Source organism: Podarcis muralis, chromosome Z (assembly GCF_964188315.1).
Source record: "Podarcis muralis chromosome Z, rPodMur119.hap1.1, whole genome shotgun sequence".
In the NCBI taxonomy this organism is placed as follows: domain Eukaryota; kingdom Metazoa; phylum Chordata; class Lepidosauria; order Squamata; family Lacertidae; genus Podarcis; species Podarcis muralis.
The window spans coordinates 5,906,776-6,195,133 of NC_135673.1; the positions used below are offsets into that span (position 1 = coordinate 5,906,776).

The following is a 288,358-nucleotide window of genomic DNA, read 5'->3' on the forward strand; positions in this document are numbered from 1 at the left end:
TGAGGAGAGTGTGGCTGGTTGCTTTGGACTAAACCTTGGTTAAAACTTGGTAGTGCCACCTTAGGCTAGATAAAATGGCTTTTGGGGCCCATCTGACTCACGTGAGGCCTCTAATTTAAATAAACAATTGAACAAACTTAAAACACCAACACTTTTCTCAGACATGAGAACAAGACAGAAGGTTGGAAATGATTTTTCATTAGCATATTTTGATCATTTCTCATTCATTTTCACAGACGTTCAAATGAAATACTCTCTTTTAAAAAAAAAACATGGCATGCAAATGAGAACAACAGCTCCTTCTTCTTAACAATTCATTATCTCTTGATAATATTTGTAAGTAGCTTCTTAGGGGGGAAAAGAAGCAACAACAAGACTTCATAGACATTAATTCAGAAGGAGGTTAATTTCCCACCAGGGAATATGACTATCGAAGGGGAATCATCAAAGTTAGAATACATTAATGCACTTCTTTAGCCTACATGTTGGGGTCTTTTCCCTATTCACTATCAAGGATAAGTATATCACTCAAACAAATGTTGTCAGTGTTAAAAGACAGCGTATTAAGGGGGAGGGGAGATGGGAATTAAGTTGAACAAAATCCACAATTACTGGAGGTTTTCTGTAGTAGCAGTGTTGCATTAGAAAGCAAAAGAGCACTTTTAGGCTAATGTACGTGCTCTAACTCACATGATGCAGGCCTCTATGGATTATACCACTTCATAAGAATATAAGGCTATACTGGGAGTTTTCTGTGTGTTTCTTGACAAGATAAGTCCAGCTGCTGCATTCCTCAACCAAGGACAGAGTTTGCTGAAACAAAATGCTCTTGCAAACTTCAAACTGGATTTTTTCTTCTTATTTCTTTTTAATTATGAATTTGTTAACAAATAAACAAAAACGTACATACATGATAAAAAGAACGAAAACAAAGAATAAAAAATTTAAACAAGTGACACAGCCTGGAAGGACAAAAAAACAGCATTGCTCCAAAGGGATAATAAAGTATTAACTCATGTTGTTGTTGTTGTTTAGTCGCGTCTGACTCTTCATGACCCCATGGACCAGAGCACGCCAGGCACTCCTGTCTTCTACTGCCTCCCACAGTTTTGTCAAACTCATGCTGGTAGCTTCGAGAACACTGTCCTACCATCTGGTCCTCTGTCGTCCCCTTCTCCTTGTGCCCTCAATCTTTCCCAACATCATGGTCTTTTCCAGGGAGTCTTCTCTTCTCATCAGGTGGTCAAAGTATTGGAGCCTCAGCTTCAGGATCTGTCCTTCCAGTGAGCGCTCAGGGCTGATTACCTTGAGAATGGATAGGTTTGATCTTCATGCAGTCCATGGGACTCTCAAGAGTCTCCTCCAGCACCATAATTAACTCATACAAACTTTATTATTATTAACAAATAATAAAGATTTGTGAGGAGTTTGCCTCGGTCTTCGATGGATGCCTTGGTTGCTACACAGATCTGCCAGTCTCATTTCACCTGGATCCTGCCGTCACCCCCATCTGCATGAAGGCCCTGTGGGTTCCCTTCACGTGAAAGGCAAAGATTGATGCAGAGCTGGGCCACTTCATTGGATAAGGGGTCCTCGAGCCAGTCTCCCATGTCTGCTGGGAAACTCTGATTGTCACCCCCCTCAAGGCCAACGGGGATGTACAAATCTGCACAGACTAGAAGTGCACGCTGAGCAAGGCACTGCAGCAACATGCGCACACTGTTCCTGGCATCCCTGGCCGGCAGAAAGGTCTTCACGAAGCTTAAGCATGAGCTGGCAGAAGCATACCAGCAGCTACCTATGGATGATGCACAGACAATTATGACCCATCAAGGGGCTTTCTGGAACAAGCACCTCCAGTTTGGCATAAGCATTGCCCAGAGCACATTCCAGAGCTTGATGGAGAGCACCCTGAAGGGCCTTCCTGGGGTCATCCCAGATTTTGATGATGTCCTGATTGCTGGAAGCACCACAGAGCCTTCACAACAGACGACCTCATGTATGTTAGGAATTCTGGGGATGGTCCTGTCTGGGACCCAGCTGCAGTCACCAAGGTAACTGGACCTGCCTCCTACCAAGTAGCCATGCCAGATGGCCGGACCCTCCACTGCCATGTGGACTGAATGTGGCGTCGTGTTGGGGATTCAACCACACCAGCTAGCAAGCAGTTGGGTGACCCTGCCAGGGGTCCCCGGGAAGACACTGCACCAGAGACTGGTTCCACTGGTCCCATGGCTCCGGCGGAAGTGGACCAGCAGCTGCTGACATTGAGAAAGACATTCGGGCACCAGCATCATCTTCTGCACTGTCACCAGTGACTGGCAGAACTCCAACGACCCCAAGCACTGGACCGTGGCGCTCACAGTGGACACGGGCTTGCTCCCGCCACCTCCAGGACTACATTTGCTCTTAGTGAAGAGTTATGTATGCAGGCACTGAAGGCCAAAGCCAGGCTGTATACACACAGTGCAGGCCTAGGCCTTCAGACCTCCTGTAACTCAGGAGTTTCATCTGTAATACAAAAGACAGAGAGGATTCTGAAATCCTCCAATGACATTGTTAGTAGCTGGCAGGCAGCCAATCCCTGCTTAGATAGGTCCGGTGTTGTGATTCACTAATTGCAGCATTAAGACAACCTATCACAGATGGTGTGTGTGTTTTACCTTGGCTGGCTTGAGGTATATATACTGGGCCAAGTGCATCTGTCTGTCATTCTTGTTCCTGATGTTCCAATAAATCCTTTTTGAGCTGGATCGTGCCTGAACCCACCTACACTTCAATAAATAGCAGCAACATAATTTTGTGATACATATTTCTTTAAAAAAAACTCTCATGAAAATTCACCAGCATTTTAGTTTGGTTTCCTTTGAATTGTTTCTATGCAATTTATCCTAATACAGTGGTACCTTGGTTCCTGAAAGTCTTAGTTGTTGAACAAATTGGCTCCCGAATGCCACAAACCTGGAAGTAAGTGTTCCGGTTTGCGAATGTTTTTTGGAAACTGACATCTGACGTGGCTTCTGTTTGAGTGCAGGAAGCTCCTGCAGCCAATCACAAGCTGCGCCTTGGTTTTTGAACAGTTTTGGGAGTCGAACAGACTCCTAGAATGGATTAAGTTCGAAAACCAAGGTACCACTGTATTTTTGTGAAGCAATTTGCCCCAATATAATGCAATTTGTATGTTATTTTCGCCAATATTTGTATTTTTATGCAAACTTTACCCTAGTGTATAAATTTTTGTACTGAAGACCTGCGCTACAAAGTTCAGAGAAATGCATTTTGATGGATGGGTATGCTGTGGCTCACATGATGTTTTGGAAAGTGTGAATTGGGGAGGTCTGCCTTGAAATGCAAACTGAATCAAATTTCTGCCCCATCCCTAGTTTTGGGGACACTGAAGGTAGGGTCTGCCCACTTCCTTTTACATACTTTATGCTCACACATATTCTTTTCAATGCATAAAGGACTTGCCCATTCCTAGCCATTGGCTCAGTGACAACCGTTGTGGAGTTTCCACTGACAATCCTGACAAGCACAACATCTGCCCACCTGACAGGTAAGGGAACAAAAACCACAAGGAAAGAGGCAGCAAGGTGATAAATTTTCGGTCTTGACTCTTTTATGTAAGCACATGATTTCTGTTGCAATGATTGGAATAATAATAATAATAATAATAATAATAATAATAATAATAATAATAATAATGTACCCAGCCATGCAGGAGGGAGGGAGTGCACACTTTAAAAGAGATGAATCAAACAAAAGAGAACTGGGAGTAAACAGCACCAGAAAGAGGAGAAATAAATCCAGAGAGGTTGTGAATTCACAGCATGGGTTACGGTGGTGTGGGGTCGAGCAGGAGGCTGAAGCAAAGCTGCGGAAATGAGCTGAGTCCCTTTTCAGCTGCCATGCAACTTTCTGACAGTCGCAACATTGCCTCTGGCTGTGGAATCTGCCTCCATCAAGTCCTGGAGCAGCCCCGCAAGCGGCGCTTTTTCATCTTGCCCACCCCTTCCAACCCTATTTGTCCCAGGCTTGAACACCCCTGCATGTGGGCAAATGCAGAAACAAAGGCCCGATTTAATGAACCCGCCATCGGGACTTCTTGAAAACTTTTTGCAGTGTCAGAACTTTCCTAGGAACATGTGTTGACTGGAGAAATATATCCTTCATTTTTTCCCTACCAGAAGGGTAGAGAATGGCTTCTTTTTATGCTAAATCATGTGGGTCATTAATTTTTAAATTAAAGTATGAGATGAGTCTGGTTGTTTGTCAGACTGACACTGGGCCACCCAAAATCCAAGATATTTATTTGTCTGCTCTCTTACCAATGCATAATAGTACAGTCAAACTTCAATTTTCAAACGTCTCGACTGCCAAACGTTTCATAAGTTGAATGCCGAAAATCCGGAAGTGAATGCTTCCATTTTCGAACGTGCCTCGGTAATCAAACAGCTTCTGAGAGGCGTTTCTCAATTTCCCCCATTTAACTTGCTGACAGCCCTTTGATCCTTGGGTTTCGAACGTTTTGGAAGTTGAATGGACTTCTGGAACAGATTATGTTCGAAAACCAAGGTTCCGCTGTACATGTGAATAGGACTAAAGGAAACTTCCTTATCCAGAGTTAGATCATCAGTCCACTGAGTTCAGTATTGCCTACAATGACTGGCAGCATCTCACTGGGGTTCATGGGAGGGAATGCTCCCACCCATACCTGGAGATGCTGGGTATCAAACCTGGAGCCAGCTGAATGCAAATCAGATGTTCTACCAGTGAGCTATGGCATTTCCTGACATATCAGTAAATCACTGTGCAGAATGCATCTTGATATAACCACATCTACAAATGCAGCTGATTTTCTCCTTTGTGCTGCTTGCATGTGCCTTACCATTATTTAAAGGGTGGTGATAATCTCAGATAGCAAATGTTGGGAGCAATGACAGCAGCACCTTGATTGTTTCTCCCAAGCCCTGCAGATCAATAGTCACCCTGTTGGTGGACAGAGCTATATATGCTACACATTCTGTCCTGAACCCTCTAAATTAGACTGCTGCCATCAGATCCAGTAAAGGATGTTGTCCTATCACCAGTGCTGAAGTAGGAGGCACTGCCAGTCTACTTGACTCCTTGTGTGGATCATAGAGCAGACTCCATCTCCACCTTGTCCCTTGCTTCAGGGAGCAATATGTGTTGGAGTAGGTATGTGTGGGATGTGAAACACAGAGCAGTCAAGTACAACATCCCTAGACTGGACATAAAAAGGGGATGTCTGGACCAGCCACGTGGGGCGATCAAGGGACTTTATTTTGTGGAAAAGGCTATAACTAAGTGGTGCAGCACCTACTTTGCATTCAGATGGTCCTGTGTACCCCCAGGGAAAAAAGCACTGGTAAGAAGGCAATCCATTCATCCCTATTTTAGGTAGGCAACAGACAAGCTTCTTAGGAGAAAGAGGGAAAAAGAACAGAAAGGATGCTAGTTGGATGTTTCTTTGAACAATATTTGCTGGCCTGGTAACCTCCCTCCATATGTTCTGGATTTCAACTCCCAGCAACTCCAGCAGTCCAACAAATCTGAAGGGAGGCTTCACACATGGGACAGCTGCAAAGGCCACTTTGTTATTGGCAGCATGAACGAGAACAGACATAGGGTGTTTGAGCTGTGCTCATACCACAGCCTAAGCACCATGAATACATTATTCTCTACCAAGCCAAAACACCAAATGTCCTGGAGATATCCAAGGTCAGGCCACTGGCAGCAGCTGGACCTGACTGTCAGGAAGCAATTGGCAGTGAACTGTGTTCATGTCACACGGAGCTACCACAGTGCTGACTGTGATGTGGATCATGCCCTGATAGCTAGCAAGATCTATCTCCAGCCAAGGAGGGCCCATAGCACAAAGCAGAAAGTGCAGTCACAAATCCACACTGCCAGAGCAGCCATACGTTGTGAACATACTTTGTGAACATTTCTCCATTGAACAAGCTCTACTGAATTGCCCCAGAGACAGTATCAAAGCAATGTGAAACTGGATCAAAGAGGCAACCTACCAAACAGCTATGTCCTCCTTTGGCAAAAGAGAGCAGCAGATCCCCAACCGGTTGAAGGCTCACATTAAGGACATGTTAAGGTAGAGCCTGTTATTGCTGCAAAGCACAAGGTTCTTGCGAACTAAAAGTGTGTGTTCTGTGAGAAGATGCTTGCTGTGCTGGGAGAGGCAAGGAGTGATGCCCAGCAGATTTGCCAGATGATGTGCCAATGACTACTGGCTAAAGCTATGTCAGGGCATTCAACACACTGCTGGCAGTGGCAACACTTGCAAAATATACGAAGGCATGAAGAAAGCCTTTGGATCAACAGGAAAACTGCATCGCTGAAAACCTTGTCAGGAGAGATCATCACAGAATTCAGCAAGCGTTGGGCCGAACACTATCAAGAATTGTATTCACAGGAAAACATGGTAGCTGACATGGTGGTTGACAGTGTCCAGACTCTGCCTGTCTTGGAGGAGCTGTGTGTCCCTCCTCCCTTGATGAGCTGAAGAATGACACCCACTCTCAGGCATGTGGTATATCTGAAAGGGACTCTTCACACTGCTCAGTAAGATAGATGCCCACCTCAGCTCCACAGGATGACCATGTCCTCCCAAGAGAACATGTGTGGCACCAGTGGCGTAGCGTGGGTTGTCAGCACCCAGGGCAAGGCAAGTAATTTGCGCCCCCTAAACCGTGGATTTGCCCTAACCCCAGATGTTGCGCCCGGTGCGGCCGGGCCCCCCTGCACCCCCCACGCTATGCCACTGTGTGGCACCATCCAGTATGACAGCTCATCCTTAGATGCCTTCCCTATAAAGAGTGGTGTGAAATAGAGTGGTATTCTCACCCCAACTCTCTTTAGCATATTCTTCTCTCTGGAGCTCTCAAACTGCCTTCAGCTCAACTGAAGACAGTGTGTATATCCATTTAAGGATCAGCAGGGGTCTATTCAACCTGGCACATCTCTACATCAAGACAAAAGTGTGGTGGGTTCTTATCTGAGAAGTGTTGTTTGCAGATGATGCAGCCTTGGCAGTGTGCCCCAATGAAGTTCTACAGAGTCTCATCAACCGTTTTGCCCAAGCCTGCATGGAGTTCAGCCTTACCATCAGCCTGCCAAAGACTACCACCTTTGGCCAGGACTTTGCCAGCACTCTATGCATCAGTACTGCTGACCACATCAATAAAGGCTGGCAACATCAACCCTGCCATGTGGGCCCTGCAGACAACTGCAGTGCTTGTAGGCATTTACTCATAGCAGCAACCAGAGGATGAACGACTGCTGGGAGGGGAGCAGAGAGGAGAAACGCCATGGTGCATCTGCAGCAACACAACTGGACACCTTCATCTGCCTCAGCTGCAACAAAACATGTCTCTCCTTTGTCAGTCTCTACAGCCACAGCAGGCGCTTGTTTCCTGAGACACACGGATGCTAACCAGTCTAATAACAACCCCTGTGCATTTCAAAGGCTATGCATGTATATAGCCGTGTTTCACACATGCACTCATGTTGTTTTCCAAACATCTCCCTTTGCTAGTCTTGAAATCATCAGTGATCAGGATTTCTTCACCTGTAAGGCTGCCAAGAAGCCCATAGTGGAAAACACTGTGAAATTGCTGTGAGTCATCTTGAATTTTACAAGATAAATAATAGCTCATTCTTCCCAAGGTTTCAGAAGCCAATTTTCCCTGCCTCCCAAATAAGTGTTTCTCTCTTGCTCAGATAACCTTCTGCAGGCATCTCCCCCCCCCCCCGCTCTCATATGACCCTTCCTCTCCAACCCAGTTCCTGCTGTTTCCCCAAAACATCTGATTTCCTGTGAGTTGGAGAGCATTGGGAAAGGGTATAATTGCAATATAATTAATGAATTAGAAGAATGAGATGCTTTAAGTGCTTTCAATATTCCGCTACCTATAATTATCTACAGGAAACGTGTTCATTAACAATCTCTGAGTATCTAGACTCATGTTGATAATGTGAGACTCCTTCTGGGAGGGGGTTGGGGCAGCAAGAGAGGATTCTGAATTGTGCTTGCACAAGCTGACTTGCTTACTTTCTAGATTTGGGGAGGCACCTGAGAAAATAAGGGTTTATCTACCTGGCTCTTGTCTAAGCATATCATTTTCAGAGCTGAGCCAAAAGGCATAGAATGGGGGATTTTTAGAAATGGGTAATTCCATGAAAATGTCAACCTAGAGACTTGTTTTTCATTTCTATGTATAGTTAATATGTTCTGTATCCTTTTAAGTATAATTTTGCAATGTTTTGTTATCTGGCAACAGTTTTTCAAAATGGCATTTTACATTTGAATAAAACAATTAGAAGTGTGACATGCAAGATGAGTCAGAATTCCTCTTTTTTCTAAAGTTCATTTAAAGACTTCTCCAAGAAAATAGAGAATAGGTTAGAGGTAAAGGGACCCCTTACCGTTAGTTCCAGTCGTGGACGACTCTGGGGTTGTGCGCTCATCTCGCTCTATAGGCCGAAGGAGCCGGTGTTTGTCCGCAGACAGCTTCCGGGTCATGTGGACAGCATGACTAAGCTGCTTCTGGCAAACCAGAGCAGTGCACGGAAACACCATTTACCTTCCTGCTGGAGTGGTCCCTATTTATCTACTTGCACTTTAACGTGCTTTCGAACTGCTAGGTGGGCAGGAGCCGGGACTGAGCAACGGGAGCTCACCCCGTCGCAGGGATTCAAACTGCCGACCTTCTAATCAGCAAGCCCTAGGCTCTGTGGTTTAGACTACAGCGACACCCGCGTCCCAGAGATTAATGAATTAATGAAGGTTAATGAACCTTTATTGTCTTGATATTTTTGCTTTCTCATTTGATGCATGCATTCTCTTCTTTGAAGTTCTTAGCATTAAGAAAATGTCATGAGATGTTAACAGAAATGTGCTTCACAGGCAACATTTCTTGTGAGCAATGTAACACTGCAGTGGCACCACTCACATTTAAACTTCTTTTTTTAAGGACTGTTGTATATTCCTCCTTAAAAAAATTATAATTATTAGGGGAGCAATCTTATGCACAAGAAACTGATGTAAGTTAGGCAGAAGTAAAACTACACCAGATCAAAACTCTGTTCAGCAGCAGGGTGGCTGCTGTTTTGCCTAGTCCGATAGACAGAAAAGAAAACTTTAAAGGTTTTTAAGATGCTTTTCTTGTTTTATTGATTGTGTGTTCTGGGCTCCTTTGGAAGGATATAAATGTAAAAAATACATAAACTGAACATCAGAATTAGAAAGAATGCTTGATCATGGGCGCAGCCAAGAGCGGGCAAGGGGGCAGCTGCCCCCCTTAGATCAACAATAGAAATACTTCACTAACTGACCAATCATGTCAGTTCTCCCCCTCGCACTAACAAAAGTTCTGTCCCCTCTAACAAAAATCCTGGCTATGCCCATGACATGATAGCCAAACAAACACATCATCTGGAGATCCCTGGTTCAAATCTGCCTCTACTTTACTTCGGCAATGAGCTTGCTAAATTGATTTAAGGAAGTCTAGTGACACACACAAATACCTTATAGGTTGGTTGTAGGATTATTGAGTTAATTCATACTGGAGTGTTCAAAACTACTATATGTATTCAATGTTATTAATCTACAGTGCAATGCTGTACATGTCTATTCAGAAGTTAGCCCCATTGAGTTCAGCAGGGCTTCCCCCCATGAGCTGCAGAGAATGTGAAAACAGCAGCCAAATCTATAGAGCCATTTAAACAAGCCTGCCCTCTTCACTGAGCTTTAACCACACTGAGCCGACAGGTGGTCCAGCTCAAAATAAACTTCACTGGGCATCCTTCATGCTTCTCAGCTTCTCCCACTGCCCAGAATGAACTATGCACATTGGCTATTCAGATGACTGGGTCGGTAACTTTCGATGATGGCGAGTGACAACAAATGAACATTCCCTCCCCCATGTTGAGGTCCTTGCTGGTATTGACAGGGCATTGAAGCAAAGAAATGGCACAGCTGGAGGGTTGCTTGGTTGGCACTGTTAGGGCACTGAAGTGAGAGAGCTGTCACTGTTGGGGCTCTAGCTATTCCTAATAAGCCATGGTTGAAAGACTGCCTATGTCTCCGAAGCTTCAGATTCCTTCTGTCTTCAAATCAAGGTAACTGCTAGGCACCTGCTGCCATATGCAGCTGCCTTTATACCAAGTCAGACCATTAGTCTGTGTAGCTCCATTTTTTCTACACTAACTGGCAATAGATCTCTAGGATTTCAGACTGAGGACATTTCTAGCCCTGCTTGGATATGCTGGGGTAGAAGTTGGGACCTTCCACTTGCAAAACAGATGCTCTGTCACTGAGCTGAAGTCCATGAAAAGTCAGAGTGAATCACACTATTTTTGAATTCTTTGTTTTTGCTACTGGGTGGAAGAAAGAAGGGAGAAACGGTTGCGTTCACAGAAGAGTCCAGTCCAAGACTTCTAATTCAAGGTGTTGTAGCTGTCACTGGCCAGAAAGATGCTCCAGGCACATCAGGCATGATTGAGGTTGCCTTCACCTCTTCACCTCCCAGATTTTTTATCACCAGAAATATGCTGCCCTAGACTATAGAGGCAGAATTCTCTGCTACGGTTTCAGGAGAATTACCCTTGCCCTGCTTTAGAGCTGAATCTAGCAGGTTCACACCCTTTCCAAAACAATAGAAGAACCAAAGCACAAACATTCACATTTATCACAATTTGAATTTGCAGTTCTCCAACCAAAGTTTACAAAAACTCACATATTTGGTAAAAGTGTACTTGAAAATCAGTATGTTGCTGAAAATAACATGCAAAATTGCATTATATTTGAATAAATTGCTTGCTGAAATGTGCATATTAGCATTGTTGTTGGCATCTGTCTGTCTCAAGAGACAATGGAAATTGCCTGGGGGAGGGAGTCAAACCTCTGGAGAATGACAGCGTCTGATGTGGCTGCAGAGACCATTAACTTGTAACTGCTGCCTCCTGTATTGCTTTTGCTGCATTAAGCAGCAGCAAAGTGACCTCTTCAGGGTGCAAGTGTGGACAGTATGTATGGAGGTTCTACACTGCCAGTCAAGACCCCATTCTCAGCCTCACTGATGTGGTCCAAAGGAAAGGGAGCTGTTTCAAGAGGCAGAACTGTGAGGGGGAATGGGACTTTGTGCTGACCATCAGGCAATGGATTTTTCCACTGGCCTTGACCCACCCTCCAGCCCTAGGAGCTTTCAGAAAGACGGTTCTGTAGATTGATATGGTCAAATCATAGAATTGTAAAGTTGGAAGGGACCCAAGGGTCATCTAGTCCAACCCCCTGCACTGCAGGAATCTCAGCTAAAGCATCCATGACAGATGGCCATCCAACCTCTGCTTAAAAACCTCCAAGGAAGGAGAGTCCACCACCTCCCAAGGGAGTCTGTTCCATTGTCAAACAACTGTTACAATCGGAAAGCACTTCTGTATGGGCATATATGTGTTTTTTCCATAATAATTTTTATTAAGTTTCCAATTTTACATTTCAAAAAAAACACCACCAAAAACATTTTACAAACTTTAAAATATCCAATGACTCCCCTTCTTCTCCTTCCATGGTTCATTTTGCATATCATACATTCCTGCATATTTTACTATAACCATTCAAATCAGTTTTCTACTTTTACATCAATCAAATATTATTTACACTGTTGAGTTTATCTTAATGCTGCCAGCGTTTTCAGCTGTATACAGTTATTTTCCATAGATTCAATAAATGTTTTCCACTCTTCTGTAAATATATGTTCTTCTTGCTCTCTTATTCTATGTGTTAAATCTACAAATTCTGCATATTCTGTCAACATAAGTTGCTAATCCTCTTCAGTTGGGACCTCTCTCACTTTCCTTTTGGGGGCTAATCAAACACGGGCCACAGTTCATATACATAAAAAACCTTTTCTGACACCTGGGAATTTCTGCCTGGGTTATTCCCAATAAAATGGACTCTGGGTTTTTGGGGGAAAGCACTTTTAAACATCACTTTTATTTTTTATCTACCAGTATGTCATTTTAAATTGTGATTGATATTAATGCTGTATTCTTAGCTTTTGATTTTATGATTTATGTGGAAATTGTTTTCTATTTGGTTGTGTACTTTTTGATGTGTTTTATTTATTGTTTATGACCTTTGTTATGTTGGTTAATTATGCAAATCTTGTCATGTAAGCTGCCTTGAGCATTGTTTTAACTATGGAAAGGTAGCAAATAAAATGATGATGTTGATGAAACATTTTTTCAACTCATCATAAATCATTTCCCAATATACTTTTATCTTTTTACATGTCCACCACATATACCTCTGCAGGTTCCCTCTGCTTCTTTACACTTCCAACACCTATCTAATTCTGTTTTATAGATCTTAGGCAACCTAAGTTAAATACCATTTATGGATCATTTTGAAATAATTCTCTTTCAGTGAATAACATACAGTAAATTTCAGGTCACTTTTCCAAAGTTTCTCCCAGAGGTTGCAATCTATACTGTGTCCTATATCTATTGCCCAGTGTGTCATTAAAGCTTTAACAAGCTCGTCTTTTGTTTCCCTTTCTAAAATTTTAAAATACATTTTTGACAGAAGTTTATCCTTATTTTGTAAAAGTTCTTTTTCAAAATATGAGCTTTGGTCTAAAAATCCATTATATTTATCTAATTTAAACATATTCTATATCTGGTGATATTGAAAGCAATCCGTAACTTGGCTCCTTAAGTTTCCCATTAGTTTCAGTTTGGGTTCCCTCCCCTGTAAAATCCAGCAGTTCCCTGTAAATCACCCATTGTCTATCCATATTAACTCTTTTAATTGTAATTGCTTCGATGGGAGATAGCCACAACACCTTTCCAGCAGATTTTTATACTTCTCCCAGACTCTATACAGATTCTTCCTAAGAATGTGGTTCATAAAGCTCTTGTAAATTTAAGCCGTTCTATACCAAAGACATGCATGCCTCCAAATTTTAAATCATGGCCTTCTAAATCTGTATGGGCATATATGTGGTAAGGTAGGTAAAGGTAAGGTAAAGAACTATGGGGTATGGCGCTCATCTTGCTTTCAGGCTGAGGAAGCCGATGTTTGTCCACATACAGCTTTCCGGTCATGTGGCCAGCATGACTAAACCACTTCCGGTGCACGGAAACACTGTGACAGAGCACAAAGAAACACCATTTACATTCCTGCCACAGTGGTACCTATTTATCTACTTGCACTGGTTTGCTTTTGAACTGCTAGGTTGACAGAAGCAATGGGAGCTCAACCCGTCACGCGGATTTGAACTGCCGAACTTCTGATCAGCAAGCCCATATATGTATGGGCATACATGTGGTAAGGCGATCCCACAAGTAACCTGGTTCCAAGCTGCTAAAGGGTTTATATATTACTACTAATAAAACTAAGATCATTGCCACTGGTCCCATCACCTCCTAGCAAATAGAAAGGGAAGAAATGGAGGCAGTGAGAGATTTTACTTTCTTGGGCTCCATGATCACTGCAGATGGTGACAGCAGTCAAGAAATTAAAAGACACCTGCTTCTTGGGGAAAAGCAATGACAAACCCAGACAGCATCTTAAAAAGCAGAGAAATTACCTTGCCAACAAAGGTCCGTATGGTTAAAGCTATGGTTTTCCCAGTAGTGATGTATGGAAGTGAGAGCTGAACCATAAAGAATGCTGATCGCCAAATAATTGATGCTTTTGAATTCTGGTGCTGGAGGAGACTCTTGAGACTCCCATGGACTGCAAGAAGATCAAACCTATCTATTCTTAAGGAAATCAGCCCTGAGTGCTCACTGGAAGGACAGATCCTGTAGCTGAGGCTCCAATACTTTGGCCCCCTCATGAGAAGAGAAGACTCCCTGGAAAAGACCCTGATGTTGGGAAAGATGGAGGGCACAAGGAGAAGGGGACGACAGAGGACAAGATGGTTGGATAGTGAGTGTTCTCGAAGCTACCAGCATGAGTTTGACCAAACTGCGGGAGACAGTGGAAGACAGGAGTGCCTGGTGTGCTCTGGTCCAGGGGGTCACGAAGAGTCGGACACGACTAAACAAAACAACAATTAATAATGTAGTTAATAGGCCTACAGCAAAATGTGTACACATTGTCTAACAACAAGGAGAGGGTGCGGTTCTTCTTCCCTTTAGAAATAGCATTTTAGTCATGCAGATTATGCAGATGGAGTAGATTGATTAAAAACTGAATATGTAATTACATCGCTAGGATTGGGGAAGGGCTGTAGCTCATTGATAGAACAACTGCTTTGCATGCAGAAAGTCCATGGTTCAATCTCAGCATCTTCAGGTAGGACTTGGGGCCTGCCTAGAATCCTGGAGACCCACTGCTAGCCAGCGTAGACAATGGGCCTCTAGATGGACTAGCGACCCAGCTTCACTTAAGCCAGCTTCCTGTGCTCCTAAGGGAACTGTCACTTTAATTAGGGAACTTTCATTAGGTGATAGCTGGAAAGGGGTCTGTTTTGACTATGGCAACATTGCTTGGAAGAGTCCATTTGAATTTACTTCGTTTATAAGGGTTGAGAGAACTGCCATATTCTGATGGTGAGCACCATACGGATCATTTTCACGAAATCTGACAGCTCACTATTTATGGATCTGTCAAGCCATCCATCTATGTTGCCAGTCTCCCAAAGAGAAACTGACCTTCAGCTTGTCGGCACCACCAACCTAGGCAGGCAGTCCACAGGTATCAGCCAACTGTAAGCAGGGGATGGAGAACCTATTTGTCCCTTAAATGTGTGAGTGTGTCTCCCTCCGTTTGATAATGTAAATAAAGCCTTTTAAAAAGTCCACTGTTTTCATCTGCAGTTCTGAGTTGCCTGGGGGGTTCCCTTGGTGGTTGTGTTGGCACATAATAATAAAATATCCTCTTTTAAAAATTGAAAAGAGAGTGAGTCCTTTTCAAAGCGTTGCTTTGAATGCTGCTCCCTTACTGTTTTTTCAGAATAAAATGAAATGAAATCCAAGGGCCTTGTCAGTGTTAGATCCTCCGTTTGCCGTTTGAAAGTCTCATAAGGAAGAGCATCGGCTTTCTTCTTTCTCAAGATGGTGGTCCCAGGATCATGCGACTCAGCCAGCATCGGTGTGGTGGGGCGCATATGTGCTGAAAGCAAGGAGGGCAGTGGATTTTGCAGGAAATGCTCCTGCAGCGTCTTGAGGAGTTTGGTGATTCAGCTGTGAAACATTGGAGCTTTTCTTCCTTTTCTCACTGGCTCCTAGCTGCCTTTTCAAAGATTTGCTTCACTCGCTAGAAAATCGCTTTGGTCCTTTTCATGTTGGAAGCCTTTGTTGTTTGGTGTGTTTTTTCCCCCTTCAGCCTCTGGCTGGCAGCATCCTTCTCACTTTGGAGTTCACCCCACAAGCTGGCCAAGGTCTATCATGTGCTTCTTCACAGGGGCTCCTATGGGATTCTTACAAAGGGCTGTGCCCAGCTTAGTTCTGTTCAGGGTAAACTCACTGAAATTAATTAGAGGCATTCCAGTACATTTTGCTCAGGGTAGAGCTACTGAAATTACGAAACCTAACCTGATCATTAATTTCAACAGGTCTACTCTGGGCAAAACTTACTCGAATACTACCCTTTGGATCAAAGTTCATTATTTTCAGTGGGTCAACTCTGAGTAACACTAGCTGTCTCATCCAATGATGCTGCACTTCAAAAATCAGACATTGCAGTGGAGCAAACAGGAAAGGACAGATCTATCAATTTCACTTTCACATTTTCCAGTCTTGATTCAGTTCAGGGATGGGAGAGAAATTTGAATCAGTTTGCATTTATAGGCAAAACTACCCAGTTCACACATTCCAAAACAATACGTAGACAGAAACACAATCCGCCTTCAAAATTCACATGCCTCTGAATTTTTCAGCCAAGTAATATGTAACAAACATACATACACTAGGTTAAAGTGTGCATGTATCGGTGGAAACAATACACACAAATGCATGGGGGGAATTGAATTGCAAAAAAGTATATATCAGCAAAATTGCATACCAAAATGTTTTTGGTGGCCAAAGGGGGCTGGGGGTGGCAGACAGACAGGCAGCAACATGGGGGGGGGGGTTGTTCATCCCAGATTTTTGTTAGAAAAAGTTGGAGAGTATGCCAATAAACCCATTTTTATATGCAGTTTTGACTAACTTTCATATTTTTTCAAGTTCCCCAAATATAATGCATTTTTGTGTTATTTTCATACATATACACATATTATTTAGGTATGTATTTCAATTTGTATGCTGCTTTTTCATATAAATAAACCCAAAGCAGTTGAAAGTTCAATAAAAATGCAAATTAATACATCATTTGGAAACATAATATGGCAATAAAAAATCATTCATTTTCACATTTTCACAATATAACTATTATAAAATAATTTATTATAGCATAAGCTATTTATGCAGACTTTTCCCTAAGAGTTTCCAGGGATTCCAGGTGCTTCCCCAGGGTTTGTGCTTCATTGGAATGAAGTACAGCAGAGACTGTGGTGTCTTTATGATTTATGGTTATTTTACACATATACTGTACAACTTGAGCCTATGATGGAGGGGCTCACAGCATAAACACCCCAAGAGGGTCTTGCTTCCTCCATAGCCACAGCCTTCGATTCAAACAGAAATCAGGTGTGGTTCTCTCACTCTGTCTTCCCAGCCTGAAGCTTCTTTTCCAGCTTCCAGTTCATATGACTGAACTCTCTACTCATATCTGAAGAAGTGTGCATGCACACGGAAGCTTATACCAAGAACAAACTTAGTTGGTCTCTAAGGTGCTACCGGACAATTTTATATATATATATTTTTCGACTGCGTCAGACCAACATGGCTACCTACCTGAATCTACCTACCAGTGAGTTGAGGGTGGGTGCCCTACCCATTTCCTATCTGGCACAGAGCCACTTCTTTTGTTACCTTAATGGCCCATACTTAGAGGGCCATTACCTCACCAGGAAGATAGCCTGGCTAGTCCAGGAATTTGAATCCTTGCCTAGATTTTAACCATTGGTGATCCAGGGATTGGAAGGGGGCCCAGGCATACAGCCTCCCCATCCCTCACACCGCTGCAAACTCAGAACAATATGTATACAGTAATCCCACATCTTAGGTGGGGGTTCAGCTCCACAGATCCTTAGCACTCCCAAATCCAGTATGTTAAGTGGATCTTGCCCAGTAAGCATGGTGGAGATCTTAAAAATGCTTTCAGTGCTGGGTAACCCAAGTGGACTTGGCGTGGGAATAGCTTTTGAGCCTTCTACCTTGTTTGCGGTCTACTAAGACCCCTATATCCTTTTAACATGTACTGCTAGTAAATCAGGTGCCCTCCATCTTACATTTGTACATTCAGTCCTGCCTCCGAGTCTGATCCTGGCCAGAAAGATACAGGGGTGTCCCACGTGACCTTAAAGTGATGCTGTGCAATGCCAGGTCAATGACCAACAAGACCAATGCCATCTATGGATCGAGGAATTGACCTGGCATGTGTAACAGAGATGTGGTTGGACACAGCAGCTGGGCCTGTTCTTGCCACTGCTTGCCCACCAACTTTCTCTTACACAGAGCAGCACAGGCCATGTGGATGGGGAAGGGGTTGCAGTGGTTTTTAAGAAGTCCTTTGTTTTCACCAGATGTCCTGTTAGGGAGATCCAGCTCTCCGAGTGCAAGTTCTGGAAACTGGGCAACAGGGGCAGTACAGGATTCCTATTGGTATACCAACCTCTCTGCTGCACCAAGGATTCACTGCTTAAGTTGCTTCAGGTCAGGTCAAATGTTCTCCTTGAGACACCTAGTCTGGTGGTCCTCTAGCATTCCCCCCCCCAATTATTTATTTATTTATTTTGTTTTAACAAAGTAATAATCATAATTAAATAAGAATAAACATGTGTACCCCACCACCGAGACCATTCCATTGTATCTATTCAACCTCCCAAAATTTCAACACCTCTTGTCATGGTTTGACCCCTTTCCGTTTTAATAGAACAAATTCTACAAACACCCTCCATATCGACTCGAAATCATTTCTCCTGCATATTCCTTGTCTTACCTTAATGGCAGATGTTAAATTATCGTTAATAGCTTCCATTTTATATTCTGCTTGCCTCTTCCACTTCTTGGCTATAATAATTCTTGCAGCTGCCAATAAATTTATGAGGAAGTCCTTCATACCCTGTGAACCTTCTACCCCATCGTAAATTGATGTTACTTCTGGACTTAAGGTCAGCTTTAACCCAGTGATTTCTATTATCTCCTTAAACACCCTTTGCCCCCCAGAAATGTACATATTTACACCCCCACCACATGTGAACATAATTCCCTGTTTCCTGGCATCCCCTCCAATATAACGCCGAATATTCCTTGCTTATTTGATTTAATCTGACTGGTGTTAAATACCATCTCCAAATTAATTTTAATATTTTTCTCTTATTCTTATAGACAACATTTTCAAACATGTTTCTCCCCTATTTCCCCCCAGCTTTGACTATCTAATTGCCCTGTTGTCTCCTTTTCCCATACCTCTTATAATTGATCTTCCTGATCCTCCATTTCTAGTAATATTTTATAAATTTCACTGGTTTCCGCTTTTATAACTGTATTTTCTTCTTTATCTCCCCTTTATATAATCTTTTTTTCCAAATTTTGTATATTCTTTGCAGTTCTTGTTTTCCCTTAACCACTTCTTTGTCCATTGCTCCAGTTGTATACAGTTAAATCAAGTTATTTTACTTTCTATTAGAGCTTCGTCCTAGAGCATTTTAACATCCATGCCAACGTTACCTTACAAGGAGCCACTCGGGACTTGATAAAAGCATGGCATCCATGGTGCTGTCTCTGAATAAATCTGGCCCTACTCATAGTCATGGGCATGCCTTAGATCTGGTGTGGGTGATCTGATACTAAATTCCAGTGGAACAAAAGCAGTGCCATGGTTGGATCACTTCCTGGTGCTCATAAAAGCAAGCCAGACCGGGCTGAGCAGGGGGCTCCATGGGGTGATAAATGCTTTCCTCTATGTGGGAGTCTTCCCAGAACTGCTTAAAAAACCATCTCTGGATCCAGCCACTATGGTCAATTATCACTCAGTCTCAAATATTCCATTCCTGGGCAAGGTGATTGAGCAGGTGGTTGAGGAACTCCAAGCATGTCTGGAGGATCTGTAAGTTTAGTCCTCTTCCAGTTGGGTTTCAGGTCCCACCATGGGACTGAAACTGCCCTGGTCATGCTGGTCAATGATCTCCAGCAGGCTAGGGACAGAGGTGAAAGTTGTTTCCTGGTTCTGCTAGATCTGTCAGTGGCTTTTGATACTGTTCACCATGTATCCTCCTGGACCACCTAGGAGGGTTGGGAGTTGGGGGTACTGTTATGCAGTCGTTCCACTCCTACCTGGACCGTGTGCAGAAAGTGCTCTTGGGGGATGATTGTTCGGACTCCTGGGCACTCACTTGTGGGGGCCTCAGGACTTTGTCCTCTCCCTCATGCTGGGAGAGATAGTCAAGGTTTTGGGCTGGGAGTTCACCAAGATGCAGATGATAGCCAGCTCTGCCTCTCGTACAGTACATTTCTGAGCACAATTCAAAGTGTTGGTGTTGATCTTTAAAACCCTAAATGGCCTTGGCTCTGTTTGCATGAATGAGAGTCTGTGTCCTCATCATTCAGCGTAGACATTGAGATCCAGCTCCAAGTACCTTCTGGCAGTTCCCTCATTGTGAGATGTGAAGTTACAGGGAACCAGGCAAAGGGTCTTTAGTGGCACCTACCCTGTGGAACGTCCTCCCATCATATGTCTTTCCATAGACATCTGAAGGCAGCCCAAGCTTTTAATGTGCAATGTTTCATTGTGTTTTTTACATTCTGTTGGAAGCCACCCAGAGTGGCTGGGGCATCCCAGTCAAATGGGTGGGGCGCAAGTAATTTATCATCATCATTTTATTCCTGCTAAGTGTATAACCTTTCATTTGTCCCTACTGAAATTAATTTTGTTAGTTTGGGCCTGGCTCTCTAATCTGTTAAAGTCATCTTGAATCCTGACTCTATTTTCTGAAGTATTAACTACTACTCCCAGTTAGGTATAATCTGCAAATTGGAAGAGAATCCTCTCCATTCCTTCGTCCAAGTCATTTATAAAGATGTTAAAGCAACAATGGGCCCAGGACAGAACTCTGTGGCACTCTACTTGTCAGTTGTCCAGAATGATGAGGAACCATTAGTGAACACTCTTTGGGTTTGGTCAATCAACCAGCTGTAAATCTGCCTAATAGTTATCTTGTCCAAGAATATCGTAGGGGACTTTGTTGAAAGCCTTACAGAAATCAAGATATATTACATCCACAGCATCTCCCTGATCCACCAAGCTTGTGACTACATAAAAAAAAAATGCAGAAGAGAAACCTATGCTGGCTCCTTTTCTAAGTGCTCACAGAACAACTGTTTACTTATATGTTCTAGGACAGACTTCCTCAACCTCGGCCCTCCAGATGTTTTTGGCCTCCCATGATCCCTAGCTAGCAGGACCAGTGGTTAGGGATGATGGGAATTGCAGTCTCAAAACATCTGGAGGGCCGAGGTTGAGGAAGCCTGTTCTAGGAGCTTTCCTTGTGTTGTCATCAAGCTGACCAGCCAGTAGTTTCCTGGGTCTTTCCCCCTGCTGCCATTTTAAGATGGGGCGCACCTGCTCTCCAAGAATTCTCAAATACATTTTTCCTATATTTTTAACCCAATGGAATACAAAGGGGAATAGAAATGCATTAAACATTAGTAGTAGTAGCAGCAGCAGCAGCAGCAGCAATGATATTTTGCAAGTTACCTACATGTAAGTTACCTACATGCCTATTATTATTCCAAAAACTGTTCCTCCCCTTTTTCAACATTCTTTTATTCATTGGGGAGGGCAGACCTTCTTTATTCCCGAATTTTCAGCATGCCAAGATCATGCTGTTGACGTGCCAGTGGTAACCCTTACCTCTCATCCAGCTCCCCTGAGTCCATCATGGATGCATGGCTCAAAAATATCTCAGGAAATGAACCTGTCTCCCAAGTAATTGAATCATGCCAGAGCATTGTACTTCCAGCCATCCCTTCTCAATTCATTCTGAGAGCAAAAGGTTCAATCTGCCTTCATTAGTTGCACTGCCCTTGAAACAAGGTGGCAGTGGGAAATAGTGGGTGCTGAACAAGGGCTCTTAGCAATCTGATTAAATCTTCCCAGTGCAAATAGCCTTATCAGGCTGTAATCTGTGTGTCTGGGAACGTGATATTTTTGAATTCTTTCCCCAATGCCACTTTACGTGCTGAACGGGTCCTCTGTTGCTTTATGTGGCTTCAAAACAAGAGTTTAGGGGGTAGAAGGAACTAAAGAGTCAAGCTGCTGCATTGTACACAACATCAAATGAGATAGCAAAACAAAGAGAGATCCCTCTTATTCCTTCCTATCAATTATGTCTAGATTCTGAGAAAGATTAGCACACTTTGCATCATAATTTTAGGTCATTATGCTACTGTAATTCTTTCCCTTTGCATCTCTCCCCAAACTTCTGGAGCTCCAAATTACCCATTCTTGCTTACAAAGTAGAACTGCAATTGCTCCGTGTACTGTCTGTCAAGGAGGGAGTCGCTTTCCAGAGTCCTCCCTCCAAGATGCTAATCAATCACACGCAGGCACCGAATGGGTTATCAGGCCTGATGGGCTTCTTCTCCGGCACCAGCTACAGAACATCAAGCAGCAAGTCTAACACACAACATATTCTCTGTCTCTCTCCCTCTTCCGCCAGGTTAACCCAAAGATTTATAGGGGTGCAGAAATGCTGGCAACCAGCCAACCCCATCACATGCTCCCATTTTGGGGACTAATTGTTAGCACATGCTTGAGAGCCCCCACCCAGTGGTACTTGCTCACAGGATCACTACTTCATGACACTGTCCCTGCTCCTTTCTAATTATATACAAGGCCCCTGCAGACTTTTTTAGTGGCACCAGCTTCAGGGTGATTTTGTTTTGTTTTAGGAACATAGAAAGCTGCCTTAGGCTCAAGGGAGACCATTCGTCCATTCAGCTCAGTATTGTCTCACTAACAGGCAGTAGCTTTCCAGGTTTTCAGGCTGGTATTTTATTGGGGATGTATCCTTTAACATGGCAATAATGCTGCATTAGTTGTTAATTTATTCTGCTTTAGTTTGTTCTGCAATGCTATCCCAAAGTGACCATGTTATTGCCATTCACAGGGGCTAAAGCACAACAAAAGTGGACAAAAATAAGCCAGCGTATTTGAGGTATGAGAAGTTACAGGACTTCAGCAGGAAGTTATGAGATATACACTGGTTGGAAATGAAGCAGTGCAACAGCCCAAAAACATTAGCAGGTGCAAACAGTATAGAAGGTAGGATCACATGTGATCTTCCCCAAAGCATTATGGGCAGAAATCATATTGAATCTGAAATTGAAAAGGATATCTGGAGTGGCCCACAGAGAGCATTATTCATGTACACTTTAATGCAGCTTTTAATTCCTTTAGGACAGTCATGTTGTTGGCACCCATCTGTCTTGGGATAAAATGGAGTGCGCCTCTGGGTATGAAGTCAAACATCTGCATTAGCAGCACCTAAGTGACTTCTCCAGGTCACAAGCCTGGGCAGGGTGTATGGAGGTCCTGGGCTGCCCAGACAACAAGACCCCACTTGGCTTTTCTGACGTGGTCAACAGAAAAGCAGAGCAATATGTCTGGCACCAGGCTGGCTGCAGGAATTGCTGGAAGAAGGCATACAAGGCACCAACCAACCAACTTAGTGTAGGGATGTGTATAGATGCTAGGAGAGGATATATTTATCCTCTCAGACTGGATTCTCCTGGTATTTCCCCCTATTCTCCCCCTTAAAACGATAATCACGCAAACGGTCTTTTAAAAGGTAAAAATAACATTTACTCTCTCAGAATACTTGTTGAAGAGTAACAGATACAGCAGCTTTGTTCAGGCAGGCTTAAAATTGTATTCCAGTTACATGGTTTTTAAAATGGTGTCTGAGCAATGGAAGTTCAGACATGGAGATGTTCTGCATCACTGGAATGAGGTGAAAGAGCAAAGAGGAAGGGCAAAGCCAGGTGAGAAGGATATACGTGGCTGCACCCTGCCCCTGTCAGGGCACAGTGGGAGTAACTCTCAGAGTTCACTCTAGCAAACTTACAGTAAAACTCTGAGCTTCAGCTCCTATCATGTGCCTATCTAGCAAACATGCATTGTTAGTTTGACTGCATTGTAAATATCCAGAGTCCACTCTGGATTTGTGTAGGATTTGCTCCTTTGCCTTTGATTCTTCCAGAAAATATCCCGAAAGGCAATGGAGGTTTAGGATCAGAGTTTTCCTTCTCCTAGATGGGATACCTTCCTAGGTTGACAAGCCCCATCAGCTGTCACTTTCCCTCTTCAGCACATGCAGAAATTGCCTTCTTGATACTATTCGTCTTGTCCGCTCAATCTGCTGGAGCCTGCCTTCACAGGCAGGGAAAGTCATTAACTCACAGAAGAAATGAGATCCTCCTCACCTAGTTTAGCCAACTAGTCTAAGTTGTTCCTGGGGTGTGGCTGCTGTGTCTAGGAGCCACAGATGAGAGCTGAGCGCAGGGCAGGAACCAAAGGTGGACAAACCAGCCCAGAAGGACTTTTCGCCTATTACTACTGGTGTGCCATGCACACTAATAAAACAGCAGCAGCATCTTATTGTGACTGTACACAAAGTTAGTCCTACCATTAGACAGCATGCTAGGCTGCAGTCAGTGCTTTCCCCCCTAAAAAAATGTTTAGGGGGGTACTCTCATTTTCCTACTCATATTGAAAGACTGCCCCTCAATGAGGCCAAACTTAGATTCACAAAATGTTTAGGGGTATGCATAACCCTGCGTCCCCCCAGAAAAAAACCCTGGCTGCAGTGATAAGGTGAGGGCTGTAGCTCAGTGGCAGAGCGTCTGCTTTGCATACAGAAGGTGCTAGTTTCAATCCCTGATATCTTCAGGTAGGATTGAGAACGATTCCCTGCCTGAAATCCTGGAGAGCTGCTGTGAGTTAGTGTAGACAATGCTGAGCTGGTGGAACAAATTTCAGTTAAGGAACTTGTTCAGACTTTAGTTGCCCAAGCATGATACCTAGATCCTGCTGCCAAAGACCCTGGTTTGAATTCTCTGTTGTTTTTCAATTTGACTTTCAGATCATTTGCATGTCTCCCATGTGCTCCACCAATATATTTGTGATGTGTAGATGCACTCTTGTGCAATGGTAAGACTCCATTCAAACAGGATATTGATGTGCCTTTAGCCATGATAATGGTGCCTAATGGTGCTCACCAGCATAGCCTCTACTTAGTCCCCTCCTTATGCATCCAACAAATGCTACTCTAATACTAATCCAACATTAGTCCTGCTCAGAGCAGACTTATTGAAATTGACACAACTAATTTAAGTGAGTATCTCTGTGTGAAACTTAGTTGAATATTCCAATCAGCCCATATGGGCTGTCCCTCCACTTTGAAACACACATACACACACACACCAAACAGCCCCCCTGCATCTTGATTTGCAGAAATTACCAGCAGCTACTTGGCCCAAATAGACAGCTGCTTCAACCTGTACTGCAGGATTCAGGGTGATGAACTCTAGCTCAGTAGTAAGGAATCTGCTTTGCATGCAGAAGGTACAGAGCTGATGGACCAATGAACTGACTCAGTATAAGGAAACTGTGGCAAGTAAGAGAACAGCTAACCTAACAGATCTCTTGTGGAAGAGCCTTAGCACAGTGGTAGAACATCTGCCTTGTGTGCAGTAGGTCCCGGTTTTGATCCCTGGCATTTCCTGGTAGGGCTGCAAAAGGATCTTACCTGAAACCTTGGAGAGCTGCAACCAGTCAGTGTAGGCAGTATTGAGCTAGGTGGACCAAAAGCAGCTTCCTGTGTCCCTTCCTGATAGACCATGGAGGAGAAGCAAGGCCAGTTTACCTGCCCATTCTCTTCTGTACTCCAGCCTTATTATCCTTCTTGCAACTTGACAATGGATTCAACCCCACCTACATCCGATTGCCTGGTGGAGCAGCATTGCTAATACATCAGTCAAATTTCCACTTTAGAAATGGGATCAGGCAGTGCTTTTTTTCTTTAAAAAATGTTTAGGGGTACTCTCATTTTCCTACTTATACTGACCCTCAATGAGGCCAAATTTAGATTCACAAAATGTTTAGTGGTATGTGTACCCCTGCGTACCCCCAGAAAAAAGCACTGGGATCAGGTTATCTGCACCCCCAAAATCTTTGGCAAGTATGCACGAATAGTAGGGGATGCTTTCTCTCTTTCTCTCTGGATGCTACAATGGATGAACTCTGTGGATGCTACTCAACAAAATAATGAGGGAGGGAGCTGAAGCAAAACACACGGAGAAAAGCTTCTTCACTTTCCAATAGTAACTAATCAGAGATTGTCTCTGCCTGCCTGCCTCCTCCTGGTGATTATGAAGATTTGATGGCTGTTGTTAAGGAGTCTCATCACATCTCAGAAGAATAAATCTGCCCTCCAGAGAATCTCTTTCTCCTTATGGCCAGGATCACCACATCTTTCAAGCCAGGGGATTTAGCTCCTTTTGACAGCAGCATCGCTCTGAGCTGCAAGTGCTGTCTTGCCACCATCCACCAAAGGATGGAGAGGTCACCCTCTGAACTTACAAAAAGACACAAAATCTATCTCTTGAAAGCAATCAATACCTTCTATAGCAGGAGTGGTGAACTTCAGGACAGGGAATTAAATGTGGCCTTCCAGGCTGCTCCATATGGGTCTCATGACTCTGTCCTGGCCACACTCCTTTCTATGTCACTGTTTGCTGGTCGGGCCCTGCACCCTTCTTGAATGATTTTGTCTGGCTGAAATGTGTCCTTGAACTCTCATAACACTTCTCTCATGCTTGGATGGAGGTGTGTGTGTGTGTGTCTGTATGTGCACATGTGTGTGATTTTTGCATGGCTGGAATGTAGCCAACTATAAAAAGGTAAGAGTCAGATGCACTGTCTCACCCGTTTTAGCCTCTGGCCCTACCCACCAGTGTTGTGTGGCCCCCAGGAAGTTTGTCCACCAGGGAATTCTTTTTTTTTTAAAAAAAAATTTTTTATTGCGTTTCTTTTCATAGTTTTGTATATTCCAAATGGTACAGAAGAAACCAAATACAAGAAACACTTTTTTTGATTTTTTTTTTAACAAAAGAAAAAGAAAAAACCTTAATAAAGTTATAGATATATAAACATTCCACTTTCCGTATATCCCCATTGGACTTCCCCACACCTTCCAAATCTGCGTTCTTTGTAATAACAATATCAGCAATTTGTTACCTTATTTCAAACCTTGTTACAACTTTCAGTTATTATGTCTCCGTATTCAATATGTTGTATCTCAATTTTAATACCTTTAAAATAAACATAATATGTTTGGTTCACTTATCTTCTTTTCTCATTTGTGACTTATTTTACCATTTGCTTAATCATATTTGCTAAAGCATAACATTTCCAATAACATGCACTATCTTAAGATTCATACAACTTATAATATTTTTGCAAATAGTCTTTAAATTTTTTCCAATCCCCCTCATGTCCACCAGGGAATTCTTAAGCCAAAAGAGGTTCCCTACCCCTTACCTACATAGCCACAGCTCTGATGCTTTTTTCTGTAAGAGTTCAAACTTTTAGAATAGATACAGTGATACCTCGGGTTACAGACACTTCAAGTTACAGACGCTTCAGGTTACAGACTCCGCTAACCCAGAAATTGTACCTTGGGTTAAGAACTTTGCTTCAGGTTGAGAACAGAAATTGTGCAGCGGCAGTACGGCAGCCCCATTAGCTAAAGTGGTGCCTCAGGTTAAGAACAGTTTCAGGTTAAGAACGGACCTCCGGAACGAATTAAGTTCTTAACCCGAGGTACCACTGTACTTTCTTCCCAATTCATTTTTGCTTAAGGGGCTGCCTCCTTTTCAGAGTGAAGGTGAACAGGGGAGCACTCTGAAATGTATCTTGCTCAGACTGTATGTTGCCTGAACTGATTAGACTTAAAAACTCCCACCAGGGCTGAGACCATTGGCACTCAACAGGATATAATCTCAGCCAGCATAAAATGGTGACATTTGGTTAATATTGCATAGCCTTGGATGTAGCTATGCCAGGTGGAAATCTTGCTAAGACTTTTCAAAGGGCCAAGGAGTTTCTACCTGAATAACAAGAAACTCCCCCCATCCCCAACTCAGAAATCCTCTCAGCAAGACAGACTTACGAAGCCAACCACTGAACTCCAAAAGAAACTTGAAATGTTCCTGCTGGGTGAGCTTCAACAGTCTTGGCTCATTTAGCAATCATTCTCAACCTTTCTGTCTTTCTGTCACTTGTGCCTTCAGAGGCTTGAAACTTGACTATTGTGATGCTCTCTACATGGGGCCAGCCTTGAAAAAAGTTCAGAGGCTAAAACCAAGTGCAGAATGTTACAGCAAGTGAGTGAGACCCTGGAAGCTTGGTGAAGCATTGCCTCGGCGGTGCAGAATGCTGGTGGCCCGGCTGTGCCCCTATCTGGACAGGGATAGCCTAACTTCTGTTGTCTATGCTCTGGTAACCACTAGGTTAGAACCCTGCAATGCATTATACATGCTGCTACCTCTGAAGGAAGCTTGGAAACCTCAGCTAGTGCAGAATTCGGATGCCAGGTTTGAACATGTAACACCGGTCCTGGCCCTACTGCACTGGCTGCCAATCAGTTTCTGGACCCAATTCAAAGTTCTGGTTTTGACCTATAAAGCCTTAAATGGCTCAGGACCACAATACCTCAAGGGATGTCTCTCCCCATATGAACTGACTCAGACCCTGTGATCATCATGTGAGGCCCTTTTCTGTGTGCCTCCTCCTCAAGAGGTTCTGAGGGTAGCAACACAAGAATGGACCTTTTCTATGGTGGCTGCTTATTTGTGGAATCTCTCCCAAGAGAGGTTCACCTATCGCTACCTTTATTATACACCTTTAGGCACCAGGTGAAAACATTTGTCTTCAACTAGGCCTTTGGCTAACAAACATCCTAAATCCTTTTAAATGTGTTTGTCTGAGGGATGGGGGATTATTGTTCTGTTTTGTTCCTGTTCTTGTTTTTATGATTTATTTTCTGTTTTTATTTTTATGCTGTGAACCACAAAAAGCTTCGCAAAGAACCTCCCCTATTTGCAGGGCCATAGCCAGGACCTTCAAAAGGCACCTTCCCCTGAAGGACCCAAAGCCTCACCATGTACATCTCCTGTCTAGTAACACAGGTTGCTGATTCAGAGCTGCCAGTGGCCCTGAAACCTCTGAGCTGCATTTTCTGTGGGCTCTGGCATCAGACTAGACCATGACAGATGCTTAAGTGGTAGGTTCTCACTTAGCACGTCCAGCATTCCTGAAGAGTTGCTACTACTTGGAAGAAAACAGTATATTTCCTCATCCTGATGAGATCCTAATGTTGTTGGACTCCAACTCCCATTAACTTAAGTCAGCATAGTCAAGGATGATGGGAACTGTAGTCCAGCAACACCCAGAGGGCTTGAGGCTGAGAAAAGCTGATGCATAGAACATTGGGATAGAGGGACTAATTGCACGATCTGGAATAAGGAATATTCCAAAATTCAGAAATGTTTATGGAAGATACTTCCACTAGAAGAGCTGTGGGGAGCCTTTGACCTGCCAGTTTTTCTTAACTACATGATCAATGGCCATGCTTGCTGGGGCTTGCGGTTGGGAGTTGTGGTTCAGTAACATCTGGAGAGCCAAAGGCTCCCCACACCTGCAGTAGACTGCTCTAAACAGAGCTCTGTGAGTCAGTCATATTTGTAGAGGAGAGGACAAATGGGCAGATTCTTTTAACCAACATGGAATTCTCTGGGCTAGAGAAGATGACCCGAAGCATCTGAGGCAGGTGGACTATCTTCTCTTTCATGAGAAAATGACATGCACAGTATTTCAAAGGGTCATCATTAATGCTTCAATCAGTGAGCCCAAAATACTTTCCAAATAAAGCATTTCTTTGCTAGGAATTCTAGAAAGAGAGGAATCTCAGGTATCAAAGCAGCTATTATGCAGGCCAGTTTGACAGCAGATAAATGTGAGAATGGTTCCAATGGGTCCATTACGTTGCAAATATTAGGTAACAAAATCCCCACTAGGCCAAGTGAGGCAGTGGCTATTATCCATTGTGTGCACATAATAGGTTCCATGATGCTGATATAAATATTAAAAAGATAATGTGTACAAAACTACATCAGCAACAACACTCCCAACTTCTCTGGGGAGCCCATAATTCCCTTTAATTTTGTTCAGGTGCTGAGCGCCATTGATTATATACCCAAAACAATACCACCCACGTTCAAGCCAGAAGTCAGATTCCTCTTTTGCAGGTGGTGGAGTCAAGGTCTCCAAATGAGAAGGGGAAAGGCACTCAGGACCAATCCTAGAAGTACTGTTGCTGGGTGATCCTGTGTGGCCAGAGGCTCTGCAGCCCAAGAAGGTGGCACTGTCATCATCAAAAGCCTCCATTGCAGATGATGCAGTGAGACCAGCAGTAGGACAAGTATGGGGAATCTTTGGCCCTCCAGATGTTGCTGAACTACAAGTCCTATCACCCCAGCAAGCAATGGAACATTAGAAGAAGAACAAAGAAAAAAAAGGAAAGGAAAGGAATGATTCTGATCAGCGAAGCAGGGAACTTTCAGATATGCTAGAAAGGGGGTGGGGGGAAGTGGGATGTTAGTCAAGCAAAGGCTTTACAGTGGTGGTGCCTCACTTAGGGAATGCACACCCCAGAGAGGCTCACTTAGCAACCATGCTATGGACTTTTGGTAGGGTTGCCATATTTCAAAAAGTGAAAATCTGGACCCCTTTTTTATTTTTTAGGAAGTTCACAAAAAAAGGTCAACATTTCCAGTATGCGCAGCCGTATGCCAGAGTTTTCCCAGACATTTTAACTGAAGGCCATTTTCAACAGGCGAATCCAAACAATTGCAGCCCTACTTTTAGGCAACAGTGGGGGTTGTTTGCGTTTTTTCTTTTCTTTTCTTTCTTTCTTCATCTTGAAAGGAAAATGGTAAAATATGGGCTGAATGTAGTAACTGTTAGGTGGATTTGTAGATGGTTGACTGACAGAATCCAAAGAGTACTCAGTAATTGTTCCCCATCATCCTGGGGGAAAAGTGAGGAATGGGGTGCTGCGGGGCTCATGTCCTGGGCCCGTTGTTCTTCAACATCTCTATAAACAACTTGGATGAAGGAATTGAGGGGATGCTCATCAAATCTGCAGATGACACCAAAGTGGTGGAGGGTGTGTGTGTAGCTAATGCCACAGAAGATAGAATCAAAGTTCAAAATGACCTTAGCAGATTAGAGAACTGGGCCCAAGCTAACAAAATGAATTTCAGTAGGGCAAATGTAAGGTTCTGCACTTAGGCAGGAAGAACCAGATGCACAAATATAGGATGGGGGATACCTGGCTTAACATCTGTACATGTGAAAAGGATCTAAGGGTCTTGGTGGAACACAAGCTTAACATGAGTCAACAGTATGATGCAGCAGCAAAAAAAGTGAATGCTATTTTTGGCTGCAACAACAGAAGTATAGTGTCCAGATCAAGGGAACTAATAGTACCACTTTATTCTGCCTTGGTCAGACCACGCCTGGAACACTGTGTCCAGTTCAGGGTGCCACAACTTAAGAAGGATGTTGACAAGCTGGAACATGTGCGGAGGAGGGCAAACAAGATGATCAAGGATCTAGAAGCCAAGCTTTGTGGGGAATGGTTGGAGGAGCTGGGTATGTTTAGCCTGGAAAAGAGGAGGCTGAGAGGATATATGATAGCCATCTTCAAATATCTTAAGGGCTGTCACATGGAAGATGGAGCAAGCTTGCTTTATCCTGCTCTAGAGGGTGGGACTTGAACCAATGGCTTCTGACAGCAAGAGCTGTTCAACAGTGGAAAGCCTCCCTTGGGAGGTTGTGGCCTCTCACTCCTTGGAGGTTTTTAAGCAGAGGTTGGATGGCCATTTGTGATGTATGTTTTAGCTGAAATTCCTGCATTGCAGGGGGTTGGACTAGTTAGGGTTGCCATATTTTGAAGAGCAAAAAAACCCAAAACACATTTGCTGACTTCTGCTTTTAACTATGGATTGCTATGATGACTCTACCCATGAAAAGAGGCTGCGTCCTGGAAAAAGAGGCCATATGGTAACCCTGAGACTTGGGGTCCCTTCCAACTCTACAATTAGTTGATTCTATTAATCTGTCCAGAAGCGCAGTCCCTAGGACTAGGCATAAGTAGGAAGACAGGCAGGCTGGGGCTGGCTGAAGATTGAATGAGGATGTTCCACCATAATGGAACAGCCTTTACTGCCCATGTATGATCTGAAAGCAGCGCAGTTATTCATGACACAGGTTGGCTACCTAAGAGAGTACTAGACCCTGTTTTTTTTCCATCAGCTGAGTACATTCCTTTCTGTTCTTCAGAGGGTTTGAACTTCCCTCTAATAACTCAGCCCTAGCATGTGCTACCTTGTCATATTTTCAAATCACAAACAGTAGAGCCTTGGTTTTTGGAAAAAAAATAAAAAGCAATAAAACTGTCAGCTCTGAAGACATCTGCCTGCGAAGAGTTGTTGTTGAAAAATGGGGGCTTTCTTTGGAAAAGATCGCTGCACAAACCTTTGGTGAACCCAGGCACTGTTCTACCATTGCTCAGTTAACACTGTTCTAGAAGGGGTGCGTGTACATGCATACCTACAGAGAGAAAGGGGGGGGGGAGAGAGGGAGGGAGAGAGAGAGAGAGAAGGAATTTCACTTTCAGCTGTAGACTTGTTCCCATGAGGAGCAAAAGAGTACAATCTTTGCAGATACCAGTGACAGATGGATTTGATAATCAAAACCCCAATGACACCTACACTGTGTCGCTGCCGCCAGACATGGATGTCACCTGAGTTTATTAAGAGAAAGACCCAACACACAATATTTGTTTTGCTTTGAGACAGAGAGGTCATCCACCCACATCCAACTTGTAAGCCCAATGGTATTACAATAGATGGGGCTACTTATCTCTATCAGGATGCAGCAGGCCTTGCTAACAAAATCATTCTCCATACTCCAAAATGGAGTCACTTCTGTGGCTCTCCAGAGAATACACAGATATTTCCTTTGGCTGCGTGCCTCCCCCCCCCCCCACTTTTTCTTTTTCTAGCTGCTTCAAATGAATCCTCCTTAAAATAAATATATTTTCATATAATTGTTAGGTTTCCCCTTATTTGCTTTTCAGATATTGACTTCTACTGGTGATTAGTAGGCTGCTCTCTTCTTGGAGCTTGGTTGTGCCATAGATTCTATGTTCCAGGGATGGGAACCTTTGGGTCTTTAGATGTTGTTGGACCTCAGCTTGTTGGTGGATTCCAGCTTTCTGAATACCAGCTTCTGGAAACCACGGGAAGCAAGAGTGCTCTTGGGCTCAAATCCTGCTTGCTGGTTTTCCTCAAGCAACTCTTCAGCCACTGCAAGAATAGGATGTTGGACTAGATGAGCCTTCGGCCTGATTCAGCTGAAGTTCCTTATGTTTTTATATCCAACCAGCAATAGCCAATCATGGGGTCTGAAGAGAATTAGATTTCAACAATATGCAGACAGCATCAGGTTTGCAAAGGCTGATCAAGGATTTCTCAGATTAATCTAGTTAGTAGAGAATGTGTAGTTTGTGTCAGTTCTAGGAAGAGAAGTGGCTCAGTGGTAGAGCATATTCCTTGCATTCAGAAGGCCCAACCTCTAGCATCTCAGGGTAGAGCTCAAAGAGACTCTTCTCTATCAACCTGGAGAGTCACCACCAGTCACTGTTGGCAGTGCTAAGATAGGTAGACCAGCAGTGTGACTCAGTATAAGGCAGCCTTCTATGTTCCTAAGTGCATAGAATCCTATGACTCAGGTGAGTTGAGGGTGGAAACATGTAGCTCAATGACAGAATACCTGATTTGCAAGCAAAAGGTCATAGGTTCGATCCACAGCGTCTCCAGTTAGGTAGAGTTGCCGGGGGGGGGGAGGGGAGGGACAAAGTCATTGAGTTTTCCCCCAGGTATTTTTTTGGGAAATTTCGCCAGGACGCCATTTTTGATGGGCAAATCCTAGCAATGTCTGTGAAATTCCGTACATATGGCAGCCCTAAGGTTAGGCTCAGTAAACCCTGGAGAGCCACTTCCAGTAAGTGTAGGGAACTGAGCTAGGTAGACCAATGTTGTTACTCAGTATACGACAGTTTTTTGTGCTGCTTTCAGTTTCTTTGGTTATTTTGTCTCTTTTTTAATCTCCATAGTCAGTCATGTCTTTTCACTTTTTGATCCAGGCATCAGCAATAAAAGAATGCAACACCAGCTTGGGATTTAAAATGGGAAATGACTTTGTTAATTATAATCCTAGAGGATCTGCAATACCTCAAAATGCTAGCTCCTAAAACCTCTTCCCACCAGTGCAGTGCAAGTTCCTACTAATATGAAGCGTTAGGGCATTTCCTTACATCTCAAATCTTTCAGGCCAATTTCCTTGGCTCAGGCCTAGGGCTCAACAAAAACTACAAAGAAAAGAATATTTTTTTTTAAAAAAAAATTATTCTTGGTTACAGTCCTTCTGCAAGGTTGGAGAATTTCAATTCTCATCAAGGAACATTCAGCAAGTTGGCCTTCTGGTTTTTGCCATCAGTGAATGTTTGGATGCAATTGTATATCCTATTTTAATGCTGTTTAATAATGGTAATATTGTTGGAGGAAGAAAAGTAATAGTCCTTAGTCCACTTCTCCTCCCTGATATCATGTTCTGCTGGGACTTGAGGTTCACAGTGAGTGCAAGCTGTCTGAGTTTCTTCTGAGCAGGTCAAGTCTAAGGAGAAATTGGTACATTGGGCAGCTCCCAGTGAGTCCTGCTGGCTGAGCTCTGTAAAGATGCGGATGCAAAGGGACTAAAATCCTTTGAGGCTGTTCCTTAAACAGCCCTTGTCTCATTATGGACCATTCAGCTTCTGCAAGTTCTACGAGATGGAAGGGTGGCTAGGGAGTTGTCCCCTGGAAAGTGTGGTAGGGCCACAAAATAGAAAGCAGAGTAGAAGGCACTCACCACCACCATCCAGGGCAAAGTGGCAAGTAGCTCATACTCATCCAAGTCTTCACCAGAGCTCTGTGGCACCCTAAGAGCAGGGGCCATTACTGCTTAGCCCATTGCCTTCATTCACCAATATGAATTAAGAAGAATTTTTCATTCAACAGTAAGTGAGCTGATACTGCATACCCTTCAACATTTCTCTGATGAAAAGAGGGGTGTCCCCAGGGGTGTAGGAATCATAGAATCATAGAATCATAGAGTTGGAAGAGACCACAAGGGCCATCGAGTCCAACCCCCTGCCAAGCAGGAAACACCATCAGAGCACTCCTGACATATGGTTGTCAAGCCTCTGCTTAAAGACCTCCAAAGAATGAGACTCCACCACACTCCTTGGCAGCAAATTCCACTGTCGAACAGCTCTTACTGTCAGGAAGTTCTTCCTAATGTTTAGGTGGAATCTTCTTTCTTGTAGTTTGGATCCATTGCTCCGTGTCCGCTTCTCTGGAGCAGCAGAAAACAGCCTTTCTCCCTCCTCTATGTGACATCCTTTTATATATTTGAACATGGCTGTCATATCACCCCTTAACCTCCTCTTCTCCAGGCTAAACATGCCCAGCTCCCTTAGCCGTTCCTCATAAGGCATCATTTCCAGGCCTTTGACCATTTTGGTTGCCCTCCTCTGGACACGTTCCAGTTTGTCAGTGTCCTTCTTGAACTGTGGTGCCCAGAACTGGACACAGTACTCCAGGTGAGGTCTGACCAGAGCAGAATACAGTGGCACTATTACTTCCCTTGATCTAGATGCTATACTCCTATTGATGAGGCCCAGAATTGCATTGGCTTTTTTAGCTGCCGCGTCACACTGTTGGCTCATGTCAAGTTTGTGGTCAACCAAGACTCCTAGATCCTTTTCACATGTACTGCTCTCAAGCCAGGTGTCACCCATCTTGTATTTGTGCCTCTCATTTTTTTTGCCCAAGTGCAATACTTTACATTTCTCCGTGTTAAAATTCATCTTGTTTGTTTTGGCCCAGTTCTCTAATCTGTCAAGGTCGTTTTGAAGTGTGATCCTGTCCTCTGGGGTGTTAGCCACCCCTCCCAGTTTGGTGTCATCTGCAAATTTGATCAGGATGCCCTTGAGTCCATCATCCAAGTCGTTGATAAAGATGTTGAATAAGACCGGGCCCAGGACAGAACCCTGTGGCACCCCACTAGTCACTCTTCTCCAGGATGAAGAGGAACCATTGATGAGCACCCTTTGGGTTCGGTCAGTCAGCCAGTTACAAATCCACTGAGTGGTAGCATAGTCAAGACCGCATTTTACCAGCTTCTTTACAAGAATATCATGGGGCACCTTGTCAAATGCCTTGCTGAAATCAAGGTAGGCTACATCCACTGTGTTCCCTTCATCTACCAGGCTTGTAATTCTGTCAAAAAACGAGATCAGGTTAGTCTGACATGACTTATTTTTCAGAAATCCATGCTGACTATTGGTGATCACAGCATTCCTTTCTAGGTGCTCACAGACTGTTTGCTTAATGATCTGCTCCAGAATCTTCCCTGGTATTGATGTCAGACTGACTGGGCGGTAATTATTTGGGTCCTCTCTTTCCCCCTTTTTGAAAATAGGGACAACATTTGCCCTCCTCCAGTCTGCCGGGACTTCGCCTGTTCTCCAGGAATTCTCAAAGATGACTGCCAGTGGTTCTGAAATCACATCTGCCAGTTCTTTTAATACTCTTGGATGCAGTTCATCTGGCCCTGGAGACTTGAATACATCTAGACTAGCCAAGTATTCTTGTACTATCTCCTTAGTTATTCTGGGCTGTGTTTCCTCTGCTGAATCATTTGCTCCAAATTCTTCAGGTCGGGCATTGTTTTCTTTATCGGAGAAGACTGAGGCAAAGAAGGCACTGAGGAGTTCAGCCCTTTCTGTGTCCCCTGTTTGCATTTCACCATCTTCTCCTCTGAGTGACCCCACGGTTTCTTTGTTCTTCCTTTTGCTACGAACATACCCATAAAAGCCTTTTTTGTTGCTTTTAACCTCTCTAGCAAGCCTGAGTTCATTTTGTGCTTTAGCTTTTCTGACTTTGTGTCTACACGTGCTGGCTATTTGTTTGAATTCCTCTTTGGTGGTTTCCCCCCTTTTCCATTTTTTGTACACATCCTTTTTTAATCTTAACTCAGTTAAAAGTTCTTTAGATAGCTACCCTGGCTTCTTTAGGCACCTTCCATGTTTCCGTCTCATTGGTATTGCCTGAAGTTGTGCTTTTACTATCTCCCTCTTAACAAACTCCCAGCCATCTTGAACTCCCTTTCCTTTTAGTATTACTGTCCATGGGATCTCACCCAGCACTTCCCTAAGCTTTATGAAGTCGGCTTTCTTAAAGTCGAGAAATTGAGTCCTAGTATGCTTGGCTGCTCCTTTCCGCTGTATAGTAAACTTCAGAAGAGCATGATCACTCGCGCCTAATGATCCTTCCACTTCTACCCCACTAACCAGGTCATCAACATTGGTTAGGACCAGATCTAAAATGGCTGTTCCTCTTGTTGCTTCTCCCACTTTCTGGACAATGAAGTTGTCTGCAAGGGCAGTGATGTGGGATGTGGGGTGCAGTCCACCCCTGGTGTCATCCCTGAGGGGGTGACAAAATGGCACACTGTGGGGGGTGGCCCTTACCACCGGGCTTGGCCTGCATCACGCCCGAGCCATGTGTTTCTCCTGGGAGTGATATGGCGACTCAGGGCCCTGCACTGCCCAAAATGGCAGCATGGGGCTTGCATCCACCAGGCGGACTCTGTGGGCAGCTTGCCATGCTGCCGCCCCTGCACAGATCACTGTGCCGCCCCCCTGCGCAGCTCGCCCTGCCCCCGCAGCTCCGGGTGCTGAAGCAGCTAATTACACCCCTGGATGTCCCATTCAATAATAATAATAATAATAATAATAATAATGATGATGATGATGATGATGATGATGCCCGGTCCTTCTGACTGGGTTGCCCCAGCCACTCTGGGCAGCTTCCAACATATATAAAAACATAATAAAACATTAAACATTTTTTAAAAACCCTCCCTATACAGTGGTACCTCGGGTTAAGAACTTAATTTGTTCTGGAGGTCCGTTCTTAACCTGAAACGGTTCTTAACCTGAGGCACCACTTTAGCTAATGGGGCCTCCCGCTGCCGCCACACGATTTCTGTTCTCATCCTGAAGCAAAGTTCTTAACCCGAGGTACTATTTCTGGGTCAGCGGAGTCTGTAACCTGAAGCGTCTGTAACCTGAAGCGTCTGTAACCCAAGGTATCACTGTACAGGGCTGCCTTCAGATGTGTTCTAAAGGTTGTACAGTTACTTATCTCCTTGGCTCAGGGGCTGCATAACTCCATACCCTCCAACATCTCTCCAATGAAAATAGAGACATTCTAAGGAAAAGTGGGAACTCTGACAATGCCTTTCACTTGTGATGGAGGATACAGGTGTGTGTGTGTGTGTGTGTGTGTGTGTGTGTGTGTGTGTTTCTACAGACTAGCCTACTGCAAAAAATGTAAGATTGACACTCCTTACTCCACCCAGTTTTGCTTCTGCCTCCACCCACCTTTGGAACATGGCCCTTGGAAGATTTCCCAAAAGGGAATGCAGCCCCCAGGCTGAAAACCCCCCACTTAGCCCTTGCTCCCATTTTTATTCTCTCTCCCATCTGCTGACCTATGATGTCAACTCATTGCTTGAAGGTGCAAACACTTTGCCGAATCCCCTGAAGTCTTTCTAAGCTGCCTTTAGAAATGGTTGTAAAGCCTCACTTAGAGTGTGTGTTTCATGAGCACTCTCTTTAGCAATCAAAAGGAGAAAGAGTGTGGTTGCTTTTCAGCCCTTCCGCATTGCTCTAGCTAATGGTGCCCAGATGCTGAAGCATTGCACCCCAAATCACACACTTCTGCTTTTTAAACATAGCCTGATGGTACCACTTCCCTTAGCAACATTTCATTTTAAGGAAGCACTTTGGAATTTGAATAAGGGAATTATAGTCTCCCCCAGCAGGTCTTCAATCTCTTGATGTTTATCCCATCAGCTGAGTTTCAAGCCAACCTTCATCCTGGGATGTTTGTCTATTAAATTAAGAGCATTTCAGATCAGGAGAAGCCATTTGAACACAGTAAATCACATGGCAACAGGAATCTCTTAACTTTCTTACTGTTACATCATTCACTCTATTATACACTGACACAGTCACTCAGTTAGAAGCCTTTGCCACTTATCTTCTCCCCCAGTCAGATTAAGGTTAGACAGCACTTAACTTTAATTTTATCTTTTAAAAATGATTATCCATTTACACACAAAAGAGTGTATCTGCCTGTGTTATCATGATGCATTACTCATTACTAATGACATCGGTGAAAGCCAGTATGGTGGAGTGGTCAGAGCGAATGTGGTGCCCTCCACTGAGATAAATTCCAGTCATCTCTGACCATTGGCCCTCCAACTGTCCCTGTTTTCCAGGGACAGTCCCATATTTACAGAAGCCGTCCAGGTTTCTGATTTGATCCCAAAATCTTCCAAGGGCCATGTTCCAAAGGTGGGTGGAGGCAGAAGCAAAACTGGGTGGAGTAAGGAGTGTCAATCTTATATTTGTGCAGTAGGCTAGTCTGTAGACACACACACACACACAGAGAGAGAGAGAGAGAGAGAGAGAGAGAGAGAGAGAGAGAGATGCCCCTGTATCCTCCATCACAAGTGAAAGGCATTGTCAGAGTTCAAGGACACATTCCAGCTAGCAGGGGCATCTTACCCATAGAGGCTAGTGGCACAGGGTGCCAGAGTGCCAAGTTCTGGAGGGTGCCAGGGAAGAAGAGGAGACTGGACGGGGCACCTCCCGGCATCAGCTCACCGCCCAATCTCGCCTCTGCCATGCTGTGCCGAAGCAGCGCCATGCCTGGAGCCTCCGTCTGCCATGGCCACCATGGCACAAAGCGTCCAGCTGAGCTGGGAGGCGCCGCATCCAGCCTCTGCCTCTTCCCCACCAAAGGAGCCACCCTCCAGCTGCTGCCCGCCTCCTCTAGCCCCACCGGTAGCACCGTCCTCCTTAAGAAAAGGTGGACAACTCTGGGAAATGGGGGGGGGGCATGCCAGAGGGAGCTTTGCACCACTGCGCCAGATATGCTTAAGACGGTCCTGCCAGCTAGGCAAAAACATCCAAGGCCCGTGAGCATGGGAAGAACTTCAAGGGCTAGATGGAGAGGCTTGATGGACCTCATTTTGCCTGCAGGTCCTGACCCCGCAGGTTGTCATGGCAACACCTGCCTGCATCTCACTCCTCTTTTGGGAAAAGCAATATCAGCACACACACCCTCAAAAAAACCCAACCAGCTGCTCTATCTTCTTGTTTGCATGTTCAGAGAGCAAAGTTGGGAAAGCAGGGGCAGCAAGCATTGTTGGAAAGGCTCTAGCTCAGTGGTAGAGTATCTGCTTTGCATGCAAAAAAGATCCAACTGAAATACTGGAAGCCTTCTGATAGCTAATGCTGAGCTAGTTGGTCTGGCTCAGTAGATGGCAGCTTTCTATGTTCTTATTTAAATCAGCACTTTCTTCTTAGGGGAAGGGCTGTAGTTCAGTAGGTAGAGCATATACCTTGGATGCTGAAGGTCCCTGGTTCAATCCCTGGCATCTCCAGGTTGGACTTGGATTGACTCCTATCTGAAAACTTGGAGAGCTGTTGCCAGTCACTGTGGACGATAATTAGCTTGATGGACCAATGGAGCAACTCAGCATAAGGCAAAATACTTATACTCTATATCTATGACAATTCCCAGCAGCACCAGCAGGCATCATGACCATAAGTTAGGAATGATGGGAATCCAGCAGTATCTGGAAGGACACAAATTTGCCACTCCTGGAGTAGGCAGTGCTAGGCTAGATGGGAAATGTTATGGGGTTTGGGGTGCCAGAGTTCGGGGTTGCCTGGATTTAGTAAATGCTAGAGTTTAATAAATGCTTGGAGAGTTAAAGTGGAAGCCAGACCTTAATAGGCCAACCTGATAATGGCTGAGTCATTAAGCAAACAAAGGGGGCAGGGAAATGAGTGATTAACAAAGCAGAGATTCTGTGCCAGTCAGAAAATGTGTGAAGCCCCTCCCTGAGTTGGGTAGAAGAACAAAGGCCAGAAGGGGATGTCACGGGGATTCGAACCACGACCTTCTGATTGGCAAGCTCTGGGCTCTGTGGTTTAGACCACAGCACCACCCGCGTCCCTTAATACAAAGATACTAATATATAAAAATCAGTACCGATTCATTTTCCTTCTGACACACCCTCCCTCTCAGCCTCTGGTTTCTCACCCAGGGTCCAATCAAATTCTCAGTTCACCCACAATTGTCTCACAACAAAAGAAGTTCCTGGAAACAGTGGACTTCACTCTAGACTCACACTCTAGACTTGCTTTTTATGGGCAGGTCCAAGGCGGGTGGTACTTCTTCAGGCTGCTCACAGCTGGGTCCTATTCAGCTACATTCAGCGTCTCTGCTCCTCCACATGCAGCTGCTGGGTGACCTTGGGCCAGTCACACTTCTCTGAAGTCTCTCAGCCTCACTCACCTCACAGAGTGTTTGTTGTGGGGGAGGAAGGGAAAGGAGAATGTTAGCCACTTTGAGACTCCTTAGGATTGTGATAAAGCGGGATATCAAATCCAAACTCTTCTTCTCTTCTACATTCTCCACACCCAGGGCAGCAGGTCTCTTGGTGTAAATTCAAATTTCCTTCTGTATGTGTGACTAACCATTTATTGTTCATGTGTTGTTATGTAAAACAACTAAAATATGCTTTAAAGGGTATTAAGAACATGCAAGCAGGGAGTTCAAGCGGTGAAGAGAGCCTTCCAGCTCTAAGAGAGAAAGAGAGAACAACATTATTTCATTTTAACAAACATCAGAATCAAATTAACCAACAACCAAATGCTGATTATTATTTCCAATTTGTTTGCTGAGATTTAATGACCATTGATGGGTTATGTATCACTGACAGAGACACTGAAAAGTCCTACAAATACGTTTTTAATGATCAAATCCCATTTAATGTACACTGCTCAATCTCACATTAAGGAGAAATTACATACGTGGCTTAGTGTATCATTGCAAGGCACAAGCTCTAAAAAGAATTTGTTGTCTCTTTATAATGGGACTCTTGACAATGCAGCTATTCTTCAGAAGAAGTTGTTGGAGGCCTGGCTGACCTACAGTTCCATTAGATCAGGAATGGGCAACCTGGACTCTCCAGAAGATGCTGAACATTGGCTCCCATAATTCTTGGCCATTAACTATGTCACCTGGGGCAGATGAAAACTGAACTACAACTGGGGCTCCATAGCTTCCCCATCCTTACACTGGATAATTGTACTGGGAAATTCCTCTTTCTTTGTGCCCTTTCTTTATCCTGTTTAGGAAAGGGATCCACCTGGGAAATGAAAAAGCTCCAAGAGAGACCATGCTCTGCATATAAACAGTCCCAAGTTTCACATGTAAAATTTCGTGCTTTTTTGCCATAATATGTATATTTTTGAAAGTATTTCCAACAACAACAACAATTTTAGTTGCTTTTTTCACACAGTGACTCAAGCAACCTTAAAACCAATTAAGAACATTCAATAGCAATCTAAAAACACAGCTGTGCAGATAAGATAGAGGACTTGCAGATTTCACCCCACTAATAGAGGCCAAAATTAAGGGCCAAAAGCCTGGATAAAGAGAAAAGCTTTTCCCTGGATCCTAAAAATGAATATAGGTGGTGCCAGGCATGCTTCCATGGAGACAGCATTCCACAAGTGAGGGGCCACAACTGAAAAGGCCCGATCTAGTATTGCTGCACTTTGAACCTCCTGCACATGAAAAAGGGCTTAAGATGGTGATCACGGGGTCTGGGTTGGTTCACGTGGGAAAGTTTGTGTACACTTTCCCTCTATATTCACTTTTTTGATTGGAGGACAGCTCTGCAAAATTCAGAGAACATTTCAAAGGATGGCTTCATGTTAGTTCACATATATTATGAATCTTAGGTTTCTTCCCTTTATAGCTCCATACTTCCTCACTGATTCCTTCACACTGACTCTGCATTCATTCACTGAAGACCATAAATACATCTTGTCATTTTTTTTAATGATTATTGTTGGTTTGGATTTTATGAATATTGATACAAAGCAACTGTGGGGATGATATTAAATACATTAGACAATTTTAAATCCACCCCTTTCCCTCATCCCTCTTTAGAGCTTCATCCAATATGAATCAATATTGGCTTAATAATTAACACGTTTAAACATTTTTTATGTCTATTACATGGGTGGAAGCTCTATGTTTATTTTATGAAGATGAAATATTTAGTTTCAAGGGAATTTGAGTTTGCTGTCATCCCAGCTTCAGATCAGTCCTTTCAACGGTGCCTAAGGGGGAATCTCTGTCTTCCAGACATAACAGACGCTTTTTGGATTCCCTATTGCCCTCACCAAAGGCCCTTCAATACAGGCTTAAAATGCTCAGAGTTAGAACAGATAATTACAAGATTTTACTCCCTGATAAAGTCATCCAATTCCCCATGGCTGGTACTGGAGGAGAATTGGATAGAATTGCAAGCCCAAAGCAAACCTCAGGTTCTGGGCTTAGGGGTGGGGAATGGGTTGGAGATGCATATACAAGATATCACAAGCAAGGGAAACAATGGGAATGTTAGGTTGGGGAAAGCAGAGGGGTGTCTTCTAAGAAACTAGTAAAATACCCCATGGCATTTGTTTTGATTGCTTGCTTTGTATGCAAAGCTTCCATGCCTATGAGCTGCCCTGGGAAAAAATGACATCCCATTTTTTTCTTATGGCTACAGCAATCTCAGGCTGCACTTTTCTAGGCATGGTGCCTCAAAATGCACTGTGGGGGCACTGTGCTTGAAAAAAAGGACTTTTTTGGGGGGCGCATGATTTCACATGGGTCACGTGACTCATGTGGGAGTGAGGATACAGAAGATGGCACCCTAGATTAGGGCTGTGTCATGTTGGAAGGTATGAGTTTAGAATGAATCTAATCCTAGGGCTGAGCCAAAATGCCTCCATTCCTGTCAATTAATGGGGGGAGAGCTATTGATGGACTATTAGCCACCCATTTGGAGGCAGCAATGCTTCTGAAAACCCATTGCTGGAAACCACATGAGAGACAGTGTTCTTGTGCCCAATTCCTACTTGTGGGCTTCCCACTGGCATCTGATTTGCTACTATGAAAAGAGGATGCTGGTACAGTGGTTATTCAAAGACATCCCAGTTAAGAATCTTTAGGATTTCAGCTCGCCACCTTGATGACAAACGTCATTATTCATTTGTCACCATTACAGTGGTATCTCAGGTTACATACGCTTCAGGTTACAGACTCTGCTGACCCAGAAATATTACCTCGGGTTAAGAACTTTGCTTCAGGATGAGAACAGAAATTGTGCTCCAGCGGTGCGGCAGCAGCAGGAGGCCCCATTAGCTAAAGTGGTGCTTCAGCTTAAGAACAGTTTCAGGTTAAGAACGGACCTCCAGAACGAATTAAGTACTTAACCCAAGGTACCACTGTATTGGGTGTTTGGTATTTTAAAATTCCTGCCACTACATGGAGGGAGAAGAAATCTTGGGCCTGTAGCATGGAGGGGAGGGGATCTCTAAGCTCTTTCCCTCACTTTGCATTGTATTCAGTGGTAGTTCCACAGAGATAAGAACCATTGAGATTGATGGATGTGATGAACTTACATTCATTCATTTCAGTGGCTCTACTCTAAGAAGGATTTACATAACTGAATACAACCCTATGACCCTAATCTGAATCAACCATTCCATGCCACATATTTGCAATGGGGAAGTTCTCATTGGTATCTGAGCCAGTGTGGTGTAGTGGTTAAGAGCGGTAGACTCATAATCTGGTAAACCGGGTTCACGTCCCCGCTCCTTCCCATGCAGCTGCTGGGTGACCTTGGGCCAGTCACACTTCTCTGAAGTCTCTCAGCCTCACTCACCCCACAGAGTGTTTGTTGTGCAGGAGGAAGGGAAAGGAGAATGTTAGCCGCTCTGAGACTCCTTTGGGTAGTGATAAAGCGGGATATCAAATCTAAGCTCTTCTTCTTCTTCTTCTTCTTCTTCTTCTTCTTCTTCTTCTTCTTCTTCTTCTTCTTCTTCTTCACCCATGCCAGCACATTTGATCCCAGCTGCTGAGAATCCTCACTGGCTAAAGAGGTTATTCATTATAAGAATTATTCATTATTCATTATAAGAATTTCAGCTTCTGCATTTATTGCATGTCTTAAGCATAGCCTTTCGCTTGTGGCCAATATAATATTTTTGTGCTGTTAAGACTTTCAGTGGGTGCTTAAGGGGATTGTTGTTGGTAGTGGTGGTGATGTTGTCGTTAATCTAGGGTTGCCTTCGTGCGGATTTTCCCGAACACCCCCTCTTTTTCAGGCTTAAAATTTATGTCTGGTGGGAATTTTAAAATGTGGCAAAATGTCCGGGTTTCTTTTGTTGAGCAGCGTGTGAGCGCTCGCCTGCCCATCAACATCCTCCAAGCCCTTGGAAAGCTGTGTGCGTGCGTGCGAGTGTGCAAGTGTGTGAGAGGGAAACAGCAGGAGGCAGGGGAACCAAGAGAAGGCACCTGACTGCAGCAGCACTTCCCGATCGAAGCCCCCCCAGAACAAAATCAGTAGCAGCCTTTCTCTCTCTCTCTCTCTCTCTGGCTCCCTCCCTCCCCCGTGCGCCTCCTTCGCAGCTTCCCTCTTCTGCTCTCTTTTTCCATCCAACGATCCCCCCCGCAGGACTATCCTTCTCCCCCCACTTTTAGGGGGCGCCCTCCAGACAAAGCTCAGGGAGGCCCTCCTTTTTCCCCCAACTGGGATTTATTGATTTAATTCTCCCTCCCCTCCTTTACCCGCATCTCTGCTGCGCTCCCTGACTTTTTTTCAAACGGGTTTTCCTCCTGCTGCGATTTCTGATCGCTCCTCCCTCGCTCTCCGTTTCTTCTGCTTCATTCTCTTGCCCCCACCCTAGCCTCTCGCCATTGCGTGGATTTTTCAGTCCTTTGCCTCCTGCTTCCTGCCCCCCCCAGCACTCCCCTCTCCTCCTTCACCGGATCCCCTTCCTTCCCTTCCCTCTCTCTTCTTCTTCTGCGATCCCTCTTCCATTCTCTCCCCTTTAAACCTCTCCCTGCTCGTGCAATCTTCTGTCTGCTTTAGAGCCATAGCTCAGTGGCAGAGCATCTGCTCTGAATGCAGAAGGCCCCAGATTCAATCCTGGGCATCTCCAGGTGGGGATGGGCAAAGAGTCCCTGCCTGCAACCCTGGAGAGCTGCTGCCAGTCAGTGTAGACAATACTGACCTAGAAGTCGGCAAATGTGTCCTCTTTTTTGCTCTTCACAATATGGCAACCCTAGTTAATTATCTTAGAAATGCAAGTGTAGTGAAAAGACAGCAGGAGACAAATGCAGGCGTTTTGTGGAAACGGAAATGCATTTGAGAGAATGGGAACAGATTCTGAGAAGCTTTGGTTTCAGTGTTTTTAAAACTTCCTTGTGAATATTTGCCACAGTAGGTTTGACTAGGATTAGCAACAGCATTAATCTGCCCCCAACCTAAGTGTATAATCCTTGTATAATCATCTGCTACCTGGAAGGAAGAACCTTTCCAAGACCCTTTTATTAATACTTGGTGAATATATACATACTCAGGATCAGTGCTTTTTTACTGGGGGTACTCAAGAATACATTGTACCGCCCCCGCCCCCGTGTTTGGCACTTACTTTAACAACTTCATGGGTTGGTACCAGCACATTTTTTTTCTTAAAAAAGAAGAAAAAGCACTGCTCAGGATATTTATTTTCTTCCCATCTAAATTGTTCCCTAGTTTTGAAGGTTCAGCATAATCTGGGCCAGTTCTCAGAGCATCATTGATATGCTAGCAATGCACAGTTCTTCTCTGTGTGTGTTTTACTCTAAAATGTCTGCTCTTGATCAGACTGCTGCATATATATACAGCTTTGCTGCAGCTTCCACTTCACTCGCTGTTTTGCATGTTACTGAGATACACAAGTGCATGTGGGAACTGATGAAATCACAGTGCAAGAAAAGAAAGAAAGAACGTAATAGCCCTGCTGCATCATCAGGCCAAAGGTCCATCTAGTCCAGCAATCTGTTCCCATAGCAGCCAGCCGCATGCTTATGGCAAGCCCACAAGCAGGACCTGAGTGGAAAAGTGCATGTCCCACTAGTGATTTCCAATAAGTAGCGTTCAGTGACATGCTTCCATCCACAGGGAGATAGGGCATAACCATTGTGGCTAATAGCTAATTTCCCCTCCATGAATTTCTTGAAACTTATTTTAAAGCCCTGCAAGTTGGGGGGATGTCACTGCCTTTTGGAAGGGTAAGTTCCACAGTTTTAACTATGCACTATGTAAATAAGTATTTTCTTTTGTCTTTCCTGAATTTTTCAAAATTCAGATTCATTGGATGTCCTGGGTTCTACTATTCGGAGATAGGGAGAAAAATGCCTCCTTGCCCACCTTTGACAAACAATGCACAATTTTATGCACCTCTGTTGTGTCTCTTCTTTGTTGTTGTTGTTGTTGTTGTTTAGTCGTTTAGTCGTGTCCGACTCTTCGTGACCCCATGGACCAGAGCACGCCAGGCACCTCTGTCCTCCACTACCTCCCGCAGTTTGGTCAATCTCATGCTGGTAACCTCGAAAACACTATCCAACCATCTCATCCTCTGCCGTCCCCTTCTCCTTGTGTCCTCCATCTTTCCCAACATCAGGGTCTTTTCCAGGGAGTCTTCTCTTCTCATGAGGTGGCCAAAGTATTGGAGCCTCAGCTTCACGATCTGTCCTTCCAGTGAGCACTCAGGACCGATTTCCTTAAGAATGGATGCGTTTGATCTTCTTGCAGTCCATGGGACTCTCAAGAGTCTTCTCCAGCACCATAATTCAAAAGCATCAATTCTTCGGCGATCCGCCTTCTTTATGGTCCAGCTCTCACTTCCATACATCACTACTGGGAAAACCATGGCTTTAACTATGCGGACCTTTGTTGGCAAGGTGACGTCTCTACTTCTATGCTGTCTAGGCCTGTCATTGCCCTTCTCCCAAGAAGCAGGCGTCTTTTAATTTCGTGGCTGCTGTCACCATCTGCAGTGATCATGGAGCCCAAGAAAGTAAAACCTCTCACTGCCTCCATTTCTTCCCCTTCTATTTGCCAGGAGGTGATGGGACCAGTGGCCATGATGTTCGTTTTTTTGATGTTGAGCTTCAGACCATATTTTGCATTCTCCTCTTTCACCCTCAATAAAAGGTTCTTTAATTCCTCCTCACTTTCTGCCATCAAGGTTGTGTCATCTGCATATCTGAGGTTGTTGATATTTCTTCTGGCAATCTTGTCTCTTCTTACTTACCTTTATTTTTCCTAAACAGAAAAGCCCATGATATTGTAACCTTTGCTCTTCAAAATTGCCTGGATGTGACTGCACAATTGAACTAAGAGTCCACTGAAACTGTAATTTCATCATTGTGCATGAGCCCAAGATATCCTTTCAAAGATTGATTCAATCTGCATGTGTGCCAGTAGGCAGGAACAAGTTACCTGTTTGGAAAAGTTTGCACAGCAAATGACATATGTGCCGGTTCCAAAGCTGTTAGGTTGTACAAAATATTAAGAAAATCGGATAACAGGAGCTTAAAAAATTGGATCACGTGATATGGAACGACTCGGTAGGATTAGCAGTGGATACAAACCATTGTTAGTATTTTAAAAAATTCTTCAAGTTAGTTTAGAAGTCAGGTAGAATGGAATACAGTAAAAAAAAAAAATGGCACAAGAACAGTGTACAATGGAATCTATCCATCCATCCCTAATACAAATCTAAACCACCTGTGTATCCTATCCCTGTTGGGGTATAAAAAGGGTAAAGGACCCCTGACAGTTAAGTCCAGTCACGAATGACTCTGGGGTTGCACACTCATCCCTATAGGCCGAGGGAGCCGGCGTTTGTCCGCAGACAGCTTCCAGGTCATGTGGCCAGCATGACTAAGCCACTTCTGGCGAACCAGAGCAGTGCATGGAAACGCTGTTTACCTTCCCGCCGGAGCGGTACCTATTTATCTACTTGCACTTTGTGCTTTTGAACTGCTAGGTTGGCAGGAGCTGGGACTGAGCAACGGGAGCTCACCCCGTCGCAGGGATTTGAAACTCTGACCTTCCGATCGGCAAGCCCTATGCTCTGTGGTTTAGACCACAGCGCCACCCGTGTCCTGTTGGGGTACTCACACCAAAATGAACTGCTAAATCACATTGCAGGACTGCAGTACCTCAAGGGTTGCCTTTCCTCATATTAACAGACCCAGTCCCTGTGATCTGAAGCCCTTCTTTGTTTGCCTCCTCTGTGAGAGGTGCATAGGGTGGCAACATGAGAATGGGGCTTTTCTGCATTGGCTCCCCTTTTGTGGAACGCCCTCTTCAGGGAGATTCACCTAGCGCCTTCAATATGTGGCTTTAGGGCCCCAGGCAAAAACATTCTTTTCCTCCTTTGGCTAATTAAATTTTAAATTGGTGTGTGTATGTGTGTGTTGTTTGTTACTATATTATGTAATTTTGTGCTTTTATGTTGTAAACTGCCCTGTGATCCTTGGGTGAAAGTCAGTATCTAAATATTTAATAAATATTTAGTATTTAATAAATAATATTTATTAAGTAATAATATTATTATTAATTACAAAGTATAATAATAATATGGGACGCGGGTGGCGCTGTGGGTTAAAGCCTCAGCGCCTAGGACTTGCCGATCGCATGGTCGGCGGTTCGAATCCCCGCGGCGGGGTGCGCTCCCGTCATTCGGTCCCAGCGCCTGCCAACCTAGCAGTTCGAAAGCACTCCCGGGTGCAAGTAGATAAATAGGGACCGCTTACCAGCGGGAAGGTAAACGGCGTTCCGTGTGCTGCGCTGGCTCGCCAGATGCAGCTTGTCACACTGGCCACGTGACCCGGAAGTGTCTCCGGACAGCGCTGGCCCCTGGCCTCTAGAGTGAGATGAGCGCACAACCCTAGAGTCTGGCAAGACTGGCCCCTACGGGCAGGGGTACCTTTACCTTTTAATAATAATAATAATAATAATAATAATAATAATAATAATAATAGGAATTATTGTTACTGATCACAGCTGAATCACTTGATTCAGTACTTCACATGGCAGCAGCTGGATATGCTTACTCATGGTGTGTGGTTTTACTGCTCTACCCCCTTGGTCGGAGCAGTACAGCATCCTTGGTCAGAGGAGTACAGTGATATTATAATTTCTCCAAAAACCTTGTTTCCCCAATCTCCTCCATGTCTCTGCGTGAGGAGGTACCTCTGATGCTGACACATCTAGTGCAAACGGGTACATCATGCATGCAGCTGTGTGAGCATAAGCTTTCCATGTGTTTGGAAACCCTAGAGAGATGTGCAGAGATGATAATGTGGAGGAGGAGCAGGGAGATCAGAGCCGGCATATCCATGATGATAAGTGAGGCAGTCAAGGGTTGTTACCCTTGTTCTGCTACCCAGCTTTGCTCCTGGGGTCCCTGACATCCAGGGGCAGAGAGGGACTGGTGGCAAAAGACTGCAAAATGCTTCCTGAGGTCTCCCCCCTCCCTGTGGTGTAATGGAGCTTTGCCCTGGTACGAATGGGGGGTGGGGGGTCTGGAAATGATTTTCCCCACCTGGTGGGGGAGACTCTTTGTGGAATTTGTGCCCCCATTATGGGGCCGGCAGCAGGGCATTTCACCTCAGGTGCTGAAATGCCTTGGGCTGCCCCTGAGGAAGATGAACATATAACTGATACATCAGTGCTATGCTGCAAATAAGCCCAGATCATTCTGTTCACACAATAGCAGCACCCATGCACTGAAGGGGGGAGGTATTAGTAGGCTTTGAAGAAACCCCAAAGCTGGCAGAAGTATCATACAAAAAACATTTAGGGAGAAAAGTTAGGAAACACTTCCCCCAATGGTGACTGAACTTTATCAGAGCTTATGGAATACTAACTAGCAGATAGAAGAAGAGAAGGTGAGAAATTGATGGGGAAGGGGGGGTGGAATGGAGTATTCTGAAAAAAGGCATGGCTGGCTGGTTGAGACCATTTTGTTGCAGGCCCACCTGTGTTTAATGAACAATGGCACCCGGGGAAGTTGGCAAAATTAGTAAAGGTGGTGGTAGAATGTGACTGGCTGTGGCCTTTCCACTTTTCCACATGAATGACTGCAGCTATCATTTGATTGTCTGGTGGAGCAAAGCCAGATAATTTCCCGATGTACAGAAGTCTTTTGTCTCCAGGGATGTTAATCTAGCACATTCCAGCAGAACAGGATTCTATGGGGACAGGAGAAATCGCTGGGAGAAAATTACAGTGTTTATTCATTGGAAGGAAAGCATGTTTTTGTTGACTCAACCTTCATTAAAGGGCTCTTATTATTTCCACTGTGTGAGCTCCTGGCACCACATTTTCACTGGTACCGCTGATAGCCTGATGCCATCTGGAAATGGAAAGGGAGAATTGGAGATTTAAGGGCCAAATGAGACACTGCATGGATGGCACATCCATCAATCTCCTGTGTGTTTGGTTTAAAATGAAAAGCGGCCTCAGAAGCTGAAGGGAAGGGCTGCTTAACCATTTCATTTCCTGCCATTTTTCCTTTCACTGTCAATCTGCATGAACACACACACACTTTCCTATGTGCATAGGAAAAGATACAAGGAGAGAAAGAATTGGTTGAGGTGGGTGACCTCTGAGCATGCAAATGTCATATTGCAATATGCTCTCTATGGAGCTTCCCTTGAAGACATCCATGGCTGGTGCTCATTGTAGGGCAGCCATACGTACAGATTTTCCCAGACATTACCAGGATATCAAAGGTAGAACTGATGTCGTGGGGGGATTTCCCGAAGGCAGCACGTTGTCCTGGATCTTAGACAAGTCAATCAAAAAAATCACTCCTTGGGGGGGGGGGGAAAGTGTTTTTGTAAAACACGTTTGGGTTTTCCTGGTTTTTACTTTTTGAAATATGGCGACCCTAGCTCACTGGGACTGGTAGGGTGAAAGGCAGAGAGACTAACCAGTTGTGGGGCCACAGCCAATGAGAGGCAGAACTAAATAATTCTAGTTTTGTCCTCCCTGAATTTTACAGGCACCACAATGAAACTGAGGAGGAGGAAGCGAGAGAATCCCCTTCTGGAGTGACTGTATGTAAGAAGGCAGGCAGGTGGGGATGACTAAGGGCACAGTACTCTTGGTGCCCCATTTGCCTTCATGGAGTGGCCGCCACTGCTTGAAGACAATTAGGAAACTTCAGCTGCTCCTAAATGCAGTGGTCACATGATCATTTGGGGTTTCATTGCAATCTTGTATTATCCCTGTTTTAAAGCAGCTGAATAGTTTGCCAGTTTTTTATCTGGCCCCAAATCAAGATGCTCAGATTAGTGTTTAAGCCCTGTACAGTTTAGGCCCAAAATATCTGAAAGACCACCTCCATCCCTAGAAGCCCTCTCAGTTGTTGGCAAAGGGGGCTTGCTCAATAGTTTCACCACCAAAATAAGTGCTGTGGGGTTGCCCAAGAGAGAGGGCATTTTCTGTGGCAGCATCTGAAGTGTGGGACTCCCTCTGCACAGATGTGTGTCTAGCATCTTTGTTGAACAGAAGAAGAAGAAGAAGAAGAAGAAGAAGAAGAAGAAGAAGAAGAAGAAGAGGAGGAGGAGTTTGGATTTGATATCCCGCTTTATCACTACCCGAAGGAGTCTCAAAGCGGCTAACAATCTCCTTTTCCCTTCCTCCCCCACAACAAACACTCTGTGAGGTGAGTGGGGCTGAGAGACTTCAGAGAAGTGTGACTAGCCCAAGGTCACCCAGCAGCTGCATGTGGAGGAGCGGAGACACGAACCCGGTTCCCCAAATTAGGAGTCCACCGCTTTTAACCACTACACCACACTGGCTCAGTTTTGCTTACAATTAATATTGCATTATATACACTCACACACCTGTATATTATGTTGCTGGAGCCTGCCCTAGGACCTTATAGACTTTATAATTCTATTTTATTCATTAAATCAATAAAGAGTTAAGCAGTCTCTTCCCAGCTCTTCCTTCTTTGTTCTCTGTTGCCCCAGAGCGAAAGGCTAGCTCTAATGAATTTAAGTTACACAGGGTAGATTTAGGTTGGACATTAGGGGAAATTGCTTGATGGCAAGAGAAGTTGGGTAATAAAACCAGTTACCTGGAGTGGTGGTGGGCTATACCTTGCTGAAGCTATTCAGACAGAGGCTTGTCATCCATTTGAGATGCTCTATGATCTATGGGTTTCCTACATGGAGCAGAGGAGCAGACTAGATGGCCTTATAAAGACCCCAACTCTGTGATTTTTTAATTCCTTGCATTCAGAATAGGTAAACACAGTGTTTCCCCCCTAAAGAAATGCTTAGGGTACTCTCATTTTCCTACTCATATTGAAATACCGCCCCTCAATGAGGCCAAACTTAGATTCACAAAATGTTTAGGGGTATGTGTACACCTGTGTTCCCCCAGAAAAAAGCACTGGGTAAACATATACATACAATGAACACTTTGAAGGCATACTTTATTTTGGTTGTAGAAGTTGTCTTTCAGAAGAATATCTCTTCCCCTTTGGTATGCTGCTGCTGCTGCTGCTGCTGCTGCTGCTGCTGCTGCTGCTGATTTTATTTATACCCCACCCACTCTAGGTGGCTTCCAGCAAAATATTAAAACAAAATAAAACATCCTCCTATCAGATGTCAAGGAGATAAAGAACTACAGAACTGTTAGATGACACCTGAAGGCAGCCCTGTATCAGGAAGTTTTTAATGCCTGATGTTTTACTATGTATTTATATATGCTGTAAGCATATACAATGATGATGACGATGATGCATTCTTTGGCTTCTGTGAGCTGGGTAGAGCATCTGAGTCAGAGGATGGCAACAAGGGTGGTGTCCTCCAGCTTGGAATGCCCCAAATAAGGTACTGATGGTTCTCCCCCTCAGGGAAGCTGTCTGAGCCTCATCATCATCTGAGTCCTCCACTCTGAGGTCCTCAGGTCAGGGGCCATGGCAATTTTTCATTAAATTAGTGTTTTGATCTGTTTGGACTCCCAAGAATGATATCACAACAGTGCATAGAAACAGCAGCAGACCTACATTTTGGGGGCCTTAAAGCTTAACTGTTATAGGGGGTGTCTTTGCAATTAGCAAAGATGTCTGAATAACCACTGTTACCTTCTTCAACGGGGTTGTTCCACAACAGATCACTGCAGATCTGTGCTTCTGGCTCTCAAACTTTGGGATTGTTGAGACATATATGAATAAAATAATCAATTTGAGTCATGCAACTCATATTGGGTCTACTAAAATTTTAAGCAATGTGGACTAAAGTCACTTCTGGGGCCCCTCCATTTTGGGGGTCCTGAAGCTCAACCTTCATTAGTTTCATAGTAGATCTGCATTTGCATATAAATGTGCAACCTGTTGGGTAGTTATATTCAATTCTACACATTAGCTTTCCCTCTATTTCAGTTTAACATTAATATTAAGATATTAAGAATCTCCTTCTTTCCCCTTTATACAGGTTAAAAATATACATTCAGCCTGAAGCACAGCAAAAAACAAGAAGAGGATCATTTCCACCCTTCTCCCCCTTCTATATCTCTTATACTATAAATCTCAGAGGTATCAATAAAATAATTCCATAAAGTCTGACCTGAAGCATCATAATGGTATCAATACAAGTAATAACTTATCCCATGCACATTTAATATTAAATACATAACATTTTAGTTGCTGTTTCATTTGTGATAAAATCCATAAATGCAGGCCGTATTTCATTATAATCCCTTACCCTATTTCTTCTCTTCTGTGCTATCAATTCATTTATCACTAACTCAGCAACCAGCACAAACCACACATAAACTTCCAGCATATTTATATCCTTCAGTCCTGTTCTCTTTATAACCAATGCAACTTGTGTAGTGGAGGCTTATCACCAAGTTTCGTTGCAGAATCCTGACATTGATCCCCCCAATGTTAATTGAAATAACCCTGATATGATCTGCAAACCACATCGAGCCACATTATTATGGCCCAACATGTCCCTGTCAGGCCCAGTCCAGAACCAGAAATAGATAAGACATCCTCCACACAAAAGGACAGCACTATCCTCTGGCCATGGTATCATCTTCCCGGGGATCATAGGATTGTGCCCTAAATGATAGTTTATCAATTCAGCAACTAAACAGAAACTCTGTGCAAGTAGAAAACTAGCACAGCCTGGGCTAGTCCTTGATGTGCTAATTTATTTATTTTTACCTGCGGGGAGTTGTTGTTTACATGCAAGAACATTTATTAATGGTGTTCCCTGCATGTAACCCAAACCAAGAGAGTCCCCTGCCCTGCCTAATTCTCTTGCATGCGCAGAGAAAGGCATGAAACAGTCACTAGAAAAATCTCCCCAAGAGGGATAAATGATCAAATTTTCAGATACTTTATTTCATTTGCTGGCTGTGGGTCAGCACCAGAGCTGCAAATGATTTAAGCTTAAAGCATCATTCTGAAGCAAATAAGGGGGTTCCTGCTCAAACAAGATGTATTTCAAGGGACGCTTATAGAATTTTTTTCAAAAGTAGTGAGAATTCCGTAGACAGGTTTCCCACAGCACTTGAGAATACCAGCTGTACATGAAATTTTGATATAAAGTTGGGGGTTTCTTGTGAAGTGAAAATTGTGAGGAAGACCAAGGGGAGCAAAGATCATTGAATAAGATTTAAAAAGATAAAATGCACTCTCTGTGTGCTCAGTGGTTCCCTCCTTTTTATTCCTTCCCATGTTGCAGATCTGTTTGGGGGTGGGAATCAACCATGTTCCCTGAAATCCAAGTAGCAGAATTAAAGGGTTGGTTGGTTGGTGCTCTTGCACAACAAACCCATTGCCTTCCTGCAGAGAGAGAAAATATACGAACTGTTGTGATGCAAGGAAAATGCACTGGAAAGTGTAGGCTAACACTTATTTGGCAAGAGACCATCTTGGCTGTGAGTCCTGGAAGACCCACTCTCTACCATGCAGGCCTTTTCCCACCTGGCCTAGGAGGGTGGTTTCTGCAGCTGCTGTTGCTGAATGCCAGGTTGACTTGGAGTATGACCATCCTCATCTATGATCTGATTGTGGATGAGGAGGCCGATCTAGTCTGTATCACTGAGACCTGGGTGGGTGAGTATGGTAGAGGCTGCTGAAGTGGCTGCACTCATTTTGTACTTTTATGTTTTCACCATCATCATCATCATCATGGTAGAGTTGGTCTCATCCAGCTGTGCTCATCACAATCATCTCCTTGCAAACAAATGTGAAAATGAACAGGCTTGCCCGAACATTTATTTATTTGATATATATATCCCACCTCAAAGGAGCCCAGGATGGTAAATGTTTTTCTGCTTAGAGTTAAAAATAAAATAATAACGTAAGATGTAAAAACTGCTAAAAACATCTAAGAAAATATAATGAAAGTTCTAAAACATATGTGATCAGATCATGTGTCTGAAAAGCTTTCAGCGGTTATCTAAAAACATATAGTGATAGAGCCTGCCTAATATCATAAAAGGGACACGGGTGGCGCTGTGGGTTAAACCACAGAGCCTAGGACTTGCTGATCGAAAGGTCAGCGGTTCAAATCCCTGTGACAGGGTGAGCTTCCATTCCTCGGTCCCTGCTCCTGCCAACCTAGCAGTTCGAAAGCACGTCAAAGTGCAAGTAGATAAATAGGTACCGCTCCGGCGGGAAGGTAAACGGTGTTTCCATGCCCTGCTCTGGTTCGCCAGAAGCGGTTTAGTCATGCTGGCCACATCCTCGGCCAATAAAGCAAGATGAGCGCCGCAACCCCAGAGTCAGTCACGACTGGACCTAATGGTCAGGAGTCCCTTTACCTTTTAATATCATAAAGCAGAGAGTTCCAAAATACAGGTAATGCCACAGATGACTCCTTACAAACGCAGTATGGACATTGAGTGGCTCTTGCAGAACTAAGAGCTCTGCAGATCAAAGTCACTGTATTAGCACACATGTGGTAAAGCTACCTACCCTCCAACATACTGGGAGAGAAAATCGGGAAACAACCTCCACTCCCACATACCACCCTGCCACTGCCAGCTGCCCTCCCCCTGCAGCATCCTGCCACTGCCTGCCCTTACATACCACCATTGCCCACCACCACACATGGACATGCCACACACACATGTACTACCAGAAGTGGCACTGGAGGAATGGGAGAGCATGGTACCCAAAAAGGGGTTCTTTCGGTTCTGCACTCTTTTGGTTCCCAGGCAAGTGCAGTGCTGGTTTCCTTCTCAAAACAGGGTGGTTGCGATCAAGTTTGTCTGGAAGCAACCTAAATAAACACAAATTTGGTTTTTCTGGTCCCCTTCCCCCCATTTTTATTTTTAGTTTAAAAAAACAGTAACACATTTGCTGACTTCACCATCTTTCCAAGTTTTCATTCTAAACTGTCAGGCTTCCTCTCTTGCCCATGTTCTATCCTCATCTAGCTGGCTCCAGTCTCATCAATATCAACTTTTCACTCACATCCTTGACCTGACACATTATGGGCTGCACACAAAGGCATTTCTTTGTGTGTTGTCCAAAAACTAAGAGGCATGTGCTGTCTCGTTGTGCAGCCATTACATCTTCATCAGGAGGGTCTCCCCTGTTGGCCTCTAGCTAATCAGAATATCCTGTTCAGTCATTTGGGAAGGCTGGCCGGGAGCAAAGTTCATGCTGTTTGTTCCTTGTCTGGTGGCCTCCAACACTCCCTCTCCGGTATTTAATGGTGAAACATTTCATTATTAATTCCTTGACTCAGCTGGTCGGTGGCCTGGGGTGGGCAGTTTGCCTCTAGGCTCGGAGACAGCTTTCAACTTAGGTTTAAATCTTCTTTCTTTTATTCCTCCTCCCCCAAATGGACTGTATGCTTGTGAGGAGCAACATATATTCCAGGGTCAAACTGTTGCATAATGGAAGAGGCAGAGGAGGAGGAAGAGGGCAAAAAGAAGTCAGAAGAGATGCAAGGCACAAATACAGTGATTATAACAAGAGTATTTGGATTGTCTCTCCAACCCTGCCCCCCCCCCCCACACCATACACATACACCACCACCCACTGCAAAATGGTCCTAGTAGCAATTTGTGCTTGAGAAACTACAAAATGCCTCATTATTACCACTGGGATCAAATCCTGTCCGCTCACCAGTTTATAAACTGCATTTCAAATATGGAACATGAGCATTGATTAGAAATGTGAAGCCATTTTCAATTATCCAGAGACCAGCAGATTTAATTTAAAATAAAAACACACACATAGTCATCCAGCCCAACAGTCCTGCCAAGACAGATCCTGTTTTTTAAAAAAATAAAAATAAAAAATCAGGCAACTCTCTGTTGCTCACCACCAATTTATTTAAATATCTAATAAGATCATTGTTAAGGTCTCAGGAACAAGCTGAGGCTTTGATATCTGAACTGCCCAGATGGAGGCGTTGGGGGCATGGGGAGGCGTGGAGATAGAGAGAAACTAGGTCAAGTCTTCTGTCAGCATCTGGGATCTATAAAAAGTGCCAGTTTTGGCAGTCCGCAACCCCACAAGCAGCTGCCTAGGACAGCAATCTTGCTATTGAATAGTCTTCTTTGACTGCTACAACCATAGTAGTGATGGATCAATCAGTTTATTTCTGGTCCATGCCAGTTTCCCATGCATTCATTCATAAGTTAGGGGAGGGGTAGTACCTTCTGGGGGCTTCTGGGGTATCTCCTTCTGAAATAGTTTGTCCACCTTTGGCCCCCAGCTTGCACTTAACTCTAACCTGTGGCTCCTAGAAGCTGTCGGTATGCAACAATGGTCACACCCAGGAAATGGCTTTGACAGGCCAGCTAAACCAGATGAGGGTAGCCAATGGGTCTCAAATCCTTAGTGGGTTAGGGGCTTCTCTTGTAAAGAAAGACAGACAGTTGAAACACGTATGAAGAGTTTTTCAAAAAATTCTTCTATTCTTTCTTTGTGGTTCCACTGCCCCCTTATTCAACGCCCCCAAATTGCACCTGAGGCTATTGCCGCCCCCTTGTATCATTCCAGCACCCCTCCCCCTGGGGTGCTCATTTTAGCAAACACTGTTCTAGATGTTGTTGGACTTCAGTTCCCATCAGCTCAAGACAGCATAGTCAATAGTCAGGGATGGTGGTTTTTGTACTTCAGAATGGACACTGGTATAGGGTGAATGGTGCACAAACCCACCAACCTCAGTTTCCCCTTAACTACCCCCTCACCTGCCTTATTTATTACTTAAAATCAGTCCAGAGGCTGGGTCTCACTGTCAGCTTTCTCCTTCTTAGTCTCAACGTTACCATTGAAAAACTCTGCAAGGAGGTGGAATGGAACAAAACCAGAGTTAATTGGCTTTGCTTGTCATTGGCTCTCACGCCATCCAGTGCTGGGGCTTCTTGCACTACCAGTCCCAATGGGCACCAACCACCACTGAAAGTCAGACCACACTGGCCCATCTAGCTCAGCATTGTCTACTCTGACTCGCAGTGGCTCCCCAGAATTTCAGGAAGTGGTTTCTCCCAGCCCTAACTGGAGACGGTGGGGACTAAACCTGGGACCATCTGCATGCAGAGCAGATGCTTAACCACAAAGCAGCAAAATGTCCTTGGGCAGGTGGATTTGTCCTATGGGCTGTACATCCATGCTTTTCTACTGCCTCCTGCTGATCATGACTCTCTTTATATCTTCACTGGAAGCCCCAGCAAATGGTTTCCAGAGAATGCACTTTTGAAGAGTGGTTTTCCCCTCCATCCTCATTCTGATTAACCTGGAACTTTAGAGTATCTACATACAAAGGGCCAGAGGACTCTCTCAGATCCTGCCACTAACCAGATCATTAAAAACAAACATGGCAATTATGTAAGCCATTTTTGAATCCAAGAGACTGAGGTGGGGTTTTAATTAAGGTAATTATGCTCAGCAGGAAAGGCAATTTGCAGAGACATTTAATGACTCAATGCTGACATGCTACCTTTTACAAAAGGTGATTCTCACAGTGCTGGTTTCCAGAGACACCCAGGATCTGTGAGCCGTCTCAGTAGCCAGACCCTTTCTTTACACTCTAGGCAGACTCCAACTAAATTCTACTCAGAGCACACCCCTTGTAATTAGTGGATTTGAGTTAGACATGCCCATTCATTTCAATGGGCCTACTCTAGGTAAAAAGGTAAAGGTACCCCTGCCCGTACGGGCCAGTCTTGACAGACTCTGGGGTTGTGCGCCCATCTCACTCAAGAGGCCAGGGGCCAGCGCTGTCCGCAGACACTTCCAGGTCACGTGGCTAGCGTGACAAAGCTGCATCTGGTGAGCCAGCGCAGCACACGGAACGCCGTTTACCTTCCCGCTGGTAAGCGGTCCCTATTTATCTACTTGCACCCGGGGGTGCTTTTGAACTGCTAGGTTGGCAGGCACTGGGACCGAGCAGCGGGAGTGCACCCCACCACGGGGATTCGAACCGCCGACCTTTCGATCGGCAAGCCCTAGGCGCTGAGGCTTTTACCCACAGCGCCACCTGCTTCCCTTCTACTCTAGGTAGGGTTGCCATATTTCAAAAAGTAAAATCCAGGACACCCCACAGTTGTTGAGCTTTCTTTTAGGGAACCCCCAAAGTTGTTGAGCTTTTTTTAACAAAGCCTTTCAGAAATTCCACCTCAGGAGGGCTGACTCAATATTTAGATAGATAGATCTTTTGCTACATAAGGCGCCAACATCACCCAAACACTGAACATCAAAGAGTGCCGCACAGTTCCTTTCAGAAACAGGACTGCTTTATTAAGAACTCTAATATCCATAAACCATTTTTGATAAGGAACATTTTGGAATCATCTATAGTTTTTTAAATTCTTGTTTCTTGAAATGCACAGGAATTTTTTCTTGGGGGGAGGGGGCAACAGTTTCATAAAGATATAGATATATAGGTGAAATAGGAATGCAAGGTCTGTGTTCCACCCCACCCCCAATATTTGTTATTGCGTTTTTATAAGAACTAGTGGATACAGAAAAAAGAAAAGCAAAAACTATTGTTTTCTTAAATATGATTGTCACAATTGCCAGTAAAAAAAAAAAAATAGTATGAAGCTACATATGTGATCTACTGTGCAAATAATAAAACATATCAAGAGGAAAAGGATGTGTGATCTATAATTACAAAGGGCTCCATGGTCCAAATCAAAGCAATTGCAAATTATTTATTTCAAAAAAGAATATAACAAGTATCCTTCAAATGTACTAAACACTTGTATAGTGTACCTGACACTTCTGAGTGATACTTATAATACTAATAGTCCTTGCCACTTGAATGTCCTTCCTTCTGCATTTAGGCTGTGCATTCAACGAAGATTCAATCCTCATTTGAGGTCTTGGAGATTTTCAGACTGCCTCAGAATCCACAGTGCTGTGGTGGCTGGTGCTACTTGGGGCTGGTAGGGCAGGAAGCAGAGGGGCACCACAGCCAATGACAGAGACAGCCAATTCACTCCAGTTGTGTATTCGCAGACCCTCCAAGTGTCCCTATTTTCCAGGGATGTCCCTGATTTAGAGCAGCCATCTCAGTTTCTGATTTGATCCTGGAATGTCCTGCTTTTTCCTAAGACGTCCTTATTTTCATTGGAGAAATGCTGGAGGGTATGGAATTATTCGACTTCCAAGGCGTCTGAAGGCAATTTTGTATAGGGAAGTTTTCTTCATGTTTAATGATGTTTTTATATATGTTGGAAGCTGCCCAAAGTGGCTGGGGCAACACAACCAGAAGTGTGGGGTATAAATTTATCATTATGGAGTGGGGTGTTCCTATTTTCATCAGAGAAATGTTGGAGGGTATGTTAATTCATCCTCTTCCCTGATGAATTCTACAAAGGCTACACTGAAACACCTCCCCTTTGAACGGTTGGAAAAAAGAAGGCAGGTAAATGGGGAAAACTGGGGTTCATGGGGCACCTGAGCTTGGTGCAACAGTTCCCCACTTGCTGTAATAGACCATTGTCCACCGACAGGGATTCAAGGTGGCCTGCAACAAAGCAGTCTTGCTTCCAATGCTTTTCAGGTTAGTGGTTAAAAAAAACAACAGAAAGAAAACTCTTATTAGGATGTTATTCCTCCATAACATTCTCTGTGCTTTAGCTAAGATATTCTGAGCACCTCAAAATGTCTGTGCTTGGCTGATCCTTTGTTCCCTCTTTTAATATCGCTCTTTATGATTATGATGATATTCTAATGATAGTTGTTTATGTATGGCTGTTAACATCCCTGTGTCTTAATTGCTACTGGATGGCTCTGGGCCCATCACTGAGTTGATTTTTCTTTTACATGTTATTACAGATATTTATTTACATAGCGGGAAGGGAAATCCTTCCAACCACAACACTATTTCCAGGGACCCCTGGAGAAGAAAAAGCATACTGTGCCCAATTCCCCCTTCTCCTGTCCTCAAAAGAGGGCATACCTATAGCATGCTTGTTCCAGAACAGTTCCTCCTCCTCCTCCTCCTCCTCCTCCTCCTCCTCCTCCTCCTCCTCCTCCTCCTCTTCTTCTTCTTCTTCTTCTTCTTCTTCTTCTTCTTCTTCCTTTCAGGGTCATGGACGGGGGAGAAGGGGGAAATTTAATTAGAATGGTACTGAAGAGGTTTCTGAATTTTCCTACCAATTAGCATTTCATTAAGGCAGTGAAATTGCATTTACCAGAGACAGGGGCACACATCCTTTGCAAAAGCTTCTTTATTTTAAGATCCTGCTGAGGCTTACACACACACACACACACACACACACACACACACACGTATTCATTTGTTACTCGTTGCTAAGACTTAGTCTGGTAGGCACAATAAGTGTTGTTCTTGTTGTTACAAAAGCTTATATATAAAAACACACTTTTTCCTAACCACTAGGATTGCCTGATCTAAGTGTATAAAGTGACAGTTCAAGGTTTCAGCCTCCTTCTTAGTCTCGAAGGAGAGGACCCAAGCTTACTCTGGTTCCAGCTGGCTCCGATTGCTGGTGTTTGAAGCTAAGTACACATGATGTCAGTCACAATCCATGGGTATCCTATAGTTTTAAAATACACACTGCTGTTTTATGTGCTTTCCATCAAACCAGCTCCCACCCGGTTTCAAAACAGAAGCAGTGGTTAAGCTGAGGTGTGCCTATTTCAGATAGCTGTTGCAGATGCATGCATGACAGCACATGCACACAACAACTTCAGTGAATTGAGCTTTGATGGTGGGAAGCAATTGGGTCATGGGCACTGGGTGAAGACATACCCACTCCTTCTCTGGTCTGTACAGCAATTTAAGAATACTACTTGAAAAAAAGCAGAAGGAAATGAGCTCACCATGTTTCAAACTGCTAATGTGTCCATAGTCAATTGTTTAGGGTACGAGGTGGTGGTGATTTTTGTTGTTCTTTGTTTGATGAGCTATTTTGCTATTATTTGCTATAATATTTCCGATCATTTTGCTATTAGCTCCAGCCCAGCAGTGTCTGGTGTCCACTGGGACCAGTAGGACAGAAGGCAGGGAGGACAAGTATAGGTGGAGCCATAGCCAATGACAGCAGAGCCAACTGATTTTGCCCCACCTTCCTCCCCATTGAGTTTGACACTTCTGCTTGTCCCATGCCTAGAAAGCATGGGCCCAAGCAGTTTTCCACTTGACTTTCACTTTCTAGGCATGGGACTGAGTTGTTTTCCTCATGCCTCACTCCTTTTCCGGGGGGAAACTGTTCTTTAGCTCTAAATCAGAACATGCAGCAATCCACAGAAAACCTGATAGTTGTTTGCTCTGACTGAGCACTAAAGATCAGTTTTCCCTGGGGGAAAGCAGAGGGACAAGAGGAAGTGTGGATAAGCCCTTAGACTCAGAAGAAAGAATCTGACACCAAGTGCTTTTTTTTCTGGCGGAATGCAGCCGAATGCAGTACCACCACCATTTTTGCTAGAAAAAAAGCACTGGGAACACACACACACACACGTGTCCAGGGCTGACACTAGACTGCTGCCAAGGAGAAGTGAGGATGGTACTGGGGGGTGGGGGACAGCACAGGAGGCAGATCATGGCATGCAAGGTTCCTGCAGAGCAGAGGTGGAATCAGTAGTAGGAAGCGAGCTCGGGGCTTCTCTTCTTCATGGCTGCAATAAAATGAAGGGTTAGAGCCTGGGCAAATCAGAGGCTTCTGTGCTGCTGCTGCCAACCAGAGTAGCAGAGTGCAGGAAGGACTCAGGAAAGTGTCCTCCTCCTTCTCTCACAGCCTACTGGCAATGCACACACCACTCATTGACACAGCTGCTCACCCTGTACTCTATCTCCCTTTCCTTGTGTGAAAGCTTGCGGACGCACACAGGATTGACAGAGAGAGCATGTGACAGAAGCAGTTTGGTGTGTGAGGGTCGGGCAGGGACAGGAGTGTGCACATGCAAGTGGGCAGTGGGTCTAAGTTGTGTCCAGGAGCCACTGGTGGACTAAGTGACTGGCTACCTCACAGAGCAGAGTGTGAAGCTTGGCTGTCTGCCCAGTAGATGAGAGAGAGGGGAGGGGAAGGGGCTGGTGGGTGGGCAGGCCAGGGAACGTCAAGCAACTAGCCTGCCCCCACCACCCAGCCTTGACATCAGGCCATGCCTCTCCCCCACACTGGTCCAATCCCCTGCCTGCTGGTAAGTATCAACACTTTTTTGTCTAGAAAAAGAACATGGGTGCTACCACACCCTGGACTGGTTGTAAGAAGTAAGAAGGCAGACAGGAAGGAGCTGGCTGGGGGCAGACAGCTTGGGGCAGTGTCTTCCTTGCCCTAATGAAATAGCCTCCACTGCTCAACACTGTAAGCTACCAGGCACTGTCCTCTGAGTCCCAAGTGCTACCACACTAGACCAGGATCTACCTATGAAATCCAGCCCTTAGTTCAGTAAAATCTCAGGGTAATGATCAAGAATCGGGATGAGAGGCTGTTTTGTCCTCGACTTAGAGCAGTGATGGGGAGCCTGTGGCCCTCCCCCTAGCAAGAGCCATAGCTCAGTTGTAGAGCATTTGGCACACATTCAATCCCCAACATCTCCAGGTAGGACTGAGAGATACTCTTGGCTAAGACTCTGCAGAGCTACTTCCAGTGACAGTAGACAATAGCCTGACTCAGTATGGTATTTCACTGCATACGGGTTGCCACCACATAATAGTTGCACCTCCTCTTTTTCGGATTTTGAAAATGGCCCCAGAACATTCCATGCATAGTAATCACTGGGGTATTTTCACCGCACATTCTCTTGCCAGCCAATGGCAACAGGAGTGGGCATCCAGGCGAAGTAGCCATGAGTGAGGCACAAAAGACTTGTATCTCGACTTGCCTCTTCTCAAGAGAGCTAAACTATACAGTGGATACATTAAGGCGCAAAACATTTCTTTTTAATTCTTATGGTACTGGTATTCTGATTCTGTCTCCTTTGTGATCACGGTATGGGCAAATATAAAAACTATTCTGTGAGCTGCAAGCTGGAAGTGAGAGGTGTGGAGAGGCAGTTTTCAGTGAGTCAAAAATTGGTGCAAAATTTGTGGAAAGCAAAAGACAAGCTAAAAACCACAAACCTTTCTTGATGTGTGCTTAATGGTCCTAAAACTGGCAAGTTTCCACAAATTTTTTATTATTATTATTGCTGTTGTTGTTGTTGTTATTTTATTTATAACCCGCCCATCTGGCTGGGTTTCCCCAGCCATTCTGGGTGGCTTCCAACAGAACACTAAAACACAATAATCTATTAAACATTAAAAGCTTCCCTAAACAGGGCTGCCTTCAGGTGTCTTCTAAAAGTTCGGTAGTTGTTTTTCTCTTTGACATCTGATGGGAGGGTGTTCCATAGGGCAGGAACCACTACCAAGAAGGCCCTCTGCCTGGTTCCCTGTAACTTGGCTTCTCGCAGCGAGGGAACCGCCAGAAGGCCCTCAGTGCTGGACCTCAGTGTCCGGGCAAAATGACGGAGGTGGAGACGCTCCTTCAGGTGGTGAAGCAGTGTTTTGGTATGTGAATGGAATGAGAAACAATGGGTGCAGTGTACCATAGGAGATGTTGCAAATGAAGGCACAGGAGGTAGAGCACATACACAACATTCCCACAACTCAGTCTTATGCAAGTAGGGGCTAGGTTATGAGGTTTATGCAAAGACACAATTTGTCAGTGCGAAGGAGAACCACAATGTGTCAAAGGTTGCCACCTGTTTTCATTGACAAGCTTTAAAGCATTCATAGATTTGTATTGTTCATGCAACAGGAAACATCATACCCACAATCTCAAATTGGTAATGCTGATCAGACTGCAGTGTTTTTTGATATGCCTCACAACAGAAAGGACTGTTGCACTGAAAGGATCTATGAGAACCAATGGTAATGAGAAATTGTGATGCATGGGAATTCATGTGCAAATGCAAGCAAAGGGGTGGATGAACTTAGAACTAATGGTTGACTGGATTGAAACTGTGTGGAAGAAAAGATTGGGTGCTTTACTGAAGCACCTGGCTCTGCTTGTTTTAGATAATTTCTGAAATCACACCATGACCAAAGTGAAGCAACTTTTCCAGAAAAATGGAATGCAGCAGGTGGTCATTCCCAGTGGCCTAACATCTATCTTGCAGCTGCTGGATGTATGTGTGAACAAACCCTTTAAAGGGCACTTGCGCCGTTTCTACAATGAGTGGGTGGTAAGCAGTGATCACTAATTGACACCCACTGGAAATATTAAGTGCCCATCCTTGGATCTGATATGCACACGGGTAATTAAGAATTGGGACCTTATACCATTAGAAACCGGGACGTGGGTGGCGCTGTGGGTAAAACCTCAGTGCCTAGGGCTTGCCAATCGTATGGTCAGCGGTTCGAATCCCTGCGACGGGGTGAGCTCCCATCGTTCGGTCCCAGCTCCTGCCCACCTAGCAGTTCGAAAGCACCCCTAAGGGCAAGTAGATAAATAGGTACCGCTTTATAGCGGGAAGGTAACGGTGTTTCCGTGCGCTGCGCTGGTGCTGGCTCGCCAGAGCAGCTTCGTCACGCTGGCCACGTGACCCGGAAGTGTCTCCGGACAGCGCTGGCTCCCGCCCTCTTAAGCGAGATGAGCACGCAACCCCAGAGTCGGTCACGACTGGCCCGTACGGGCAGGGGTACCTTTACCTTTTACCTTTACCTTTACCATTAGAAACAGTTGTCAAAAGCTTCGAAAAGATGGGAATTTCTAATATACTAGATGGATCTGAAGATGACACACTGTGGCAGAGAAGCATTGAAGGCAACACATCTGACATGAGTAGCCCTGAGTTCAGCACATCAGATACTGGTAATAAAACCAAAGATAGTAGCATAGAATCTTCAGACACATAAGATTAAATTTTGTAAGTCTGTACTTTGCAACACTGCAGTAAATTTTCTCCAGTGCTTTTTTTATTTCAACAAATCAATAACAACTAATGTGTTAACTTTATTTTTCGGACAGGAAAAATGTTCACTAAACTCTCAGAAAGAAAAGATTTGCATTGAATTAGACTTTTCACCTTTTATCTTTACCTGTTCATGAGTACAGCACCCTATTCCGTGCATCCTAATCATGTACTAAAAACAGATATTAATGGCAAATAATAAGCAACATAAACATAAGTACATTTGTTAATTAAAAAAAATATATTTCCTTGCATAATGGTCCCACTTTCGTATTTCCCTGTGTAATAGTCGAAACCCCCCCCTTTTTGCAAAGGAAAAATCAGCACAAAAAATGTGACCATTACACAGTGAAATACAATATAAGGAAGATCCAGTGATGTTGGACTGCAATTCCCATAAACCCTAGCCAGCATGACCAGTGACCAGGGATGATGGGATCTGTTGTCCAGTAGGCTCTCCCCAGGGAGGTTTGGCTGGTGCCTTCATTATACACCTTTAGGTGCCAGGTGAAAATGTTCCTCTTTAACCAGGCCTTTGGCTGATTAATATATGATACCCCTTTTAAATTGTGGGAGGGGAAAGGGGTTATAGATTTTCTCTCTCCTGTATTCATCCGCTCATTCCTCACAGGAATAGGACCCTCATCTCATTAGGTCCTATTACTTGATCTATAAGGCACCATGCCTCAGATCCTAGGCATTGCCTCTTGCATCTCAAGGTCTGAACAAGAAGAATCTTGGAAAACCCATGTCCCCATATGAGAAGTAACAATAAGCATAGACAAGGCCATTGATCATCATACATTACAGAAAGGAAGAAGTGTGTAGTTGGCAATGCTCAGTTTTACTCCTTATGTAGAACAGACTTTCACATTCTAATCAAGGGGGTAGAAACCCAAGAAACGCATGGAGCAGAACTAAGGGTTATGTACTGGGGCCAGGGGAGTATGGCCAGCGGTCATCACCTAAAGATGATTTCAAGGGCCAGTTAGAGAAGCCTGGAAGGGCCATAATCCAGCACCTGTAGCTAAGGTTCCCCACCTGTACCTCACCTGTACCTGTACCTCACCTGTACCTGTACATCACCTGTACCTGTAGCTAAGGTTCCCCATCTGTACCTCAGACCCATTTTGGGTTCAGCTCAAGCTAAACAGGGGAAAGGACTCAGCAAGCTGATTTTCCTTTGCCCATGCTGCTGCCAGTAACACTGCTTCCTTCTTTTCGAGGTCACCATTGATCAGCCTCCAAAAGCTTTATGGCTGTATACTTGGGTGGGTAGAAAGGGGACTTAATTGCTTTTAGGTCAGCAGCAGACCAAATTGCATTGACTGGTTTCCCATTCATATGGATGGGTCCAGCTACCCTTTATGGCTCTCTGATTCTCTGCTAAGGAAATACAAAGAGAGAAATGGAGATGCTGTGAGATCTCTTGGTTTCCTGGATTCTTGAAATTTGTAATGGTTGAGAGGAGATCCCTTTGATTCCTGGAACTGGGAAATACATTCCCAAAGGTTACAAAAATGGATTATGACAGTTCTTCACATGTGTTTGTTTGCTTCTGTACGCACATGTCCAAAATTCTCAACTGGATTTTTGGAGTTCTGCATTCCTGGATCGTGTCTTTGAAATGAACCAGTGCATTCCTGCTATTTCTGCTATCCAGGGGTTAGGGGTGGGGGGCAGTGCTATTACCTAAACAGCCAACATAGCACTGCTCTCACACAGGAGGAACCTCAAGACTTAGACTCATAGAATCATAGAGTTGGAAGAGACCACAAGGGCCATCGAGTCCAACCCCCTGCCAAGCAGGAAACACCATCAGAGCACTCCTGACATATGGTTGTCAAGCCTCTGCTTAAAGACCTCCAAAGAAGGAGACTCCACCACACTCCTTGGCAGCAAAATAGAATCATAGAAATACATAACACATTTTTGGGGTGGGAGGTTGGGATCCATAAGTGAGGAACACTTCTTAAAAAAAACCTTCTCAATGAAGACTAAGCATCTTCACTGGCCCAATAAAATGGCTCAGTGCCTTTGACAGTGTGTGTGGTTTTTTTGCAGGTGTATTTTGCAGCATGTCATTGGCACAAATATGGCAGAGCACCAGATTCAGCTGAGTCCCAAATTCTGAACTGAATTGGGCTGACTTGGGGGATTCTGACCATTGGCTGAGTTGGGTCAAGATCACTGCAGATTAGGCTGATCTGGAGCTACCTACCCAGTCGCTGTGTATTCACAAAAGTAGCACTTGAAGTGTGTGGGTGCCTTGTCCATCTGACCTCCCCTTCTTCCTACTAGCCTTCTCCTTATTTCTTCCCATTGAAGCTGATAAGTGGGAGGATTCAGTCCTGCATGGTGCCAGTCTATTGCTTCATGACCAGCTTCACTTTCTGCAGGGAAGCCCTAACAAAAGAGCAGAACCCCAAAGGATTGAACCTACTGGGGGCCTCGTTTCATCCAGTGGAGCTCTTCTTTTTCTCCCATATTCTTTAGTCTGAAGAATCCAAGGGAGGGAGAAGGGGCCTATTCCTAACCATATTAACATGATGGGGGGGAACAAACTCCTGCAAAGATCTTCTCCTCCCAGTTCCTAGCTATTCAAATAAATTCTTCCCATGTTACTAAGACAGCCAGAGGCTGCTGTTGAACAGGTGCTCACTTGACCCCCAAATCACCTCCGCTTAATATATCACATCAGCCTCAAGGGTCTTCTGATGCAGCCAATGTGTCTTGCTGAATCCCTTGGAAGAAGCAAAAAGAGAAAGATCCTTGCTCTCTGTGGAAGAACATGAAATGAGAAAATAGACCAGTGGTGCCAGGCAGAATTCTGATTCATTGCATTTGGATTTACACCTACAGCAACGGGAGCAGGGTGGGGTTCTTCCCAGCTGGCTTGGAAAAGCATAATCATCTCCCAGAATGTCCTGAACTGGGTAATATTGGGTGCAATTGTCCCTCTCGCCCTTCTGACCCCCTTGACCTGGCTGAAAGTTCATGCCCTAACAGATAATGCCTCTTTGGTTTTGCAAACATGGAATAGGGTGTTTTCAGAGGGGGTGCCCTCCCCTCCCTGATTCAGATGGTGCCAACACTGGTGGGTCTTTGGAAAACATTTTGTATTGGCCAGGAATTTGGTTGATTTCTTTTCCTGGGTTTGGTTGATTTATTAGGAAGTAGTGTGTTTTCTACTCTCGCTGAACTGCTTTATGAATTGATTTATATGTACTCTTCTTGTATGTTAAAGCTATCATCATTATTTTAATTTATTACACTCACTTCACCCAAAGATCCCAGGGTAGGTTGCAACAATTTAAAATGCACCATTAAAAACAGTTTTAAAAACCTACAATCACAAAAATATAATCTCAAAAAAATGGTGGGTCCTGCTTGAAACGTTGAGGGAGTCAATGTTTTAAAAGTAGCAAAAATAAATAAAAATAAAAATAAACCTGTTGGCTTTCTTGATATTTTGATCAATGTTGAGGAAATGACAAAATCTTTAGGAAAGAAAGGATGACAGAGCAGGGGGCAGCTCAGTGGTTATGGCTGAATATGCTCAATGGACATGGAATACCATTGGTCCACCTAGCTCTGAACTGTGTACACAAACTGGAATAGAGAATTGTTGTGGAGGGCATGGCTGTTTGTTTGTCTGTCTGAAACCCTAAAAAGAAGTGTTCTGCACTGCGACTGTTTGTCACAAGTGTTACACGTTGCCCCAATCTGTGAAGCTTCAAAAAGCGACAATTCATTCAACACTGCTGAGGGGTGAAGATACTTGCCAAGAAAACTCTTTCCTTATGCATTTACCAAGGAATCCATGAGACCTGAATCCTGTTCACCCCATCCCCCAATGATTCTGAGCTCCTCCTAATTGTGATCTCTGATCAATTCCCTAACGTCTTATGGATTCCTTCCTCTCTGTGGGATTATAGCTTGCGGTAAAGAAATGATAAACATCCATATTATTTATTTCCCTATCTAGTGTAGCCAATTAAGCATAAGTCAAATTCATCTGTAAATAGCCATGCTTGAAGAGAGGAAAGGGTTGTGGTAGTGAGGAAGACATGTCATCTGAAAGAAGAGGCATTTGACTCATGCTTGAAAAGAAAAAGGGTGAAGGTCAGTGAAGACGCATCACATTGTACTGATTAAAATGTTGACAGCCATTCATTTCATTTTATGAAATCGTCAATTGATCTGCAATTGCAGACTCCAATCAATGCTCTGAAAATAAACGACGCAGAAAATCAGGCAGCCCGAGAATACTCTTGCAGAAGAGGAACAAGGTCTTCTGAGAAGCAATTAATTCCTCTGTGGGAAGAACAGAACCATTTTCAATGGGCTTTCTGTGATAGACCTGTCATAGTAGTGAAAATAAAGAGAGGGTCATCTGCTGCAGTTCCCTTAGATGGCATCCAATGCTTGTCCTACTCCAAGTAGACCCACTGAAGTTAATGGGCATAATTAACTTAGTTTCATTAATTTCAGCATTGCATTGCAGTATGGTTTACAGATGCAATTCAACAATTACTGTCAATGGATCTACTCTGCACAGAACTTATGGGAAAACAACTCCCTGTCTGAAACCAGGGGTGTATGTGCTGAGATTACCAGATGCAAAGGAGCACAGGACCAGTAATGTGCATGGAGGGTTGCTCTCTGGATAGTGGTGTCACTGCTGCTTACCTAGTTGTGGTGGGGCAGTGCGGGTGAGGTCAGGGCTGTGCAGGTACACTACTGCCAATCCAGCATCAGTTGCTGGTGCCCATTGTGGCAAGTAGGGCAGAAGACAGGGAGACAAATGACAGAGTCAACTTTGTTGTTTTGTTGTTTAGTTGTGTCCAACTCTTTGTGACCCCATGGACCAGAGCACAGCCCTACTATGGATCATTGCCTTGTCATGGTGAAGGGGCTTGAATAACTCAGAGAAGCTATGAGCTATGCCACGCAGGGCCACCAAAGAAGAACAGGTCATAGTGGAGAGTTTTGACTAAATGTGATCCATCTGGAGCAGGAACCAGCAAGCCACTCCAGTATCCCTGCCAAGAAAACTCCATGGACAAAAACAACAGAGTCAACTTACTCAGTGTTAATGAGAGCCAGTGTGGTATGATGGTTAGAGTGGTGTACTATGAACTGGGAGATACAGGGTTCAAATCCCCTTTTAGCCATGAAGCTCATTGGTTGGCCTTGGGCCATTCACCTACTCCTTGGAGGAAAAGGTGGTATATAAATGTAACCAACCAACCAACAAACTGGTCTTGCCCCGTCCTCCTCCCTACTGAATTCAAGCAGGCCAACCCCTACTCTGGTTAGAAGAAAGAAGGTAGGCATTTGAGGGCTGGTTGAGGACTGGCTGAGGTTGGTGGGGCAGTGCCCCCTCCACCCTTATGGACTAGCTTGCTAGAGTCATGAACATGGTCCCAGCCTCACCACCACTCTTCTTTTGAGTGTGGGTACTGGGGGAGAGGCTCAGTCAGCTTTCTGATCAGGGACTGCTAACTTTTTGGGACCCATGGGCTCATATGCAAACTGGAGAAACCATTGTTGGCCCACAACCACACACACACTCCCCACCCCAGCACGTTTGAGCCAAATTGAGGGTAGCATCTTCCCAAGGAGTGCAGCTGGAAAGATAAGAGTTTGCCTTTCCTCCTCATCTGTGGTCTCCAGAATAAGCACCCACTGCAAGATACACCCCTCACTGCCTTGCTTCACGAATGCCTTTAGTCTTCTTGCCTAGCTGTATTGTATCCTTGAACTGTGAACTCAGCCCCTTGCTTGCCTAGAAGAAGGATGTGGTGGGTGAGTATGTGTAGAAAGCAGACCACAGTGGTAAGATTTACACCCATTGCTCTGCACACACTTGTGTCTGTGCCACCCTCCACCATGAATAGAAAGATCTGTCAATTGCAGTTTTATATGTTTATTGATTACATTTCTATACTGCCCTTCACCCAATGATCACAGGGCCGCTTTACACTATAAAAACACAAATATGCATACTATAGTTACAACAACAAAAAACCCCAAACACATTAAAATGCCAAAGATTGTTTAAATTAGCCAAAGGCCATAGAGAAAGGGAATGCTTTTGCCTGGTGCCTAAAGAAATGTAACAAGGGCACCAGGTGAACCTCCATGGGGAGAGCATTCCACAAGTGGGCAGCCACCACAGAAAAGGCCTCTTCTCTGGGCTTCTCATGGAGAGGCACATGAAGGAGGGTCTCAGATGACGATCACTGGGTCTGAGTTGGTTCATATGGGGAAAGGCAGTCCTTGAGGTATTGCAGTCTTGAGCCATTCAAGGCTTTATAGGTCAAAGCCAGCAACCAAGAGGGGCAAGGGTTCAGGGCACAAGTGGTCACCCTGACCGATCCAAGCACCTTGTTCACATGCTCAGGCGTTACTAACTGAAACTCATACAACACAACAGGACTAGACTGCACTCCGGACACCCCTTGATATTCATCTGCTGCAACAGTGGAGGCAATTACCCTGTGAATCCTAGTGATTTTATCCTCAAAATGCTTTGCAAACGTCACAGTGAGTTACAGTTGGTTCTGTCACCTCCTTCAGGCCAGACTGTGAAAGGTCCCATACTACCCAGAATCACACAATGAAGATGCAATGGTGGTAGCAGTATATGCTTTCCTTGGGTCTTCATTGCCACCTGGTAGGCTTGACAATCAGCCCTCACCACCATTTGATTGCATTTGACTGAAGTCTTCCTCCACTTGCATCTCCCAGCTTGTTTCCTCACCCTAAGCTCTGAAGTGTAGGGGTGGCTGATAGGATAACCACAATTTTCCAGATGTGAGGAGGGGCTGGCACATGGCACAATCACAAATTGCCTGTGCCTTGTACCCCTTATCTGGTCTGCCTCAGCTCCCACAACATGCTTCCCTCTACCCTGAATCACTGATATTGGAGCTCCTTCAACTCCTCTACTCCTGTACACATTTCCCCTCCACCAATAAAAACAAACCACAAACAATTAAAACAATTGAAGAAGTGCTGGCTCTATCTCTGCTTTGTAGCTGGTACTGCAGCCAGGAGATGAAGATTGGCTGTGGCTGCATAGGTCACAAGACTACTGCTGCTCTCAGCTGCTGGGGATAGCTTGTCTGATGGTCATAGACTCAGCTAGCAGGAAAGAGAAGATAGCTGTAGATGGTGAGAGGTTTGAAGTCTCTCTTATTACCCTCCCCACCACCCCCTGTTCACCTTCTTGCCACAAACAGCAGCCTCTTGGTTCCTGGACCAGTTTCTCATTTTTCCAAACTGAAATTCAGCAACTTGCAAAATCCTTATTAAAACCATTCAGCATTTTAATGCAAAGCAAATCTCTTCTAATAGATACATTTTAATATGCAGTTTTGACTAAAGGATGCATTCTTGAAATCAGGTTTCCTTAATACAATTCGTTTTACATTCTTTCCACTAATATCTTCATTTTCATGCAAATGTAGTATGTGCATTTTCTGTAAACACTGTTTAGCTAGTGAACAGCACTGCGAAATTCAAATAACAGCAAATTTAAAAGGGCTGTGTTTCATTTTGCATATTGTTTCAGAATTGGGTAGATTTAGATTTAAATGCAAAATTAATCAAATTCGCCCTACATCTCACTGGCATCTGCCCATCAAAGTCTGCCCAGAAGGTAATGTGGCCCTCAAATTGAAAAAGATCGCCGGCCTCTGCACTTCATAGCCCTCAGAAACATTTTGTATGGTTATGGTCCCACATTAAGATTTCAAAAGCTCTCTGGTTCCCAAATGTGTCTGTCTGAGGATGATGATGTCAAATTCCTAGACCAGGGGTCTGCAACCTTTAAGACAAAAAGAGCCATTTGGACCCATTTCCGAAGAAAAAAAAACTTGGAGCCGCAAAACTCATCATTATAAAAATAACTTTTTTGTCACTTTTTTATTATTTCTTTGTTTGACCCCTCAGAATTACTCCTCCTCATAGAAATAAAGGTTAAATTAACAAGTTACCTTTTTGTGTGTGTGTGTTCTTCACTCCCCTTCAAAACAGTGATCAGCGTACATGCCCCCTTTCAATGCAGTGACCAGCGTACATGCCCCTTACAATGTAGCGGGCGGGCGGGAAGGTAACGTCGCGACGGTGCATGACTAACGCACGCACCGCCCCCATGTGACGTCACAGCCAGTACAGCGCCCGCCACAGTGTGGAGTGTCGGGGCGCACAATGCGCCTCCTCCCCTCACTAGTATCCGCCCCAGAGCCGCTGCAAAGGTGTATAAGAGCCACATGCGGCTCCGGAGCCGCGGGTTGCAGACCCCTGTCCTAGACAGTTCTCTGTCATGGAAGGTGCTATGGGTGAGTGTCAGGCAGGTAAAATTGAACTATGATGTATATGATGTATATAGGATGTATATGCAAAAGGTGGTGTCTTCATGCGAATGGCAGCATGATGAGCTAAGAGCAAACACTTGGAAGACAGATGTATTTCTCCCTTTACCCCAAATCATTGGCAAAAAAACAGAAACCAAAAACCCCCAAAACCTTGTGAATGTCAAGTTCATCCCATATAGAAAGAGTTTACATGTTGTTTGCCAAAAACCCTTCTTCCCTAAATGTATTACAGCTTCAAGAGCTCAGTCATCATTAGGAGAAGTGGGGAAACGTTTCTGGTTCTTCACTATAACAGTTCTTTATTTACTCATGCTTTCACACGGCCTTTAATTTCCTCCATATGACTGACGTTTTATATATATTGATTAACACATTCAAATCCCACTTTTATTTCCTGCAGTGTAAGACTCCAAAGCACAACCAAATCAGTTATATCAAAAGATGGACAAATTGTCAATTTCTAGCCACTTTTGCACGTACTTGCTCTGTTCTGTCCCATTTCTGCATTTGTCTGTGGTGTAACTTTTTAAAAGTTTCATACAAAAATTCACATTTAAGTAGCATTTAAATGTGCATTTTCTCTCAAAATATGCATTTTAAAAAGAACTGAATCAGCAAATACAGGAAATGCAAAAGATATATAAGATCCTATCAGTACATTACTTTAGAGGTGTCATTTTGTACAGAACTTCATTGATGACTAAACGTTTTCCATTATGTTGTGCCATTTAGCATGGTTTATACTCGTTCTGGACTCCTACCAGAGGAAGGATAAAAATCACAGGCTTGTATCCAATGGTAGTTGTACTCAGAGTGGATTTATTGAAACAGAAAGACATGACTATCTTAGATTAATCAATTTCAATGAGTCTTAGTTGGATGCAATCCATAGCATCTTTATCTCAAGTACAACTGCCACTACCATTAATACTACTAGTATCCTAATTACTACTACTACTACCACTAAGGAAAAAGGTGCTCCTCTGGATTAGATTACTGCATTTTAGACAGATCTATCTGGGAATCTTTGTCCAGGGAATCTTTAACTTTTATTTTTTTTTAAAGAAAAAAAAATCCTCACATTGTAGGCATGGTTTCCCCTTCTGAGGAAATAAATCCTGACATTGTAATGTGTGGGTGTGCCCTGAAGCACCCAATCCACTTCATCATTCAGGGCATGCCCTTACTGTATACCCACCAACCACAGCCCTATCAACTGTAGGACATTGCGCAGGGTCTCCCTGACAATCTGAGTGAGAAGGAAGTGGCATCTGGGAATAAACAGCCTTTAAGATATCCTAATGTCAAGCTATTTAGGCTTTAGGTGTTTGTCTTTGTTCGTGAAAGCATTACACTATTACCTGCTCATAGGGCAAATAAAACTGAGATCTGCTTTTTAACAGTGTGGTTGATTCCCAAACCCCTGAAGTAAATTATGAAAAGAGCAACTTAGAGCATGGGCCGAGAGTTCACCCTAACAAGTGACCCATGAACAGTCCTTAAAGGTATGGCCCTGGGGAGCTAGGTATTTCTAGTCTAGGCAGGATCAGATCATGTCAACAGCGGTTTTAGAAATTAAGCAGTGTTCTCCAGTCACCTCCAACACCTTCAGTCCTGCCCCAAGCCTGTTAAGAAAGGTTAACGTTCCTTTAGAAGATAGATGGCTATGCATTCATACATTCCCCGAAGAGGTAAGTAATACTGGAAGAGCTGACATCATAAGAATGAAGACTCAAGGAGATGCAAGGAATGCTTCTGTCAGTAGTTCAAAGAGCTGCTGGGGAGATGTTTATCCACAGCCATGAAGACTACACCATGGAGCCATTTATCAAATGGCCCAGCCCTCCCACTTGCAGGCAAGATCTAACAAGACTATTGCCCTGCAGCACCATGAGTCTGCCTTCTCTTAACTCTGCTCCCAAATAGCACACAGAGAATGTACCAAGTTGAGGTCAGCCAAGGGCCTCCAAGAATTTCACCTGAGCTAAATTTTGCTCTCTATGTATGGCATATCAGCAATCTGATAAAATATTTCCCTGTTGAATACACACACAATCGGGGTGGACACATCAGCTTATTTCCATTCTGTGTCAATTTCACTGCATTCAAGTGCACAAAAGCTTCACATTTAAATTGTACAAAGCTTGATGTAAAATATTCATTTTGTGCACAATTCCTCCTGAAATATGCATTTTTGTATGTTGCCAAGACTTCACACACCAGCCTTGATGACCACACACTTGAGGTGGCAGTCCATTTTGTCTACCTGGGTTCCACCATAGCCAGCAACCTCTCCATTGATACTGAGCTGGACAAACATTTTGGATTCTATTATTCTAAAGTGTGCAATCTATTTCTTAACTGCATTCCTACTTTCTCATAAGTCCCAGGAACTTATAAGAATCATAGAATTGTAGAGTTAGAAGATACCCCAAGGGTCTAATCCAACCCCTTGTAATGCAGGAATCTCAAGTAAAGCATCCAGGACAGAGGACTATCCAACCTCTGCTTAAAAATCTCCAATAAAGGAGAGTCCGCCACCTTCCAAAGGAGTCCATTCCACTGTTGAATTGCTCTTACCATCAGAAAGTTCTTCCTGAGAATTAGATCAGACTAAACTGCTGCATTCCTGATCACAAATCCAGCTTGGTTTCTTTACTAAGGGTCCTGCAACACAATAATTCTCTGCAGTGAATTTGTCTCTACAGTGTATGTTCTTCAACAGTTTTTGGCATTTCAGAGAGGGGAGAGTCCTCATGAGGGAGATTATAAAATCTAACTCCAACCTTATGTGAAAATTTAACAACAGCATGGAAGCTTTGTTATATAGCGTGAGTCCGAACCATTGGTCTATGGAAGCAAGTACTGTATATCAGAGGTGGGAGACCTTTTTCAGCCTGGGGTCCACTTTCCCTTCTGGGCAATCTTCCAAGGGCCACATGTTAGTTGTGGACACAATCAGAGCCAAAAGTGGGCAAAATAATAGGTGCAGAAGATGGCGCTGTGGGTTAAACCACAGAGCCTAGGACTTGCCGATCAGAAGGTTGGTGGTTCGAATCCCTGCAACGGGGTGAGCTCCCGTTGCTCGGTCCCTGCTCCTGCCAACCTAGCAGTTCGAAAGCACATCAAAGTGCAAGTAGATAAATAGGTACCGCTCCGGCGGGAAGGTAAACAGTGTTTCCGTGCGCTGCTCTGGTTCGCCAGAAGTGGCTTAGTCATGCTGGGCACATGAACCGAAGCTGTACGCCGGCTCCCTTGGCCAATAAAGTGAGATGAGCGCCGCAACCCCAGAGTCGGTCATGACTGGACCTAATGGTCAGGGGTCCCTTTACCTTTACCTTTACAGTAGACTAGTTTCTATACACATTAACACACATGCAACTTTCTACTTTTCCTCTAGGCATGTGAGACACATTACCAAGAAGTTTTGTGTATGTGCAATGCATACACTCTTCCATTGAGCTCTGGGCCTTTCCAGGCTGATCTCCACTAAACATCTAGGTGAGTCTCATTTTCATTAGTAGGTTGTTATTTAGGACAATTATTGCTGCTGATGCATAATTTTGTTTACAGTCCAAGGGCTGTAGGCAACGTAGCACCAAGCTAAAGTTATTTTGCAATATGCTTGTTTCTCTGGAGGAATGTTTGCTGCACTTGGAAGATTGTTGTGCAAGGGAAAGCGATGATTCCTGCATTGCAGGGGGTGGACTAGATCACCCCTGGGGTCCCCTTATGACCCTAAGTTTCTATGATTTTATGAAAGCATATGCAAGTGGCTGGTAACTTTGTTGCCCAATACATTGTGTAATCTGTTCTGCAATGAGTTTCCATAAGTGCAACCTTAAAACTTACCCAGCCTCTTGCACAGGAACCCTTGTGCTAGCAGATAGAGAACATCAGATACAGCTGAAAGCTTATTATCCTTTGTTGTTACTTGGTCCTCCCTTCTGGTTTTATTTCATAGATTTTTTTCCTGAGTTGTGTTGTACTGCTCACTGTCCAGCCCTGATCCTTACCTCTAATTGGAAGAATTGGCTATGCATGGCAACTAACTAAACAGCCTCTTTCCAGTTTTCCATCTCTTATAAGGGGTTGGAGGCAAAATCGCCTTTGCCTCCCACACAAGTCAAACCGGGAAGAGCAAGTCCAACATATAAATACAATTTATCTAGTTAGAGCTATCATTAGAGGTGTTCACAGATTACAGAGGCACCAACTTGAATAAAATATGGGGGGGGGGGAGGTAAACCCTGCTCCTGCTTCTAGCTTGCATTCTCTATCTCTTTCTCTCCCCCCTCCAATTAAAAGTGCTGTAAAAAAAATGATATCAGAGGCTCTTGCCCAATCCCAGCACTCTTGCCACCCAGCAAACTTTTACAGTTTGTTTACAGGGCTTGCTGGGAAAGTCTGAATGTAGAAAAGAAAGAAAGGCAGCAATGCCCATCAACTTTTGGGAGACAGCCCCCTCAAGCATTTTTGTGTGTGTGAAGGGAGGTGGGCTCCTAGGAGCTGGTGACTATGACAGATTACATACATAATCTAAGTATCCTACACAAATAGTTGAGCTGGCATAGTTAATCACCTGGAACATTCAACATGTGTACCTTCTGTGTACCTATTTGCACAACAGTTGAGCTGTACATATCAGCAAGGGTACACTCTTTCCCACAAACACTTTTGCATGTTCAGAGACAGCTTATATCTGTGTTCAGTGTCACATATAAGCAAGCCTTTTAGTGTTGGGGGGGGGGGCGACGGATTCAGACTGAGACCTGGTAAGATCTGAAACAAAACAAAAAAAGCATAGAGATTTTGCCTACCTTTTGTTGCAAAGCTTGACTTTTCATTCTCCAAATCTCATCAGGATTCACATTTCTAATACACACACTCTTGCTTTTTAAATTAGTATGATAGTTCTTTTATCCCTCCATTTCTATTCAGTGAAAGATAAAGATGAATAGAGATCCTTCGGTGTACAGATCCCTACCTCTGCAGCTGCCTGGTGAAATGAATATCCAGTGTAAGACTAAACCTTTTTCAAAAGACTAAACACAGTACAATCGAGTTTTCACCAGTGCGACGGATGCCTCTCCCCGCAGCCGAGAAAGGGATTTAAGCCTCCTTGAGAAAGACAGAGGCTCATTAAAAGGAGTTATAACAAATCAGTTATCAGACATTTAAAGAATAACCCTTTTCAAATAAACCTGTTAAATAAATCCACAGTAAAGATAATTAGGTCAGCGTTATATCAGCACAATGCATGCTTATCCACCCAGGAAGCTTTAATGGTGGCATAAGCCTGTTAAAGGCAGAGCACTAAGTGTACACAATAAGCCAGGTCTTTAAAAGAAGTCATCATCACACCATTTCTTTCTGACAAACCTGGCCAGGCGATGGCCATTTGAAGCTACAAAGAGTCTGTTTCAGCCCCAGCCTGACGCCCTGCATATGTTGTGAGACTGTCACCCCCATCATTCCTGACCATTGGCTGTGCTGGCTAGGCTGATGGGAGGTGGACATCTGGAAGGCACTGGGGTTGGGTAAGGCTGCCTCTTAGTTTTAGTGGAAATGCTACACTGAGAAACCCTGCAGTCAACAGGCAATTTAGGGTCTGGACGACAAAATGATTTTGTGGCATGCAATTTGTTTAGTGATAATTTAGGCATTTCTGTAATGGGCAAACTAATTTTAGGTTCAGTTTTACTGATATGTTTCGTGGCCAAATTGTTGCTGTTATGACTTTGTGGTTTATATGATGTGTTGTTTTGGGTTATTGCTTGTCTTTCGGTTGTTGGCTGCCCTGAACTCCAGACTGGAGAAAGGGAAGGATATAAGAATGACTGAATAAATAAATTCGCAACTATCCAATGAAAGTCTCTCTCTCTCTCCCTCCATCTCCCCCCCCCCCCCCTTACACAGTGCTGGCTGGTGCTCTTGGGATTGGGAATACAGAAGATTGGAAGATCAGCTATAGGTGGAGTCAGAGCTGATGACAAACAGAGACAACTGAGTCCTCCTTCCTACTGCAATGTGCAAGTGCAACACTGAATCTAAGGAGCAGAAAGTTGACAGGCAGTGACATCCTCCAGACTGGTTGTAAGTACGAAGGTAGATATGTGGATTCTGGCTGAAAGCAGACTGAGGATGGTGTTTCGTTCACCCTAATGAATCCTCCTCCTCCTCCTTTCTATCTAACTACCTTTCCTCTGTTCATCTACATTCCTGCAGGTATTGCACATTTACCGAAGTTATCTCTGCAATTGCGGAAAGGGTATATGCCTCTTCTGTTGTTCTTAAGTCTGAAGGGGATAAAACCAAAAAGGGGGCTATAACCAAATTTATAAATCAGGGATAGGGAACCTGTAGCACTGCAAGTGATGTCAGACTCCAACTCCCACCAGCACCAGACAGAATGGCTAATAGCCAGGGATGATGGAAGTTGCAACAAGATCTGGAGGATCTGGGTTTCATATCTTTTTAAATGAGTGAATGAAAATGAATGAATGTAATACCTTAAAATAACAGTTTATGGCCCATGCCTTAATTGTCTGAAAACTGGATGGTTGCAATTTTCCATTTTCCCTTTTGCAGTGTTTTGTTTTTTTTTTAATCTATCTGTGTGCAATGGAAACATGGAAGACAGAAGAAATAAACTGAAGTTGCTGAAGGTGATGATTGAAGCTTTGGTGGTGCCTGATGCACAAGATGACTTTAGTACAGGGATAGGGAACATTTTTCAGACTGAGGGCTACAGTTCCTTCTGGGCAACCTTCTGAGGGATAAATGCCAGTGGTGGGTGGGGCCAAAGACAAAACTGGGTGGTGCAACAGATGCAAATTTTACCTCTGTATAGGAAATTAGTTTCTATACACAGTCACACACTCCTCTCTGTCCTCTATCTCACCACTGAGTTGCATCATGTACCAACATTGCTAGTATTTCACTAAGGTATTTGAGAGGGGGTCATGTATACAACACGCTTCAAACCATGTATACTCCAAAGTGCATCCTATTTAATTCAGTGGGGCTTCCTAAGTAGCCTAATCGTCTGTTAACCGAATTATCTCTTTGCCTGTTTTCATGAAGAGTGTTTATTGATGGTTTTTAGTTTTACTTGTTTTATTTATATGATATTTTAAAATTGTTTTCAGCTCTTATTTTAATGCTGCATGTATGCCCACTCTGGAACTGCATAGTGAAGGACTTCTTATAAATACTGCAAATAAATAATATAAAAAAGCAATGAAATATAGGAAATCTTCTTATCCCAACCCTGGATAAATGCTCCTGGATCTGCTTCTTGTCATGGTGAGGCATTGAGTAGTCTTTCTGAAGTGCCTAAGAGAGCATTCAGATAGATTTTGAATATTAATTTATTCTTGCATAAATCTCTGGACCATCCCCTTTTAATTTGCAAATGGCTGTGGCTATAGCTATATCCCCCACTCATGTTTGGTTGGCTCACATCCAACCAAAAATGTTGCCTCTGCCTAAGAGGCTGATTCCAGCACAATAAACCCTGTATTGAGGCCAAATTTAGTCCCCCCCTATGGTATTGCTTGCTAAAATAATGGTGTGTGGGAGGGAATATGATGGAGCACACACAAGAATAATACACAGGTCACTTCTAGACAGTTTAGTATTTAGCAAGAGTGATTGAGCTGCATACTAAAAAATTAGCTTTGCACAAGCAAAGTGAATTGAAGTTCTTTGGCACAGCTATTCAAAACAACAACACAAAACAGATTTTTGTGGTTAGGAAAGTGGCAGGGAAATGCACTAAAAAGTGTAGGGTAAATGACTGAGGGAAAATGTATAACAACTTGAGGTCCACATTCCCTTGTGGGTGACCTTCTGGGGGGCCACATTCCAGTCTAGCAAAATCTCTAGAAGGGGACGCAGAGTCTTCACTGTTGGAGGCAGCATGGCTCTGAATGGCTGCCATTGGGAATCGCAGGTGGGGAAAGTTTGGTTGGATTCTGGTTCTACTTGTTCTATTGGACTCTGGTTCTGCTTGTGGACTTCCCAGAGGCATCTTGTTGGCCACTGTAAGAACAAGATGCTAGACTAGATGGGCCATTGGCCTGATCTAAAAAGGTTTTTCTTATGCTTTTAATATGTGAACCAAAACACAGCTGAGCTTAACAAGTCACATTCCCTTTGCAATGCAGTTCCCCAGCCAACAAAATGAACACAAATGTACACATATACTGGGGAATAGTGCACATAAGAATGCATGCATTGGTGCACATAGCATTTTTAAAAATGTATTAACATGCAGGCAAATTCCCATAAGGACTTTCATAAATAAAATAAAAACTGATGGAGAAATAAGGCAAACTGAACTTTTCAGTGGAAGAACGAGAAACTGAGAGAACCCAAAATTCCTCCATCCCTATGTAAAATAACATAAATTTACCGGAGAATTTCATAGCCACAATCAATGAAGTTAAATTTCTCAGGAGGTTTTCTGAGAAAGACTATTGCAGAATTTCAGCTCCCGCAACCAGTTTTTTGCTGCCCACAAATAGCATAGAGAAATTCCAGGGACAATTTTTGCTCTCTCCTTGCTTTCTTTTAGCATTGCATTCACCTCTTTCCTTTCCCTGTTTATGAATAAGGGACACTTATACACACTCTCTGCACTGTGCGTTCATGTTTTTCAGTTCAATTTTCTCAGCTGACTCTCCATTGGGAGTGTGCCAGTTTACAAAAAGGTAATGGGGCTTAAAATAAACAAAAAACAATTGTCCAAACTGCAGACCTCTATGACAGTTTTGTGTGTGTGTGTGTGTGTGTGTGTGTTTATGTTTTAAAACCACCATTCCACTCTGTATGCCAGGTTTGTATGTCAAGATAGGATCTGCATAATCCTGTAGGAATCGCTTTAGAATCCTGACAAACAGCCTTTTGATTGGGTGGTTGACGATATCACCATGGTCCAGAAAAAGCAATAAATAACAGGCACAGAGCACCAGCATTTAAACAAAGGTGTGTGGGTTTTGTAGCTGAGTGTGAATTTTGAAAACATGGAAAAAATTAGGGAGATTGTAAGGGCAGCAGGAAGAGCTTGAACTTTAAGCTTCAAAGCAGAAGTAAAAGCAACAAGTAGAAATACATTCTATTTTTTATTTTATTTTATTTTCAAAAATATTTGTTCTTTTCAGATTCATACATTTCACTAATTTTACAATCATTTTAACATTTCAAAACTTGACTTCCTTCCCCCTCTTTCTGTGATTCCTTAAATTTATTTTTAATATCTTCTGCATATCCAAATTAACTTAATTTGCTCATTTAATTATCTACTGTAAATATATACTCTTATAGAACTGCAGCTCATTACAATAATCCAGCTACTGTTTTTATCTGTTTACAATTTATCTGTAAATATTCAATAAACCATTTCCATTCTTTTATAAAAAGTTTGTTATCTTGATTTCTTATTCTTCCGGTAAATTTTGCCATTTCTGCATATTCAATAAGTATTTGTATCCATTCTTCCTTTGCTGGGACTTCTGCTTCTTTCCATTTAGGGGTGAGTAACATTCTTGCCACTATAGTAGCATACATGAATAAGTTTCTATACAGAGTAGGTAGTTCTGTCCTTAAAATTCCCAAAAGTAGAAATACATTCTCATGACATCAAGCTGTAGCCAGGCTAGAACCAGGAACACAAGCTGATTGCTTGTGTGTAATCAAGATGGGAGAGAAATTTGGATCAGTTCACATTTAAAAGTGAACCACCCTAATTTGTACTTTCCAAAACACAGCAATATTTCAAAATCCACATTGCTCTGAATTTTGGAATGCAGTTCTCCAGTTGAGTAATGTGGGCCAAAATGTATATGCTAGGGTAACATGTGCAAAAATGTGTATACTAAATTCATACTAAAATGTTGGTGATTTTTCATGAGAACTTTTTACTTTAAAATACAAACCCATATGGAAAAGTGGATAACTGAGTTTGAGCTTAGAAAAAATGAGAAATGGAGAGAAATGAAAATTGATACATCCATCCATCCTTAGTGTTACACCACCAACATTATAATTTAGAGTAGGGCTCTCAAACAAGAACATCGGAAGATTCCTGCTGGATCAGACCAAAGGGCTATGTAGTCCAGCATCTTGTATCTTTCAGTGGATAAATAGGTGTCCCAATAAGAAGCTCATGAAAAATACATGAGGGCACCAACACTCTCCCATTCCTGATACTCAGCAACTAGTATTCAGATGTATACCGTGTCGGATACTGGAGGTAATATACAACAGGCCTCCTCACCTGGAGCCCTCACCTGGAGTCATTGGCCATGTTGGAAGGAGCTGTACTCCAAAAAACATGAAGGGCATTAGGTTGGAGAAGACTGATATATGTAAATATCGTCCACAAATTTGTTTAGTTCACTTTTAAAGCCGGGTTGGCAACCATCATCACATCTTGCAACAGCAAATCCCCTAGTTTAACTATGTGCTGGGCAAATAAGTCCTTCTTCATTTTCAGCTTCATTTGACAATGTCAGGTTCTAATAAGGGCTGTGCACTGCTCCTCCTATGAGCTGGAACACACAAACACCCAATTCTGCCCTGAATCGATATGAGGGTCAATTAAATTAAACATATTGGATGTGTAAAAATATGGCCCCAAGGGGATGGGGGAAGGTGCTTGGGAAGTGGTGCCCTGCAGGAATCCTCCACTTACTAGCTGGGGAAGGAAACTGCAAAGTAGATTCTCGTGTGCACTCCCTGCCCCAAAGCATTAATTTGACGGGGACTTTTCCAATGCGCTGGAAAGGCTAGAATGAAATGAGCCTTCTGGAGCTGTCCGTGGTGCTGCAATGCATCTGTGCAAAGCTTTCAGCCACAATGGCCTTTATTACATTGTTTTGGTAAAGCAGGGAACAAGCTCTTGAGTTGCACAGAGGTACATCATATGCCCATTGAGTGACTTACCTGGGTTATAGTTCACCCTGCTTCAGCCTTCAGAGCTGGTTTACAGTACTGATATGTTTTTAAGTGTTCTCACCATCCTACTCTTAAAAAAGCTCAAACCTGGAGAAAACCTTCTTAGGATCTAAAATGAGGAAAATGCAAGAGACGGGATAGTGAATTAAAAATAACTGATGTGCACAGTTCATGCATTATTTGAAACATTTATATCCCGCCTTTCCATCCTGCAGGGATCTGCAAAGCAGCTAATGAAAGCATATGGTGAGTAATCAAAACAGAATAAAACAACAGCAAAACATTCATTAAGACAATAAGCAATAAACAATAAAAGCCACAAATAACATAACAAAACCACAAGAGGCAGCAAAACAGGCGGCAGAAGCATCCAAATTGGGATTAGAGGATTCCACCCCTTCCAATCATTTCTTCCTCTCATTCCCTCTGCATCTGTGTTCACTCCTCCTGATTTCAGGTTTAAGTAGAATGATTTCTAACATTCATTGCAGAATTGGAACATACACAACCAGAGCTCAGAGTCAAGCTGTGGAGTTTGCTGTGGCATTCAGTTCTGTCAATACAGTTGAATTTCCCACAAATCCTGACATTATTTATGAAGCACTGTGAAAAAAGCAATGCTAATAGAATGCTACATATGATTGATTTTACACAATTGATTTTAATATGTGAACCGCCCTGAGGACACAGCTGATTGGGTGGTATAAAAATGTTTAAATAAATAAATGCATACATATATAAATAAATAAATAACTGCTCTTGATTGTATTGGGATTCTTCTTTATGGAATGTTTTAGCTGCACAAAACCCTAACCACAACTTTGCGCACAAGTGTACCCATACATCAGCAAGACATTTGAAGATTCGTTTTCTGCAGTGTTTTATCAATCAGCATATTTGCATAGCTAGTGTGTTCATGCTGCATGTGGAGGGTGGTGGTGACACTAATGAACGGAAGGTGTCACAATGTGTACATTGATCCATATAAAATATGTTCTATATAAAAGTAATTCCTGAGGAATTCCAATGCTTCCGTTCCACATTGAAAGTGCTACTGAGTTGTTTGGAACTCCAAATTTCAATGAGAAGTTCAGATGAATAAAATTTTGGAAACAATATTTAGAGAAACTTCCTAATGGTAAAAACTGTTTGGATGTGGAACAGTCTGCCTCAAGACATAACATATGCTCTTTTACTGGAAGTGTTTAAGCAGAGGCTAGATAGCTATATGTCATTCTGAGCTGCAGATCTAGCACTTAAGTAGGAGGCTGGGCTAGGTGACCTCTTTTGTGCAAAAACTATTTGAGTTATGCCTCAACTCCTGGAAACGTGGGGCTTCTTTCTGAAACAAAAAGAGCTTACATGTATCATGCACCATTGTTCCATCATGGAACCCAAGGCAATGATCATCCAGTTCCCAGAAGTCACCCATCCAACCAATGATCAGACCCAGATCTTCTTAGCTTCAACAAGTTGATTGCACACTCATGATATCTGTCAGGGGCTCAGGAGCAGAGGCACAGGAAAGGGAGGAAATAGAGAGCGAGGGGGAGGAATCCGAAGGGAATGTTAGCGATGACAGCGGTCCGAGGTCTCGGAGTCTTTCCAGCGAATCGGAAGATTCACAGAAAGGGGCTCCCATGGTCAGAGCAAGGGGGGTGCCTAGGGGGACACCCCAGGAAGAAGGGGCCAGAGGGGACTCAGAGAGCAGCAGTTGGAAATCAGGACCAGCTTCTCCACCAGAGCGCAGTAGGGGGGAGGAGTCCCAGGTATCGGGATCAGGCGGCTCACCGCCAGCGGGAGGACATGAGTCAGGATTGGCCACGCCTCCATCGGGGAGCGAGGAAACGGTCAAGAGGAAGGTTGAAGGCTGGGCGCGCGTGCCAAGTTCAAATGTACAGGAGGGCGGCGCAGTTGGTAGCCCGGATAGGGAGCCAGGTCCCAAAGCCTGCCGAAAGGAGGGGGAGGAGTCAGGGGGGTCAGCGTCAGAGGAGTCCAGAAAGGAGGAGACCCCGGGGGGCAGAAGGACCCAGAGGAGAAAGGAGAGACGGAAGAGGTGGAGTAAGGTTAGAGTCTTAAGTTGGTGTACAGGGGGTGGAGACTCAGATGGAGCTTCGCCGGTCTAGCCTCTAAGACGTAGAGCTGGGCGCTGCGGCTTGAAAATGGAAACTGTACTTCAATAAAGACTTTTGTACATTACTACCGGCTAGCGTTGGTCCTCTGTGAGCTGGGACCTGGAGCCAGCTCTGACAATATCAATCTTGCAAAATCATGGGCAGAATGCTTCTGAATACTAGTTGATGAGGAACAACAGTGGGAGGGTACTGTTGCACTCATGTTCTGTTTGTGGTCTTTCAACAGGCATCTTGCTAGCCCCTGTAGGGAACAGAATTCTGCACAGGACTTTGGTTCAATCCAGCAGGGCCTGTTTTATATTCTTAATCACAACTCCTACATGGCCCTTTCAGGGGTCGTTGGACTAAAAAATGATATATAAATAAACCCCACCACACCTCTGCTCTACCCTTCCCTAGCATTTTGTCTGCTTCCAGAAATGGAACATCCTGATTCCAGGAGGAAAAGGAGGACGTGTTCTGGGTAATGACAGTGCTTCACGTTCATTTGTCTAGTTGTAATCCTTATGAATCTCTAAGGCAAATCAGTATTATTAGCCCTCCATATTGCAGATGGGAAAACTGAGACTGAAAAAGAGTGGCTGGCTTAAAGCCACCTAGTGAGTCTATGGCAGAAATCCTGCTAATGAACTTAAATTGTAAGTAGGCAGATTTGGTTGTGTTTCTGTTACTTTGATACCTTTTACTGCTGTACTATAATTATATGTGCTTGTCTTGTCTAGTTTTATGTTTTCCAACCCCCACTTTTGTTTCAACCAGATAACCCTATTTATAGGGTTACTTGGCAGTAAAATAAATAAATGCTTCTTGGTGGTTGAGGCATTTCAACATGGGAACCAAGCACCTAGAGAAATTGTGGGCTCTCTGTCACTGGAGCTAGGCAGCCACTTGTATGGTGAAGTTCTTGCCCTGGGTTTCCTTCATTGTGCAGAAGGTTGATAGCCTTACAGGGCCAGCTCCAGCTCAATTATTCTATTCTTTTTATTCTCAATCAGTCACTCACATTTCCTTTTCTGCCATTGTATATGCCTTTAACTAACCTCCCCCATCATAGCTGGGGAAGATCATGCAGAAAACATAACACTTTGCACCTCCCTTCCTGAATCAAAGAGAGCCTCAATGAGGAAAGTGTCATCCCTGAAGGAACAAAGGAACACAGAAAGCTGACTTATACCTAGTTGTCTAATTGAACCACCTAGCCAACAGTGACTGGCAGCAGCTTTCAATGGCTACTAAACCTGATGGCTATGAAACCACAGGAGGAAAGAGTGCTGTTGTGCTCAGCTTCTGCTCATGGGCTTCTTATGGTCATCTGGTTGGCCATGGTGAGAACAGGGTGCTGGACTAGATGGGCCATTGGCTCAATCCAGCAGGCTTTTCTTATGTTCTCTCTGGGGGTTTCAGGCACAGTCTTTCCCAGCCCTAACTGTAGATGCCAGGGAGTTAACTTGGGACCTTCTGCATGCAAAGCAGTTGCCATCCCACTGAGCTATGGCCCTTCTCCTTAAAAAAGGCTGCGACAAGGAAGGTAGAAGAATCCTCACAGAGGCTGATAGGAAGAGAACCCAGTGGATGGTCAGCCTGCTTAGAGATAGCTAGGACGTGTGTGTGTGTGTGTGTGTGAGAGAGAGAGAGAGAGAGAGATCCGGATGGATGGCTTGTTGGAGGGAATTTATGAGCAGAGAACAGGGTGGTTGGACTTTAGGGGAGGGAGACAAAGACTGTACACAAAGGGAGGGAGAAAGAGGACCTAGTCAGACAAAGATAGGGAATGGAACAGGGGCAAGAGGCGGAAAAGATGAGAGGAGCGAGAGAGAAGGAATAGAACAGAAAGCCAAACTGCATAGAAATGGGAACTATAGAAACACAACGGAAAACGAAGAGAGAAACAGATGACCCCCCCACTCAATTTCTTGTGGTGCTTACTATATCCAGCAGGTTTCTCTAATTAGTCGCTTCGCCTTCGCCCGCCCAAATCTAATCCAACGATTCGTGTCCACGGACACACCAGCGACTCTTGAAGCCCACTCCTCAATAGGCTCTAAACCTCCCCTTCCTCCTCAAAAGCGCACACCTCTCTCCTCCCCCCCCCACCCCATGCCACATCTCAAAGGGTGGGTCCCCCTATATCTCACAGGCCAGCACCCCTGTCTTCTTTTTATGCCCTCCCCCACATCCCTGTTTCAACACGCAGCCCCCGCTCCCACGTCCCAATGATAGAGGGAGTGAGAGACTTCTTAGGACCAACCCCCTTCCAGGCTCTCGGCCCCGCCTTCCTCCCTCCCTCTACCCATTCATTTTCTTCAGCCGGGCCGAGAGCTCCGCCCCTGACGGCAACGAGGCCCCGCCTTTTCCTCCACCCTTTGCTCATTTCGGTCGCCTCCCTCCCTCTCTCCCTCCCTCCCACCTTCTCTCTCTGTGCTGCTTTTTGCGCCTTCGTTTCGCCCCCGGTGGCTGCAAACTGATCCATCAGAGGAAGGCAGGGAGGGGATTAAGGATAATAATAATCATACAGAAAGAACACAAGGAAAGAGGACTGGAGAAGGATAGGTAAAAGAAGGTGGGGGAGAGAGGGAAGGAATAACATCCGGATTTTCTTTTTCATCTATTCCCCACACCTCTTCCTTTTTGCATCTCTGCCTTTTAATGCCTGGGATCCGGGGCGAGGAGAGGGATTCTCTGTCTGAGCATGAAAAGGACTGCTAAAGCCCCAGTCTTCCTACGCCTGCAGCATCAGCGGAGAATCGCCCACTATGCGCTCTGGATCCAGAAGGGCTCGCACCACAAGTTCCTGCCGAGCCGAATGAGAAACCAGATCTCCGCCAGAGAGGGGCACTAACATCCGGTAAGGGGAAAAGGCATTTTACTATTATTATTTTGACTCTGTTCAGCCAGACAGCCACACAGACAGCCGCAACATCGGCCAGCTCGTTCTTGTGGGGCCGCCCTCTAGAACTCCCGTAGGCATTCCTCGTTATCTAGCCTCTCTATCTTGGTAGTCACTGTGGGAAACCGGACTAAAATGGTCTGATCCAGCAGCAGCGCTCTTCTTCTATGGCTGGCAGACTTCTCTTCCGAATTCTCTCTCACACTCCTTAACAGCGCTGCCTCCCCCCCACCCCACCCCGCAAAAAATAAAATAAAAAAATCCTCCCATCGCTCCAATCTTTCCCCGGATTTCATCTTGCCTCATTCACTCAGCCAAAATCTGAGGGATTCAGTTCCCATACACGTCGCTTTGCAGTTTCGTATCCCCCTACTTAGTAAGCAAAGGGTTAAATGGTGGATGTACAAAATCGCGCAGAAACTCTGGGCTTGCGTGTGCCGGACCGCAACACAACACAGACAAGACCTGTACGTGTGTGTTCAGGTGCCTAATCGCTCACAGGCTGTATGTAGTGCAATTCCCAGACGAGATCTGTCGTGTGTCCGTGTGTATAAGTGTAAAACTCTTTCAGCCTCTACACACACCCTTGTAGAATTATTTCTGCTGGGCTGTCATGATTTGTCATGATCTCGGGTCATAATTTTTGAAGGAAACTTCCCGGCAAGGAGGGAAAGGCTAGTGTGCGTGTTTGGTGGACGTGTGTGTGTGTACACGTACAGCTGTTTCATGCAGTGCAATCACATATTACGCTCAGGCTGAAGTAGCATCTCACAAAACTGCATGGAAAGAGAGGGCTTTCAAAATCTCGGCGCCCCCCCCCCCGTAGCCCAGCCCCCCCCCCGTGATGTCTATGCCAAGATATATTGATCAGGACAGAGTCTAATAGAGTCCTGGAGGGGGGGGGAGTCCCCAAGGAGACAATGTCCTCTTTGCTTAATAGACTGCTGTGTTTGGTTTGCAGAGTGACAATCCAAGCTTTGAATTCCAGGCTATGGGGGGGGGGGGTTACTTCATCACCCTGCCCCACTGGTATGTGGGGAGACTAGGTAGGAATTGTGTTAAAATTAGATGTGGGGAGAATCGTCTGTCTGTGTGGCTGTTCACGGTGGGAAGCAGAATGCTGGACTAGCTGGATGTTGGGGTCTGATTCAGTGGGTCTCTTCTTATCTATTTATTTATGCACTGGAACAGCAGGGTGCCATGCATGTATGGGGAAGGAGTCTCTAAGGGGAGCGCTCCAGGATGGGAGGGGGCACCTTAGGAAGTGGAAGCAAGCTGAAAGCTAAACTTCAGCTTTGCCAGCCTTTTAAATAATTTATGCAGCATGGATGGAGACTGTGCCATTCCTCCATTCTCTGGAGGGTCATAGAATATATATTCAGGGGTTTAATGGGAAGGTGGTCCGTCGTGGTAGTGGTGGTGCGGTGAAGTATGTACACACACACACACACACCTCTCTCTCTCTGGAGAGAGGCTCAGTGCTACTTCTGATGCATAAGCCATAGTATAATGAGAAGGCTATTGACAAACCACTCCAGTATAAAGATTCGCTACCCCCAAATCACAGCTATAGGGGAAAGGATGGGGGATGGAGCGTGTCCCACCCAGAGGAGAGAAATCTTTTCTTAATAGGAGTTAAGCTGGTCTGAGAAGAGTTACAGAGAGGTAGGCTGATGGTGCAAAGGAAGAAGAGATTAGCAAGAACTCTGGAGGGTTGCAGGGAGTGCTATTTCTGGGTAGATTCAAGCATCCTTCCCACTGTTGATGGTCCTATACACCAATTTACCGTGCCTGCTTCCCTCTCTCTCACAGGACTATCTTTTATACACATGCACACATGCATGGACTGATACTAATGAGTGTGTGTGTGTGCACGCACACACACGCGCGCGCGCGCGCACACACACACACACAGGCAGTACATTTATTCACAGAGGTCGTCTTCTTTTGGTCTCACACAACACATGAATTGGTGCTTGTCTCCCTTTCATAACACATAGCTGGTGTCTCTCTGACTTGCACAGGCACACACCACTGGTGGCCTACTCTGGCATGCATGGACACACGCACACACACTTTGCCATCAACACCTTTTCTTTTATATGCACACAGATACACATGCCACTTGGTCACGTAGATTTTGCCTGCTACTCACAAGCATGCTAAGGTATTGCAGACAGCTTCTCCCTGTATTTCAAATGTGCATGTGCATGTGCGCGCACACACACACACACACACACACACACACACACACAGAGCCACACAGACTTTATTGCTTTGCATTATGGTTGCTTGCACACAAAGTTTCACCATGTCCCCCTTCCATTTCCATAAACTGTCCAAAGAAAGCTCTCCTCTGCTCTCCTCTCCTCTCCTCTCCTCTCCCATAAAATACCTATTTTATACTGATGCACATGTATCCAGTGCTTCTTTCCTGTGGGGACGCAGGGGTACACATACCCCTAAACATTTTTTGAATCTTTGTACTTTTGTCCATTTACTGTATTTATTTTCCCCAATTTGAACTATAAAATGGTGATTTTCTTGAGTGAAAATGAGAGTATCCCTAAACGTGTGTTTTTTAAAGGAAAAAAAAGCACGGCATGTATCCCCACCCAGTTTCCTTCCATGCACAGACAGCCCCAGTTGCACACAACTTGCATGCACCCTTAGGCTTCATTCTGCACTCAGTCGCACGCAGGTTCCCCTTCTCATCTCTTGCACACCCAAAACTTCCACACTGTGTGGTTGCACATACAAATAACAATGGCCAAACAAGAGAGATCTGTCTTCGCTTCCCCCCCACCACGCATGCAAACAAGAACACATGCAGCAGACACATACACACAATTCTTTGGGAGGGTGTGACATTCTCCCTCTCCTGATTGGGTATCCCTTACTCTCAGCACTGAACTGATATGCACAGTCATTCATCCACATACACAGACATCATTGCCAGGGACTTGGTGGCAAGCTCTGCCCCTCTTGTCTGTACAGATCAAATCTTTAGAAGTGAATAGATATGCTTTCACCTCTCGCATCCCTTACTACTAGCAGGATGCACTGTCCGTGTTTTCCTCCAGCCATTGATGGGGGGGGGGTTATCCATCACTAGAGCTCCTTAATCACTCAGCAGAAAATGCTTTGCACACATTTTCCCTCATCTTCCTTTTACTGCACTTTTCATGTCCTCAGGACTCTGCAGTTCCTTCATTTTGAAAAAAGGCAAGAAAACAGGATCCTGCAAAAGAGGGAAGGGTGCTTATCTCTCGGGTAAGCTGGGATACACAGGATTGGGATATGTAACCTTGGAGTGTTGTAAGGGTGGTGGACGAGAAAGGATCTTGTGTATGGTCCTGTGAGCCTAGCAAGTGAGTGTTGGAGTGTGTGAGGAAGCCTGTGAGACAGCTGTGTTTGCACTTTTGAAAATGTGTGCAACAGAGCATGGCTGTCTGCCAGTGTGCTCCATGCTCACGAGACACATGGGATCGTACCTTCATTTTAACTGGTTCCAGAAATAGGGTAGGGTGCATGTCCAGAGGTACTGAGGCATCTGCATGGAGGGGGGGGGGGTTGAAGAAGGGCTATTGCTGTGAGAACATGTGTGTGAGTAAGAGGCTGCAATGTGAGTGCGTCTGTGAGGGTGATAGAGGTTGTGCGAGAAGATCAGTTCTAATGCATTCATGTTCTTGTGTTTGGGGTATGGAAAAAGGCAATGCTTTTTTTCTAGGGCAGCATCTGGGAGTAAAGGCAACAGTGGTGGGTGAACATTGAGCATGTGCATTTGTGGGTGTTGATACCACTGCTTATAGAAGGGAACCAGTGGGGGATATAAGGGGATGGTGTGTACGAGTGGCACCATGGATGGGTTTGCAATATGGATGATGCACATTCCCCGGAAAATGCCCGAGTCTCCCTAGTGATATCAGAACCAACACTTCCTTGCTTGCATAGCTCAACCCTCACTGGCAGCAAGACAATTGTACTAAATTAAAATGCTCCCAAGTTTATCCCACTTCTCTTTCCAGGGCCTAGTTAAGAGACTGTATAATCCCCTCAAGGCAGCATTTAATAGGGCCAGACAACTGCCCTGATGAAATGTCTTATTTTGCAGTGATTGCTGCAGGGAGAAAAAGCTGGTCCCCCAAGAGAGGACTGCTGAGAATGGCCCTTGCTTTGACTCCCCTGTCCCTGGGGTCTCACTGTATATCCTACCCCCTTCCTTCCCCAACAATTCCATATTTAAGAACTTGGAAATATTTGTGGCATCAGCTAATACAAAGTCAGGTTCTCTCTTTTTTTGATAAGCACATTTGCAGGTGTTTAGGATTAACATTAGGGGGTGAGCTGGGAAGGTGGGAAAACTGTCATAATAATTAAGCTGAATTAGGGAACCATCTCTGCCTGTAAAATAGTGTGTTATGTGTGTGTGTGAGAGAGTGAGTGTGTGGGGGAGACTCACATCTGAATGTCGCTTTTTAACATGCATCTCAAAATCTGTTCTGCTGTCAGACTCAGTGTGGGTTGTTTAGGTATGTCACGATGCAAAGCAAGAGGGGTTGTTTGTGTAGTGGGAGGGAAATCTCAGGGGATGACAGAATAATCTTAAAATGTCTTGGTAAAGCGGGGACAAGGATGAAGGAAGGGGGTAAATTGGAAAAAGAGAGAGGATGCACAAATAAAAGAACATTTGAATCTTGATATGTTAAGGTTGTCAGGGGGAGGGCATGAACATGTTTCAAACATGTGATTTTATACATGGGAACCTTTGATGAAATGCAGGTGTATTTAAGCACCTTTCAGGCAACACAACCAAATCACCCTTGTCTGTTCTCCTTGTCTCTAGAAAAACTCATCCCATGAAGACACTGTGTCTCCCAGAAGGGGGAGCTCTGACACCATTTCTGGGGCCCGCCTATAGATTTGCGGATGCCAGCTGTATACCAGAGCAATTTAAATTCCTATTCGGTTTAGATCTGCCGAACACAGAGAGAGAGGGAGGGAGGGAGGGAGGGAGACAGACAGACAGACAGACAGACAGACAGAGAAACTGGTAATGGCTAAAGCACCCTTGCATAAACTAGGGTCGCCATATATTTTCTTTAGGATTCCCAAAGAAAAGCCCAACAATTTTGCCCCCTTTTCCCCCAAAAGCTCAATAACTTTTATGCCCAGATTTTCACTTTGGCAACCTTACCTAAACCACTTTTACTAACCATAACCCTGTTGTATCAAATCAATTGTCCAACTAGTCCAGCACCCTGTTCCCCACACCAGCCAATTAGATGCCTTCAGGAAGAATTAAAAACTAACAGGCAGGGCATGTTGGGGGAAACCACTTCCTCCAACTGTTTTTCCTGCAGTAGCAGATGTTTTCAGGTAGACTGCCTCTGAAGCTGAAGGTTCCACTTAGCCTTCAGGGGGATAGCCTTCAGAGACCTTATCCTCCATGGATTTTCCCAAGACTCCCCCTTTTAATGAAGTCTAAGTTTGCAGCTGAAACCACATCTTGCAGCAGTGAATTCCATAAGTAAACTAGACATTGTGTGAACAAGGACTTTTAAAAAAAAAAGAACAGAAGAGGAAGCTTCATTTGTGTGGTAGTATAGACTTAGTGATGGTCTGTGTGAAGCTTGTTCCTCCCCAAAGCTGCCTAACTGAGGTGCCAGGCTTGGGAAGGTATGGAGGTTCCAGCAGTGTCCCATAGCCCTTGTGCCTTCTTCCCATATGCCAGGCCCTCCTTCCCAAAGGGTTTGGGAAGGCAGTGAGAGAGCTCTTGTGCCTTGTTCACAATGCCTGTCATATTTACCCGGGCCTTGTGCCTACCCTTCACCATATATACAGTGCTGTCTATAGTGTTCCACAGCCAAGATGGCCCTGAAAGTGTCCCAAAGCACTCTGTTACTCCCCAAAGCCTAGCACCCCAGTCATCAAGTTATGGGAAGGCAGTAATAGAGCTCTGGCAACATCCCAGAATCCTCCCGCCTCCGTCCCCAAACCCTGCACCTTGGAACCCTCCCCCTTCTTTCCCAAAGTGTGGCATGTCCTAGAGCCCTTGTGTCTCCTTCCCAAAGGACAGTGCCTCAGTTACTAGGCTTTAGGAAGTCAGTGAGGTGGCTCCAGCAGCAGATACAGACTTTGGCAATATGGTACCCTGGCCGAGGACAAAAATAATCTCCTAAAGATTAGGCTTTTGGCAATGATGTCCAGCACCTCAAAGCTGCTGTGCCGCATTTCTGAAGCCTAGCACCTCAGTTATCCGGCTCTTGTGCCTCCCTCCCAGTATTTCTTATTTTCACAATAATTCCTTGCTCTGCCCTAAAGACATGCTGTCAGCTGCAAAGCCTGGCACCCCTAAGCCCCACCGCCCCCTTCCCAAAACTCAGAGTCTCATTTCCATCCCAGAACCCCTGAACCTCCTTCCCAAAGCCCCGTGTCTCTATTACCCTGCTTTGGGAAGAGAGTGAAATGGCTCTGGCAGTGTCCCAGAGCCCTCTTGCCTCCTTCCCCAAGCCTGCTGCCCCAGAGCCCTCCTTCCTGAAGCAGGCTTCGGAGCCCTTACAGCTCCTGCCCAAAGCCCAGCACCTCAAGATAATATCTGGTGCCCTCCCTAAATGTTTCTTATTTTCACAATAATTCCTTGCATCACCACAAAGTCCACAGCGAGCCTGGCACCTCAAAGCTCACACACCTCCATGCCAAAATGTGGTGCCTCAGTTACCCAGCCCTTGCACCTTTTTCACAAAGCCTGGCACCTACTTCAAATTCCCAGCATCTCAGTTACTGGGCTGAGGGAAGGTAATGAGATGGCTCTGGCAGCAGGGGTGGACTTCGGTAAAACGGCACCATAATCAAGGACAAAAAAATGCACCACCCTACAGACTGCACTGTGCAATGAAACCTGGCACCTCAAAACCCTGGAGTCTCCTTCCCAAAGCCCACTGTCTCAGCCAGGCACCTCCTTACCCCCAAAATATTTCTTATTTTCACAATAATTCCTTTCACCACCCTAAAGATGGCACTGCTGGCAGCGAAGCACTCTTCCTTCCCAAAAGCCCACTGCCTCAGAGCCCTGTGCCTTCTTCCCAAAGCCTGGCACCTCAGTTGCATCCCAGAGCTCTTACACATCCTTTTCCAAGCCTATCACCTTAATTACCCAGCTTTGGGAAGGCACTGATATGGCTCTGGCCAAGAGCCCTTGTGCCACCTCCTCAAAGCCTGGCACCTTGCTTATTGGGCTTTGGGAAGACGGCTCCTGAAAGTGGTGTGAGGGTTTTGGGGTACTATCAGAGCCCTTCCACTCCCTCCCCAAAGCCTGGTAAGTGAGGCAAACCCTCTGGGTGCACAAGTGGAGGAAAGTAAATAAATTGAGAGTGGAGAACTGTAGGTTTCCCTGGATCTCTGTTTATTTATTTATTTCCCCTCTCACATAAGGTCACAATCGCCTGCCTCTAATCTCTCTCTCTCTTTTTTAATTGAAAAAAGCAAATCCTCTTTGTCACTATTAAATGCAATGTTCAAATCAGGATGAGGAAGAGTTAGGGTTGAGGGTGCTGATGAAACCCCCACCCCCTCCTGTTATTTCCACTAAATTGAGCTAAATTATCTTCTTCCTGTACTCTTCTAAAAATAGCAGCTGGGGGCATGCTAAAAGAGGGGTGAGAAAATTCTGGCCCTGGAAGGGGATGCAATATGGCCCTCCAGGCCTTTCTTTCTGGCCCTCAGAACTCTCCCCGGCCACACCCATCACTGGACCCTGTTGAAATGTGGCTTTGAACTCTGATAATGCCTTTTACATGTTTGGATGGAGGCTATGAGCATTTTCTCACTTGGTTTCCATAATGCAATGTGCTAAGCATGCATCATGTATCTTAGGTGGGTATACCAGACTGGAGAGAAGTGTCCTATTTTACCTCACCTTTGGCATACCATAAGTGCTGACATAGAGGAGCACTCTGTGATCACAGTGACAAACAGGATGTTCATGGGAAGCCCACAAACACGACTTGAGCACAAGAGCAGTTTCTTCACCTGCAATTCCTAGCAACTAATGTTGCTGCAGATAGTGAAAGTGTAGCATAGCTGCCATTGGGCAGTAGTCATCAATACCCTTGTTCTCCTGGAATGTTTCTAACCCTCTTTTAAAATCATGTAAGCTGGTGGCTACTACCACATTAGGCAGAATGAAGCAGTTGCCTCAGGCAGCTGAATTCAGGCATTGCCTGAAAACAGGAATTGCTCCAGACATTTTGTTGCCTGAGGAAAAAGACAAGATGGCGCCACTCTCACAATCCTATGTACAGAAGCTGGGCAATTGAATCTTCCTTCAACACTGGTGATGGGGCAGTGTCCTGAGGGTGGAAAGCACAGCGTGCACTGCTACCCCCTAAAGATCTGTATTTATTTGCTTTTACATCTTTGTTTTTATATTCCACCTTTGCTCCCAGGTGCTCAAGGGAGCATGCATGGCTCTCCCCCTCTCCATGTCATGAAGTAATTCAGGGTGAGAGATGGTGTCTAGGCTCCCAAGATCACCCAGAGAGCTTAATGGCTGACTGGAGATTTGAACCCCTGTTCCCCAGGACCCAACGACTTAACCACTTCTCCACGCTGGCAGTCATCTTACTCTAACAATAGGGCCGGCCCTGTGTGCAACAACAGCAAACTGTCAGTTGTTTAATTGATTGTTGCTGTGGTTTACTCCTAGGGAAGGCACTTGTCTCAGATACTGTGCGCTAGGGATGGGAAATTCGATTCAGTTTGTGTTTCAAGCAACCCCCTGGAATCTGCACTTTCCAAAGCAATATGCAGACTGAAACGCAGCAAATCTGTTGAAACTTGCACTTTCCCAAATTGTGCTCCAGCCAATTAATGTGTACAAGAATGCATATTTGAGGGTAAAAGTGTGAATGAAGAAAGATGCCTATATTTGTGAAAATAATATGCAAAAATGCATTATATTAGGAAAAGCTGCTTCGTTAAGCAGTGTATTATTAGGAGAAATTCACTAAAATGCTCATCAGCTTTTATGAGGCTTTTTATTATTATTCATTTACTGCAAACCAATGTGGGAAAGGGGGCAACAGAATTTAAGATTGGGAAAATGAGAGATTTAAAGGTTTGCCCATTCCTACCATGAACCTTTGGGTGGGGACTGCGAAGATTGAGTGGGGAGGGAAATATAATTTCCTGTTTCGTCTCAGGCAGCGAAATATCTTAGACCAGCCCTCAGCACCCTCCCCCACAAATGTCGGTTTGGCACAGCTTCATTTGCCTTTTCAGTGCCAGCTTAAAACTGTTTTAATGGATGTTTTCCTGCCCCTGTTGTGCATTTAATGGATGTTTTCTTGCTCCTGTTGGTTGCCTGTCGCTGCCTGTCTTAATTGTGAGAGTCAGCTTTTGTATTGCCTTTTCAGAAAATTGTTTTGGATTTCTGCGTTCATGTTGTATTCCATATTGCAAGCCGCGCAAATTGAAGTACAAAATGTGGCTGGCTGGGGAAACCATTTACTTGCCTGCTAAGAGGATAGTATTTCATGGCAAGCTATTCATGGCTTCCCATGCACTTGATCTGGGAAGCTGCAATTTGTGCAGAATGCTGCAGCGTGAATGCTGATGGGAGTGAGGTCTTGTCTGCACCTGTGCTCTGAGGTCTGCAGTGTTTGCCAATTTGCTACCAGGCCAAGTTCAAGGTGTTAGTACTAGAATATGTTTTCACTTGTTGAGCACAAGAGTAGAGGAGATGGCTGAAGCACCTGGCGCCCCATTTCCCCCCTAAAAACTTAGCTCCTTTCCTTTGATCACCATACGGCTTGGACCATCGTATTGTATTTATTTTTGCCATTATGCCTTTAGAAGACATCTGGAGGCAGCCTTGTATAGGGAAGTTTTCAATGTTTAATGTTTCATTATGTTTTTATAAATGGTGGAAGCTGCCCAGAGTGGCTGGGGCAACCCAGTCAGATGGGTGGGGTATAAATAATAAAATAATAATTGTTGTTTTTTGAGGGTATGGGGTGTGTCCCCCCAACGCGCTTGCTCTGTGGAAGGCAAGAGGGTTCTGCATCCTCTTTTTTGCTCTTCAAAATATGGCAACCCTAGTTTTAAGCACCATGGTGCTTGACTGCCCCCCACAAAGAGTGTGGCGTCAGCACTATCTTGCTGCATTTGCGTGGAAAACACAAGCTATCCTCTTCTTAGCAGGCTAGGAAGTCAAAGGATCGAGCAGTCCAATATGATCCAGTGCGGCCATGGAGGAAGGAAAGTAGCCAACATGAAAGTGAAATAGGCTGTTAGGGAAGGGGTTGAACAATCTATCCTTCTTCCATACCTCATCTGCCTGTATTGAATTCCTTCCCACCCGTGGCCAACTGGCAAGCTGTTAAATGCAACGATGGGGGCAGAAAGTCGAAATAATTTTAATCTGTTTTAGTATTTTAATTTTTGTATGTTTTAAAGTAGGATTGTACATTCTTATTGATTTTACTGTTTTATTTTTTGTAAACTGCTTTGAGGTTTTTTGTTTTTGTTTTTAAACTATCCAGTGATATGTTTATAATGTAGTGCAATAATTAGTATAATATAATAATATTATATCCCACTATTTCTGTAATGAACTCAACTTACTTTATAATAAATAATAAATAAAATCTTTATTGCGGTCCAAAGACCCATCAAACAATTTCAGAACAAGATACAGTTAAGACAGCCAACCACAAAAGAGGGAGGAACCAAGGCGGACGTTTTGTTTTGTCTCAAGCATGAGGATCCTTGTTTCTTTTAACTTCCAAGAGGAACTTTGCCACGGCCAGTGTAATATCATTAGGCCTCTCATCCAAAAGATATTTAATATGGGAGGCTTCAAATTTTCCCAGCAGATTTGCCAGTAAGGATTTGATCAGTTGGTCCCTTGCTTGCTCGTACTGCCCACAATGCAGTAAAATATGCTTCATGTAACCGATGTGGAGGACAGAGGTGCCTGGCGTGCTCTGGTCCATGGGGTCACAAAGAGTCGGACACGACTAAACGACTAAACAACAACAACCACCGACGTCCTGAGAATATAAACAAAGCCTATTCTTTGATAAGGGATGCCTCTCAGTCTACCATTTAGCACTTCTGATGGAAATACATTTAGTCTGGCTTTGGTAAACAAACGCCGATAGGTTGGTACAGACAGGTTCCTAAGATATGAGGGTATCTGAAAATCGTACCCATATTGGATTCCTGCTGCTACCGGGCCACATATTACATGGGATCAAGATCGCAGGTCGCTATGTGAAATGTCCCAAAGCCTTTGCCTAAGGGAACTTACTTTATAAGGTTCACTGACTACCCATTTCTTTCTGGGCTGTTTTTGACTTTTAAAGCCTTATACATCTAGGGACTATTTCCTCCAGGAAGCCTGCATGAACCCTGAAACCCTTCCCCACGTACTACCACACTGGTGGAGGTCTGGAGCGTGATGAGGAGAGAATGGGTCTTCTCTATATCATTTTTCCATTTATCAGATCAGGGCAAAGTTTGGTAATCCTCGATAGCATGGCTCCCTGAGTGAGCCCAAAATTTGGTTCCCCCCAAATGAACCTTCTCAATCATGGAACTTCTCAGTTTTGTACTTCCTCGGCTTGGTGCCCTGTGTGAGAGAACTACCCTACCACCCTAAGCTGGTGCTGATCAGATGCTTTTGCCAGAGAGGTCCACTTGGCAGCAACCTTGCCATCATTTTGGCACCAGGCTAAGAGATTCTTTTTACTTTCCCAGGTATTTAAGTAGCACCAATTATCTTTTAAAGGGCTGATAAATTTATTTTGAATTATGCCATTTTATCGTATTTTTCTTTACTTTTTATATTGCCCTGGGACTTTTATTCTTTCTTTTGTCAAATAATATTTATTAGTTTTGCAAATTTTTAACAAATCAGTACCAAATTACATTATATTTAATACATTTTTTCCAAAAATTGACTTCCTGCTCTTCGTCCTAGATGCTTCTCAACTTTTCCCCGTAGCTGCTTAATTTTACATATTTATTTCTAATTCACATTTCATTCCTTATATTTGATTTACAATTTTTTATTTTTTCCTTCCCCATTATCCATCATCTGTCGATTTATCAATTCCTGCTCATATATTTACATAACAATAACATATTCCCTTAAAGAACAAAAGAGATTATACATCCTGTTGCCTATCCACTTTAAATCATTACTTATAATTTTATATTAATTTTTCTTTCTTTTCTTCTTGCGTGTGCTGCCATCTGTGTCTATCTTCTCCTCCGTCCTTCACCTTTCGGTAGTTGCCCATCTTCACTTTTCCAATCTACACTCCTCACAGCCAGTGTCCATTTCCTATCCAGTTCCATATTTTGCAATTCATGTTGTCTCCACAGCGTTTGCATTCTATTATCTGTTGTAAGATTATTTCTCAAGGACAGCCATCTGGTATTAACTCTAAGCAACTCTAAGCAACTCTAAGCAACTCTAAGTATTAACTCTTTATACAGCCCTACACACATCATCGCAGAAACTGGCCCACAAAGACCATCAGGGAGGAAGACCATTATTCCCTGAAAACTTTAAAATACTAGCAAGATCCCCTCCCCTCCACCATTGCTTCGCCAGTTTCACAATCAGCTATATTTCCAAACGTAGTTCTAAGTCTCTCTTGCTTTTGAAAAAGCAATCATCTCCAACAACTCAAACCTGTGGTCTTTATTTCCAATTTCTCCTTTTCCTTTTTTTCTCCTCAGTCTGGGTGAGGGTGGGTAATATCTCTTGATAGTGCGTGTGTGTGCCACCTGCACAACACAACACAGCACAACAAAACACAATACAACACAACACACACACAGTGTTCTTTTCACATACCCCTTTCCAACACAATTCCAAATTTATTGCAGTCAGTTCCAATATTCCAAACTAAATTATATCTTCATTCTGGAGGGGTGTGTGTAATCATCCCTTGACACAAAGAAGAAAAAAATATAAATCTCTTCCCCTCTTCCTTCACTTCACAAGCTTTGCACACACAATTTCCTCATAACTCATTCTATATTTATTCTCTTTTACTTAAATACAGCCAGGTATATCAAGCTAAGGTTAGTGTAAACTCTAGGGTCCTCTTTTGTAAGCATTTATTCCAGTAAGGCCGGAGGTAACCACAAAAACAAGGAACCTTAAAAACATAGAGAGCTACCCTTCTCCTCTTCCAATTCTCAACTTCATCACCAACCTTGGTTCCAGCAGCCAAATTTGTCAGCAGCTTGTTCTCCACATCTTCTCCACATCTTTAACTTAGTTCCAATTAGCCAAACTGAGAAGGGAATCTGCACCTGCCATGGCAGATATGGAGGCTGGCTCACGGGCAGAGAGCTTGAAGACCCAGTGCCATTCTTTTCCGGCCTGTTTTGGAGCCTTCTTGCTTCAGCAGCGGCAGGATCCAGATCCATGGTAATCCGAATTGTCTCAGGGAGCTTCAGGGGGCATCTCAACCACAGCGGCACCCCCCCCCTCCATCAGAACCTTTCCCGATTACGGGAAAGCAGCCTCCATGGCTGAAAACAGAAACAAAATTCAGACTTTTCTTCTTCTTTAAGAGGGAACGGCTTATTTCCATCGCACAAATAAGTCAATCAATCTCCAAATGGCACATAGAAGTCTTAACATTGGAACAAAGAAGCAATTCAGTTGGAAATGATGGGATCTTTTCTTTGTTTTGTAGTTTTCATCTTCCAGCCAATTAAGTTCTCTGGGTGGCTTTTAACAATAAGCCGGGGCAGGGAACTTTTTCTCTTTTTTCAGCTCAAGGGCTGTGTTTATGGGGGGGGGGGGGAGGCCTTTGGGTGCCACATACCAGTGGAAATCAGTGTTTATAATGATTTTTAAGGCAAGTTATATATTTTCTCCATTCCTTATTAAATTTTTGGTCTTCCTGGTTTCTAATTCTTCTGGTCATTTTTGCCATCTCAGGATAATTCATCAGTTTAATCTGCTATTCTTCTCTGGGAGGTACTATGTCCTCTTTTCATCACTGGGCAAGTAACATCCGGGCAGCAGTGGTCCCATACATAAATAGTCTCATTTGGTCCATTGGTATTTCGGCTCCTAAAATCCCTTAAAGGAAAGCTTCATGTTTTTTTAAAAAAGAAAAGGTTATTTTAAACATTTTTTTCCCAGTTCATTATATTTCATTTCCCATTATTCTCTTACTACTTTACAAGTCCACCACATGTGATAAAAGGTGCCTTCTTTTTCCTTACATTTCCAGCATGTATTTGACTTTGTTTTGTACATTTTAGCTAATTTACTAAGAGTTAAATACCACTAATACATCATTTTCATATAGTTTTCTTTCAAAGTATAACATGCTGTGAACTTTAAATCCCAGTTTTATAGCCTCTCCCATGCTGCTTGTTGTATATTACAGTGGTACCTCGGGTTAAGTACTTAATTCGTTCCAGAGGTCTGTTCTAAACCTGAAACTGTTCTTAACCTGAAGCACCACTTTAGCTAATGGGGTCTCCCGCTGCTGCTGCGCCGCCAGAGCAAGATTTCTGTTCTCATCCTGAAGCAAAGTTCTTAACCTGAAGCACTGTTTCTGGGTTAGGGGAGTCTGTAACCTGAGGCGTATGTAACCCGAGGTACCACTGTATATCCAAAGTCCCTGGTCCAGTGTATCATAACTGATTTGACATGTTCATCTTTTGTATGCCATTCTAATATTAATTTATACATTTTAGAAAGCAATTAAGTCCTATTTTCTAACAACACTTTTTCAAAATTAGAGGTTTAATTAGAAGAGCCTTTCTCGTTGTCCATCTTAAATATGTCATTAAGCTGATGATATTGTAACCAATCAGTTAATAGTCCTCTTATATCTTCAAACTTCTTTAATTTTAATTTGTGTTCTACTTCCATTCATAATTCTTTATAAGTTGCCCAATCATTTCTCATGTTTAATTTTTTTTAAGATATTGGGAAAGCCACCATGGTGTTTTTTGTTCTAATAATTTTTTATATTTTCCCCATACTTCAGAAACCACTTTCCTTACTACATGGTTTAGGAAAGGTCTATGTACTTTAACTTTATCGTACCACAAACATGCATGCCAGCCATTATTATCATGGCCTTCAAGATCTAAAACATCAGTATTTTTTTAAATGATATTCATTCCTTTAGCCAGTATAGGCAGGACACCTCATAATATATACTTAAATCCAGCAGGGAGAACCCACCTCTTTCTTTAGAGTATCAGCAATTTATATTTTATTCTTGGCTTCTTCCCCTGCCAGACAAATCTGGTACAGTGGTGCCTCGGGTTACAGACGCTTCAGGTTACAGATGCTTCAGGTTACAGACTCCGCTAACCCAGAAATAGTACCTCGGGTTAAGAACTTTGATTCAGGATGAGAACAGAAATCATGCTCTGGTGGTGCGGTGGCAGCTGGAGGCCCCATTAGCTAAAGTGGTACCTCAGATTAAGAACAGTTTCAGGTTAAGAACGGACCTCCAGAACGAATTAAGTACTTAACCCGAGGTACCACTGTAATGTCTTTTTGCCATTCTCCAAAGTGTCCTACCTTGCTGACCAAAGGTATTGCTTGAAATAAAAATAAAATTATTGGCAACACATTCATTTTAATTACCGATATCCTTCCCAATGATGATAAGTTCATCCTTCCCCACACCTCCAGATTTTTCTTTATTTCTCTCCAAGCTGTCATATAGTTATCTTTTAAAATATTTATATTCTTAGCTGTTATCCACACTCCTAAATATTTATTTTTCTCTCTCTCTCAATAATTAATCCTGTTAATAATTGTAATTTTTTTTTTATATTGGTCAGTCGCATAATTCACCAGCACTTTTGTTTTGCTTTTATTTATTTTAAAGCCTTCAGCGTATCCAAATTTAGAAATCAGTTCCAGGACCATTGGGTCTTCCACAGTTACCACAAATGCCTGCAAATGCCTTAAGTGTATATGCTTTGTACCCTAATGTTATTCCCTTTATTTCTTCATCAGATTTTAAACTTCTAGCCAGGGTCTCTCACACTAAAATAAACAATAATGGTCACAGGGGACATCCCTGTCAAAATGACTAACTTTTTTCTCCTTTTCACACAGGTGGAAATTTGCTGGCAAACCAGTATAAAACCATTAAACTCTGCCTTCTCTTCCAACAGGTTACACACCATGCATTTTTGTGGCCTGAGGTCATACCCACACCATACATTTAAAGCACTCATACTATTTTAACAACATGCCCCCCACAATCTTGATAAATGCTTGTTAAGAATGCTGGGACTTGCAGCTCCTTGAGAGGTAAACTGTGGTTCCCAGGATTCTTAGTGGGAAAGCATGAATGTTAAAGTGGTATAAATATGCTTTTAACATATAGTTTGGAAGGTGACCTGCTTCTCATAAGAACTGAATCCTACTTGTGAGGTTCTTTAAACAAAAATCCCAGAGAAAAATAGTAACTTTAGGGAAAGAAGCATTGAATAATTTCTGTGGGGTATTATTACCTCATTGTTATAACATGGAAGATGAATGTACAAATGTACAAATCAATAGGTCAAAATCTTAACATATCTGTACCTCCAAACCACCACCACCCCGGCTTTTCTTTGCAAATGTCTCTCTCTTCCTTCTCATTCAGAATAGCAGACAACCTTCCAAGATTAATGCAAACATCATTAAGCACTTCTACAGGGAGGGATGTTGTTCTGGACACAGGTGTGGCTTCAATATTATTCATGAATGAATGTTGGGGCAAAAGGTGGGGAATGATGTCTACCTCTAAATATCCTGGGTTAATATTACTTTTCCCTGTTTTGTTCCTTTTCAAGTGATCCCAGACAATCAGGGATCACATACAGGATCGGATGCTATATGACAGGGCTATGTAGCCAATCAGGTTTTATTCTTGTTTTTGATGTTGGCAAATGAAGCCCATTTAGAATGTTGATAGCGCTTCCTGTATTGGTCACATGGGTGGTCCTGCCCAATCCAGGATCACTAGGGAGGGACTACACCTCAGTGGCAGGGTATTTTCTTTGCATGCAAATCTCTGGCATCTGCTGCCAAAATTATCTGGTAACAGGTGCTGCTGGATAAAGTGAGCTAGATGGTCAAATAGTCTGACATCATGCAAGACAGCTTCCTATGTAGAGAATAAGCAAATCTTTACCTGTGATATTTTCTTTAGGCAAGGAGAGAGAGAAATGTCAAGGTAAAATGGCACCACTATCTTCCACACAATAATTGCATCTCCATGTCTTGTGATAAACTTTCCACTTTCTTCTTCAGCCCCCTTGAGATGATCCCTTTGATTGTTCTTTCCCCACTTGCCTTGATTGGTTTCTTACTCGTCTTGATTGCCTTGCTGGGCATTCCATGATCTTAACAATTCTATTTCTACATTTCTGTGTTTTGTTCATTCAGTCTCTGAGTGTGCGTGTAGCTTGTTTAGCCATTTATAAAAGCCCATTCAAAGTTCAAGAGAAGAAAGTTTAGAAGCTAGCTTGGTTGTGGCTTCTGTATCATTTCCCAGTTCACATGTTATGCTAATCCCATCCAATGTTTGTCCTCTGGTTTACAGCTCATGTGTGGTTTACAGCAAGGTAGAATTCCACCCAAATTAGCTTGCAAGTAGTAAGAGAAATAACCATCTTGGATCCAGTTCCCTACCCTGAAAGAGATGGCTATGTTTGGCAAAGGAAGACCCTTGGCCAGCCTGTCCCTGCTCTAATACTGTCACTGTTTAGGATGACTGAGCAGCAAGAAATGTGGCACTTATTGGTTACTGAAAGCATTAAAAAGAAAAAAGAAGAGAGAGAGAAGTTGTAATTACATTATACTAATATACCATTGAGTCGCTCTACAAACACAAATTAAATAAGTAAAAAAAAAAAAAAAAAAAAAGATAGGAGGAAAAATATGTGTTGTTTAGCCTGGAGGGAGGAATATAGATAGGGGTGGGGGATTGCAATGAGAGAGGCAGAATTCTTTGAGGGCAGGATGGAAGGGAGCCAAGCACTTTGCAAATGAGAACACAAAAAAAAAGCCTTTTCAAAAAGAAGCCACTAAGAAGGAGCTGGTGTCCCGCAGGATTCTGAGCAGTGGGAGGTCATAAAAGCACCACGAAAGTAAAGACCATAAAGGCTTCAGTGATTCCATGTCAGTTAATTCCACTTTGCATTCCCTAATTAAGGGGAATGGTTGCTATGTGTTGCACTGCAGAATGTAAGAGGATCCCCTTCTGGGAGCTCCTGGGACCCAGTTGCTGATGGAAGTCCTCTCTCTCTCTCTCTCTCTCCTCTAATGTACTGAATAGCATCTTAGACATGGGTCGACAAACTAAGGCCCATGGGCTGGATCAGGCCCAATTGCCTTCTAAATCCAGCCCGGGGATGGTCCAGGAATCCAGGCAGCAGGCATAGTGCATTTGCGACAGACAGGCTTGGGGGTCAAAAGTGAGGCAGGCAGATGCTCGAGACAAGCCCCTTCTCCGTCCGTCGTATGTGCAGCAATCTTTTCTTCCGGTGTGGGGAAGAGGGAAAAGGAGCCACAGTTCGGATTTCCACCACGGAGCTGCCGGCGACTGACCTCAGGAAGGGCAGTTGCGGCGGCAGGGGCTCGGAGACACCTTGGGAGTGACGCCCACCGGTGTCTGTGGCAGCGATGCTCCCCGCCAGAGGAGTGGGGAGCACCTGGGTGGCTGCACTCTGAAGCAGTTCTGCGCTCTGCTGGGGAGGCTGCTTGTTAGCTACATGGTGCGAGCCATGGAAAGTTGTCTTCCCTCATGCGGGGAAAAGAACGTTTTTGCTTGAGCGGCGGCAGCATGACTTAGCGTGGCCAGCATGACTAAACTGCTTCTGGCGCAATGGGACACTGTGACAAGTCCCGGAGCACATGGAAAGGCCGTTTACCTTCCCACAGCAGTGGTACCTATTTATATACTTGCACTAGTGTGCTTTCAAACTGCTAGGTTGGCAGAAGCTGGGACTGAGCAACGGGAGCTCACCACCGTCAAGCAGATTCAAACCAACGACCTTCCAATCGGCAAACCCAAAGGGGTTCAGTGGTTTAGACCACCACATCACCTGCATCCCCCGGTGGCAGAAGGACACCCATGCCAGCTCAGTATGACCACACCCCATAACCCCAACAGAGGGAAGTAGGGTGCTAGCTCTGCCCTCTGTAGATTATTTGGACAATGGCACAATGTAGCCCAACTCCCAACTTGCCTCCCCATGTTCAATTTTGCCCAGCCTAGCTCACTTCCAAGATATTGGAAATGTGGTCAAATTCAGCCCAACTACAGACAGTCATTGTCCTTGCACAATCCTTTTTTGCTCCAGATTGTTTCCTTCACATTCCTTTGAAGCTCCTCTGAATGTGAAGAAAGGTATTTTATCTGGCTGGCACATTCTTTTTACATTTCCGACCACCATCTGCACTATATTCTTACCATTGTTCTCAAATCAAGTTCTTATTGCTGTGGCTTCAGCAAGCAATGCACAGCAAGAAAGGACATTCTCCTTTCAAGTATCAATGCATCTGCCTTTCACAAGGTTATCAAGTATGGGCTTTTACTCAATACCTAGACACATGCTTGAGTCTTTTTAGAATCATAGAACTGTAGAGCTGGGAGGCAGCCCAGAGGTCATCTTATCCAACCCCCCACAGAGCAGAAATCACAGTTAGAAATCTAATCCAACCTCTGTATAAAAACCTATAATGTCTACCACTTGATCAGTGTTCTTCCACGGAATTTCATTCACATCTCTTAAACCAAGCAGTGTGGGGTTTTTGGGTTTATTTTGCTATTTCTTTGTACATAGGAACATAGGAAGCTGCCTTCTACTGAGAGATTCCAACACCTCAAAATAAATATATTAGCTAATGTCTCATATTTGCTATGGATGGCTTTTTGTTGGCTGCTGCTGTTCTTCCCTCTACTGCACGTACAGTACTCTATATACAGACATCTTACCTGCATTGTGTATCTGCTTGGTCTCAGTTCACTTGTATATCTTCTCTGGAGCTATTCATACTGAAGGCACTCCAGCTATCCACATGCCGGAACAGTGAAGTAAAGATTGCATGGGCTGATGGATGCTGATGAACGAATTGTCTTAATTTGCATCAAAACTGCACTGCCGTTGGTGCCTTCCAACTCTAGGAATCTGTTGGAAAACCCTGATGCTAAAAGCACAATCAGAGAGGTCCCCCAAAAGTATAATACAGTGTGGGGAAACTTGGTAGTAGCACTATAGTGTGGGTGGAACACAGAATTGCTTTGGACAAGACAAAGTGACTAACAAATTTAATAAATAAATAAAAGCAATGAAAGATCATCAGTTTATCTAGTTGAGTATTGTCTACACACTGATTGACAGTGGCTCTCCTGGGTTTCAGGCAGGGGATACTTCTAGCCCTACCTGGAGATGCTGAAATTGAGCATGGCCCGTTCTTCGTGCGAGGCAGGTGCATTGACCCTGAGCCATGACCCTTCCCCTTACTGCAGCCTTTCAGTAAATGGGATCAGGTTGTTTCAGGGCATTTTCTGGGATTTCCCATCTCTGGCTCTTCATTAGTTAACCATTGCAAGACCTCTGTTTCACAGGGTTGGTTTGTATGAAGTTGTTATTTTTTTTTTAAAAAAAAAAAACCCTGCCCTTCTAGTGCTTATGGACACTTGGGTGAATTAATGCCAACTGCAGCGCTAGGCGTGCCAGCATACAAAGCCTAAAATGACTTGGAACCTACATACATAAAAGAACACTTTCTACAGTATCAACCATCTTAGGCCCTAAAATTGACAAGTTTCATCGGGTCTCTAAATGTCAGGTTTATCAAAAGCGGGTTTCTGATGGGAAACTACCAATTGTATCAGGCCCTATGATTAGTGGGTTTCTAAACTAGTTGAACATCAGGTTTCTAAACTAGTTAGGTTCTCTGTTGGTGACGTTGCCACTGGGTGCTAGCTGGTTTGCATTGGCCTTCTTGGTGGTGGCTCCCTGTTTATGGCATTCTCTCCTTGGTGAGGTGTGTCTGACCCTCTCTTTATTAACTTGCTGGATTAATTTTAAAACATTCCTGGTTCCCCAGGCACTGGATAGCTAATTTTTTCTGTTCCCGGCAACTTTGGAATTATTAGCTGTGAGGATAAGTGACTTTTTAAATATTATTGGGTGATTTAGTTCAGTACAGTCTATGCTGACTGACAGCAGCTCTCCAGGTTTTGAGGCAGAGGGCAGCCCTTGCCCTGTCTGAAAATGTCGGATCTGTGACCTTTTGCGTGCAAAGTAGATTATTGCCACAAAAGGCTCATCCACACTTCATGAGCCCAACCAGTTTTTCCCTTGCCCTGTTTTTCCCCCTAAGGAAAAACCTGCTTTTTAGCTCTAAGTTAGGGCAAATGTCAATCCGGGGAAAACCTGAATTGCTGTTTGATCAGACTGACTGCCAAGAACAGAAACTGGGGGAAAGCAATAGGAGAAGAGGAACTGTGGATAAGCCCTAAGTTACACCCCTTCTGAACCATAAAGTACAGTAACACCCCAAATATATACAATATAATAAAAACAGAGATAGGCATAGCATATAAAATAGAAGCATCAAATGAAACAAAAAAATCTGCCTAAATGATAAGGGATTTTGTCTGTTCTTCATCAGTAACTTGTATTCAGGATCAGAAGTGTCCATTTCACCTTCGTGAGTAGCATCGGCAGATAGATCCTATCCCTCATAACGTTGACATAACCTATAATCTTCTGACAATGCATTCCATATTCTGCTTGTCTATGGCGTGCGGAAATGAGATAAGAGGGCAATTTGGCACCATGGGCAAATGATTGAAGTGTGGCCATAGAGACACCCCACCCCCACCCCCGTTCTAACTCTCAAATGCAAATTGTAAGTGTAGTGTCTCTCATTGCAAAGGTCTTCCCAAAGATTGCCCACAAGCAGGCAATGACCTTCCCTTCCTTCTGTGCTTTACCAGTAGCATGCATTAAGGGGTACACTGTCCCTGAATATGGAGGCTCCATTTAGACAAGAATTTGTATTTTAAAGCCACCTTACTTAGTGCCCATTGCCATGTCTTGTGGCAGTGCATTTCACAAGTCAGGGTTCACCAATCTTTTAAAGGGTTCACATTTGGATTTTTCGGCTGAGCCCACCCCATCTGGTCACCCCTCTGCCTCCACCACCAGAGTCATGGAAGGAGAAAGTGTGTATTCACATGCTTCACTCTTCCAAGCCATCTGAATAAAGCTCAGATCCAGCAGAGTTAATGCGAGCCTTGAAAGACACGTAGAGATGAAGAGGGAAGAGGGAAAGAGTGTCATTCTTCCAACTTTCTCCTCCAGCCCTACTCAAGGGAGGGGGAAAATGTAACAGTCCTCACCACTTCATGACCCAGGAGGGCAGTGAGTGGAGGTGTCTCAGAGGATGGGCAGGCATTGCGGAAAAGACCTCAAGTGCCTCATAGGTGCCGCATTGCAACCCCTTCCGTAAGTTCTGTGCCGTTTGAAGAAGTTCTCTCTTTTCTTTTCTCTTGGTCTGTCCTAAATCTGCTGCCAACTCCCTCAGTTCTACCTGCCTTTCCCTCCAGATGGCAAAACACCAGTAAGATCCCCCCCCCCACTTTCTAATGAAGCCGAAAGATTAACAAAAACAAGGCAGCACCACTGAGGTTTGCAGGAGGGGTCGGAAGAGAGGGGAGTGCAAATGAGTTCCTAGTCATTTTGCATCATTTTGGCACAGCCATGCTTTTAGATCCAGATAAAGACAGTGTCTGCAATGGTTAGCAAAAGACAAAACAAAATCCAACAAACAAAAACCAGTCAAACAGATAGTTAAGGGTAGAGAACTATAAAGGCTAAGCGAACATGGAGTTTCAGCTCTGAACAGATGGAAGAGGATAAAAGGGGAAACAGCTGTAGAGAAGGTGGGAGCTTCAGAGATGGAATAATCAGACACTTAGAGAAGCAAGAAAGGGGACGGAAGGAAGAGAGGATGTGTGCCTGGGCCTGGGGTGGGGGAAGAGGCACTGTCAGGTATGAACACCACCTCAGTTGACAAGACAGACATAAATACAGAGATAAGAATGAGTGACACCAATGCTTATAGGGTATGGGACCAGGGAAGGAAATGTGGTAGGCATGTGGGAATCTGCGATAAGGGGCAGTACATGTGTGAATTGCTAGAATTATACAGAGGAGGAGGATGCTGGAGGGTAAGTGTGAAAGAAGGATCCTTTTCCACATCTCTAATTCATTTGTAGAGAGAAACAGATAAGGAAAGGACACACACAGAGAGTGAAAGAGAGAGAGAGAGAGCGCGCGCATTATGCAGTGTACCCTTTGGTGTGATTTTCTTCTGATGGTGGAGAGAAGAGGAAGGAAAACTGAGGAGCAGTCACATAGTTTACTTTCGTTTCACACACCAGTTTACACCTTACTAAGAGCTGGTTCAGGGGCCCTTAGTATAACTGTTATTTTGGCCACTGAAAGTGGGGAAGAAGAGCAATCAACAGTCTGATGTATGTCCATCTCAGTGTAATATTTCACAAATGGAAGTAGAGTGTGTTTGGAACATCCCAATTTTACTACCAAGGGTCACTACTATAGTAAACCTACAATTTCCCACAGAACACAACAACCTGCCCTCCACTGATTAAATAACCAAGATGGTAACTATCTTTTTTCTTAGATATATGTGTGAGGTGGGGGGGGGGGTTATTTGGGGATGGAGAGAGAGAAGAGAACTATCCTACAAGACCAACCAATCAAGCCCTGTATACTACTGAATTCTTTCCCTCCCCCATGTTCATTGTAACATGGGAAACACATGAGCCTTAAGTTGTTGATGGGAGTTTGAAAAGGAATATACTTCCCATGGCACTGTGGGAGTTGTCCCAGAGCTTTGAGGGAATTGCACCTCATTTTCAGTTAAATGTAAGACAAAAGAATGGGTATTTCTTGACAGCTCCTTGTCAGATGTCTCGAATGTGGACATGCCCGATTCTCCAGAGAGTTTAATTCATCTGGATGGGTCTTCTGTGTTAGGGCATCTCCAGCAAAATCAGAGGCAACTGTGCATATTCAATGAGACGGGTTGCAGATGCCCACGGCAGAGCAGGCCTTGCATGCTGGCAGGGAATACTCTGCCATCTGGCTTGTTGTGCAGTGCTTGCTGATGCAGTGCTTGCACCTAGGTCCAAGATGCGGCTGGAGTTACCTGCTCACTTTCAACAGGAAAAATTGTTGCTTGGGTAGAGAATTGATAAGCAGGGAAAAGATGCAGGAAAAGATAAACGAGGAGTGAGGAGGGTACATGCAGTCCCCCCCCCCCCCGGACATTTCTGTCTGTCTCTTGTGACCCTCCCCTAAGGTTATTATTGCTATTATTCCAGACCTATGGAGCAAAGTATTAAGAGCCCCCTGCTCCACACCATGGTTTCAATCCATCTCTCCCCCCCCCGCATACCCTATTTATTTGTTACGCAAAAACTAGCAATATAACAAAACTACATAATAAAAGTCATGTTTACTATGGGTGTTCAAAGCAATCATTTTTGGTCACCAGTTGCCTTTGAAAAATTGGACTCATTCCCTCCTGCTGATACAATGCCACCATTATTTAGCCCCCTGTGCTTCATTAACTCCTGTGTGCACGCACACACATGCACACATTAAATGGCACACTTTAATTTAAAGTGGCAATGGCTCTCCTGTCTTCTGTTATTTTCAAACTTGCTTGCAGACTCCAGCATTTGGGAGACATTGATTGCAGCTGAATTGCCCCTAACACCTTCAGTGTTTCACAGAAGTACAATACACCTGTCCTGGCTCTTGGAGGGCATATTTCTCTGCATGGCCCCAAAATCAATACAAACTCCATCTTTTCCACTTCTGCCTTGCACCTTGCTCCTCCTCAACCCTGTATCCTGTTACACATTTTGCAAAGGCAACTGGTAGAGACTGCAATTTCTTCTTGTCACAGAGAGAGAAAGAACATTCTGATATCTGGATTAACACAGAAAAAACAACAGAAAGCAAGCTTGATTGATGAGAGAAACTCCAAAACACATCCCACACTTAATATTTGTGTCTGAGCAGAATTCAAGGTTAGGATACCCCTCTGAAGTTCGAAAGTACCTGAGAAGGAACACATCTGTTCTCCAGGCCAGATAGCTTTTCCTCATGTTAAAAGTGATTTTTGATGTAATAGGTTCTTGCTGGTTGAATAATTTACACTGCTTGTAGCACACAAAGAGCTGTGGTGGTGGTGGTATGTGTGCATGTGTGTACATGAATAATTAACCAGTTGATGCAATGGTTTGGAAGTGTTAAACTTTGCTGAGGAAGTGCAGGCTCAAATCTCTGTTTGGCTGCAAAGCTTTCTGTTCAGCCATAAAGCTCATTGGGTGACCTTCAGCTTCCCTTACAAGTTGGGGAAGCTGTGGCCCTCTGGATGCTGTGGCAGTTCTATTCCCATAATCTTTGACCATTGACTACGTTGGCTAGGGCCGATGCGACTTGGAATCTAGCAACATCTGGAGTGCCACAGGTTCTCCATACCTATCCTGAATTGTGGTCAATGGTACCTTTGTGTTTAAACAAGCCAGCTTCACAGCCAGCTTCGAAGTTTGCTTGTTTTGAATAAAACTATATTTACATTAACCACAGTTTGCTGAGTTCAGATGGTTGAAGAAACTGTGATTATGCAAAAATGGGAGCAAAAAATTCTGATTTCCTCCACACAATTATATTGGAGGGGGGGAAATATGCGACCCTGAGGCTTGCTGTGGTTCATTCTCATCATTTTTAACAATGGTTTAGCATGTTGGCCAATGTGGGGCTCTTTAGATATTGTCAAACTCCAATTCCGATCATCGCTGACCATTGGCCATGCTAAGTGGGGCTGAAGGGAGTTGGAGTTCAACAACCTCTGGCAGGCACCACACTGGTTTAAGCATAACATCCAAGCTGGGTCAGCCCATAGGACCTGGTGAACTGGATGTAAGTCTCAGAGTGAGAGGTTCGGCTGATGTTAGAGCCTTCTTTCAGACCACCTTATATTCTTCCCTCAATGCCAGCTCTTCAGCTGACTCATTGTTCAATTCTTTACCTTTCAGAATGTTATGTAGCCCTGAAGGCAGGTAGTAGAGCTGCAGCAAAGTGGTCTACCAAGAGCAATTCGTTAGCTGTTTCTCTCCAGTGAAAGCCACAGGAAGCTGTGACCTTCTTCTTTTTTGTGCATTGCGGGGGTGGGGGTGTCTTATGAAATGTGGGACATGAAAATAAGAACAAGCGTACATTGACTAATTGTGTGTGAACGTGAAGTGAGAGGCAGCTTGTTTCATTATCGAGTTTTATAATCTCTGATTCCCCCAAATCTAGCAAGAACAGGTTATGTGAGGCTGGGAAAGTGAGAGAACATATTGTTTGAAGGGGAATAGACATCTAAGTCTGATGTTAGGAGCCAAGGGCAGTCTGGAATATGAAACAAGAGCTTTGTAATGACCCTCTAAAAGGGGGCATTTTATGTGGAGGAGCACTGACCTGGTGTTTCAAGACAATGCAAAGGTGGGAATCTCAGGCCTGGATCAGTAATTCAACTAAACATGGTCAATAGCCATTTCAGTAACTCACTATGGAAGGGCTTGGATATAATGCTAAACCATAGTTTAGTGTTACATGCACAAGTCTCAAGCTTGTGCACCCCTTCCCTCAAATCTTCTCCTCTGGTATAGTTGCAAGGAAATCAGAAGCATTCACTTCCATTTGAAATGAAACACACTGCATTGTTCATCTGAACAGGGTTAATTTAAGCTTTAGTTCACCTGAAGAACTGAAGATCAATCCATGGTTTCTGATCCTACCTTGATTGGATAAACCAACAGGTGGGGTGGGGGAAGTGAGTGGCATGTCCTATGGAGAGTTCCAATGCCCTTATATACATTTGTCCCCCAGGCCTGAGTTCCCCTGAGTTCTGTTTACTATCAACTTATTTCCCTCTTTACCTGTAGAACACGAGTGGACTACACTGACTGACAGTCATTCACCTACTCAGGGCTAAACCAGATGCAATGACAACAATTTGATTAAAGTGGTACCTCGGGTTACATTCGCTTCAGGTTACATACGCTTCAGGTTACAGACTCTGCTAACCCAGAAATACTACCTCGGGTTAAGAACTTTGCTTCAGGATAAGAACAGAAATTGTGCTGCAGCAGAAGTGGGAGGCCCCATTAGCTAAAGTGGTGCTTCAGGTTAAGAACAGTTTCAGGTTAAGAACAGACCTCCAGAACAAATTAAGTTCTTAACCTGAGGTACCACTGTATGCCTCTCAAGCACATGAAGGCCAGTCTTCTGAGGAGTAAACCCCCCCCCCCCAGTATCTAGATAGGTAGAAAGCCATGTGCTGGCATTTTGTGTCCTTGTGTATGCAGATGACCTCAAGCCATGATCAGGAGTCCACCAATACTGACTTGACTTGCAAATCAGCCATTTATTGTGGTCATCTTCACACACACCCAACTCCTCCATTCTTTGACATGCATGCACGGAGAGCTGGGGGCAGGGTGCTCACTCGTTTGCACAAGGGAATGGAGAAGATAAGAAACAACAGCTTGGAAATAACTGCTGCTGTTTCTTACCTGTTTTCAAAAACTGCAGTAGAATTGAGACCTCTGAGATAGGGACCTTGTTGGTTCTGGGTATCCTGCGAAGCTAAAGCATCCATGACAGACAACCTCTGCTTAAACATCTCCAAGGAAGAAGTGTCCACAACCTCCTGGTGGAGACCGCTGCACTGCCAAACAGCTCTTTCTGTCAGAAAGGTTTTCTGTATGTTTAATCAGAATCTCCTTTCTTGTAACTTGAAGCCACTGGTTCAAGTCCTACCCTCCAGAGCAGGATAAAACAAGTTTATTCCCTCTTCCATGTGACAGCCCTTCAGGTATTTGAAGATGGCTATCATATCTCCTCTCAGTCTCCTCTTTTCTAGGCTACACACCCAGCTCCTTCAAGCATTCCATATAAGTCTTGGTTTCCAGACCCTTGATCATCTTGGTTGCCATCCTCCTGCACATATTCCAGCTTGGAATTCAACATCCTTCTTAGATTGTGGTACCCAGAATTGGACACAGTATTCCAGGTGTGGTCTGTTCAAGGCAGAATAGAGTGGTACTATTACTTCCCTTGATCTAGACACTATACTTATGATGCAGCCTAGGATAGCATTAGCATTTTTTGCTGCTAGATCACACTGTTGACTAATGTTAAGCCTGTGGTCCACCAAGACACCTAGATCTTTTTCACATGTCCTACTAGTAAGCCAGGTGCCCCCCCATCTTATATTGGTGCATCTGGTTCTTCCTGCCTAAATGCAGACCTTACATTTGTCCCTACTGAAATTAATATTGTTAGCTTGGGCCCAGTTCTCCAATCTGTTAAGGTCATTTTGAATTCTGATTCTGTCTTCTGCAGCATTAGCCATCCCTCCCAGTTTGATGTCATCTGCAAATTCGATGAGCATCCCCTCAATTATTTCATCCAAGTCATTTCTAAAGGTGTTGAACAACAGGCTCTGGACAGAACCCTGCAGAACCCCACTTGTCACTTTTTTCCAGGATGACGAGGAACCATTCACAAGTACTCTTTGGGTTCAGTCAGTCAACCGGCTACAAATCCACCTAACAGTTACCTCGTCCAACCCACATTTTACCAGCTTCCTTACAAGAATATCGTGGGGGACTTTGTCAAAAGCCTTACTGATCAAGATACACAGCATTCCTCTGATCCACCAAGCTTGTAACTTCATCAAAAAAAGAAATGAGATTCTTCTGGCATGACTTCTTTTTGAGAAACCCATTCTGGCTCTTAGTAATCACAGAATCCTTTTTTAAATCCTCACAGACCAACTGTTGAATTATCTGTTCTAGGACCTTTCCTGGTATTGATGTCAAGCTTACCAGTTGGTAGTTACCTGGGTCTTCTCTCCCCCATCTTTTGAAGATGAGGAGTAACCTCATCTTCTCCCTCTCCCTCCCTCCAAGTCCCATTCTCTATTATAGTCCTTTTATGACAAAAATCCATTTGTGCAGGTGATATAGCCCACAAATCACAAGCTTAATTACTCAACTTATTTACTTAATTACTTCTGACGATGCTTAATTGCATTTTGTTTCTTAATTGCTCAGTGCAGGGCTAGCTTACAGTTAGCATGCCCACTCCCTTCAGAATGATTCTGAGTTCTACGCTCATTCCAATCATAAAACCTTGGACATTTCATTAGATTCATGTGCCTCTGACAGTTTCTATATACTTTCTGATAGCATTTCTTGTCAACTTTGGATGCCACCACTTCGATTCTTCATGTAGTGGTCTCTTAAAGTGAACACATAAAATTCATAACAGAATCCTATAAAGAACACATAACAAAGCAGTAAAGGAAAATTACTAGTAGCCTCAGTCAAGTCTCTCCTCTAAACATTGCAAAAAAAGATGCATTTTAACTAACCATCTAAAACTACACAGAGAGTGGAATAGTTGTGCTTCAACCCAAAGAATACTGCTGTAGTACAGGCTCCCCCAACCTGTGCCCTCAGATATTTTTGTAAAAGAATTGCCATTATTACTAATATTATTCATAGTGGTAGTCGGTGCTTTTTTCAGTCAAAGCACATCAGAGCACAGTTTGAGCACCTTTCAGGTGGGTGCCAGTGTAGGCTGGTGCTCCCCCTGCCTGCTTCTTGCCTTTATGTACTTCTCAGAAGCCCAAATCGAACATTTGAAGTCATAACAGAAGCTGGGCAGCATGTGCAAGTCTACAATTTTTTAAAGGTCTATGACTCCAGCTAGCAGCTAGCCACTCCTAGCTATCACTGGGGCGGGGCTAATTTGTGTTTCCTTTTCTTCAGTCTGTCTCCTGTGTAGTAGCGGTGGGCTTTAAGCTTTCCAGCTAGGCATCTACTGTTGCATTCACACACACGATTGTGCAAGGGCCCTTCCAAGCTGCCCTAGCCATCCGCATGAATCTAAGAAAATGAGGGAGGTGGGGGCGCATTTGTTTTACTTGCAGGGTAAAATAATCAGGGGCATTAGAATCTGGCCCGAGTCACCTGCTGACTAACTGTAACAACTTCATGGTGAGTTCTGGCACCTATTTTCTTGAATAAAAGCACTGGTGATAGTAGAAGTAATGAATATATTGCTTAATACCTACTTTCTAAACAGAAAAAAGCAACAGTTGGACAACGTTGTTAAAACACAGATACAACATAATTAAAATGCAAGAAATAAAACAATCCCAGAAGATGGGGGACATCTGGCTTGTAAAAAGAAGTTTAATGTAAGTCAATAGCTAACGATTCTAGGCTGCATCAAATTATAATGTCCAGATCTTAGTACCACTGTATTCTCCCTTGGTCAAACCACACCTGGAGTACTGTGTCCAGATCTGGGTGCCACAATTTAGGAAGGATATCGAGAAGTTGGAACATGTGCAAGGGAGATGATCAAGGGTCTCGAAACCAAATATTTTGAGGAACGGTTGAGGGAGTTGGGTATGTTTAGGCTAGAGAAGAGGAGACTGTGAGGAGAAATGATAATCTTTAAATATCTAAATGGCTGTCACATGGAAGATGGAGCAAGCTTGTTTTCTCCTCCGGATGGTTGGACCCGAACCAATGGCTTCAAGTAACAAGAAATGAAATTCCAATTCAATATCAGGATGGAGCAGAATTATGTTCAGTCTGCATTTTAAAATGAACTGATCTAACTGGAAACTAAGCCTTATGACAAGCAGTTGAAGGAGCTGGGTATGTTTAGCCTGGAAAAGAGGAGACTGAAAGGATATATGATAACCAGTTTCAGAAACCTGAAGGGCTGTCACATGGAAGAGGGAACGAGCTTGATTTCTCATGATCTGGAGGGTAGGATTCAAACCAATGGCTTCAAGTTACATGAAAGGAGATTCCGGCTAAATATACGGAAAAACTTTCTGACAGTAAGAGCTGTTTGGCAGTGGAAGAGACTCCCATGAGAGGTTATGGACTCTCCTTCTTTGGAGATTTCAAAGCAGAGGTTGGATGGCCATCAGTCATGGATGCTTTAGCTGAGATTCCCCATTGCAGGGGGTTGGACTAGATGACCCTTGGTGTACCCTAACAATTCTACGATTCTATTCTTTGAACTCTCAGGAAGATCTTTCTGACAGTAAGAGCTGTTCGACTGTGGCACGGAGTCCCTAGGAAGGTGGTGGACTCTCTGTCATTGGAGGTTTTTAAAGCAGATGCTTAAGTTTTAGTTGCTCAAGTTATCAGTGCTGCATTGCAGGAGGATTGGATTAGATCAGGCGTCGGCAAGATTTATCTTGCCTAGACCGGATCAGTCCCATGGAGATCCCTCCATCACACATGCGCAGATGTGATTTTCGGCACCGCGAAAGCGAGTCCCCGCATTGTGCTGCGCCGGTTTAGTGCAGCTCGCCAGCAGGCCGCTTGGTTCGGGGGTGGCTTGTGGGCCGGTCAAATGACCTCCGCGGGCCGCTTCCGGCCCATGGGCCTTAGGTTGGTGACTCCTGGATTAGATGATCCTCAGTGTCCCTTCCAACTCTACAGTTCTATGATTAAAACATTAAAATGCAAACCACCAGTGTTGAAATGAGCAACAAAACGATCCCATTAAAGCTGCTGTGCAATTAAAACAAAATTCTTGTGTTAAGAGGTCAAGAAACTGCTTGTGTATAAACAGGGCAAGACGAATGGCAGTGAGGATGGGGGCCTCTCACATTTCAGCAAGGAGCATATTCTGCAACACCCACATTACCAGTGAAGAAGCTGATAAGCATCATGACTTTGTAAGGCTAACTAGGGCCTATTTGTTGATCTTAATGCCCTTACTGGACAACAGAGAGAACACCTGGCATTTAGGTAGCCTAGCCACTGCATATTTTGTTGTACTACAACTCCCATCATCCCTGACCATTGGCTAAGCTGCCTGGGGTGATGGGATGTGTAGTCCAACTACATCCTGGGACCCAGAGTTTGTTTATTTATTTCATTAAAATGATATACTGCTTGATTATAAAAAAGAAAAGAAAAAAAGTAAAACAAAAAATTCACAACCCTGCTTTAAAACATATGGAAGTTAAATTACTGAAAAGGATTAAAATCACCTCAACTTTCTAAGCATCTGGGTAGGCGTGTTTAAACAAGAATGCTTTTAGTAGGCACCAAAAAGAGAACACTGAAGGTGGCTTCTTGATCTCAATAGGCAATAAGTTCCAAAGTTGTAGTCACTGCCGCAGTGAACAATCAGGTTCTTACCAATGTGGAACTGGCATTATGTGGCACCTGTAGTAGTACCGATTTCACTGGTTGATCCAGTCATGTGGGGTAAGGCAGTCTTGTAGAGGACACTTTGGAGAACACTTTGCTGGAGAATAACCCCTTGAACATACTTGAACATACTGAGTTATTATGCACAGGAATGCAGTCTCCAAGGAAGAGACAGAGACATTGTGCCTTGAAGATCAGATGTACATCAGTGCACATGCATGAACATCAAGGCCTCATGTCACACACAGTCTGCCATTCCATTTGCTGTAGCTTTTGAGGTTCGTTTCCCCACTACTGATGTGCTGATATAAGGACAATTATGCATTTTTATTAAACTCTCAATCTGTCTATCTTTATGAAACACCTTTAGCACAAACTTTCTCTTTGTTTTCCAATGAGCACAATCAGGCTAGCATATACAGAAGGCAGAATGACAGCCTTCAGCAATGGAAAGTGTTTGGGTGTGAGTTCCTGAATACTTTTGGATGAACGCAAGTGGAAACTGTAGGCAAATATCCTATTGGTAATTTAAAAACAAGCACTGAAACCGCTCTTCTTTGCCCCTGTTTTTCTCTTTCCTTTCTTCCCTCCTTCCCTTTCCTCTACTCCCCCTTTCCCCTCCCTACACAGGACTCCACAGAATGGAGCAAGAATGAGAGGAAAAAGGCAGACAGAAAAGCATGAACTGGAGGCTTGCTGAGTTCCTCTACTTCCTCTTTATATGGGACCATATAACAGTACAGCCCTCCCACCAGCAACCCGCTGCGACCAACCAACATGTCTCCAAGGAATTTGATTGGCTTATTTCAGACAGAGGGCCCTTCCACCACTCGCGGAGCTACTTATCCTTTGTGGAAAGACATCGTCAGGGATTTACAACCCGGTATAAAATATACAGGTAAGGAGGAATCTTTTGTTTGGGGGTGCTTTCCATTAAACCAATAGCTTCCCTTTGATGTCTTTTGAGTGGTACATGGATGATAGGCAGCTGCAAACTAGAGGATGGGTGATGCCTGACTTGTGAAAAGGAGCTCAGAATTGCTGAATATGACTGGCAGCATGGCAGCTGCAAAAATGGCTAATGCAGACTTTAGCGGCATTGATAGGGCTATAGTTTCCCAGTTGTGAGAAGTGATAGTTCCATCCCCTGCCGCGCTCACTATTCTTGAAGAACTGTCACATGAGGCTTGTTTGTGTGTTGCACTGAACACAGGAACAAGCTGTCTCTACACCATAGCTGTCAATTTTCCCTTTTCTTGCGAGGAATCCTATTTGAAATAAGGGAAAAGGGAAATGTTTACAGCTATTCTCTTCACATGTGAAAGAGTGGACACTTGTAGCACAGCTCAGCTATTGTGTACAGATCCATAAACTGTATATTCATTGAACAATACATGTGGATTATGGTAGAAGCATATATCTCGACTATCTGTGTACATGGATACATGGACTGTACACTTGTAGCATCTGAACACCTCTATGGAAGAGGGCAAACACATCTGCACCACAGGGGGTTGGAATAGATGAACCTTGGGGTTCATTATAACCCCACAATTCTGTGGTTCTGTGTGCTCTGCTGCCCTAAAGGAGAGAATTAGATCAAATTCAGGATGGCAGATTTCTCTTGGATCAGCTGGAAAAACTGCTTGGCCATAGAAGTGGTTGGCAAGGACAGGAGAGAGGTCTTTTGTGCAAAGAGACCCCCCCCCCCCAAATCTTACTTTAATAAAGGCTCCTGGGGTGGGTGGGTGTGAGATAAACCAGAGCCTTTGGTGATATGGTTTTAGTCTGCTATTGCTGTTTTGGTTTTTTATTAAACTCTTTTATGATTTTGCTTTATGATACTCTTCCCACCCCATTCACTGCTCATTGTTTACTTTTATTGTTAGGGTTGGTTATAATTTTGTTGAGATATAAATTGGAACCCACCTCAAACTTTGCTAGGTGTAAGTGGTAAAATAAGTAAATAAGTAAGCCATCTAAGCAAGTAAATAAATAACCAAGCAACCCGAGGTCAAAATATGTCAATGGGCAAGGCAAATGCGGCTATAGAATCAGTTTCTATGCATTGCTTTATAATGTGATATTTTATGGAGAACTTGGGGTCTTGAACCTTGTGTCAGACATGGAGAATGGAAGAGGATTGCTTTCAGAAGGCATGGTACATTCACGGAAGTTGGTGTTAGTTCCATGCTGTTTTGGGTGATATGAAATATTTTTTTATGCCAGTGATGTGGGGTCTGAATTATGATGCCCCTCCCTGCAATTCTTTCTCTGTGCATTGAATTCCTTCATAATGGAAGGAATTTGAAGCTTTTTAGTTTAGAGAAAAGGCAGGTAAGAGGGGCATGAAAGAAGTGTATAAAATTATTCATTGTGTGGAGACAGTGTATAGGAAAAAGTCCCCCCTTCCCCTCTCATAATACAAGAGATTCTTACTTGTGTAAGAATGCAAATACCTATTTCAACAGTTTTTTTAAAAAATCACCACCTGTGCATAGCTTACCTTTAGAAGCTTTTAGAGACAAGGTTGTATAACCTAGAACAACTATGATATTCAAAGATGCTATGATATTCAAAGATGTGGATCATCTCCCTTCTCTGTTTCCCTTTTAACAAAGAAATCACTTGTAAACAAGAAAAAAGTAAAGTTTACTCACATATAAGTCTTGCCAGGATTAAGGATGCAAATCAGTGAGGCAATAGTTCTTATAGTTACAAAAGACCATTGTCCAGTTCAAAATGGTGTGTAACTCTGTGGAGAAGACTCTACAGGCAATCTATCCCATTAAAGGTAAGAAGAGTGTGCTGTGACTAGGGCTGGGCAATGTTGGGTTTGCAACATCGTGATTTATCATCAACCAAACATCGCAGTTTGGCGATAAACCATGATGTTGAAAGAAACTGCATCAGCCCTTGCCAGCAAGGCACTGGGGTGAAAGTGCCTCAGCTCTCACTGCTGGAGCTGAGGCACTTTCACCCCAGTGCCTTGTGGGCTGGGGCCAGTGCATCTGGGGCTGAGGCTCAGCTGGGGTGTGTGTGTGTGGAAAAGCTCCTGTCCCCAGCTGAGTGAGCCCTGGTGTCCTTGCCACTCACACACGAGTGCCAAAAACAAAACCCTGTGTTGCAATGAGAACCAACCACAGAAATATAGACACAACACGTAGGCTAATAACTGCTAAAGCACATGTAATAAAATAATGATATCATTCAAAAGGTAGAAATAAATCTATTAGAATTCATATATACAATGTCACAGACTAGTGGCGCAGAACGTTAAGCCATGTGTTCAAGATAGTCGTTAAAGGTCAGTCTCACAATGGTTATGCAAAGGTTTCAACAGAAAGTCTCAAAAGTAAAGTTTTCTCAATAGTTTTTCAAACGTTTCAATGGAAGACGTCCCAGAAGTCTCAAGGACAGTGTTTCCAGAATGATACTACTGTTTTGTGATAGTTTTCATCAGCTGAAAATACACAAGTGGCAGGGATGGCGGGGCTCCTTCCTGAGGCTCCTTCTGCTTTTGCTGGCTGGTGGGGCGGGGGCGGCATGAGCAATCTCGCTCGCTCACCCCACCCCACTCCCCGAAGACAGGCCAAGCATTGCCTTTGTCCATGCAGGTACGCTGGCTCTTTCCTCCTGGGGTGGTCGTTCACCCTGGGTAGAAAGACGCAGCCCACCCTCCCGGGGTGAAGTCCACAAGGCAGGGCGGTCTGACGCTGCTGGTGCGCCGCCTGGCTAAGCCGGACCCCCATGGCAAGGCTGAAGGCCTGCCTCAGCCACAGCTGCCTTGCTGGCGTTGGGGAATCTAATGGAGCTCGCACCCGCAGCTGTCCCCCCTCAAGGGAGAAGTGTGACAGAGCCCACGCCTCCCGAGCTGAGCAGCCAGGGCTCTCTCAACCGGGGAGGAGGAGCACCTCAATGGAGCCCCCACCCCAGCGCTGGCTTGTGCAGCTGGTGGCAGGTTGAGGGCTCTGTAGAACTGCTTGGCTGAGGTGAGGGCAATGGTGCGCCCCTCGGCCAAGCAGATTAAAGAGGCAGAGGGAGGAACAAACTAAATCAGCACCTCACCGATGTAGCTTGTCTCTCCTTCTGCCAATATGAGGACAGAAGATGGTGGCTTCACTCAGTGGTATATCGCTGGCGAAACTGCTGCCTTCTGAGTCCCCTTGCCTCCAGCACTCGGCTACAGCTTGTTTCTCCCTTGGCGCTGGTAGAAGAGGGACTCAGAAGGAAGTTTCCCCCATGATATACCACTGAGTGAAACTGTCATCACAGTCTGCCCCTCGTACTGGTCCTGGGTGATATGTTGATATATTGCCCAGGCCTAGCTGTGACAGGAAGATGATTAAGTTTTCTATTTTTCCTCCTTCTGCTATAAAGGTTTAGAGGATATAACACCAGACACTCCCCTGTCTGTAATTCTCTAGCAACCGTGAATTTGCGATTTTGGCTTCAGATTCTCCCACAATTTTGACAAAGCATATAAGTGAATTGTAGAATTTGCTCCCAGAATGTAGTAACAACCCTCAAATTGAAGGGATTTAAAAGAGGATTCAACAAATTCATAGAATATAAAAACAAAAAAAATTCCTTCCAGTAGCACCTTAAAGACCAACTAAGTTAGTTCTTGGTATGAGCTTTCGTGTGCATGCACACTTCTTCAGATACCTCTTTTGTTTTGACTATGGCAGACCAACACGGCTACCTATCTGTAAATAGAATATAAAGTTATCAGTTGTTGCCTACATTCTCCCTCCACTGCTGGAGGCAGAATGGCCCTCAGAAGAGTTTGCTTGTTTATATTATTTATTTCATAAAATTTATACACTGCTTGATCATTTTTTTAAAAAAAGGTTTACAAAAGGTAAAACAGTAAAATAAAGGAAAAAATTGCAAATGTACTTTCAAAAATGTGAAAGTTACGAATAGTAAAACTGATTAAAATCACCTCAGTTTCTTAGTATCTTAGCAAAGGTAAAGGGACCCCTGATCATTAGGTCCAGTTGTGACCGACTCTGGGGTTGCCCTCCAGAAAATTACGCTGAGATAGCAGGATTGCTATGTCTCCTCTTAATCTTCCCTCTTGTTTTAACACACCCAGTTTTTTTAAACCAAACCTCCTAGGACTTGGTTTCTAGGCTCTCCTCGTCCTGGTTGTCCACCTCTGAACATGCCCTAGTTTGTCCATGGATTTTTCTTAAAAAGAGTCACCCAGAACTGGACACAATGTTCTAGAAAGTGGAAGTTGTGGAATCTTAGTGATAGCAAGCTCTGCAATTGACTGCATTGTGGAAGTGAACGTGAATATTCCCCTTGCCGGTCACGTACAAAGATAGTAATGGACATCTTCATTTGGAGAGGAAATTGCAGAGTAGGAATTTTTATTATAAATAAATGGAAAAAATTAAAAAATCAACAACATGCACAGAGGCTACATAACTCTAAATATAGATGAAGCAAACATTTGTGGGCTCCATCTGGAAAGATTATTTCCTCTTATAATTGGCTGACTAAATAACTGTTAGGGTTGGTTTAGTTATAATTATTTCTTTAAAGGTTTCCCCCTCCATGGTAAAAAATTGCTTATTTCACAGTAAAAATGTGCCATTTCATGGTACATTGATCAAAAAAAGGGGGGGAAAGGGAAAATAAGAAAGACATTTTTGTGGGTAAATGGAATACATTTATTAATATCAGAAAACAGTTCTGTCATACTTTCCCATATTTATGACGGATGTTCATGCACTAAATTGACATGTTTTGCGAGTTACAAATATGACTGGAAAGAGGAGTAAATGATTTTTATGGGTGGAAAATGAATGCTTGCCACAAGACGTTAGAAACAGCCCAGCTGGATCAGAACAAAGACCTATTATTACCACCACCACCACATTTGCTGGATGCTGCATAAGATAGGTTCTCTGGGCATTTTGCCAAATCAGTCACAGTGTACCTGCCACTTATGTGAGGTCCACATGCAAAGGTAAAACCTTTCAAAGTCAGGAGCCCCTGAAACCACCACTGCCTGTTGCAAGGGGGACCCTTCCCAGATCTTCCCAGACCCCGGTAAGCGAGGAGGTGCCTTCCTTACTGGCCTCTAGGAGGATTCTAGTGCTGCCACGCCTCCTTCCAAAAGTCTGTTAAAGAAGGTGCTGCCATGCTTACTTGGCCTTGGGAAGTTGACACAATGGCTCTGGGACACTGTCAGAACTTTCTCACTCTCACAGGGCAGGTGGGGTATAAGGTAATAAATGGAGAGCAGGGAGTGGTGAGTTTCCTGGCTTTCCATCAGAAATTCAGCAGGCACTTCACTTTAAATAATTCTATTAATTTTCATTCTATGTTATATATATTGAATACAGGAAAAAGCATACATTCAATGAAAGTTCCCCCCTGTCCCAACTACATCCAGTTGTATTAGTATTAATAAAATATAACCTTACTTCAATAGCTGATGACTTAAAAAGTGTTGTTTCACAGGTTTCCTTGCGTTTTGTGTAGTTCGTAGATGAATCTTTGCAGATTATTGTGTTGTCTTCTTTTCTTGTACTTTTCTGTCAACTTTTCCATCGAGATTCAATCCCAAACATAAGCGTATCAGACTTCATATATGTTCAGTGTCCTCCAGTGCCTAGCAACAGCAAAACGTGCTGCAGTTACAAGATGCAGAGTTAAGTCTCTGTTCCTAAATTCTTGTGCTTCATCTGCAAATATTGAAAGTAGTGCCATTTGGGGATTTATTAATTTTTTTTAAAAAAAAAAGTTTTACAGGTGATTTTTTAAATGTGTTTTTTGGTATGTGTGTGTGTGTGTCTTGTACACAAATGTGATATGTGTTTTAATGTTGTATGTAACCTGCCCGGGGTTCTTAGGGTGAAGGGCAGGTAATTAATACAGCAATGATAGTATTGTGGCTACCCAGCCGTGTAGCATTAGCTACCCAGCCCTTGCTTCCGACGTGACCCTACCCCGTCCCGCTTCCTCTGAGGCCAGGAGAGGAGCACCGGGCCAGGCACGGTGGGAGCCCCTGCTAGGCTGCCTGCTTCACTTCCCCTCAAAAATCCATGCCCCGGCCCACGGCCCTGCTGGCACCACCCACACTATGCCCCTGGGTCTCCCCATAGGCTTCTGGTTGGCCACTGTGAGAACATGAGAACATGGAAACTGTCTGTTTTCATGGACTCCCCATGCGATGTTGGCAAAACTACTGAAAGGCAAGCATGTCATTCTGAGGGATTTTAATCTGAGACCTTTCACATATAAGGCATGCTATGTACCATTGAGATACACTTCTTTCAGAAAGAATGGATGTTGCAGCACCGAAGGGAACTTTGGACAGGATGTGGACAGGCTGCTAGGACGAATGGAACCAACCACCTCTCTCCCTGATCCTTGCCCATCCTGGCTTATAAAAGCTAGCCAGGAAGGGCTGGGCAGTGAGTTTTGTGGGGTGGTGAATGCTTCCCTCTGTGAGGGAGCCTTCCCAGACCCGCTGAAAGAGGCGGTTATTAAATCGCTTCTTAAAAAGCCATCTTTAGATGCGGCCAATATGGCCAGCTATCGCCCAGTCTCAAATCTTCCATTCTTGGGCAAGGTGATTGAGTGAGTGGTTGTTGAACAACTCCAGGCACGCCTGGAAGAAGCAGACCATTTGGATCCCTTCCAGTCAGGATTCAGGCCTCATCATGGGAATGAAACTGCCTTGGTTGCACTGGTTGATGATCTCTGGTGGGCTAGGGACAAAGGTGAGATCTGTTTCCTAGTTCTGTTGGATCTCTCAGCAGCTTTTGATACCATCAACCATAACATCCTTCTAGACCATCTAGAGGGGCAGGGAGCTGGGGGCACTGTTATACAGTGGTTCCGCTCTTTCCTCTTGGACCGTGTTCAGAAATTGGTGGTGGGGGGTGAGTGTTCAGACCCCTGGGCTCTCACTTGTGGGGTGCCTCAGGGTTCTGTCCTCTCCCCCATGCTTTTCAACATCTACATGCAGCCGCTGGGAGAGATCATCAGGGGGTTTGGGCTGGGTGTTCATCAATATGTGGATGATACTCAGCTCTACCTCTCTTTCATATCAGAACCAGTGAAGGCAGTGAAGGTCCTGTGTGAGTGTCTGGAGGCAGTTGAAGGATGGATGGTGGCTAACAGATTGAGGTTGAATTCTGACAAGACAGAAGTACTGTTTTGGGGAGACAGGAGGCGGGCAGCTGTGGAGGACTCCCTGGTCCTGAGTGGGGTAACTGTGCCCCTGAAGGACCAGGTGAGCAGCCTGGGAGTCATTTTGGACTCGTAGCTGTCCATGGAGGCTCAGGTCAATTTTGTGTCCAGGGCAGCTGTTTACCATCTTCATCTGGTACACAGACTGAGACCCTATCTGCTCGCGGACTGCCTTGCCAGAGTGGTGCATGCTCTGGTTATCTCTTGCTTGGACTACTGCAATGCGCTCTATGTGGGGCTACTTTTGAAGGTGACCTGGAAACTACAACTAATCCAGAACGTGGCAGCTAGACTGGTGACTGGGAGCGGCCGCCGAGACCACATAACACCGGTCTTAAAAGACCTACATTGGCTCCCAGTCCATTTCCAAGCACAATTCAAAGTGTTGGTGATGACCTTTAAAGCCCTAAATGGCCTCGGTCCAATATATCTAAAGGAGCATCTCCACCCCCATTGTTCTACCTGGACACTGAGGTCCAGTGCCAAGGGCCTTCTGGCAGTTCCCTCACTGTGAGAAGCCAAGTTACAGGGAACCAGTCAGAGGGCCTGCTCAGTAGTGGCACCCGCCCTGTGGAACGCCCTCCCACCAGATGTCAAAGGCATAAACAACTATCTGACGTTCAGAAGACATCTGAAGGCAGCCCTGTTTATGGAAGCTTTTCATGTTTGATGAATTACTGTATTTTAATATTTTGTTGGAAGCCGCCCAGAGCGGCTGGGGAAGCCCAGCCAGATGGGTGGGGGTATAAATAATAAATTATTATTATTATATTCTGGTGAAAAACTTTCTCCCATAAGGACTGGGGCTGAATGTACCCTTTTTGAGCCCCTGCTTCCAGACCAGTTCCTTAGGGTCTACTTCATTTGTTGGAGAACTGCAGGCTCTTTAACAGCCATTGCTCTGGGCTGAAGATGGTTGCTTAATCCTTTGATCCAAGGCATGGGCATAACGAGGGGGGGCAGGGGGTAGCTCCCCCCCATCAGTGAAAATCAATAAAATTTGCAGGTTTTGCCCCCCTCCAAAAGCCTGCTCTCCCTAACAAAATCCCTGGCTACACCCATGTTCCAAGGTCTCCCACACATGGTGTTCTCCCTACACCATTGGAATAGTGAGGTGTGGGAGACACTCAGTTCCTTGGAACCAGAGGAAGATACCTGTGAGGGTCATGGCTTGGGACTCTCAGATCTGGTTCAGTGGATGCCTGCTTGCCAGCCAGCATCAGCTTTAGTGGGTTGTTGAACTCATTAGGCTCATAGCCAGGAACCCAATCCAACTGATCTGAAGGTGGCATTGTAGCCTTCAACAGTATCCCAGCCCTTGCTAGACTCCAGAGTCTTGATACATAATAAAACCAGGAAGCTGTCATGGTCCCAAGCCAGGAACCCTCAGGCAAGGATGAAATGGATCCACTCCTTAGTCTTCTCATTAAATGCTGCGGCACCAGAGTAATATGAACCCCGAGGAGATGCATCTTCTGTCGGCGTTTTGATGACCGGTCCACAGACTCCTTGGAGGATCAGGACAGTCCTGAGTAATGTTCCTCATGGCATTCCCCACAGATCAAGTCTCTACTGCTAGAAAATGACCCTTTAACTGGGCAGATGGGAGTGGAGCTTCCATCTTGATTCCCTAGAGCCTAGACCAAACCACAAAGCTCTGTCAGTTGCTCTATGACACTGCTTAGACATTGATTTGATCCCTGCATTGCAGGGAGTTGGGCTAGATTACCTTTCAGGTCCTGTGCTACTCTATAATTCTATGACTCCATGCCCATTTTAAATTAATATGTCAACTGTATGGCTTCTGACATCCCTTGCAAGGCTGCCTCAGTCCTTGTACAAGATCCTAAAATCTCCTTGCGTTTCATCCCCTCTTTTGTGTAATCCAGGGCCTGCTATTTTCATCCTGCCTGGGCCTTCACCTTTCTTTGGCGGTGGACCTCACCATGACCCTGAACAGAAGCCTCTAGTTAACCACTGTTTCCAAAAAGGGAAACTATAGCTACCATATTTGGAACAAGGCAGGATCTTCAAACATCTTCAAGCCATGGTTCTGCCTTGCTTCAGCCATCACCAAGCCATAGTGCCTTATTCTGAAGTTGCTGGCTATAGTTTCCTTGTTCTGATAAAATGGGAAACAAAGATGAATCAGAGGTTTGTGGTCTGCATGTTCAAGCTGCAAAGGAAAGGAGAAAACGGGCTGTATGCATGGACAAAAAAAGCCATGTTCCTCCTATCTCAGCTTGAGAAGCCAGTATATAATTGCCCAAATGCATTCATTGTCTCACACATATGATGCATTTTCTCATAAATTACACCTCACTTCTAATCAGTTTAAGCTCATTGGTTGTGTTTCTTTTTTTAAATTTTACTTTCCATTTTGTGAGTCACTCTTTCCTCTAAGCTGTTCTCAGTAGGTTTGAAATGAAGAAGCTGTTTCACCCCCTCCCAACTGCCACATCCAGTCACTAATTGCCACAGTGTACCTTGTTTAGTTGTGATTTCCCTGGAGTGCCTTGTTGTGAGGGAACATGGACACAGTGTGTTAAAATCATGTCATTTACACTGGAAGCCCTCAGAGATAAAATGGTGTTGTTGGCATTACGTGACGCACATAAAGTACAAGCCACCAGCTTTGCTAGAGTGAGGAGGCTCAAAGCAAGTGGGGGGGGGGAATGCTTTCTAATTGGCATTTCTGCCCAAACTGGATTTGCAGGTAAGTTTCTCAGACCAGGGATACTTCTGAATCCCTTCACACTTGGATTACTTGTTCTAAAGGTGTAACTGATCCATGGGGATAGATGGCTCAGTCTTGATGTACTTTATACCCCTTTACCTGTGCCTGCATGTCCGTTGATTCCCATTTCCATGTGGACTACCTGTCTTGAAAAAAACCCCACACCATTTAACCTCCCCCCCCCCAACATATGGATAAAGCATGTACCTCATTAAAACTCACTGCTTATCATTCAGAACCTTTCGATTCCGAATCCAAAGAATGTGGTCATGGTCATGAACACTGTCTTGGATGACTTTAAGACAGGATATAACAATCTTAAATACATGGCTTTAGGAAGTGGGTCTACTACTCTGCCCCATTTGTCTCATGTGTGGGCTGAATAACAAGTTGATGGGGTGATTCAGAGTCTCCCGCAATCCCACACTGAACCACAGTGTCAGTACCCACCCATCGCAAATTGGATCGAGCCCCCACAAAGTTTTGTGTCAGCTCTGGTTTTCCAATACAGTAAGCCCACAATTTATGTGGGGATTATGTTCCTGGGATCAGGCCTAAAGCCAATATCACATATGGTCAAAACACATTGGGTTCAATAGTGGGTAGGATTGCCAAAGTCTTTTTCCCCAGATGCCCACCCCCTTCCACTCCCCAATTTAAATGCACGTAAGTTGTAGGCTTACCATTTATCTCTATTTCTCTCTGTGAGCTTTGCAAAGAGTGAAGCTGTGCAAAAAGTTGCTTGCAGAGCACTGAAGAGCTCTAGATAATAACAAAAACCCAAACATGCCATGTTGGTTTGCCAAAACAAAGCCCAGAACTCTTCAGAATTCTGCAGGCAGCATTCTAGATAGCCTCATACTACAAAGCTATCAGAGGCCTGTAAATCCCTACTGGAGGATGCAAAGACATCAGAAAGTAAGGCCAGTGCGAAGTTGCCAAGTTGTTGGTACACACACACACACACACACACACACACACACACACACATATATATATATATATGCAAGTGATAATAAACTTCATTCAACCATTTAATTATTTTAAGGTAATAAAGACACACCTATTCTCCCCTTTATTATGGAAGAAAGTGTATCCCTTTTATTTTTACCACAAAAAGCCCCTGAAGCTATTTGTCTGCAATTTGGGAGGGCTCAATTCACTCTGCAAGGGCTCATATACCCATAGATTTCATCCTCTTTGGTGAAAAAGGCAGGAAAGTCATAGCCATTTTTATATTCTCCATTACAGTGACTGGGAAATCTCAGGCATTCACTGTACAAAGAGCTCAGAAGCTGAAACACAGCACAGAGAGACAGATAAGACTGTGTGTGTTTTGAACCCCACACAGATATGAGTCATGGGGGCTGTGAACACCCCTAGTATCTAATGAGAGGCAGAATATATCTAAATCCCAGTCACTGTGGAATCCCAAATTTAGAGGGCTATTGCACTCATGTCCTGCTTATGGGCTTCCGATAAGCTTATGGTTGAAAATTATGGGAAACAGGATTCTAGGCTAGGTTGGCATTTCATGGGATCCAACAGGGCTCTTCTTATGACCTTATGAATATGCATGCATTTTGCAGGACCTCCATTTGAGAACCTGCATGCTCTGGTGCCATTTCTGTGACCCTTAGAATAACTTTATCAGCTTTACAAAGTAGTGAGGGCCATGCAGCCTGCCAGCACTATAGATTGCACCCCTGCAGGGGAATTAATCCAGGGCCCCAGAAGCATCAATGCCGCAAAGCTATTTTGGAACAAATGCTACTTGCGTTCACTTACACAGGCTATTTTGAACCAGAGTGAAGGAGGACAGGTCAGGAGACCAGTAGCTATTGCTTTTTGTATCTTGCCCCTTTGAGCTACCACTGCTGTAGTTTCTTTGGATCTTTTGTCAGCCTTGTCATGACCCCACTCAGCTAGCCAGACATGGACTACAGGGAGGAGGAGAGGCACTGAGCCTGCTCTCTGGTACAGAGTGGTGCGACTCCGGATGAGCTAGTCAATGCAAATTCATAAACAGCTTGCCCATTTGAACCTGCAGCCTTATCCCAATATGAATTGTCTAGATCAGCCAATATGATCTCATACCACTTGTCCTGGCCACCACAGACAATGGCAAAATTTTGGATTGCAAAGACAAATAATTAATCGGCCACTTGCTAATTGTAGCTACGTTGACCTTCACGTGTCTTTGGAAATGCATGCATAAAGCCATGGTGGAAATTTGCCACAAGAAAGTCTAGTTTCTGGCCATGTCAGAAAAGCTAAAGCAAAAACTGTTTAACACAGGAGGATATCAATAAAAGAACCTTTTATGCAGTCTGGTTTGACTTTATTAAATAAACAAACGAGGGAACAGCATCTCCAAAGACACAAACAAGGTATGCGAGTTTATGGAGCTCTTAATAGCTAAAAGACTTGACATCAGAGCTCAGTCACCAATATCTTGCGAACTCTGTGCTACACACTGTGGACTTTGTGAAAAGAGAAAGAACAGAATCATAGACTCGTAGAATTGGAAGGTGTCTGAAGGCCACCTAGTTCAACCCCCTGAAGCCATATTGGACCCTGCTTAGCTTTGTAAATGTGTTAGCAGTTTTATTGCTGCACCAATAATCAGACTGATCAGTGGCTTTTGTTTTATGTTTTTACTTACCTCTGAAATCCTGGGGGGTTTATTTCATGTGTTTGTTATATTTTATTTGTAGCCTTGTCTTCTACAAAATTATATATCTATAAATTATGCACACCATCACACACACACACACCCGCACACACATATATATTAAATTAAAGGGACAGTGATCAGGGATAATGGGAGTTATAGTTCAGCTACATCTGGAAGGCGCCACATGGGCTCCCCATCTGGGTTTCACCAGACACAAACCTCAGAACTACCAGTCTGCCGTACCGGGTACTGGAGGCCTCTGAAGGACCACCCCACCTAGTCCAAATTGTTAGAGTCACAGAGTCCAGTTGCTAGTGATGTCAGAAGGCCTTTCAAGACGTATTTCAAGATGTATTCAGCAACATGGGTTTTGTAGTACTTAGTCTGCAGATACAATTATTGCAGATTGCACACCTAAAATACAGAAAAGTCTGAAGAACCATCTGGTGAGAACCAACATTCAATTTTAGGAGCAATTTGGCCACAGTGCCACTACCCTTGATGTTGGCTGACTTTTTTTCTTTTCATGGCTAGTGGAAACTAACAGCTTTTCAGTGCATTGTTTCATTTACACCAGGCATAGGCAAACTCAGCCCTCCAGATGTTCTGGGACTACAATTCCCATCATCCCTGACCACTGGTCCTTTTAACTAGGGATCATGGGAGTTGTAGTCCCAAAACATCTGGAGAGCCAAGTTTGTCTATGCCTGATTTACACCTTCAGTGGATCAACACAAGGTGGTGACACTCTCTCTCTCTCTCTCTCTCTCTCTCTCTCTGTGTGTGTGTGTTTGCGCACACACTTTCTAAAAGATGAGAGTTTTTGCTAACATTGATCGGGCAGATGAAAGAGTGGAAGATGAAAGGAGGTGCTTGTTGGCAAAATGACGGCAAATCAGCTCAGCAGGGCATGGAAATAGCAACATTTCCATAGTCTGTATTATACATGCCAACCAAGCGTATACAGTGGTACCTTGGTTTACAAACTTCATCCGTTCTGGAAGTCCGTTCTTAAACCAAAGCTGCTCTTTGAGGCGTGCTTTCCTTAATGAGGCCTCCCTCTCCCAGTGCCCTTCCACCATTTGGCTTCCGTTTGTAGACTGAAGTAAAGTTCACAAACCGGGACACTACAGTCATACCTTGGGTTACAGACGCTTCAGGTTGCATTTTTTCAGGTTATGGACCGCCAAAACCTGGAAGTACCAGAACGGGTTACTTCCAGGTTTCGGCGGTTGCGCATGCGCAGAAGCGCCGAATCGCAACCTGCGCGTGTGCAGATGCGCCGTTGCGGGTTGCAAACGCTGCAGGTTGCAAACATGCATCCTGCACAGATCATGTTTGCAACCCAAGTGTCCACTGTACTTCTGGTTTTGCGGAGTTCGTAAACTGAATAGTTCAGAAACAGGGCTGTTCTTAAACCAAGGTACCACTGTACTGGGAGGCAGCCTGAGTGTAGGATTCTGAAATCAATTTATGTACAGTGTGTAAGGAAGGAGACCTTGCAGAAGCTTGCTGCAAGGATTCCTTAAAGTCTATTGTTCACAGGCTTTTGTGAAACATTTTAAAATATTGTTCCGCTTACTCTTTTTGCCTTGTGCTTTGGCAGAGAACTCACATCCTAGGACTGAATGCAAGCCAGTGAGTTGCATCATGCAGCTGCAACTGCTATTCCTTCTGATGTTGAGAGAACATCCTTGCTGGATGCCTTGCATAATACATCAGTGGGCATAGGGGATGTCCTTTCATGTGTCTGCATCATGAGAACAAAGGGGGGCAACAGGTGGGAAAGGATGATCCGAGTAAGACTCTTTAAAGTGGAGACTGGGGGTGTGGGGTGCCTACCAGAATTAAAGGGATCAAAGGAAGCTTCCTGATACTGACCATTGATTGACCCAGTATTGTCCACCCTGACTGGCAGCGGCTCTCCAGGGTTTCAGGGAAGGGACATTCCCAGCCCTAACTAGAAATGCTGGGGATTGAAACTGGAAACTTCTGCATGCAAAGCATATGCTCTATGAATTCTTCTAATTCAAAACACAGAGAACTTCCTCTTACAAGTCAGCATAGTTCAAGCCATTACTGGTAATGGGTAAAGGTCAACGCCAAAATTTAAAAGGGTTCAAAACTATATAGCAAATCACATTTGCAAACACAAATAATGAAAATATTCTGCATGCTGGAGATCAAAGAATTAAATAAGAAATAAGAAAAAGAAGCAATGAAAGAAACAAAGAAAGTATATATGAATTTATTATTAAATCAGGGCATCAGCACAACAGTTTATGTTGTTGTTGTTTAGTCGTTTAGTTGTGTCCGACTCTTCGTGACCCCATGGACCAGAGCACGCCAGGCACTCCTGTCTTCCACTGCCTCCCGCAGTTTGGTCAGACTCATGTTTGTAGCTTCGAGAACACTGTCCAACCATCTTGTCCTCTGTCGTCCCCTTCTCCTTGTGCCCTCAATCTTTCCCAACATCAGGGTCTTTTCCAGGGAGTCTTCTCTTCTCATCAGGTGGCCAAAGTATTGGAGCCTCAGCTTCAGGAACTGTCCTTCCAGTGAGCACTCAGGACTGATTTCCTTAAGAATGGATACGTTTATAACTGTCAACAAAAGCAGTTTTCTACACAACCTCACAGCAGTCACTTCAAAAAGACATCCCATAAGTCACTCAAATATGTTAGTGTGTTTCAAGAGATTACAGTCATACCTCGGGATAAATACGCTTCAGGTTGAGCGCTTTCGGGTTGCACTCCGCGGCAACCCGGAAGTAACAGAGTGTGTTACTTTTGGGTTTTGCCGTTTGCGCATGCGCAGATGGTCAAAATGACGTCATGCGTATGCGTGGAAGCAGTGAAACACGACCCGTGCACGCGCAGACACACTGTCACATCTTACATTCTGTTCAGGATGCAAACAGGGCTCCAGAACGGATCCCGTTCACATCCCAAGGTACCACTGTACACATATTTTCTATGGTGGTTTGAGAGAGAGGGGGAGAGAGAGAGAGAGAGAGAGAGAGAGAGAGAGAGAGAGAATGAATCTGAAAATACTAGAACTTGGGGCCACCCAATGAATTTGAATGTACAAAGTGTCAGGACAGACAAAATGAAGTACTTCTTCATACTTCATAGTTAAACTATTGAAATCACAAACCCCAAAATTTGGATGGCTTTAAAAGAGGCTTAGGGAGATTCATAGAGGCCAAGGTGAACAAGGGCTATTTGCCCTGGTGCCTGTTTCCTGTATCCACTATGAGAAGCAGTATGCTCCTGAATACCAGTTGTTGTGAATCACAACTGGTTAGAGCGTTGCTGTGCTCTGGTCATGATTGTGGGCTTGCCACCGGGGCAGCTGGTTGGTGACTGTGAGAACAGGATGATGGACTTGATGAGCCATTGGTCAGATTTGGGAGACTCTCCTTACATTGTTGGTCTCACCCCTACGCTAAGAAAAAAAGAAGTCCACTTGGACATGACTGCCGTTTCCACCTAACAGTGTTATAGTAGGTCCGAGGCATTGAGAAAGATGCAAAATGGTGGTAAGATTGCAAAAAACAAAAACAAAAAAAAACCATTCACAAAAAGAAATTGCACACTCATACACACACACCCCCCAAGCAGGCTCCCAGAGTGGCTTACGTAAAATCAGCACAAGACACTCCCTCCCCACAAGTTTACAGTCTGAAATCAACGTCAACACACAAGGGGCCAGGGGCAAGGAGGGAAGGGCGAAATCAAAATCAAATCTCAGACATCAATTTCTGGACCTGAGTCTGTATTTATGAGCTTTCTCAGTGAGCATAAAAGGCATACATTCTGCAAGTTTTCATATACAGTAACTAATTATGTTGATACATGAGTACTAATGGTTCCATGTATCTGCATGTTATCAGACCAGCCTAGGGCAATGGGGTGAATGCAACCCTCCAGGCCTTCTGAACTCTTCCCCAGCCACATTCCTTCTCCTCAAGCCACACTCCTCACTGGCCCTGTTACACACACACAAAATGCTTCTGTCTGTCTGGAACATGTCCATGAAATCCAATCAATGCTTCTTGTATGTCAGGATGGAGGATAGAGAAGGGTGTGTGAGTGTGTGTAGAAATCAGCTTCCTGTACAAAAGGAACATTTGCATTTGTTACCCACACATTTTGCCTGTGGCCCTGCCTACCACTGGCATGTGGCCTTGGAAGGTCACCCAGAAGAGAACGTGGCCCTTTGCTTCTGCCGTGGCTGAAGAAGGTTCCCCAATCCTGCCCTTCAGGAAATCTTAGTCTTGTTTGGTACTGTAAGCATGGTTTGGGCATGCAGGGGAACCCCTGATTACGCAGGGGTTCCATTCCCTGCAGCCACATGCATGCACGGGACACACAAATCTGCCCTATTCTGCCCCTACCCTGCCCCCTTTCTGTGCCAAAACAGCACTCATGTCAGTGGTCATACACTTGCTGATCATGCGCATGTTGGGTGGCGCCTGTAATTCAAAACTTCTAAGAACAGAAACTTTTTGTATCACTGTAGGGAAATTCTACCTACTGCGTTCTCCCTCGATACAGCAGTTACTGGGAGGGGGGAAGGGCAGAAATTGTACATGTCTTGTTTCCATTCCGATATTTTCTAATCTTTTTCACACTGTCAGGCCTCTCCAGGGTGTCTCAGGTGGGTCTCTTCAGTGCTCGATGCTGGAACAGCTTTGTCCCTGGGAAACATTTTTAAAGATCTCCATGTTGTAAATCTGCTAGCTCACTCCTGGAAGCCGGGAGGCTCCATAGAGCATAATTTAAGGTTCTAACAAGCCAAGCAGAAGCCATTACTCAATTTTAATTTTAATTCGGCTTTTTCTTTCTCCAAATGGGCGGCTTGCAGCCTCCTGCTGGAGCAGTTATGTAAAGAATAGGAGTCATTGTGTTTGAAGCTAGGAATTAACTTTTTTTCTCAAGCACAAGGAGTTCTGGCTCTACCTATTAAAGTGTTTGCTATTTCTGGAAGCTCTGTTATCCTCCCCTTCTTCACTCACTGTTTCTGAAGACAGGAAGCCACCCACGTGCCTCTATAGAGAACCACCCACATGCCTCTATAAGAAGAGCTCACCCTCAAGAGACTGGCGTGGGTCAGACCTTGATGTGACGTGAGAACGATGCTGTAAGAACCATGTGGCCACACATTTAGGGATGGAGGAGACTCTTGCCCTGTCCACATTTTAAAGAAAGCTTCCCTAATTCACAGTTAGGGTAAGGGGCCATCGCTCAGTGGTAGGGCAAATGTCTTGCGTGCAGAAGGTCCTGGGTTTTCTGTTATTGTTGCAAGCTGCCCAGGGACCTTACAGAGACCATAAGAAATCAAATGAATAAATAAATCCCTGGCATCTCCAGGAAGAGCTGGGAGTGAACCTTTTCTGAAATTCTGGAGAGCCACTACAAGTCAGTGTAGTCTGTGCTATGCCGGATGGAGCCATTGGTCTGAATTGGTATAATACAGCTTCCTAGGTTGTCAGCCATGTAAATGGATTGAAGTGTAGTTAACAACTGGATTTCAGGTAGGCTAGACTTTGCACTAGGGATCAGGTAACCAGTAAATCATTTGCTTCCCTTCTGTAATTGCTCTTACGTTGCCCCAGCCACTCTGTGCGACTTCCAGCAAAATAGAAAAACACAATAAAACATCAAACATAAAAGAAATTCCTATACAGATGTCTTCTAAAAGTCATATAGTTGTTTATCTATTTGGCGCCTGATGGGAGGGCATTCCACAGGGTGAGTACCACTACCAGGCCCTCTTTCCATTTCTCTGTAACTTCATTTCTCCCAGCGAGGGAACCACCAGAAGGCCATCAGAGCTGGACCTCAGTGTCTGGGCTGGATGATGGAGGCAGAGACGCCTCCATTTTCAGCAGATCCCTCCCTCCCTCCCTCCCTCCCTTCATGGTGGAGGGGCTTTGTGTCTGGGATCTACCACTGCAGTGCCTTGCAAAACCCAACAGTTGCTCTGGTGTTGGAAATCTATTTGCACCTTCAGAATGGTGATTTCAAGAGTCCATCTTGCAAATGACTTGGAGTGATCTTGCCTGTAATGCATCCTTGAATTCTTGATGGTGCCTCTTGCTTGGATGGATGATAGAGAGGAGATAGAGAAAGAAAGAGAGAGTAGAAACCTCTGACTGGAGTACCATGGAGTAGCACGGAGTACCATGGCTGGAGTACCTAGTGTACAAAGATAACAGTCGCACCCATTCTGCCTACTTTTGTTTGTGGTCCACTCACATTTTGCCTCTGCTCCCTGAATGATTGCCTATATTGGAATGCAGGCTTTAGACCAAAAATTCTGTTTTTATTTGCGTTTGGTGCATGCTAGCTGTAACTAGGTCCTTTATCTCCTAGTTTTGCATCTTAATCCTATTGATGGACATTTTGAGCATCTTTGTGTTCAAGAGGTGGGAAAGTTACTAATTATTTTAAATATAACACTAATGTTTCCACAACTTACAGCAGGCAGTATTTGGTGCTCCTTTTTAGTTTACTCAGAAGCATGTTTCGACTTCTAAGCCATGAGTCGGTTTCTGTGGTGCTCGGAGACTATTTCACATACATCTCGCTTCACAGAACTTTGCGCTGACATAGTCATTTGCAATAAAATATTGACAGAAAGCTGCAGCAAGGCCAACTCCACAAAGGAGTCATTCTTGCTGCTTGGATAAATCCCTTCAGGATCAGAAATGGAGTAGTGGGGAGAGACTCTGAAAACCAAGAAATCAAAACATATTTACATTACTGGAGTCTGCCCTGTTATTGTATGCTTCTTATAGTGGTGGGGTTGCCTCCGATACCAACTGAATACACTGGTGTGAAGGCATGGTATGTCCACAAACATTTCAGCTGCTCGGGGAAAGAAGCAGATGAGATGCTTGGAGTTCTAAGTATGTGAGGGAAGGGAACCTTGTCAGTTGTCAGGGATTAAAACCTCTCTCACGCAGAGAGTAAGGGCAGGGGTGACTTTGTGGGGCAGACTGAGAAGACCAGGGAGAGAAGGGAAACTTAAAACATTGGAAAGAGAGAAGGCAAGTGAAGGTGAAGACAATGCTCCGAGAAAAGCTAATTTCAGTGATGAGAGAGAAGGCAGTTTGCAACTGAAAACAAGCACTAAAGCTAGAAGTGTGCAAAGAGGGTGTATATACTGTGGATGAGAGTGGAGACCTATGTTTGAGAAACTGGCTAAGGGACAGGGTGGATGAAGGAAGTGTCACAGGACAGGTAATTGACTGAAGAGCACCAAACTGACCACACATTAAACAATAGGAGTAAACAATATTTGTTTCTACATCTACCAGCTCCTCCTTTTCCTTTGGCTTTAGGACTTCATATGCCTTCGATGTTTCTCAAGAGACAGAGAAGTATGGAGGGATAAAGGATTACACAGCACGTCTGTCATTCCACTACTGCTGGCCCCCCAGGTGCCCACGTGGATATTCTTCTCTGTGCATGACATCTTTTATTTGATTTTAAAAGAGCTCTACATTTTTCAGCTAGGAAGGAATGTTGGAGCCACTTCTGAGCTGCAATCCGTCAGTCTGCATTTGCCATTTTAAAAAAGGAAAGAAAGAAAAGGGTGATTTATTTTTTAAATGCGTGCGCGCACAGACACACACACACAGACAGAGGAAGAGGGAGAGAGAGAGAGAGAGAGAGAGAGAGAATATCTCTGGCTTTCATGAACTGTTTTCTTCTTCAAAGATTTGCAGATGCAGGTTCATTCATGAAAGGGACAGAGATATATTTAAAGCATAATAGTAGGCCTGCATCAAGTTATATCTAATGCTAGGCCTACTGAGGCCCAGTGAAATTAATGAACATGCCTAACACAGCATTATTAATCCTATTGGATCTACTCTCAGTAAAACTTGGTTGAATACAACCCCGTTATCTGTGATGTGAACATTATGCTATTCATCTGAACACAGCAATATCTACCTACCTACCTACCTACCTACCTACCTACCTACCTACCAGATAGTTGGGGCCCATTGGGACTTGTAGGACAGAAAGCAGGGAGGCCATGGATGGGCAGAACCAGAGACAAAGGCAGCACCAACTCATTCCAGTTTTGCCCTATCCTCGCGGGTGGCGCTGTGAGTTAAACCACAGAGCCTAGGACTTGCCAATCAGAAGGTCGGCAGTTCGAATCCCCGCGACGGAGTGAGCTCCCGTTCCTCGGTCCCTGCTCCTGCCAACCTAGCAGTTCGAAAGCATGTCAAAGTGCAAGTAGATAAATAGGTACCGCTCCAGCGGGAAGGTAAACGGCATTACCATGCGCTGCTCTGGTTCGCCAGAACCAGCTTAGTCATGCTGGCCACATGACCCGGAAGCTGTACTCCGGCTCCCTCGGCCAATAAAGTGAGATGAGCACCGCAACCCCAGAGTTGGCCATGACTGGACCTAATGGTCAGGGGTCCCTTTACCTTTACCTCCCTGCTGAGTTCTACAAAGGGAACACTGAGGCTAAGGAGAAGGAAGCTGGCCACCAGGAACAGCTCCTGAACTGGTTGTGCTAAGTATGCGGGCATTGTAGGCCAAAGCCAGGTTGTAAGTTAAGAAGGCAGGCAAGTGAGGGCAGCTGCAGTCAGTGGGCAGTTCCCTGTTGTCTCTACTGGACCAGCCTCCATTTCTCAGCAGCATCAGCCGTCCGCTATAATCTGAAACCATCATCTGCTTATGAACATGTTGGCTTCTTCTAGTTCTTTATTGGTGTCAAACATCATCTCATCCCCCACCCCAAAGTTTTTTATTATTATTAGAAAAAGCACTGCCAAATTACTCGGCTTCTTCCCCACTCAATAAAAGATGTTTATGACCCTGTAAATTCCAGCATATCAGAAGCTTATTATGTAGAGAGGAAAAGGTCATGGGGGGGGGGGGAGCGGCAAATGGGAGGGAGGGAGGAGGTGTAATTCTGTTGGAAGTTTCTGGCTCTGATACTTACAGGTCAAGTTGGCTCAAGGGGGGATATCTTTTGGAAGTATCTTGATAAAGGCTCGTAATGGGAAAATGTGCCAGCAATACTGAGTTTGTTTCATCAGATAAATATTTAATATAGATGACTGGAGATGAAGCGAGCACAGAAAAAGAGGTGTGTCCCATGGGTGATATATACAGTAGAACATCTATTTACAACCGCCTCCACTCGTGGACGTTCCAAGTTGCGACCATGGCAAACCTAGAAGTAACCAGTGGGTTTGCCACCGTTCACGCATGCGCAGGAGCGGTAATTGCCGTTCGCGCCTGCGCAGAAACAGCGATTGCCGTTCGCGTATGCGCAGAAGTGGGCAATTGCCACCCACACCTGGTCACAATGGCGCCTCTCCCAGTGACCCGTTTTGCCATAAGGACGGGCCTCTGGAACGGATTGTGGTCATGAGTAGAGGTTCCACTGTAATAGAGCCCTGCTACTGAGGCTCCAATACTTTGGCCACCTCATGAGAAGAGAAGACTCCCTGGAAAAGACCCTGATGTTGGGAAAGATGGAGGGCACAAGGAGAAGGGGACGACAGAGGACAAGATGGTTGGACAGTGTTCTCGAAGCTACAAACATGAGTATGACCAAACTGCAGGAGGCGGTGGAAGACAGGAGTGCCTGGAGTGCTCTGGTCCCTGGGGTCACGAAGAGTCAGACACAACTAAACGACTAAACAACAACAACAAAGTTCAGGCCATAGACCCTTCTAGTCCAGCATGCTGTCCTCACAGTGGCCAACCAGATGCCCAAATGAGAAGCCTGCAAGCAGAAGCTGAGCACGAAAGCACTTCTGCAATTTCCAGCAACTGCTATTCAGAGCCATGCTGCCTCTGCAGTGTCATTGTGCCATGCCAATAGTGTGTGTATGGACAATCTACAGCTATCACTCTGAGTTTTATTCTGGAGGCTTAAGTGAGAGAAAGGGGTGCAGGTAACTCCAAGTAGCAGGGATTTCTGAGTTTGTGCCCCCGACTTTATTTATTTATAAAAGTATTTCTATATAGCCATATCATTAAAAAATCAGGGTGGTATACAATGTTAAAACATAAGAAATCATTAAAATAACATGCAGATAATCATAATTGTGACTGATTAATTTTAAAAGTTAAAGTTAAACAAAGGCTTGTCAGCATAAAAAAGCCTTCAAGAGACTCTGGAATGCAAAAGCAAAGGTGTCTGCTGAATCTCTCTGCTGTGAGAGTTTTCCCAAAGCATGTAACTAGTGACTCAAAATGCTCAACTACTAGCTGAGACCAGCCAGGCTTCTGTAACATGGGAGACAACTAACAGCACTCTTCTGGATGATCTCTGACATTGTGCTGGTGCTCTTTAATGTACCTGGACACAAGTTGTTCAGGGCTTTGTTTCTCAACACAAAAACCCTGAGCCTGGCTGATGGCATATGGGTAACCAGTTGAAGGCTCTGAGATTACATCCGTAAGCTCTTTTAGAACCCTTGGATGTAGCCCCATTCAGAGTAGACCACACCCCATCCATCTGGCCTCAGCCCTGTCTGGATCAAGCTGCAGTTATTGGCTCTTGTCCAGTACAAATGTGCCAATGACCCCCAAAATGTTTGCAACCCTGATCCAGGGGATACTCGGTGCTGCTTCTTTTAATCTTACGGTAGAAAGTGAAAAGAGGGGTTCTAATAAGTTCAAGATGGAGGTGGGGATGAAACACTAAACGGCATAAGAAGATAAGTTAGAGGGCCTTGGCATTGTAGATGAGCGAGCAACTGCACATGTCTCGTTGTTCGGCAAACCCGTAGGCTTTAAATACAGGAAGCAGCTGCCCTTCCATGGTGGGAGGAGAATGATGGCACTGAGACATGAAACCAGTGTAGAACAAAATAGCAGAATCCTGTGATCTGCTGTGTGGGTTTATGAGGCCTTGGATCTGGTGAAAGCATTATGGCACCACTGCAGTATCACTACTTCAAGGAGGGTCATGCGAAACCCACAGGAGGAATCATTCTATTTTCCACTCTTCAGGCTGTGAGTGATGTTATTTATGTAACCAAAATGGCACCACCCATGACAGTGGTGGTGGTATCAGCAAGTTTAAGAAGCATCCACTCTTGAAGAACAAGTCCACATGATTGACGTTCCTTAACATGCACACAGATTTGCACACAGAAACCTAGCATATTGGGGAGGAGGGTGTTAGCTTTCCATGTGACCAAGTATGCGTGTCTGTGGTTTTGTGAAGGAGCATGTTGTTCAGTGCATCGTTCTTCATATAATCAATGAGCTGGAGGGGCAGGCAGCCACAGATAGAGTTGGGGAGGTTGTGTGATTGGGCACTGAGCAATGAAGTAAGAAGATCCTTAGGCTCTTCAAGGGCAAGGCTTTATGTTCTAAATTACTGTGTTAAAGTACCAGCTATGGAGGGTAGTAGATTATAAAAACGGTGGTTGCCAGTACAGTCAGTTAAAATATATAGCTGATTGAAAGTCTTTTGTTTATAATAAACTGGGTTCCTCGTTATAGCTTTGCAGGGTTAGGCTAACGAGGGTACCTTATTTAGATTTCCTGTATTTTATTTTTATTTTACATTTTAATTCTGTGCTGTGGCTTCTCCCTGTCTTCCTCCAAAGGGAAATATGCACAAGCAAATAAGCAAAGCAAAACATTATGTCAATTCAGAACTCTCAGTTGGCCACCCTGGAGGTCGTTGACAACTCTGGATGATGAGGATTAAAATTCTTATTTACCTGTCATACTTCTTTGTTCAAAATCAGATGTCCCTACTAAAGTATCAAGGATTGGATCCCGACTTAAGCCTGCATTCCAAGATTGCATTATTCGGTTTTCCTGACATTTCCACGTTTTATGTGATCTTTCACACAACGTAAAAGCCACTGTCTAGTGGAAGTGCTCATTTCCATGTTGTTTCCAGAGGGGGAAATATGCATTTGCAACCCAGAAAATAATAGGAGTTTTGTATTGTAACTTCATGTGATGAAATGTGGACTGGTATCCTGGCATACAGTTCTTTCCAGCCATTCAAAATTTAGTGTGACATGGTTGTATATTGATTTAAAAAGCCAGTTTCATAATGCAACAGGTACTGCAGCATTAAAAACAACAACATTAGAAACTGGGGAAGAAGTGCTAGCTTTATTAGTAAAACTAATAACCAGGGGAATGAAGATATTCCTGGGCTTGGCTTAGTGTTGCATGCAAATGAGGCAAGTGGGAGCCGGAGAGCATTGAAGCATTTCCACCACCTCCCTTGCAAGGAACAAATCCTATATTCTGAAATAGTCAGGTGAGGTAGGTCACTTGACATAGCACAATCCTTCATAACAGCCATGAGATTGTGAAACTCACTCCTATTGAGATGTTTCCTAGACTCCCATATAATTAGAATTTGGGTGAGGAAGTAAATAAAAAGGTAAATATTACCCCTGACTGTTAGGTCCAGTCGTGGATGACTCTGGGGTTGCGGCACTTATCTCGCTTTACTGGCCGAGGGAGCCGACGTTTGTCCTCAGACAGTTTTTTCTGGGTCATGTGGCCAGCATGACTAAGCTGCTCCTGGTGAAACCAGAGCAGCACATGGAAACACCGTTTACCTTCCCGCCGGAGTGCTACCTATTTATCTACTTTGACGTGCTTTTGAACTGCTAGGTTGGCAGGAACAGGGACCGAACAATGGGAGCTCACCCCGTCACGGGGATTCGAACCGCCGACCTTCTGATTGGCAAGCCCTAGGCTCTGTGGTTTAGACCACAGTGCCACCCACATCCCTTGAGGAAGTAAATACCAATACACAAATCATGAAGGGAAAGGACCCACAAAATCCACCCATTGACCCCTATTTTAGCCAAATCGTGATCTTCATAGTCTGCGGGGGAGAATGTGTGGTAAGAATGTAATTCTCACTTGGACATTGTCGCCAGCTTTGATCTGAGTGAACAAGGGTTGTTCTTTATCAAATACAAGGCAGCCAGAGCAACTGCTGACATCAGCTGCAGTGTTAGAAATCGTAACTTTAAGAACTTGTGCTGAGCTTGCTCTTCCCTCTTCTGTCCTCCTCTTTCTTCCTTGTGTGTCATGTCTTTTTTGATTGTGAGCCTGAAGGCAGAGATCATCTCCAGCACTAGATTTTGTAAGCTGCATTGAGACCCTTTATACTAAAGAGAGGGGTGTAAAAATGGTAAAATAATAATAAATGAAAACTGTAGCTAAATGCGGCCAGTATTGCTCTGCTCCCTTTTAATTAGGGTAAATATGCTGCTACGTAAAAGCACCTTCTGATTACCATGGAATTAAGCCCCACTGAGTTCAGTGAGACTTACTCCCCAGTAAATGTGCCTAGGCTTGCAGCCTTAGTGATTTATTTCTGTTTTAGAGGTCTCTGCTGCTGTTTCTGTTGCTGCCACTGCGGCAGTTTTCTCATTATTTGTGGCCTTATTGGTTTCTGTTTATTTATTTTTTATACGAGTTGTCGTATTGCCAATTGATTGTGCTTTAAAATTGTTTTATATCAATGATAGCCACCTTGTAGACCCCTTGTGGGTACTGGCGCGCGGGGGGGATATAAATGATTTAAAAGAATAAGTAAGTTGAATGCAGAGACCACACACAAGCTTTGCTGTAAGGCACAACACCAAGTGCAGTGTCAGAATGTATCTGGCGTATTAGGGATCACCAGCATGGTTCCCACAAGGACCATTGCACCCACTAGTACCTGCTATGGTACTCCTGAAAGGACTCACTTCGCCACACCTGTCTCTGATTCACTTAAGAATGTTGTGGAGCAATTTTACATTGGATGCCAAAAATGCAGCAGGAGGAGGTGGTGGTGATGGTTGTTGTTTTTTTTGTGGAGAGAAGGAGGAGAGAACAAGGGGATGAGATGAAAGTTTTGGAAATGCTGATCAGGTAGTAAATTGCTTCTAAGAGGAGATGGGTTTGGTGTGACCTTCAGCCAGCTCTTAGTAAGTGGATTATTCCAGCTCTGTATTAAAAAAGAAAGATAGAAAGAAATGGGGGGGGGGGGAGAGAGAGAGGAGGACGACGAAAAAACAACCAAACAAGCATGACATTGACTCTAGTGTTGTCTGCTCAGACAGCCTGGCCTCCTTTTATGAGTCAGACCTAATTATTTGCTGCTGAGATGATTTTATTGTGCAAGTAAAGTAAGGCAAGAGAAATCACCTGTCAGGAAGATGGCCCAGAGCCAGAATGGGATCAGACCACTAGAAGTTAGGAGCTGCTCCATCTTCTTCCCTGCTCCAGCTGCTGCTCAGTGATGCTGTTAGGGCAGGAGTCTGTGGCAGAAGACCAGGGCCCCACTCAGCAGCATGAGCAGAAGATGCCCCAAACAGAGAAGGGCTGGCTTGCTACATTTTGCAGGGCAGGACTGTCCCCTTGATGTTCATAGGCATGCCAGAAGCATCTGGATTGGCAATGCGGGAGGCAGAGTGCTGGGCTAGATTAACATTTGGGTCTTATTCAGGAGAGGTCTTCTTATGTCCCTGAGTGATAAGCCTGCCTAGAATGGGATGCCGTGTAGCAAATTTCCTACAGGATTTCCTGCATAAGCAGGAGGTTGGGCTAGATGGCCTTTGAGTTAATTTCCAACTTGGTGAGTCTACTGATAGCTAAATTGTTTAAATTCAAGCCACACTTCATGCCTAACAGACACTCATCCAGGAAATGTGGTCAGCAAATCCCTGCCCTTGCTAAGTCCTTGGTCCCATTTAGATTTTTGAATAAGTCTCTTGGGTCACTTCTCCATTTGAGTCCCCATTCTCTACCCCAGATCAGTAGCACAGACAGAAAGAGAGAAAGCACACACACAGGCACACACAGACACAGACACACACACACACACACACACACACACACACACACACACACCACCCTTCACCTTATTTTCCCTTGGGATCTGGGTAAAAGTTGGATCCAGCCAAATTAATCTGAGCCTTGAAAAGCACATAAAGCTGAAAGAGGAAGTAGGGAAGGGTGTTGCTCTTCCATCTTCCTCCTCCAGCTCTATGTACTTCTTAAGGGAGAAAAAAGAAACAATGACAAGTGGGGCAGTGAGTGAGTTGAGTGTGTTGTGTTCGTAGGCAGGCTCAGAGACTATATATATGCTTGGAGAAGTTCTCAAGGACACCGTTCTTTCCACAGGCACCACACTGGCATTCCTTTGTATGGGCTACATGCCCAATTTTCACAATGTTCTACACGGAAGTGGCTTTTCGGGTAGGGCATTTTGTCCTGTGCAAAGGACTCCCTCCAACTCTTCAGGCTTCCTCATTGTCAGCCTGACTTCCCCTGGTTGCTTCGGAAGCTGAAAGAAAGAAATCCAGCCACTGCAGTGTTAAATGCAGTAAATCACGCAAGTAGGAGGCTGACCCAGCAGCAAAGGAGGCAATGCTAGGAATAGAAAAACATTGACGTGAGCATGTGTCGAAAAAGCCACCGGCTGACAGATCAGGCTGTGGGTGGCACAGAGCAGATGGTACCTCTTGGGTGATGCTGGGGAAGCTGAATAATAAGCAGGGAGGGGTAGCAATGGGGGCCACGATGCCATTCTTCTTAACCCACCTAACTCAACTCAGTAGCAAAAGAGAGCCCAGGCCCCCCCAGAAGAGCTTGTAGTCAAAGATCTGGCTTCAGCCTAGTTTTCCTGGGGTTTGCATACTCCAGTTCTGAATTTTTCTTTCAACACACTTCGGATTTTTCTTCAATTGTTGTGTTTAATTCCTTTATTTTTCGTGGTATCAAGCAACAACCCCCAAGGTTTCATGCTGATCTAATTTCTTTCCCCCTTCATGCCCTCTGGCCTGTGCGGTGGTTGGAAGATGGAGTATTTAATTTTCTCTGACGGCCTCTCCTTCGTGGACTCGTCACTTATGTTAGATACTCCCGTGCCCTTGGAGTCTCCTGTTCCCCAGAGGGCAAACTCCATGCCCCCCAGGCTTTGAACTTTATCCTTCCTCTGCAGCATTTCCCTCCAGTTCTCTGTCCCCTTGAGGGAGCATATTGCTAATGAGCATCCCAACAGTCCCTGGTGGCACCCACCATTCCCCCCTGTTCTTCTTAAAAACCTGTGCAGGCTTTATTGTGTGCTCATTAGTGTGGCAGTGCCTTGGGGCAAAGTATACATTGCCTTTTGCTGTGACAAGAAACAAGGTCAAATTCTTGCAACTTCTCTTCTCCTCAGGCAGGCAAGCAGTCCCAGGTGGCTCCAGAAACCAATGTGTAGATGCTTCCCCCACCCCAGATATTAAAGCTGAGAGACCCAGAACTCTACTCCCTCCAATCCAGCACTGATAAGGATTGTCAGTGCTGAGGAGCCATAGCTTAGTGCTTTAGAGCATATGTTTTGCATGAAGAAGACCCCAGTTAAATTCCTGGCATTTCTAGCTAGGGCTGCCATAGAATTGTTGAGTTGAAAGGAACCCCAAGACTCATCTAGCCAAACCCCTGTCAGTCTTCAGGCTAAACACACCGAACTCCCTTTCCTCATAAGGCTTGGCTGCCAGACTCTTAATCATTTTGGTCACCCTCCCCTGCACATGTTCATTTGTCAATACCCTTCTTAAACCATGGTGCCCAGAACTGAACACAGTATTCCTGGTGGGGTTTGACTAAGGCAGAATAGAGTGGCAGTATTACTTAACAGAGCAGCAGTATTACCCTGGTTATTCATATTGCCCAGTACTCCAGTAATGGGGAGCCTGTGGCCCACCAGAAATTATTCAGCTCCAACTCCCATCATCCATGCACATTTGGGGCTGATGGGAGTTGGAGTTGAGCAACATTTGGAGGGTCGCAGGTTTCACACCTCTGATTCAAAGGGTGAGGATGAACAACAAGGACCTGTCCATCAGAATGGTTGGTACCAATGGCCAATTTAACCCTCCACTCCCAGAACCATCTTCCTAGACACTTTTCTGTGTATAAGACTAGGTTTCCCCCCTAAAAAAAATAATGTCAAAAATTAGGGGGTGTCTTATACTCTGGGCCATCTCCCCCCATTTTCTTAAATCTGAGTCCCCCAAAATAGGGGGCATCTTATAGATGGAAAAATATGGTAAATTGAATCGGGGTACAGAACCTGTAGCCTCCCAGGAGTTGCTCAACTCCAACTCCCATTGTCTCTGAGTGTTGAGCCTGCTGACTGGGCCTAATGGGAATTGGAGTCCAACAATGTCTAAAGGTCAGGGTACCTGTCTTCTTCCTCCACTCTGGCAATAGCTCTGTGCAGTCGAAAGCAGAAAGAGATCATCCCACATAACCTGCTGTTGTATTCTTTGAACTGGAGAGTCTGCTGAGTCCGTGCACACAGTGTGATTGTAGGATATACTGAGCATGGGAAGAGGAATGCAAAGGCAGTTCTTGAGTTTCCATCTACTCTTATCTATTCCAGTGCCAGTAGACCTTACGGTGGCAGGACTAAACCTGGCTCCAGGTGTTGTGATGGCCGTTAAAAGGAGGAGTAGACAAAGTCATGAAGATAAGGCTATAGGGTGCTACTAGCCATGATAGCGATGTTCTATCTCCACTATTGGAGGCAGCACCCCTCTGAATACCAGTTTCTGGGAATCACAAGCAGGACAGAGTGTTGTACACTCAGGTCCTGCCAAGTGAGGTAGCGGAAGCAGAGGAAGCGTCCATTCCTCTCTCCCACCTAATTGTGACACCCCACCAAGTCCCAAGAGTGAAGTTCTCAGAGGATGCGACTGAGTTACCAGATTCCTTGCACCTTGGTATGGATCCCAGTGCACCCTTGGCCCTTGCATAGGGGGAGATGCTTTTGTGGAGCCTCTACTTAGCAGCCTAAAGGAATGCCCCATTTTTGAACCTTGAGCCTGACTGGGTAGAATCATGCCTAACTAAGCCTGTTGCTAGCATTGCTGTCTGAGAAAGTCCTCTCACTTAAGGGTGACCAGGATGTATCTTGTGAGTGCACAAGGGTGGGCCTGAGCAGCATGGCAGTTATCAAATTCTTAGCTTTTCTGGATGTTGCTGGTGAAACCCCTTCTTGGACCACTCTGTGTCTATCTTTTGTAACCAGGCTGGATTACCATTTTCTTGACTCAGCAACCTTTCCCTAGAGCAAGGAAGGGAAATCTCATACCTGATGGAGTGGAACAGATCCACCCTCTGGGACTCACTGTCTGGCCCCTGGGGCTTCCTTCATGTGAAGCACCTCACCAACCCTGCTTCATACAGACAGATAGGGATGTGTGAGTGTAGAAGGTAGCTTACTGTGAAAAAGGCAAAAGTTACATTATTTGGCTTCCCATTCTTTTGCCTCTGCCCCCACACATCCCTGGCATGTCTCTGCTGGAAGCTTGCCAAGTAGGGAATGTGGCCCTCAGGCTGGAAAATCCTCCCTACCCTGAACCTAGAACTAAATCCAAGCCACACAGTTCCAGTATCAGTGGAAATGGGTAACCCAGGCATGATGCATTATAAACATTCATAGAACTGCAACATTGTAGAGTTGGAAGGCGCCAGAGGGTCATCTAGTTCAGCCCCCTGCAATGCGGCAATATGCAGCTGTCCCATATGGGGATCAAATCTGTGACCTTGGTTTTATCAGCACCATACTCATCTAACTGAGCTGTAGTGGGGAGGACGTAGTGGGGAGATCATACACGACAGATGGCCATCCAACCTCTGCTTAAAAATCTCCAAGGAAGGAGAGTCCATCTCATGGGAGACCCATTACCCTTTCAAAGAGCTATTACCATCAGAATGTTCTTCCTGAAGTTTAGTCAGAATCTGCTTTCTTGTAACTTGAATCCTTTGGTTTGAGTCCCACCCTCCAGATCAAGAGAAAACGAGCTTGCTCCATATTCCATGGGACAGTCCTTAAGATATCTGAAGATGACTATCATATCTCCTCTCAGTTTCCTTTTTTCCAGGTTAAATATACCCAATTCCCTCAACCATTCCTCGTAAGGCTTTGCTTCCATTCATTACCCTTTTCCATCTCCCATGTAATAATATAAGGAATCAGCAGCTATCCAGTTTTAACTTGGATCCTTGTGGCTGTTTAGTTCCTTTTTTGATTGGCTTCAGAAGGGCCAGGTGTTCTTGACCACCTTGCTGGAGTATGAATCAATGCTAAGGTGGAATAGTTTCTGGAAACTCCCCACGAAACCTAATTGCTTCCCCAAACTCCTGCTTTCTTATTGTTGCACTTATTTCTGGGCATGCTGACAAAGCAAAACAGTGAAATATTTGCCATGTCACAATCAATTTGCATTTACTTGCTGTGGCAGCATATTTTTTATTTGTAGTCGGATTTTCCTTGCCACCCACAGCAAATGCCCAACCTTAGGGAAAGGGCTGTAGCTCATGTGTTGGGCAACCTGTTTTGCATGCAGAAGGTCCCAGGTTCAATCCTTTAGAGCAGGATTCAACCAGTGTGCCGTGGCACTATGGGGTACCTTGAAAGATGGTCATGGCTGCTGTAGGAAACACTGGCCTGTCCCTCTTCCCTCCTTCTTCTGATGCCCTCTCATGTCTCTGCCTCCCAAAGGCTCATACAGCTGTTTGTTGCAGCAGCCCTGGCTACAAGCTCCACAGGCAAATGGTACCTCTGCAGCTGGCCAGGGGGGTGCTGGTTGCCAGGAGCTGAGGCGGCCTCGGAGTAAGCAAGCAAGCGGGCAAGGGAGCCCAGCCTGCCAATCCCCCAGCCCTTGCTGCTGGGAATGGACAGACAAGTCCAGGGGTAGCAGCAGCAGCTACCCGGAGGACTCCCAAGGAGAGGAGGCTGAGTGGGTGTTCAAAAAAGGGTGTGGGGCTGCCAGCTCTGCAGGCAAGGGGTGACATAACTGGGCTCCTGAGCCCCACAGGGGAGCTGCAGAAAGAATGTAGTTGGTCAAGGGAGCTGTGGACTCAAAAAGGTTGAAAGCTTCTGCTCTAGATGAACTGAAGGTATGGCTCAGTAAAAGGTTTCTCCCTATGTTTATATGTAACAGAAAGAAAAAGTGTGCTGTTTTATGCCTCCAGGGTGAATTAAAGTGGCTACTTTTTTCCCAGCACCCAAAGGAAGAACCACATGAATTTAGGTGGGTTATTTTTTTCCTTTTTGAGGGAGTGGAGGGGGAGCAGAGGAGGAGGAGTGGTACTGGGAAATGAAAACAACTAGGGAAGGGCAGAGAAGGGCCAGTGTGCATTTTTGGGAAGAGGAAAGCTTTGTCTCACATGTTGAAGTTTTGAAAGAGAAAATTAAAATATTTTCTTGCAGGGAACACCCCCTCCTCCAATTTTCTGTGAAGTCAAACAGATTGACTTTCATGAATCATCATTCAAATTAACATGCATAGTCAGAAGTGTGCAGCCTTGTTTAGATTTCCAGTGTTCGTTTTGTTTAAAATCTGTATGTGGAATTGACTTTACTTCACTGGAGTGGTCTAATCAGAGGAAAGAGGGACTGAACTGGCTTTTGGGGTGTAGGGTATGGGCTCGCTCACTTCCTTTTAGGAAAATATATGTTTGTGTTCATTGTTAGTGCTTCTGAAAGTGGACCCAATGAAATTAATAGAAGTAAATTGATCATGTATATTGATTTCAAAGGGTGTTTTCCCAGTAGGACTAACAGATACAACCCACAGTACAGTGGTGCCCCGCAAGACGAATGCCTCGCAAGATGGAAAACCCGCTAGACGAAAGGGTTTTCCGTTTTTGAGTTGCTTCGCAAGACTATTTTCCCTATGGGCTTGCTTTGCAAGACGAAAACGTCTAGACGAAGAGACTCACGGAACGGATTCTTTTCGTCTTGCGAGGCACCACTGTACTTAACACACCTGTCTGCAGCACATGTATGAATGGATGCTATTATTCCTTTGTTAGGGGCAGAACACACACATATATAAAATCTAGCCTTGTATCTTTTTGAATTATTATTGACACCAAAGCACATAGCTGAAGTACTGGGAGCAGGGAGATGGCAGTGAACTGTGATTTCAATAGGCATTTCAAGCGACACTGATTATTTTTATATACAGTTTGTAATGGTTGATTCAGCATTAATCTTCCCAAATATTTTAACTTCTCTAAAAATAAATCTGCCAGTTTAGATAATAGGCAGAGAGGATAGAATATGGAACTCAGTCTAGATGGGCAACAAGCCATTGTGTCACTGAAGGGCTTTGGGCAAGTGGCCATTCTAAAAATGAGAATAACTAAGACTTGCTTGACAGGGTTGTCATTAGGAGAAAGACAAATGAAAAAGTGATGTTGCCCACTCTGTGCCTTGGGATACCATCTATAGATTAGTTCACTTGTCCGTCTTCATTCAGAGGACTCAGGAAGGTGTGACCTTCTTGCAAAACTTGGGATTCGCTGCTGCAGAATGAGGGCACTGGGATTCATATCACTATCATGGACTTTATGTGAATTCCCTTGTGATGCCTGCCTTCTGGCGGTTCCCTCATTGCGAGAAGTGAGGCTACAGGGAACCAGACAGAGGGCCTTCTCGGTAGTGGCGCCCGCCCTGTGGAACGCCCTCCCATCAGATGTCAAAGAGATAAATAATTACCTGACATTCAGAAGACATCTTAAGGCAGCCCTGTTTAGGGAAGTTTTTAATATGTAACGCTGTACTGTTTTTAACACTGATTGGGAGCTGCCCAGAGTGGCTGGGGAAACTCAGCCAGATGGGCAGGGTATAAATAATAAATTATTATTATTATTATTATTATTATTATTATTATTATTATTATTATTATTGCCAGTGGTTAAGTTATCAAAATCCGTATGGGTCTGGTTCAGGATACAAAATGTTTTGGGGTATCACAAATCTAATGTTGTTTCCTTGGAAAGTTCTTATCCAACCTATAGTCTGGAATGAGATTTTGTTCATCTGTGACCAGTCAGTTCATGGAACACTAATCAATACTCAGACAGAGCTGTACAAACAAACTTGAAAACTGTTTCTCAAAGACTGTGAAATGGTATAGTCCATGGATAGGGAACCTGTGGTCCTCCAGATTTTTTGGGGGGGAGGGGGTTGTAGCCAACTTTATTCTACTCCAAGTAGACCCATTGAAACTACAGGGCCTAAGTTAATCATATCCATAATTTTCAGTATGTCTCGACTCCAACCCCCATCATCCATAACCATTGGCTATGCTGGCTAGTGGCTGATGAGTGTTGGAATCCAACAACATTTGGAGAACTGCAGGTTCCTCGGATCAAGTGTAGTCCCTGAAATACAGGCACAGAGCACTGCTCAGAAAACTCACATTCCTTGGTTGAAAAATCCTAGATTCAACCTCTCACAACTTGCGCAATGTTCGGTTTCATTCTGTCAAGTGAATGGTTTCCTCCACATCTAGGGGATGTCTGGTTCTTACTATGGGATGAATCAATACATATCAAAATAATATCTTTCCTTCTCCTCTCCTCCTCTCCTTCTTCTGCCTCCCCTTTCTCCAGCCCTCAAACCTTTTAGCTCTAGCCCTGGAAATGTGCCTGTGTATCTCTCCAGTGGCGTAAGATGCGGTGAAGTTGCACAATATTTCCCCTTTGTGTTCCTCCGCAAGCCATTTCCCCAGTGGTCTGCCTTTCCTGCCTGGACTTGGAACCTCACCTTTGTTGTGTTCCTGTGTTGTCGCTTAGGGAATTTGCCCGTTGGAAGGTGAGGAACACAGCCATCGAGCGGAGAGACCTGCTCCGCAATCCCGTCCCCCTGATGCCTGAGTTCCAGAGGAGTATCCGCCTGCTGGGCAGGAGGCCCACGACACAGCAGTTCATTGATACCATCATCAAAAAGTACGGCACACACATACTCATCTCTGCTACTTTGGGAGGTAGGTGGCAGTGAGGTTTGTACCTTTCCCACAAGGGTTTGGGGTAGGAGGTTGGTGAGCAAGGGTGGGGGAGGATATTGGTTGTGTTTTCATTCCAAAGTGAACTTAGCTGATTTTGCATTTCCTCAACATATGCACAAAACAAAACACAGGTATCCTATGAAATTCACACTGCCCCAGGCTTTGCAGCTCAGTTTTCCAACCAAATGATGTGTCTATTAAAGGAAAGTGTGTATAATTAGTGAAAATAACGAACAGAAAGGAATGTTACTAGCAAAAAAAAAATAAAAAATGTATATAGTAGTCAAAACTTTATACACAAATGTGTCCATAAGCAGGGAAAACTGCATCTATGATTAATTTTTATGTGAATACTGTTGTTTGTTTGTTTGTTTGTTTGTTTGTTTGTTTGTTTTAAAAAAACCCATATTCAAGGTTGGGGGACCCACTGAGTTGGTCTGCCCTAGAAGACTGGTGGAATCCTGAATGCTCTGGGGGATTTTTCAGCTGACATGGCTGACACTCTTGTTGAGTCTCTTGTCTCACTGTGGAATGGTGAAATGTGTGGAGTCATTGACACAATTGCTCCTGAGTGCACTCATCATTGCTGTGGAGCACATAGGTCTCCTTGATATTCCTGTGACCAGCATGCCATGAAGCAGGAGGGTTGGTAGTAGAGTGCAGGTGGTATAGGACCCTGTCTAAACCTGACAAACATGAGTGAGGCTGCTTCACCGTGTCTGCCACGTGGCAGTGTTGGCAGGAAAGCAAGCCTACTTCTCTGTCACCATTGCATCCCCAGTTAGCTGTCTTTGTCACCCGTGTTAGTGACATTTATTAAGAGAGAGAGAGGTGAGAGTATAACCCTGCTCATTTTCAATTTCTCAATGGCTTTTGATGTTGTTGACCACAGTATCCTTCTGGAGCATCTCAGGGAGGTGGGTGTTGGCTTCAGTGTGCTTCTTCTTCCACACCCAGGGCCATTTGCAGTAAGCAGTTATAGGAGGCTACTGCTCAGCACCATGGGAATTCTGCAGTGTCCTACAAGGCTTTTCATTTAGAGAAAATGTGGGTTAGAAGTGACATGCTAGAAGTTTTTTAACATTATGCATGGCATGGAGAAAGTAGGCAGAAAAAAGTTTTTCTGCTTCTCTTATAACACTGGATTCTGGAAGATTCAGGACAGGCAGAAAGAAAGTACTTCATCAACTCAGAGCATAGTTAAACTATGGAACTCACTCCTGCAGGAGATAGTGGTAGCCACCAACTCAAATGGCTTTAAAAGAGATTAGATGGATTCATGGAAGAGAAGGCTATTGATTGATGTGCCGCTTTGCTGAGAGATATTGATACTTCTGAATACCAGTTGCTGCAAACCACAGAAGAGGAAAGGGTCCTTGTGCTCAAGTCTTGCTTATTGGCTTCCCACAGGCATCTGTGTGGTCATTGTGGGAACAATATGCTTCACTAGGTGACCTTATCAAGCAGGTTGTTCTTATGTCCTTAAGTGGTATGTCTCACTCCAGCCAGCTCATCCTGTGCACATCTACTCAGAAGTCATCTCTGTTGAGTTCAATGGGACTTACTTCCAGGTAAACATGTATAACAAGGCTGGGGAAACTTGCTTAGACTGAGGGCTGTATTCACATATGTGCAGCCTTTTGAAGAGCCCTCATGCTGCTGTTGGCAAGGGCCAGATGCAAAAACAAGCAGAACAATGAATCTGACTCTTAACTTTGAACATGAAGTTATATTCCAGCCATGCACAACCCAGAGGTTTCTTCACACATAGAAACACCCCTCTCCATTCATGCAAGCAAGAGGCACTATTGCAGCACAAGGGCACATTCCAGCCATGCAAAAGCACTCAAGGGTGTGGCCTGTGGGAAGCAGGTGTGGCCTGTGGAGAGTCCTGAGGGGTAAACAGAGAAGCCTGAGGTTCCCTATCCCTATTGTTTAGATGGTTGCTTCAGGCTTCAATTCAGTTCACACTTGCCTGAGATTAAACTGCACTGAACACAGTGGCACTTTTCTGAACAAACAAGCAGATGATCTGACTGCGTGCCTTGAATTTACATGAGGGAGGGACTAGGGTTTGCTTCTTCATTTCACCTCCTACAACCAGCCAATTTTCTTTCCTTTTCCTCCCCCCCCCCCTTTCTTTTTATCTCCCTGGAAATTCCAAATAACACAGACCTTTTGACGGTGAAATATATTTTTAATTTTGTTCAGGCGCGATGGTGAATTATTCACCTTGGCTTGTTCGTGCTCCTGATTTTATGACACAACACTTTAAAATATGCACAGGCTTGTAACGAGAGCTGGCGATGGACAGCGGAGCTAAGCGTTCCATCAGCCCCCAGCACAGAGCGCATGGGGAGGGAGAGCCGCCAGGGAAAGGCGCAAGAGGAATGAAAGATTCGTCTTGATGGCAGTAAAGAGGAGGATGAGGCAAAGGGACCCTCTGGGGAGCATGCATTGTTTATGAGCAGAAGTATTTTCCTATTTGGAGACTTCAGGTTCACGCGCGCACACACACACACACTCTTCCCCGATTCAACCAGAATATTCATACAGCCTATCATCTCTTGACATTTGATAGCTCCTCTTTCTCATTGGGATAATGCAGACAATGTACTTACCCCCAAAGAGCTTGAAAACCACAACACTGGAAGGCATTTCAGTGCCAGCTTCTTAGTGCTGATGGGTACTAATGAAGCCCTAAGTGTGCACATTATTCTTTCTTTCTCAAGTCGTAAGTCTTGTGCCATCCTTTGTTAGGGTGTAACATTTGTTAGGGTGCTCCTCTGTGTCTCATTGTCCTCATTGGTGTACGGACCATTGTGCTATGCTGGTGCTGTCCAGGAAGATCCAGGTTCAAGTCGCCGCTTGGCTGGGGAACTCACTGGTTGACCTTGAACCACTCAGCCTAACCTACTTCATCGGGTCGTTCTGAGGATAAAATGGGGGTTGAGCCATGTATGCCATCTTGGATGAAAGGTTGGATATAATGTGATGAATAAAGAAACTATTGAAAATTGAAAACCATTTGCCCATTATAAAGGTTCACACCTAGCATGTTCCCTGACCTATTGGCTTTCTATGTACAGAGTGGGTTTTTTTAGTGGTGGGGGTGTGGGATGTTGTTTGGGATGTTGGAATATACTCAGTGAGTAATTATTTTTTGTAAACACTATATAGGTCCAACATATTATTACTGTTCATCATGTCAAAGAGAAGTGCAGACTTTGAACACTTTTACCCAACATGAAACTTTTCTGTGTTGATTCTTTTTTTGTGTGTGTGGAGGGGTGAGGGGGGTGGATTTGGAAGAGCATAGCACCATAGAAATCCTCACCTGCATGCAGCCACATGTTGTATGATGCAACCACACTTGGAAAACTGAAAACACTTTTGTTCACCACTGGAGTACAATAGTACAACTGATCAAATGATTGGAGAAACTCTCTTATGAATAAATGTTATGACATTTGGGGCATTTTAGCTCAGAAGAAAGGTGATTAAGGTGGGGAGACAGGTATAAAGACGAAGGGAGGGGAACTGGTGTATAAAATTTGCATGGGGTGGAGCAAGTGGATAGGCGTAGAGGATTTTCTCCCTTTCACATAATGCTAGAAACAAAGTCATGCAATGAAGTGGAACAGTAAGAGAACAAGACAGGTAAAAGGAAGTACTTCTTCACACACCTTAAAGCAAATCCCATAGTGCAGTTTTAAAAGGGGATTAAACAAATTCAGTGGCTACTAGCAATGATGACTATACAGTGTCTCCATGTTTCTGAGTACTGGCTGCTGAGAATTACAAGAGGGGGGCAACCATTGTGCTTGTGTCCTGCTTGGGGGGCTTCCCAAAGGCATCTGGCTGTCCACTGTGGGAACAGAGTGCTGGGCTAGATAGGATGTGGGGAGGAACAGGAGCCAAATACAGCCCTCTAAGCCTTTCTGTCTGTCCTTTGGGTCTTCCCCAGTCCACACACCGTTTTCCTAGGCCACACTGGCTGCCAGCCCTGCTTTGTAGCCTTCTTGAACATTTTCCCCTGCCTGGGATGTGTTCTTGCTTGTCCGGGTGGGGTGGGGGTGGGGGGAGGAGAGAGAGAACTAGCCAAATGTAGGTGCATTATTTGTTCCACCTACTTTTTGTCTATGGTCCCACCCACCACTGTCAGGAAGCTTGCCCTGGGGGAAATGTGGGCCTTGGGCTGAAAACGGTCACCACACCTGAGACAGACCTTAGGTCTGATCCAACAGAGATCTTTTAGCGTTCTTAAGTGCTACCGATAAGACAGTCCCCTCAGAGATAAGAACTAAGTCTCTAAGCTCTACAGTGAGCAATCTCTCAATGTTTTGCTGCCTTTGCATCAAAATGGTGTCCACAGTTGCGACCAAAACATTAACATTCAGATGGAAGAGGGTGGTATCCTCCGACTAGTGGAAATACCAAGATTTGCAAAAGTACAAATGTAGGAATGTAAGAAGTGGCCTTATGAGTCATACCATTGGTCCTTCTAGCTTGGTATTGTCTACACTGACTGACAGAGGCTCTCTAAGATTTCAGGACAGCCCTTCCTAGAGATGCTGAGGCTCTACCACTGAGCTCAACCTGGGGGTGAGTTTTAGCTCAGATCTAATTTATCACACTGAGGACCTGCAGATCAACACACCATTACCTATGACTGACATCTCATCTCTCTGAAACTCATCAGTGAAATAGCTTGCCCTAAACTGGTTTCTGAAGCAGGGAGTCATCTGTCTATCTTGATAACCAGATAAAATTGGGGTGGGAAGGCAGAATGCAAAAGTGATACACTTTCAAGAGCACTTTTGCCCATTCTAATATGCTTCAGATATTGTTGGACTCTAACGCTAAGCAGCCACAGGAAGCATGCTCAACGGTCAGGGATCATAGAATCTTAGAGTTGGAAGGGACCCCAAGGGACATCTAGTCCAACCCCCTGCAATGCAAGAATTTCAGCTAAAGAGTCCACGGTAGATGGCCATCCATCCTCTGTTTAAAAACCTCCAAGGAAAGAGAGTCCACCATCTCTCATAGGAGTTTGCACCACTGCTGAACAGCTCTTAATTTCAGAAAGTTTTTCCGAATGTTTAGTCAGAATCCCATTTCTTGAAACTTGAAGCCATTGGTTCGAGTCCTACCCTCCAGAGCAGGAGAAAACAAGCTCCCTCCTCCATGTGATAGCCCTTAATATAGTTGAAGGTGGCTATCATATCTCCTCTCAGTCTCCTCTTTTCCAGGTTAAGCATACCCAGCTCCTTCAAGCACTTCTCGTAAGGCTTAGTTAACAAACCCTTGATCATCTTGGTTGCCCTCCTCTGCACCCGTTCCAACTTGTCAACATCCTTCTTAAATTGTGGTGCCCAGAATTGGACGCAGTATTCCAGGTGTGGTCTGACTAAGGCAGAATAGGATGATAGGAGTTGTAGTTAAAGAATAGCACAGCTTCCCCTCTTCCCCTTCTCTGTCTTATATGTTCACATTCTACATATCAGGACTCCAGCACCTCATTCTGTTACATGAGTAGACCAGATGCCTATGCAAGTCTAACAGCTCTAGGTTAGATTACTGCAACATGACTGCCTCTGAAGACTGTCCAGAAACTAGAGATGGTGCAGAATTCAGCAGCCTGGTTGCTCGCCAGGACAATAAAGAGCATACAAATCCAATCCTGGCCTGACAGCACTGTCTGCTTAATTAGGTGCCAGGCCCAATTCAAAGTGCTGGTTTTGACCTATAAAACCTTAAACAGCTCAGGACCACAATACCTCAAGGGCTCTCCTTCTCCCCAACCTGGACCCTCCAATCATCATCAGAGGCCCTTCTTCATGTGCTTCCTCTGCATAAGGTCTGGAGAGCACAACCTTAGAACAGGCCTTTTCTGTGGTGGCTTCCTGTTTGTGGAATGTTCTCCCAAGGGAGCCTCACCTGGGATCTAAAGTTCTGTAATATTCTTCTTCCCCCAGACCTTTGGCTAAGTAAATAATCTAGGACCTTTAAACTATGGGCAGAGGCAGGAGGGGGTGTATTGTTATTGTTCGTTACTATGGTCTGGTATTTGGGCGGGGTATTGTAAACTGCCCTGTGATTTTCAGATGAAGGGCTTTATAGAAATTTAATAAATAATAATAATATTTATGCTGATGATGACGTCAGTTCTCAAGAGAATGTATGGAGTGCCAACACTGGACATCTTCTGTTTTGGGCTGATATGAGCTGAGATTACCCTCCAGTGTTTGATCTGTGACAGCATCTTTGTGTATGCATGTCATAACTTGATGGTAAGCCTGGTTCTCCTGGTCTTCTGGTGGGGCTCAAACCTAATCAGAAAATCAAGGAATGTAGAAATGTGCACAGCCATGGTCTTATCCTCTGTTGCCACCTGCTTCACACCTGAGTTCTGGAAACACCCAGAGTCCAGTCCCTGATGTAGACCAATGGACTAAATTAGAGCTTGTGTTAATTGTGTGGATGCAATTAATGTGCTTTTTTCTTTCCTTGTGCAGATAGTGGCTGAGGGGAAGCCTGAGCAACCACGGGACCATGGATGTGTGTGTGTAGAGGGTCATTTTTCAGCCAAAATAAGACTCCCTTAGTAGCTTAGAAGAATCAGTAATAATATGGTTGCAGCATTTAGGCTCATGCTCTAAAAGACATGACAGAAAAGGAAGGGGAGATTGGGAGGGAGAAGGAAAAACAACCACACTAAGGTCTCTTCCAGCCTGCTGCTATTTTCAAGTGGTATTTAATCACAAAATGGGATTTAATCACAAATCCAAGTTGCACAATTATAGGTGATTGGGAGGTCTTGTGCAACAACCATACTTTTCCAAAAGATTAGACTTCTGGGGATAAGGAGAGCGGCTGGAAAATGCACTGAGAAGTGTGGGACAACACTTGCTTTGATGCAAAATCATCCAACCTCCCTGTATACACATAAGAAAGAAAAGTAATTAAATCGCCAACACCATCTAATCTCCTTGAATGGATGAAAGTTCAATAAACAGGACACCTGGAAGCATCTTAAAACACTAGCTCTTAATTGCAGAAGTCTTTGAATTGTTCTTTAAGTTCCATGGTCATGGCAAATATCACCTCTCTGAGGCTGCTACTTGCATATCAAGGAAACCTCTTTATTGGCAGCAACAAAGGCTTCCCAGAAGCGGAAAGTGTGCAACAAGATTAGGGAGGTCTCATTTGTTGCAGCATGTCTGGCCCTCCCAGCCTAATTCTGATCTGTCCCAGTGTCAATCCCTTTGTCCCAGTGCCAGTAAAAGGCCCTGTCCTCTTTTTGTTTCTATAAAAGAAGTAGAAGAGAGAATGTGCTAGGCAGTTCCTTGGAATGCATCTGCTTGAGGATGGAGTGGGCAGAGCTGAAAGCTAATTTTCAGGGAATGCCCTGAAGGGAAGATGACTTTGAACACGGCGTCTGCTTAATAAATGAGAAATTAGGACTTAATAATGCAGAAAAAATCTATTAACCCTTCTTGATTACTGTTGCTGGCTCTTTCCAGGGAGGTGATGTGTTGCTCTTTTCCTCCCTTCCTCGAACATATCCACCCATGCTTTTTGCAGGTGAAAATGGGCATGCTCACAATTGTGACACCACTTCTTTCATCCAAGTGACTGCTACTCCATAGTAGCTCTGTGCATGTCGCCTCCCCCTATTTGATTTAGGACCTGATTTGGTGCTTCAGAGCAGCCCTGATCTGACCTGGGATGGTTTGGGGTACACTTGGCATCAGAACTATATGAGGAAATAGGCGTGCATATGTATAACTTAAGTTTGGGAAAAATCTCTCCCTGTGTGTGTGTGTGTGTGTGTGTGTGTGTGTGTTGCCAAGACAACACTCCTAGCCCAAATTGTGCCATTGTTCTGCAGACACTGCGTCAATGTTGTCAAGCACATATAAATACTAGAAGCCTTTACTTTTTAAAGAGAAGCAGAGATCCTCCATTTGTCCTTCATCAGGTTTCACAAAATCCCATGCACTTTCCACATCACCCTAGATTCTTCCTAGTGTCCGAAATGATGCTTTCGTTGCTTATGGTTTAAAACAACATCGATGAAGAGAATGTAAAATGGCAGATTTGCACTGAGATGTGAAGCTTTCCTTATGGTTCTTTTTCATACTTTGGGTGTCAGTGATGTGGTAACACTTTTACACCTTCTCCTTATCATCAATGTGATTCTTCTCCTTCTCACCAACCTCTTCCTCCTCCTTCCTCCTCCTTTCTTATTCCTCCTCCTCCTCCTCCCCCTCTTCTTCCTCTTCCTCGCATTCATGCTTTCTTCTTTTCCCTGCTAGGAGAGGAGGCTTTGACCATGTACATGGATAAAAGCCGACTCGATCGAAAGTCGGGCAATGCGTCTCAAAGTGTCGAGTCCCTTCACCAGCTCGCCTCCTCCTATTTCTTGGACCGGGATGGAACTATGAGGCGCCTTCATGAGATCCAGATCTCTACCGGAGCAATCAAGGTATGCCTTTGGTTGCATGTGTTCACTGAGCCTGAGGAAACTGGATTTAAAGAGAGTGAGGGTACTGATGTTGTGATGGAAAGGGACAGCATCACAGCATTTAGGAGGCATTTTGTTGCAGGTAAGGATTGGGGAGAATTTTGATTAAGTTTGTCTTTAAAGCTGAAATTACTTAATTTTCTCTTCCTCAAATGATAAGTGATTTTAAATACATACATCCTTTGAAATTCTTTCTTCTCTTAAATTTGTGATGCACTTCCCTAACTAAATAATGTGTGCAAAAAATGCATTAACTATTAGAAAGTGTGCATATACATTATAAGTTGAATGCAATGAGAAATGTGCATGATTTTTATTAATTAAATTCATATATCACCCTTCATCCAAAGATCACAGGTCAGTTCACTGTATAGAAACACAAAATATATAAAACAACCGCCACAGCAGCAACAAAACAACCCCCCCCCCAAAAAAAAAACCATTTTAAAAGCCAAAGATTATTTAATTAGCCAAAGGCCTGGGAGAAGTGGAATATTACATAACTTTAGATGCCAGGTGAGCCCCCCCCTAGGGACAGCATTCCACAAAGAGGAAGCCACCACAGAAAAGGCTTGTTCTCATGTTGTCACCCTCTCGTGGAGGAGGCATTAAGAAGAAGGGCTTTAGATAATGTTCAGGGTCCAGGTCAGTACATGTTATGTTGCTGATGAAATGTCAAGAGGACTTTTCATATATAAAGAATTGGGAACTGGTGCAGAAATGTAAATAGCTGAACTTGAGATTGGAAAAATGAGAAATTGAGGGAAAGGGTTTATTGTGCATAATAAACAAAAAAGCAGAGTTGACCAATGAAAGTGTTAGGAGGAGGAGGGTGGAAGATGCCCACTCCTTTGGACATAAGGTGTTGCTGGTGGTGGTGGTGATGATGTGTTTGTTCCAAATGCTGTTCTTCCAAAGTGTTGCTGTGCAGCACCAGTTCAAAACATTTGGAAGGAGTAGATAGGAGTCTTGAGAAGCTCCACCACCACCACAGGCAAGGCAAAAATAAGAATAAGGAAAAAAGGAACTGTTGCCACTATCACCACCAATTAGAACACAACACCCATTTTCTTTTCTTTCTATTTTTAAAGCAGTTTGTTTCCTCCCCAAAATCAGCCCCTGCAGACACAGGTGCCCAAACCCACAAAAGTTAAGCCAACAGTTTTCTTCTCAGAAGGAAACAAAGCCTTATGAAGAATGGTTGAGGAGTTGGGTATGTATAGCCTGGAGGAGAGGAGATTGAGAGGGGATATGACAGTCATCTTCAAATACCTAAAGGGCTGTCATGCTGAAGATGGAGTAGGCTTGTTTTCTCTTGCTCCAGAGGGTACGACTCAGACCAATGGATTCAAATGATGAGAAAGGAAATTCTAACTATACATTAGGAAGAACTGGCTGACAGTAAGAGCTGCTCGGCAGTGGAATGGACTACCTCAGAAAATGATGGGCTCTTATTTATTGGAGGTTTTGAAACAGAGGTTGGATGGCCATCTGCCAGGAATTCAGATGTGATGACTGCATTTCAGGGGGTTGGACTAGATGTCACTTGGGGATCCCTGTCACACTTTTAGCCTTTTTAAAAAAATGTGCTGGTAATGCATACCTTTGAGTACCCCCAGAAAAAAACCCCGCTGGCTATTGCCCATAGGGTATGGAAGAGCAGAAGGCAGGAAGGCCAACAGTTGGTGGAACCAGAGTCACTGATAGGCAGAGCCAACTAATTCACCTTTTGTCCCCATCCTCGTTCTTGCTGAGTTCCACAAGGGATTTAGGGGGACAAGGAGGTGCCACCCTACCCCCTACCCCTGGTTTGGTTGTAAGCAGGCAGGCAGGCAGGCAGGCGTGGACTAGTTGGCAGTGCCCTATCTGCCCTAATGAACCAGCCCCTGCAGCTTCTGAGTATGTCAAGTTCAGCTCTAGTCAACACCTCACAAAACCCAACCAGGCAAATCACCACAGAAGCTGCTGAAGCGATAGGAGGTGAAGAGGAGCGTCTTTGCACACACACACAGAGAGAGGAGCTCACACAATGGTAACTGTTGTTTCTGTCCAGCCTTTTATGCTGCACAGTTTAGCTTGGAAGTCTTTTCACAGGCTCTCAGGTGTATCAGCAACAAGAGCTGACAATAGGACTGGACAATACTTTTCCAGATACAGGTGGTCAGGGATGCAGAACAAGGCACGGGAGAGTAGCAGCGGAGGGGAGCTGACAAAGGAAGCAGAAATGGCCCTTCAGACAAAGACCTTTTCAATCTGTGAAAGCAATCTACTGATACTGGATGAATGGAGCAGGGGGGCGGGGAGAAAAGAAGTCACATTCCCCAAGCAAAGGTCTAATTAAGCTATTACAGGCTGCAATTCTCCCCTCCCCCCCAAAAAACACCCCCCCACACCACTGGAAGTTACTTTGCAATTTTATTGCATTTATATCCTACCTTTTCTCTGAGAAGTTCAAGGTGGTGCACATGGTTCTCTACCTTCTCATTTATTCTCCACAACAACCCTGTGAGCATCCCAACCTACACCCAGACCAACCCAGACCTGGACCAACAAGGACAAGTGACTGGGTTTTAATTCTTTGCTGGCAAAGCACTCAGTTACATTGGCACCCAACATGCAAGTGCTATACAACATTCTCCGCTAGCTAGCTGCCAGGGCACACTTTGAGGGTTCCTCCTCAACAGCTGTTCTGACTACTCTCATCACTTTAAGCTCCTCCTCAAGTGTGGAAGCAATGGGGAAGAGGAATTCCCCAGGGGATTCTGGAAACATGACCCCCTCATAGAGAAATTCATGATGTGTAGAAAGTGGACAGGAAAAAAGTTTTCCTCCCTCCCATATAACATGAGCTGAATGAATTTTGTGAAATTTAGGACTCTTAAATGAAAGAACTTCACAGAGGGCAGAGTTAAACTGTGGCATCCTCTCCTACACGTGGCAGTGATAGCCACCAACTTGGAAGGCTTTAAAAGAAGATAAGGCAAATTATTTGAGTAAAAAAAAAATTATTGATGGGTACAAGCCACCATGGCAAGGCTCTCCCTTCACAACTGGAGGCACTAAATGCCTCTGAATACCAGTTTCTTAGAATCACAAATGCGGAGACAACACTTGCCCTCAAGTAATGCATGAGGACTTCCATTAGGTATGCATTTGGCCATCATGAGAACAGAGTGGTAGACCGTATGGGCCTTCTGTTCTGATCCAACAGGCTCTACTTACATACCATTCCCTAGTCTTTACATACTGTTGGCAAAGGAAATGATTTTGCTTGCTTTCTTTTTAAAATCTCTGCTGCTTTAGGTAACCGAAACACGGACAGGCCCATTGGGCTGTAACAGTTACGACAATCTGGACTCTGTGAGTTCTGTCCTTCTGCAAAGCGCTGAGAGCAAACTCCACTTACAAGGTAAGGGAAGAAAGGAGTTGGACTTACTCGCGTCAGTTCCTCTGATCTCCATTCCATTCTCTCTCTGGGATGTTCCATGACCTTTTCCTGAAGTTTTGTAGCATTGATTGAAAATTCCCCACCCTGAATTCACTGCCCTGTTCACATGGAGTAAAAGGGCAATTTCAGTGATATTTTTGCAGGTATTCACCACATTTTTCAGGGGGGCCTCAGGTGGAAAAGCTGTGATTTTTTTGTTTTGTTTCTTTTTTAAAACTTTGACTGCATATACCCTATACATTTAAGGCACCCCTTTAAAAAAAAGTTCACCAGAACTGTAATTTGCCAAGGGTGCTGGGAATTGTGGCCCACGCTTTCTGTGAACCCAAATAATCTGAACTAGGAACCTTTAAGCCCATCCATATTCTGTTTTTTCTTCTCTTTTTTTTTTTTGCTGATGCGTGTTTCTGGTCCTTGTGATAATATAAGGAAAGTTGTGGATGGAATCACTCTCCTCAGCGGTCAATGAATGCAAAGGCAGTGGGACAACTGACACCTAACATGATCTTAGTTTGAAATGTTCGGTTTAGGGTGCAATCCAAACTATCTTTGTGCTGGGCTTGGTTGGTGGTGGTGGATTGGGCCAAGGTGCCCTTCCATCCATTTCTGCTGACCTCTGTCTTTGAAATGATGCCACCATCACTTCACTAATGTGGAGCTCCTCCTTCCACCTGCCTAACACGTAGGCCGATGGAAGTGCCACTGGCTGGTTCCCCAGCAGCAAGAGTCCATCGAAACTCTTGAAACAGAGCATTCTGGCAAGGGGTTGAACAAGCTCAATATCCACTAGATTCTGAGCTAACCCCATGGACATAAGATGGTGGCCTTGATGTGCAGTGATCTGCCTGCCCTGCTTTGCCCTGGAGTCCAAGCCAGCATTGTCAATGGTCAGGGATGACGGGATTTTGCATCCGACAACCTGGAGGGTACAGGTTCTCTGTCCTGGACTATAATAATGACAACATTCCCAGCCAAAGGTTCCAGCCAGAAGCATCCAAAGTTTGGTGATATCCAGTGTGGGGTTTTATATCCGAGGGTCTCTGCAAAATAAATTAGCTGAGCCTGGTTGACTCAGTCAACGAGATTAAGGGGAGGGGGTGTGAAAAAACAACACTGAAGCATTCAGTGAGGATGGTGGTGATTTAAAGTCAGGAGTGGGGCTCCTGTGGCCTTCCAGCTGTTGTTGGGTTCCATCTCCTTTCAACCCCAGCAAGCATAGCTAATAGCTCAGGATTATGGGGACTGTACCCCAACTCTGATGTCATCTTCCAATTGTGACCACAGATAACACTGAAGCATAGATTGGCTAAAGCCTGAATGAATCTACTATAAAAGATCCCTTGCGAATGGTTGCCACCCCTGCCACATATGTTAGAGCTGAGAAGGAATTCTGTTTGAGATCCTGGGAGACTATTGCTCCTCAGAGTAGCAGGAGAAAGGGATGCAGCTCAGTGGTTTACATGCAGAATGTTTCAGGTGAAAGAACAGATAGGGCTTGAAGAGATCCCTGCCTGCAGTCCTGAAGAGCTACTGTCAGTCAGTCTAAACAAGACTGACTCCCTGTAGTACTACTGCATGGCAACTCCCATCATCTCTGGCCATTAAACTCCCAGTATACCTGAAGGAGCGTCTCCACCCCCATCGTTCTGCCCAGACACTGAGGACCAGTGCCAAGGGCCTTCTGGCGGTTCCCTCATTGCGAGAAGCAAAGCTACAGGGAACCAGGCAGAGGGCCTTCTCGGTAGTGGTGCCTGCCCTGTGGAACGCCCTGCCATCAGATGTCAAAGAGATAAACAACTACCTGACATTTAGAAGACATCTGAAGGCAGCCTTCTTTAGGGAAGTTTTTAATGTGTGACATTTTAATGTATTTTTAATCTTTGTTGGAAGCCTCCCAGAGTGGCTGGGGAGACCCAGCCAGATGGGTGAGATACAAATAATAAATTATTGTTATTATTGTTATTATGTTGACTGGGGATGATGGGAGCTGGAGCCCAACAACATATAGAGGATACTATGTGGGCTACCCTAAGTGTGGACTGGTCTAGATAGATCCTGCCCTTGCTAGCAGCTTCCTATGTCCCTACAGCTGTGCTAGATTGACCAACGGGATGTAATTCTGGTTGTGATGGTCCTTTCTCCTCCTTTCCTCCTCCTTACAGACTCTTGCAATTCAGGACAGTAAGTGGTATCTTGGAGATGTTGCTCTTTCCCCTAAACTGTCCTTCAAGCCACAACAGCTTACTGATTCGTGACAGTGGTTTGTGCTTGGCTGCTAATCAGATCAGAGGAGACACATTACCTGTGGCCCTGTAAATAATGCTTAATGAGCTCTTGCAAAGCAGCTGGAGAAGAAAGTCAAAGATCTTAGCTAATTATTCTGAGAGCCACCTTCTCAATTGTAGTGGGGGGGAGAGAGAGGAGAGGAGAGTAAGGCTAAAGCGTAGTTTTAAAGGTCACAGATATATTGTAAGGCACCCATCCTATTCTCCCAGCTAAGTAACCTCTGCTAGTCTTGCTCATACAAAGCTATCTGATAACTGAGTTACACCACTGGCCCATCTTGACTAGTGCTGCTAACAATGATATTCTGAAACCTTTTTCAGTCCTGATGCCTTAACCTGGAGTTCGACATGGGATCTTTGTCATGTTAAGCACACTCTTCCTTCCTCACTCCCAACATTGTCTGCTAGTGTCTTTGCACAGCACTGAATTAAACTGTGTAGTTCACTTCTTCAAGACGTAGTGATGGCTACCAATGTTGTTGTTGATGATGATTATTTCAACAATTTATATACTACTTAATCATAGTAATCTCCAATAGGATTCAACAAATTCATGGAGGATAAGGCTATCAGTTGCTACTAGCCATGGTGGTTTATGTTCTGCCTCCACTGTTGGAGGCAGCATGCCTCTGAGTAACAGTTCCTGAGAAACACAAATGAGGGAGGGGGGTTGTTGCACTTGGGTTCTGTTTGTATGCTTCCGGGAGGAATCTGTTTGGCCGTTATCATAAAAGAATGTTGGAGTAGATGGGCCTTTGTTCTGACCCTGTAGAGGTCTTCTTATGCTCCCTTTCTGTTCTGTGTTGCAGTGGCTCCTTGGTGACCTCTGGCAATGGCCTTTCCCAACCCATCTCTGCTCCTGAGATCCTTAGCTGGAGATGCTAGCCCTCCCACTTTTGAATGTAGGGAGGGAGATTAGACTCTTGGACAATTCTCTTAACTCAAAAACTTCCCATCTTGCTCATCAACAGAAAGGATTGTAGCTTAGTCATCTTTGTGATGTGCAGGTAGGTTATAAACTGAGGGGAAGTTTAAATGAAGACGAAAAAGCTAAAAAGAGTCCTGTGGAATCAGACCAAAGGCTAATTTCAAGTAGGAAGAAACTGTATCCCCAGATGTTGTTAGACTACATTTTCACTTATCCCAGCCATTAGCTTGGTCTGGCTGGAGTTGCTGTCCACTAGCATCTAAAATCATATCTGTAGTGGTTGCAATCATGGCAGTTAGCCATAGCAAGTATGTTAAGAGTAAATAGAGGATGAATGATAGTATGAATGACTACAGCAGCAACCCACTCAGGCCTTGTTTGGATTACACTGTGAATCAAGACTGCCAGTTTGGATTCCTTTTGTTATTACTAAAGAGCAATGTGGTCGTATGATACCATCAATTGGGTTGTCAGGTTTCAGGGTTAGATCTGAAGGCTTGACCTTCTCTGGGTCTCAGTGGGGAACAGTTAGATTTCATGGTGATGTGTTTGAATCAAATGGGACAGTTTTTGTTGGGCTTTGGAGTATTTGCCATTCTTGACACACCCTCCAGTCCATCCAGAGACACCAAACTCACAGCTTAAATTCTAGCAAAATTGGGTTGAAGCAATGGCACTTGCTAGAAGGGCAATGTTCTGTCCCGAGGAGCAGAGTCACCTCTTTTAGGGTAAAGTCAAGATAGATTAGGCAGGATTACAGAAGGCCCCAAACCCTGGCCTTTCAGGACCCTGAACAAATCACTGGCACATGCTGGCCAGGAACTCGCCGAAGGACAGTTATCTCAGTGCCACTCATAGGCCTTATAAAGATTAGCTGGTCTGGACCTGATGGTAACCCTGCCCTTGTTGTTTCTCAAAGGGTCATTGCCTGATTCTGTAGCAGCTGGCTCTGATATTGTTAAAATGGATTGTTAAAATGCTTTCTGGATTGTAGGATTTTGACAAAGCTTTGCCTTCTAGCCTGGAAGCTCCTGGAGTGGGAGGGGGGCAGACAATGGCTCCCCACATGATTCATCCTTTCCTTCTGAGTCTTCTTTGAGTCTGGGGGTGGGGTGGGATTGAAACCAGAGTGCATGGCATCCAGGTGCCACTATTGTTGTTATTTAGTCGTTTAGTCGTGTCCGACTCTTCGTGACCCCATGGACCAGAGCATGCCAGGCCCTCCTGTCTTCCACTGCCTCCCGCAGTTTAGTCAAACTCATGCTGGTAGCTTCAAGAACACTGTCCAACCATCTCATCCTCTGTCATCCCCTTCTCCTTGTGCCCTCCATCTTTCCCAACATCAGGGTCTTTTCCAGGGAGTCTTCTCTTCTTATGAGGTGGCCAAAGTATTCGAGCCTCAGCTTCAGGATCTGTCCTTCCAGTGAGCACTCAGGGCTGATTTCCTTCAGAATGGATAGGTATGATCTTCTTGCAGTCCATGGGACTCTCAAGAGTCTCCTCCAACACCATAATTCAAAAGCATCAATCCTTCAGCGATCAGCCTTCTTGATGGTACAGCTCTCACTTCCATACATCACTACTGGGAAAACCATAGCTTTAATTATATGGACCTTTGTCAGCATGGTGATGTCTCTGCTTTTTAAGATGCTGGCTAGGTTTGCCATCGCCTTTCTCCCAAGGAGCAGGCATCTTTTAATTTCATGGTTGCTGTCACCATCTGCAGTGATCATGGAGCCCAAGAAAGTAAAATCTCTCACTTCCTCCATTTCTTCCCCTTCTATTTGCCAGGAGGTGATGGGACCAGTGGCCATGATCTTAGTTTTTGTTTTTTTTTATGTTGAGCTTCAGACCATATTTTGCGCTGTCCTCTTTCACCCTCATTAAAAGGTTCTTTAATTCCCCCTATTAGGTGCTGCTGAAATCCTTCCTGACACAACCAAGATCCTAATGTACCCTAATCTACTAGGTCCCAGACCCTGCCCCCATGACTCAAAGTCTCAGCTGAATCTGTGGGGAACATTTGGAATAACAGAAACTCTTTGGGCATTCTGTAGTATATTACAGGTTTCATTAACAGCTTGAGGACTGCCTCTTCCTTTATGCTCCTGTTGCATAATGCCAAATGCTACAAAGAAGTGTTACACTCAGAGATTTTGTCCATGTTTTAAAGGCAGGGGTATTGTTCTTGTACAATAAGCATTAGTATTATTGCATTTATATCCCACCATTCCTCCAAGGAAATCAGGGTTGGACACATGGTTCTCCCACTCCCCATTTTATTCTTTGTGACAATCCTGTGAGGTAGGTTATACTGAGAGATGGTGACTGGTTTGAGGTTACCCAGGGAGCTTCATGGCTAAGTGCAGATTTGAACCCTGCTCTTCCAGGTCTTAGTCCAGCACTCTAACCATTGCACCATAGTGTCTTCCATCAGCCCTAACCCCTATCAGCCGCAGCCAGCATGGCAAATGGTCAGTGATGATATGAGTTAGAGTCCAGTGACATTGGGTGGATAGCATGCTGGCTCACCCTGTTATACTGCTTCCTTGAGGTGCCTTTTTCTAAGCTAACTTGCCTAGTGCTGTTTTGCTGATGCTGAATCTTTAAGTTCTCAAAATGTGGAGGGGGGGGGGAGTAGGGAAGGAGGGAGATGGGGGGAGAGAGAAGAGATGGAAGCTACTTAAGGATTATAACTCCCAGCTCAATTCAGTAGGATCTGCAGGTGCTAGACATGTCCTTTTCTTGTGAGGAAAAAAGGAAAAAGATCGTGACCTGAATCTGCTGCCATGGCCCTCCCCTTTCCTGCTGTGTCCCATATATCATTCCTATTGACTGCAGTGCTATGTTTATCCTCTCTGACAGCTGCCACTGCTCCCCTCTTGCTTGAAAATTGGGTCAGACAAAACTGGGTGATTCACTGCCATTGGGCAAGGAGTTCTAATCTGGACAGGCAGCCCAGAAGACAGTGGCCTGTTTTCTATGAATCATTATGACCAATATGAACAAGCGGGTCCTTCAACAAAATGTTGCAGCATTTTCTCACCTCCTTATCAGAGTGCTTCTGCTCAGGGTTCCAGCCAGCTAGCCACAGATTCTCCAGTCTGAAGATCTCATTGTTGTTGTTGTCTATAACTTCTTCAAACACGGTTTAACTGTACACCAGCACACCAACTGTGCTGATACCTCCCTCCTGTTCTTTGGTGCCCACATTCCTGGTGGCACCTGTCACCAGAACTTGCTATTGGAGAGATCATAATTATCTACATCTGGCTCTCTGTCTGAAGAGCTCATAGAGGCATCCCATTTTTATTCTCATAACAACCCTGTAAGGTAGGTTTGTGTGAGAAAGTATCACCCCTGGTGCAGTGGTGGCTGGTGTTAGTTGGAACTGCTAGGGTTAGAATTCCTACCTGCTGAATTCTACAAGGGGCAACACTGAGACTAAGGAAGAGGAGGCTGTCAGTCAGAGCGACCCTCCTATACAGGTTGTTAGGTAGGAAGGCAGGCAGGTGAGAGGGAAGTGCTGGCTGAGGGCAGACTGTGATTGATAGGGCAGTGCCCCATTTGCCATATGGCCCAGCCTCTACTGCCTTGCAGTCAGGATTTGAACCTCAGCCTTTCTTATCCTCACTTTGTAGCATTTCTGTTCTATTCTACCTACCTCTGTCTCATACACTGCTGAGCATCTGTCGGATTCTGTAGCAGCTAGTAAGACTTAGTCCAGAATTCTTTTTGTTTTGGAATGAGTACTATATAAGGCATTTTATTTATGTATTTATTTTAAAATTGTGCTCCTTTCATCCTTTTTAACCCCCTTCTTCACTGGCTATTTGTGTCCTGGCTGCATTTACAGTAGCCATGGTCCCTATTCCTGTTGGGTGCCCCATCTGCTCAGTTTTTACCTACTTTTGTCTTCTTCTTTTCATCTCTCTCCCCCCACCCACCCAAGATGCTAGATTGAGGGGGTGAACTATTGCCCTCACTCTGATTTGGCTTCAGGCAGCGTGGAGGCCAAATTATTGCTGGCTTGCAGAGGAGCGAGTTGCTCCACTTTGTCCTCGCAGCAACTCTGCAAGACTGAGAAATAATGACTAGCAGCTACACAGAATCATAATGGAGCCAAATCAGACTGAAGGCAAACATGCCTGCTCTTCGTCTGGGTAAGATAATGGGGTACCCAGCAGGAGCTGGATATTTATTTACTAAGTTAAAATCCCACCTTTCCTCTAGAAAACTCAAGCTACCCAGTTCTCCCTCTCTCTATTTTATCATTGCAAGGACCCTGTGAAAGCAGGTGAGATGGTGAGATGGCGACTGTCCCAAGGCCACTCAGTTAGTTTTTTGGCCAAGTGGGGATTTGATACTGGTTTCCCAGTCCAGCACATTAATCAGTAAGTGGGATAGACACATAAGTCCCATTCACAGCCTGCCTGCCCTCATGAAAATTAACAAAAGGGGAAGTGGGCTGTTCACAGACAGCAAACATGGTTGTGAATTTTGCCTGGCCAGGGGTGCGGTGGATTTCAGCTGAGCCTTTTCCAGTTAAGGTTTTTGCCAACCTCTCTAGGTCACTAAAGTAATGCCTCCCAGGGACATGCTCAAACTCTAGGATGCACCCACAACTGTCCTCTCCTTTTTGACCAGCTCCACCATGTGAATCCTGACTTCTTTCCCCCTCTCCTCTGGTGGGCTGGCAGCTTTAGAAAAGTGCCATGCAGAACCACAATGGCACAAACTGGATGGGTGACTGACCAGCCCACCTTCTGTATGCCTGTAGTTCACTGGGGCTTATTGGTGTCTCAGACTCATTTTTAATCTGCCAGCCTGAAAACCCCAGACTTTGACGTTGAGGCCAGACAAATCTGGGTAAGGGAATTATCATAAAGGATTCACTTTCTGTACTGCTTCCCATGCTGCCAGAAACTGACGTGAGTCTGACAAGCAGAACTGATCAGGTGTGAGGAAACAGCTGGGAATCCTCCTGGAGCCTCTGGCTCACAAACAGAAAGCTGCAGAATATGATCTAAAGAGAGCTAATGGAAATATATGTATTGTGTGTGTAGGCCTGCACAAGCCTTGGGCCAGACAGGGGGATTTTGGCTCCACACAGAGACCTTGGAAGCACCAACTTGTATTCTTATTCCTTGACCCACATGTCCCATGGAAGATGGAGAATGCCTGTTTTCTCCTGCCCTGGAGGGTAGTATTTGAACCCATGGATTCAAGTTACAAGAAAGGAGATGCCGGTGGAACATCAGGAAGAACAGCAAGAGCTGTTAGGGAGTAGAACAGACACCCACAAGAGATGGTGAACTCTCCTTCCTTCAAAGTTTTAAAGCAGAGGTTGGATGGGCATTTGTCATGGATGCTTTGGTTGAGGTTCCTGCATTTCAGGGGGTTGGACTAGATGACTCTTGGGGTCCCTTCCACTTCTACAATTATGTGCAGTGGCATTGCAGCATTTCCTGGCACCTGGGGTGTGTGCTGGGCAGGGCACTAAGGGCAAATGGAACCCGCCGTGCCAGTTCACCCCTTAACGCTGACACTACCAAGCAGGTGTGCACTGGGTGGAGTGTGTAGAGTTCACATAGCCTGCCACGCCAGCCCATTTCTCGCCACCGGAGCTAAGCAGAGTCGTGCTGCACCACCTGCCTGCCCAGCCAGCCAACGTGGGGGCTGGGGACATGCCAGCCAGGTGGGGCGGAACAGGGATCCCTGTGTGGGAGCGCCTTGTTTGTGTCCTTTCAATGTGCACCTGGGGCTAGTCCCCTCCTAGCCCCAGCCCCATGCCCATGATTCTGTGAGTCTATGAAAACAATGCTGACAAAACCAGGGCATTCTCCATTCATTCATATGTCAGTGAATGATGAAAGCAAAGTCCATGAGTGCAGGTGGCATTTTCCCTTCATAGTTGCAGGCTAGTATTTCATCCTCTGCATCAGCAGTGAGGAACCATTTTCAGCCTGAGGGCCACATTCCCTTTTGTGGAGCATGCTAGGGGCCACATCCCAGGCCATCAGAGGGAAAAGTGGCTGGAGCAACAAATGTAAGTGTTGCCTTTGTACAGTAAGCTACTTTCTACACACACTCACACCCAACTCTATGTCCTCCATCCAGACAAGCAAGGGGCATGGTCTGAGCTGCTCTGAGGGCATATTCCAGCCAGGAAAACAAAATACTTGAGGAAGTGTGAAAAGGGGCCAGTGAGGGTTGTGGCCTGGGGAGACTCCTGAGGGCCAGAGGGAGAGGGCAGGCATACCACATTAACCCCCCCCCCCAAGCAAGAGGTGTTCCTACCCCTGCTTAACATTTTTCATCCTGCCCTTCTGCCAAGGAACTCAAGGCATTTTTGCAAAGGTTCTGTTCTAGGGCTCCACACACAAGGAAAAATGCGGAAAGTCAGGAGCCCCTGAAACACACACACGCCTGCAAGGCAGAGGGCTGCTTACTGGGGTCCGGGGAGGTCGTGTGGGGGTTCTTGGATGCTGTGTGACCCTCTTTCTCTCTTCCCAAAGCCTGGTAAGGGAGGAAAACCAGCTGGGTGTACAGGTGAGAAATAAATGAAGAGCATTTACTTATTTTTTACCCCAACCACATAAGGCCGCAAACGTGTAAGTAAAGCAAGTGCCAATTGGGGGCTTACTGTAGTCTGATCCATTCAGAAGTGAACCTTCCTAATTCACACTTTCCAAAACAATATGTGGTGAATGTATAGCAGCCTTAGGAAATGCCTTGATTTTTGACCTTGAGCCAGAGTAGATGCAAGTCTACCTGCCTTGCAGCCTGACGCCTTCCATTGCTAGCATCGCTATACAGAGTGGACAGAAAGGCATTTGAACTGGACACTCTCCTTTTATATCCATTTGTGTTTGATGTTCTAAATGGTGCCTTCTAGAGCTTCATATGTCACAGCATAACCTTATAGTAGCTGGCTGATGTGATAAGATTTTCAACTCAGCAGAATCCAAGCTGAACTACCCTCAGTTTTCCGTGCCCTAAATTCCTTGCTTATACTGTAATCTCACGGTAAGGTTTTGCTGCCACTAGCCACAATCCCTGAACTGCTAATAAATTAAAATAAATAAATAAATAAAAACACAAATAGAACCCATACGCCACTCCTTCTAATAGCAAACTCAAGTGACTTGAGTGCCTATCATTTTGGAAGCAGAATGTGGGAGCACCTAAAAAGAAGGTGGCAGGTTCTACATATGCAGGAGTGTCCATAGGTACAATGAAGTATGCATGTTTGCAATTAAAAAGGAAACAAATGAATGAAACAAGACAAAGACCTGTCAGCTTCCAGGATATTCAGAATGTTGAGGGTTGAGTTGGACCTTGAATTTTTACTGTCTCTTTTCTTACGCTCAATTATTTTCGATAGGCCTCCAGCTAATCTTTCCTCAGTATTTACAAGAGAAATTTGTGCAGTCAGCATTGAGCTACATAATGTGCAACGGAGAGGGAGAATATATATGCCGAGACAGCCAGTGTGGATGTCAGTGTGCAGAAGAATTCCCACAGTGCAACTGTCCCATCACCGACATTCAGATCATGGAATACACCTTGGCCAACATGGCAAAATCTTGGACAGAAGCCTACAAAGACCTGGAGAATTCAGGTAATGAAGAGGAAAGGAGAAGGTGGTTTTCAAAGGCATTGCATATTAAAACTACCCTATACCAGGCCCAGATATTTGCCCAGCTGGCTGTGTATCATCTGCTCCAACTGACAGCAGCTTATCTAGGGCAGATATAGTCAACAAGACTATGAGTATCCACCGTGGTGCCCTCCAAATGCTGTTGAACTACAGCTCCTATCATCCCTGACCTGCAGTGCTGTAAGGGGTTGATAGGAGTTGAAATCAAACAACTTCTGGATGGCCACAGTGTCCCCAATCCTGGTCTAGGAAATGTATTCTGCACATACTAAAGGAAATATGAGGAACCTATGGCCTTCCAGATGCTGTTAGATGACAAATCCCATCAGCCATGGCCACTGGCAATATTGGATGTGGGTAATGGGATTTGTAGTCTAATGGCATCTGGAGGGTGTCATGTTGGCTTCCCATTCTCTATGGTTTCAGGCAGAGATATCTTCCATCACCTGGTTCCTGGTCATTTTAACTCATGGATGGGGGACCTTGATTTCAACTTGAGGGCCACATTCTATTCTGGGCAAACCTACCACTAGTGATAGGCAGCACCACTGGCAAATCCAGGCTTGGGGGGAAATGTGAGATTTACCTTCGTATACCCCCCCCACACACACACCATCTATCCATCCAGGCAAGCAAGAAGCATTATCAGAGTTCTTGGGCAGTTAGCAGGTCAAAATACTAAAGGAGAGTATGAAGTGAGGATAGTAGGGGATGTAGCCTGGGGAATGTCCCAAGCGGTAGATTTCCCACCCCTGTTTTAACTGGAAATGCCAGGAACTGAACCTGGGACCTCACACATGCAATATATGGGCTCTACCAATAATTTCATATTCTCCCCAAAGTTTGCCAAACTATAAAAAATAATAGAAAATTAAAGAGGGCATAATGCTACCCCCCCAAAAAAACAACAACTCCGCCCTTTCTCTGTTCTTGGCTTTATATGTGTCTTTGTGTATTTCACAGACGAATTTAAATCTTTCATGAAGAGGCTACCTAACAACCATTTCCTGACCATTGGAAGTATCCACCAACACTGGGGGAATGACTGGGACCTTCAGAACCAGTACAAACTCCTGCAGAGTTCCATGGAGACCCAACGCCAGAAGATCCAGCGCACTGCCCGCAAGCTTTTCGGCCTCAGTATCCGTTGCCGGCACAACCCTAATCACCAGCTGCCGCGAGAAAGGTACTGGTCATCCTTATTTATGTAAGGGGTGATATACTGTATTTAGAGAATGCTTGATCCATGCATTAAGAGTTCAACATGCTTATTGTATATCACTTTCTGTGTAAGAAGGGTGCACATCTTTTTTTTATTTGCTCAGACATTTCAGTAAACAAAAGTAGCAGGAGAGACAACTGCTCTTTCTTTCCTCATCTGAGCATTGGTGCAAATTCGGCAAGACTCCAGCTCTCTCTATAGCCCTCTATGCTTACTTGAGCATAAGGGAGACAAATTCAATTCACTTCCCATTTAAGCATGAACCTACGTAATACTCACTTTGCAAAACAGTACATGAACTGAAACAATGCCATGCTTTTAAATTCACAGTTCTCAAAATTTTACAGTGTTGTTCTCCAGCCAAGTAATGAACAGGTAACTCTCATTTTACACTTACTTTACTTACATGACCACAGCTTTGTGCAGGTATGTGGAGGCAGGGAGTGTGGGAGGGAAAGTAAGTAAGTAAGTAAGTAAGTAAGTAAGTAAGTAAGTAAATGGGTGGGTGGGTGGGTGGGTGGGTGGGTGGGTGGATGGATGGATGGATGGATAGAGAACTGTGGAAACCCACTCTCCATTTATTTCCCCCATACACCTGCACAAAGCTGGGACTCTGGCAGCATCTCAGAGCCCTCTTGCCACATTCCCAAAACTTGATAAGCAATGCCCACTGCTTTGGAAATGAGGCTCAAGGGTTCTGTCAGGGTCCTAGAGCTCTCCTGTCTCCTTCCCAAAGTTGGGCAAGTGCTTACTGGGATTTGGGGTTATGGCAGAAGGGCCCTGAGAAACTGCCAGAGCTCTTGATCTGCCTTCCCTGGGCTCCTGGCTTTATGTGTTTTTTCTTGTATGTTTGGACCCCCAGAACCGAATGCTTGAGTAAGATGAGAGTTACCTGTACACAGAAATGCATACACTGGGTTAAAGTGTGCATCTGTTAGTGAAAGTAACATAAGAAAGAAGATTTATGTAAGGAAAATGCTTTGCAAAAATGCTTAGATTATGCAAAATTGTATAAAAATGTATGTATTACGAGAAATTCACACCAAAATTATACATTTTCATGAGGACTTTTTTTAAAAAAAACCTCAGAAAGTGATGCGGATTTGTGGTAAAATGATCTTAAAAATGAGAAATGGAGAGAAACTGAAATTGTAAGATTTGCCTAATCTTCCTTTGAGGAGAAAATTGTGGTTTGTCTAGTAATCCAAAATGATATTTGTGAATCCTTGTCCACAGGGCAAGAAATCAGTCTGTACAAAACTGCACAGATTAGAGATAATTGCACACAATATGTATACATTACTGGAAATAATACTGCAAAAATTCATTATGTTAGGGGGAATTGTTTGCGACAATGTGTGGAATAGGAGCAATGTGTATGCAAGTGCCTATGGATTTTCATGCATTTTTAAAGAAAAAATTGCAAACTGATTCATAAATGGGGCAAATGGTACAAAAGATTTGAAAAATTAGAAATGGATAGGGGATAAATGACAGGTTTGTCCACCCTCTACTTGTGTACATGAATGCAGGAGGAGACTGCTGGGTATTTGGTCAGCATTATAGATGAGTGGCTTCTCCTTGTCCCATTTTGTTGGTAGGAGGACTGTACTGCAAAATTGGAGATGTGCAAACTTTGACACATACAAAGGTCATCAATCCTGGATTGCCCTTGGTGCCCATGTGGCGCCTGCCTCCTTTCTCTTTCTCTCTGCAGAAGTAAATAAAGTTGGGAAAGGAAGACAGAAAAGTGGCCCCTTTCCCACTTCCTCTTTTAGCTCTATGTGCTCAGAGGTATTCTACTTGCTCTCAATTTTATCCACACCATTTGATAAAGCAAAGTGTGTGGTGCGTGTGTGTGTGTGTGTGTGTGTGTGTGTGTGTCCTTTATCTTTCTGTGCCAGGGGTAGGGAGGCATCTGGTCCAGGAAGCAGAAACATAAGAAGAGCCTTCTGGATGAGGCCAATGACCCATCCAGTCCAGTGTTCTATTCTCACAGTGGCCTGTAAGCTGGGCATGAACCCACCAGAAATCCCCAGTAACTGGTATTTAAAAAACTGAATGCCATAGCTGAAGAATCTGTTCTCCAGAAATAGCTGTACAGTGGTATCTCGGGTTACATACGCTTCAGGTTACAGACTCCACTAACCCAGAAATAATTACCTCGGGTTAAGAACTTTGCTTCAGGATGAGAACAGAAATCGTGCAGTGGCGGCACAGCGGCAGCAGGAGGCCCCATTAGCTAAAGTGGTGCTTCAGGTTAAGAACGGACCTCCGGAACGAATTAAGTACTTAACCCGAGGTACAACTCTATTCAAAGCCAGCAATATCTGGGGCACTTACAGCAGCAATCATCTCCACTTGATGTGATAAGAACCTAAGAAGAGCCCTGCTGGATCAGACCAAAGGTCCATTTAGCCCAGCATTTCCATGTTTCAGAGTACCCAACCAGAGGCCTCTGGGAATCTCACTGTCCTGGTTCCCACCTGCCTCTTGCTCGTAAAATTGTAGAATCATAGAATTGTACCCAAAGGGTCATCTAGTCCAACTCCCTGCAATAAAGGAAACACAGCAAAATAGCATGATTATCAAACTCTCAGTGCTACCATAGTGTTTCTAATAGGATTTTCATTATTATTCATTTTGGAAGTTGTTCGAAGTTAACTAAGTTGAAAGTGAGTGGAAGTGTCATGACCCTCTTTCTCTCTCTTTGTTTTCCTTCAAGTGACCAGAATATGGTGGTTCCATTGCACTCCGTCAAAAATCCAAATATGCCCACAAGCCTAGAAAGTTGACAACACTTGATACATTGATTTCAGGGAGTGATGATTAGTTTGGTTCACATTAAAATGTGAACCAATTTTCTCCCCTATCTTTAGGAAGCAGGCAAGCTGAGTCCAGTTAGAACAGGAGGCAGTTTTTCAAGTGGCATAGGTTTCAGATTATGACAGCAACTTAGGGGAGAAAGTTAGTGTGTTTTCTTCAACAGATATCCCGACTCAGCTTCACGGTCCACTGTTCAGCCTCTGTCTTTGCCACACATCTGACATGAGTTTACTAGAATATACCTTGCACAAAATTAGACCCAATATGGCCCCATACTGGGGCAATTTTGACTGTGTGAATGCCCCGACCGAGACAGCAGCATTTAATATGTGCCGCTGACTTTGAAAAGATGGAGTGGTTATATTAACAGCGTGACACTCTCTGTCCCATTCACAAAGGTCTAATAGAAATAGCATGTTCTATATTCAATTATAGCCTAAAGGAACGTGCTGACACTCAACTGCCCTTCCGGAAATGAAGCAGAATAGAGCTGAATGCTGAAAGGGAAAGTTGTGTTCAGCCAATTTTAATGGTGCAGGAAGGTGTGAATCCAGATTTTTAAAAATCTATACTCCCTCCCAGTTTCACTTTTTGTTTTTTTTATCTATAGATTTTGTTTGCCAAACAAGCAGAGCAAATGAAGTTAATTAAAAAAATAAAATTAAAAGTGACTCAAATGGAAATTGAATCAAATGCTGAATTCATTTCCTTCTCTGGGAAATGAATTTTTTCTCATTTTTTTTGCTGACCTGTTTGTGTGATTTCTGAATGGGCAGGCTGATGCATAGTTTGCCTCAGGGAAGGCTGCTAACTTTGCAGGGTGGAGGGGAGTAATAGATTTAAGAGCTCTGAGCTTGACTGAAGATTTATGGGCCTGTTGTGCTTTGGGTTTTGTTTTGCTTTGCTTTTTTCGTTTTGTGAGAATGCGAGAGTAGCTGATGCAGGCGGATGAAATACGGCAAATGGCAATATGATGGTGAAGAGGAGCTTCTGCAAAGTCAGATCAGATGTTCAAAACGATATATTGAAATATTTGTGGGATTCAGCTAGGATCGCATGTAGAATGGCCGTTTACCATCTTGCCGGTTGCGGCCCAGTGTGATTCCTCCTCTATCGCATGATGCACAGTGCAATTTTTGAATGTTTCCCCATCCCCTCTGGCCACCGCAGAGGTCCATGGGTTCCCGTCAAACCCGTCCTTCAAATGAGCCAAATCCGTGGTGGTCCCGGGTTGGGGCATGGCCATTTACTTAGCTCAGCCAACCACTCAGCACAGCATTCAGTTGGCTGGGAGAGTCACCCACCTTTCCCCTCCCTTCATTAATAGTTGATTACTGCTCTAACCATTTCTTTTCGGCTAGCCAGGCTTTGCTGTGGTCTTTTGATGGGTGCTGTATTCAGAGCCAGGAAGGAATTTCCCCTGCTCTGCAGGTTTTGCCTTCTCCATAGCATTAGTCACAACTTTGGCGATTTAGGCCTTGGGCAGAATCCTATAGTCTTTCATCCAACTGGGGTGTGGTGAAGTGGTAACTCACCCCCCCCCCCGTTAATGGTGACGTTAACAGGGTGCCCCGTTAGAGGGGTCTGGAGGGAAGTCTCTGTCCAAAAAGCCAGTTGTTAGGGCTAGGGGGCCATAGAGCTTACCTGAGCGTTTGGGGGCCATCCACATAAACTTGCGTTTTGTGATGGATCCACCCCCACATAGACCCTGTTGTGCGTCAGTCCTCCAGCAGGGGAGGGGCTGGGGGTAATACACACCCAATGCATATGCCAAGGCTTCCTATATCTGAAATCAGAAAAGTTGTGGCCATTACAAATACCAGACAGTTGTGTCCATTCATTTTACCCCTCAGCAGTTAGGTGCGCTGGGCAGGGGGACTCTGCGTTTGGGCACCCCACCAAAGCACCACTTTCCTACATCTTTTTCTTCCTCTACCACCTAAAGCCTACTAAGTGAGGAAAACTGCTGGGTGCATGGGTGAGGAAAAAATAAATAAATTGAGAGAAGTGGGTGGTGGGTTTCCCCACATCTCCATTTTTTTTTATTTTATCCCCACCACCACCACCATGAAAGGCTGTGATTGCATAAGTAAAGTGAGTGCAATATTCAAGCTCACTGCATGCAAAAATGTGTAAATCCATCAAAATTTACATACAGAAAAATTTGCACTACAGGAGAAATTTGCACTAAAATTCTGATGAATTTTCATTTTTTTAAAAAAGCAAAGTGCTGTGAAAATGTGGCTTAGATGCATCCTTGTGCCTTAGAACCAGGCAACACTTTCACAGATGGGAGCAGACCTTCTGCTTGAGCGGAGTGTGCACTTGCAATCTCAGCATTCCTTCAAGAGTCTTGCAAGTGAGCAATCATTGAAAGCTTGATGAGTACAGAAGGGAATATGGTTGGGGTACCTTTGGCATTTCCATCCATTTCTGAACTTCTTGCATTGCTCCTGAATCATGACTCATGGGTGCTGTGTCTGCTGCCAAGTCTGTACTGTTACTTGGCTGAATAAATACAAGTAAGAGCTTCTGTCTGCACATTTTGGGTGGGAGCCAGGGCAGTGAGATTCCCAGAGGCATCTGGTTTGCCGCTGTGAGAAACGAAGATGCTGGTCTACATGGACCTTTGGTCAGATCCAGCAGGACTCTTCTTAGGTTTATTTCAAACCAAGTGGAGAAGATCACTATTGTAAGTGTTCTAGATATTGGAACACTTGGAATTTTAACACAGCTATTTCTGGAGAATGCTGCCTGTAGCACAGGGGTGGTGAATCAGTGTCCTGAGGTCCAGATCTAGCCCCAGGGGTACAAAAATGGTTTTATTGGCCGAGTACACTGTATGTGCATTGAGCCCTCCAACCTACTTGCAAAGTATGAAAGTCCATGTGCTACTTTGGGGGGGGGGGTTCTTTAACATCCACCCATACTTATCATGCAGTAGTATTTGCAGAAAATAATTTCTAGGGAGTACCTGATCTCAGGGAAACCCACCACAGGAAGGATGTGTCCTGGTTGCTAGATGGGGAAAAGAAGAAACGATTTCCAAGGAGTAGAAAATGAGACAGAAGCACCTAAAAGGGGAGGGGGAAACAGCAGCTGTTTAGGACCCCAGGGATTCCTTTTGCCCAGTGTCAAAACAACTCATTCATCAATCACAGTTCTGGCTTCACTTACTGGCTAAAAACGCTAAAAGACTGGAACAGCCAGGCTGGCTCATCTCACAGAAATTGCTTAGCTGAGTACATTTTGCTTCATAACCTTGAGAGAAGTAGGTCCCTGCTGGTTCTGAACCTGGTTCATCAATACCCACTGTATCGGCCTCTTGGGTTATCTATCCAGCCCATGAAAACCCTTCTAGTGACCTGCCAACTCTCTGCTAAACTCACACATTTATTACATTGGAAAAGTACCTCTCACCCTGGCACACAACCATTAGTAGAAAACCATAGAGGCTCAGAAAACAAAGCACAGGGCTTTCTTTCACCCCATCACTGTGGTGGGCTATGCTGTGATGTGGGGAGGGGAGGGGGGACGGAGGGGAGCATCCTCTCCTCCTAGCCCATTGCTGTGATGGGGAAGACTTCCCTCCCCCCTCCCCTGCACCAAATGCATACACCTCTGGTGATTTGTAGGTGATGAATGGGGTGCCTGAATATGTGTACATCTGTATGTGCCTATCTGAATGTGTGTGTGCCTGTGTATTTGCACTCTCTGTGTGGTGAGTGTGTGTGTATCTTCTAACACACATGAGTGAGTGTGTGTTGGACACCTTGGCCCAACCCATTGCTAGGAAGTAGTCATTAGAGAGCTGATCACCCTTACGTTTGGCCCTCATGCTGAAAATGGTTATTCACATTTGCAGTAAAAGAGCCTCGTGGCTCTTTTAAATACAATCTTTTAAATACAATCTAAATTTGTCCCATTCTCTTGAAGTTTTGATCCTCCTGATTTCTAATTTTCCCAGTCAATCTAGCCATCTTTGCATAGTCCCGTAGTTTCATCTGCCAGTCTGCCTTCGTGGAATATATTCAGAAAGCACCTCTATGAATGTGCACCTAACTGGCAAAAGAAAGAGTTTAAGAGAGTTTTTGTTTTAAGGGGGACAGTTGTGAGTCTCCCTCCCCTTTTTGTCAGTGTTGCTACACAACTCTCAATTATATTCCCTTTGGCCATTCCAGTGGTATATGGCCTTTCTTCTTCTGATTGGGGTGTAGTTGTGCGGATTTTGACATAGAAATATAAAGCAATCAAAATCTCTGAGAGAATCGCTTCCTCCTCCATGAAATATCCTCAGAGGGTAATTCTGTTGGTCTGTTGCACTGGTTTTCAACCAGTGTGTCATGGCACCATGGGGTACCCTGAATGATGGTCATGGGTGCCGTGGGCAGCACTGGCATCTGTTCCTCTTTCCTTCCCTCCTTCCTCTGATGCCTTCTCGCATCTCTGCCTCCCAAAGACTTCTACAGCTGAATGGCGCCTCTGTGGCTGGCCAGGGGGTGCTGGTTGCCAGGAGCTGAGGCGGCCTCAGAGTAAGCAGGAAAGCAAGCAAATAAGTGGGTGAGGGAGCCCAGCCAGCCAGTCCACCAGCTCTTGCTGTTGGGAATGGATAGACAAGTCCCAGGCCCCTGTGGGGCAGTGTGAGGGGGCACCTCTTTTAGGGGCAGGGTGGAGGAGGGCAGCTCAGAGACCAGCTCAGAGAGGGAAGAGGAGAGGAGGCTGAGGGAGCACTCCAAAAGGGAGGGTGTTCAAAAAGGGTTCAGGGGCTGCCAGCTCTGCAGGCAAGGGGTGACATAACTGGGCTCCTGAGCCCCACAGGGGAGCTGCAGAAAGAATGCAGTTGGTCAAGGGAGCCGTGGGCTCAAAAAGGCTGAAAACCTTTGGTCTACTGTATCAAATACAGGGAGGTGGAGTATTTCAGCGCCTTAAAGGCTAACAGATTGTGTAGCCCCTGTGCTTTGCCTGTAATTTGCTGAGCTTCTCTGATTCCATAAAGGGGCTCTGTATAAATTGGATCCCATTCCCTATCTTCCATCTTCAGAGGTGCATTCTCAGAATGCATTATGCCAGGTTAGCTTTTTAAATGCCAAAAGATTCTGTGTTTTCTGAAATGCATCCTTGCCTTCAGCAAAAAATGTGGAACTGTCCTTGGCAGAGACTAAGAAGGTGAGTTCTGCAGTGTTAGCCATTGTTGATGTGGCTTTGTTGCTGGGCTTGTTCTGTGAGAACAATATTTATAGATTTCAGTGTCTCCCCCCCCCCCCATCCAGTGCATTGGCTTCCTTCTACCTCGCAGGAGAGGGAGAGGGGGTGATAGACTCTAGCAGCTTCAGCACAAGCGAGACATGTGATAAAAGTCCTTTCACACTTCCAAAACCCTCTGGAAGCACATAACTGCTGATTCATTTTCTCCTTACTCCCCACTCTCTTTCTCTCCATTTTCTCCTTCCTTCTGGTCTTCCTTTTCAGGCAGCTTTGGGCTGTATCACTGGCAGGAGGGGCAGTGAACGGAAGTGGCTCACATTCCCTGTGCACCTCCATGTTGCTGAATATGTATTATGTCTGCACAGGATGAAATGTGCAAATTGGTTCTGCCTGGAAGAGCAAATGCCAGTGGGTAGCCCCACTGTGCAGGAAGCTATGGGAAAAAGAAAATTAGGTCCAGGCTAGTGGGTGCAGAACTGACTCATTTGTCAGCTGCTGAGGCAACAACAGTCTGACTGTTGAGGCCGTGAGTGACTGTGTCTCTCTCTATCACACCTAGGAGGGGAGAAGCATCAGGCTACAGCCACTAGACTTTGCAATACTCCCCCTATTTAGGAGCAGAGGGTGGCTACCTTCAGCCCTAAGACTACATCTGGCTTGTGGCCTAATTTCTTTTAAAAACACATACACAAATAAATAAATAAAACATATTATAACATACATACATACATGTTGTTGTTGTTTAGTTGTTTAGTCGTTTAGTCGTGTCCGACTCTTCATGACCTCATGGACCAGAGCATGCCAGGCACTCCTATCTTCCATTGCCTCCCACAGTTTGGTCAGACTCATGTTTGTAGCTTCGAGAACACTGTCCCATCTCGTCCTCTGTCGTCCCCTTCTCCTTGTGCCCTCCATCTTTCCCAACATCAGGGTCTTTTGAGTCTTATCTTCTCATGAGGTGGCCAAAGTATTGGAGCCTCAGCTTCACAACCTCAGTGCTGATTTCCTTCAGAATGGATAGGTTTGATCTTCTTGCAGTCCATGGGACTCTCAAGAGTCTCCTCCAGCACAATAATTCAAAAGCATCAATTCTTTGGCGATCAGCCTTCTTTATGGTCCAGCTCTCACTTCCATACATACAAGTGAGCAAACACAGTTTATACAAAGCACATTATACTATCCAAATCCCCAAGTGGTGAGAGAATCCAAGGGTTACAGAAACTTCCCAGGTTTGGGTTCCCTGGAATGAAAGTCAGGCTGGGGTGTCTTTGGAATATATGGTTTTATTTACACAGATGCAGAAGCTGAGCGTTAGATGGAGGGGCTCAGTGCATTAACATCCAAACAGATCTTGCTTCTTCATTCATCACAGGTTTGGATCCAACACAAATCAAGCATGGAAGCCTCCAGCTTCCATACTGATTTCTGCCCAGCTCTCTCTCATAGACACACTATTTCTCTAGCTATTGTTCTTCCACCTAGCAGCTTGGTGATTGTGGGTGTGGGGAAGGCCGACACATTCATTCTATGGCACAGATCAACTTCTTTGGTTATGCTAATCAAGGTGCTTAATTTGCCTGTCACAGCTATTGCCTAGACAAAGGGACTACTCTGGCAAGTTTGCTCTATTAATATTAATATTATTTGTACCCTGCCCATCTAACTGGCTTGCCCCAGCCACTCTGGACAGCTTCCAGCATATACAAAAACATAATAAAACATTAAACATTAAAAACTTCCCTATACAGTGCTGCCTTCAGATGTCTTCTAAAGGTTGTATAGTTACTTATCTCCTTGACAACTGATGGGAGGGGTTCCACAGGGTGGGCACCACTACTGAGAAGACCCTCTGCTTGTTCCTTGTAAACTCGCTTCTCACGGTGAGAGAACCGCCAGAAGGCCCTTGGTGCTGAATCTCAGTGTCTAGGCTGGATGATGGGGGTGGAATGGCTGAGGCCATTTTGGGCTTTAAAGATCAACACCAACATTTTGAATTATGCTTGGAAATGTACTGGGATCCAATGTAGGTCTTTCAAGACTGGAGTTACATGGTCCCAGCAGCTGATCCCAGTCACCAGTCTAGCTGCCGTATTCTGGATTTGTTGTAGATCCTGAGTGATCTTCAAAGGTAGCTCCAATTAGAGCACACTGCAGTAGTCCAAGCAGGAGATAATCTGGGCAAGACAGTGTGCAGACAGGCAGGGTCTCAGCCATCACACCAGATGGAGCTGTTAGACAGCCAGACACAGAATTAACCTGCACCTCCATGGACAGCTGTGAGGTAACAGGTTGGAACTGATCCTATACAACTTGACTAGATGGAGCTCTGGCACTCGCCCACCCCAGCCCTACCTCCATGGTGGAGGCTACCTCCTTCCAAATCTGAATGCTTTTATCTGTGAAAAACTTCGCAAAGTCATTACAGGGGATCTTGGAGTCCTTACCAGACCCCGATAGCGAAGGTGGTTCTGTTAGACTCTGAACCACTTGAAAGAGTCTCCTGGTACTGTTTTCTATAGATGCAATAGAGGCAGTGAAAAGGTCCTCTTCACCATCGCTATCACCACTTGGTAGACTCAATGTTTAGTTCTAACCTGTGTTTGGTCTGAGTCAGAATGAGTTTTCTGCCACCAGCGCTCTAGCCATCTCAGCAATTGTTTCATTGTCCTCAGTTCCAGGGTAAACCACAGGACCTTCCAGACTCCAGAGGGTGCTTTGTAGCCAGACAATCAATACCCCTGGTTAACTCCACATTCCAGTGGGCCACCAGGAAATCAGATGAAAGGCCATCAACATGGAATAAGACATCCCCTGCTACTCTCTGGAAGCCATTTGGATACATTAAGTGGCAGGGGTGGACCATTCAAATTGGTCCCACCTCCCTGTGGAGGGGAAGGGCCGTGGAGAAGACTAGCTGCACCAGCAAGTGATCTGACCATGGCACTTCTTTTCTTCCACTGGAACTTAGTGTCAGATCACCCACATCTATGGAAGTAAACACCAGATCGAAGGCATGTTCATGGCTATGAGTCAGGCTCACTCATTCAGGGACAGCCCCGTGGGCACCATACTTTCTACAAGGTCCCAAGCAGTCCCTCAACAGGTTGTGTTGGCATGGGTGTTTAAATCCCCTAGGACAACTGAACTAGGTGTCTCCAGGAGAACATACCTTCTACTCCCCACAGATACAGAGACCAAAGAGCTGGAAAGGACTCAGGGCATCATGAAGACTAGCCTTTTCCCCAAATTCAGAACAATACATTCTCTTCCAATATTCATTACTGTGCAATCCTACCTTAAAATTATGTCATTATTATATAATAATTTATATTACACATTTTTTTGCCAAAAAATGTAATTAACATTCCTCAAATGAAAATAGGGACATTCCTCACTCCCCTGCAACTAACTCTTCTCTCTTCCCCCATTTTTTGTCCTCCCCACCCACAGAGCATTTCCACCACCACTACCGCAATGGGACACAGCACACACTCTCCATTGCCCTCAGAAAACCCCTTAATCTCAATTTTACTTTATTCTATGGTATATTTAGAAAAAGCAAAGCACACACCAATAAATAAATTTTAGAAAGGGGCAAGAGTAGACATGGATGCACAAAGCATTAAAAACAAAAAACCTAGACCTCTTTCGCTCGCTCCACTCTCCTTTTCTTCCACCCCAGGGCCTGCGTGTCAGGGCTGGTGCCACCCACAAGCCTGGGCCTCAGTGGGAGCAGCTTCTCTTCCTCCTCACCTGCCCTCCAACAGGCACTACAAGCTGCCCAGGCAAAGAGGCCCACAGTGGTGGCCATGGAGAGGCAACAGGATGCTCCCTCTCAGCCACCACTGCCACCAGGACAAGTGCCAGCTCATCCTCCTCCCTGAGTTCGGTGGTGACAGCACTGGTGGGGAAAAGAGGGACATTAGGGAATAAAATCAGAAGCTAGGATGGCTTGTGTAATTCCAGGACTGTCCCTGGAAAATAGGGACAGTTGTAGGGTATGGAATTATAAATTAATTTAATGTGGCAAACAGGGGAAAAACTGGGGCAATAGCTGTCAGAGAGAGAGATCAGGGGTGGAAGGGTGGAAGGAAGGAAGGATTGTAGAGAAAAGAGGATAGTGGGGAGGGGGAATCCTTCTTGGATAGCTCAGTTGGTCAAGCATGACATTCTTAATCTCTGGGTTGTATGTCCAATCCCCATCATGGGCAGAAGATTCCGCCATTGCCAGGGGTTGGATTAGATGACTTTCATGGTCCATTCCAACTCTACATTTCTATGATTTTGTGAAACCTTCTCTGGCCCTATCCACATTTAGCTGAAGCCCTGCCCACTTTTGACTCTAGTCCTACCAACTATCGAGTATGTTGCTCCTGCCCTAAGTCATGGATGGCTCCTACCAGAAGATCCAAGTTGGCCCATGAAGCAAATTCCCTAGCCCATACACTGTGAAGAACTTGCTGGTGAGTTCAGCCAGCAGGAACGAACCCTCTGCTCATTTCCAAGTGAGTTAAGGGATCAAGCTTGCTGGGTGCTACTTCACCAGTGCTTTCCCCATAGGGACCTGCTCACCCATCAAAGTTGGCCAAAGGTGTGAAAGAAGATAAAAATCTGACCCACTAGCCCAGAAAACGTCCCCATTCTTGCCTTAAGCAATGCAGCCCCCAGTAGAAAAGAGGGATTCCCCACCTCATGAGCGAAAGCTTTCCTTGCAAATAGGGCAGGTGTTGGAGGAAGCAGGGCAGGGGAAGAGCTTGTAAGATGTATGTGAAGATGAAGGGGGAATATGAAGATGAAGAGAGAAGTCAGGCAGCAGTAGCAACATATCCAGAGCAAGCTTGAGAGCCAATGTGGTGCAGTGGTTAGAGTGCCAGACTAGAACCTGGAAGATCAGGGTTCAAATTCCCCACTCAGCCATTCCCCACTTGGTGCCCTTGGGCCTGTCACTGCCTCTCTGCCTAACCTATCTCACAGGGCTGTTGTGGGGATTAAATGGGGAGGGGGGAACACTGCATGCCACCTTGAGCTCCTTGAAGAAAAAGGTGGGATTTAAATGCAATCTATAACTTAGCAAGCTGGGAGGTGAGGAGGAGATTGTGTTGGGATACTTTTACTTTCCTTGGTATATAATAGATAGATAGATAGATAGATAGATAGATAGATAGATAGATGATAGATTATAATGGTTGCTAGCTGCCTTGAACACCTTGTGGTGGAAAGGTGGCATATAAATTTCAGCAAATGAATAAATAAGTCCTATCTTCCTTCTCCACTGGGTCAGCCAGAAGAAGGGTCCCATGTGGGGGTTTCAAGACACCACCCTTCACACCCACATCCAAGTCTTGTTATGCTTCGGATGATATGAGAGGCAGAGGAGGGAGAGAGGAAACATTTCAGGGGGTTGGACTACATTACCCATTGGACCCCTTCAAACTCTACAATTCTCTGATTCCTGCATTGAAGGTTGGGCTGAATGATCTTTTAATTACATATCTAGTCTTATCATTCCAAGCCCTCATTCTCCCTCATCATCTTGAGGGGTTCTGGTGTCTCTGCGTTTCTCCGCCTTTTGTTTCCAGTCTTCTTTAAATTATACATGCCCATCCATTTCCCATCCTCCCACGCCAACTCTATGTCTCACCACCCCGATTCCTCCCCCTTCCCATCTCCCTCCCTCAATTTGCCTTGCTCTTCTGCACTATTGTGTCATTTTTAAATCTGCCTTTGATACAGCACACAACCTAATGATTATTCTGGGGTCAAGCTAGGCAGGTGCCGTGAATCCTACTAATCCGACTCTCAGAACCTCCGTCTGTAATCACTCCTCCCAATCTGCAGGGATGGCATCCTAATTTCTCATTAGTAAGTGTCTTGTCGCTGCTGAGCTGCTGAGAACTCTCAGCCTTTGGGGAAACAATGAGGCATTCATTAGCACAGCCAGGGAAGGGGGGGAGTTGGAAAGAGTTCTTTGGACAGGAGGAAATGATGGTAGAATTAAGAAGTCCTGGAAAACTGTGACTGCTCTGTTCAGGGTGGTCCACTTGTTAGTCCCATCAGAAGAGGGCTAGCTGGCTGTAATCTGGTTGGGATTCAACAACAGGAGGTTGAAGTTCAGAAGCGGGGGTGGCAAACTTGATGTGGCCCTCCAGATGTAGGCCAATGAGTATGATGTCCAAATGGTGTTCTCCTTCATTGGCCATCTGTCAGGGGTTCTTCAGTTGTTATTCCTGCATTGCAGAGGGCTGGACTAAATGACTCTAGAGCTCCCTGCCAGCTCTACAGTTCTGTGATTCTGTGAATGAGGGTCTCCCCAATGGTCATGCTGAACACTATACCACACTGGCTGGCAGTCAGATAGGCAGCATAAGATATACTTATCTGTGAGGTGGGTGGTAGACTAAATGCACACATTTATGTATGATTGTTCTTGAAAGATTTTATTGGTGCACAGGTTGGTTGCACTCAGTGTCTTGCTTCTAACTGTAGCAAGGGAAACTATGGGTAGTGGTGGTGGTTGCAGAATCATTCCCCAATAATCCATTTTCATGGGTTATCTGGTTTAAAGGGGAATGGTGTGTGTGTGTGTGTGTGTGTGTGTGTGTGTGTGTTTTAATATTTGTGAAATTATGCAGGGAACAGAGAATGTGAATGGGTTGGTTGCCAGTATTATACCTATTTAGGGTATAGCAATTGAAACTGATGGCATGACTTACTCTGATGGGTCTACTCTGAGTAAAGCTTTGACAGATTAAACACAACCTAGTGCAGAACAGTCACATAATACTCAGTGCTGTTTAGGGATTTTTTTAAAAAAAAAAAGATTGATGTTTTAATGTATTTTTAATCTCATGTTGGAAGCTGCCCAGACTGGCTTGGGAAACCCAGCCAGATGGGTGGGGTATAAGTAATAAATTGTTGTTGTTACTCTGCACTTCTAAGAAATCAGCATTTTAATGTGGTGGGATCTACACTTTGGAACTCCTTGCCTATCGACAACTTCCACTTATCTACTTCATTTCTCTCACCTCTACTTTGTGGCATTGAGTTAAAATGATACCCTAGACAGCTGCATTTAGAAATTTGGAGTTCATGCCCCTGTCTTTCTCCCTTATAGGACAATACAGCAATGGCTGTCCCGGGTTCAGTCCCTGCTCTACTGCAATGAGAACGGGTTCTGGGGAACCTTCCTGGAAAGTCAGAGGAGCTGTGTCTGCCATGGAAGCACCAGCCTGTGCCAGCGACCGATCCCGTGCATCATTGGAGGCAACAACAGCTGTGCCATGTGCAGCCTGGCCAACATATCCCTCTGTGGCTCATGCAACAAGGGCTACCGTCTCTCACGGGGTCGATGTGAGCCTCAGAATGTGGACTCAGAGCGCAGTGAGCAGTTCATCAGCTTTGAGACGGACTTGGACTTCCAGGACCTGGAGCTGAAGTACCTGCTGCAGAAGATGGACTCTCGCCTGTATGTGCACACCACCTTCATCAGCAATGAGATCCGCCTGGACACCTTCTTTGACCCGAGGTGGCGCAAGCGCATGTCCCTCACCCTGAAGAGCAACAAGAACAGGATGGACTTCATTCACATGGTGATTGGGATCTCCATGCGCATCTGCCAAATGCGCAACAGCAGCCTGGACCCCATGTTCTTTGTCTACGTTAACCCATTTAGTGGAAGCCATTCCGAAGGCTGGAACATGCCCTTTGGAGAATTTGGCTACCCACGCTGGGAGAAAATCCGCTTGCAAAACAGCCAGTGCTATAACTGGACCCTGCTGCTTGGGAACAGGTGGAAAACCTTTTTTGAGACTGTCCACATCTACCTACGCAGCCGGACTCGGCTGCCCTCCCTGATGCGCAATGAGACTGGCCAAGGGCCCGTGGACCTCTCTGATCCCAACAAGCGCCAGTTCTACATCAAGATCTCAGACATTCAGGTGTTTGGATACAGCTTGCGCTTCAATGCTGACCTCTTGCGCAGTGCAGTGCAACAGGTCAACCAGTCTTACACACAAGGCGGGCAGTTCTACTCCTCCTCCTCCGTCATGCTCTTGCTTTTGGATATACGGGACCGAATCAACAGGCTGGCACCTCCTGTAGCACCAGGGAAGCCCCAGCTGGATCTGTTCTCCTGTATGCTCAAGCACCGCCTGAAACTGACCAACAGTGAGATCATCCGTGTGAATCACGCACTGGATCTGTACAACACCGAAATCCTCAAGCAATCTGACCAGATGACTGCCAAGCTCTGCTAACCAAGACTTTATGTACTTAGGTACTACCAGACTCACCTTTTTGCTGTAAAAAACAAACACAAAACCCCCGACCCAACATTAAAAAAGAAGTTAAAAGAAAGAGATTTAAACAAATAAAAAAAATGTAAAATGTAATTAATATACAAGAGAGAGAGAGAGAGAGAGAGAGAGTGATGGAAAGGTCTTTGTTTATTGGAATACTGAAAGAAAACCATTCAAGCAAATATGTAAAACTGCCGGGCATGTTTAGTTATTCCTGTAATCATTAAAAAGGGTCAGAACGTGAAAATCTGCTGAGGTGTTGCTCGGTGGGATTGGGAGTAAACAATATGGGATGGGGGAGGGAATTACAGAACATGCAGAAACGGCTTTTTTGAGATTCCCTGTACTTAATTGTAAAGATTTCAGCTATGCAGGTGCCAAAAGGAAAGAAAACCAGAGTGAGAAAGAGAGAATTCTGTGTAAATGTACCAAGAGTTGCCATTTCTCCTAATGGGAGCTAATGGCCAAAGATAAAAGAAATTTCTTTTGTGAAGTGTTACGGAAGCTTTATTCTCAGTCATTTCCCCCACTACTCTAGGATGAGTTTGACGACGACCATGACTACTACTTTGATTTGCATTGCCAAAGGGTATAATTTTATGGTTTGGAATTAAGGGTTTACCCAACCAGTAATGCCTGGATGTGCTACAAACCACAGTGATAATATCTTTCAGAAGTTATTTTGCATCAGGGATGGGGAGACCTCTGGCCTTCCAGATTTTGTCAGACTCCAACTATTGTCAGTCCCAGCCAGTATGGCCAGTGATGACAGGAGTTGTAGTCCTGAGGTGAAGAATCCTTTTCACCCCAAGAGTCACATTCCCTTTGTGGCAGTGGCAGTGGGTGCGGTCCGCCCTGGGTTTCATCCCTGAGGGGGGGTGACATCGCCGTGCCATCCCCCTGGGACACTCGCCACTTGCCACAGGTGGCACCCTCCCCCGGACACTCGCCACTCACTGCGGGTGGCACCCCCCCGGGACGCTAGCCCCGTCCCTGGGTGCACATCATGTGGGTGGCTCCAGGTGCCAGAGCTTCTAGCTCTTCTTCTGCCTTTGGGGCAACCTTCTGAGAGCCACGTGATAGTGGTGGATGAGCCCAGAGACAAAAGCAGGCAAAGCAATGAGAATGAAGTTTTTGCCTTCGTACAGCAAGCTAGTATGTGTACAGTACATACACACTCCCTCTCCCTCCCTCTCTTTTTCTCTCTCTCTCTCTCCTCAAGAAAGCCAGGCATCAACAGAGCATCCCAGTAAGACAAAAACACCCAAATAGGGTGCAAAGCAGAGATCGTAAGGGATGAATCTAGAGAGGGTGTGTGGTCTGGGGTGGGTCCCAAGGGCCAGATAGAGGGGCTTGGGGGGCTGTCTTTACCGTCGCCGGGCCAGAGTTTCCTCATCGAGAAGGCCACACATTCCCTGCCACTGTTCTACAGCCTGGAATTCAACGTGAATGCATTTCCTTCAACATCTGAGTCCTCTGCATATTTACTCTAAGATGAATCTCCCTATCTTCAGGGGGTGGGTGGGGGGACTTTATCCGAAGTAAATAGGCAGAGGGAGGCAGTTCCAGAAAAGAAGAAATCCTATGGATGTTTCATGGTGCTTGGCACATTTATTTCCATGTAAGTACATGGAGGATGGCAACCATGTAGTGCAGTTATATGCACATCTACTTAGAATTAAGGCTATTGAGTTTAGAGGGATTTATTTGAAGTCAGTGGGATGGTGTAAGCAAGCAGTAATGACGGGCTGACGACATGGCACCAGCAGCTGCACGTGTGCCCTCAAAAGACCTTCTGTAGAGCCCACATGGCCTCTGCCACCACCTCTCCCTCACTGAAAGCAGGCTTGAAAGAAGCATAATGTTCTGACCAATAAAATAGGTTATGGGGTGTGTGACAGTTTTTCATGTTTGCATATGTGCTCAAGTGCCCAAAAGGTGGTGATCCTGCCCTAAATCCTTCCTTCCTTCCTAGATGACCCCAGGGACCTCTTCCAATTCTGCAATTCTATGATTCTTTCTCTTCCACCTTTTTTCCTTCTGTCTAGGTGTGGAAACTAATTTAAAACTGTTGGGAGAGGGGAGGAAATGAAGTTTTTGTCTTTCTTTTCTTTTTCACGTTTCCCCAGTGACCGCTTGTAATTGCTGACTCTATTCCGAACCATGCCAGTGCTGGTGGAGGTGAGGGGACTGGTTCATCACTAGGATTAATCTGTAGAGAATCCCTTCATGTGAACTTTCCCCCCTCTTCATCATTTGCCAGAGGAAGATCAGTTTGGTCCAGCTTACGCAAAAGATACTGTTGTAAGGTGTTTATGTGTGGTGGCAATGGGGACTTACCAAGTTTGAGGTTGGAAGAATTTTGGCTAGCAGGAACAGTAGTGACTGGAGTGGTGTTCAAATAAAGTCACTTAACATTTATGGGGGGTGGTCAGGATCTCTCCTGCTAGTCCCCCCCCAAAAAAAAACTCCACGTCAACACACATACTAGCTGTGTACTGAGGAGAGCATGTTCACCACTTTAAAGGAAAAGAATCCTATATACAAATCATTATATACATGCCCATAGTGTGTGTGTGTGTGTGTGTGTGTGTGTGTGTGTGAGAGAGAGAGAGAGAGAGAGAGAGAGAGAGACACGGAGGGATTGTGTATCATGGGCCAGTGTTTATGCTCATGAGAACAACATGACTCAGTAGTGGAATATATATATACCCTGCATAACATCCCAGGTTCAATCCCGGAAATCTCCAGGAAGATCTAGAAGAAAACAGTCTCTGAAACACTCAAGAGCCACTGCCAGTAAGGGAAGTAATTACTGAGTTAGATGGACCAATGGTCTGCGGCTATACAAGGAAGTCTCCTATGTTCTCAAAGAGCTGTATCATATTCAGTTGTATGTGCACATAGCCCTTTCTCGTGAAAAGTGAATTCATGGACACCCACACAGATTTTCTCATTAACACTGAATGTGTGGCTGCTGGGGAGTGTGGGAGCATGCAAAACTTTGGTACCCTAGTCAAGTAAGGGAGATTATATTATTCTGCTAGGGGGTCAGTGGTGCCATCTTAGCACAGTCCCTGTGCAGCAGAATGACCACACTTTGAAGTACAGAAACAGAAGAGCAAGACAAGGCTTTGTAGGTCCTTGATAAGACTTTGAGGTGGGGTGTTGGCATTGTGCTTCAATTCGGAAAGGAGAAAGGTCCTTAAGTCATTCCATCTGCGTCTTTATTCAGCCTCCCCACATACATAATTCACACCCATAACTCTTGAGATGGGACCAGTCTAAGAAATGGCGGCAGACCCAAAGAATCAGGCCAAATTTGGGGGCCTAGGATGTAGGATAGCACCAACATCAGGCAGATCATGTGGCAACAGCGAGAGTGACTAGGGGAATCAAGAGGACCACTCCTGCCTGAGGATCATAAGAGATCCCACACAACTGGCAGCTGAAGGACAGGTGAAAATTGCAGAAGCAGCCTCTGCAAATTCCCACTACATACTTCAGTGGCAGGAAACCTTAGACCTGGGTACCAAATGCACCCCTCAATCCCCTGTCCAAGCCATGCCCTTCAGTGTCCCTGATCTGCACCCTATAGCAATCTTACCTGGCTAGACTGTATCCTTGAACTGTGATAATACCTCTTGCTTGCCTGAATGGAGAGTGGTGTGCATTTGGTTTGTGGCCCTTGAACTGAGGAAGGTTCCCCATCTCTGGCCTATCTAATGTCCACCAATGTGGATTCTTGGCCCAGATGCCTTGCAGTTGCAAGCTGCCACCTTAATATTCTTCACTATCTCAGCTTTCACCAACATGGTGACCTCCATGTTTCTTGGACAAAAACTCATTTCAGTCCCATCCATTATAGTCCTGGGAGTTGCAGCCAAAACATCTGAATTACACAAGGAGGGTGGAGGCTACCCTAGATCAATGCTACAATGAGTGTTCCAGGGCATTTAATTCTAAATGACTGCTCACAGGTGCCCACTGATATAGAAAGGGGAGCATGGGAGGCCAAAGATCTTGTCAAATTTGTAGCTGGCAAAGCTCTCTAAGGGGTTGTTGTTGTTGTTGTTGTTTTTATGTATTTATACCTTGCCTTTTTCCCTGACAGGACTCAATGTGACTTAGTCTTCACCTCCTGGTAGAAGGACAGCAAGGAGGGAGCCAGCCTGTTTTCTTTAGGTAGGGAGTGACAAAGTCTAGGAGCAGCCACCAAGAAGGCCCTCTCCCACTTCCCCGCCAAGTGTGCCTGTGAGGGTAGAAGGACTGAGAGAAGGGCCTTCCCTGAAGATCTCAAAACCCAGGCAGGTTCATATGAGGGAATACAGTCTTTCAGATAGCAAACGTGTGCTGCATTCCTGGTGCTGCTGGGTTGAGGGGGTCTCTGGGTGGCCAAGAGGTGACTAACATGATAGAGGGAAGTGAAAGGCTTCTGAATGGATATACAGTGGTACCTTGGGTTACAAATGCTTCAGGTTACAGACTCCGCTAACTCAGAAACAGTACGTCAGGTTAAGAACTTTGCTTCAGGATGAGAACAGAAATCGTGCGGTGGCAGCGGGAGGCCCCATTAGCTAAAGTGGTACCTCAGGTTAAGAACAGTTTCAGGTTAAGAACGGACCTCCAGAATGAATTAAGTTCTTAACCCAAGGTACCACTGTAGCTGGTTGTTGTTTTCAAAGAAGTTGGCCCAATCATATTTTGTCTGGTCAGCACACCTTAGAGCAAGGATGGGGTACCTCAGGCCTGAGCATCGAATGCAACATTTGGAACTCTTCCCGAGGCCACATACCCTTGTTGGCCACATCCCTTACAGGCCCTGCTTTGTACAAGCCTTGGGTGTTTTTGTCTGACTGGAATGTGCCCTTGAACTCTCATAATGCTTCTTGCTTGCCTGAGGAACATGTGTACAAACTAACCTAACACAAAGGTAAGATTTACATTTGTTGCCCCAACTAGTTTTGCCTCTGTCCCCAACCATCACTGACATCTGGCCCCTAGAAGGTTGCTCAGAAGGGAATGTGGCCCTCATTCTGAAAAAGTTGTTCTGCAGTCCCAGAGAACTTATCAATATTTCTTTTAAGCCCATCATTGATATCCTGGGCAAGACCACTCCTTACATTGCTCTCTGGTGCTGTCTTTTCTTGTTTAATGAATTATTACCATAAATATCCCTAGTGGGATAAAATCAGAGGAAAATAAACTCTTCAGAGGAACAGAAGATGAAATGTCCTGCTTCTTTCCTGCTTCAGGCAGTGGGAAGGAGGAGATGGGGAGGGGAACGCAAGGCTCATATTAAGCCGAGAGGAAACAGGACATGCTTCAAGCCTGCTTAAACCTCCTCTCCACCCTCCAATCAATATTTTCTTAATTCAATTACTATCTTTGCCAGTCTGATGTGGGAGCAAGCAAGTTTCATCAGTTTGCTTTATTAAGAAATACATGGATGCTAGGGTAGTAGAAGCAATTGAATTGCCACTTGGAGGAAGCCTAAGAGCAAAGCATGAGGTTGCTGTGGAAACGAGAGGCCATTAATTAGCCCTCATACAATATCATTGGGAAGAGGCTCTCTTGGTATCGCTGCCCCATGCAGGGGCAAAGGGGACTAAAGCAACTATAGCGTTGCCAAATAACAAGGCCAAAAATATGAAGACCTGAACCCACAAATGCATTCATTTCATTTTCTCTGAGCTGCTTCCCATGAAAGCCCCTGAATGATTAACAATAAAGCAAGAGAAGGGCTGCGCATCTGCCTTACAAGCAGAAGGTCCCAGTTCAATCTCTAATGGCTTCTCCAGGCTATGAGGGACCTGCATCAGAAATCCCGGAGAGCCACTGTCCATCAGTGCAGACAATACTGAGCTATAAGGCAGCTTCCTAGGCTCCTAATAAAAACATCAACAATTAAAATTTATTTTTAAAAAATCAAAACCAATGCAGATGCAAACTAGGATAAAGATATTCTCTTAAAAGGCCTGTTGATAAAGGAATGTCTTTAGTAGGTGCCAGTTAACATAGGAAGATGGTCAGTTGCCTTATACCGAGTCAGACTTCTGGCCTATGTAGCTTAATATTATCAACACTGGCTAGCAGCAGCTCTCCAGGGTTTCAGGCAGGTAATCTTTTCCATCCCTATCTGGAGAACCCAAGTGTTGAGCTTCAGGCCTTCTGCATGCAAAGCAGGTGCTCTGTCACTGCACTGTGGCTCTTCCCTTAGCTTGGGTTTCGGGCAGGGGAATTTCTTCAACCTACCTGGAGATGCTAGGTACTGAACTCAGAATGTTCTGCATGCAAAACAACTACTCTAGCATGATATATGGCTCATTGGAGCAGTAGAAACAAAGGAAGCTATTTTATACCACATTGGGCTTTTGGTCCATCTAAAGTCCATCAATATTGTTTACACTGACTGGAAGGGCTCTCCAGGGTTTCAGGCAAAGGACATTGCCAACCGCCAACCCTACCTGAAGATGCTGGCTGTGCCACTGAACTATGGCTTTTCCCCATGTACTTGCTCCACTTGATTTCAGTGGGACCCAATTTCAGCTAACCTAGCTCACATCCAACTCTTTCTATGTAATGATTTTGCTGAAGATTGCCATACACCAACAGTATTTTTACTTTATTCAAAAATTCACTCTGAAGTTGGTTTTCCAGGGAGACCACTAATTACTGACCCAGGATGAGTGTTATCAGCATAAATAGGAACCATTCCCAATGCAGAGACTAGGTAGGAAATGATTTTGTTTTTTTTTTTAAGGTTTAGTTTATTGGGACTTGTTTTTTAAGAGTTGGGGAGGGAGGGCAACTTATTTTCAACAGGATGTAAAGTGAGCACACATTGACTGATTTCCCTGATGTCTTCCATACTAGCCTAATTTCTAGTAATTCCCACATTCCCCAAACAATACTGTTTGCCAGTATTTTTGCAGCAGAAATTGCCACTCCAGACCACAAGTTCTTTCAAGGGTCACACTCCCCTAGTGCTTTTGCTGCTCTTCCTCCTTACAAGGAAAAAGAAAAAAGAAATATGTACCCACTGAGTGTCTGGCTGGGATTCTTCGATTGCTTTCATGGCCTGCTTGTGGGCTTCTCAAAAACATCCGAGTGGTTATTATAAGGTGCAGGAGGCACAACTAGGCAGACCTTTGGTCTGATACGGATGGAGTCTTCTTGTTTTCTTTTGCTTACTGCCTTCCTTGCGGGCTCCCTGGAATTATGTTGCTGGTCACTCTTGAAACCAAGATGCAGAGAAGGATGGGCCTTTGGTCTAAGCCAGAAGGGCTTTCATTAGGCACTTCTATAAGAATGTAAGAAGAGCCTTGTTGGGTGAAATCAAAGGCCTATCTAGTTCAGTGTTCTGCTCTCACAGTGGACTACCAGATGCCTGTGAGAAGCCTGACAGCATGACCTGAACATGAGAGCACTCCCTTCACTGTAGTGCATTTTTGCAAGGCATAATGTGATTGACATCATGTTCCAGGATATACTTTGAAAGAAGAGGCTGAACTCTGACAGTTAAGATGTTTTCCTTTCTGGTACCCACCTCTTTTCTTGAATTTATGCTTCTCTTTTCTACATGGAACACCTTTACTTATCTTTATTTTAAATACATAGAGTAAATGTGACCTCCTGAGTCAGGGAGGCATTTATTATGCTCCCCCCCCCCTGAAAAAAGACGTTCTCCCTTCCAACCTTAAACAATGTAGAAAGAGCAAAATAGAAAGAAACAAACTAAGAATGAGTCAGCAATGTTATGTGGTGCCACAGAAAATAACAGTGTTTTTCTTTAAGAAAGGTCAAATTACTACGAACATCATTCCCAAATCTCAGGACGAAAATAGCATGAATATATCTGTTGCAGGTAAAACTAGATTTTTGAAACTTGCAAATTAAATCCTGGAAGAATCACTTAAAGGATTATGTTCTCAAACTGAAAATGTTCTGGGCATTCTTTTTAATGATGACAGCCATGAGTGGGAGGCAGTATTAGTCCTACCCAAAGGAGACCCATTGAAAATAATGGACATACCTAACTTTGGCCCATTAATTTGAGCAAGTCTACTCTGATTAGAACTTAGTTGGCTACTACTCAACATTTCCATTTAATTTTTTACAAGAAAACATGAACTGCCCTAGAAAGTTCCAGAATGGCTCACAAACAAAGTTTTTCTTTCTTTCATTTTTTGCTTTCATTTTTAATGCACTTCATTAATTGATACACCACTTTTCGCAATCGTTCATAAAAACAACTAAGACAGTTTTTTAAATGGTACCTGCCTCCCAAAAATCCCAGCTAAATACAGTTTTTTTAAAAAACAATACAGAGTAAATACCGAAGGCAAATGCCTTTTCATCCAGCTGGAAAAGCTTGTTGAAACAAACATGTCTTCAATTGTTTGCAGAAACTTCAAATATTGGATGCCTGTCGTATCTCAGCAGGTATGATGTTCCACATAACAGGGATAGTCACACTGCAAAAACCTGCTCTGAGTTACTTTGCAGAAGGCTTTTGAAATTTTGATGCAAGGCTGGAAAACAAACCAAAACCACATCATTTTGTGTATTGCATTTAGAGCCTACCTGTTCTCCAAGTGGCTCAAGATGCATAGAAATAACAGAGTACTCTGTGTTTAAGAGAGAAAGAGGAGAGTGGAGGGAAAGAAAAATAATTCGTCACACAGTGAACTGCAGTCTGCATAGGAAATTGGGAGGCTGTTCTTTCTAAATTCCCTTTTTCTTCTCCCCCACTATTGAGATACCCCTATACAGTGGTGCCCCACAAGACGAATGCCTCGCAAGACGAAAAACTCACTAGACGAAAGGGTTTTCCGTTTTTTGAGTCGTTCCGCAAGACGAATTTCCCTATGGGCTTGCTTCGCAAGACGAAACGTCTTGCGAGTTCTTGCGAGTTTGTTTCCTTTTTCTTAAAGCCGCTAAGCCGTTAATAGCCGCTAAGCCGCTAATAGCCTCTAAGCCACTAAGCCGCTAATAGCCGTGCTTCGCAAGACAAAAAAACCGCAAGACGAAGAGACTCGCGGAACGGATTAATTTCGTCTTGCGAGGCACCACTGTATTCTTCCCACTACATTTAAAGCCGTAGCATTCCACTTTGAACACTCCTACCTTCCCTAAAAAAACAAAAACAAACGACAACCATTGGAACTGTAGTTCGTCAAGGATGCTGAGAGTTGTTAGATCCCTGGGAAGAGATACTGAATATAAAACTACTTTGGGAACTGCGGCTCTCTGAGGATGGTGACTGTTTAAAGTCTGTTGAAATGTGCTGTTTAAATGATGGTACAGATGGGACCTGACACTCATTAGAGGGAAATCACCTTGTCAGCCCCAGGGGGAGTGGGGACAATGAGGTTGAGGACCCAGCAAATACTCAGCAGCCCCGGGACACACTCATCTAATTATGACCACGTCCACCCCTGGGGAATGTTGAAGGCATGCAAAAAATAAAAGACAAGAGTGAGTACCTCAAGAATCACTACTGGAACCAGTACTGGCTTACCCAGTGCTTTTTTTCTGGGGGTACGCATACCCCTAAACATTTTGTGAATCTAAGTTTGGCCTCATTGAGGGGCAGTATTTCAATATGAGTAGGAAAATGAGAGTACCGCTAAACATTTTTTTTTTAGGGGAAAAAGCACTAGGTACAATATCCCACAAGGCAGCGGAAATTTAGGATCAGAGTTTTCTTTCTAGATTGGCTACCTTCCAAGCTGATGAGCCCAATCTGCCCCTTATTTCCCTCTGCAGCAAGTCCATGGAAAACAGGGACACTTGGAGTATCTGCAATAACTTCTAGAGGGCCACAGATTCCTCGTCTCTGATTTAGTAGTTTAGATCTCTGAGTGGAAGACTGATGGATGTACATTCTAGAGCACATAGATCAGGCACGGGCAAATTCTGCCCTCCAGATGTTTTGGGACTACTGTACAACTGCCATCATCCCTAGCTAACAGGACCAGTGGTCAGGGATAATGGGAGTTGTAGTCCCAAAACATCAGGAGGGCCAAGTTTGCCTATGCCTGACATAGAATTATAGAGTTAGAAGAGACTACAATAATCATCTAGTCCAATCTCCTGCAATGCAGGAATTATTTTTTTTTTATTGGTTGGTATTGAACCCATGAACCTGAGATTAAGACTCATACTTTACCAACTGAACTATCCATCATAGGTAATGCATGCCCATATATTTGTTGGGAATAGGGAACCCATGATCCTCCAGAAACTGTTGGATTACAACTACAGTGGTACCTCAGGTTACATACGCTTCAGGTTACAGACTCCGCTAACCCAGAAATAGTACCTCGGGTTAAGAACTTTGCTTCAGGATAAGAACAGAAATTTTGTGGCGGCGGCAGCGCAGCAGCAGTGGGAGGAGCCATTAGCTAAAGTGGTGCTTCAGGTTAAGAACAGTTTCAGGTTAAGAACAGACCTCTGGAACAAATTAAGTACGTAACCAGAGGTACCACTGTATCACCATCCCTTATGACTGGCCAGAGCGAGCTAGAACTGATGGGAATTGTAGTCCAACAATATATAGAGATCCACAGGTTCCTCATCCCTGACATAAATTGACAAAAAAAGATCAGCAACAGACCTTCCTTTCCACAGTCTCCCCCATAACCACCTACAAATATAGTAAGGTAAAGGTAAAGGTACCCCTGCCCATACGGGCCAGTCTTGCCAGACTCTAGGGTTGTGCGCTCATCTCACTCTATAGGCCGGGAGCCAGCGCTGTCCGCAGACACTTCTGGGTCACGTGGCCAGCGTGACGAAGCTGCTCTGGCGAGCCAGAGCCGCACACGGAAACGCCGTTTACCTTCCCGCTGGTAAGCGGTCCCTATTTATCTACTTGCACCTGGGGGTGCTTTCGAACTGCTAGGTTGGCAGGCGCTGGGACCGAGCAGTGGGAGCGCAACCCACCGGGGGGATTTGAACCGCCGACCATGCGAAGATAGTAAATATCTCTAAATACAGTTGAAGTTTTATCTCTTCTTTAACCAGATACATATTAATATCAATTGTTCTATTAAAACAATTCTGTTCTTTTTTCTTTTTTTTAAAAAAGAAGAAGTTGCATCTAGTTCACAGTAGGCAGAGACCTCTTCTGTGTCTAATGGGTGGTAGCTAGTCAGTGACCCTTGCTGTAAGAATACGAAACTTGTGAATCTAAGTTTGGCCTCAGTGAGGGGCAGTATTTCAATATGAGTAGGAAAATGAGAGTATCCCTAAACATTTCTAAAGGGAATAAAGCTCTGGGCTTACCCATGAGGCATGGTGAAGCCATTGCCTCAGCATGCTGGGTTTTGGACTTTTGGAAAGGATAGCAGATGCAGCTCCATGAGGAGGACCCTGTTTGCCACCTGCCTCCACCATCACCGACTTCCCCTCCTGACAGGTGTCTCTTCTTCTGTCCCTGCTTGATGCCCACCAGCTCATCCACTGATGCCGACTCCTCTTACCTCACCACCACCCCGTTGATCTACTTTTGGCCTCCTTTTCCTCCCCTTTTCCTCCCCATCAGAGGTGGCAGGGGGAATTGTCACTGGGATAGGGGAGGTCTGTACAGTGGCGTAGCTTGGGTTGTCAGTACCCGGGGTAAGGCAAGTAATTTGCGCCCCCTAACCCGTGGATTTGCGCCCCCTAACCCCCAGATGTTGCGCCCGGTGCGGCTGGCCCCCCTGCACCCACCACGCTACGCCACTGGGTCTGTAGCAGCAGGAGGAGGTGGAAGAGGAGTTGGAGTTGGCATCGGGGTGTCTGTGTGAGGAGGCAGCACTTTCCATTTTTGGCCAGCCTTGACTGTGAGATGTATTATGGCAGGGGTCAGCCACCTTTTTCAGCCTTGGGCTGGTCCACTGTCCCTTAGACCATGTGGTGGGCCCAACTATATTTTGAAAAATAAAATGAACAAATCCCTATGCCCCACAAATAACCCAGAGATGCATTTTTAATAAAAGGACACATTCTACTCATGTAAAAACACACTGATTACCGGACCATCCACAGGCTGGATTTAGAAGGCGATTGGGCTGCATCCGGCCCACGGGCCTTAGGTTGCCTACCCCTGTATTAAGGCAAACTAAGGCCTGGAGGCCAGATCCAGCCCAATCGCCTTCTCAGTTCGGCCCACAGATGGTCCTGGAATCAGCATGTTTTTACATGAGTAGAATGTGTCCTTTTATTTAAAAGGCATCTCTGCGTTATTTGTGGGGCATAGGAATTCGTTCATTCGCCCCCCTCCAAAAAATATAGTCTGGCCCCCCACAAGGTCTGAGGGAAAGTGGACCAGCCCCCTGCTGAAAAAGTTTGCTGACCCCTGTATTAAGGGGTGTATGGGGTGCTAGGGGAGAGGTAGTACCTCTGGTGGGGGACATGTAATGCTTCTGGGGCAGTTTGTCTACCTTTGGTCCCCAACCTGCCTTCACCTGTGGGTCCTGGGAGCTGTCAGCATGCAACAGTGGCCACCCACAAAAAAAACAGTTTCAACTGGCCAGCCAAACCATGTGAAGGTAGCTGATGGGTCTCAGATCATTGGTGGGTTAGGGGCTTCCCCATGCGTGCCTAGACAGGCTCTGGCAGATGAGAACAATAGTGGGTCCAATGGTCAAGAAGGTGGTTTCTTCACATGCTGTAGAGAGATATAAGCAGCAGATTGGTCTCATCAGCTTGGAAGGTAGCCAATCTAGGAGAAGGAAAACTCTGACCCGAAACTTCCACTACCTTGTGGGATATTTTCAGGAGAAGAAAAGGCTAAGAAGTAAGCCCTACAAAAATCAAGAGTGGAGTCCATAAGATGGTTGGATGGCAACATGTACACCTGCTTCTGGCAACTCCTGCAGCACAGCTGGTGCTAAACTTACCCAGTGTTAGTCATACACAGAGCAGACATGATGAATTCAATGGAAAAGTGTGACTTGCATGCCCTCCAACATTCCATGAATGAAAATAGGGACATTCCTCACTCCCCCGCAACTGACTCTTCTCTCTTCCCCCATTTTTTGGTCTCCCCACCCGCAGACCACCCACAGACCACCACTACAGCAATGGGACACAGCACACACTCTCCATTGCCCCAAGAAAACCCCTTAATCTCAATTTTACTTTATTCTATGGTATATTTACAAAAAGCAAAGCACACACCAATAAATAAATTTTAGAAAGGCGCAAGATTAGACGTGGATGCACAAAGCATTAAAAACAAAAAACCTAGATTCCTTTTGCTCGCTCCGCTCTCCAGCGGCGTAGCGTGGGTTGTCAGCACCCGGGGCAAGGCAAGTAATTTGCGCCCCCTAACCCGTGGATTTGCGCCCCCTAACCTGTGGATTTGCGCCCCCTAACCCGTGGATTTGCCCTAACCCCAGATGTTGCGCCCGGTGCGGCCGGCCCCCCCTGCACCCCCCACGCTACCCCACTGCCGCTCTCCTTTTCTTTCACCCCAGGGCCTGCGTGTCAGGGCTGGTGCCACCCACAAGCCTGGGCCTCAGTGGCAGCCGCCTCTCTTCCTCCTCACCTGCTTTCCAACAGGCACTACAAGCTGCCCAGGCAAAGAGGCCCACAGTGGTGGCCATGGAGAGGCAACAGGATGCTCCTTCTCAGCCACCACCATCACCAGGACAAGCGCCAGCTCATCCTCCTCCCTGAGATTAGTGGTGACAGCACTGGTGGGGTAAAGAGGGACATTCTGGGACTGTCCCTGGAAAATAAGGACAGTTGGAGGGTATGGACTTGCCTACACCCAAGGCTTATCCACACATACCATTTGCCTCACTTTTTTCCAGGCACAGGTCTGCACTTTAAAGTTCCATGTTTGAGCATGGGTTGTTTGTTTGTTTGTTTGTTTGTTTGTTTGTTTGTTTGTTTGTTTTGGTGTTTGCTTTGCCCCAAGCTTTCCTTGTGAAAACCCACTCTTTAGTGTTCAGTCAGAACAAATATCAGTTCATGCTTTCCATGGATTGCTGTTTGTTCCAGTTCAGGTTTAAAGAGCGGTCAGGGCCTGGAAAGAGCAGAGGAATTGGTTGGTGTGGATAAGCCTTCATTAATTTCATTGAGTCTACTCTGAGTACGAGTTAATTGAATATCACCCATTCCAATTCCAGTTTATTTGTATCTTTTCACAGCTAAATGCAATACAGATACAGTGGTACCTCGGGTTACATACACTTCAGGTTACATACACTTCAGGTTACAGACTCTGCTAACCCAGAAATAGTTCCTCGGGTTAAGAATTTTGCTTCAGGATGAGAACAGAAATTGTGCTCTGGCGGTGCAGCGGCAGCAGGAGGCCCCATTAGCTAAAGTGGTGCTTCAGGTTATGAACAGTTTCAGGTTAAGAACGGACCTCCGAAATGAATTAAGTACTTAACCCGAGATACCACTGTACAGATCCCAGTGTAACAGCCAAACAGAAATGCCTTCAAAATAAAAATTAACACTAGGATTTAATAACAAATTTGCTACATAAAGTATGTGTGTTTAGAGGGTGCACAAAGCATTAAAAACAAAAAACCTAGATTTAAAATGTGATTCCTTTTCTTTTCTTTGTGCACTGAATATTAGCTAAATGTGCAAAAGTAAGCAATTTTTGCATCTTTATTCATATATATCTACACACATACATGCTGGTTTCAGAGAAATTGGAATATAATTTAACGAATCATTCATAAACAAGAGAAAAAATCCATTTTCCTCTTGATGCTGTATAAAATCTGCAAAGAGAGCGGAGAGAATTATCAATATACTATATTGAGTAAAAAGCGGCTTAGTCAGGCTGGCCACATTACCCGGGAAAACCATCTGCGGACAAACGTCATCCCTTAGCCAGTAAAGCAAGATGAGCGCCGCAACCCCAGAGGTGTGAGCAAAAACATTTACATGTGTTGATAATATTTTGTTACCTTCTCAAAGAATGCTTTTATGATGGAATGTTGCAATGAGGATGCTTCTGTTCTATCTTCCCATACCTGCCCCTCAGTGCAGATACTTACACTCCTAGAATGAGCTGGTGGTGTCACTTCCTGCTTCATCCCAGTGTTGTGCTGTCAGCCTCTGGCTCTGAGCCCTTCCATTGTAACTGGAGTCAACAGCGGAGAATCTCCACCCCCATTCCCTCCTCTTCTAGTCGAGCTCGCCAATCCATGCTTGAACCTGATAGAGCTACAGGACTCTTGATACTGGAGCTGACCTCTGGCTTACATCACTACCATAAATTCTGACTGAAAGCATCCAGGAGTGTATGGGGTGTTAGGGGAAGGGTAGTATCTGAGAAGGTAGCCCATCTAGGAGAAGGAAAACTCTGATCCTAAACCTCCAGCCATGCTGGGTGGCTTCTGACATATATAAGAACAAAAGAAAACATTAAACTAGGGCAGCTTTCGGATGTCTTCTAAATGTTACTTATCTCCTTGATATCTGATGGGAGGACATTCCAGAGTGGGTGCCACTGCCAAGAAGGCCCTCTGCCTGGTTCCCTGTAACTTCACTTCTCATAGTAAGGGAACCACCAAAAGGCCCTTGGAGCTGGACCTCAATGCCCAGGCTGAATAATGGGGGTGAAGACGCATCTTCAGGTATACAGGACCTTCAGGTATACTTCTTTAATAGTTCCCTTCAAGAGCAAATACATACATAAGCGGTGTATGTATGGATAAACAGTAAGAGGAAATAATGAGAGGCCTCCAGCTGGCCATATTTACAAATTTGGGTATACATTCCTTGCAAAGTTCTGCCACTCTTTTGCATTTTCAGTCTTTCTAATTCAGCGACAAGGGACCTACGGCCCTCTAGTTCTGACCAGACTTCAACTTCTTTCATACCAAATCATTGGCCAATAGCATACCCTCCAACATTTCTCCAATGAAAAAATGGACATCCTATTCCATACCCTCCAACATTTCTTGGATAAAAATAGGGACGTCCTAAGGAAAAGTGGGGTATTCCGAGATCAAATCAGAATCTAGGATGGCTTCTGTAAATCCGGGACTGTCCATGGAAAACAGGGACACTTGGAGTATCTGCAATAACTTCTAGAGGGTCACAGGTTCCTCCTCTCTAATTTAGTAGTTTAAATCTCTGAGTGGAAGACTAGTGGATGTACATTCTAGAGCACATAGAACAGGCATAGGCAAACTTGGGCCTCCAGAAGTTTTTTGACTACAACTCCCATCATCCCTAGATAACAGGACCAGTGGTTAAGGATGGTGGCAGCTGTAGTCCCAAAACATCTGGAGGACCAAGTTTGCCTATGCCTGACAAAGAATCATAGATTTATAGAGTTAGAAGAGACTACAAGAATCATCTAATCTAATCTCCTGCAATCCAGGTTGTTGTTTTTTTTAAAAAAAATTCGGTTGGTCTTGAACCCATGAACCTGAGATTAAGTCTCATACTTTACCAACTGAGCTATCCATTATAGGTAATGCATGCCCATATATTTGTTGGGAATAGGGAACCCATGATCCTCCAGAAACTGTTGGATTACAACTATCATCATCCCTAGAGCCAGCTAGAACTGATGGGAATTGTAGTCCAACAACATTTAGAGATCTACAGGTTCCTCTTCCCTGACATAAATGGGCAAAAAAAAGGTCAGCAACAGACCTTCCTTTCCACAGTCTCCCCCATAACCACCTATAAATATAGTAAATATCTCTAAATACAGTTGAAGTTTTATCTCTTCTTTAACCAGATACATATTAATATCAATTGTTCTATTAAAACAATTCTGTACTTTTTTTAAAAAAAAGGAGGAAGTTGCGTCTAGTTCACAGTCGGCAGAGACTTCATCTGTGTCTAATGGGTGGTAGCTAGTCAGTGACCCTTGCTGTAAGAATATGAAAGTTGCGTGTAAATGAAATTTTGGTGGTTAATAATTGCAGCTGTCCAAAGCAGACACTGCCTAAGAAATAAGGCCTGATTTATGCCATTTCTTTTCCTTTTAACTGGGAGATGCCAGTGACCAAGATATTTCCTTCATACTTTGAGATGTGCTGATTGGTTTTCTCCTCTCTCTAGGAGAAAGTAGATATTCCATTATTCCCTGAAAATGGTTCATAGCCTTGTATGAATATGAGCTCCAGAACTTCAGTGAAGAAGATGGTTCTTGTATATACTGGAGAAGCTGAAGGAAAGAAATAATCTGAAATGTATTTCCTTTTGATTATTTCCTTTCCCTCATTTTCCAGGTCAATGCAGCTGTGGTATGAGGATATATGTATGATTTTGACCATTTTCAGAGACAATGGAGCATGGTCCCCTGGGTGAAGTCAAACCACTGGAGAATCACAGTGCCTGCTGTGTCTGTAGAGACCAGTAATTCATAACTGCTGCTTCCTGTTTTGTCTTTGCTGCATTGGGAGCGCCAGAGTAACCTTTCGGGGAGAGGGGGGGCAAGTCTGGGCATGAAGGTCTTGGGCTGCCCAGATGACAAAACCTCCTTTTTGGCCTCACTGATGCCATCCAATCATCTTAGGGACTCCACCCTGGATTTGCGTAGGGTTTTTCTTCTCCTGAAGGTGTCCCACAAGGCAGAAGATATGCATTTTCCCTCAAGGTTTACTTCCAAAGCCTTTCTCATGAATGAGTATGGCCGCAAGGCAGAAGAGCTTTCTTCTCCAATATATATGACCTTAATAAGATTACATGAGGAATTCATTTTAATTTTCCATCAGTGGATTGAGTAAAAAGAAAAACCCGAACACAATGAGCAGAAAGCCAACAGCCAGCAGAACATTCCAAGAGTCAAGGGTGGGGAACATTTTTCAGGCTTAGGGCCACATTACTTTGTGAAAAACCTTCCAAGGACCACCTGCTATTAGCAGTGGGGACCAGAGGCAAAGTGCGGATGGAGCAACTGATGAGACTCTCACTTTTGTAGAGTTGGCTACTTTCTAGCTATTCAAAAACCAGATGTTTCTATGCACACACTCTCCATTCTCTGTTCAGGCAAGCAAGAGATATCATCACAGTTTATTGACATATTCCATCCAGGCAAAAAAGGAGGGATCAGAGAAGACCTGGTGGGAGGTGAAGTCTAGGGAAAGTGATGTGGCCTAGGGAGAGTCCTAAGGGCAACATTTGGGGGCCCAAGCCTGATGTCCCCCTCTCCACCACAAATGCCTTAGTGTGGAAGCTTATACAAGTGACCACATCACTCAATACTCTAATAGGGGGGAACTGATACCTGTTTTCTTGTTTTTGCAAGAAGTGGTAGAATATTTGGGAAGACATCTTTCTTTTCAGGTGTATCATGCAAAGGTGAGGTTTGAAACAACCCTTGCACTGCCAAAGACCACATAAGATCCAGCCTTTGGTATTTCTGATTAAAAAGCAACAACACCCACTCCACTATGCTTATGTGAAGGCATCACTGGCCTACTGGAGCATCAGCAGAAGGGCACAGTGCATTGAAGGTCAAATAAGGGAAGGCTAGGGATTTAATTTAATTTTTGCAATTATGTGGTAATTACTATTTTATGTCCCCAGATGGGAAGAAGGGGGAAGCTAAAGGGGATGGTGAAGGTTGCATAAGAAAACAATCAGTGCAAGAGTTTAGCAAAGTGAGGTTTAAATGCAGAACCTAAAATTAATTCATCTTAATTTTTGGAGGAGAGTGGTGGTGAAATTGGTGGTTATGGAGAGACTTGCATATTTCACTTACTTGATTGGCATTTTGAGTTTTCTACACATACAGATTAAAAAAATATCTACCAGTTTTCTCCTACAGTCAACGTGTTGTCCAATAAAGAGGTCAAGAAAATACAAGAATAAATGCATCATTAGATGACAGGAGGTTATATGGTGGGGCGGGGAGAGAGAGGGAGAGAAGTTGTAGTTATGAATTACATGCTCTGGTTTATGATGGGGAACCAATGCATTAGGAGTCCTGTTCTGAAGTCTGTTGGTGGGTTTTTCATTTTCCTCTTCTCTATATTAACAGTGTGCCCACCCACCTGAATAAACACTGCGTGCACACATTCACACACACACACACATGCATACTAACTATGATTGCTACCCTCGAATGATGTGTTCATTCAATTGCATCAATATTCTATGTGGTGTTTTCTCCATGTAGAGATTATTATGAAAGCAATGACACCAGACTGGACCTGTTGCACAGCTCAGGAGAACAGAGCTTTGATTTTGCCTCAGCAGCAATCAAACTGAGATCAAGCAGCAAGCAGCTGGATCCCAGTTGCTCACCCCGCCCACAACAGGGAGGTGCCTTTTCAGTGAAAGTAGCTCAGTCTACTCAATAAGTCTTCCACTCAGGTAGAGAGGAAACTACTCTGGTCTCACTGGAGCCTCTGTGATAGGTGAGTCAGGACATATTGACATTTTGGAAATGTCTTCAATATCCTGAGAGTATCTGTTGCATCTTAGTAATGATGGTGCAGAAGTTGTTGAGGCACACAGCCGAAGGGTGATGTCTGTATGCCATTCCACTTCTGGTTTGAATTCCTTGACTTCATTTTCCTGAAGATTGGGAATCTGACTCCACAGTCATGGCACACACCCCATTATAACATCATGGGAAAAAAGTGTGCAATGGCATCAAGGTTGCTATTTTTTGCAGTGTTTTATGAAAGTGTGTGAACTCAATGATGATAAAGAAATGGTAAATAGATGCAAATAGAGTGAAGGGACCAAACAGGTCTTGACATAATGGCAAATTGTACATACACCGATACATATTTCTTTTGCCTAATTGAACCAGAATTTGGAAAGAGTGAAACACATGGCACAGAAAACTGATAGAACCATCTGGGAATTTGACAAAGGAAATGTACTCCATTCTGGCAAATGTGCCACATGCAACCTGCTGAAACAGCCTGGGATTTCCCTGGATGTGGTAAATGTTCTTAGTCATGAAGAAGAAAACTTGGTCTCTTCATCTGATTTCCTGCATCATATTCTACTTCTCAGTTTCCCTTTGGTTCTGATTTCTTTTTTGACCCTGACTCCTCCTGGTCCCATGTGCCACTGGTTTAAATGAATGCAGGACTTCATGGGGGCAGACAGTAAAGAGACACAAAGGTTGTATTCAGTGTTAGTCATTCTCAGAGTAGACCCATGGAAATTAATAACGTGACCAGCTTAGGTCCATTAATTCCAATGGAACTCTTCTGAATATAACTTAGCTGGCTAGAAACCACAATTCACTAATGTACTGAACAAGAATGACAAAATTATAATGCCATCGTGATCTTTCCATCACTCTATTCCATTCATGCATAAAAATATGACCAAATTAGGTCAGTTTGGGTCGACCCAAGATTTTACAGGATTGAGTTGAGATAACCATGGATTTCCCCAAGTGCCCATACAGAGCAATCAAGGGCTGCCAAAAGGCAGGGCAGAAGGGTGTTGGGTGGGGGAAGAGGGGAGGCAGGCAGCCTCAGCAGGGTTTGCTTGGCTAGCATGTTCCCTGCAGGGGACATACTCTGAAAATCATAGAATTACAGTATAGAGTTGTAAAGTTGAAAGGCACACCAAGGGTCATCTAGTCCAACCACCTGCAATTCAGGAATCTTCAATTTCTTATACATGGCAGTCTAAAATCTCAGCTCTTCTGTAAGCTCCTTATGCAGCCACACTAATGCCCCCCACTTTTCTTTCTTGTTGGAAATGTCTGCATTTGGGCCTTCAATATTTCTCATTTTAAAAACTCCCATTCTTCTTGGACTCCCTTCTTTTTAAGTATTTCTGACCATAGGATCTTACCTAGTAGCTCCTTAAGCTTTTTGAAACTGGTCTTCTTAAAGTCCAGAGTGCCTGTCTGACTACTCTCAGCTTTACCTTCCCTATGTATCATGAAACCCAGGAGGACATGATCACTTCCTCCCAAGTTTCTGGGTGCTTCCACTTTGTCCATCAGTTCCTCTCTGTTGGTGAGGACCAGGTCCAAGATAGAAGATCCTCTGGTTGCTTCTTCTGCCTTCTGTGAAATGAAATGCTTGGTGACACAGTGGGGGAATTTATTGGACTTTTAGCTTCAATTGGGCTTATGTACAGTTTAGGGTATTTTGTCTGCTTCAGGTTGTCCAGTACAAAAAGACTTCCTTGCCTTGTTTCAGCTGTGTGCCTCAACAACTTCTGCATCATCATTACTAAGATGCAACAGATACTCTCAGGATATTGCAGACATTTCCAAAATGTCAATATGTCACTAGTCCACGCTTTGGCCTCATAAGAGTATATTAGGTAACTACTATACCATACAGATCTCTGGAACACACCATTCAGTCTAGTAAGAGGAGTTTTCATATGAAATGTCTTGTTCTGGTCTGATGCCAGCTCAGCCACTTCAGGACCACAGAGTGAACAGCTTGCTAGAACAAAGACTGAGAAATACTTTTTTTATGCCTTTGCCCCTGGACTACCACTACTGGGCTCCACCCCCTTTTTGATACTGTCAGATTCTTAAAGGGCTAACCCTCAGGCTTGAAGATGGGCATGCTTTCTCTTCTCCATAGTCTCCCGCTTGACATGTCCCCTGCACTACTGAACCAGTGAGATCCTACGGGAGACATTGGGTTCCTTGAGGGAAGGCGCCTGTGAGATTCCTGGCTCTGCCCCTATAGGCCCTGGTGATACAGGAGGTTCTTCTGGCAGCTAATGTATGTCAGAACCCCAAACCTACTCTGGGACATGTCCAGATCCTAAGCCAGAGATTCTGGAGACTCTGACTCAGAGTCTTGATCACTGCTGGTCTCTGGAGACATAGCATGACACATGACATTGAGTTCCCATTATCTGGCTTACCCTAAATTGCTGTCCATGGCTCAGTCTTGGAAAAGGCTGATCAAAGTATTCAAGTGGAAATACGTCAGTGATGTACAAATGTAAAAAGGGACTGATGGAACCTTAAAGACCAGAAAGCATAGCACATGCTATCCTGGGTCAGAGCCTGTTTTTTTTCAGATGCATAAGATGTTATCTTCAATTGCCGTGTGTGTGTGTGTGTGTGTGTGTGTGTGCGCACACACACACACACACACACACACACGGAGAGAGATGTACAAAGAGGAGGAACTGTCATTATCCAGAAAATCCAGAAGAACCAGCAATGTAAGAGAGAGGTGTGTCGTGAGTCCTGTGTGGAGGTGAAATGAAAGCAAGCTCAAGTCAAAAGGAGAAAAGAGTCAATCATACTGGGTGTCACCCACTCCCAGCTAGTAAAGAACTGAAAAAGCAAGATGAATAGTGAACATAAACACCTAAAGAGGGACAATTGTGTTGTGTAGATAAGAACATTTAGTACATAAGACTTCAGTAATGAAAGAATTCAGTAAGGCTACCAGTGGCTAATAGCCACAATGACACTTTTCTCCCTTGACAGCCAGAGACAGTATGCCCCTGACTTCCAGTTGCTGAGTATCAGAAGTGGAAATAGTGATGTTTCATTCAAGTCCCACTTGTGTGCTTCCCATAGGATTCTGGCTGGCCACCGTGAAAATAGAATGTTGAACCGCATGAGCCTTTGGCCATGATCTGGCAGGACTCTTCTTATATTCTTAATATTAGAGACCTAATTCTCACTGGTGATTTGAAGGAGCCTTTGGACAACTTGCCCTTAGAGGGAGAGGAGCTCAATTCTTGAGGAAGACAATCACCTTTTCATTGCTCATTCTTTTCCTGTCCTTCTGGATTGAATCCATAGTACCACCCAAAGGAAGAATACAAGGTGAATGACAGTGCATTCATCACGCTCCTAGAATAATAGAATCATAGAATTGTAGAGTTGGAAAGGATGCCAAGGGTCATCTAATCCAACCCCCTGCAATGCAAAAATCTCAGTTAAAGTATCCATGACAGATGACCATCCAACCTCTGCTTAGAAACCTCCAAGGAAGGAGAGTCCACAACCTCCTAAAGGAGTCTGTTCCACTGTAGAACAGTTCTTACCATCAGAAAGTTCTTTTGACATAAGAATCAGACCAGTCTACAGAACAAGGATAATAAAAAGAGAGAGAGAGAGAGAGAGAGAAGAAAGAGAAAGAAAATACCTGTAAGACCCTTTACCATATTTACAGTGGTACCTTGGGTTACATACGCTTCAGGTTACAGACTCCGCTAACCCAGAAATAGTACCTCGGGTTAAGAACTTTGCTTCAGGATAAGAACAGAAATCGTGCTCCGGCGGTGTGGCCAAAGCATTAGCTAAAGTGGTGCTTCAGGTTAAGAACAGTTTCAGGTTAAGAACAGACCTCCGGAACAAACTAAGTACTTAACCCGAGGTACCACTGTATATCGTATTTATCCTGTCTTTTATCCACATGTAGACATTCCCATCTCTCACCTGGAAGCCTACGTCTTCTCCCAGTTTCTCACACTGGGAGACCCTTTATACCCTGCCTTTCATGCAGGGACCCCTCTCTTCCAACTGTCCCCTTCCTGTGTGTGTCCTCAATCCAAGATAAAGGACTTCTCCCTCCCCACGCCCCCAAAGCTTTTTCTAAATGTTTCCAATACAGATTAATAAAAATACAAAGAGAAAACAAGAAAAAGAGAAAAGAAAAAGAACCAACAGAACCAATTCATCTTTACATTTTATATATTTTAGAAATCAATTTTTCATTACTCTCAAGCAGCCCCATTTCAAAATCAGATCATTGTTCCATAAAACCATTTAGTTCTTAAATAGTTCATTTACTTGATGATACTGAAACCAACCTGACTCCAATCTAGTTTTTTTCTAATTTTATATATAATTTTTATTTCTAAGTTTATATCCACTTTCAGTATAACTTAATATATCTCTGTAAGTCTCCCAGTACTTCTTCATATTTATTTCTTTTTTGAGCACAAGCTTCTATGGGGGAAAACCACAATGGCATTTTTCTTTCAAGTAGATTTTTATACCTGGCCCATACTCCGAACAAACTTCTCATTACACAATGATTTGAAAAAACATTTATGGACCTTTACTTTTTTCATGCCACAGGTAAGCATTCCCAGTGCTCTTTTTCTATAAAAAAGAGGTGGTGGAACTCACCATGAACACCTCCCTTGTTCTCTTATTACGGCAATGGTGCCCACCTGAGAAGTGCCAGAACTGAGTTACTGTTAGTTCCAACAAAAAAAGCCCTACATGCCATCCATATCTTTTGCCATAAACTTCCAGATCCAACAATCTGGCATTTTTAAATATCATCCATTCCTTTTTGCCATCATTTGAAATACCCAGGATTACATATTATCAGCATAGTTTGGAACAAAAACATCTTAGGCAGTACGTCCCCCCCCCCCCCTTACCACTGTTTTAGTTTTATCATTAAATAAAAACCTGCTAAAGTGCCAAACTGCTTTATTGCCTCAAATACATTCACCACATTTTCCAGTGGGTTTTCAACAAATAAAACTACATCATCTGCAAATGTCCTTAATTTATAAGTTTGTTGTCCCACTTCGATACTTTGTATCTCATTACTTTCCTTGAATATGTAGAGATGTAACACTTCTAACACTAAGATGAACAATAATGGTGACAGTGGGCAACCTTGTCTTGTTCCTTTTGATATAATACATTTTCTGACAAAATCCCATTTACTATAATATTGGCATATTGCTTTGTGTATATCACATTCATCCCTCTTGAAAACACATTCCAAAATCCCATTACCGGTATATCCATAAGCTTCCTCATAATGCTCCAGAAACATTATCAAATGCTTTTTCAACATCTAGAAAAACCAGGGCTGTTTGTCACTACATTTTTCAAAATATTCAATAACAATTCAACACTGTTCTTACATTATCTCTCAGTTGTTTTAAGCATAAAATCCCTGTTTGATCTTTATGTATTAAATTTATCAGCACTGCTTTAAGTCTCCTTGCCAATATTGCTGCAAAATTTTTATAATCACTGTTAAGTCAAGAAATAGGCCTCTCTTAATGTCACAAGGTAAAAATTAATATTAATTGCTACATTCACTTTGCCTTTGCCTTCACCCTTAGCTGTCATGTGGCCATGAAGAAACATGGACCACAGTTTGGAAACATTTATCCAACCTTATTGTTGATAGAGTGAGATTAGGAATGGGGGCACCAGGGCACCACTCAGGCATAATGTTGACTGGGTGACAGTCATCCAAGCATTAGCTCTCAGCCCAACCTCCTTGAATTGTTGCTATGATGTTGAAATCCAGTGGATGCCTTGTATACTACCATGTGTTCCTTGGAGGAAGATTGGGATAAAACTTTAAGTAGGAGCACCTTTGTTTGGCCAGCAACTGCTCCATTGTAGCAAAAATCTCAAACAGAAAATAATTTATCAGGTTTGGAATAAAAGCATACAAGTGAACCCAGGTTCGCAATAAAATGGACCCTCTTTATGACATTGAAGTGCATTTCCTGCCACACTCCATATGCATTCCCACACTCATGTATACATGAATGCAGAATTTGAGATTGGAATATTTATTTTGAGTGTGTTGGGAGGGAGATTCAATACCAAGCAGTTAGTTTGATGGTTGAATAGATGGTTAGGGGTACAAGCCTCAGCGCTCAAAGGGGAAGGAACAAAGGGGAAGGGGTTATGAATTTTATAGCTTTTTACACTTGTTTGGTTTCCTCATTTTATAATGCCTCATGTTAGTTAAGAATTAGATAATGGATCTCTCTCTCTCTCTCTCTCTCTCTCTCTCTCTCTCTCTCTTTCTCTCTCTCACGCACGCACACACACATTTGCTATTCCAGGCAGAACTGTTTTATTCACCCATTAAAAGAAATCTGAAGAAGGCAACGGAGGTACAAGCTTCCATTGCCTCCTGCAAGTTATCCTGGGGAGGCAAGGTTCCAATTTTCAGGCATATGACACAGTGAGATAAGCTGCAACAATAGAAAAGCAGACAATGCAACTCCAGCCTCTGGGTGTCTGGAAGTCATGATTCCAATGTATTCACACTTTGCTGCCAAATTCGGGGAGTGAAACTGAATTTTGTTTTCCCAGAAGCCAAAATGTAATGTACGATGCTTGGAGTTACAAAACTCCCTGCTCTCACCTTCCCAGGAGCCCAGCTTCTGTCCCAAAAGGAATTGCCTAGCAAAAGGTGCTTCGTGATCTCTGACAGACTATTTACAAGCTTTCTGTTGCCCTCAGGTCCTGGCATTTGCCCCCACCTAACAACACACCAAGGCTGGGCATGTTTTTTCATACTTTATTTTGTAACCTACATATTTGTTTTGAAATGGAAAGAAAGGAGTTTGATGGTACTTTGAGATTGACTTGTTTAATTTTTCTCCCCTTTTATAAAATGGTATAACGTTCAATTAATTATTTTTCTACCCCACTTTTCTTCCAAGGAGTTCAAGTGGCATACAGAGTTCTCCCCCTCCATATTTTATCCTCACATGAAGCATGTGAGGTAGCCCTGGGATGACCTACCCCTGCTTCAAATCAGGCGTAAGGAACTTGGGACCCACCAGATGTTGCTAAACTCCAGGTACCATTAGCCTCAGGCACATGTCCAGTGGTCAGGGATGATGGGAGCTGTAGTTCATAAACATCTCACACTTTTAACATCCCTGCTTTAGATGAATAGATTAAAGAAATGAATTCTGTGAAGAGCGTATGATGACTAACATAAATAATACATTTTACATCCTCACTAACAGCAGTTCTATTTGGAATCCCCATTGCTAAGTAATGGTTTAAAAGACATTAGCACGTAAACAGGGAAAAGAAAATGGTGGGATCACCACCACTCTTGTTCTTTAATTTTCACAGAATGGGTTAGAACCAGAAGGTGGAGGGGGTGACATTCGAAAAAAGCCTTGGAAATAGGTTTTACTTCTGATATTACCTCAGTGTTCTATTAGCAAATATGAGAATCCCAGAAATGATTTTTTTTCTGTGCATGCCCTTAAACTGTGTAATTAAGATAACACATGATAAAAATCAGCTGCACATTTGGGAAAGGAAGGAAAAGAGAGAGAACTCCGTGACTTGTACTTTTCTGAATATGCCTCATTGAGATTGTGCCTTTGAGGTCAGAACATGGCTGCAGAGGGGGATGAAGGAAACTGCTATGCTGATAACACTCTATAATGAGGTGAACCATAGGTTGCACCAAGTACTCCGAGAATAAAATAGAAGGTGGAGAGAGAGAAAAAACCAATCAGAATATTGCAAAGCCTCATGGAGAATTCCTAAAGAACTATATACCTCCATAGATTTTAAGTAAGTCATGACCAACCAGGATGTATAATTATTCTTTTTTTTTCAGATTTGACCAGATTTGAACATTAAAGGGAGCATTGCTATTGGGATTTATTTTATTCCAAAGTTATTGTTCCCCCAACTCAGGTTCCTCACCTATCAGATGCCTTTCTTGCTTTTGATCTCTGCTTTCATTACCCAATTGAAGGTGAAAAAGGAAAGGAAAGGAAAGCCGCCTATGTGGTGCGAATCTGAACATCCAGCAAAAACCAACCACCAAATGATGTGTGGACCCAAACACCGTCCAATGCCTTGGCTCATTATGACTTTATGGGATACCATGTAAATGCCACACAAAATGTCCAGTATGTCTCCAGTGATGCCTAATCCAATTTTTCCCCCCTCTTGGGTAAGTAGCAGGAAAACTGTTTCAGCTTGAGGTTCATATTCCCCCATGGCCAGATTGCCAGTGATGGCAGGGGACATAGACCAAAGTGATCAATTGATGTGGCTCTTATTTTTGTACTGCATAAATTGAAGGTTTGCACACACACACACACACACACACACACACACACACACACCCCTCCATCAATGACGAGCAAGAGGCATCAGATCAAGGACACATTCCATTCAAGCAAAAACATTCAAGGAGGAAAAGAGAAGGGTTGGTGAGAATTAGATTACTGCAACACATTATTCATGGTGCTGCCTCTGAAGACAGTTTGGAATCCAGCTGGGGCAGAATTCAGCATCCAGGTGGCTCACCTGAGCAAGACAGTTTGAGCATATAATACCAATACTTGCTAGACTGCACTGGCTGCCATTTCAAAGGGCTGGTTTTGACCCATAAAACTTAAAACAGCTCAGGACTGCAATAACTCAATGACTGCCTCTCCCCACATGATTGAACATGGACCCTGCAGATCACCCTCTGAAGCTGTTCTTCATGTGCCTCCTCTATGAAAGGTCCAGAAGTTGGTAATATGAAAACAGGGCCTTTCTGTGGTGGCTCCCCATTTGTGGAATGCTTTCCATAGGGAAGCTCACCTGGCACCTTCATTGAATATCGTTACGCACCAGGTGAAAAATATACTTCTCCCAGGCCTTTGTCTAATTAAATAATCTATGGCCTTTTAAACTGGGGAAGGGGATCATTGTTTTGTTTTTCATAACGTTACATATTTTTATGTTTTTATATCGTAAACCACTCTGTGGTCCTTACATGAAGGGTGGTAATGGTAAGGGTGAGAGGCATGGTTAGGAAGAGCCTTGAGGAACAGATAGCAGGGCAAAGAGGGCTGCATTTGGCCCTAGGTCTGAGGTCTGGAAGAGAGAATGAAATTCCTGTGTTTAACTTCTACTTCATTTTCCTTAAAACAAAACAAAAATACCAAGTATTTTTACTGCAGTAATAGTCCCACTGAATACACAATGATCCAATATTTTGAAGTGAAAGAGCAGAGCATAATGGTAATTACAGTTTCCTTATGAAACTTTGGGTTCTCTTTATGGGGGCGGGGATGTGCAAAGGACCAGTGTTTCATGGCAAGCAACAAGTAAGACAAAATATCACTCAGAGGTTTCACAATAAAACATTTCAGGAAAGAGAAACATGCATCATGATGCTCTGACCCAGTTGTGGGCACCCATGAGTATGCTGGCTAACCTCAATAGGAGTCAAAGTCAATCATAACCATGGACAGATCATGTGTGGAACTAGTTACAAGTTGAGGCTGGGCATGATGAACCAAATAAAAGAAAAGGGAGCTTGGATTATTGCTCCAGTAATTAGTTGGAAGCCAACTGTGGGCTTAGCATGGAACCTGTGTTGGACACTGATTACCATTGTCCCCAGCTAGCACGATCTATGGGATGATGGGAGTTGTAGTCCAACAACATCTAGAAGGCAACAGGCTGCTCACTCCTGATTTAGAGACTCTTGAAGTAAGGTAGATAACTCAAGCTCCACTGCTTGGACAGCTTGGACATATAGGGGGCTGCCCCTAAACATGTCAAGACAGTGGGAGCCTGTTATTTCCATGCTGCCTGTGGCTCTGAGGGGCTTTGTCTCTGAGTCACAGAAGGTAGGCAGAACAATTCCTCAGGTACAGAGGATGGAGACATCAGTAGTCACTGGGGCCCCTCTTTTGTGGGAGTCTTTGGGGCTTTCTCCTGGGAAGGTTTCCAAACCAGCATCCATGAAATTGTCCTCTTTGCCATCTTCCATGAAACTGGGTGCTTTTTCTGCTAGCAGGAGATCTGAATCCTGAGGCATGACACATGATGAAGGTTGCAGTTTACAGCTAGGGTTGAAGGAGCAGCAGAAACTGGGAAGAGAGAAAAGAAAAATGGTTCTAAACCAGCTACTCCCAACTGGTGGGGGGCAGGGAGATGGCAGGGGTAGCAACCATGCTGACAAAAGCACATTTTCCTTCAAAGACCAATAGTTAATTTTTCATCCTAGCATTTTTTAAATTGCTATCCTACTCTGAAACATTACTAATTAATCCCTGAACCTTTAATCAAGGCCAAATGTAATCCCATTCATCTGACTTTTACTCTTAAATGTGTTTCATTTTCTGCAAAGGGGTAGCAATGACAATGAAATAATCTATGAAGTCTGGAATGGAGACAACATCTACGAGGACGTTTATTTGCTTTTCATTTACACGGAGCCCCTGACCTCAATTTCATTTCTTATTTTTATTGGTTCCTTTCATTGTTTCAAAGTACATCTTCAGAGTCCCTTAATGGAAGGAGATTTCCTTCACTTTTGATTAGCGTTTCATCATAGTTATTGTTATTATGTACTGCTATTCCATTCAATGCATTTTAAAAGTGAACGGTACATTGTAACAATGTTACAGGAGGGGGGTCCTTTTCCAGCCCCAGAGCCGAATTGCCTCATGGGCAACCTTTTAGGGGCCATGTGCCAGTGATGAGAAGGGCCACAGAAAAAAAGTGAGTGGAACACTGGATGTGACTCTTTCCTATGTACAAGAGGCTATATTCCAACTACACATTTCTCCAACACTTTTCAGCCAGGCAAAATTACTTGAGGAGAACACATAGCAGGTCAGTTGGGTATATCCTGGGGAAGAGGCAGGGCTGACATGTTAGCCTTCTATGATCAGGGAGTTGCTGGTACTGAAGAGCATTTCTGTTTGAATCAATGTTAAATTCCTTGAAAGTTAGGGCTGCTAAGGTACAAAAGGGCCAAGTGCCTTGTGTGCGTCTGTGTGTAGAACCAAGATTTCTATGATTCTGGTATGTATGATGCAGATAACTCAAATCATTGGTGAAAAAGCAGGCATTTATCCATGACCACCTCTTTAATGCATTTCTGGAATGCTTATCAGTTCCCAGGCTGACCTGTCAATGTGTACAGGACACTTAGTGGAGGAAGATTGGCATGGGAAGCATTATGCATTTAATGGACTATCAACCTAACCAATATTGTATTCTCCTATTTTTTAAAGGCACAGGAGTCTCAGAGAGTCCATAAGTGGAATTTGTTTTGAGAGGCAGACAATCACTGCATGTATCTATAGGTTGCATCCAATTAAGTTCTACTCAGAGTAGACCTATAGAAATTAACATAACTAATTTAGTTCACCAATTTCAATGAAATTGAAAGTACAATTTATATTGAATACAGCCTTTTAAAGTGTACACCTGGCCTTTCTTCCTTCATGGAGCTCAAAATGGTGCAAATGGGCTCCCCAAGTGGACTCTCTTCCAGGTTCTGACTAGACCCAGCCCTGTTTAGCTTCAACAAGGTGCATGAGAGTCATACATGGTTTTATTTTTTGTGGTGGGGGTCTCAGGCTGAAACCCCACACCAACTTACTCAGGAGTGTGCCCAACTGAACTCAGTAGGACTTACAAGTCCTGAACAGGTGTGCACTGCTTGTCAAGTTATTTTTCAAGGTCAGTTGGCACCTGGGACTTCTTGACTTTGAAGAATGAGTGATACCCCCAAATTGCCCAGGTCTTATCAGTCTCCCGCAGCAGGGCTTCTCAGCTGTGTCACCCATCCATCTAGGGAAATGACTGAAATCCTGTTGGTGCTCGCTTGGAACAGTAAGATGGTCAAGGACACATACATTTCTGTCTTCACACATCCCAAGATTCTAACTGATACTTTGGGTCCAGCAGTAGTGAAACATATCTTATCTGATAGTGGCAGACTTGTTTTTGAGAAACCTTTGCTGGGTCTTAGTAATCACAACACCCTTTTCTAAGTGCTCACAGACCGACTGTTTAATTATCTATTCTAGGATCTTTCCTGGTATCAACTTCAAACTCACCGGTTGGTAATTACCTGGTCTCCCCCCGCCCCCTCTTTTGAAGATTGGGACAACATTTGTCTGCCTCTCATCTGCAGTGACTTTACCTCTTCTCTAAGAATTCCCAAAGACTATAGACAGAGACTCTGAAATTACATTCACAAGCTCCTTTAGTACCCTTGGTGCAACTCAAAAGCCCCTGGAGATTTGAAATAATTTAAAGTAGCTAAGTGTTCCCTTACCTCCTCTCTTCCTATCTTGGGCTGCAATTCCCTCTTTGCATCATTTATTCTGTTATCAACAGGTTGGGCACTGTTTTCCTCATCCAAGGATGTTACTCCAAAATGAGTGCTGCGGAATCAATGTGTTCATTTCTTGAACGTGGTGATTGACATCTTTTAAAATGGAGACCAAACACCCCCAAATCTGATACTGCTTGAGTATTTCTATTTACACTGGGGAGTTAGTTAATTTCAGAAAGCAATGATGGCTCTCGCATCATGTAACACTTGGGATGGACTACAGCTCAGGGGCAGAGTATCTGCTTTATATGCAGAAAGTTCCAGGTTCAGTCTCTGGGTTTTCTAGCAGGGCTGAGAGAGACCCCTGACTGAAATCCTGTGGAACTACTGCCAGTCAGTGTAGGCAATTTCTAGTCTGATGGAGAAACGGTATGACTCAGTATATGATAACTTCCTATGTTCCTAACATTTAATGTGTTCCTCTCCCTTAAAATGCGGCTGAAAAAAGTTAAACCAGATAAAGCATACACCACCCTTTGATTCCTCTTCACCTAGAATTCATTATCTCCTCTTTTCTACTTGTCACAACAAAGTGTCTTCCCAGCAATTTATCATGTTTGTGCTCATTTGTTTCCCCTCAGAATGTCTTTGAGCCACAAGACTCCATGACCTCTGGCAATGAAAAGGGACAGTACACACTTCTAGCCTGGTATTATGCACCACCAGAGACAAATTGGTTTACACATGTGTGTGTGTGGGGGGGTGATGGGTAGAGAGCAGAAAAGAAGTGATGTCAGCTGAAATATTTGCTGCCCAAGTTTGATTATCTTTGAAACTAGAAGAGATGATAAGACTAAAGTGAGCCTGTAGGTTGCACTCTTTAATAGATGCAGGGCCTGGGTTGAGGGCACTATGCACAGTCTCAGAGACTCCATCATTAGTTTATTATTAAGGACCATGACTATTGGTGAGTAGTTCTCAAGTCTGGGAACTTTACTCTCTGATGGAGCAAAAGCATAATTTGCAGGGTGCTCCTGCATCCAGCTCTGTTGCTAGATGTGCAGGTATCCTTGGTGGCTAGGAAGTGCCTTTTACCAGCTTCTGTTGGTATTTGAACAAGATATTTTGCTTGATTAGGTAAATGCTAGCATATGAATCTTAAACTGTCAGACAAATTAAGATAAGCAGCTCCACCTCCTTTGGGCTATATTTATCCTCCCCTCTTCTGCTAATCAGCATGGAGGATCATTCTCCACTGTGTTGAGGATCAGAAGCAAAGCAGTGGTGTGAGGAAGAAATACTAGTAGATAAGATCCTCCCCCACCCACCCTGTTCCTTGGCACCCTGCACAAAAGAAGCCCTCCAGGCCATTCAGATTTTGCTGTTGTGTACTAGACCATGTCCTGGATTGATCTGGTAATGCTTGCCATTCTCTCCAGAGACAGGAACCCTATAGCTCCCCTTGCATAGTCATGGGGTGCAGATCCTCTGAAACACAGAACTATCCTACTTTCCCCACATGACCTTGTAGCACATCCTCAGATGATGCTGTGAGATCTTTTCAAATCATTCCATTGCCTGGTTATCAGGTTAGCACGGATGACAAACTTTTGATGACAGGCCAGCTGCTTTGCCAAGCTCCATAAATGTTATATTTTCCTTTCCCTCCTCACTGGCCTCTAGTTTTTCTCTCCCCCTCTACTATGGCTTCCTTCCTCCTGCCCCTTTAGCTGTTCAAAGCACTCATGGTGTGCTCCTTGCCCAAGGTCCTACATTTATTCTGATGCCACAGAATTGGATTCCGATGCCATAGAATTGGATTCGTTAAGTGAAATAAATGATTTCATTCTGCAGATGACTTGGTGTGGTAAAACAACGAACTTTGCTTTATGCAAACACCATTTAATACTAACAGAAATTATACTATCATGTTCAAGACACTGCCATTCATTCTAGATTTGGTACTAATTTTCCCACACTCCATGACCCTTTATCATTTACAGACTATGGGCTGAAAAGTAGGGGTATTCTGTTTATAGATACCAGATTTGAGTAATGATTTTTTTCTAGTCTGACATGTTTAAGAAGGATATTGACAAGAGAAGGATGACCAAGATGGTCAAGGGTCTGGAAACCAAGTTCTATGAGGAACAGTTGAGGAAGCTGAGTATGCATAGCCTGGAGAAAAGAAGACCGAGTGGTGATATCATAGCTATCTTAAAATATCTAAAATGATATCACATGGAAGATGGATCAAAATTGTTTTCTCTGGTTCCAGGGGGTGGGGGGTGGGGAGGAGCCCAATCAATGGATTCATATTACAAGAAAGGAGATTTCAACTAAACAGTAGGGAGAACCATTTTATATATAATATTTTATTCTTTTTTCCATACAGAAAATTGCATCTGTTATTCAACAATTATATTCCAATTCAACAAAATTAGTGACTCCCCGCTAACCCAACATTGATGTTTATAACCCAGATTACATACAATTGCATTTTATCTAATTTCATCCACTCTAACATGTTTCTTAATATATTCTGCCATTTTCTTACACTTCAAACCCTGCTGTGGTCTCCACATATGGGAAATAACATTTTTATATATACTAGAAATGGTTTCCAGTCTTTTTAAAAAGATTCTAAATTTGTATCTTTTATCAGTGCCATCAATTTTGCCTCTCTGTGTATTCCAGGATTTTCATCAACCATTCTGCCTTTGAGGGTGTTCTCTCCTTCTTCCATTTCTGTGCATAGAGAATCTTTGCTGCTGTAGTCACATACATAAATACCACTGATGCTTTATTTGGGATTCGTTTTCTAGTAGGAAGGATTCTGGTCTCTTGGGAAAAATCACTTTACCCCCCCCCCCTTAATTTCATTATATATCATGCCCCAAAGGCCTTTGTCTTCCTGCGGGTCCACCACATAAGATAGAATGAACCCTCATTGACCTTATATCTTCAGCACTTGTCTGATACATTTTTGTACATTTGAGCTAGCTTTTTGGGAGTAAAATAATGATTCTGTTACTGCATAGCAAACATTCAGGATGACCAGGCTGTTTTGGTGACTCATGGGCAGAAATTCTTTTATTTTAGTAATTCACTCTCAATGAAACTGTTGCTCTTCTGGGCAGCCTGTGGTCCTCTATACATAGCAGGACTACAATGTATGTCACTCCTGGACATTAGTCATGCTGTTGAAGCCTGCCCCCCTAAAAAGGAGTCCACTATGCAGGACTTTCTTTGGGAATTAAACTTTAGTTCCCATTTACAGAGTTATGCAGAGGAGAGCCTGGGTCATTGTAAGCCAACCACAGTTAGACCCTTTAATTAGTTCCCCTTTTCTCCTATAAAAATTACGCAAGAAGTTCTCTGTTTAAAGTTTAAATTAAAAAAAACTTTTACTCAGTGTACTTGCACTTGTTAGATTAAAAATATACAAGGCAGGTGTTATTTCTGTTGCTGGTACATCTTACATTGGCTTGTCTCTAAGACAAATACTGTTGCAGATTGACTATCTCTGAGGCAGACAGCAGCACAACAGAAAATACCTGCTGCTCTCACACAAAAGACTGTTAATAACTGCCAATGCTGTGCCAATGGACATAACTGCCTCACATGTAGGACAGTGCAGAGTTCTATAGCCCTTGTGAGCATTAACCCTTTAGCTAATATTTTGAATGTTTTCAAGCCACACTTTCTCTGTACAACTGACATTATTTTTTGTGATAGCTGCCATTTTCCCAATCCACAAAGTCCCAAGGTGATGACTCCTTAGTCCAGGGTACTGACTCCTTAGTGTGCTGGGCCTGGGGGTAACCCGTGAAACACAGTCCAGGACCGGTCCAGAATCCGAAGGTTCCGCTGGGAGTCAGTCCAACAGGGTCAAGGCAGGACACAAGGCAGGAAACCAGGCAAGGACAGGTACAGGATCTCAGGCAGGATCTAGCATACAGCAATGTTGCTTCCGCAACCTGGGGCAGGGTCCGACAGCCTTTTATCTTTGTCGGGGTAGCGACCAGTCCTGATCCCCCGGCAACTCAATTCCCTGTATTGCCAGAAGGAGAACACTCCTCCTGCAGGTACTCAGGTCTCTCCTTCTCTCAGACCTTAGTCTCCACAGCTTGGGAGATGTCGGTGGGTTACTAGACCCAAGGGCTGCCTCAGCCTCCCCTGACTAAACCAGTAGTGGAGCAGCTGTAAGTGATGGCTCAGCTGGAGGCAACAAGGTAATCCCCGCATCTGGAGCCAGCACAGGCTCAGGCCCCTGACTCAGATCAGCTGGTGTTTGCTGCAGGGGAACCTGTGCAGACTGGGACTCTTCAGGATCAGGCCCCAGACTTGGTTCAGAGATGCCTGAGGCAAAGGATCCAGTGCAGACTGAGTCTCCTCTGGTTCCGAGCCCGAGTCCCAGGCCATCACACTTAGTACCATAACTCAGTGATATAGAGCATCTGCTTTTCATGAAGAACATCCCAGTTTCAAACCCCAGCATCTCCAGGTATGGCTGGAAATCTCTCTTGTCTGAAACCCTGGAGAGCCACTGCCTGCCAGTGCAGACAGTACTGAACTAGATGGACTTGGCATAAGGCAGCTTTCTAGGTTCCTATGTAAGATACAAAAATGGTGGCTAGGCAGTGACACTGGATTAAAAATAAATAAAAAGAAAGTAGCTGTGCTACCATCATTGTTACTGGTGTGCCTTATCCAAAGAAACTAGTGGAGAATTTCTCCTCCCCATGAGGAAATTCAGTAAAATTACCCCAGCATAGTGCAGTAGTTAGACTGCTAGACTGGGACCTGGAAGACCAGGTTTCAGACCCACCACTGAGCAGAAATGTATTCTAACTCTAGGTCCTTGGAGGAAAGGTGAGATATCAATGTGATACATTCATTTTAAAAAAATATGAATAGGATGGAGACTATTGAGAGACTGTTTGTGCACAGGCCTAGGTCTAATTATTTCCAGTCTGTAGATCACTGGTTACCGGACAAGTCAGCTATTCTACTAACAGAAACTATCCCTCAGAGAAGATTCATTCAGCTTGCCTCTTTGATATCATTTCTCTCTAATCCAGGAGTCAGCAAACCATCCCTTAGACCATGTGGGGGGCCGGACTATATAATTTTTTTTTTGGGGGGGGGAATGAACAAATTCTATGCCCCACAAATAACCCAAAGATTCCTTTTAAATAAAAGCACACATTCTAGTCATGTAAAAACACCAGGCTGGTCCCACAAATAACCCAGAGATGCATTTTAAATAAAAGGACATATTCTACTCATGTGAAAACACACTGATCCCTGGACTGTCTGCGAGCCGGATTTAGAAGGCAATTGGGCTGGATTTGGCCCCCGGGCCTTAGTTTGCCTACCCATGCCTAATCTCTAGACAATGCAGTGTCCTCTAGATGATTCTGGACTACCAACACCCATCATTCCCCACCATTGGTCCATGCAGGTAGGGCAGGTGGGATTTGGGATCCAACATCTGGAGGTCACCATATTGACTACCCCTGCTTTAGCAGATGGGTTAGCAAAGGTGTCACCAGTGCTTTTTTTCCTGTGGGTACTCATGGGTACTCTGTACCCTTTTCTGGAAGAAAAGCACTGGTTTAAAATGTGGCACTTACTGTAACAGCTTAATGGTGAGTACTGGCACCTTTTTTTTTCTCTAGAAGAAAAAGCACTGGGTGCCACCAAAGCTATAAACCACAATCTTGCCCTGTTGAAGTGTAAATTGACTAGAATATATTTCATCCTCCCACTGCCAGAGCCTAAAGCATCTGGATGAATATGTGCTTAACTATTTATAATTGACCTTTGCACAAAAGAACATGAAATTTTTATAGCCCAAAGCTTCATTTATTAACTTTACTGGAGTGTAAAATATTGCTGTTTGCTATAAATTTAGAGCAGGACAAACAATATATATGCTAATTAGTGGTGTCGCAGCCATTCAGTACAGATCTGCTTGCCGGTCGTTTTCAAGGGGGGGGGGGGGAGAAGTAAGTGACAGAGGAAGGGAAGCCACAGCAACATGACAATTGAGTCATTTGATACTCTCTGTTCAAACAGGGAAGTCTGAAGTGGTGAATTAATGGTCTTCATTATACCAAGTCCATTTCCTTTTCATTTCCGTTATAAATTAGCCCAGGTAGCACACTGCGCTCCAAAGAAAGTGGCTCGGAGACAACCTGCTGAGTCGCACCTGCAAATGGCCAAGATTTCACCATTCTCTCTCCACCCTCACCCCCAATCTCTAGACATCTTTTGCATTCTGTTCTCTCTCCCCTCTTTCAACTTTTCTAGACTCATCTTTGTTTTCAGTCTCCCCATGTCACATAATTGTAAGGAACTGCAAGGGTGTCATGTTTGACCTTTTGTCACAAGAAAGGTGTGTCCAAGTTATCTCCCCCTCTGCCCCACAGATTCACTCCACACTACTTTCCTAGGGGTGGAGGATAATTTCATTGATATGTTTTTAAGTGAACTGACCTAATTCACACATCCTCTATCAATATATAGATTGGACCATAATTAATACACTTTGCCTCAAAAGCATATGTAATGTCCAAACAGATATGCAAAGTATAGTTGTTGTATGCAGTTGCTGTATGCAGGTATCAGACGGAAGATACGAAAGCTCTTAACATATGCCTTTGCAAAATATACTTGTTGTATACATACTTTGCAAAGGCATATGTGGAACATTACAAAGAAAACGTTCATTTCCTGCAAGTAGTACTTCTTAAAGTTGTTGTGTCTGACACTTTTATTCGTAAAGACAGATGTGGAACACAAAAAATCTTCTATTTGGACATTACGTATATAAGAACTGATCTATTTGTATCTTCTGTTCAAAATGTTGGTCTTTAATTGCTTCTGCTTAATTTGATAATAACGGGGACGCGGGTGGTGCTGTGGTTAAAAGCCTCAGCGCCTAGGGCTTGCCGATCGAAAGGTCGGCGGTTCAAATCCCCGCGGCGGGGTGCACTCCCGTTGTTCGGTCCCAGCGCCTGCCAACCTAGCAGTTCAAAAGCACCCCCGGGTGCAAGTAGATAAATAGGGACCGCTTACTAGCGGGAAGGTAAACGGCGTTTCCGTGTGCGGCTCTGGCTCGCCAGAGCAGCGATGTCACGCTGGCCACGTGACCCGGAAGTGTCTCCGGACAGCGCTGGCCCCCGGCCTCTTGAGTGAGATGGCCGCACAACCCTAGAGTCTGTCAAGACTGGCCCGTACGGGCAGGGGTACCTTTACCTTTACCTTTAATTTGATAATGTGAAAAGAGGTATGTTTATATGATGTATAAAGAATTCATATCGTTAAACACAGCCAGTTACATTGTGGGTGTTATTGTTAGTTGGATTTACGTAACTATAGGTTTGATAGTGTTGTGTGCTTGTCATACATGACAGGCTTCCCAAAGGCATCTAGTTGATTGCCGTATGAAATAGGATGATGGAATAGGTGGACACTTGAATATATCTAGCAGCGTTCCCCTTTTTGCCAAGGATAAGGAAGAGATGTAGCTGTCACAGAATATGTGCTTTCTGGGCAGAAGGTTCCGGGTTTAATCTCTGGCATCTCCAGGTAGAGCTGGGAAAGTTTCCCTGCCTGAAACCCTATAGAGCCACTGTAAGTCCATGTAGACAATACTGAGCTAGATGTATCAATGGCTTGAGCTTGACTCAGTACAAACCAGCTTACCATGTTCCTGTCACCTTCCAAATGTTGCTGGATTCCCAGTTCCCATCATCCTGGTCCATTGCCCATGCTGGCTGGTCCAACAATATCTGGAGGACCACAGGTTCCCCACCATTGCTTTCTGTTCTTATTCTTAGCAGTCCCTCACAACTTTACAGCTGTCAAGGTCCCCCAAGTGAAAGTGAATTAATTTTTAACCCAGTTTGTCTGGGTAGATATGGCCAGAGAATTTCCTAGTTCCATGTGTTGTTTTTGTTTTTATCTTATGTTTATGTTACTGTTGAAAACCAATAAAATACATTTTTTAAAGAGAGAGAGAGAGAGAAGCAGAAAGAAAGAAAGAAAGAAACATCCCTAGACTGGCATTTCAGCCCTCCCGCCCCCACATCAATGCTTGTAAAGGAGGGCCAGATGGCTAATGATCATGAGATGTTGGAAGATCTTTGGCGTGTGAGTGTTCCAGGAGACCCAGCTGACTCACGGAGGAGTCAGCAATTTCCCAAAGTTCCTGGTTCTCCATTGACCTCCAGGGGGGCAGTTTAAATAACTGAGAGACAGTCATTTGGTTTTCTATATTCTGCACATTGGCAGGAGCATCTGCATGCATCAGAAGGCATAAAGGGATAAACCATAGGATACAGAGAGCAAACATTTCCAATGTAATTGCCCTCTCCACTCTCCACATGCTGGTGCTCTCCACAGGTGGGCTCTCCACAGGCCCTGTTCCCTGGCTGCCTTCTAGCCGTCAACTAGTGATGATTATCAGCGAGCAGAACTGAATGATGGTTGCTCTTGTGTATGCCTGTCAGTCTCCAGATAGGAAATTCAAGAGGACATTCTGGTTCCAGATATTAGATGTTGCGAACTCCTGAAGCTGAAATTGGATAGGATGGTCTCAGGACAAGGGGTGGGGGTGGGGGAACTTGTTTCAGCTTGAGTACCATACTTCTTTTTGAGCATCCTTTTGAGGGGCCACACGCCTGTCATGGGTGGGGCCAAAGGCAAAGGTGGGTTGAGCAACAAATGCAAATTTTATCTCTGCATAGTGAGTTAGTTGTGCGCACACACTCACATGCCTCTCTTTACCCACCATAGAGACAAGCAAGAGGCATTGGCAGAGTCCAAGGACATTTTCCAGGCAGGGAAAAAGGAACACCAAAGGAGGGTGTGATGTAGGGCTGAATGCCCTACCATACATCTTCACATAATGCACTTCCTCTAAGAATGGACATGAAGAAGAGCCCCCCCCCCCCCAGGTGTTAAATCAAAGGCAGCCTGGTATTGGAATGATGGACTAAATCAGGGCTGAATGAACTGGATTACATCCTGAGTAAATATATGAGAGGTCACATATCACTGGTGCGTGCGGGCAGAGGCAAAAGTGGGCAGAGCAACAAATGCCAAATTTACCTTTGCACAGTAGGCTAGTTACCACACACGCTCACACACCCGTCTCTATTTTTGTTATGGGAACCAGGACAATTCCAGCCACCCAAAATGGTTGGGGCAACCCAGTCAGTTGGGCATAGTACAAATAATAAAATCCTCCTCCTCCTCCTCAATTATTCATCTAGGCAACCAGGAAACAACTTTCAAGTTTAATGACACATTCCATCCAGCCAGAAACACGCAATGAGTGTGTGGAGTGTAACTGGTCAGGTGTGTGGCCTGAGGAGAGTAGGAGGGGCAGATAGAGAGGCTGGAAGGACACATTGGCTCTCAGGCCTGAGGTCCCACATTTCTGGACTAGGCTGAACAATATTCTGAATGGATAGAAGACAGTTTCCTATGCATGTGTAAGCTTATGGAGAACTTTGAAAAATTGCTACCAAGTTTGGAAAGCCTCATTGCCCTCATTATAGATGCAGAGGCAGTTCCATGCAAAGGGTTAATTGCCTCTCTTTTAAATGTTCATCAGAACAAGCCCTGCGTCATGCAATGAAATGACTGCTAGGTGCTTTTTATAAATGAAACATTCCATATACCCTCTGATTATTCTCTTGCAAATGTTAAATGTGTTTTTGCTGAAACCTCCCGCTTCCCTTTTTCCCAGAGAATAATACTTACCCCTGCTGTGAGGCAGGCCTGGTATATTTTAAATAGAAACAGAAACAATTAACAAAATAGCTAATTGCTTAGAGAAAGAGAAGAGGGAGGGAGAGGGAGGGAGGGGGGGGACACACATACGAAAGCTATCAATCTCCTGGAGCTTATGCACAGCCTAACATCCTGCCCCCCACTCCGCTTCCCCAAAACAATAACAAACAATGGTTTGGTTTTAATGATTTTTCTGTCTGTTTGTTTCCATTAATTTTAATCAATTTTAAAAGAACACAAATAACATAGCCGAGTGGCCCTGCAGCACTTTCCAATTTTCTCAAATATCCCCGTTGAAGAAAAATGCAATTTCAGCTTCCAGTCCATGGAATGGAATAAGAAAGGATGGTCTCAGTCATGGAGTGTGTATTTGAGCACAGGTTGCAGTGAGAAGACAGAAAGAGTTGGATCTACATACGCACCACCCTGGTTTCTGGTTCTGGTCCCGCACCATGACAGAGGCTCTCTCAACATTGGAGAGAGGCACAGGTGGAGGAAAGGGGAATGGAAGGGGTTAAATTATTCCCTGAAACAGGGTTCCTCAACCTCGGCCCTCCAGATGTTTTTGGCCTACAACTCCCATCATCCCTGGCTAGCAGGAACAGTGGTCAGGGATGATGGGAATTGTAGTCTCAAAACATCTGGAGGGCCGAGGTTGAGGAAGCCTGCCTTAAAACCTCCCAGGGGGGACCAGAGGACCCTTGACTTTCTCCTGTGCTGGGGGTGGATGGAGGTGCTGGGTGCTAAACACTTGGCCTGATGCAATTCCCCCAGATCTCTATTGAACGTAGAGCTTCTCCTAATAATTAGGTTCTAACTAGCATTGAGGACAGGGACACGCCAGAGGAACTGCACACATTATAACTGTGGACTATCCAGCTTCATAGAACTGAGGTTTGAAATCAAGAGAAGACTCTATTCTGTGTTGGAGGTGGATGGAGGGGAAGGGGGCTCTCTGCTATATTTTATACTATGGAAGTTCCTACATTTATGATTTGGCAGCCCTCTGCAAACTTGGATTTAAAGATATACAAGTGACGATGGTTTGATGTACGGTGCAACATCGAGATTTAAAGAAAATGCAAAGCTGTGTGCAGTTTGAAATGAGGGGGGAGAAAGCTTGGTTGTCTTGAAGGATGATGCTGGGAAGCTAGAACTTATCCCCCTAATAATAATAGGAAGGAAGGAAGGAAGGAAGGAAGGAAGGAAGGAAGGAAGGAAGGAAGGAAGGGACGACTTTGCAGTGTTTCCCAACCTTGTGCCTCCAGCTGTTTTTGGACTACAATTCCCATCATCCCTTGCCACTGGTCTTGCTAGTCAGGGATGATGGGAGTTGTAGTTCAAAAACAGCTGGAGGCACAAGGTTGGGAAACACTGGACTATGGAGATGTTGAGATATAACCTATTTTAAAGAGGAAGGGCATTGGCCAAAAAAATAAAATGCTATGGTAAAGGCAAAAGTGCAAAATCAGCAAGCAGGATTTGGCCATAAGAGCAGTTTCCACTCCTGTGGCTTCCAGCAAGTAGTATTCAGAAACATTACTGCCTCCAGCTGTGGTGGCTGAGCATTCAAACCATTCAAGTTGGTGGCCATCACTGCCTCTAGTGGGCGCAAAGCACCATAGTTTAATTCTGCGCAATGTGAAGGAGGACTTTCTTCTGTCTTGTATCTTTCAAACATTCAGCTTCATCGAATGTCCATGAATTCTAGTGCTATGGGAGAGAGAATTGTTTCCCCTATCCACTTTCTCAATGCATAATTTTATAAATTTCTATCATGTTGCCTCTTACTCACCTTGTCTCTAAACTTAAAAGCCCACAGACCTGCTCCCTGTTCCCTGGTTGTTCTCCCCCGCCCCCACTGTCAACTGATTATTCCTCAGGATGAATGAGAAGTGCCTCCAGTGCTAATCTTGTGGAGAATGGGGTGGTGTGCAGTGGGATCTTCTCACCCCCACAAGACAAGGAAATAATCAGCCATTGTTTGGTGGGAAGTCTGTCTGTGTGTCTGTGGTGGGTGAAGGCTGTGGGCTGTATCCAACATAGTCAGACACACTTCATGGTACACTTGTTCCACTGTTTTGTGCCAACGTAACATGCAAGAGAATGCATAAGCAGGCCACTGACAACTTTGTTGCACAATAGATTGCAAATCTATTGCATAATGGGCTTCTGCTAGTGCAACTGTTTCATTGGACTTCTCTGTCATGCAACATTAAAACTTACTTGTCCATTAGTGCAAGAAGCATTGCACTAGTGAACAGAGAACATCAGATGCAGCCCCATGTGTCTGTATCTGTTTATGTACATATGATTGTTGGTGAAGGTGTGTGTGTGTGTGTGTGGGTGTGTGTGTGTGGGTGTGTGTGTGTGTGTGTGTGTGTGAGAGAGAGAGAGAGAGAGAGAGAGAGAGAGAGAGAGAGAACCTATGCTTCACCCACCATTATCCTACCCACAACCTTCATGTGGCTCACTCATGGCACTTCATCAGGGAGAGGTCTGTCAATGGATACTAAACAAGATTACTGCAGTGTGCTTCACGTGGTTCTGCTTCTGAATATGGTTCAGAATGGTAACTTGGTAATTTGGAAAAGTGCAAAATCTGAAGGATAATTATGCTCCAATCTGCACATTAGTCTAAGAGGTGTTTATGCTTCCCATAGGCAACTGGTTGGCCACTGTGAGAACAGAGTGCTAGACTAGATGGCTCTTATGAGGCAATAATAAAATCACGTCACATTGGAATTCATAATAGGTTCCTCAAGGATCCCTAGTGGTCTCAGGGCCATTTGTGGTTTTTTTCTGCACAACACTCTACAAAAACTATAGTCCCCCCCCCCCCGCTTTGCCTCACTGAAAAACCATTCCCTGCTTTATCTGTTGCTCCCTTGGTCTGTTGCAGATCCTGAACAGTAGGACATGTAAACAGATGCTATGTAAAATATAGATGATATCCTACTCGTATGATGTGCTGTGAAGTAGAGAGTAGGCAGGATTCTTATCCCAGTGGAAACATGAATTGCATTGATGCCATGATAGCGCTCCTGCCTGTGAAATGCTGCTTGAGACCACCACTGTGAGGCATCAATCCAACCCTGAACCTTCACTGCTTTTTGCACTCTGAGGAGCAGAAGGATCACAGCACAACCCTTTCTACCATATGGGCACCCACTGAATTCTGTTCCTTTTTGATCAAAAGGGGTTTGGAGGCTGCCCGTTGGTCAGCACCAGCGGTATGGCATTTGAACAACTCTGGTCATCAATATATCACCAATTTATTTTGATTTAGCAAAATATTGTCCATTGATTTTGAAATTTCAAATAAAGATTTTCCTACCCCACAAACAAACAAAAAATGAGAAACAGAATCATAGGAGCTGGATGTTGGAGGGTTCAGGACAGGCCAAAAAGCACTTCCCACAGAAAGTACTCCTCTCCCATAAGAGGCAGTGATGGTCACCAACTTGAATGGCTTTAAAAAAGGGTTAGAAAAATTCACAGAGGATAAAGCTATCAACAGCTGCTCATCATGATAGCTATGTTTTACCTCCACTGTCAGAGGCTGTATGCCTCTGAGTACTGGTTGCTGGAAGTCAGATGTGGGGAGAGCACTGTTACACTACGGTTCTACTTGTGGGCTTCCAGTGGGCATTTGGTTGGCCACTGTGACTAGATGAGCCTTTGATCTGATCCTCTGGCAGGGTTCTTATGTTCTCAGCTGAAGTTGAATTTGAAGGTTCAAACCATTTCTCAATGCAGGTTCTATAATGCAGAATATAACTATGCTATCCATGACAGGTGGGCATTCCATCCCGTTTAAATATTTCCAAGTAAGAATGGTCCACCACCTCCACTAACTCTTCTCCCAGGTCTTGGATTCTGCCAGTCATTTCTGCCAATTCCATGTAGTCTATCACTTGCATCTGCCATTCTTTCAGAGTGGGCAAATCTTGTGTCTTCCAGTGTTTTGCGATGAGTATTCTTGCTGCTGTTGCTGCATACATAAAGAAAGTTCTGTCCTTCTTTGGCACCATTTGGCCGACAATGCCCAAGAGGAAGGCCTCTGGTTTCTTAGGGAAGGTATATTTAAATACCTTTTTCAATTCATTATAGATCATTTCCCAGAAAGCCTTGACCCTTGGGCACGTCCACCAAAGGTGAAAGAATGTTCCCTCAGTTTCTTTACATTTCCAACATTTATTATCAGTCTTGCTCCACTGTTAGACAGCTCTTACCATTAGGAAAAACTAGCATTTAGCCAGAATCTGCTTCTGATACATTTCTAGGTCTAGCCCCATTCACTACAGCCAAATAAAACAATTCTGCTCCATCTTCTTGACATCCCCTCTGAAACAGTTACCTTCTTAATCTTCAAAGTCAGGTAAAGCAGCTCAAGTGTTGCAAGTCTCGCTGTGTCACTCACTGATGCTTCTATTTGCTCTATGTACATTTGGCTAGAATTCCATGGCACAGACAACTTTTACAAAGAAAGAGGTATCTTTCTTCTGACAGGGTATCTTAACTTCTGACCTAACTGTTCTACATTCAAGCGAATCCTAGATATACACTTTTGTTTCATGACTAATAAGCGTCTGAATTCTAACCTAATACAGCATTCTCTGCACAAATCCCAGCACTTGGTGGTCCATCAGAAAATATGCTAGTGACCTGTTGGTGAGTCACTACCTACCTTCCACCCATTCCTCTTTTATGATGTCATAGTCAACGCCATCATAGAGCAACTAATTAAATATCAGCTTGTAAATAACTCACCTTGCAAAAGTGGCAAACCTATTGTGACATCAAAGGGCCTACTGGGTGGCAAAAGTAAATTGAAATAGCTGAATGAGATGTATTAGTTTTAGTAACTCATTGGGAAGGAAAAGAGGAAGAGAAGCAGAGCAAGTAGACATTAGAGAAGCAGGGAAGGGAGGCAGTGACAAGGCACGAGGCTTAATGATATTCTCAGCCCACTCTGCTAGTAAGCACACAGAAAGATGTTCAAAGGTTGCATTTTGACATTTTGGAAGACATGAAATTGTTCAGAAACATCAATAGCATTTTGGAACTGGGATTTCACTCCCACTCCCAGCCCCCACCCCTGTTGCCAAGTTTAAAATGTTAACATTTTGATATATTTTTTTAAACTTTTCACACTCCCTACATTGAATTAGTCATCTCTTTAGCCACTGCATTTCACACACACACACACACACACACACACACACACACACACCCTCCAGCTACTTCAGGTTGCACACCAATAGCTTTCTTGTAAGTATAACATACTGAGCCTTCAGTGTGCAATTCACTCAGGATAAAACAGTCAAAATATTGTCAAATTTGTAAAGAATGAAAAGCCTGAATAACAAACTTGAGTTAATATGCATCAACATGCACACAGACATTAACATGATACATTTCAGGTGGAAATGGAAATTTTAGCACAAATTTTCAAAGTTTTAAAAACAGTGAAATGCTACTCTTCCAATCCTCAGGTCTTGGCTGAACAAGATTTTATCACAGCTTGTTTCTTAACCAGGATTTGTGGGCAAGAAGAATAAAAAACAGTTGTATCCAAAGTCCCCATTCCACTAGTGCAATGATTCTGCTGCTAGTGAGCAGGCTAGTTTTAATAAATCCAACAGCTGTGCCAGCTGAAACTCAGTATCTCTCAGATTTGCAATCTATTGCACAACAAATTTGCAAATTGCTTCTGCATTTTCTTGTGCAGCAACATTCCACTGGTGCAAAGCATTTCTCCAGGAGAGCAAGTACACTGCTATGTTAGCACTACATTGGATATAACCTCTAAAATGCTATTATAAACGACAATGAGTTTGTACTTTCTTAAAAAGATTTTCTTTTCCTTTGTCTCATTTTATCTTCTTGTACATTGCTTCACTGGTTTCAGACTGTTTATAGGTCTGTAAAATAAATCAAAACTCTAATGCAGTATAAAAACTCCAGCAGCAGAGAATAAAATCAATCCTGTAGAAGGTGAGGGTTAGTGAAAGAATATTCACCAAGTGCCAAAAAGAGCATAGGCAGAACACACCAAGTGAACTTTTCTGGGAAGAGCATTCCACACCTGGGGTGACACCACTGGAAAGGCCATCTCACATGGTTTCAAAGCCTTGGCCTCAAACCCAGAGCTGGCGAAGGAGAAGCTAAACACTTCTCCTGCTGCTGGCACCACCAGCTAGAGAACTGGATCAAGCTCCCAAAGCTAATGGTTTCAGGCCCACAGAACCTGAGGATGGTGGTGTGAAGCCAGCAGAGCTTGAGTCCATCCTGAGATAAGAAGGAATATAAAATGCTGTTCATTCATTTTGCAACTTCATCATGTCCAAAGCTACTTTAAGCTGCTCCAATGTCCCCAGGTAATCTGTGAAACAAAAACAAACCTGGTTTTGTTCCATATAATCAGATCCCAAAATGATAGCAGACTTCATAAATCTGAAGGGTTTGCGGATGCCTCCAGAGCACACCCCATCTGCTGCTAATCTTCCTTTACTTAAAAAACACTGTGTGGTTTTATTGATGAAATGACCTCAAGGTTGTTTTTGTGCAACTCACTAAAGTGACAGAGGTTTCTTCCCTTCTTTCTCCTATTTGAAAAGGGGGCAAAAAGGGAGATGATCAAATTGATAATAAAAGTCGGCAAGATAATAAAACATTCCCCCTCATATCAGTATTCATTTCAACAAACAGAGTCCCAATGCCATTTTGTAATATTAACACGTTACAAATGTCATTGATCTATTAAGACTTTCCAAGCGTTCAAAACCTAAAGCACTGAGAGACGAGTGCAGGGAAAATATGACTAACTCAACAAGATTAGAAGTGATATTTTCTTGTGAAATTAAATCTGATTCTAATGTTTGTGAACACAGCAGAGGGGATTATACACAGGTTATAAAGAGCTGCTTTGTGCTGAGTTACAGCTGTGGGTCCAGCTTTGAAACCATTCCTGACTACTTGAAAGACCAGCAGGTACCTTACAGCAGGACCTCTACCTGAGATTCTTTGAGATATTGGACTCTGGACCTAGGATCTTATGCAATCAAGGTATGTTGTTTTAAACCTGCAGACTTCCATAAATTGCTGCACTGCAACTTCCACCATCCCTTGCCATTGGCTACAATGGCTGGGAATCATGGGAGATGTAACCCAACAACATTTGGAAGGCCACAAATTTCCCACCCTTGAGCTAATTCAAGGGTGAAAAACCTCAGCTCAGAGGCCAAATGTAGCCCTCCAGTTTATCTATTTGGCCCCTGAGGATACATAAAGGAGGGCTTATTTTCATGGCCACTGAAGGGAGCAACTTTCATGTATCACTGAGGTTCAGGATGGAGGGATTCTCAAGAACTACTAAAAGAATCAGGGATCTGCTGCCTTTCTACTCACTCTTCCAATTCAGATGGCCATATCTTTCGATTCTATTAAATAGATATCCCATGACCAACAATTTTCACAGCAGAATGATAGTTTTCTTGCCAAAGAGTTGGTTCCATGTCTGTTTTCTCTTCTGTTGGGAAATAAACACCTTCTAGTTCAGAAGCACTACTGCCTCTGACTGCCTGGGGAGGTAGAAACTGAAAATGACAGATGCATCCATCCCTAATGACATTTTAAGAATTGTAAGGTTCATGTAAGTCGAAGCTGAGGAAGTTTCTAGGCAAGACCTCCCAAGGACATAGCCTTAGCTTCTTCTCCAGTCCTCTCCCCTTCTCTTTGCTCACATAACCAACTGCATTGAGCTCTGCATCTTCTTACCATAAGGCCAGCTGCAGCTCCTGCTCCCTGGATTTAAATTAATTTTTAAAGAAGGAGGGGAGCAATCTGAACTTCCTTTTGTTTTTCACAACCTCATCCATATTCATAAGCCACTAATCATGTTTGATCAATCAAAATTCATTGTGGAACATATTAACCCCTCTTGTTGCTTGGAATTTTAATCTTGAAGGGGGAAAGCTGCCATTGAATGTGTTGGATTAAGCAGTCTCATGGCAATCCATTGAGTTTGTGGGCATCCCACCCCCCCTCTCATGGACGGTTGTCTTGTGTTTCAGAATCAAATTGTTCATTTGAAAGTCTAATTAAGTTTCTTGTCCTTATGGTTAACCTTCACAAAATGAGAACCAAGGACAGCTGATGCTTTGATGTCACTAGCTGGTTTTGTTAATGTGACACTTGTAGGACTAGGGCAGAAATGGAGGGAAAGAAGAATACTGTATGAGAATTGTGGCAGGTTAGCTGGGAAGGAACTCAGTAGCAGAGCACATACTTTGCCTAAAGCAGGTACCTGATTAAATACCTGGTATCTCCAGATATGACTGGGGAACACTCCTGCCTGAAATCTGGCAAGCTGCTGCCACTGATTGTAGACCAGGAATGGGGAACCTGCACTCACCTGTGATGTTGTTCGACTCCAATTTCAGTCACCACTGACTTTTGGCCTTACTGGCTGGGCTTGATGAGACCTAGAGTCCAACAAGATCTGGCTTCCTCCCAGATAAGTAGGGTTAAGATTGCAGCTTCACTTGTCATTTCTCTATCACTAGCTGATAAATGTAAGCCAGCAACCAGCAGAAAAGGGCTTATATAGCTAGAGATGACAATATGACGCTCATATAGAATCAAATAAGTGATGGTATCACAAAGCCAAGTCAGAGTGATGGCAATAAGTTCTCTTACTCATAATGGGAGAGTGTTATCAGCCTTTCCCTGAAATTGGGGATCATTTCCTTGTGGATTACAGCTGCTACAAATACTAAGTTCTCCATTCTATTTCAGCTCTACTCCGCTCCTTTTAAATACTCTTAGAATATATATGTATATTTAAACCAGCACTTAAAGTTTTGATATTTCTGGTTTGAGTTTTGAAATATGAACTGAATGCCAAATGTGAACAAAATTTCATGTAATCTTTAATGTTACCCACAGCAAGCATATGCACTACCTTAGCTGACAATGAATGCTTTAAGCCTTGTGTGAAGAACCTTTGGCCCTCCGGAGTTTGCTGAACTACAACTCTCACTATCCCTGGCCATTGGCCACACATGCTGGGGAGGATGAAAGTTGATTCTAGCAACATTTGGAGAGCCACACATGCTTTAAGTCATGACCTTTATGCAGGTAAACTCAGATGTGTAAAATAGCAAAGTAGGGATGCTTGAAAAATCTAATATTCACAAATACACATATGAACTGACTCGATCCTCACAAACTAATATACGGACTGGAATATATAACCCACCAAAATGTTCACTTCCAGATTATTCCAGTGTGATTCTTGGTTCAAAGCAGCCCCTCAAAATCTGCTTTAAGATGCATATCTTATGAGAAAATGTGTTTCAAAATACATATTTTAACATAAAATACATATTTAAATAGCAGTCTTTAAAAACATCTCAAAAGAAGGTGGAAATGGGATGAAACATCATGCAGAAGTGATATAGACCAGAAATAGACAGATTCTTGGGTTATTTTTAATACTATGCTCAAAGTTATGCTAATTTCCGCTGGCTGCCAAATGGATCTCACACGTTGCTCTGCAGAAGTGCCACGGGTGCATCCTGTGACACAGTCTAACTTACACCTAATAATTCAGTGATGAACTTGGCGCCTGAACACAGCTTGAGAACTCTGCTTTACATGTCATCAATCCCACTTTTGCATCTTGCTAACCTTTGCAACCCTCTCATCCCACGCTGCCATTTTTTCTCTCCAATTTGTCCAATACATAACTATTCCCAGTTATTGTTAACTGGGGAGAGGCAGGTCAGTAGAAAGGAGATACATTTTCTATGCTAGGAAAGTTTATTATTTACCTCTCTTGTGTTTTGTACTCTTCCTTGTAGGGACTCTTCTCCCAGGCACCAGTGAGTTCGTTGGTAGAGATGAGTAGAATCTGAAGAATTAAATTTACACCTCCTAGCTTCCACTGTAATTGGGATTCCCAGGAGATGCAACCTTTGTCTGGTGACACAAGTAAAACTTGCCAATCTCCTTCCAGTCCCCTTCCCTCCCTTCTTCCAAGATGTGCATCAGCCAAGGCCCCTGGAGAGGTCCTCTAACCAAATTACTCTTAAGGAAAAAGCTGCTGTTGTTGCTAAAGACAGAGCTGCAGAGCGCCCTCAATGTGTTTATTGAACACATTTAATGGATTTATTTCTAGAAATTCTCCCCCAACCTATCTGAAGCTGCAGCAATAAGAGATGTGGGATGGCGGGGGGGGGGGGAGGCAGAGAGAGCTGCAGTCTAAAATCCTTCTTATATCCATATACCCAAATAGAACAATGTTATTTCATCTTTTAACTTTCTTTCTTTTCAAAAATTTGTAAAAACTTCCATAAAGTCAACATAAGAAGCAGAAATCTGGTAAACAGCATGATATCAACAATAAAATTACATTTGCAAAATAAGCACAAAATAGACTACAAATCAGCTTAATACATCAACATACCTTGATCACCCACCGTGCCTTGGATGAGTTTTAAGTGGACATCTAATTGCCACAGCTGTAGATGATTGCCTGGTGTTTGTTGAGTGGGTAGACCAAGAGCCTATCTGCACTATACATTTATTTATTTTATATTTTTAAAATGTATGTACTGCCCTTCATCTGAGAATCATAGGGTGACTTACAAAATAAAACACAGATATATGTAACATAATGACAAACAAAACAATACCCCTCAGTTTAAGAGGCCATAGATAGTTTAATAACACTCAGCATCCTTAACTACAGTACCCCAGGATTCTTTGGGAAGAGCTATAACTCTAAAAAATGGTGTGGTACTGCTTTAAACGTATAGTTCCACCACTTTAAAGTAGGGATAAGAGAAGAAATTAGATTCATATTGAGTGCACCTCTAATGAGAAAGCAGAGATCGCATTGAAATACATTACCTTGTCCAGAATATTACCTTGTCCAGTTTGTCATGTTTGCCCATGTTACAAAATATGTATTTTGTGGCCCTCTCCCATAAATTTCCATCTACTCTCAAAAAAAGCAGGGCTGAAAATAACAGCTCAATCTGAGAGTAATAGGTAAGATCATAAAAAAAAATCCCTGATGGATCACAAAATTGTGTTTTGTAAAGTTGGCAGGGTCCAAAAGGTCATCTAGTCCAAACCCCTGAAATGTAGGAATCAAACATCCAGTTCCGCACAGCTGCCACACAGATTCTTGTGGAAATTCAGGCTGGATACCTCTGATCCTGGAAGTAGCAAATAGCTGTTATAACTCATAGTCATTGAGAACTTCAAACTCTATGGTTGAAGGCCATGATGCTGAGAGAGCCCCTTCACCCTTTTCGAAAAGATGTGCCCCTGAGATACACCTAAAAAAGGATACACCTAAAAAAGTAAAATGTGAATGGGTCAAATACATTTCCTCATTAAATTGATATCCAATCTTTCCTGCATAGAGTTCAAACTGACATACATGTATCTACTCCTCTCCACATTATCTTCACAATAACCCAAGGCAGACTAAGTTGGCCTAAGGTCACCCAGTAAGCTTCATGGTTGAATGTGGATTTGAACCCTGGTCTTCCATTTCCTAGTCTGACACTCTAACCATTTTACCACCACTGGCTCTCAAGCTTGCTCTCTGGTACAGGAGAGTGCCCTTGCACTCAAGTTTTGCTTGAGGACTTCCTAGAGGCATTTGGCTGGCCACTAGGAAGAAGAAGAGAAGAGAAGAGTTTGGATTTGATATCCCGCCTTCCACTCCCTTTAAGGAGTCTCAAAGCGGCTAACAATCTCCTTTCCCTTCCTCCCCCACAACAAACACTCTGTGAGGTGAGTGAGGCTGAGAGACTTCAGAGAAGTGTGACTAGCCCAAGGTCACCCAGCAGCTGCATGTGGAGGAGCGGAGACGCGAACCCGGTCCCCCAGATTACGAGATTACCGTTCTTAACCACTACACCACACAGGAAAACAGGATGCTGAACAAGGTGGGCCATTGGCATGATCCATCAGGGTTCTTCCTTTATTCTTCTTTCTCCTATTATTCATTTATTAGATTTCCTGCCTGTCCTTCACCATGAGGTCTCAGGGCAGGCTACCACACGTTAAATATAAAATACTGAACAGTTAAAACAGCTTACAATCAAGAGAATAGGATGGGTCCTAATAGCTAAGGTGTCAAGGGTCAGGGTAAAGTGGTGCATCTTCATTATCCAACAAAAACCACATAACAAAGTGCCTCAGCTGCACTATACAGTTAAAGCAGTATTATACTACAGTGGTACCTCAGGTTACATATGCTTCAGGTTACATACGCTTCAGGTTACAGACTCCACTAACCCAGAAATAGTACCTCGGGTTAAGAACTTTGCTTCAGGAGCAGCAGCGGGAGGCCCCATTAGCTAAAGTGGTGCTTCAGGTTAAGAACAGTTTCAGGTTAAGAACGGACCTCCAGAACGAATTAAGTTCGTAACCAGAGGTACCACTGTACTTTAAACAGTGATGACTTCCTTCAAAGTATCCTGGAAACTGTAGTATAAATCCTTTTCTCCAGGGAAGAAGATAGGATCTACTGGAAGACTGGATCAGCTAAAAGATCTATAGGTGATTTGCAGTTTCTAGCTCCCAAATGTATAACAGGAGAAACAACAAATTTTTTCCTCTGTGTTGAAGAAAGCATAGAAGGAACACCAAGAGAGAATTTTTGAGTGTTCTGTGAATTCATTTCTGGTGCTGTTGACAGAGAGTGCCTAGTTTGAGGAAGGCACCCTCAACATATTAAAAGTGCTTGTCTAGCTTCCTGGGACACATTTTGCAGCTTGCTCTGATGAGTTGGAAGAAGAAGAAGAAGAAGAGGAAGAAGAAGGAGAAGAAGAAGAAGAAGAAGAAGAAGAAGAAGAAGAAGAAGAAGAAGAAGAAGGAGAAGGAGAAGAGCTCACAAGTTTGAATTCTGCCCTGCAACGCAGGTGGTCAGCTCAGGTTGGTGGTGTGAGTGCTTTCTTACTTTTCTAATGGGGAGGGGGGTGTCAACTCTTCCAACTTTATCTAACTTGCCCCGACAGTCTGCCACCCTCATCACCATGGTTTCAAAGCATCACACTTATTACAGGAATAAACAGCTTCACACCCAAAATGAAGCTAAGGTTGTTAAGTAACAACAACAGTTTATTTACCTCACATCATTTCCAAAAAGAAATGTATAATAGTGGTGAGTGGGAGGGAAACACATCACTTTTAAACATAAAACATGAGTGACTGGAGACAGTAGGGTAGTATTAAATGGTACTCCTTGTCAGAGTAGACCCATTAATTTTAATGGACATGACTAAGTTGGATTTAGTTGAATACAACCCGGAATATAATGTCTCATTGCTCACTTTGCACCATTCTTTTGATTTTATGCCAATATGCTTCCATTTCCTGCATGGGAGCCACAAACACCCCACTGTTGTGGGGCATATGGATGCTTGGGGTTTGAATGCATTATTTTGATTTGCCAGATGCTTTCTCCCATGCAGATATTGCTCAAGGAATATGATGCCCTGAAAAAAATATTTAATTAAAAGGGTCTCCTCTTGAAGAGTGAAGTGGTCACTGCATACTTGACATTCTGAGGTATGAGACTGGATAAACAAGCAGGCAATCCTCTAGGTAGGATGGATTTTCTGAGTCTGTTCAAGCCAATGCAGTGATCTCTGTGCCTAACAGGGATCGGCAAGGTTTACCTCGCCTGGGCCGGTTCACTCCAGCAGAGATCCCTCTGTGGGTTGGAGCGTGCCCCCTCCATGATTTCCAGCATCTGCACACAAACAGATGCAATTTCCAGCACTGTAGAAGTGAGTCCCCGTGCCATGCTGCACCACTTAAGTGCAGTGCATGGGGACTCACTGAGCAGGTGGCACGGTTTGGGGGTGGCTCGTGGGTGTGCTGGTCCCGGGGGTAAGGTACCTTGGGTGTAGCAGAGTCCACACGAAAAGGGGCAAGGTCCGAGGCAGAGAGCCGGGCGGTGAACAGGAACGCTGGAACAGGAGGCTGTGCAGGGAACAGGAACACCGGATGGTCGGGAACAGGAGGCCGAGCAGGGAACAGGAGTACCGGATAGTCAGGAACAGGAAGCCGAGCAGGGAACAGGAGTACCGGATAGTCAGGAACAGGAGGCCGAGCAGGGATCAGGAACGCAGGAAGGTCCGAAGCCAACAACGACGTTGCTCCCGCAACCTGGGGCCGGGCTGACTGGGCTTTTATCCTCTTCTAAGGCCAGGGGCGGTCCCGGCCCCCAGGAGCCCCGCCTCCTCTGGCCTTAAGGCGAGCACTCCTCCTGGGGGCAACCAGTTCCCTTCGCCTCTCTGCTCTAAGCCTCTGCAGATCAGGAGAGGCCGAAGGGTTACTGGGCCCTGGAGGAGGCTCACCTGTGGCCACTGAGTCGTCAAGCCTCTCTGGGGCCAGAAGGGCTTCACCTGGGGCCAGCTCCTGATGCACTGCCACAGGTGCAGGCTCTTCAGCATCTAGGCCTTGCCCCAGTTCAGCCGGCCCTGGAGGCGGGGACTCCTGTGCAGGCTGGGATTCCTCTGTTTCATCCTCCGAATCGGAATCCCAGGCCATCACACCATCCCCCCTCCCAGGCCCCCCCCTCAACCGAGGGTCCGGACCCGGCTTGCCGGGGTACGTCGCATGGAACTCTCGGAGGCAGGCAGGTGCGTGGACGTTGGCCGCTGGTTCCCAGGAACGGTCCTCCGGTCCGTACCCCTTCCAGTCAATGAGATACTGCAGCTTTCCCCTGCGGTATCGGGAGTCCAGGATGCGTTCCACCTCGTACTCAGGCTCTCCCCGAACCAACACTGGCTGCGGTCGGGGACGGTTCGGGTGGAACTCGTCGGGTGGGGCCACCGGACTCAAAAGGGACCTGTGGAAGACCGGGTGAACCTTCAGGGTTGCGGGTAACCGGAGACGAAATGCCACAGGAGAGACTTGGTCTACGATAGGGAACGGGCCGGTGAAGCGGGCGTCCAACTTCCGCGAAGGTCGAGAGGGGTGGAGGTGGCGAGTGGAGAGCCAAACCAGGTCACCGACGCGAAGTTCCGGCCCCACCTGGCGGTGGCGGTCGGCCTGGGCCTTGTACGCTTCCTTGGCCTGGTGCAGATGCTCCACCAAAAGCTGTTGCTGGGACTGGAGCTCTTGAAGCCACTCCGTCACCGCCGGGACTGCGGATGTCGGCAGCACCTCTGGAAACAGCCGTGGATGATAACCATAACTGGCCTGGAACGGGGTCTGCTGGGTGGACGCATTCACCGCGTTATTGTAGGCGAACTCCGCCAATGCCAGGTGGTCGACCCAGTCATCCTGCTGGTAGCTGCAGTAACACCGGAGGTACTGCTCCAGCACCGCGTTCGCCCGTTCCGTCTGGCCATCGGTCTGTGGGTGGTAGGCTGACGAGAGGCAGACCTCCGTCCCGAGGGTCTGGTGTAGTGCTCGCCAGAACCGGGATGTGAACTGAACGCCCCGGTCGGACACCACGCGCTCAGGTAGGCCATGCAGGCGGAAGACATGCTGAAGGTACAGCTGAGCAGTTTCCTTGGCTGTGGGTACAGATGGACAGGGAGCGCAGTGCACCATCTTGGTGAAATGGTCGGAGAAAACCAGAAGGCAGGTACAGCCACGAGACGAGGGTAAGTCCACTACAAAGTCCAACGAAACCGTGTGCCAAGGGTGCGGTGGAACTGGCAATGGCTGAAGTAGGCCGGGGGGTCGCCCGGTAGGTCCCTTGGCGCGCCGGCAGACATCACAACCAGCAACGTAGCGAGCCACGTCAGCCTTCAGGCGGGGCCACCAAAACTCTCGACTGACCAGATGGGTGGTCCGATACCGTCCAAAGTGCCCCGCTGCTGGGGCATCATGGGCCATCCGGAGAACCTCCAGCCGTAGTGGCCCTGGCGGGATGTACAGACGACCGTGGTGCAGCAGAAGGCCCTGACGCAGGACCAGCCCCGGATACTGTGGGCTGGACCCTTCAGCCAGCTCCCGGAGTCGTTCCTGGGCCCAAGCGTCGACCCGCTGCTGTTCCCGCACCCGAACCTGCAGTGGCTGCGCCTCCTGGGTGGCCAGGAATGCAGCCGGAGGTAGGATCGTGGTGGGTTCTGCTTGCTGTACCGTGTCTGCGTTGTCTTCAGGTTTCCGGGACAGGGCATCCGCCTTCTGATTCTGAGAGCTAGGGATGTAGCGGATCCGGAACTGGAACCGGGAAAAGAACAACGCCCACCGGATCTGTCTTTGGTTCAGCTTGCGGGTGGTCTGGAGGTACTCCAGGTTCCGGTGGTCGGTTCTCACCTCCACCGGATGTCGTGCCCCCTCAAGATGGTGGCGCCAGACCTCAAAGGCTACCTTGATGGCCAGTAGTTCCCGCTCCCACACAGTATAGTTACGCTCCGCTGGTAGGAGCTGGCGGGAATAGAAGGCACAGGGTAAGAGTGGCGCTTCAGGACCAATCTGTTGAGACAAGACGGCACCGAGAGCCGTACTGGAAGCGTCGGTCTCCACCACAAAGGGTCGAGAGGGGTCAGGATGTTGTAAGATTGGTGCCCTCTGGAAACAGGCCTTCAACCCCTGAAACGCCTCCTCTGCCTCCTTGTCCCAGGAAAACGGCGTCTTTGGGCGCAGTAGCCGGGTCAACGGGGTGGTGCGATGAGCATAATCAGCGATGAAGGTGCGGTAGTAATTGGCGAACCCCAGGAAACGCTGTAGGTCCTTGCGGTTCCGGGGTGCCGCCCATTCTTGAACCGCTGTCACCTTCCCCGGGTCCATTTGCACCCCATCTGGAGAGAGCCGGTGACCAAGGAAGTCCACAGTCCGCTGATGGAACTCGCACTTGCTGAGCTTTGCGTACAAACGGTGCTCACGCAAGCGCTGCAGCACGGTCCGGACATGTCCCTCATGGCGAGCCGGGTCACGGGAGTAAATCAGTATGTCATCCAAATACACCACCACGTACTTGTCTAACAAGTCCTGAAACACGTGGTTGATGTAGCGTTGAAACACAGCAGGCGCGTTGCACAAACCGAAAGGCATAACCAAATATTCGAACTGCCCGTACCGGGTCCCAAACGCTGTCTTCCACTCATCCCCGGCTCGGATCCGAATCAAGTTGTAGGCCCCCCGGAGGTCCAGCTTGGTGAACACCTGTGCCCCTTGCACCCGCTCCAGCAGCTCCGAGATAAGGGGCAAGGGGTACCGGTCTGGGACGGTAATTTTGTTCAGGGCTCGGTAATCATGGCAAGGGCGGAGTTCCCCACATTTCTTCTTAACGAAAAGCACTGGTGCCGCGGTAGGCGAGGTGGAAGGCCTAATGAACCCACGCTCCAGGTTCTTGCGCAAGAAGTCCTGCAAAGCCTCGCGCTCTGGCTCTGTTAGGGAATATAAGCGACTCACTGGTAAAGGCGCTCCGGGTTGGAGGTCTATGCCGCAGTCAAAAGGCCGATGCGGCGGCAGCTGGTCTGCCCCCCGTTCCTCGAACACGTCCTGGTAGTCCTGGTACACGGCTGGGAGCGTGGGTGCTGCCTCCTCTGAGGGCGCGGCCGCCAGCGTTCCGGATTGAGCATGGGAACATGGGTCTGGGAAGTGCACGGTCCGTTTGACCCAGTCAATCTGAACATTGTGGGCTTCCAGCCAGTCCATCCCGAGCACCAGGGGGAAGCGGGGCATAGAGGCAATGTCCAAAGTTCGCAACTCCCGGTGCTGCTGGAGACACAGGACCAGGGGCTGGGTCTCCTGAGTAACGGCACCTGAACGCAGAAGTCGTCCGTCAATCGCTTCCACCTGGACCGGTACTGGCTTGTTCCGAAGTGGCACCTGATGATGGGCGGCAAAAGCAGCGTCCATATAGGAGCGGGTTGCCCCTGAATCTACCAAAGCATGGGTGAGGATCCAGGGCCCACCTGGAGGGTATAAACGTACCGAAACCATAAGATGTTGCAAGTCCATTGGTGCGGGCCCATTCTGTACGGTTTGGGACCCCCGGTAGCTAGGGCCATCAGCTACTGGGGTTGGCGGTTTCCCTGCGGCTGGCGTTTCTCAGGGCAGGACCGAGCGAAGTGTCCACTTCCGCCACAGTAAAGACAGAGATTTCCCTCCCGACGCCGCGCCTTCTCTGCGGGGGAAAGGCGTGGCCGCACTGCCCCGAGCTGCATAGGCTCCTCCGTTAAATCAGTTGTGACCGTGGGGCTGCCGGAAAAAGCTGGTGCCGTGAACTGGAGGTGTCGGCGACCCCGGGCCTGACGACGATCCTCCAACCGGTCGTCTATTTGTAGACTCCGTTGAATGAGAGTGTCCAGCGTGGTGGGGCGTTCCATTGTGGCCAACTGGTCCAGTACCTCGTCCGAAAGCCCTTCGAGATACTGGTCCCGCAGTGCCGAGTCATTCCAGGTCAAGTCCTGTGCCAACAGCCGAAACTCCGTGGTATATGTGGCCACCGTGGACTTGCCCTGTTTCAAATGCCGAATCGCCCGGTTGGCTTGACTCTCTTTCTGGGGGTTGCCGAACGCGGCCTCCAAACGATTGCAAAACCCCGTATAGTCTGCCAGCAAGGGGGAGTCTTGCCTGAGTAGTGGCAACGCCCACTTGGCCGCCTGGTCCTTTAACAAACTAATCAAAAAGTGCACCTTGGTGCGGTCGTCAGGAAAGTTCCGGGCTCGCCCCTGAATATACAGCTTGGCCTGGGCCAGGAACATGGGAAAGCTGGCCGGGGCTCCATCAAATTTCTCAGGCAAAGCCACTGGGTACTTGCCCGGAGCCGGGGCGTCGGCCCCAGGAGCCGGTAGGGCTTCCAAGCGTTGCTGAAGTGCCACAACCGCGTCACTGAGCTGCTGCACGGTGTGAGACAAGGCCTGGTTCTCCTGGGCCAAAGCCACCAGTGCAGCCGCCTGTTCAGCCATGGCCTCTGGCTCTTCCCGAACGCACCCCTACGAAGGGGGAGTGCGGGTGTGGCGGGAGCAAACTGTGCTGGTCCCGGGGGTAAGGTACCTTGGGTGTAGCAGAGTCCACACGAAAAGGGGCAAGGTCCGAGGCAGAGAGCCGGGCGGTGAACAGGAACGCTGGAACAGGAGGCTGTGCAGGGAACAGGAACACCGGATGGTCGGGAACAGGAGGCCGAGCAGGGAACAGGAGTACCGGATAGTCAGGAACAGGAAGCCGAGCAGGGAACAGGAGTACCGGATAGTCAGGAACAGGAGGCCGAGCAGGGATCAGGAACGCAGGAAGGTCCGAAGCCAACAACGACGTTGCTCCCGCAACCTGGGGCCGGGCTGACTGGGCTTTTATCCTCTTCTAAGGCCAGGGGCGGTCCCGGCCCCCAGGAGCCCCGCCTCCTCTGGCCTTAAGGCGAGCACTCCTCCTGGGGGCAACCAGTTCCCTTCGCCTCTCTGCTCTAAGCCTCTGCAGATCAGGAGAGGCCGAAGGGTTACTGGGCCCTGGAGGAGGCTCACCTGTGGCCACTGAGTCGTCAAGCCTCTCTGGGGCCAGAAGGGCTTCACCTGGGGCCAGCTCCTGATGCACTGCCACAGGTGCAGGCTCTTCAGCATCTAGGCCTTGCCCCAGTTCAGCCGGCCCTGGAGGCGGGGACTCCTGTGCAGGCTGGGATTCCTCTGTTTCATCCTCCGAATCGGAATCCCAGGCCATCACACCGGGCCACTTGTGGTCCATGGGCCTTAGGTTGCCAACCTCTGCTCTATCCCCAAACACCATCCCAGAGGGGAGAGGCTGTTCAGTAGCAGGAAGCATCACTGAATCAATATCAGTCTGTTGTGACATGGTGCTTGGGGTATCTGATGCCCTGATAATCCACCTGGTCCAGCCTGTGGATCTGGTTTAGTGCCTCCTAACCAGTTGGGCGCCTCCCTAGGATTCAAATCCTCCAGTTTCACATTCTCGTCCCAAGCCCCACCAAAATGTCTCCACCGGACTGATCACACTTCCAGGCATCATAGACATTCCTGGGATAGATGACAGCAAGAAAAGAAATACTTCTTGCATCGTGGGCTAAGTGAGACCCAGAAGATCTCAGTGGATGTTGTTGCTTGGCAACTGACACCAAGGAAACACTCGCTTAGTTGTTCAGCCCTACCGCATTGCCTTAGAGGACCTTCTGCCTGACAATGGCCACCAGTGGAAGTCTGCTTTCACAATGGGCTGTGTGAAACCCAGATTCCATTTCTCTGACGTTTTCTGATAATATCTGTGTTTTATGTGATCTTTCACATGATGTACAAATCACACTTGGAAATCTAGTGGAACCTAGTGGAAGTTTAGAACTCATTTCCATGTTAATTCTTCATGGGGGGGGGGGGGACGACCCTATTAACCTGGAAGATCATGGGCATTTTATGTTGCAATTTCAGGTGATGAAATATACAGTTTTCTGCTATTCAAAATTTAGTGTGACATGTCGGAATATTGATTTTTGAAAACCAAAAATTCATAAAACAACAGGTACTGAATTGTAAAAGGGATGTTGGAAATCAGAAAGGAAGCACTAACCATTATAACTAATAAAACTAATGCAACAACCCCATGTCTGAATGCAGCCCCATAAGACCTCAGTGGAAGTTGTTGCTTGGCAACTGCCACCAAGGGAAGACTGGCCTTCATCACTGCTGGAATGAGATGCTGCTGCTTAGTCCCACTCCCCAGCCTCAGAGGACCAGCTGCCTGCCAACAGCCACCAATGGAAGACATTTTACATCCTGGGTTGAGAGCCCTTGCCTCAGAGAGGAAGCTTCTGCCTGGCATGACCCTGGCCAGGAAAGAGCAGGAGGTGAAGGAAGAAATTTCTTCTGGCATAATCCCAGTTCCATATGGACACCATTCTAATTTCTCTTTCTATAGTAGATTTCAGTGTGGTTTTAGGTTGAGAATCATTTCTAAGACACATCCAGAGCCTTTTAGACCTGTAAAAGTGGGAAATGTTTCTGCTTCAAGAAGCTTTTCCAGCTGGATAAAAAAATTCACCGCTGTCAGTTTAAAAACAATACGAAATGAACACCTATCTTTGCTTGTCTATGTGCTGTTTGAAAGCTCTTTTTTTAGCTGCTTTTGTAGCTTGTTTGCAGATCTCAATGAAATCACCATCTTAATAAATAAACAGATAGCCTGACGGAGTCATTTTCCCAATATTAAACTCAGTCAGATTGCTCACTGATCTGGATTCTGCAATACATTTTTGGTATGCAAAAATGTTAGATCAAACATAGCTCCATTGTAGAGCAGGTTCAATCCCCATCATTTCCAGATAGGGTTGGGAGTGTATCCCTACCTGAAATGCTGGGGTGTTCCTGCCAATTATTGTAGGCATTACTGAATAGACCAATAATCTGACTAGTATAAGGCAGCTTCCTATGTTCCCATGAGTACAACAAGAACAAACCACCCCCCAAAAATCCATGTATTTCATGCAAAGGATGGGATTGTAAAATAGAAATGGAACATAATTAACTGCTTGGCCCATCCCTATATTTGAAAGTATTTAGTGCTGGTCACACAGGACGCGGATGGCGCTGTGGATTAAACCACAGAGCCTAGGACTTGCTGATCAGAAGGTCGGCGGTTCGAATCCCTGCGACGGGGTGAGCTCCCGTTGCTCGGTCCCTGCTCCTGCCAACCTAGCAGTTCGAAAGCACGTCCAAGTGCAAGTAGATAAATAGGTACCACTCCAGTGGGAAGGTAAACGGCATTTCCATGTGCTGCTCTGGTTCGCCAGAAGCGGCTTAGTCATGCTGGCCACATGACCTGGAAGCTGTACGCCGGCTCCCTCAGCCAGTAAAGCGAGATAAGCGCCGCAACCCCAGAGTCGGCCACGACTGGACCTAATGGTCAGGGGTCCCTTTACCTTTATACCATCACACACTGATATCCTCCACCTTCATTATCAGATGCATAGGTGCCAGCTCCCTGGGGCTCTGGGTGTCCAAGCACTTACAAAATTCCCCATAAGGGGCCTGGCACCCACAAATTTCAGTGTCAGAGACATGCACACTGTATTGCACCCACGGCCCTGGCACCCATGGTTGCAGAGACAAGCTGGCATTCCTGATCAGACGCTTCTGTTCCTCAAACCTTTAGGTACTTGGGAAAACAATAAGCTCTCTCTCTCTCTCTCTTTCTCCCTCTTTAAAAGCAGTTCAAAGATAAAACAAAAAAGGGCACATTTCAAAGCATAGCCTTTGGGCTGCAAAAGGGACCCAACTCAAAGAGATAGAATAATTTGCTCCCTTTTTTAGCCACCTACCTTTTAAAATCAAGGGCACAGGTGTTCAGCTGAGCTCTTACTTCCAAAGTAATAAAAGATTCAAAGGTTCATAGAAATTTCAACGCTAAATCAGTAGTCACCTTTCCTAGACCAGAATTAGCTGACCATAGTAGTCATCCTTGGTAGGTGAAAAAGTACCGGTACTTGATACTAGGGGCTGTGCCCCTGCTCATGTTGCTCACTAATCTTGCCTACCTGACTTCCACCAAAAACCCTGCCCCTTGCCCTTTACGCCTCACCTCACCCAACTCCTCCCCTTACCCCTCACCCAAATCCTTCCCCTGACAGATCACCAAAACCACCTTCCATCCCTTTACATATGTCGAAAGTACAGATTACTCAGACTTGCTTGGCTTACAGGTAACAAAAACTGTGCTTCCTTCCCATGACAGATGTTGAAACTACATGCCCCTTCCCCTTTGTTTGTTGTTGTTTAGTCGCTTAGTCATGTCCGACTCTTCGTGACCCCATGGACCAGAGCATGCCAGGCACTCCTGCCTTCCACTGCCTCCCGCAGTTTGACCAAACTCATGCTGGTAGCTTCGAGAACACTGTCCAACCATCTCGTCCTCTGTCGTCCCCTCCCCCTTACAGATTAACAAACTGTATCCCCTCCCTTTCCACACTTCAAACACAAAGCTTTCTTTCTCTCATTCAGACCCACTCGATGCCACCACTACTACTGCTGCTGCTGCTGCTGCTGTGGGTGGGATGCAGCGATGGGTGGGAAGGGAGATGAAGGGGAGAAATACCTCCCACACACTTCATTTGTCTTTCCACACTCCTGTTACTGGAGGTAGCAAAAGGGAGGAGCACAGGAAGTCTTGCAAAGCCTTACCTTTTTACCCTCCATTTAACCTCTTCCTTGCATCCTAGCTGGCCTTGGCCACCTGCTCACTTAATCAGTTGACCAAGCCACACCCTTTCCCCTTACAGCTTAACCAAACTGCAATATAGGCGAGCCATATGAGAAGATATAGGGCAGTTTGTGGCAGCTCCCCAGTAACCATCCTGCTTTGCTGCCACTCCCCTCCTCCTTGGCATTTGACATGATAAAGCCAAAGCAGCATTTGCTGTCCTCCTCTGTCCTGCCTGTGCTTTTGCAGCTCAGCTGGGCCTCCCACTCAGATAGTCACCCACCACCTTGTGCTGTCAGCCTGCTGTTCTGTCATCATGCTGCATATTGGCAGTCACACACACCACAGTGACAACAGCCTTGCAATCTTATTGTATAGTAAGAAAGCTTTTCCAAAAAAAAGTTCAGTGGGGAAGAAAAGTAAGACAATTGAAACTTTTTATTATTATTTCCTGCAGGTAACTTTGCTAAAAGCAGCAGATTTAGAACATTGTCAAGACCTTTTCTGAATGCAACAGTGTTGTTGTTTTTGCTTCAAAATCATTTCAGAATGCTAAACATAAAAAACCAAGATAACAGTTTTAAAAATGTTGTTTCTCTTAAAGTAAGTACTCTTAACTTCTTCCCCCTCACTTTAAAGCTGACAATGAAAAGACCTAGTTTCTGTTTAAAAACTACTCCACTTTGCTTAAAAAAAAAAAAAGGGGGGGGGGGAGATTCCATGCAATTGAATTCTTCATTCTCACTATCAGATATTTCTGTCCTCAACCCCCTTGAGAAGCATGAGAGAATTTTCAACTGCATTTTTTTTTAAAAAAAAACTTTTCTTCTTTCTCATTGTATGAATCTATTTCAAAAACTAAGCACTTTCCCTCACACTGCATGGTTTGGGACTTTTGATCTTTGTTTTGATTTTGCAGTTGTCTCATTTGCTTCCATTTAATTTGTCCTGTTGCAATGTTGATTTTGTTTTCTTCTACTTTGTATTTTAGTGTTTTTATTATTTGTGTATGTTGCCCAGGGAACTTTTGTTATTGGGTGGCTGATGAAATGATTGATTGAACAAATATGCAGAGAGCTGTAGCTCTGTGGGATGGGGGAGGTGCAGTTTGGTGGTAGAGCATCTGCTTTGAATGCAGAAGGTCCCAAGTTCTATCCCTAGTATTTCTCTCTGAAACCCTGGAGAGCTGCTGCCACTCAGTGTAGACAATACTGAACTAGATGGAACAATGGTCTGGCTTAGTATAAGGCAGAGTCTGATAACTACTATACATAGACCTATGTATTACAATTAAAAGGTGGACATGGAAGGAAACCATTGTGAGTTTCTACCTCTCCTATATTTCTCAAGCTAGCTTTGTAAAAAAAAAGAAAGAAAAGTCTCATTCCACAGCAGACAAAAAGTTTCCACGAGGAGCAGCTGTCACTTCAAGCTTGTAATTGGAAATAATTGGGATTCTGTCTCAAACCACAGAGCCCTGAATTAGCCAAGTCAGTCTCAACCAGGATCCAGGAAGCATCTGGTGTCATTGGAGATGGCAGCAGTTCAAGAACCTTCACACTCATGGGTGCTGATAATGCCATGGTTGCAGGTTTGATCCCTGTAAGGGACAGCTGCATATTCCTGCATTGCTGGGGGGGGGGGACACAGCAGCTTGGATACCCTGCAAGCCCAGCACTGCTCGTAGGACTGGTGCATGCCTGTTGGTAGTATTGTACTACCAATCTTACTATATGCTTGTGAAACATGGACCACTTATTAACGCCATCTCCAACTCCTCGAAAGATTCCAGCAACGGTGTCTCCGAAAAATTTTACTCGTCATTTGGGAAGACAGGCAAACTTATATCTGTGTACTGGAAGAAGCAAATATCACTAGTGTTGAAGCAATGATTCTTCAACATCAACTTCGTTTGACTGGTCATGTCGTGCGAATGCCTGATGATCGTCTTCCAAGGCAACTACTCTATTCCAAATTTAAAATGGAAACCGTAATGCTGGTGGTCAACAAAAGAGGTTTAAAAACTGTCTCAAGGCAAATCTAAAAAAAATGTAGTATAAACAGTGACAACTAGGAAACACTGGCCTGTGAGTGCTCCAATTGGAGAACAGCCTTTACCAAAGGTGTCATGAACTTTCAAGACACTAGAATTCAGAACGCAAGGGAGAATTGTGCTAGGAAGAAGGCACGCTTGGCGAATCCACACCGTGATCAACTCCCGTCCAGGAACCAATATCCCCACTGTGGAAGGACGTGTGGATTCAGAATTGGCCTCCACAGTCACTTACGGACTCATTATTAAACCCATGTTTATGGAAGACAATCTTACTCAGCTACGAGTGACCGCCAAAGAAGAAGAAGAAGAAGAAGAAGAAGAAGAAGAAGAAGAAGAAGAAGAAGAAGAAGAAGAAGAAGAAGTTGTATCCTTCTTGGCCACCAGAGGCAGGGGGGGACGCAGCAGCTCAGGTGTGCTGTGAGCCCAACCTTGTGCTGCTTTTGAGAGTGGCATGCTAGGCTCTGGGGCACCTGGGCTTGTGTGCCACCTTAGGCTCCCATGTGCCACCCTCAAAGGTAAGTGCAATCCAGGATGATACCCCCCCAGCACACACTCCTAACTACGCTGCTGCTCTGATTGGCTGAGTGTACAGCTAGCCAGAGGGGATGGGTGGGGACAGTACTTTGTGAGGGGAAAAGAAAAATCATTTGAGAGTTGGGATCCTGGCATTCAACTGGATATGAATATAGCCTCTGTGCTGTGCATATAAAATCCAGCCTGAGGGAAAAATCTACACCCAGAGAAAGAAGTCTCTGGGCTTAGACTGAAAGACAGTGATTAGTATATTTTGAGAGTATACAGACAAGTGAGAACTGGGCAGCTGAATCTAAGACAGGAGAAGTGGAGTTGTGAGGGAACACTCTATTTGGGTCTCTAAGAATGGAACAAAACTTCTACGGAGAGATTTATAACCCCAAATCAGTTAGGAGGAGTGTGGTGATCCCCTGGTCTGCTATACTAATAGAGGATCCTCAGGAGTATAATTTATGGAAGGTTGGGAAACTGTCAGAAAGTACCAACTTATCTCAGAAGCCAAATATTAAGACCTAAACTAATTTCGCTGCAATTAATTTAAGGAACTGAAGTAAATAAAAGATGCACATTTATCATCTTGTTTAGAAGCCCGTAAGTGCCACTGAATTTAATATGTATATAAGTGAACTGTTTCCTTGACACATCTTTTGTTTTACCAGTTTTGTTATAGTGTCACAAGAGCTGACCTCCTAGGACTGAGGTGGACCCATTCTGTACTAGCTGATATTTTTGAACTATCTGTAAAGGCAGACCCATGATGAGTGCATTGCAGTTGTCCAGCCAGGATGTGACAAGCAAGATTTGACTTCTCCAGTTAAAGTTGCAACTGGTTTATCATCCTAAAGGTGGAATTCTAACCACAGGGAGTGCCAGGTGGGTTTAACAGAGGAGGGGGGCTGCCACCACCACATCCACAGTCCTACCAAGCACACCAGCTTGGAAGGTGGGGGACAGGCAGATTGCTGTGCCAGCCTTGTGCAGTGGTGAGGCCTGGTACCATCACATGTACCAGTGGATCCTGGACTCACTGAGCCCATCTCCCAAACACCCCAGTTTAGAAACAGAGCACTCAGTGGGTGGAAGGAGGAGCTCCACACTGGTGGGATGACATTGGTGTCTTTCCACAGGCAGATTATGGTGGAAGTTGGCAAGGCTGGAAGGAGGGACCCATACAGCTGATCCAACATCCTAGCATACTAAGCCAGAAGTCTTCCCTAAAAAAGTAGGCTACAAATAAATTGATATTTTCAAAGAGGTTTGGGAAACAAGACAAATCATTTGCCTAGTGTTAAACCTCTTGCTGAGAGGGAAGCCAAGAGAATATGAGAACATGCTTTGCAAATTAAGAACTGGAGAGAACAAAAGGAAGCAGGTGCTGTGAAAACTTTCCTAGAAGACAAAGGCAGATGAAACAAATTCAGCAAAAGGGCAATGCAACCCCCAAACATTAACTAGAACAGGCATTGAAAAAGCACAAGGACGGGTGGGGAGTGCCATCCCTTTTTTTACAATACAACATGAGATGTTGCCATTCATGGAACTCAGTGGTGGCTGGTGGCCATTGGAACTGATAAGGAGGCCAACAGTAGGGGGAGCTGGAGCCAATGACAAAGCTGTCTTCTAGTAGTAATGGGGAAGGCTGACTTGATTCTTCTCTCTCATTCTTCGCTCATCCCTCCCTCCTTAGTTCACTGAATGCTCTGATGGCAGCATCTCAGATGGAAGGTAACCTGGGAAAATGCAGTTTCCCAGAGCACCTAATTCCTTAATGGTGTTATAAATTTAAGGGGAGAGAACCTCCCTAAACCATAGAAATGAATAAATGCAAGGATTCTGATTATTTGAGATATGAAGGGAGAATGCAAGCTGAAGAGGAACTCCTGGGCTAGCTTATGCAAAACAACCTGGCTGAGCTAGGGACATCAAAGAACAATAGAGGGCCATTTGCAATACAAGAGAACTCCCTCCCCCTGGCCCTGAGGTGTGAACAGAGACAGGGGTTTGAAAGGTTGCCAGGGTAACTGTGTGCTTGTGTTTTGTAAATCTGCCTGATGAAGAATTAATAGACTTGTTACCTATTGGTGGAAAGGAAAGGAAAGGAAAGGAAAGGAAAGGCTGTGCTAACATCTTGGCTGAAGATAAGATGAGTCCAAACTATAGAGCGGCTTGATTGAGAAGTCACTGCAGAGCCTTTCTGCGCCTACCCTTTTCGGTGGGATGTTTCTGGAAGGAGACAGATTTCTTTCTCATTTGCTTGTGAGTGACTTTGGACTGTTAATTCTGTGTCTCAGTTTCAGAAATGGTCATTCAGTTGCCTGTCTGAAACATCCTGCCGCCACCCTAACTGCAAATTGGCTGCATTTTGCAGTCTTTTTAAGTCCAGAACAAAAAGGCACAAAGGAAGCCAAGTGGTGATATAAAGGCAGCCCTTTGGATGAGAACACTCTTCATCTGCAGTACAATGCAATTCAGGTCAGCGTCACTTGCCTCATTTATTTAAGGGGTGTTTGTAGTAAGTAGCCCTGGGCCATTGATACTAATCCAGTTTTTGGTTTCTTCATTTTGGGAGAGGTGTGTGAGTTTTACATTCTGCTCTTTTCTCTCTCTGCTTAATGGCTGTCATAATCTTCCGTGACTCAGGGTGACTGAGTAGGTCCAGTAGAACAACCTGAAAGGTAGAGATGGCAAAGAAGAAACTTAGGTCACACTGAGCCACTGTGTGGCAATAGGACTGTGCAACCAATTCAGCCATATTTTGAATTTCCAACCAAATGGGGCTGATTTGGACCTAATTTGAATTGGATCAAGTCAGTGCTGAATCAGCCTGATCAGATTGATCTGGATTGATTCTGACAGCCAGGTAGACACAGAACTCAAAATATTGTATAAGAAAACCAGATAGATTGTCTCCAAAATGTGGCAAAAATGCAAAACAATATCCTGTAAAGTCAACCAAGCACAGAGGGGAGGGGAAGTGGACTTTGCTCACTGGAAGCTCCAATTTCCAGTCCAGGGCTAAACACTAGAGCTGGTGGACACCCAATGAAGCTGAATGTTGGAAGATTCAAGACAAATAAAAGAAAGTACTTTTCCACACAGCACATAGTTTAACTATAGAACTCACTGCCACAGGAGGCAATAATGGCCACCAACTCAGATGGGTTTAAAATAGGATTGGACAAATCCATGGAGGAGAAGGCTATCAATGGATACTAGCCCTGATGGCTCTGCTCTGCCTCCACAATTGGATGCAGGAACACTTCTGAATACCAGTTGCTCGAAAACACAGGAGGGGAAAGGGCTCTTGCGCTTGAATCCTTCTTGTTAGTTTCCCACAGACATCTGGTCAGCCACTGAGAGAAAAGGATGCTGAATTAGATGGTACATTGGCCAGAGTCAGCAGGCTCTTCTTATGTTCTTTTATTCTCCAGTTACAGTCCTTTCACCCTTTTGTAAGTTCTCTGAATTTCCCACTTGTAGAACCCAGCAGGGAGGAGAATGTGGTCAAAATATGAATTAGTTGGCTCTGCATGTCAGTGGCTCTGGCTGCACCTATTGCTGTCCTCCCTGCCTTTACCTTACCAGCCCCAATGCACACCAGCCATCACTGGATGAAAAACAGGCTATCCATTATTGGATGTTTTAATTTTAACTTCTATGACATATGATGGACTAGGTTAAGCAGTACTAGCGATGACTTTGACCCTTTCCCTTGTATGTTGTTGCTCAGCTAAAAACTGCTCCTACTGTAGTTCTGAAAAGGCAAGTAAGGTTTCAGGTGGGAAATTTGAATAAGAAACAAACAAAGCTGTGGCTCCCATAGCACTACTGCTATATGCCAATTCCAGAGATCACTGCAGTTGGTCTTAAAATCAAGTAGGCAGGATAACTGATCACCATATACATTCTATTTGTCCATCTATCCCAGTCTGAGCTAGTGCGATTAACAGTAGCTCTTCAGGATCCGGGGCTAAGATATGTCCCATCAGTCTGTTTAAAATGAAGGTGCCAGGTTTGAACATGAGACATTTTCTGCATGCTCTACCATAGACCAATGACCCTTTACCAAATGATAGGGGTGGTGAGCTCCAGGTTTGTGGGCCCAACACAGCCCTCCAGGCCTCTCTGTCTGGCCCCCTGAACTTTCTAACCACCCTTATCCCCAGGTCACACCCCTCACTGGCCCTGATTCTCTCTCCCACTCCTCACCACAAGTGTTTTTTGCCTGGGTGGGATGGGCCTATGAATTATTATAATGCTTGTCTTGATAGAGAATAAATACAGGTGCATGAATGTGTGCAGAAACCAGCCTACTGTACCTTTGCTTCTGTCTCCACTCACCACTGGCACATGGCCCTCAAAAGATTGCCCAGAAGGGAATATTCCCCCACACCTGTCCCTCATCACCAGTCTTCCATCTCTTTTGGCACTTGGATTATATGAGCACAGGAAATTATATATGAGCATTGGAAAGGGGAAACCAAAGATAAAAGACAAATTTGACCCCTTCTTTCTCTCTCACACAAATATTCCATTGCAGTGCGCCAATTCTCTAGCAGCTCCTACATGCCAGAAACAGCATTAATCTACTTTTTCTCCTCCCTCCCCGCAAGGCCACTGGTAGCCAGCCCTTAAAATAATAACAGAAATTTACATTAAGTAGGTGAAAATGTTGACTTAACCATAATGATGGGAGGTGTGGGTGTGGGTTGTGCAGCCCCAGAATCACTTGTTATTCGCAGGAAATATCATTTTTAAGCTGCTGTGAGCATAAGGAGGGGTATCAGGAGATTGGGTAATTAGTGATAAAACAGAGTGGGCTATAAAATGCCATTTGCTCATGCACGTGTGAGCATTTTAACAGCTCTTTGGGGGATCTTGAAGGGTGGGTTGAAGAGGTGAGAAATGGGGAGGTGCTTCTCTGTGCAGGCAATATTGGTTTTGTTTCGTTTCCTCCATCTGCTCAATCTCATCTTGAGAATAGGCTAAATGCCCTGCGATGTTTGCGCCACTAGAAAAATAATAATATTGATGCTCAATAGGCTGCTGGGGATGCATTTGAAATGCTGATCATTCCTTCCAATTTGGGAGTTCTGAATTGTCTATTATGGTTTCTAAAGTGGCATCAGTGCATGAGGAATCCTTTGTTTTTTGTTGCTGCTGCTATATTTGTTGGGTGGGGATCAGTGGGTTTAGCCTTACCACTAATCAGTGCCTCCACATCAGTTCAGAAATCCAAACCAATTTAAGTTCCATATTGGCTCATAGATAAGCTTGGGCACATCCTGAACTTACTCCATCTTTTCCCTCAAAATATAAGAAAGAGGACCAGAAAGGAAAGGCTGTTTTTGAATCCTCCAAAGTTTAACCAACAGGAAGTTCAAGCAGAAAGATATTTAAGTGTCATAAGTCCTATTCAGGCACTGCAATGCTGGATTTTCTTAACATCTGAGGGGAAGCTGTGTGGATGAGCCTCCTAGCTGCTTCTCCCCTATCCTTGTTTTTGTCACTTTCCACAAACTGGTGGGTGACTCTGTGAAGTGCAAGTCTGGTCTATACAGTTGTACCTTGGTTCTCAAATGGAATCCATTCCAGAAGTTCGACTTCTGAAAACGTTCGAAAACCAAGGCATAGCTTCCGATTGGCTGCAGGAGCTTCCTGCACTCAATCGGAAGCCATGGGAGCCACGTTGGATGTCTGGCTTCCAATTTCCCCCCGCAAACTTATTTCTGGGTTTGCAGTGCTCGGGAGCCAAAACGTTCAAGTCACAAGGCGTTTGAGAACCAAGGTACAACTGTACATGTATGTCAGGGTGAGGAACATTTTTAATTTTGAGGACCATATCTCCTTTTGAACAGCTTTCCGGGGGCTACATAACAAAGGTGGCCAAGGGCAGGTGAACGAGATGGCAGAGCCACAGATGTGAATTCTACCTTTGTACAGTAGGGTAGTTTCTGCACGTACTCACACACCCCTCTCTGTTTTCCATCCCAGCAAGCAAGAGACATTATCAGAGAGTGAGGACCCATTCTAACCACACACAAAAATCACTCAAAGTGAATCCAAAGCAGCACTGGTGTAGCCTAGGGAGATCCCCAAAGGCTAGATAGAAAGGTCTAGAGGACCACATTTGCCTCCCAGTCCTGTGATTCCCCCATCCCTAGTGTATACCCTCAGCTTTTTAAACCCCTGGTTCTCCAGGATGTGAAAATGTATGGGGAACTTCTACAGCAACAGGAGTCCTCACTCTGCAGTTGTTTTACTCCAGCTCATGGAGAATGAAGAAAACAGAGATGAGAGGCTAGAACTAGAACACACACCCCTCCCCCCATATGCTTAGTCAAAATGTTACCAGAACATCTGAACAAAACTATCATTTGCCAAGGTTTCTGAGATCTTACCATGGAAACTTTTAACTCCCAGTTATATGTTTTGCCCTACAAACTTCTTGCTGGTAAGGCTTTGGAGCCTGCTGATGGTGGAAGACCAGACAATCCATATCCACCACCTCAAACTGCTGAAAGATAAGTGGTTGGAAAGTATAAATGGGTGGAAGTTTAGGGGAAGGAACCAGGCTTGGTGAGGGGGGTGGGAATCTGTTGAGCAGTGGAAGGCAAACATGAAAACATCTGGAAAAGGTCCTCATCATTTTAGATTTCAGAGAAAAAAACCTCAGAGACCTCTTAGAAAAAAGCACTATTTTCCTTGGTGAAATGTTGTTGGGTTGCACAGTCAACTGCCTTGGCATTGTTCAATCTGAGAATTAAGAGAGAGAGAAGGAATATGCATGAGCAAAGGTATGCAAGAGAGCCCCCAGATAACAGGGACAAGGGTGAAGTAGTGGAGGCTCTTGTCACCTCCTCTCAGTTTCTATCCTTGCAAATCCCCCAGGCACCATAATCATAAACAGCCTCTTCAAAAAAATATGTGACTACTGTATTAGGTTCCATTCTGTCAGATTCCCCACCCCCACCTGCTTCCTCATTTCCTTCTGTCCTAACAAGGAGCTGAATAAAATAAATATTTAATGTCCCTCTTCAATATTTTAATGGAGAATTTCTGGTTTTTAAGAATGCCACAAATCTGCCTAGGCAATGGAGATGAGAGTATCACAGAAGGACGGGAGGAAAGGTCTAGATCAGATTACCAAACATCAAAAAGGAGAGATCCAGAAGTAATGGGAGACTTCAATTTCCCCAATATCTGTTGGAACTCAAACTCTGCCAAGAATGCAAGGTCCGTTGGATGAAGTGAATATTGTTTTTATATAGCAGACAGATGAAGAATTCAAAGTTCTTTATTTTCTGAATCCTGTTTTTCTATCTTTCTCTTTTAACCTCTCTTTTCTACTTTCTTCTATTTATTTCTTTTTCTTCCTTCCTTCCTCCATTTTGTGTTTTCATAAAAGTCTTGGTTTGGTTAAAAAAATGGAAAAGATATTGATGCACTTTTAAAAAGAACGCAAGGTCCGGCAAATTCCTCTTTTGCCTTGCTCACATTTTCATTTCCCAGATGGCGGAAGAAGCAACAAGGGGATCATCTATCTTGGACCTCACCAACAGGGAGAAGCTGATTGACATGTCCTCCTGGTTTCATGATACAGAGGTGAGGAAAAGCTGAGTGCAGTTGCGCAGGTATTCTGGACACTAAGAAGGCCAATTTTAAAGGCTTAAGAAGCTACTGGGTGATATCCCATGGTCAGAAAGAGCAGGGAGTCCAAGATGGATGGGAGTTTCCAAAAGGAGAAATATTGAAGGCCCAAATGCAGACAATTCCAACAAGAAAGGAAAATGGGAGGTATCTAAGGAAACCAGTGTGGCTGCATAAGGAGCTTACAGATGAGCTGAGAGTTAAGAAGGGAGTGTATAAGAAATGGAAGAAAGCAGAAATTACAAAGGAGGAATATACAGGAGTAGCCAACAGTTGCAGGGGGAACATCAGGCTGACCAAGGCTCAGAATGAGCTCAGGTTAAAAATAATTTTAAAAAGGTTTCTTCAGCTATTTCCAAAGCAAGAGGAAGAACAAGGAAGTGGTAGATCCACTGTTTGTTGTTGGGTGACAGAGAGACGGTGGGGCTACTATTTTGCCTGTCTTCACCCAAAAGGAAAGAGATACCCAACCTGGTGATAACAGAATAAATGACGTAAGGAAGGAGCTGCAGCCCAAGATAGGAAAAGAGGTAGTAAGGGAACACCTAGCTACATTAAATGAATTCAAATCTCCAGGGCCTGATGAGCTGCATCCAAGGGTACTGTCAGGGAACTGCCATCGGAAGGACAGGAGGTGGAAGGGCTCACTGAGGTTGAGACAGACTTAGCAGCTGACGAGGGAACCAGCAGGGGGAGAGGAGGAGCTCCAAGGGAAAGTGAGTCGGAGGGATGGCTCAGAGACACTTCCAGCGAAAACAGTGGGGAGGTTTCAAGACCTCCTATAGGGACACCCACTCCTCGCCGGAAACTGTCACGCTGAGAGTCCAGAAGACGTGTTTCCGTTAAGGAGCTTTTATGCTGGAAGAGATTCCGTAAGCGCCCACTTTCGGATTCTGCTAGCGACTGACGGAGCCATGCTTGAGGGGCTCCGTCGTAGGCAGAGGTTTGAGGACTTGACCAAACTCTGAGGGACTAGGATTTTACGCACAAGCAGCTCATCATCCCATCACAGGTACTAAAGGAGCTTGCAGGTGTAATCTCATATTTTTTGTCTATGAAAGGTAGAGATAGGCTTCAGTAGCTTGGATAGCTCCAAGTTGATATTGCTGACCCAGGGTCTCCTACTAAACTTACATGTGTGTTAAGTAATGCTAGTGCATGAAGGCTTGCCTAGAATCCTGCAACCCTACTTGTTGCAGATTCCAGGGAAGCCTTCAGATGCACAACTATGAATGTGAAGTTCCTCTCACTATAGACATTTATCAGCTCTGTTATGTTCTTGAATCACGTGTTATTTTTTGGTCCTGGCATCTTGTATGTCCTTTGGTTCTAACTCACCCTTCAGTCCTCCAAACTACTGGCCTGTCCTGCTCCTTGCTCACATCAGACTGTTGCGCACAATGCAGCCCTGACATCAGTGCATACATACACACACACACACTTGCAAGTGCACAAGGCCATTATGAAACAGACTTCAAGCATTCTTCTGCTCTTTTGGCAAACAGGAAATATATGTTCCTTACATAGTCAACAGAACATTGCACAATGCTAGGTACATAAATATCCCAGGGCAACTGATTCTTTGGTATACTTCAGTAGACTATTGTGTGCATGATGGTGGGGAAGAGAGAATCTTTTAGTCTCCATCACCAAAGTCATCCAGTCATACACAATCTGGAGTAAGGTCCCACATATGTGAGTGCTGGGCCAAATGATTCTTTGGTAGACTGCTCTGGTCTCTGTGTTGAAGAAGTGCAGAGTACAAGGGAGGAAGATATAATCTTTCTAGTCTCCACTGCCAGTGCCTTCCAACCTTACTAGCTCTGGATCTATGTCCTACATTTGTGAATGTCAAATTCCTTTACTCAAGTATGAGAGCCAGAGCCATTTTGTGGCAATTGTGTGGGATACATATCTGTTTCCCCATTAACTTGAAGCAATATGAATGATTATGATTATCATTTCCATTTTATCCTCACAACAACCCTGTGAGCAGAGAGAGAGAGAGAGAGAGAGAGAGAGAGAGAGAGAGAGAGAGAGAGAGAAGCAGCTGGAGAAGAAGAACAGCAAAATAAATCTATTTGCTGCAGAGCAGAAACTGTTCTGCATGAATCTGTTGGCTGTGTATACTCACCTGGGGCAGCCCAACAAGCAAATCAGTCGCTCCCCATCCGATTTTCTCATTTCCACCTGTTGCCATGAGAACCTCTGCTCAGAACATGTGGGGGGAAATAAACATGTGCTATACAGACACACAAGTGGCAATGAATTGCATTGTATTATTTTTGGCATAGCCTCTTGGGAACTGGGATAGGGAGTTGCAGTCCCCCCCCCCTCTCCTCTCTCTCTTTCTTTTACCATTGTAGATGGTCCATGAATGGTGTCAAGGGAAATCCTGTTTTAAAAATAAATAAAGCTTCTTTCTCTTTGGCAGACAGCTGGTGAAACGTGGGGCAGCCATGGACTGCCATATCAAGGATAGTACCCAGCATGGAGACTGGTCAGCTGTCAAGGCTACCCATGGTGCATGAGCTGCACCACCTTCCTGCCCTCCACCATCCAGTTACTGGAAAACACAAGTAGGGAGAGCGCTGTTGTGGCTAAGGTCCTGTTTGGGGGCTTCCCACTGGGGCATTCCATTTCCCACTGGGAGAATAGGATGCTGGACTAGATAGACCTTTGCTCTTCTTATGTTTTATATAACTATATACTACCGAGTGCATTCTTGCATACAGAAGGATGGGAACCATTTAATTCTATGGGAGGAAATAAGAGATTGATTTCAGGCACTTCATTGAGGATGGGTCTCAATTTGCCCCACCCCATCTGCAAAATTTGGGTGACCACAGCCCCATCCTCCCCCACCCCAAATAGAAGCATTCCATTTTAGAGAGAATAAATACAGACTGTACTGGTAGGCACCATGCTGGTAATATGATGAGCACTGACAGAAGTAAGCTCAAAAAGGTAGTAGCAGTGGGAGAAAGAACAATGGGAGCAATCTCTCTTCTCTCCCTACCCATTACACTAGGCCTCCAGAAGTTTGCAGCGTTATCAGCAAGAAAAGCAATATCAGCTCCTGAAAAATTAACATGACATTTTGCTGGCTGCCTGGGCTCTCCTTGGCTTGTCAATAATGCAGCCCATTCGGCAAATATTAAATCTCCTTGCCAGAACCCTTAATGTGACAAGGAGCTGATGCCAGGGAGTGCTATTACTTTCAACTCCACATCATATTTAATTTATTACGTAACCCGATGTTATTGCCTTTATTGATGAACTGTACAGTGTAAAATGATTATTTCTTAAAGATTCCACTGTAGTAAAATATCTTTATGGCTCTGCAAAAGTGTTTGTGAGAAAGGAGCTGGGCAAGGGAATTCCTTATTATTATGATTATTATGATCTGCCTTTCTGCTCTTCATATTCTTAATGGCTTGCTTACCTGTGGGCTAAACAGAACCCCTTGTGCTGTTGGAAATGGCACAGAATTAGAATGGGGGCTGCAAGAATGATAATAGTAATACTTGGGATTTAGATGGTGCTTTTAGAATGTGTGGAGCACTCTGAACGGAAGCAGGCATCAAGAGGATGGGCCATAGCTCACTGGCAGTGTTCGTGCTCAGCATGCAGAAGATCCCAGGTTCAATCCCAGGCTTCATTTTAAAAAGGTCCAGGTTGCAGGTGATGGGAAGACCCCTCTAATACACAAGCTTCATAATATAATTTTAGATCTGCCAGTGAGAATCCACCTCTTTCTTTCACATCTGTTAAAATTTTAAATTTAATTCTTGGTCTTTTCCCCTGCCAGATATATTTAACTATCTCTCTTTGCCATTGTTTGAAGCAGCTCATATTACTTATCACTGGAATTGTCTGGAATAAAAATGACACATTTGATAATATATTCATCTTTACCACTGAAATCCTACCTAATAAGGAGAGTCTCATCCTATTCCATCTTTCCATGCCTTTCTTAATCTAACTCCACACAACCCCATAATTGTTCCGTTATCAATTGCTAACCAAATACCTAAATATTTCACAATGCGTTATTATACCTCTACTCAGAGGTTAGTCCTATTGAATTCAATATAACTTACTCCCAGGTAAATGGGGTTAAAATTGCAGCCTAAAATACCACTGATTCCAATCCTGTATGAGGCAGGACTATTAATGTCCTGCCAAGATCATTATGCGAAAATAATTCCTTGTATATAGAAAAATAACATGTTGACATAATGCCTGTCCTTGAACCCTTCCCCTAGTTTTCTATGCACAGGGATTTTGTTACATGATCATTGAGCCACATGAGCTTGCACCTGCAGGTGGAAATCACACAGCCCCAGATGTGGAGGGATGAGTCATAGCTCAGAGGTAAAGCATCTGTTCTACATGCGGAAGGTCCCAGATTTAATCCCTGGCATATCTGGGTAGGGCTGGGGAAAGTCTGTTATAGACAAACCTGAGTGCTGGATGGACCCTTGGTCTGTCTTGGTGTAAGCCAGCTTCGCTTGTTCAGTGAGAACAATGCCTCAATTTGTGCTTTACAACAATAGCTGCTACACTGAAAACCCAGCTCTTCCACACCAGCATTCAGCCAGATTAAAACTTCTCTTCAAATAACATTTCAGATACCAGCTACTGCGCCTTAATATCTCTCTCCCATAATATTTCTCTCAGCTTTGCACATACGCACCGCTCCCCTGGGTAATTTCCTTTTCTAGGTCTTGTTGATGTTTGAGAACACACCGTCTTCACTACCCATCAGTTTGTCTTGTTGGATCCTCGGCGTGAAATCATCATTAATAGAACGTAGGTCTGTCTTATTCCTGCTCTCCCTGTTGGCCCTTGAATAAGATTTCTTTTCTTCTCTCTTGGACTAAATTACATCTCTGCAGGCATGAAACAAAACCTGTCCTCTATCGCCTCCCTGACTGCTCTCCACAACAGTTGAGTATAGACCACAACACTGATGCAGTCACATATGAAGGGGAAAGGGGATTTAGGGAGGAAAAGAGACACTGTTAATTAGATTGTCAGAAACTCCCCTTCTTCCAACACCCCTCCCCCCAAAAAACCCACAACTGTCGGCTCTCCAGCTAGATTGCTACTCTAAGGGCTGCCTTTGAAAATCTTATTTGCTTCTTAGTAATTTGCTTTCCTTCTGAACATTTTCATCATTGCATTGGGGATACTGTGACTTCATGACAGGTACTTGGTGGCTATTCCTTTATTAGAGAATCCCAAACTGGCAAATAAGGTGAGCTTTGCAAGAACAAAGTTTGTAGAAGAAACCTGAGCTCCTTGCAAGATATCAGCTGTTTTGCAATGGGAGATAGTAGGATGGAAATGGAAGGCATGTGCTTTATGAAGGATGAGGTCACAGTTTACCATGCTCTGATAATTTCCATGTTGTGGAGCGGCCATTAAAAATTATCCAGAAGTCGCAACTGGAGAAAAATTCATCAGCTGGATGACCAGAAGGTGCCCTGGAGCATTTGAATGTCACATTAAATCTAAAACCATTTTACTGATTGCCTATTGTCTTCCAGGGACAATTTAAGAGGCGAGAGTTAATAATCAGTTAGGAATTTATTAACAGTGGGTTTGTTTTTCATTACGGTGGCATGTATGTTTTGAAGTATTGTTCTAATTTTTTTATAATTTTCATGCTTTTATCTTTTTGTAAACCGCTTTTTTACAATAAAGTGGTGTACAAGTTTTATGAAGTAAATAAATATATAAATAAATTATATATTTATATATTATATAATATTATATATTATATAAATACTTCACTGGGTGGTCTTGTAAAGTCAGTGCCTCTCTCAGCCTAACTTACCTTACAGTGTTATTGGGGGATTAAATGAGGAGGGAGAGTAGCATGTACATCACCTTGACCTCCAGTGTGGAGTAGTGGTTAAGAGCAGTAGACTCGTAATCTGGGGAACCGGGTTCGCTTCCCCGCTCCTCCACATGCAGCTGCTGGGTGACCTTGGGCTAGTCACACTTCTCTGAAGTCTCTCAGCCCCACTTACCTCACAGAGTGTTGTGGGGGAGGAAGGGAAAGGAGAATGTTAACCACTTTGAGACTCCTTAGGGTAGTGATAAAGTGGGATATCAAATTCAAACTCTTCTCCTCCTCCTCCTCCTCCTCCTCCTCCTCCTCCTCCATGGAGAAAAATGTAATAGTAAGCAAGCAAACAAACAAACAATTTTTCTGCCAGAATGTTGGTGGTGATATTAATAGTGCAATATGCTAAATTTCATTTAAGCTAGTTGGGTATCATGCTAAAGATCTAAAATACCCATTTCCACATCACCTCTACTTCTGGTGCTCAGGGTGTGCATGTCTTTGTTCATGACCCCAAAAGGACATCCTTGTCATGAGCCTCTCAGCAATGTCAGGATCTAGCATGGTTTGGAAGCCCCAAACAGACCAGGTGGAGGAGGAGGAGGAGGAGGAGGAAGAAGAAGAAGAAGAAGAAGAAGAAGAATGACAAGATGGAGGGTTGGGAGGCTGGCACCAACTGATGGAGGACAGAGGTCATTCCTTTTTGACTCTAGATATCAGAGAGTGAGAAGCAGGCATGACAACTCTCTCCTCCACTGTTCCTACAGAGCACAGAGCATCATCAGAGACAGGGTCTGAACAGCAGGAGGTGGTATAGAAGCTGAAAACAGGGAGGCAGGACATTGTCTTTTCACTGAGAACCAGGTGCCACCTGTGTAGGTGGGATTAGATGGACCCTCCCAGTGGAAGCACGTGGAAGAATCATATCATACTTTTGGATATAACATCATATCCTATCATATCAAACTTAGCTCATTGCAGCTTCTGGGAGCTCATTGCAGCTTCTGGGAGCTCACAACAAGGACCAGGGAATTTAATGGAGAAGTTTGAAGGGGAGGCTCAGAGTATACACAGAACCAAGAGACATGGAGGGTGAGGTAGCTGCTGCAGTGACCTGTAACACCTGTATCATGTTTGTATTTCTACAAGAGAACATGCAACAGTACACTTGTAGCAAGTGCAAGCTGGTTATCTTGCTGGAAGAGAATGTGCAGCAACCTGAGGCCCACCTAGCCACACTTCTAGCTATAGGACAACATGCAGAGTTTCTTGACAAAGCTGAGTTGGCTGTGATGGAACAGCAACACAAATGGGATGTCCCTAGGGAGGAGGAAGATCAGCCATTGCAAGAGACTAACCCCTGGAGGAATGTGACACAGTCATGAGCCACACTGTGTCATTAGAGCTGCAAAATCACTTCCACGCTCTCACCGCAGACATGAATTCTGGGACAGGGGAGCTAGGACAGCATTGCCAACCTTAGAATACACCAAAGTGGCTGTGAAAGGTACAGTGCTCAGAACAATTCTTGCCGCCGCCACCCCACCCCACCACCAGAGGAGGAAGAGAAAGGAGGAGATGGACTTAGAGGAGGTCTTTTTCCATTCTTGACCTAACCCCTTCAGATCCAAGGCTACTGATCCTGTAAGAGTATACTGATAACACACTTGCTACCTTTCGAGAGTGTCAGGAACATGGCCCCCCAAAGCGCAGGAGAAGATTTAGACTCAGAAATCAAACCAAACGAATGAGAGACAGACTGCAGATGATAACTGGCTGACAGAGTCAAGAAAGGGCAGTTCGACTCCCCTTCTCGGGGAAGACTCTGTGAGCTCTCAAGATGAAGAAGAGTTGGAAGACAGCCAGAGCATTGCTAGGCAATCAGCAGATAAGCAGAGGTCTGAGTCTGTGTTGAGTGAAAGTGGGGAGCGGATAGGCCAGCCTCTCAGTCCCCGTTCTAGGTGTCTGGATAAGATCAGATGGCAACAGAAGGGCAAGAGGCAAAAGGCTGGAGTTTGGCATCCTTCCTGCTGTGGGAGGGGCAAAAATTCAGGCTGACCAACTATCTTCAATGCGAGCAGGCAAGAAGCTGTGCTCTGGATGTGTCTTTTCGTAAATAAACATACATAAAACTGTCAGAGAGTTATTACTTCTTATCGGGGCTTGATTGCCTGCCAGAGATCATTACAGAGACGATCTTGGAAAAAGGGAATTGCAGTCTGGAGCTTCAATAATATATGAATCAGCTCCAATAGGCAAGAGGGGAAGACTCAAGACCAGCAGTTGAAGAACTTAGAACAATCCAAGGAGGATGATTCCCGCCACTCCTCAGAGGACGAAGAGACATTTTGTGGTGGTAGGTGACTCCCTACTGAGTGGGACAGAGGCAGTAGATATGATATCTTCAAAAATCCCACATGAAGATGGCACAAGCTTGTTTTCTCCTGCTCTGGAGTGTAGGACTCAGACTAATGGCTTCACATTGGATTGGATTGGATTACAAGAGAGGAGATTCTGACTAAACATCAGGAAAAACTTTCTGACAGCAAGAGCTGTGGAAGAGTTTCCCTCAGGAGGTTGTGGACTCTCCTTCCATGGAGGTTTTAAAGCAGAGATAGTATGTCCATCTGTCATGGATGCTTTAGCTGAGATTCCTACATTGCAGGAGGTTGGATTAGATGACCCTTGGGGTCCCTTCCAACTCTACAATTCTATGATTCTATATCCAAGCTCATGGGACGGAAAAGCAGAGGAAACCTTAGAAATTGACGGGCAGGAATTGCACATGTATAGCAAATGTAATATTTTTGATGAACAGCATGGTGTCTAGATATAACTGTGCTTTATTCTACTCATCAATATTACAAAAAAGACTTGCACCATTCTCTCTCTGTCTGTCTGTGTTCCCAACCAATACTTTCTCTAATCATAACAACATAATAAGAGACTGCTGGATTGCTGGAACAGTCCAGTGGTCCATCTGCTCCAGAATTCTGTTCTCATGGTGGTCAAACAAAAAAGTGGTGCTCTTCCCACTTGTGACTCCCAGCAGCTGGGATTTGGAGGCATACTGCCTACAGTCGTGGCAGTAGAACAAAGGCATTGTGGCTAGAAGGCATAGCCTCCATCTCCAGGCCCCTTTTGCCCCTTTGCATCCATACTTTTGGAGCCTGGAATAATCCCTCCATTCCTCTCAATCATTTCATAAATCTGGCTATAATTTCCATGCCTAACGGAAGACGTATTGGCAAGAGTTGACATTAAGTGGAACTAATGACACTGTTAACTGCTAAATAACTAAGGAATAACTACCCTGTAATTTATGATGCAGCACGGACGTTTGTGTGGCAACTTTCAGAGACATTCTCTCTGCAAAGAGCTCAGCAGAGCATAGGGCCCTGAACTTTTCCCCAAGCTGGCATCTTCCAGTCAATGTGAAATTGCAAACTTTGCATAAGCATAAAGATGAATCCCTTGAGCTAAGGCACAGCATGGAACTGCCCTGCTATTAGAACACTCCACCGTAATGAAAAAACAAACCCACTGTTAATAAATTCCTAACAGATCATTAATTCTCATTCCAATTATTGTTTTAAACCCTAGCTCAGTGAAGAATGACGCATGGGTTCCTTCATTAGAAACAACCAATGGAGTAGGCTGGATTGCCAAAAATGCCTGCTCTTTTCCAGTGTGCCAGACTCTCTCTATTTCAAAACTACAGTGACATCATGAATTCCAATAGCAAACTCAATCCAGGTGCAGTTTTTGTCAACCCGTCTTTTCCTCTATAGTTCTGTACACACCATAAATTTAAAGCACATGGCTTCCTCTAAAGAGTCCTGGAAACTGCAGTTGACCGTTCACAGAGCTACAATTTCCAGCACCCCTAACAAACTACAGTTCCCAGGATTCTTGGGGGGGGGGAGGAGCCATGTGTTTTAAATTTACAATGAATATGCAGCCTGAATCCACTGTGCAGTTTCCGATCCCAATATCTTTTCATCAGAATTCTCTGACACCACTATTAGAGAGTGAGAGGGCAGATAATGCCTGCACATAGAGACACCTATACATTCACTAGGGAAAGTGAACCCAACCAGCAGGACCCATGGTCAGGCATGATGTCAGCTGGAGTTCAACATTGGTTCTCTAGCCCTGCCTTAACATTTAGCAGAATGGCTAAATTCATCATGGATATGGGTACCCTGTTTACAGTGGTTGCCTTTCCTTGCATTGCTAATATGCAGGGAATAAGTGTATAGGAAAAGGAACAGGACCATGCTTTTAATAACAAAATGCCCTGGAAGCGTCACAATTTTGTAAATTGTTGTCTTACTGTTTAGAGCAGGGGTGGGGAACCTGTGGCTCTCTGGATGTTATTATGATTATTGTTCATTACTTATTGAATTTATATACCGCCCTATACCCGTAGGTCTCAGGGTGGTTCACAACATAAAATACGATGTAAAAAAAATACAAAATGCATAATAAAAAATAATTAAACCAATTAACAATACTAAAGCATACAAACTAATAAAAAAATACATTCCCTAACAAAAGTCCCCAATCAATACCCTAGGCTACAAACACAAAATTCAAATTAACATGTAACATCTAAAAACAATTCAAAACAACCTCACCCCCATATAAAACAACACCCACCCAAGTTAAACCCCATCCCTGTTAAAAATATAATTTTAGCACAATGGGCCTGGCTCACGCTCTCATTCCACCCCTTTGGTTATGGCCCCGCCCCCAGGGCAGGCAGGCTTTATAGAGCTGCCCCAGCAACTGGAGCATGCGTAGTTGGGGCAGCAGGTGTTTCCAATGTAGCCTGCCTGTCCAGGGTCCTGGTCCCTGCCCTGCCCTGCTTGCTCAGCTGCAGGCACGTCCTGGTCTGGAAGTCCCCCAGGGGGCTACCACCATTCCTCACTGTTGGCTGTACTTGTTAGGGCTGATGACAGTTGTACTTCAATGATAGCTGGAGGGGGGGGGGGAAGGTTCACCACCCCTGACCTAGACCAGGGTAATGTGCGGCACTCCACATATTGCTGGACTCCAGGTCCAACTTTCCCCCAGTCAGCATAGCTGATGGTCAGAGCTTGATGGACTCCAACTTCTGGAGGGCCACAGGTTCCTCATCCCTCCTTTAGAGCACCTCGTATATATGGACCACTAAATACATATTAAGGGACGCGGGTGGCGCTGTGGGTAAAACCACAGTGCCTAGGACTTGCCGATCGTATGGTCAGCAGTTCGAATCCCTGCGGCAGGGTGAGCTCCCGTCTTTCGGTCCCAGCTCCTGCCCACCTAGCAGTTCAAAAGCACCCTTAAAGTGCAAGTAGATAAATAGGTACCGCTTTATAGCGGGGAGGTAAACGGCGTTCCGTGTGCTGCGCTGGTGCAGGCTCGCCAGAGCAGCGATGTCACACTGGCCACGTGACCCGGAAGTCTCTGCGGACGGCGCCGGCTCCCAGCCTCTAGAGTGAGATGAGCGCACAACCCTAGAGTCTGTCAAGACTGGCCCGTACGGGCAGGGGTACCTTTACCTTTACCTTTAAATACATATTTAGCAGCTGGAATAAAATCAACAAGAAGAAAACACACAAAAATAGCTGGTCTGGTAGGTAACTGGAGTGAGAATGGAATCCACCTTGGTGTGCGTTAAGAGAGAGTGGGGGAAAGAAATAGTGTGTAATGAAAAATCAGAGTGACTGGTGAATGACGGAGAGTGAAAAAGAGATTGACTGAGATAGGAACAAGAGAGAGAGAGAGAGAGAGATACAGCAGAGATGCAATTTAGGATTCTTTCCTTGCCTAGCTTGTTCTTTCCCTATTCTCATGCGCCAGACCAAACTCATCCCCTTTTTGGAGCGGGGGCTTAGAAATGGGGAGGGGGGACTCTAATAATGTTCCACAGGTGAAAGAGTTATCTCGGTTTCTCTCTCACACACTTTTTTCAGCCGAGCTAACATTCAGTACATGAAATAAAGGTTATCTTGAGAAAGAGGCGCTGCAACTTGCATACAAAGAAGGCCTTTTCCCTGTGACAGGGAGCTTGTCTCCGAAAGTCTCTGATATAGATTTCTTTCTTGAAAGTGGTTGGGAGGGGTGCTGCGCAATTGAGAGAGGCTTTTAAATTTTATTTTGCAACAGCTTTCCTCTGCCTTTCAACTGCTTTTAAGAGCCTAGGAGTCTGCATGCAAGGGAAGCCCTCTTGTTATGCCAGTGGCGGGCAGTGACATTCAATTCTGGTCAACTTTTCAAGGGCCACATGGCAGTGGTGAGCCCGAGGCAAAAGAGGACAGAGCAAGAAATGCATATTTTTACCATTGCATTGTAATTTATTTTCTACCCACAACCTTCTTTATACTCCATCCAGGCAAAAGCACAGACGGTGTGATGCAGGAGCCAATGAAAGAGGTGGGGAAGAATTTGGATTTGATATCCCGCTTTATCACTACCCGAAGGAGTCTCAAAGCAGCTAACAATCTCCTTTCCCTTCCTCCCCTACAACAAACACTCTGTGAGGTGAGTGGAGCTGAGAGATTTCAGAGACATGTGACTAGCCCAAGGTCACCCAGCAGCTGCAGGTGGAGGAGCGGGGAAGCGAACCCAGTTCCCCAGATTATTAGACTACTGCTCTTAACCACTACACCACACTGGGGAGAGTTATGTGGAGCAGGTGGGAAGGCCTGAAGGTCCTCACCTCTGCATTCTGCAAAGTGAGGCAACTTCCTCTGGCAGCACATGCTACAAAGCATTGGCAACAGCACCCCCTGGCAGTTCCTCACAACTCACTCCTCCGACCGTTCGGCCGGTCCTGATGCTGCACCTTCAGGCAGCCTGCTGTCTCAGGTGCACAGGGAAAAATTGCACAGCTGCCTCTGTGAAGCCCAGATTCAACTACAGGACCATGACACCTATCACCACTGATCATTGGAAATGATGACTAGGGCTGATGGGAGTTGGAGTCCATCAACATTTGGAGGGCTATACATTCTCCATTTTGGACTAAGGGCAGCCGGTGTGTGAAAGGGTGGGTGGAAAGGGGGAAGAGGTTCCTTTTTATGTTATCACAATGTGTCGTGGGCCACTTTCTGAATGACTCTGTTGAAAGGTGGTGTATAAATATCAGTTTAAAATATTTTTCATACCACAGAGAACATACAGATGTGCTGATATATGTATGGTTGCCTCAATATCATGTTTTGCTGATGCATGCATGCACACCTGCCTATTTATTTTATTTTAAAAAAAACTGCACAG

General features: G+C 44.6%; 1 protein-coding gene across 2 annotated transcripts; it reads left to right on the forward strand.

The window, feature by feature from the left end:
- The first annotated feature begins 90,593 nt into the window (after positions 1 to 90,593).
- BRINP1 (BMP/retinoic acid inducible neural specific 1) lies at positions 90,594 to 200,827 on the forward strand. 2 transcript variants are annotated; one of them, XM_028714628.2, is made up of 9 exons: positions 90,594 to 91,063; positions 94,301 to 94,378; positions 124,102 to 124,369; positions 159,713 to 159,903; positions 168,246 to 168,415; positions 171,758 to 171,863; positions 182,503 to 182,739; positions 183,742 to 183,964; positions 199,146 to 200,827. In XM_028714628.2, exons 3-9 carry the CDS (start codon positions 124,152 to 124,154, stop codon positions 200,284 to 200,286), a joined length of 2,286 nt encoding a protein of 761 aa, XP_028570461.1. In that variant the 5' UTR covers positions 90,594 to 91,063; positions 94,301 to 94,378; positions 124,102 to 124,151; the 3' UTR covers positions 200,287 to 200,827. The 2 variants fall into 2 exon arrangements, with proteins under 2 accessions (XP_028570461.1, XP_028570460.1); XM_028714627.2 differs by lacking the exon at positions 94,301 to 94,378 and having other exon boundaries at positions 90,595 to 91,063.
- The last annotated feature ends 87,531 nt before the right edge of the window (positions 200,828 to 288,358 follow it).

Coding starts and splice junctions, on each gene's coding strand:
- BRINP1 (XM_028714628.2), top strand. CDS start 124,152: ATGAACTGGAGGCTTGCTGAGTTCCTCTACTTCCTCTTTATATGGGAC. Junction 124,370..159,712: donor ACCCGGTATAAAATATACAG/GTAAGGAGGAAT, acceptor GTTGTCGCTTAG/GGAATTTGCCCGTTGGAAGG. Junction 159,904..168,245: donor CATCTCTGCTACTTTGGGAG/GTAGGTGGCAGT, acceptor TTTCCCTGCTAG/GAGAGGAGGCTTTGACCATG.